We start from the raw sequence: 279,975 nt of genomic DNA on the forward strand, positions 1-279,975 counted from the left end.
GTACTCAGACACCCAGGGGGGGGGGGGTTACTAAGACCCCCCCGGGGGAGGGAGGGGGGTCTGCGTACCCCCCTCCCCCCCCCAGGGGGTCTGCGTACCCCCTTCCCCCCCCGGGGGGTCTGGGCACCTCCCCCCCCAGGGGGTCTGAGTACCCCCCCCCCTCCTCCGGGGGGTCTAAGTACCCCGGGGGGTGGAGGGGGGTTACTCAGACCCCCCGTGGAAGGAGGGGTACCTATCAACCCATTATCAGTGCCGACCTCATTACAGACCAACTCAGACCTTATTGGTCACCCCGTGCCCCCTTATACATCTCAACGTTCATCCTACAAAGTGCCATCACAAGGCAGAAACACAAACTAATAGACGCAAGTAATATCTTGATATGTTTTGCCCGAATTGAAACGGCTGTACGCCGTAATGACTCGACAGGTATGCATCACCCTACAAAGATACAGATTGTACACACAAAGGCAAAGGTCTCCCAGGTAGCTGCGCAGACTGTTGGGGAAAGTGCTGTCAGCGAGCACCGATGAAGGGCGGCACGAGGAGGTTGATGAGACCAAAACCACTTCCGGCCGCCTTTGTCTTCCCAGTGCCGTTGTTTGCACGCTGCACCAGGGGCTTGTATAAGAGGATTGAAACACATACCTGTCGACCCATACAGTTTACCCGGAATCTTGTACAAGAAAATTGAGTTTTCAGGTCCATACGGCGTACAGCTGTTTCAATACAGGCCACACATGGGTTTTTTTGTCTATTTGTTTGTGTTTCTCCCTTGTGATGGGACTTTGTAGGATGAACGTTGAGATTTATAAGGGCACGGGGTGACCAATAAGGTCCGAATTGGTCTGTAATGAGGTCGGCACTGACAGGTATGGAAACAAAACAAGCTGAATTTGTTTTTTATTTGCTAGTAAAACGTGGGACCTTGCTTCGGGGTTTTTTTTCTGGATCTTTTACATTTTGTTATATCTTTGTGTCTTCGGGCTCACAACATGGACATCACTCCATATCACTCGGTCTACTTTTCGGATTTTCCAGATGAATGCGACCATCGGGGAATATCGGGGAAGAACAAACCCAATGCAGACTTGTACCATACATAATTGGTGATCCGCTGATTATTATTGCCACGCACGTGAGCACCCAAGTACAACGACCATGGCTTTACAGCTCCCACTGCTGTAAAGCCACTGTGCGTCAATAACCCCCACAACCCCTCCATCACAGTCATGTGCGCTCCTCGACCGTGAAGGAATGTTGTGATGTGCAGTCAGTCAGTCGTCTTCCTATTCTTCGAAGCCAACAGTCCCATTTGTTGCATGGGATCGTCCGGATCAGATTGCTTTCTTCCTGGAGAGTCCATGTGCTTTTTGTTCTGTGCCTCTTTTCATAGTGGCAACCACTGTGCTTACATACAGAGCCATATAGACTTACAATGAGATCCCATAGACTTACATCATCTTCTCAGAAGTCCCATTTGTTGCATGGGGTTGCTTGCTCAGATATTCTTAGTCCATGTACTTCTATGCTGCACCTCTTTGCTAGCTGCATCCATTTCACTCCTGTTTCATTCCACCACATCCTTCAATCTCAATGGCGGTAGTGCTCATGAGTTGATTATGATTTTACAGGGAATTTAACTTAAGAGCTCAATTCAGTACTGCTGTACTGGGAGTCCTGCTTCTCTAACGTTTGACTGAAGCGTGTCCTGCCCAGACAAGCAAGATCCGTTGAGCAGCCCCTGAAATTTAGTATCTGTGGAAAATCGACATTCCCAAGATGGAGGCCAGTCTCTCTATAAGACAATCATTGTTGATCTCCCACAAAGTGGTACTCAATTTAACCACTCATGGAAAGGCTGCATTTGCCCCAAATGTGAATTTTACGAGTACACCCGGACTGTAAACTAACCGTCCACGAAAAGTAATTCGTGGCCCGTGACGCCAATAGAAAGTGTGTGATTCAGTGGCACGTAAACCCGCTCGGGGGTTTTACCCTGGTCCGGTGGGTGTCGACATCAGATCTGGCGGGACAAGAGGCATGTGATTCTTGCCACATCACCCACCCCCCTGCGTATGCCGTGCATGCAGGCCATTAAAATAGGTGCTCGCTGACAGTCCTAACCGTCTAAAAAACTGTTTGTAGCAGGATAAAGGCTACAATAAAGGCATTAAACTGCAGTGTGTACTTCCTCTTCAGCAGCGATCCGGTTATTCGTCACTATGATTCAATAAGAAATGTTGTGTCACTTATACAGTGCTGTCTTGTATTCTTAACCCGAGCTTTTAATGGTTTGATATCGCATTGCTTTTTTGCTGTTCGCCTTTTGGCCTTCTCTGGTCTAACACTGATGACACAAGGCCATAAAGGAGGCTGTCTCTGGTGTAGGTCAATAATTTCCAAGGACAATGAATATATTAAAGCATGTATGTTTGCATATTTACCACAAGCACGTGTGGTGAATGCAGACTTCCTGTCTTGCAATGGGTGTCTATTTAGTGGTTGAACATGCGAACACTTCCTGTAATCTTGCACTGTGACATTTGCATTGTCTGTTTTGTCTAGTTTGTACTGTCTTGTATGTTTGTCTCATCTGTTTTGTCGTACATGTTGTTGTATGTGGAGGGTCTTATAATATTTATTATTTCATGTAATTAATTCTCGCAAGCTCGTTTTATGGGTTTTCTTACATCAATTATAAGAACTTTCACACAATGGTTACCAGGTTCATATATCCGTCCAGTAGTACAGGCTTTTTCAAGAAAGACTCATGAAACAGAAATAAATCACTCGGACATTCAGTACACTACAAATATGAGTATTTAATAGATCAAAGCATCAACTCGTGTCATAACGATATAATCGCCTGCAGGTGCGCGCGCGGTCGCGCCGCCGCGTTGGCATTAGTGGTGGTGTACGCGGGCGTGTGTGGAATAACCCCATGCGGCGGTGAGCCAGCAGTTTTGCCATGTCCCTCAGAGAGGGCGCTAGCCAGAGGTCGCAATCGGGTACCCGATACCCGTACTCTACCCGATACCCGGGTACGGGTACCCGTTTGCGACCCTGGTGCGGCCGGGTACGGGTACGGGTAGGCCGTGAGTCACTGGTGAGTCACCGTTTGTCACTCATTTCCCAATGTCTTGTCTCTTCTCACAATTCAAGTTCCTAGAATCAACCCATCCGCGCCTGCAACATGGCTTCATCCCAGAGGTCGCAATCGGGTACCTGTACCCTTCCCGATACCCGGCCGGGTACGGGTAGCCGGGTATCGGGTAGGGTACGGGTTCCCGATTGCGACCCTGGTGCGGCCGGGTATGGGTAAGGAATCAAAACCCGTTTGCGACCTCTGGCGCTAGCGCGGGGGGGGGGGGGGGGGGGCGATCACCCGGTCGGGGGGGGGGCCCGGTGATCGACGCCTGTAGATGCGGGGGTGGACTTCGCGCCCCACCTGCCCGGCGAGGGTGGTGGGGTGGACGCCGGGCCACACAGCCTCCCTTCCTAGACAATAACTCTGCTGATAGGAATGAAGACCCCGTTTTAATGAACTCAACGTATATGTAGTGTAAAAGAGAGTGATTTATAGACATAAATATTGACTTAAAGCTTTTGTGACTGCAGGAATTCATATTCTTGGGTCTTTCGGTAAAAAGACACTTGTGATGAACATTTATAAATCTAATATTAATTACGTATTAATTATCAAAAAGGGGTACACATCCAACAATGTACTGTGTTGCTTTTATGTTTGCACTCTCTCGTTTGTCCTGCGTCGTTTATGCTCTCGTTTGTGCTGTGTTTTGTATCGTTTGTATGGTCTGCCGTTTTATTTTTTGTCTCCTTTGTATGTTCTCTCGTTTGTATCGTTTGCCACTTTGTAGTCTATCTCGTTTGTATTTTGCTTCGTGTGTATTGTGTCTCATTGTCTCGTTTGTGTTGTTTGTCTCATTTGTATCGTCTCCTTTCTGAGAATTTGTCTGAAATAAAACAAATTTGTTACCATAAATTGTATAGAGAAAAAAAAATACATTCTCGCATAATTCCCATGCGTGTATGGTAAACGTGAGAATAAAACATGATAACAATCGATTCATTGAACAAAAGCCAGTAATTGTAGTGTGTGCAAACGTGCGTGAAATCACGACGCAAACACCTGCCTCCACTCGATCATTTGTTATCGATTGTGTAAAACATTCCCACGCTTGCCAATGACGGCGGCATGAGACCGAGAGACACGTCCCAGATAAGGGCCGTCCATCAATGACGTCACGCGATTTTAGACGATTTTTGACCCCCCCCCCCCCATCGTCACACGGCGTCACAAAAAGTCAGACCCCCCCCCCTCAAATATGACGTCACAAAGCTCTGCCCCCCCCCAAATAAAACACGCTTCAAATTGCTTTAAACTATTGTCCTTGTAGTGCGTATTTAATGTCCCGCTGCACTCTGTTGTAGGAGAAAGCATTGATTAAAAAGTCTATTTAATTAAGTAGAACGTGTTGTCTATATTGATTTAAAGTTGCGCATTTTGATGTGACGTCACATTTCTCAAACCCCCCCTCCCCTTCGTCACACATCATCACAAATATCTGACCCCCCCCCCTAGGTGCGTGACGTCATTTATGGACGCATATAACCGTGCACGATAGTGAGCGTGTAACTTTTACTGTCCGTACGAACATTTAATAAGTTACGAAGACCTCCGTTTGAGAGTTTGCTATGCTCCTCTCCTTGGTTCTTTAGGTAAAGTCACGTAGAAGGGAAGTAATAAAATAATAAAAATAAAACATAATAAAACAATTCTCACGACGTTTCGGCCACAACGCAAGTAACCAAAAGAACCAAGAAGATGAATCCCTGCAGTCACGAAAGCTTTAAATCGAAGTTTGCCATGTGTCAAGTCGATGGGGTGGGGAGAGGAGGAAACGCGTGGCAGCCGCTGTGACGTCACAATGGTTCTCTTCCCACGCGCGGTCGCCGCGTGGACGGCCCCGACGAGCGCGTCGCGTTACTCCTGTGGGTGGGTGGGAGGGGGCCCAGGGCCCAACTCGACAAACGCATCATTAATTATTCACTCGGCGACACACGAGAGCTCTGCTAGGGTTACTCCCGTCGCGATTAAAGGTCGCCAGAGAAGCGAAGTGAGCCGGGTGAGTTGTTCGACTGCCGAGTCCGTCGTCTATCGTGTGTCGCAATCGCGAGCGTGCGTTCTTTCGTTCGTGTGTTAAGGGGGAGCGGTGGTGTCGTGGTTAGCGCAGAGCGAACGAACCTGGCGAACATCGGTGACGATTCTCTGAACCGGTCTGGTGCCTCCCCTAGGTCGACTCAACCTCAAATGAGTCCCTGGTATGGTGAGTAGAAAAAACATCGCCACTGGTGCTGGGTGGCAACTACAACCTTAGTGTGCCGTGCCGGCCTTCATGGGTGCTATTCGCTAACAGCACTTGCCCCAACAGCCTGTTACAGGCTATACGGGGGATCTTTGTCTTTGTTTTGTCTCGTCCACTTCTCTCCGTAATCCGTGGTTTGGATTCCAAGCTAAAGTCTTTAGCGGTTTACAGAATTTGTTTTATGGTGGAACTTTTTGAGACGAGGAGTGTGCAATGCGCCCATCCATTAACCCATTTACCCACCCCGTGGTTGCGATTTAGAGTAAACGTGTGGCAGGTTGCGGAGCGTTTGATCATGCATATTGTGAGACTAAAGTTTACAAAGTAACGCTACAAGCCAGTGCATGTTATACTTAGTTCCAACTCTCCAAAACCGAAATACTTGAATTTTTGGCATGGAATAGTTGTGATGATTCCAAACGTGCGACTAGGAGACATCAAGGCATCTCAACCAACTAAGTAGCATTATGATATTTTGTTATGCTATTGAGTAGTAACATTTGTCGTGAACTTTCTTGAGCTATTGTTGCTCTTCGATTAAGTTCATTGTTATACTAAATGAGCGCCCCACGGTTTTATGTTTTTGTTATAAATGTCCAAAAATATTCTGATCAGCTGGTGACGGCTGAAAAAATATTATTTTGCACTTTTGAGTGCACTTTAAAATAAAACCGTTGTTGATTTTTTTAAGGCGTTTATTGGCATAGACAACCAACGCCACGATTCGTTACACAATGTGTGTGTGTGTGCTGTGTGTGTGGCTGCTGCTCCTTCATCGCTCTCGCTAGCAGCACTTGTCCCAGCCAGTCTTGTCCAAGGCATCTTTAACGACGCACGTGCCAAGGGAGGAGGATCTATTCTATTGCTTGCACGCACAAAGTACAATCATGATAGTGCTGTCTGTCATCATCATCTGCATTGTATGAGTTTTGCAATTAATGAACCGTTGAAATGGCTATTCGGCACTAATGTTGATAAAATTGCCAATTTTGACAGATTTTATATTTTCGAATGTGGGTTTTATGCAGCGTGGTAAATACCGTAGAATGTATGTATCTTAAGACGTCCAGTATATTCGGCTCGTATGTTGTGTGCAGTACGTACTGCAGGATTGTGACTGGTTACGATTGCTTACGTGAATGGTTAAAGATAAGCACGTCCTCTCGAATGAAGCTTGACTAGGAATGCAGTTGTAAAACGAGGAAGGCCCTTCCAACCTTTGTTTCACTATACATCTCATGTAAAGGTATGTGCCCGTATGTATTTTACGTCTTCACAAATTGTGAACACGTTTTCCTGGCTTGTCATTGACCCCTGGGCAGTATTGTTCATCTGTCCGACTCTCCTCGTGGATTTGTTAAGTTCGAACGAAGTCGTCTACCCGAAGAAAGCAGTAAAATCCTTGTTTATGGAGGACACAAACTAAATTACTATTCGGTACAGTGTATTTTTAATTTGCACGGACTACTGTACAGTATTTACCTTTATAAATGTTTGAAGCCCGTTGCCCCACTCTTGCTAAACCGTCATGCCCCCTTTGCTCGGTGTGCCCGACCAACCATAACGTTTGCAAAAGGCTTAGAGTGTTTTAAATGAACACTGCTTGAGTGTTTTTGAGTCAACTTATTAAAAAAAAGGTCTCATGTTGACCTTGCCCGCTGTAACAAGTTAACGTACAACGTTTTTTTCTTCCTAGTAGTTGGCACAGCATATCCTGTTTTGGACAGTGGCTGCCCCCGCATAAGCCATACATTTATATAACAAGGCTGTAATAATTTATTAAGCGTCTATTTTATCATTGAAAATGTGCGTGATTTAATTGTGGTTGTGGCGTCGACTCCGTCTATCATCCTCCTTGAGGTTGTATAAAAGAAGTACCGTACCATTTTGAGTAAAGTCAGCAGTAGTCTCTGGATCGCTATGCAATGCCCTTGCCAAAGAAATGTGGAAATTCCACTAGTTTAAGGCATTCACTGGTGACGAGTACGATGGCTCGGCGTTCATTTTGAAGAAAGAGATATTCTGACTTTGAACATGGACTGTGATAACGACTGAGACACCGCTGTAACGTGAGGTTATGTCCAAGAGGAATGTGGGTGAAGTTAATCTCTAAAATGAAAACTGCTGGCTTCAAGGAAGGTGAGAGCATGGAAAAGGGAGCCACACTACAGTCAAATACAAAAATATGTCTAGTCCATCAACTGCATTTAGTATTATTGCAAACTGTTCGTCTACTATTTTATGTTTGTTCAACGACGTTAAGAGAAGAAGGGTGCTGGTCTAATTTGTCCCAAGAGGCTGCCATCGCATTATTAGTGGCCATGACCGTGCAATCTTATCAGACCGGATTAGGGTCACGACATTGGGAAAAGGGGCAAGTTTCAGTGCACGTTGTCGTTTATCATTGTCCTCATTTGAACCATCGGGTGGTTGTGTAGTGTCCATAAATCGCATGCATGACTCCATGTGGCGTGGTCACGTGAGGGTTGATACAATTATAAACAATATACTTAGGTAAAGTTGGCTTCAGCAAGGCAATCCTTAAAAAACTATTTTCATTTAAATGTGTATCGTGTGTATATTGTATTTACATTTGTTAATATTTTTTTCTTTTGCCATATGGGAAGGTGAAATTAGCTAGGTTATTTGTGGATATTGAGGTTTTTAAGCTATTCAATCGCCTTTACAAGTTTTTATATACAGTACAGTGAACCTCCTGAGTAAATATGTGCACTAATTGTTATTTCCAACAACCGGTCCTACTTTAATAATGTCCACACTAATAGCTTCCCGTCGAAATATTTTCTAACTTTTTATACTGTGAAGAGCTGGAATTATTTTTCAAGTGCAAAGTCTATAAATTCCTCTTCATCTGAAACAAATGTTTGATTATTAGGAAATGTGATTTTTGTTTCTGTAGACATTTACATAGGCCTCCAATAATTATGTGTTATGATTCCATTATTTGTGAACTGCCAATCGTCAATCCCCATTTTGCTGCTTTTATGCCCCCATTGCTTGTGTTGACATCTTCAGCCATATTTATGTTGTGTTCTACGAATGATTTGATCATTATTTTGCTAATCCTGTGTATATTCAGTATTTAGCTTCTTAGTATCTATTTTGCACCTCTTCCTCGCCGTGTTTTGGGTTTTTAGATATGTTTTTCTCTTTGCTTTTTATCCTTTCCCCCCCCAGTTATTGTATTATTTAAAGTGGTTATATGAATGTAATGATTCTGCACCTCAAGGAATTGTAATATGTTGCTTACTAAATGATTATGAAGGGTTAACTGCGATTTAATACCTCAATCATGGAATGATGCCCATTCTTTCCATTTCATAAGGGTGATACAATTGACGTGAAGAATTCGAGACCCATTAGCCTTTTATAACACGTAGAGTGTATACATTGTTAACAATAATATTTGGGAATGGAACAATTTAAAGTTTAAAGGCCAGCCAATCAATAATAAACGATTATATGCCATTGGCCACATGTATTCTGCCAAATTTTTAAAAAAGGCATTTAATTTAGTGGGATTTATGAAGTAATCCAAGCTCTTGAGTCCAATAATAAAACGCCCTTACAAGCATGGAACAGCAACATATGCAATTTCTTGAAAAAATACAAGGTAAGTCAAGACAAGAACTCGCACCATCACAAAAGTTATTCACTGCGAGATTATGATAGATGTTTCGCAAAAATTGTCTTCGAGAAACGAAAGGGGTAACTATAAATATCACATTTTCTGGTTATATAGCCATAATAACGACCAGTGGAAAAAAAAAACTACAACAAACAATGGATTAATGAAGGTTTCAGAATGAGGCTGAAGGTAAATATGATACAAACCAAAATAATCTGCCTCAACTTCTTGTTTCTTTCGGTAAAGTCACGTAGAAGGGAAGTAATAAAATAATAAAAATAAAACATAATAAAACAATTCTCACGACGTTTCGGCTACAACGCAAGCAGCCGTCTTCAGGTGAAGAATGAGACACTACCAAACTAGGAGCTTATATATAAGCTGCATTGGGGGTTGAAGAGCGCCTTAACAAAAAGAATGTGCATGTGAAGAGGAATTTAGCATATTCATGGAAAATGCGTAGGCGTTGGGCGGGGGGGTGTCAAAGTCATATTATGCCCATGCATTATGCAGGATCAGCAGCAACCAAGGGGGGTGTAGGGATTAGCAGTAACAAAGGAAAGGAATGTTAATGATATGTAGCTGCAGTTACTCAACAACCACGTAGAAAACTAAAGTATAAACTACATAAAAAACTAAAGTATAAACTGCATCGCACCATCAGTATACTTACTATACTCTATAATAAGCTGAGTTACTAACAGCAAGTAATACATTACAATTCTACCTCGTAAAAATTCTATAATATGCTTCCATCTAAACCTTATTCTCTTACATCACACGAGCATATACCGTACTATATACTGCCATAGATAAACCCAACATTAAATTATATACTGTATTGCTGTAAACCAACCTATATCTTATACATTTAATATAACCCTATGTATTATTCTACACACCCTAATGTGTATCGAAATGGTTTATTACGTCCTTCCAATGATTGCTGAGCCAGAATCCATCTTCTCGGTTAAAATTGTCTCTGTGTTTGTATATGTGGATCGCCTCATGAACGAATCTCTCATGATAGCCATGAGGCGATCCACATATACAAACACAGAGACAATTTTAACCGAGAAGATGGATTCTGGCTCAGCAATCATTGGAAGGACGTAATAAACCATTTCGATACACATTAGGGTGTGTAGAATAATACATAGGGTTATATTAAATGTATAAGATATAGGTTGGTTTACAGCAATACAGTATATAATTTAATGTTGGGTTTATCTATGGCAGTATATAGTACGGTATATGCTCGTGTGATGTAAGAGAATAAGGTTTAGATGGAAGCATATTATAGAATTTTTACGAGGTAGAATTGTAATGTATTACTTGCTGTTAGTAACTCAGCTTATTATAGAGTATAGTAAGTATACTGATGGTGCGATGCAGTTTATACTTTAGTTTTTTATGTAGTTTATACTTTAGTTTTCTACGTGGTTGTTGAGTAACTGCAGCTACATATCATTAACATTCCTTTCCTTTGTTACTGCTAATCCCTACACCCCCCTTGGTTGCTGCTGATCCTGCATAATGCATGGGCATAATATGACTTTGACACCCCCCCGCCCAACGCCTACGCATTTTCCATGAATATGCTAAATTCCTCTTCACATGCACATTCTTTTTGTTAAGGCGCTCTTCAACCCCCAATGCAGCTTATATATAAGCTCCTAGTTTGGTAGTGTCTCATTCTTCACCTGAAGACGGCTGCTTGCGTTGTAGCCGAAACGTCGTGAGAATTGTTTTATTATGTTTTATTTTTATTATTTTATTACTTCCCTTCTACGTGACTTTACCGAAAGAAACAAGAAGATGAATCCCTGCAGTCACGAAAGCTTTAAATCGAAATCTGCCTCAAGTTCCCAAAACAATAGAAAATATCTGATGGGGGGATACAACTGGAAGGCACTTCAGAGTATGTGTACTCAGGGCAGTGTTATTGAGAGTTGACCGTGATCACAATTATTTAGTAAAATAGGTGGATGAGAACAGATTGGGGTGCATTTGGAAAGCTTAACAATCAAAATCAACAGTACAATTTGCCTCAAGAATAACGTATTTTAATCCGCACATATTACCTGCTGTGATATTGATCAGAAACGTTCATGGTTGACTAAGAAAATGGAACAAAAGCTGAAATGTGCAAAGAAAAGCATTGAGGGACGCATGTTAGGAATTGCACTCACAGGCATAAATACAAATACATGGGTTGATAACATAATGGACTTGGGTAGGACGGTTTGCTGGAAGATATGATGGCTAGTGGTCAAGATTAATAATGGAGTGGCAGCCAAAGGTGAAAAACACACCGAGAGAACATCCACCACACAGATTGAGCGACAAAATCAACCTCTGCCAGTGGTAGATGGATTGTTACACCATAAGACCGTGGTGATGCCTTGGCTAAGCTTTTTTCCAGTAATGCAGAGATTATGGCTAATGTTGATGAAACTCATTTTAACCCATTCTATATGGGGCACTGGGAGCGGATCATATTATCTCTGGTTAGTTGTGCAAATTACTCTTATCCTCAGGGTAAGCACAAATAAACATCGATAATAGGATAAATTTGCTGCTGCTGAATGGATCACTTCTAAACTTTGCAAAGACTTAAATAATCAGGTGAATTTTGAACTTTCAGGAGACTGATTAAATACATAACTGGTGTTCGCTCAGATGGAATTGTGATTATAATGCATTACGAATGGGGCACGTGTATATGACCCCAGGTCTGCTCCCAGGTGTCTCTTTATCAGTGCAAAGGCTCTGTCTGGCAGTAGCATTAATTGTCCGTCACTTCCAAGTCACTTCTCTCATCTGTAGTAAAGCTGTGGAAAATCAGATGCATTAGCTTCCATTTCAAGGTCATTACTCTTATTTGCATAAAATAATTTGGATGAGAGGAAGACTCATTGTGGATTATGGTATTTTGTGAAGATTGATTTGGGTAGATGGATAATAATGAGCATGGGCTAATAAGTCTACATATAGGAACAGTTGCAGTATCCCACTATTCACATACATAAATGTGAACTAAAAAAATCAAAGTTAAAATAAATTCAGAACTCTGATAGAAAGCAGCGATTCACCCCATGATAGAGGATTTCCTAGACAAAGTACAAGTATTATGGGACTTCTGAGATGCCTTTCATTACCTTATGTCAAAACTAGATACACTTCCCTCAGCTTGCATACCTGGCTAGATAGGAGTTGGACACATTGCAGTCAAATATAGTCGTAAAAAATATTAATCATTGTGTGTGTGCAGTTATCAGTGACTTATGGCTGCTGAACTTAATAAAATGCATTGTACTCATGGGTGTTCGCTCAGATGGAATCCAACATGTCAGTGTTGCCGGTTCATTGCCATGGCACAATATTAACCCTCTCAGCCACCCATCCATCTTCACTCTTGGTATTCTGATTCCATATTCTCACAATCCTGAACCACATTTATCATTGCTGTCACCTGAAGCACTGATGATATATGTGGGTATAGAGAAGACACCATGCCTGATGGTCCCGTGTGGTGCAGCCATGTTCTGCCGATTCAACAAATTGATTTTGTGAATTGTATTTGTTCCTTTTTTATTTTAAAATATTTTTTTATTCATTGTTCTTTATTCAACGATATGAAATCTCATTGAAATCCAATGACTTATCAAATAGCAGTATTTTAGCAAAAGTTGGAAATTCCAAAAGCAGATGGCACATTTTAAAAAATATCTTAGCTCATGATTGCTGAAAAAATGCAAATGTAATAGGTAATGTCATTTTGAAATAATTTGAATCATGACCCATTCGTGTGGCGCAGGTTAAAACTTGTGGTCACTCGTGAATAGGGCATGTGCGTATTGTTGTAGTAAACATTGTTGAAATTGGATATCAACTATTTTAATACAATTTAAAACTGTTCTGGTTCACAAAAAACTCCCATCCTGAGACGTGTCATTGCAAACAAATATCTGCAGAGACATGCAAACTGCAAAGAAGTTGGCACGTTCTTTTACTAACGACAACCTACCCATAAAACAAGACATCAATAATGTACCTCCTTACTGACGCAAGTCCTGATCCCTCATCTGGATTCAAGCTGTCACTATCCTGGAATGTCACCCAGATTCAGAAGAACGCTGGCGAACAGTCGAACAACACAGATCCAAACATCGCACCTCCTGACTTTACATTTTTTTAAAGACACTTTGTAATCATTATCAACCGCATCTTAACATCAACAGGTCAGTGCGCACATCTCCTTTATAAATGGAACATTAAAGAAAAGTTACTGTGGCCTTGCAACCAAAACTATGGGTCATAAAGTAAAACACGGTAGTCTGCACTCATTCAATGGAATTTGAATAGCAAATCTACAGGAACAACCCTGAAGCCCCCTCGACGTGGCTAGCGACTTGACACGTGGCATTTAGCTCTTGAAACGAATTCTCAGCATACGCAAGAATTGAATAGAATTGCTAACGATGAAATCCTGAGCCCTGTATGGAACAACACTTCGCGGAGGAGATTAGAAACACAATATCCAGCTGTTGTGGTGATGGCTTCGGTTCTCAACAAATTTAAAAATAAACCCCCAACCAATGTGTGGTCCTTCCCGATGGCTTTCGAGAACGAACTCGCGATGCTGCTGGAGGCAGCGTGCGCGCTGCATGGTCACCATAGAAACGCCTTCACGTGAATCACTGCACGCTGCTATTTATAAACGCGATTCACGTAACGCTGATATTTTTTTGGTGGTGATGGTGGATATATTGAATATACAGGGGGCGGCAATTTGCCTTGTTCTTTCGGCGCGGCGGTGGAAATTGCGTGTGCCGTCGGAGGGTGTAGCCGCGGCACGTGGCTTCTCGTGGTGATTTAATTGAAGGTGGTGGTGGTGGAGGAAGAAGGGAGGGAGGGAGGTGGGTGGGTGGGTGGGAGGGAGGGGAGGTGGGTGGGTGGGGAGGGAGGTGGGTGGGTGGGTGGAGGGAGGGAGGGAGGTGGGGGTGGGTGGGAGGTAGGTGAGGGTGGGTGGGTGGGAGGGAGAGGATGGGTGGGGTGGGAGGGAGGTGGGAGGAGGTGAGGTGGGTGGGAGGGAGGTGAGGGGTGGGAGGGAGGTGAGGGGTGGGTGGGTGGGTGGGAGGGAGGTGAGGGGTGGGGGGAGGGGGGAGGGGTGGGGGGAGGGAGGGAGGGTGGGGGGGAGGGAGGTGAGGGAGGGGTGGGAGGGAGGTGAGGGGTGAGGGGAGGGAGGAGGGAGGGTGAGGGGGGGAGGTGAGGGGGGGGGAGGGAGGGAGGGAGGGGTGGGAGGGGGGTGAGGGGGTGGGTGGGAGGGAGGGGGGTGGGTGGAGGGGGGAGGGGTGGTGGGAGGGGGGGGTGGGTGGGAGGGAGGGAGGGTGGGTGGGAGGGTGGGAGGGGTGGGTGGGGGGGTGAGGGGTGGGGGGGGGAGGGAGGGAGGGGGGGAGGAGGGAGGGGGGGAGGGGGGAGGGAGGGAGGTGAGGGGGAGTGGGAGGGAGGGAGGGGGGTGGGAGGGGGGAGGGAGGGTGGGAGGGAGGTGAGGGGGGGGAGGGAGGGAGGGAGGGGGGGGGGGAGGGAGGTGAGGGGTGGGTGGGAGGGAGGGTGGGGGGGTGGGAGGGGATGAGGGAGGGGGGGAGGGAGGTGAGGGGGGTGGGTGGGAGGGAGGTGAGGGAGGGGAGGAGGGAGGGAAGGGTGGGGAGTGGGAGGGAGGGGGGGGGGTGGGTGGGAGGGAGGTGAGGGGGTGGGGGGAGGGAGGTGGGGTGGGTGGGTGGGAGGGAGGGGAGGGAGGGGGGGAGGGAGGTGAGGGGTGGGAGGGTGGGAGGGGGTGAGGGGGGGGTGGGAGGGAGGTGAGGGGTGGGGGGGAGGTGAGGGGTGGTGGGAGGGAGGTGAGGGGTGGGGGGAGGGAGGGGTGGGGGGGGTGGGAGGGAGGGAGGGAGGGGTGGGAGGGGGGGGGGGTGGGAGGGTGGGAGGGAGGGGGGGGGAGGGAGGGAGGGGGGGTGGGAGGGAGGTGAGGGGGGGTGGGAGGGAGGGAGGGAGGGGGGAGGGAGGGGGGGAGGGAGGGTGGGAGGGGGGAGGGAGGGGGGGGGGAGGGAGGGGAGGGGTGGGGGGAGGGAGGTGAGGTGGGGGGGGGGGGGGAGGAGGGGGGGTGGGAGGGGGGAGGGGGGGGTGGGAGGGTGGGAGGGAGGGTGGGTGGGAGGGAGGGGAGGGGTGGGTGGGAGGGAGGGAGGGGGGGGGTGGGAGGGAGGGAGGGGGGGTGGGTGGGAGGGAGGTGAGGTGGGGTGGGTGGGAGGGAGGGAGGGGGGGTGAGAGGGAGGGAGGGGTGGGAGGGAGGGAGGGAGGGGGGGGGTGGGAGGGAGGGAGGGTGGGGGGGGGAGGGAGGTGAGGGTGGGTGGGGGGAGGGAGGTGAGGGGTGGGGGGAGGGAGGTGAGGGGTGGGTGGGAGGGAGGTGAGGGGGGGTGGGAGGGAGGGAGGGAGGTGTGGGGGAGGGAGGTGAGGGGGGGAGGGAGGTGAGGGGTGGGTGGGAGGGAGGGGGGGGAGGGGGAGGGAGGTGAGGGGTGGGTGGGAGGGAGGTGAGGGGTGGGTGGGAGGGAGGGGTGGGTGGGAGGGAGGGTGGGGTGGGTGGGAGGGAGGTGAGGGAGGGGGGGGAGAGGGTGGAGGGTGGGACCCACACGGGAGTGGGTGGGGGGGGGAGGTGAGGGTGGAGGTGAGGGGTGGGTAGGTGAGGGAGGTGAGGTGGGTGGGAAGGGAGGTGAAGGGGTGGGTGGGGTAGGGGGGAGGGAGGGGAGGGGTGTTAGGGAGGGAGGGGAGGGGAAGGGGGTTACCGTCCCAACTGCGCGAGGAGTCGCCGCCGCTGATGCGAGAGACGCAGCAGCATCATCATCAGCAGCAGCAGCATCATCATCAGCAGCATCAGCATCAGCAGCAGGCGGCGCGTCACTGCAAGATGGCTGCTGAGGGAAACCGCCGCTAGCCACGCGAAGCTGCAGCGCTCGCGATAAACAAACACATCGTGTACATTAAAAACAACAAGGGGTGGAAGCTTCTGCGGCGTCGTCTTTCGTTCATTCGTCGTGGTTTTACTGCTAATTTGTGTGGGTTTTTTTTGGCCACTCGAGCGGTCCGTTTTCTTGCGGTGGAAACGTGAATCAGAATGACTAAGGGAGTGGTAAGTTGTGATTTTTAAATCGGTCTTCTTACCTCGGGGATTTTTTCACCTCGTCGCGTTATTGAGCTGATTGTATGCAGCTATTACATTGTTTAATGACGTCTGTTACGTTGACAAAACGACTCTTGCGTCGTTTTTAATTGTGAAATATGTATTTAATACAGCCTACAAACCAACAAAAACGATTTGTAATTTGAGGAGGCTCATGACACCATCCATATCTCTCTCTATTCACGAAATGTCATCGCGTTTGTCGTACCTTATCCCAAATGTAAAATCAAATAAACACACGGTGATATTGCATGCATGCTTAAAAAATACATAAAATCATCTTCCTTACATTTGTAAGACAATCTAACAAAATGGTATCTATCATATGCACCGTTATCTTATTATAATGCAACAATTGCCCACGCGGGCTTTGGGTCGTGGTCGGTAAAAATCGAAAAAAATCGCGCGCCACGTTCACATTTTCATCTTTTTTATTCCATTTGTCAGCTGGCTCAGAACAACAAAGTCCAGGACGTCTTCCTACAGCCACAACAACAGCAGCAGGAGGTTGTTGCAATGGCAATGCCCTCGGCACCACCCAGCTACGCCGAGGCCACGTCTGGCAAGGAAGGTGGCGCGTATCCACCGGCCGTGATGCCTCCTCCTCCACCCCAGCTCGGTTGGGCCTACACCACCAACAACACCACCACCAACACCACCACCAACACCACCACCAACAACACCACCACCAACAACACCGCCGGCCCCGGTGAGTTGGGGTTGGTGTGTTTAGTCGAACCGCTTCTACCCCTCCCCCAATCATCCCACCCCTCCCTTCTTCATTTGTTCATCTTTTAGAATCTCGACCCGTAACATTTTGGGTCGCTTTGGACGAAACATTTGTTTTTTTATGGCACGAATATCTCCGTGCTAATAATGTGGCGTTTCCACTTCTCTGGTGTTTCCACTTTCTCTTTTTCCATCGCTGCGTCTTTCAGCTGAGACCGCTTGCATCCTGCCCAACGTTTAATATTCGACATGCATATTCTTGGTTCTTTCGGTAAAGTCACGTTTTCCTTCTAGAAGGGAAACAATATTGTTTCCCTTCTACGTGACTTCTACGTGACTTTACCGAAAGAACCAAGAATATGAATCCCTGCAGTCACGAAAGCTTTAAATAAAAATTCGACATGCAGTTAGGATTATGGGTTTCCTACTCTTCCCCAAGCACATTCAAGTATTCCCTCCATCACATTCCTTTGCAACCGGTCATCATTCTTCTTTGTCACGTGTTTAAACGTTTCTTCATTTGCCCACCGTAAGAATTGCAGTGATTGCAGTGAACGTCACCTGGTGGGGAGCGTTCAGTTAATGGTCATGAACAACAGCGGCAAGAGTGGTATATGAGCATGTCTTGGGGTCTTTGTCGGATCAGCCATAAATGAGTTTCGTTGGGCACAGTGTGTAAATGACAGCACCTGTCAGATGTGGATATGGCAGCGTTGTCAGGAACACCAGCTTCTGTGATTTGCCGGTCTTAATTGGTACTTGTCCTACAGTCTATAATGTCAAACGGGTGACGTCTTTTTTTAACGTTTTTTGTGCGGGATTGAGATTGTGTATTCATTGTTTATATTGGTACACAGAGGTGTAATCGTCAGATTTTAAATAGCGTTTTCTATTTCAACCCAAATTGTTTAAAACATGAGCGTCATAAACCTGATCCTTGGCACATTGTAATGCTTAACCTTAACGTACGATAAACACCGTGTAAATTAAAGTATATTGATCTAAACTCTTACAGGCTAACTGCTTTGTTTGAAAATGAAAAAATTATAGGTAATGCCTTGCTGGAAATCCCATTTGAGCTTTGTAATGCAGTTGTGATTCAATGGGAATAGACTGACTGATGAATAGAGTGCATACAAGATTTAATCTTTATTGTCATAAGTTAATTTTGAGCCATTTTGCAATGTTGATCAATGTGAAAAACATTCTAGAATAATATTTGTCTGTACAGTCCCTTGTATTACAAAACCACAGCAGTTGTCATTTGGCTTCCTAATTGAGTAATTTGTGAATCTGATTAACAATTTTATTCTTGGTTAATGTGTTGCTATTCCTATGTATCCAGCCTTGGGAGAGGAATTTGGGCCGCAGCTCATTAGTGCACCCACCCCATGTGGGGCAAGTTGCCTTGGAGATATTTTTATACGCTTCAGCCATTTGTTGACTGCAGCATAAGATATACATTTGATTTTGTATGCTGTCTGCATGCCTCACTGACATGTCACACCAATATTGTATTATGTCAACTACATTTGTCAATTAAATTCACTTTGAATACTGATATTCAAACAGTTAATTTGCTTTAAAATTACTGTACGCTATATTTCAGTTGTATAGAGATCAAAACGAGGTCATGAGTCTTTTTTTAAACGTCATCATTTTACACGTAGGCTTTTGCGATCAGTATTATGATTAATAGTTGATATTTGGGTAAAATCTTATAAGTTAAACGTCTATTGTACACACTGGTGGAGCCAGTGGGGGGGGTGGGGTGGCACGTGCCCCCTCAATGATCCTTGGGGTTTATTAGTAATAAATCGGCATTTTGTGACCCCCACTGCCACTGTGTAGCATATTATTAAGTGCCAGGGACTCTATGCGATGATAGGACAATAGTCAGAGTCCATAATTGGCAATAAGTAACGACAAAGCAGTTATAAGTGACTCAGAATTGTGCGCAGTTGCGTATACAGTCCATGACTTCCCTGATGCCGATCACATACGGTTCGAATTCGACCCTCGATCGATGGCTGCGCCATCGCCACGCACGCGTCGAATAAAAAGCAAGGGACAAGTCCTTACTTACTAACAACTCCTCTATCATGTTTCATTGCTGGAGGGGTCCCCCCCCCTACCTGAAAATCCTGGCTCCGCCATTGATTGTACACCCTCCTCCACCCGACACTGATATTTTGGAGACCAATCCACAACATTGGTAAATGTTGTGGATTGCTCTCCAATGTTCTGTATTGCCGAAGCAGCAATAAATTGGTACCCTAGTTCACGTGACAAGTTTATTAATATTTTACTTAAGTGATATGGCCTAAAAATCAATTATGAATGCATCACCATGTTGTAGCCAGTATGGTGTAATGTTAGCACACAGTATATCTTGAATAATGATCTGTTAGTGTTATATCTATATGAAATGCAACTCTTCTTTGTTGTGATGGAGAGTAGCTCCAAGCTATGGACAGGCCTACACAAGCCCCTCGTACACCCCGTACACGGACACGAGCAGCAACATCGGTGACAGCTTTTCCTCTAACACATGGGAGGACAAAAACCTGCGACGGGTCTTCATTAGAAAGGTGCGTGAAGCAGCGAGGGAGGCTGCCTATTTGATTGTCTGTATTTAAAATAACACGTCAGGGATAACCAGAATTATCTAAATTTGTCTGGAAATTGAGCAATTGCAACAATAATTTTAGTGGCACAGAAAGTTTATTCATAATAATATGGATTTAAATTCTATATTATACAATGCAATGTTTTAAGCAAATAGAGAATGTTTTCTCGGGATGCTTCATTAAATAGCTAATCTGCTAAGAACCACTTCATTTTCATTAATGATCATAATTTCATTTTTGCCCATGGTGGCCATGGCCTTCGAGCAGATTATTGTTGATACGGAGTTCTCGTGAGGTCTCTGAAGGTAAGCAGGGCAGACCCTGGATAGTGCTTGGATGAGAAACCACCAGTGCATAAACCAGATATAATGGGTTATTGTGGGGTTACATTGTCAGCAGAGGATAGTGTATCTAAAATCAGCATAGTATAGTATGCTAAAATAATCCCCCTGTACAGCATAGGGATTGACAAAAGGGTTGTAGATGTACATTGAGTCCAACTTTACAGCCGTTTATAAATGTGTTCCCTCATGAAGACTACACACATTTGAGCGTGGACTGAAATTGTCGTGCATACACATTGCTTGCTTTCTCTCTCTTGCCAGGTGTATGCAATCCTCATGCTGCAGCTGCTGGTGACGTTTGGGATTGTAGCCATTTTCACGCTTTGGTAAGAATTTATCTTAGAAAGGACATGTGCCTTAGTGCTACACACATAATGCATTATACGTGTAGTGTTTGGTAATGGAATTTTTTTGCCAAGATTACAGTTGAATAATTAATAAGATTTTAACTGAATGCATTCACAGTGAACCAGTGGGCTATTACGTGAAGAGGAATCCTATTTTGTACTGGTCGTCATAGTGAGTATATATTGCCCCTGCACTGACTCAAGCCGCAACATTTGCATTGTGGTATTTCCCCATCTGTTATTCATCATCAACAATCGTCAACCATTGTCAATTCACTGCTGGATGAAGGCCTCTGCAATTCTCAATTATCTCCCATCATCCAGTGATGTAACACTCCACCCAGCACCTGTATCCGAGTTCATTGCATCGTTCCATCTCCTCAGTGACGTGCTCTCGAACTCGTTACATTTCTTGGCTGCCACAGCTTCACTATTCTTGACCATTGGCCATCGTCCCTTCTAGTGGCACATCCTGCCAAAACCGACTCCCTTAACTGTTTGAATTATGTCTTTAATCTGTGCATGTTCTCCAATGCATATGTACCACTTCATGTCTCTTAAAGTACTGTAATTCAAAGCGTGCGTTTCCCCGTGCATCATTGCGCATTTGCTTCCACTGTATTGAAGCTAATCGTACAGCAATTTCAGCACCGTTTTAATTGAATTTTTTTACCAAGCTTAAAGAAACTCGTGGTTATAATTCTGCAGATTCAACATTACGTGCACATTGTGTGTTGTGTTTTGTGCAGTGCGGTGTTCCTGGTTACCTACTTGGTGTTGGCATGCTGCAAGGAGCCTCGGTAAGTGCCATGCTGCCACAATTAAGCATTCGCTTTTTTGTTGAGAGTGGATTTGTATTACTATAATCTCCGGATTATAAGATGCACTTTTTCTCCTGTATTTTATAGCAAAAGTTGGGGGTTACATCTTATAATCCAGTATGTGGTCTTTATTGCCACTGCGGCTGCCTTGACATGTGTGACAATATTGAAATCACTTTACTGGCACTGGTGGGCACAGTCAACAACTTGATTTTCACCACATAGCCACTTCTACTTTTACCGGATTCTCGGCATTAGTTAAGTGGAGTTGAATGGAATTTATTTTTACAGCACTTAATTTATATTTTCAGTGACAGCACATACACGTGAACAATGTAATGTAAGATAATTTTACCACAAGGTGCACTTTTGCACAAATGTCTACAGATGAAATGTGTTTTCTTTTTCAGTCGCCGTTTCCCATTGAACATCATTCTCCTGTCTATCTTTGTAAGTACTTGTTTGTAAAACGATTTAATAGTGTAGATGTCCTGTCTTTCAGTAATTTTTGCATTTCATGTGCCTCACAACTGCATGTTAGAATTCTTCACGTAAGTTTAGTAATAACTTAACCTGATGCAATTTAAACTTTCATCCTTATTTGTTTACAGACATTGGCTATGTCATATATGACAGGAACGCTAGCAAGGTAAGTTTTTAAGTTATCCACCTGCATTTAACAATAATTCAGAGTACAGTTACTTTACTGATGAACTTTTCCTTTTCATATTTCTGTGATGCTTGTCAGAGATGGTGTGACAGAAATTATCAGCAATATCTCAAACGTAATTACCATTATTTGTTTATTTGACTGAGTCGGGATAACCTAGTTAAAATAATGTATAGATGGTGTGTTATTACTGAAGGAACCAAGAATAAGTCTACATTATAGACTGCCAGTACGCTCATTCAGGTTAAGAACCAGGCTACAGTCTACATTATAGACTACCAGTACGCTCACCAAGGTTAAGAACCAGGCTACAGCCGACATTATAGACTGCCAGTACACTCATCCAGCTTAATAACCATTGCTACAGTCTACCTTAGTGCTTATTATTATTATTTTATTATTATTTTTCTTCTATCTAATTAAAAGAACCAAAGAATATGTAAACAACTCTTCCAAATATATTCAGTATCTAGATATCCACAAGCTGTGTGACCATGTTTGACTTGCAACCACAAACATTGTATTGCCGAGTTAAACGAGCATCAATTTGTCAGTGTTTTTAGTATTTTCAGTAATTTACCATTTTGATTACGCATTATTATTCTGTGATTTTTTTTTTTACAGTGTGGAAATTTTTGAATTACTTTATCTGATGCTACTACCTCTGCCGATGTCTCTCGGATGCCTGTGAAAACGAGGTGTTTCATTTGAAAATACTTTTCCTGGTTCAATATTTTCAACTAGCCTTTTGCCCGTCCAAGGACGGGGGTGTAAATCTGAAACTTGCAAGCGAAAAGCAGGCCGCAACGTGATGTTCATTGCATCAATGCGTGTGCCATTTGTAAGTGCGCGGTGACACGGACCTATTTCATTTTAAGGTTATAATCCCTTGTTCATCATGACGTCCTTTTTACTTTGATGTCTCAACAGCGTTACGGAGATCGCGTGACGTGAGGGTTCTGCCTTTGTAGTGAGGGTTGTAAGTTGACGCCGAGGAGGGGGGAGGAGGCGCCTCGGCCCCCCATGTGGAGTGACGTCACCCGCTAATTATTATCAATGGGGGGGTGTCCATTTGGAGGACGTCACCTTATAATGATTATTAATGAGGGGGGCTGTTCGATGTGGAGTGACGTCACCTGCTCATGATTATTAATGAGGGGGGGTGCTTCACGTGGAGTGATGTCACCCGCTCATGATTATTAATGAGGAGGGGTGGGGGGGGGTGTCCATTTGGAGGATGTCACCTGCTCATGAATATTAATGAGGGGGGCTGGTCGATGTGGAGTGACGTCACGAGCGTTAAGGACAGACATTCCTGGGTGATTATAGTAGGTATAATGAAATGCATTTTTTTCTTTTCTTCTGACAGCTTCTATAGCACACGGTCGGTGATGCTGTGCTTTGGAATTACTGCCCTCGTCTGCTTCTCAGTGACTATCTTTTGCTTCCAAACAAAGGTAACAGAAATTTAGTTTTTCATCTTTGGAGTTCTAGTCACTTGTAATAACAAAAATGTAAGAAATGGAAATTTAGAAATTCCAGTGTGTAACCTATTGGTCCTGCAAGCCCATGTTAACTCCTGTTTCCCCTCTGCAGAAATATCGTAGTACTGTGTCGGTATATGAAACATTATGAAAAGTGTCACTATACATATTTGGTTTTGAAGTGCCCTTATGGCACATCGTTGTACATTGGCCCATTTTTAGACCACTGGTATTGTGTATAAATAGAGTATGTTATTAAGATCGAAAAAAAGAAAATGTTTAATGTAAAAAACGTGTTTCAAGTCCATATGGAATTATTGCAACACCCTGTATTTGTCACTTTTATGTATTTTAAGTACAAATTAACCAAGCACCATACTGTACTTCATAGAAATCCACACCTGTAAAGCGAGACTGTATAAGGCACACATTATAATACAGCAACTCCATTCATTGGGACTACCGCCGCTCAATACGGACTGTATGTATATTTGATTTCATTATTAAACGGCTGTTTAAATCTGTGTTGCAGTTTGACTTCACAACCTGCCATGGGCTGTTGTTTGTGCTGCTGATGGCACTTGTTCTCACTGGACTGGTGGCTGCGATTGCTGTGCCTTTTGGATATGTGAGTCTTTACATGTTCATTACTCTCACATCTGGGTTCACACAATCTCTCTCGAAGTGTCGATCGAACCACCTTCCCCATGTGTCACCTTGTAACATTATCAGGTCTAATGCCGTGTGTTTATCTGTTGATAGATGCCTTGGCTGCATGTGCTTTATGGAGGCCTCGGAGCGGTTGTCTTCACACTGGTATGTTAAGGCAGCCCCATTCATCACCATGGGGTGTTCAAATATATATTTATGCTTATTTTGCACTGGCATTTGACAAAAAATAGGTGAAGGATTTGTGTTAGTTTTGTCTTGTACTTGTTAATATTGAGTTCATTACTGTGCGAGCATGTATGGCTCGTGGTGCGTGAGGCCAGCAGCAACAAAAACAAAAAACAAAACGTCAATGTTGCACAAAAAACTAGGCATTTAAATGGTTGTAAATGAAACACAGGAGAATCAAAAAACAGTGGAAATATAACATGAGACAAGAGGTGGTATGAAGAAGGACCATTGCCAAAATAGTCACCTTATATATTGTTCCTGTTAAGGCAGTGTGATTGACAAATGTGAGTTTTGTTGTTGTTTATGCTTGTGCACCACTGTTAATGCAGTATCGCTTTAATAATTTGTTTCATGCTTGTGTGAAGCTGTTTGCTATCATGGAATCTGCGTCTGCTTCGTTTGTGCCGCTGCGTTGCAGTTCTTGGCGTATGATACGCAGCTGCTGATTGGAAACCGCCGTTACGCCATCAGCCCGGAGGAGCACATCTTTGCCTCCCTTAACCTCTACATGGACCTTGTCTACATATTCATGTTCCTCCTGCAGATCTTTGGCAGTCGCGAGTAGGGATGATTGTGTGCCAGCCTGCTCAGAGAGCCATCCCACATGCTCTTCAATGATTGGTCAGGACCTAGGTACACTCCGTAGTAAACGACCTCTAATTGTCAAATTTCTTCGTGTAGAATACTTTACGTTAGGTTACTCCTCCGGTGGAGTTCTGTGACATTTGTTTTGCAGATGGATAATTTACGTAATTTTTGCGCAGTGCCTGAGCATTGAAAACACCTACATGCCCTTGATATTGTTCAGGATTATAAATTTTAAACGTGCAGTAATAATACGAATCAACATCTGTCAGAAATGTATGCTTAAGAATCGTGCGTTCCTTGACTAAGACAAGAGAAAAGATTTTGAGTTGAAAGTATTCGTTAATAAATAATGATTCCTATAAATATAAAAAATAACTAAAATATTAGGCCTACAGAATGTTTTAAATGTATTCTATTTAGTATAGGTTGTGAAAAGTGTTTCAGATGAGCTTCATAATAGTATTTCACTCAATAGTCATTGCTCATTCAGTGGTTCCCTTCGGTGTTAAACTATGTTTCTGCTCTGCTTTTTAAATGATGTTAATGACATGATGCTTAAAGCATAATTTCCCACTTAAGTTATTTTTATTTTTGTGCATATATATTTCACTCCTTTAAATAAATGTTGCATGGGGGTGTAAGTCCTGTAGTGTATATTGTACATTGTGGGTGGTGGTCATTTATATTTAAACGGTCCTATAAGTGATACCAACGTATGCCAAACTCAATGAAATAATTAAACTTCCATGCAAAATTAACTACTAATGTATTGTCTAATGGTTAGCACCAAAAATATGAAGTATTGTACGTGCAAAAACGATAACGTTTCTCGATATTCACAGTGATGAGAGCTTTTGGCTTCAGCCGATAAATATTTTTGAACATTAATGTTAAAGGCTTTGTATACCACTTGGACATTGGTTGCTTCCAATTGTCAACTATCGTGATAAACCATTCGGTGAAGTAGCAAAATTTCTTAAAATGCGTTTTTTTCAAGGATACAACACCGTGTTCTCTGAATTATAAGACGCACTTTTGTTGTATTTTAAAGCAAAATGTAGGTGTGCGTCTTAATAATCTGGGAGGTGTGTGTGACCATCTTTGTATTTATTAATATCAGGCACATGTTTGCGGTGTCTTAACTTACCAGAGCGTCTTATAATCCAGAAAAAACATTGTGATTCTTTAAAGCCATTGTTAAAAGTATCACTTATTGTATCTATCTTAGAACTGTAATTATACCGTTGTATAAGTAACAAGTGTGTAGTGTAGATATGTAAAGGAGATGGGAGGGAACCATAAAACGTCACATTTTTATCGAATATTTCTTTTAATTTGGAGTAAAGTTTGTAGATTGTGGAGATATTTTAAAACCTAAAGAAATTAAATAGGCTATCTTTATTTAACCATCACTTTTATAATCGACAGTTGAGTTTGATTCCTGGCCATGGCTAAAATCGGTGGGAATTGATATCTGAAACAGTCTTCGGCTCGTTTAACCAAACCACAATGACTAGCGTGGTTAATTATGGTCAAACCCCAATAGTTGATATGGTGTCGGGAGGCCTTCATTCGGAAATGGAATGATAAAGGGCTGAAATGTATTATTTGTCAATTTAGACTAATTTGTAAATGTTACTGCAGTTTAAACATTGCACAATTTTGCAATGAGAAAGTCATTTTTAAAAGTTTCTTTAGAGTTGCTGTCGCGGTGTGTTTTTATTGAAGCCTCGGGGATTTCTAGCTTCCGTCATTTAACTTTTTTCATTCTGGTTGTTGTAACTTAGAAACAGAATCCCTGTGTTTACTGCTCGTGTAAAGTACTTTCAGATTTTGTTGGCAATACTCATTTTGCTTTATTGAGGCCAGCAGTTTGCATTTCTGTAACTTGCTTCTGAGCATCTTCAATGTAGAATGTTTTAATGATTAAAACAAATCAACGGCATTGAGTTATATTACTTGCCTACACTGTATTTAGTTTTAGGCCTATCGAAGCTATTCAGGATGCTGTCTTGTCACGAGTAGGCAAGAGACGAATGTTAAATTGCACCGTTATTTTGCATAATTGCAGCGTATAATCAAGAGTCCTGATTTATAGTAGTAGGTTTTACCCTTTTAAACTGGTACAAAACTGACACCTTTATTCAAGGCATCATGTTTGCAATAACCACAACACAAGTAGTCAAAAAAGCAAACAAAAAGAAGCAACTCTGATAATGATAATAATATGCACTGTTATCAGAGTTGCTTCTTTTGTTTGCTTTTTTGACTACTTGTGTTGTGGTTATTGCAAACATGATGCCTTGAATAAAGGTGTCAGTTTTGTACCAGTTTAAAAGGGTTAAAAACTACTACTATATTTTGCCACTGGTAAAAGAGATCTCAAAGAGTACTGATTGTTGAGGTTTTCACATGTGAGTGGCCTCAGTCATCAGCTACTGGACGTGTGGTTTTACATAATAGCCTGAATACTTCAGTACTATGCCTGAGGTGATATTATCAAAATTGTATGTCATCTTTTCAACTGATGCGATTCTGTTCATACTAAACATATGACGGGGTCAGTGTCCCGACATTTGTGTTGCCCGACTGCATTGCTCAGATCGCGAGACCACTTAACAGGGGCAACCCCGTGAAGGGTGTCGTCTTGCCCCCGCATAGAGTATACTGCTGCAAATTGCACCTTTCCATACGAAAGAAGAAGACCTGATGCTGCTTGTGTTGCCAATGTTGATGGATTGCGCACTCACCCGTAGCAGCAACAAGTAATCAATTCATTTCTCGAAACTGATTCTCCATACCATTCGTGCAGCAAAATAATTTAAGGGTCATTGGCCATGTCCTCAGAACCCTCATGAAAAATGGTCTTGAGACTGTGTTTGTTTCTGGGATAAACAATTATTAGTCCTCATGAGAGCGGTGGTTCATGATTGCCTGCTGGTCAGTTTTCTCCTTGTATGTGTGCAGAGTGCTTTGATGCAAATAATTGCTGCTGAAGTCGCACAGTTCATTGCGTATATTACTGTCCACGTGGGGATGCTGGGTCGCTAGGTGAGCAGAAAGGACTGGGCTTGTTGAGGCAGACACACAGCCCCCAACAAGAGGCATGGGAGAATGAACATTTGGGTTACAGGGTTTCAGTTTGAACACTTGAAGCTGAGACCCGAAGAGATTTTTGGTGGTTATGTTAAAGTTAGACGGACCACTCACTTCTGACCAGCGATGGGTGCATTGTGATTCATCTGCTCATTGAAATTCAGCCGGCTTAGAACTGGGTTGAGTGACCAAAATGCAGACTTTAGCTATGAAAAGCAAATGATGCAGAGTCAATGTGAAAATAATTCTGTATCCCTGTACTTTGTAAAGTGGTGTGATTGTGGAATATTTCTCCTTGATAAGCCTTGAGTATGCACCAATAAAGTGTATCAACAATGAGTGATATCTTTTTGTACTTAATCACCTTTATTTAACAACAAAATATGATTCTAGATTTGAAGCTTTCGTGACTGCAATGATTCATATTCTTAGGTTTTTTCGGTAAAGTCACGTAGGTAAAACATCAAAATTAATAAAAAATAAAATAAAGATCACGACGTTTCGGAGGCAACACAAGTCTCCGTCATCAGGTGGGACCGTCACAGCCAGATTAGCTGCATCAAGTGAGGCAATGATTCAAGATGTAATCCCTTAAAATCGAGTTGAGGGGGGAGGAGAGGGGGGGGGAGCTCATCAGAATGTGGTAGCCAATGAATGGAACGTATCGGGAGGGAGGGGGGGGCTACCACATTCTGATGAGCTCCCCCCCCTCTCCTCCCCCCTCAACTCGCTTTTAAGGGATTACATCTTGAATCATTGCCTCACTTGATGCAGCTAATCTGGCTGTGACGGTCCCACCTGATGACGGAGACTTGTGTTGCCTCCGAAACGTCGTGATCTTTATTTTATTTTATTTTTATTAATTTTGATGTTTTACCTACGTGGCTTTACCGAAAAAACGTAAGACTATAATCAAAATATGAAACTGACATTACAGTGTTTTTTTATTGTAAGGTATACATTATTTTGGAATGGGCTTACATTAATGAATGCAGCATGATTCAAATACTGTATTATACTATTGTTGCTTCCGAAACGTCGTGACTTAATTTAGTTCTATTTTTTTATTTTCACCTACGTGACTGTACCGAAAGAACCAAAGAGTATGGATCCTTGCAGTCACGAAAACTTCAAATCTAGAATGAAATACTCTTACTTTTGGTCCTTTATACAAAACTAGTTTTATTGAGATCTACATTGTATGCCATTAATGTGGTCTGGTTTTTCGTTGAAGATGTATTGCATATATAAATGCAGTTTTGCATTTCATAATTACGACACTAATAAAGATCCACTTATGTAAAAATCCAATCCTTAAAACACTTCACATGTAACACAACAATGATATTTGCCTACTCAATCCGGGCAGGCAGCGATGAAATCGGATCACGTAGGCGCTGGATGAATTGTCACATGGCGAGACCGAGAGGGGTGACGACCGAGTGTGTGATGGCCTTCATCCAGCAATGGTTAGATCATGGCTAATGAGTTAAAACGTTTATTTTTTGTATTTCCCAAACATTTCGTAGATGTAAGCTTTTTCGAGATTAACGAATGAACACATGGCAGCCAATGAATTAGAATGTCCACGAGGGCGCCCACCTTGGAGATGGAGCGATGAAATCCGTTTATGTGCAGATCCGAGGTGGATTATAACAGCGGCGTGTGCGCAAAGTGCCCACCTGCAGTTGCTGCTGTTGTCCAGCAGTCGGCGCTATGTCACTACACATGCACGGCCGAGAGAATTGAGAGGGACGGGGGTGGAGGGCTGACGGCTGTCTGCTGCCGCAACCAATGGAGAGGGGAGGGCGGGAGGTGGGGGATGGATCGGCCACTGAACGGCACGGAGAGTTCGTCTGTCCTAGCTTGCGAACAGTGAAGTTGTTTTCTTTTACTCCCAAAATACTGCGGCACACCTGATGCTTTACCACGTGAGAGCGGTGGTTCTCAACCGGTGCTACGCGTACCCCTGGGGGTACGTGAGGTGCTTTATAAATCTGTGAAATTGTAATTATACTTGAGCCATTGGCGAATAATCACGTATGAATCTGCCAATATAAAATAACCACGATCGAATTTAAATCCACTTGATAACCTGGAACGAAATAAAATACCTTCCTAAACGAATTTATCTTACACAATGTGGTTTCCAAGAGTAACGAGCTAGCGTGAACAAATTACGTCTTGCATGCTGGAGCGTGGGTTGATTAATTTTTATTCGCTCGCAGTTATGCCCTGTGCTAAGCTCGTTAGGATACCTCACTAAAATGGACAATAGGTGAAAATAATGATGCTCATTCACAGCATTCACGCATTTATTTCTCAGAGCTATATTGGGTCAGGCAAGGGTGTTCTCGGTTGAAACAAAAATTCTATAATGTGGGGGGGGGGGGGGTGAGTTTACAGGTCGCCAAAAAAAAATCGATCCACTGCTGGATGAGAATTAACGTGGCACTGGTTAGACAAGGCATGGGGCAGCAGCAGGCAGCACGCACATGGCATGGGCTCCACCGCACGCTGAGGTCGTCGCAGTCTCTGTGGCGCAATCGGTTAGCGCGTTCGGCTGTTAACCGAAAGGTTGGTGGTTCAAGCCCACCCAGGGACGGGGATGTTATTTTTTTTGTAAACTTTTTTTTTGTCACGGCATTTTACGAACTAGTGGTGAGACAAGCGTTATCGGTTCACTCGTTTAAAATGTAGTTTTTTTTTAAAAACGTATTCTGCGGATTATAAGACGCTTCGGAAAGTAAGGGGCCGTCCATAAATGACGTCACGGATCTGGGGGGGTCAGACATTTGTGACGATGTGTGACGAGGGGGGGGGGGGGTGAGAAATGTGACGTCACATCAAAATGCGCAACTTTAAATAAACATAGACAACGCGTTCTACTTAATTAAATATACTTTTATTAATTTTTTTCTCCTACAACATCAGAGTGCAGCGCCACATTAAATACGCACTACAATGACAATAGTTTAAAGCGATTTGAAGCATGTTTTATTTTGGGGGGGGGGGCAGAGCTTTGTGACGTCATATTTGAGGGGGGGGGGGTCTGACTTTTTGTGACGCCGCGTGACGAGGGAGGGGGGGTCAAAAATCGTTCAAAATCGCGTGACGTCATTTATGGACGACCCCTAAGACGTCCCCCTCCCGACTTGTGCTGGGGGGGGGTCTTATAATTATCGACTGCTCGATCAAGGCCGGGGTTGTCTGACCATAACTTCACCACGCTGGTACATTGGGGGTGGGGGGGGGGGGTCAGTGAACCTCGGTGGCACAACATGATTTGTCTCAAGATCTGGTACCTAGGGCATTGTGTTGTAACTTCATTAGGGGTTCAGCAAAGGTCAACCCACTGCTGCCGGACGAATTCCTCCGCCTCCCCAAGGTGCGCCCATCTGTCGCGATCGTGCGATGGGATGACCTGCCCAAGAGCCACCTTGCACGCGAGACGTTCATGTTTCATCGCTCCATCTTCATTCCCTCCTCTCTCGGACCACGTTGCCACTCCCTGGGGCTCTTCCACTCCATCGCGAGGCGTTTCAAACCATCGGGGCCCCTTCGAGCGACGAGTTCTGTCCACGCCAGCTAATATTTCACTTGCGCCGTATGTCCTGCCCGAGTTCTCTTTAAGCCACGATGCGCACGTGTGTGTGTGCGCCTGTCTCCCGGTGGTATTTGGTGCAAGCGTAACAACCTCGAATTAATTCTATATTTGAAGCTTACGTGACTGCAAGGATTCATACTCTTAGGTTTTTTCGGTAAAGTCACGTAGGTAAAAAAAATTAAAAATAATAGAAATAATAATAGAAATAAAATTATAATTCACGACGTTTCGGAGACAACACAAGTCTCCGTCATCAGGGTGGGACCGTCACAGCTAATTTACCTGTCTCAAGTGAGGCAAAATTCCAAGAGTCAAGCTCTTAAATACAAGTTTAAGGGGGGAGGGAAGGGGTTATCTGAATGTGGAAGCCAATGAGTGGAACGTGTTGGTTATTTTATTTCTATAATTTTTTTTATTTTTTACCTACGTGACTTTACCGAAAAAACCTAAGAGTATGAACCTCGAATTAATGTTCACTCCACGTGTCTTTGAGCACCAAGGCCAAGCTTACAAGGCAGCTTGAACGGCATGGATGAGCACAGCCGAAATAGCTCAGTTGGGAGAGCGTTAGACTGAAGATCTAAAGGTCCCTGGTTCAATCCCGGGTTTCGGCAAAGGTGTTATTTTTTTAATTGCTCTATACGGATTTGCTCAGAATACAAACAAACACCGTCGAGTTTCGACAGTTAACGCCGCTTAAACGAAGCGTGTGTCTCACAGTGATGCTTGGTTCACTTAATTGGGCACCTTTTCGCGTACCATTGTCACCAACAACAATTCGACAATGTCGACGTGAAACCAGGTCCACGGTGCTGCGTGCGGGGAGCCCAGTAGGAGGCGATCTGGAGCAGCTTGAATCATGGGAGCTGATGATGAGACGTGCTTTGGCATTTGTGTCTACGCCAGTAGTACAAATTGCACGTCTGGGATTAACTTCGTCGAATCTTTATGGATGGGTGGCCGACTCGGTCCACTACATAAAGTATAACTCTCACAATGGGCTGTGACTACGAGTCATATGCCTACAGCGACCGTGAGCATTCTTTAGTGAGATAATTAAAGCCCCTTCTTCATATCGTTGATAGATGAGCGACCACCAATGCATTAAACCGTTGCTACGGGACTATGTTGTTAGCAGAGAAGCAGTGCAGAAACATTATTTTATTATGTTTTATTTTTATTATTTTATTACTTCCCCTTCTACGTGACTTTACCGAAAGAACCAAGAAGATGAATCCCTGCAGTCACGAAAGCTTTAAATCGAAATTCACTGCTCTGTCGCCTATGTTCTGTTCCTCGCTTTCACCAACCATTGCTCACCTGCAGCGTGATGAGGTATGGATAAATAACCACATTGGCCGGCACAGAGTAGGATGCCTTTATCCCGTAGTGGATTTACAAACAGAATGTCTGCCAATGTACGGTTACATATTGTGAAAAAGCATGTGTTGTAACTCAGAACTGGGTGGATTGCTTCATCACGATTTCCTGAGATATGGCGATGCCTTGGGAAGGCTGTGGATAAATCATAGCAAACCATTAGGATAAGAATATAAAAATTAAACAACTAAATTTTATAAAATAATTTATTTTATTTTGTTTTCACCTACGTGACTTTACTGAAAAACCCAAAGAGTATGGATCCTTGCGGTCACGAAAACTTAAAATCTAGAATATATATGAGATACACTTGTGAAATGTATTGCAGTAGTTGGATTATTGTACAGCTCCTAATGGCGTATGTGATCTGGGTTCTCTCCCGAACACCTGAGTTGCTCAGAACCAATCGAGCATGTTTTTCCCCCAGTTTTGCAACAGAGAAGTTGTTCAATGAAGTATTACGGAGGACTGGGTGTTTGACATAGATGTGTAATAATTCGTGATACGAAACGATAACAAATACAAGTCGCAAAATGTGCTGCAGTGCTCAGAAAGTCTTTACTCAAGCGTGACAACAAAGAAAGGAGAACGCGATGCACATTTTTATAAAGTTTTGGATATTCGTTGCGTTAATACAGCTGTGAAATGTTTTTACAATTTCAGAGAAAACTGTTGCACCGTTTGAAAGTGTGTTGCTTTTTTTGAACTGTCTGAAAATGACATTGGCAGATCTGGTTGAAAAGATTTCAAACCCTCTCAAAATGAAACCATTACTCATAGCACATGGGCGAAGTCTGCTGTTACAACGTAACCACGGATTGTATAATTTTTTGCAATTAAGCCCGTATGCCATGTGTTGTCACTGCTGGAAAAAAATGCTGTGGTTCTTGATTATCTATGGTGCTTAACACATGCCACTGCAATTTCCAGGATAGCTTGAAAGAAAGCATAACATCTGGACGCCGAGACGAATTGTGCAGACGAGACCACGAGTCTTGTGGAAGCTCCCCAGCAGATGATGTACTCGTGGCTCCAGGAAGGCTGCACTACGTGCAGCTTGCAAGCCGGCTACTAGCGTTGATACTTTATATCACCAGGTCTTCTTGAAACCGTTCTATGTGCTGTCACACACATACACGTCTTGCGGAAATTGCCTTGGTTTTGACCGTAGCACCTGAGACTTTGAGCGGTGTGACATGATGCGAGCCTGTGAACAAATAATCTAAGTAGAGTATTGTGTGCAGGATTCATTGCTTATGACGGCAAACCATCTCTACACTGTAATTATGGAAATTTCTTTTTATAAACTGCTTCTGTCGTGTCACTTATTTCAGCTGTGTAGGAGATTGTAATGTACGCAACATCATGTAACGTTACACCGTACAACTTTCGCTCAGTATGCAGCAGTGGGAGGTCTCTTATTTTCATTTGATGCCTCTAAAGTCTGGAACTCTTTTTGCCCAGTCATCCCTGTGCAAGTACAGGTGCCCAGGGCCAGTTCAGATATCATTCGCCACTCACCCGTGCCCCACGTATAAAACTCAAGTATGTGGGTTCAGATCGCAGGGTGACTAACCACTGCACCCGGATACATTTCTCGGAGAACAAAAAAAAACAATTGAGCTGGAAAGGAAACAAAGCAATGGTGGTACCGCCGCATGTACCTCGTCCTTCTTCACCTGACCTCCTCGCCCTCCAGCAGCTTGTGGTAGGTGGCGATCTCCACGTCCAGAGCCAGCTTGATGTTCATGAGCTCTCGGTACTCGTGCACATGCTGTGTCATCTCCTGCTTGGCTTTCAGTAGCTCGGCCTCCAGGCTGGCCATGGTCTCCTTCAGGGACAGCTCCCCACGCTCCTCCACATCACGCACCTCCGTCTCCAGCTGTGGCTCGCTGCACCAACGCAGAGGGCTTTTTAAAATCCTTTATATTAAGTTCACTTGCTTGCTTGCTTGCGCGCTTACGACCGTGCAAATCTTTCGGTCGTTTTTTAACCCACTTCCCGTGATCTAATCGAGCTGACATTTTGCACACAGACTCGTTGTGCGTGACAATTAATTTTCGTGAAAATTTTTTTCCATAACTTTACACTTTTTAGGAAAAAAAATTAGATTTAATTACCAATTGCTTAATGGTGGCAGGCAATCATCTGACCCATAGGTGGCAGCCATCTCAAGCCAGAGGACGAGAGGACTCTAGCCGCCACGCATATAAAGGATTTATAGTGAAAAACTGTGTTTATACGGGTTAATTTTTTTTCATTTACATGCACTTTGTTGTTTTATACTCCCTCACCTTCAACATGTAGTCACCGTCGTAGTGAACTATGGTCAAGTAACCCTCACTGCCTACACAAATTTAAAAATAAATACTTTAGCAGGTAAAGCCCAATAAGCTTTATAGCTCTTTTTCAGAAGCGACCTGGTGATCAATGATAGCCCAGCGAAGTGGCTTATCACGTGGACATTTATAGCAGCCAAATACTCTAAACGCTTGTTTCTAAATGTGAAGGGAAAACCCGGAGGACCCGGAGAAAAATCCACGCGACCAAGGGAAGAGAAAGAGAACATGCAAACTCCAAATATACAGCAGGCGTCAGGGTCCGGATCGAACCCACGACGTCCTGCATACCAGGCGAGCGAGTCAACATCTCACCACTGCAATTGTGCGGAGGCCCTCACTCAGCAATGGATTGACAAACAGGCTGTACATGTACATTCGAGGTGATTGGTGAGGGTAGAAAGGTCAAACTTAAGGGCGCTAGCAGAGATTTAAAAACAAACCTTGGGAAATTAACATTGAAGACACATTTACATGTCATAGATATCAACTGCTGAAACGTTTCCAATAGCTACACTGGCCACCAGTAACTACATATATACCATGGTAAATTATATAAAGTATTGACATCATTATTTTTAACTTGACAGCCAAGTACAACAAAGGAGACAGGTCTACTGAAAATCAATTGTCTAATCTGAGAGAGAGAGACAGCACCTGTTTCTTAAAAGCTTCAATCTCAGCTCTGATGCAGTGGATGAGTCGTTTATACTCAGTGATTTCATTATTGATGTTTTGCAACTCCGTCCCCCTTCTCTTGGAAGCCTCGTTCGCATCTTACAACTGCACGCGGCAGATCAGAGTAATCGCTTGGAACTTTGACATGTGCTCATTATAGTTGAGTAGAGCCATAGGATGAATCGTACATGCATTTCTGGTCGTGTGGGTGTGTGTGTGTGTGCTTTTCACTTGTTTGAACAATGCACTAAGCCTAAATACAGTGTTAAATAATCGACTTTAGAAACACAACATTTTGTACAGGCTATGTATATCATCAAGGCTTAATTTTACATGAAATATTTTCCACTGCCCTCACCCCTGAGACGGTAGGGCGGGGCAGGAATATCTTCTGGAGCTCAGCCCTCGACAGCTCTGGCTAGATTTGAGCCCATAACTGTATGTCATCATCATCATCACAGTAGAAGCAGTGAAACGAGTACACACCTGGCGAATACAATTGTGAACGATCAATAGACTGTCTGCAGTGGGAGCATGGGATGTCCACGTTTTTACGCGACTTGGAATGGTTGCACTAAAAATGATCGCCGCACATGGACGTTTCATCTTTATGGGGTGTGTTGTCACAGTGGACATTCTGTGGGATATCCCTTCTACATACTTGCCAATCCTATCGATTTAAGCTGTCTGTTTATAAAACCTTTTTACCCGTACCAACTATTACATTTAATCATACCGCTTCGTAAAATAAAAAAGCAACCAAACATTGATGCATTTTTGGCTATTAAAATCGGTATGCTTCTATTATCCGTCACCCGCTTATGATTATTAACGAGGGGGGAGGGGTGCTCCATGTGGAGTGACGTCACCCAGTCATGATTATTAACGAGGGGGGTGTGCACCATGTGGAGTGACGTCACCAATTCATGATTATTAATGAGGGGGGAGGGGTGCTCCATGTGGAGTGACGTCACCCAGTCATGATTATTAACGAGGGGGGTGTGCTCCATGTGGAGTGACGTCACCCTCTCATGGTTATTAATGAGGGGGGAGGGGTGTGCTCCATAGGGAGTGACGTCACCAAGTCATGATTATTAATGAGGGGGGGTGTGCTCCATGTGGAGTGACGTTACCTGCTCATGATTATTAATGAGGGGGGAGGGGTGCCCCATGTGGAGTGACGTCACCCTCTCATGGTTAATAATGAGGGGGGAGGGGTGCTCCATGTGGAGTGACGTCACCTCTCATGATTATTAATGAGGGGGGAGGGGTGCTCCATGTGGAGTGACGTCACCCTCTCATGATTATTAACGAGGGGGGAGGGGTGCTCCATGTGGAGTGACGTCACCTCTCATGATTATTAATGAGGGGGGAGGGGTGTGCTCCATGTGGAGTGACGTCACCCCTCATGATTATTAACGAGGGGGGAGGGGTGCTCCATGTGGAGTGACGTCACCCGCTCATGATTATTAACGAGGGGGGAGGGGTGTGCTCCATGTGGAGTGACGTCACCCCTCATGATTATTAACGAGGGGGGAGGGGTGCTCCATGTGGAGTGACGTCACCCCTCATGATTATTAATAAGGGGGGAGGGGTGTGCTCCATGTGGAGTGACGTCACCCCTCATGATTATTAACGAGGGGAGAGGGGTGTGCTCCATATGGAGTGACGTCACCCCTCATGATTATTAACGAGGGGGGAGGGGTGCTCCATGTGGAGTGACGTCACCCCTCATGATTATTAATGAGGGGGGAGGGGTGCTCCATGTGGAGTGACGTCACCCCTCATGATTATTAACGAGGGGGGAGGGGTGTGCTCCATGTGGAGTGACGTCACCCCTCATGATTATTAACGAGGGGGGAGGGGTGCTCCATGTGGAGTGACGTCACCCCTCATGATTATTAACGAGGGGGGAGGGGTGCTCCATATAGAGTGACGTCACCCGCTCATGATTATTAACGAGGGGGGAGGGGTGTGCTCCATGTGGAGTGACGTCACCAAGTCATGATTATTAATGAGGGGTGTGTGCTCCATGTGGAATGACGTCACCCCTCATGATTATTAACGAGGGGGGAGGGGTGTGCTCCATGTGGAGTGACGTCCCCGCTCATGATTATTAACGAGGGGGGAGGGGTGCTCCATGTGGAGTGACGTCACCTGCTCATGATTATTAATGAGGGGGGAGGGGTGTGCTCCATGTGGAGTGACGTCACCCCTCATGATTATTAATGAGGGGGAGGGGTGCTCCGTGTGGAGTGACGTCACCCGCTCATGATTATTAACGAGGGGGGAGGGGTTCGCTCCATGTGGAGTGACGTCACCCCTCATGGTTATTAACGAGGGGGGAGGGGTGCTCCATGTGGAGTGACGTCACCTCTCATGATTATTAACGAGGGGGGAGGGGTGTGCTCCATGTGGAGTGACGTCACCCCTCATGGTTATTAACGAGGGGGGAGGGGTGTGCTCCATGTGGAGTGACGTCACCCAGTCATGATTATTAACGAGGGGGGAGGGGTTTGCTCCATGTGGAGTGACGTCACCCCTCATGGTTATTAACGAGGGGGGAGGGGTGTGCTCCATGTGGAGTGACGTCACCCCTCATGGTTATTAACGAGGGGGTAGGGGTGTGCTCCATATGGAGTGACGTCACCCCTCATGGTTATTAACGAGGGGGGAGGGGTGTGCTCCATGTGGAGTGACGTCACCCAGTCATGATTATTAACGAGGGGGGAGGGGTGCTCCATGTGGAGTGACGTCACCGCTCATGATTATTAACGAGGGGGGAGGGGCGTGCTCCATGTGGAGTGACGTCACCCCTCATGATTATTAATGAGGGCGTGACGATTGTGCGACGTCACGTAGGGGGGAGGCGCCCTTCTCGTGACGTCATCCCGGCGCGACGGCCGCGCTGGGACTCCGCCCCCACGTGGTGACGTCATCGTCGCCAGCCCGCCACGTGCTTACGCACAGTGCCGGGAGCCACGTGCGCGCCCGCGTGTTGGACGTCTTCGCCGCGGGATCTTCGTCATTTTCTCACCGCCAGCAGCAGCAGCAGAATCACACATCGTTATCAGCAACGGCAGGATTGGATATCGCCGCCGCGCTGAGTATGACAACGTCACGATCTTGTTGAGGCCCAGGAGGGATATTTTTTTTTGGAGCGCGGACGCGGGGTGAGTGTGGCAACTCAATATTTATGTACACCCCACTCCTCCCCCCCCGTTTGTCTTTCCCATTGTGGATGCGTTTTGAGTTTGTTTGATTTGTTTGATTTGTTACACCAGGTGTTGGCAACGTGCGGCTCCGGAGCCGCATGCGGCTCTTTAAGGACTATAGTGTGGCTCTTTAAATAAATAAAGAAATGTCGTCATCTTGTTGTTTTGGTTGCCGACCCCTGACCGTGGAAGTCCAGTTTACCATGGGAGTCCAGTCCAGTTTACCATGGAGGTCCAGTTTACCGTGTACAGGGTTCGGCAACCTGCGGCTCATTACGGACTGTATCGTGACGTTATTAATTACCACAGTCTCGCATTCACAACATGCATTGCGGCTCTTGAAATATTGTGAATCGGATGATCCAGATTAGCCAGTTGCCCGACTGTTTTGCAAGACAGGTCCGTGGTGCGTGAACGCAGCAGCAACACCACAAAGGACAAACAAACATTGCCGAGAACCGAGTACATGGGCCGAAGGAATATTATCGGCGATCATGAGGATCTATCCACCACGCTGCGCTGGCGAGATGTTGACTACCTCGCCCGGTGTGCAGGAGGTTGTGGGTTCGATCCCGACCCTGACGCATCTATATACATATGTCCTGTATTTGGAGTTGGCATGTTCTCCCGGAGGTCGCGTGGATTTTTCTCTGGGGCTTCCGCTTTTTTCCCCTCCGCATTTATAAACACGCGTTTAGAGTATTTGGTCGATATAAGTGTCCACGTGATAAGCCGCCACTAAGTTGAGCTTATCATTTGTAGCCAGGTCGCTTCTGAAAAAGAGCAATATAGTTCAGTGCGCCTTACCTGGTAAAATAAAATAGTTTATAGTTTTTTGAGAAAGTACAGAACTGAATTTTGCTGCACCACGCTCTGTTGCCCATAACGCGTATACCGACTATAATCACCCAGGAATGTCCTGCTGATCTCCATTGGCAGCCCTGAGCCAGTGAAATGTCACGTGCTTAGAAGGGCTGAATGTAGCTAGGCACAACCACTACTCACTCGTGGCGTGTACTACCTTATAGTATTATACATTACTCGGTGATGTAATGAAACATACCGTTGTATACTATATACAGATACAAATGTGCATGTATACAAGTATCACTTGATTCACAATTTTAAACAACATACACTACCATAATATACCTGCACAGTGAACTCTACCAATAACGATATTGTGCTTTGCAAAACTGCATTGTAAAATTGCTTTGTGCGGACTGAAAGTGATAGGGGTGCATGTTGCTTCAATATCCAGACAAATACAAGTGTGAATTTATATTGTTAACACCATATAGTGTTTGTTTCTATGCCATAGAGAGCATGGCGTGTACTACTGTGCTTCATGGACTTGATGACCAGTTCCTGTAACTGCAATGTAAGAAAGTTGAGACCTAACATTTGCGATGTTCCAATGTGCTTGATGACTGCCGTCTTAAGGCATTGAGAAATCTACAGAAAATGACGAAGAAACGTCAGCGGGATACCGACTTCCAGAAAGTGAAGCTCAAGGTTGGGAAGAAGAAGCCCAGGGCTGACAATGAGACCAACACGAACTTTAAGACGCGCGCCATTACCGTCCCAGAACAGCTCAAGGCCACCGGCTCACAGCCCACCACCAAGCGCAAGCTTAGCATTGATGTAAGTGTTAACATTTATTTGTTTTTCTAGATGTATAAAACGTATTCTAAACGACTAATGCACCTCTGATTAGCACTGTCGGCTACGTACGGTGCGAAATAAGTTCAACGTACATACATACAAAGTGGAGCGTACGCTGTTAAATTTGCTCTTGACTTTTGTGCGCAATAAGTTGTCAATAATTATGAAGCCGCTTTGGTGGGTGTGAATGAATGTTTCGTGATATTGCAACTAAACCGCAATAAACAAGTCACAGTGTATTGAAAAATACTCAAACGAGCACCACACTGTACTCGTCTCCATTGAAGGTTCTAAGCTAGAGATGCAAATACATTCGCATTAATCTGATGGGGACCAGATAGTGTCTTCAGTCTTATGAAAATAACTCTGCACATGCTTGACATTCAAAGCTGATTCTGCAAGGGAAAATGGAAGAGGAAGGAAACAGAGCAGTGGTACAAAATGAGCGTCTGGATGGGACTACATGAGATGATGAATATTACAAAAGATTGAATGCATCTTTCAAGGGCAGCTATGAGGATTATACTAACTAGACAGTGGACAGCCATTGCTGATTTCCCAAAAAGTACTTATTTTGTGAACTCCGGTGTCAGCGTGCGTCGGAAGTAGCAACACGTGACATGTGTCATCGGCTGTTGTCGCACACAGGCTCTTTTGACGCAGCTGCGCCACTACGGCACGACCGTGCGGCAAGGTGCCCTGGGGGGACTCAAGGAGCTGCTGGAGGCTCATCCCGAGCTGGTCCCCCAGCATCTTTCGTCCTTGGTGGATCAGGTGACGCCGCTGCTCACTGACCGCGAGGCCTTGGTGCGGCAGGGTGTGGTGGCCGTGCTGCGCTCGCTCTACCCCCGCGTGGATGCCGCCCGACTCTCGCCGTTCGTGCCAACGCTGAGCGCTCACCTGGCGTCCGCCATGACGCACCTGAGCGAGGGTGTGCAGCTCGACGCGCTGCAGGCACTCGACGCGATTCTCGAGACTTTCCCCCAGCTGCTCGTGCGCACCGCCAGTGGCCTGCGACTGCTGGGCCTGTTCGTCCAGCTCATCTCACGGGGAGGCTCGCAGGTGGGTGCGGGCCAGTTTTTGTTACCCTTGATAACAAAGTTGTGGACCAACTTGCACTCTACATTTTCAATTTAAGTGCTGAGTTAAAGACTTCTCATTTAAAATTGTGTATGAATATATACAGGAGTCTCAAGCACAGTCCAGCTGTTCAACATTTTTTTTGGATATTGTGTACTGTATATTGTCTATATTGTATTATTTTTGGGCGTCAATATTGATTTGCAACGATTTCCTTAAACCGAGTATTTATCTGACATTTCCCTTTGTTCTGGCACCTCGAGAATTACTGCCTTGGAAGTGCGGTATAAATAATAAATGATAATGATGATATAGCTTATTGTGCCCTGGGGTGTTTTCTAGTGGAAGTGAGAAATGTGTTTCTAACAAACGGTGCCTTGTTGGTACCATTTAACCTCTACTTTTATATTGTTATTGCAAAATCGGCATTATAACGGCAGCAGTCTTACCGATAATAAATAATGTCCTCTACCCAGGAAAGCCTTACTGATTCTGTTGGGATATTTGGCCAATTAATTTAATCAATGTTTAAATCGATACTTGTTTATTACAGCAGTAACAGTCTTTATTTAACAAATGAAACCCCTCGCGTGAGTCTCAAGTTGTTATAAATAAGGTTCTGGTCGTTGAGTATTTTTGCACATAGTGAGATGGTATTCAAAATGCACAGTCCAGAAACCTGTACTGCTGTTGTGCTTTATAGAATTCACTGGAGGCATGCGAATGGTTGCCTCGTGTCATAATCGTTGCTCGATGTAGCAACTCGTCTCTAAAACACACTATTGCATCGTGTGCGTCTTCACCCACGCGGTGCTTTTGCCTGTTTTGTTGGCTGTGGTCAGGTTAAGGGAGATAAAGCGCCTCGGCGCCTCCTCGTGAACCCCAGTGGGCAGCTCACGTCCCAGCAATGGCGGCTGCGCGTGCTGGCGCGCCTCGCCCGCTTCCTGGGCGCTGTGCTTCGAGAGACGGATGTGGACGGGGAGGGAGAGGTGCGCCCTGCGGAGGCATTGCACGTGGACTGGCCGAGCTGTCAGAGGGGCGTTGAGGTGTTTGAACACTCGGGACTACGGCCCATGCTGGCCACGACGTTTCGCCTATGGTGAGCATTTAACTAGAGCTGGTACGATTAGACATTTGACTTAAATATTTTAATTAACTACTTTTTACGTGATCGAATACTCGGGCCGCTTTATAATTGGTGGCTGCGCCGACATTTTAGAATGTCACAAAACCTCATCCATAACCTTCCATCCAGCCGCACATGGTGGAATAGAAGGGAGACTTTTCTGTTCCAACTGGCTTAGCCCGGCTATAATTTTAACGCTTCTCCCCGCTCAAATGAGCATAGAACAGTGATGAGTTTTGTTGATGGCCCTCATCCAGTGGTGTAAATTCCACAATCCTTTAGAGGGGGCCAGACTTTTTATAGGACAATTGTTGACGTCCCACAAAATTATATTTGATTTATATATCACTGGGAGATTATTAGCCGGGCAAAGCTCATTTGAGCAGGACATTACTTTGACCTGACTTACTCCCAACTGATTTTTAAACTCGTGGCTTTTTGAACAGCGGACAAGTAAATTGTGTTTGGTGACAGTTTTTTTTTACGTAAAACGAATTCTATACTTCTATTTAACACTTAACCAAAGAGGCACTCCGTAAAATGCATGATTTTTTTTCTCAGTCCAGTCAGCATGGCAAACTCGAGCGAAATGGTGGTTGGCAACGACCTGTCCCATCCGGAGGGCGTCCGCACGTTCGTGCACACCCTAGTGCCACTTCTACTGGAGTGCTGGGTGGAGGCGGCTCTGGCCACACAGGAGGGAGACGTGCCCATCCCAGGAAGTGAGGGTCTGGCCGTCATGGTGCAGGTAGCCAACACGATGCTCCTGCTGTGGAGGCTGGTGATCCGGCACGGTCGCACCCTGGTGAGGCCCACGCTCATGTCGGTTTTCAAGAATGTTATTTTTTCTGAGCACGTTGTTAACATTTGTGGCATCGATCCAAGAAATGTATTGTTTTTTTATTCTTGGTTTTTGGTTGGTACTGCAGGTGTTGTGTGCGAGTCTTATATTTAATTGGTTGACATTTTTGACATTTTTCGTTTCCAGGGAACATTTTTCCGGGACACATATTTCACCGATTTCAAATCGCACTTTTTGAAGAATTTTCCGTACTCTATGTGTGAGAATGGGACAAGAAAATCCAAGCAAAAAGGAGCGAAAAAAGGGTATGTTTTAAATTATGTTAAGTCCGGCCAGCACGGTCTGACTTCCGTAATTTCCATTTTGCAGTGAACACGGCAATAGACACTTGGGTGCACGATACTCTTAGGTGTAGGTTACCCTTGGCATTATCCAGTAAAACATGTTGAAGGGTTGACATGTGGACAGGCTGGGATTGACTTTATTTTAAGTGTGGATGGCAAGGCATTGACCAGTGGGGCATGCTTTAAGGCGTATTGGCCACCAGGGGGCAAATGTGAGCTGTTAAAACAAAATGCATCTCAATGCAAAACTGCTGTGAGGCAAAACTGCGCTACATGTTATTGCAGGTTTGTGGATATTTTAACGCTAGTGTTTTTTAAAAATTTTCACCCGTATTCTATCACATGTTTAAACCAAATATTATAACAATATTAAAGACGGTTGCAAGAGGAAAAAAAAATCGCAAACATTTCCATAGCTTAGCAATGTGTTTTCGGGACGTACCCCATGCGTAGTTGAGCTGAATGTGCCACTTTTTGCTCCATGTACTGGGAACTTCAATCACTTTATCTAAATGCATTGGAGAGCTATACAGCACAACCCAGAAAACCCTTGCAGTAACCCCTTCCATTTCCAGATCTACATTAAACTTTTTTGTAAGTATCCCATCAAACGCTTAAACCGTTGTGTGTGTTTCTGCCACGTGTCACACATTGGCTGTGCGCGGCCACCCTGCGATGTGAATGTCAGAACCGACGTAACGCAAGACACTGTCCTGGGTCTGAACCTCAACCTGGCCGAGCTGCTGGCCTCCGTGGCAGAGCACGGCTGCGGGCCCGGGGGGTGGGGGGCTCCGGCGACAGTACCGGCGGGGCGTCGTGCCGCCCAGCCGGATGCCCTGGAGCCCGTGGAGCACTACGTGGCAGGGCTGCTCTCCGGGGGCAGCCGCCTGCCCACCACTCGCCTCGGCACGGTGCTGGCTGTGGTCCGAACGCTCCTGGCCACTCTGCACACTCAAGGTACGGGTTAGCTGTGTGCATTCTACCAGGGCTGGCGAGAGCGGATGGGAGACTGTGCGGGGTGCGTGTACAGTGGGTGACTGTAAAGCTTGTGCGCGCGCATGCACATTGGATCGTAGTGGTTTATCACACTGCACTACGAGCCTGGCAGACAGAGTGATTTTCGTCCACTGCTAAAATTAGTGGCGAATGTATGAGCTAGTCCTGGGCCTCACCTAGGTTGACTCGGCCTTAAATGAGGACCTGTTGTGGTGTGTATTGGTCAGCAATGAGGAGAAAAATATGGCCACCAGGTGCGGTGCTGGCTACACCAGTTCCCCGAGCACCATGTTGCCTTTAAGTGGTGCCAACCAGCACTTACCCCAACAGTCAGTTGAAGGCTACATGGGGATATTTGAGTATTGCCGTTGCAATTCTGCTCCGGTTTAAGGTGCATTGGACCATTGGTTTTGCATTTGTGCCGCATGTCTGACTGCTCGTGGCTTACTTGAAATCCAGAGGTGTGTATTATTGCACAATAGTTTGTGTTTTTGCCTCCTACACCTTAAATTCTAAGAATTGTGTTATCAATGAAGATTTATGCTCAGCTTTCATTATCTTTGTCTGCATTTTTGTTCATTTGCATTCATTTCACATGGATTGTTTATAATGACACAAAGTACTTTTTTTTATTATTATTTCGCGACACACAAAGCTGCTTTAATTGTTGCCCATGTAGCTTTGGAGTGTGGGATAAAAATATCGAGACATAATTGACGGGCAGTAATCAGCACTTAATCGCAAGTTAAAAAATGCATTTCCTTGCCTTTATAACTCACTTGCCAGATGGAGAAAACAATGGTTCCATAGTACTGCTGCTGCCACCAACACAAAGGCTCCCAAGACTGGTGGTCATATTTTATTAACGCGCAAAGCAAGTTTAACTCTTGTTATGCAAATGCAAGTTAAAGGATGATAATCTGTGGCGCAGGTGATGTGTCTGTGTGAGGTGCCTAAGTTTGCCGTTCTTCGTTGTGCCTTTTGTGCCTCTAGGGATGGAATTTTCCAGTCCTAATCTGTGATTCTGTCATAATGACATAGAATGGGGGGTTCACCATATTAGTGGGTTTTTTTCATACATTTTTGCATAATAGAGATGGCTCTACACAAAAAAAGTCTAATGCAGTCCTGCATACAGTTATTGTGCCTGGTAACTTTTGTTCATGGCACTTAGTAATGCAATGGAATATTTTACGTATGCATTGCGACCCATTGGCGCAAATAACGTGATGAACAGCTCCGTAAAATCCGGTGTTTGTTTATGTCTCTCGGTATTTTGGAAGGAATACTGTTATTATTGTGTAGTGTGAATATATATGATCCTAAATAACAACTGTGAATTTATATGGCATCTAAATTCCGGACGTTTGTTGGAGCAAATCATGATAGGGACAGAGAGAGAGAGAGGGAGGAACAATGCAGCACAGCCTGTGAAGGAGAATCCGGGGCCCAACACCAACAATAAAAGCCCCAGGAGCAGTTGGGGCAGGTAGGGAGCACCAACAACTCCATTAATAATAATTAGCGGGTGACGTCACTCCACAGGGGGGGGGAGTGAGGCGCCTCCTTCCCCCTCCTCATCGTCAACTCACAGCCCTCACTACAAAGGCAGAACCCTCACGTCACGCGATCTCCGCTATTGAGACATAGAAGTAAAAAGGACGTCATGATGAACAAGGGATTATAACATTTAAATGAAATAGGTCTGTGTCACCGCGGCCTTACAAACTGCACACGAATGGATGCAATGAATATCACGTCGCGGTCTGGTTTTCGCTTGCAAGTTTCAGATTTACTGCAATACACCCGTCCTTGGACGGGCAAAAGGCGAGTTACTTACATGTGGAGCTACAGAAAGAAGTTCTACTTATATTTATGCTTTTAATATTGGAAATTTGTTTTACCATTTAGCACTGTCAATACCGTAGGGTGTTCTTGTGCTGCCCCCACCACCACTATCATGAATATCCACTCTAACACTTTTAACATTGGCTAAATATTCTTCATGTTGCTGCACCGTTCTACTGGAAGCCATTGTGCGTGTCGAGTTGCTGTCTCCAGTAATTCAGCCGTCTTTTAACACACAACACCTTGAGACAAAAACACCTTGTGGAATGTAATGTCCGGGAGAGCAGAGTTTTTATTGTCTTGTGCAAAGGTGAATTAGTGAGTGTGGATATTCTTTGATGGGCATCGCTTGAACTCCGAGGCAATTTTGAGCATTTTATAACAGGAAGTTCGCAGCACAGGTCACACGCTTTAACGTAACAATATATTACAGAATGACTGTAAAGTCGACAAGACCCGTGGCTGGTTAAATAGGCTTTCGCTGGAGAGATGGCATTTTCACTGGGGTCAGAATTTAAATTTGAACCGAAGAGAAACTGGTTTTCTTGGTTGCATGCAGGAATAACTGTTAAAATTTACAGCTTCAAAGGGTAAACTTATACAACTTTACGGACTCTTTTAGAATGATGGCTGTGCAGGTTGTTGAACTTGTAAATATTATTTAAGTTTTTTACTAATTGCCTAAAATGCAATTAACATTATTAGAAAGCGCAGCAGCACCCACAAAATGTTTAATACTCGAGCACATAAACCTGACTGATAGTGGAGGCATTCTGTTTGAAGAGCGGAGCTAAAACCGATCATCAGCTTTGCACAACATTTTTCGACCTGAGTACTTTGCGACCCTATGAAAATGTAAAGTTTCCTTGCTACTGATAATGCCATGGCAATTTAGCGGTTGTTACTTGGAAAAATAAGACTGTTTTCAGAAAATATTTGGAGGAATTCACCAGCGTAAGCAGTCACTTTCAATCAACGTAAACAATTGGGGTTGTGCTTTCTCTAATACGAGCGAGAGTCGGTGCTCGTTAGGTCAAAAAAGCATGTAAATTATTGCTTGTGGTTCTTGACATTATCTTAAATTAATACGTGTCCCTGGGCTGGAGGAAGCAGAGGCGTTTCCGGGGCATTTGGCGATCGGTTCTAAATGCAGACAGTGATTCTGCACGCCCTACCGGCCGCCGTGTGTACCCCCGCAGCCCGTGTGGAGGGATTGCTGCGCGCCGTGTTTGCCGAGTACCAGCAGCGCAGCGTCACCGTGGCCAACCGCCTGCGCCTGCTGCGCTTCTTCCGCAGCCTCTACGTGGACGAGGGAGAAACCTCGGTCCACGTGCGCAGGTATTTTGTGAAGGACGGCGAGGGTCTCCCATAGAGGGGGAGAGAGTTCGGTGTTAAATGCATCTCGTGGCTGCGAGGGGGTCACAACAAAAACAGCTGCTGCGGTCCTGCGTTTATGTGTGCGCGCGCGTGTGTGCGCGCGAGCAGAAACTGACTATAAATGAGACAATTTCTTCAGAAAAGTCTCTTAAGGTGTCCTATGTTTGTCAGTACTTATGTTGCTGTATTGTTACTGTAGTTTCCTATGCCCTCGTCAAGCTGGGGTTGCCGTATTTGGTGAGAATGAGAACTGTAGAGATGGCAAGCGAGAAGACACTGTTGTACCAGTGTTCCTTTTTATTTAAAAGCATTTGTGCATGGTATATGTTTATACATCTCAGCGGATGTAAACACGTGTGCCAATTGTTGGATTTTTCCACTCTTAAGATAGAGAATGCATCACTTTGAATTTGCGGCCCTGCCACCGGCGGTTAATTTCAGGAGCAAGGTGCTCTCCCGCTGGCTCATGACGCTGCCGCCGCAGCTTATTCAGTTGGGTGCTCGCTGCCCCGCGTTCTCGGCTGAGCTCGTGGAGGTCATCCGCTCAGCTGCTGCACACGCCAACCCCAACCTCCTGGCCAGCCTGTCCACCCACGCGTGCCACATCTACGGTACGTTCACCCGAGTTCGAGAGGGCCATGGAGCAGCAGCAGCAGCATCGTTGCGGATTGTGCGAATCCTAATCTGCAACCCCCTCCCCACCCCCGAGTTGGGTCGTGCTGTTGATTGTTTTGTGTTTATTCTCGGTGGAAATGCCTGTCGCATACTGCATCAGCGTGCATGGCAAATCGATAGTTTTAATTCATGTTTGCATTCGTTTCTTCAGGAATGTTTTCTTCGGTCACTATTATTCAGGGGACAGAATTATGGGAGATTAGTACAATTACACGATGCTGCTTTGCATAATGTTACACTTTTGTTAAATTTTCTTTGTCAATGTGCGTGTTTCCGATCCATATGTCATGGGAGGTTAATATCCACTGATTGGAACTGCACTGAGAGACAGAAAGAGGTCAAATGCAAATGAGACATTCCATTGACTTTTGAGAAAATTAAGTGGATTTGGGCAGAGACACATTACTCAAAGGGATGATCGGCTATGGATGAGACCGGTGACTGAATTGCGACCAAAGGAGGTTGCTTGCCTCGGAGGACGCTAACCACGGAGATGGAGTAATGAGATCAGCTGAAATGCAGAAGCATCGCAGGACCATGAGGAATGGGAACCCTGTGGGGAGCCCTACATCCAGCAGTGGATAGATCATGGCTGATGATAAAAATAGTGCAATACAGTGTTTCAAATATAGTTACAAATGAACAGGGCATATCTCTTCATCTCATAAATGATCATATGATATTATGCTTGTGCCTTAATGCGCGTGGTTGATTTGTATTTTTGGAGAGAAATCTGCTCGGTCTATTGTTGAAGCATGATTAATAAATACTTATAATAACACTATTTAAAAAAAACAATGGAATACATGAGTTGTGTTGCACATTTATTACAACACTGTAAAGTTAACTATTTCAAAAATGTAAACCATCATAAACAGCCTTAATTTAAGTCTTACTAAGTCTTACGCTGTTGCAGGTGATTGGGGCAACGGCTTTGGGATAACTGCAAAGTATTCTTTAGACAGGAGTTGCAAAAGTTCACAAAGGTGTGAGATCCGTTCATTAACTTCTTCAAATAGAGAAGGGTGAACTGGGTGAAGAGGGTTGGCAATGATAGTTGATTAGTTGCAGGTTCTGGTTCATCAGACAATTGACGGGATTTTTGTGATTGCGACTTTGTTATTCGAGTGCCCGCTTGGTTTTCCCTTTTCCCTTCATTTCATCATCATCCATCAATCAACCATCATTAATTAGCCATCATCCATCGTCGTCCATCAATTATCAATCATCTTTTTTCCCATCTTTCTCCCGTGTAGACTGTTATCGTATAGTGCAGTCAGAATGGCACGGAAACTTCGCTTCGAATTTATTTTTAATTTAAATTACACTTTAATAAAAGGGTGGAAAAACACAGGGACAATCCTGAGAGCGCTGCAACAGAACAGTGGGCCACCCAGCCGCTGCCGTGGTATAGTAACAGTGCCGGATTGGTTACGCTGCCCTCCTGTAGACCCGACAGATGGGGTATTGGGCAGCCTGGTGGCAGACACCGCCACGCAGAGGCACCTCCTGCAGCTGCTCTACCACCTGCCGGTCTTCCCCGAGGGCCTGCCACCCCACCTGGCCCACTTCTGCCTTGACGCGCGCTTCCCTGCGGAAATGGCCAAGACCGTCATCAGGATGATGCATCACAGGTGGGGGTGGGCGAAGGGTGGGCGAAGCGCGAGCGCCGTAGCTGCTGAGCTAGTTTGTGTTGTCACCTGCGATTGTCATCGTAGTCGGGAGTGGGGGCGGATGTCATGGCCCCCTTGTCCGTGTCTTTATTCTGGGCCGTTCGTTTTAACCCTTTCCTGTTCTGATGACGTATGTATGTGTGCGTCATCAATTATTCTTCCGATTCTGTCATCGGAACGGAATCGGAAGAAAAACTGAAATAAAATAACTTTATTGGTACGTCTTCAGGTCGGAAGACGTACCAAGGCTCCCACAAGGCCATGCGGGGGAGGATGTGGCACATTTTGGCACCAGCGATTAAAGAGTTGCGGTCATGTCGCTACAGTTTTCTGCGGTGAGTACAATGTCTTTAAAAACAACAGCACTATGCCTAACCGCTTGTGCATTCCGAGATTTAGCGGGGACCGGAACCCACCCTGCAACTTGCAGACGTCTCGGTATGGGGAAAGGGTTAACACAAGGCCTTGTGGTGGATCCTGAATAAATGGCATTTCATCTTGAACGTTGGTCAATACAGAGTGCGGTGGCATTGGCCACAGTGCGCAGTGAGAGAAGGTTAAATAGAATTTGCAGTCCACGTCCTTGGCCTCTTGATTGCCATTGGTCGTGTGTGTTCCCAAAAGGAGACAGAAGAGGGTGTTGTTGCATCAATAAACCACACGACTGCTCGGTGAGGTTGTGTGGGGTGTGCTTTTGGCAGTGTCTGTTTGCAGGGTATGTTTTCTTATGTTGGGTTTGTGTTTGCTGACCTGTGTGCATGGATGTGTGCTTAAACACATTGCTATATATTTACCTGTGTGTATTTTAACAAAGTGGAAAGATTCATTTTTACAGCACTCCCTTATTGCTGTTGCATCTCAGTGTGCCAGCACACGGAGGAATTTTACTTTTGAGTCGTGTGTTACCAGTTGTACAAATTTACAACACATGTTGTGTGTTTTCCAAGAGAGCCTTTTCCGGTGCTTGCATGCGATGTGGCAAGGTGAATAGGATCATTTAGATTATTTGTGCTGCAGTTCAAGACAAATTTTATTTTTGTTAGGGTGAGGAAGTCACAAGGCTTTGAGCCGGCAATGATGGGAAGCCATCGGAGCTTGGAAAAGCTCTGGGTTCAGGACTGTGCAGAACATTATATATATTTAAAGGCATTTCATTAATAACGCCCCTCTCAGTGATCCGATAAAATTTCGCTTTTCGAGGTCATGATTTGATTCCAGAATGGATTTTTTCGTCCTGTTTTTAACATCTTAGTGATATTGTTTCTCCTTTATTCCATCTTATTTGTAGTTTAGTTTTTTTTCTATTCGAATACATTAGATATTTCCATCATATAATATTTGTACAAGCTACAATAAATTTTGACTTGAAACTTTTGTGACTGCAGGAATTCATATGCTTTGGGTCTTTCGGTAAAGTCACGTAGATAGAAAAATAAAGGGAATAAAAATAATGAAAATGAAAATAATTAAGAACAAAAAAAACCACGAATGTAGACTGTAGCCTGGTTCTTAATCAGAGTGAGTGTACTTGGCAGTCTATAATGTAGACTGTAGCCTGGTTATTAAGTTTGAGTACTGGCAGTCTATAATGTAGGCTGTAGCCTGGTTCTTAACCTTGGTGAGTGTACTGTCAGTCTATAATGTAGACTGTAGCCTGGTTATTAACCTGAGTGAGCGTACTGGCAGTCTATAATGTAGACTTATTCTTGGTTCTTTTTGTAAAAAAAAACCCACGACGTTTCGATCACAACACAATCAGGTCGTCAGATCGCTTCTGACGATCGCTTGTGTTGTGATCGAAACCTCGTGGTTTTATTTTTCTTTTATTTTTATTACTCGTACCGGTACGGTGTTTGCCGTTATGACTAAATATATGTAATCTTCACTTTTTTTTTGTCAATTGGATGAAGACCTTCCCCGAGGCATGTTTGTTGTCATCGATGCAAATGTTGAATGAGAGGGAAATTTTGCCTCGTACCGTCTGATTGGGAAGCACGCGAGTGGTCGGCTTGTTGACGAGCCTGATCTGCAGAGGACTGTGAAGAACACAACCATGTTCACCACTCCATGTGTATTCAATAGCAGATACTATTTGAGTACCAGCTACAAAACAGAGATTATTAAATGAATCTCAGGTTACGGTGACATTTTATCCACACACACATGTTGTGGTAAGCACTGAGCTTGTAAGAGTTTGCGTTCCCCCTTTATTTTGTATCATGGTGAACGTAGCAGCCTCTAGTGCCAGCAGAGATCATGTGACCCATAATATACAAGGTACATGAATTTAAAAACATAGATTATGAAAAATGCAATTGGATGTGTGTATTGGATGCGAGCAAAATAATATACGATTGAATTTAACCACCCCTCTAGGTTTTGCACACAATGGTCATTATTCTAATAGTTTACAGGCTTTTGTCAATCCAGTGGAAGGTGAAGCACCTCTCCCTATGTCGTGTTGGTTTATGGTTGTTTGATCATACTTCACCGGACTGGTCCTGAGTGATTTAAAAAAAAATAAACTGCGGTCGCCAGGCAGCTACATTGCCGTCGCCGGGGCTTGATGACGACGGGTTCCTCCTCGGCGGCTTGAGCCTGTAGCCCGTGTACCTGTCCTCACCGCGGGGCACCAAAATAAATGCATTTAAAATAAGAGGGCATTAATAGGCATCGATTCGTCAGAAATAAATGAATACGCAAATAAACGCATGAATAAGTTAGGCGCGTTAATAAGTGATGTGGCCCTCGCGAGTGAGGTGGTGGCCAAGGCTGGTGGCGGGGTGCTACACGGGGCCCGTTGTGCCCCCCCCGCGACTCTGCCTGGGACCTGTGGCCTCCCAGACACGCTCATGGGAGCCCTCGCTCACTGCCAGGGGAGTAATTATTCATCCCCCCCCCCCCCCCCCCGCTGCAGTGACCACTCCCCTCCTGACATCCCACCATCCCGTGGTGACTCAATACATTTTTGTGATGGTAGGCCGCGATGCGATTCCAGAACGGATTTTCGCGTCTCTTTTTTTTTTTGCCCCATTTCGCTTTTTTTGCTTCTCGTTTTTGCCCATCTCGTTTGGTACAGCTTCAGTCGCTCATTGATCCTGAATGTAATGTTTGCGTATTATTTTGAATTAATTGACATGCATCGAAAATCACCAGATCCTTACGCACGCAATCCGCGAGTCTTAAGAATCAATATAATAACACTCGTTTAATGAATACATCACGACATGCTTTACTCGCTGTGTTTCGAAAAAACAGATGCTTGTGTATTAGAGGACGTGCTTTTATTGAGGTTGTGCTGTTAATTTTGAGAATGTAAATTACGGTCAACATCTTGTACTTATGTTACCATGGCTTCTTGCTTTGAAAGTCGCTTGTGAAAAGCATTTTGCAGATGCCCTTTGGCTGGATGGAATGCACTGATTTAGATTTAATGTAACCCTAAATGTGGCCAGTGCACAGACTGGATTGCATGCAGGTTGAATGGATTAAATGTATGATGATGGAAAGATGTTAGAATGCAGTAGTCACAGCTGCCTCTTTAAAAGTTTATCTACGAAGATATGTTCTATATGTATATCTTCATAGATACAATATACAACAATACGCTATCGAGTGTGCAATGAAACACAGCAACCCGAGTTGGGTTCCTGAGCACACCTAGAAATTAGTAGCGAGTGATTTCTGACCGGGTCCTGGGCCACCAGCTGGCATTGGTCAGTGTGGTGAAGTATGGCCATCCAATTCTCACGACCGACATGGCAAGGGGGGGGGGGGGGGGAGGTGTTCATTCAGCAGTGGATTTGCAGAGAACTGTAAAATATTAATTGTATTAATACACACATTATGGTATAGTGCGGATATGCAATGCAACTTTTTGCTCTTGTAAGAAAAATAACATTTTCCCATTTTTAATATATTTAAGCAACGTGTATTTTGTTTCCTCATTCGATTTTGTTACTTATATTTAAACAAATCTACGCACTTACTAAAATTATGTCAGCATGGCTTTCAAAGGAAAGGAGTAATGTATTTGCATGTAATTAAATATAAAAAGTTATTTTGTTTAAAAAAAAAGTTGTTCTTTTCACAATATTCTTGTTTTTCAATTTAACTAAGAGTAACGAAGTTGTGAATGTTACATTTTTAAGATTTACAAATACCATGTCTGGAATGAAAATTCAAGTAGCTTCACGTTTCCTCTTCTAAAAAGGCCAAACGAGCTGACGTTTCATGTTCGCCATTATTTCTGGAATAGACTTTGCATGTTTTGCATGCTTTTGTTGCCTGCCTGGTTTTTATGAAAATTCAAACAAGTTACTGGCACCTCTTAACCTTGACTTGTGTTTATTAAACTCCACAAAACAGCTTTCCGCACCGGACGCACTGCACATTTTCCTTGTAATGGGGAAAAAAAATAACTTGTTGAAAAAATTCAGTCATATTATTATCAACAGAAGCATGGCGGCGAGCCTTCTATTTGTTCTGAAGCTGTGTTCAACTTCAGACTTGGGGAGGAGAGTTCATGCACACGAAAATATTGGTTTGAGTTGGGTGTCGTGCAGATGCGTGAGATTGATGTAGCGGATAGCAGTGGTGAGGGGGGGGGGCGGAACCGGTGGTCCGAACGCAATGGGGCCGGGACTCGATGCGATCATCCCAGGCCAGCCATAATCCCGGACGACGTGCCATTTTTCCTGGGCCTGACTTGGGGCCACGATTTCCGTTAGCCGAGCGACGTGTGACACCAGGCCCCCCGCAGGCCTGGAGATGGGAATCCGTGGTGGGGCGGGCATTGGTGTGACGGTGGGGGCGACGCGATCGGGGTGGCTGGACGGTGGTTGGGTGGACAAACAGTGCAAGGGCGACGTGGACGTGACATGACAAGTCGCGCCCGGGGCCGTGCGAGTCTTCGGCCGTGATGGAAGGACGCAAGGGATGTCAATCCTGACGGAAAGCTGTTTCCCATCACATGGCTTTAACTGTTTCCCCGTTGCGAGCTTCTCGTTCTCTGTCACGAACGTCTGCGTTGGACGTGGTGACATCTCAGGACACCTGTTACTAAGCCAAGCAGGCCGTCGCATTTCGCCATTGAAACAGATACTGACGACTGTCGCCTACGTGTTTTCAGCACATCTGCGTACCCAAACGCATGTTGTTTAGTTTAATCATTGCCACAAGCATCAATATGTAGGCACTGCTGGCTGCCTGGCGGGGTACAGTTGTATGAGATATCCCAACTGGAAAAGTGTTAAGCCTGACACGTGTGCCTTGGCCCTGCAATAGCAGAGACCAGACAGATTCTACTGCAGCCTTGCTGCATGACTGCCTCCGAAATGAACACATCCTGTAGTTGTCGCGTTTGTGCAGCTGCGGGGTAGGCCAGTTGTTCATAGTTCATGTAAAAGTTACTTCTCTGTGGAACATAATTTGCTGTACGTGTGTAGCTAATACAAGGTTTGTCCAGAATGAGCAGTTTGGTCACAAAGTATTGATTTTTAATTCTCTATATCTGTCAGTTTTGTATTCCCACATTTATACTATCACATTAGATTGGGCCTGTTTTCTTCTTCCCGGAATTGTGAACACTTGATAACAACTCTTGTGCACTTAAAATATTAAGGTGATTTTTTTGCATGAAATATTCTGAAAATCCATCGGTAGGATGATGCTTTGAACACAACCTGGATTTCCAAACAAACCTAAAATAATGAAATGAATCCTGTTCCTAGCATGTAGTTGTCATTCAAGGTGAAATATTTTACCCAGGTGCTGGAGTGTGGGCATCAGAGTCAACATCTTAAAATTATATGTTAGTTCAAGCAGAGAAACTTAACATGTGCACTCAAATTAAATAAAGACTGCGCCTGTGATACACAAGACAATACACTGCACCATGTGCCCGGTCGCAAATTATTTGTTTTAACGTAATTTCTGCCATGGTGATTAACACGGCATGTTTTTATTTAGGAATTAACAAATGTCCGTTAAATGTTATCGGCCTTTCAAAGCGAAGCGCATCGATAATTTGTAACGGGCGACAGAAAAGGGGTGTGGACCTTGAAACGTAACGAGGCCGTAAACGCCGGTTTAGCCCGCAGATAAAGGGACTGCTCTGATTGTGGATGGGCCAGAGGTCGCAAACAGGTTTTGATTCCTTACCCGTACCCGTACCCGGCCGCACCAGGGTCGCAAACGGGTACCCGTACCCATACCCGTCCGGGTACGGGTAGGGTACGGGTATCGGGTACCTGATTGCGACCTCTGGGATGAAGCCATGTTGCAGGCGTGGGTAGGTTGATTCTAGGAACTTGAATTGTGAGAAGAGAACAAGACGTTGGGAAATGAGTGACAAACAGTGACTCACCAGTGACTCACGGTCTACCCGTACCCGGCCGCACCAGGGTCGCAAACGGGTACCCGTACTCGGCTGGGTACGGGTAGCCGGGTATCGGGTAGGGTACGGCTATCGGGTACCCGGTTGCGACCTCTGGGATGGGCACTGGTGCCGGGTGTGGAATCCTGCGGGACACTAGGCCGTTGAATTCCTTCTCGTCACTGTTAACAAGTGTAGCTTGCCGCATCTGAGCCACTTCCAAGCTCTCGCTTAATGTGCTGCAGGTTTTTCAAGCTCACCGCTGCTAATTTTAGCAATTTTTCCCCCTTGTAGTTGAACATGTGTAGTGGTGTGGAAAGTGATGCCATGGGTGTGGGGGAGTAAAGGTTGCGGAGAATCGGTGCCGAGTTTACCGAGATAGAGCTGCTTTAAACGACTTAAAAAAATGCAATTTGTACTCTTTTACCATTTTTTACATTGCAAAACCAGGTGTGAGAAGATAAAATTGTGCAATAATTCTTAAATTGTTTGCATTGGCACAGTTTCCAAGCCTTTTATCTGTCCCGGTTAGTACCCCCCCCCCCCCCCCCCCGACTGTTAAAATAATATGGGGAGAAATGATTTTTTTTGTGTCCATTAAATGTTGATCGTAAAACATTCATTGAACTTTGATGGACTGCTTAATATTACTACTGACTTTGAAGTTTTCATTCATACTCAAAGAGTGACTGGAGAAGGGAAGCTGAACATAGCAACACGTGCTATCTGAAAATGCACCTTTTTAAGGTACTGTAATCGTCGAAGAAATAATAATGGCGATGATTTGTTTCTGATGGAGTGCCCTTTATGGCGAGGCATCTCTGAGCGCTTTACAAGCGATAAGCGACTTCTATCTCATCTCAAACAACAATAATTTACAATGATCGTTTATCAAATCCACCGCTGGATGACATCCCCGTCAACCTAAGTCTGTCGTGGGGGTTTTTTGGCGAGTTACCTCGCCGGTCTGGATTTGGATGATTTCCCTTTTAAAGATTCTGGAAAGTCATTGTTTTATTGTGCAAAGATCGATACATCTGTTAGGAATTTGTGGGCTGTATACAGTAATTGAGATTTTACATTTTCTGTTATTTGCCACACGTTTGCACATTTTGACTTGGTAGGGGGGGGGGAATGTGACGATTAAAACTGAAAAAAAATAGACGAATGATTAGCCACTTCGTGCGAGATCGGTGGGCCATTTAAGGGATGCATCACAACTGGCCAATTCCCTTTGAAGCACTACCTGCTGTGAGCTGTTTGCCGCTTGCGTGTTGTGCGTGCGTGTGGCCTTGTGGTGTTTAGCGCCCATGAGATGCGGCTGCGGTTTGGTTCATAAGCTCCAAGAGGACTCCCTCCCACCTCCCCCAAATAAACCCAAGCCAAGCCTCGCTCGGCACAGATCGAGTTTTTCAGGCGCTTCAAAGTCGTATCAAACGCTGTTTGTTCCTGCCTTTGATATGTACCCCCCCTCGTGTTTTCAAACTGCAGGGGAAGTGTGAGGTGCTCTATTTTTCAGTGCGTTAATTGCTAAGTTTCACACGTGTGCAGTACAATTTTAGTTTTTTTCTTGCGTAGACAATTAAATGTGGTTATAAAGGTGAGCCTTCGTGGGGCCGCGTGTGAGCACCTGCGTTTTTTTCCGGCACATGTTTCTGCACGGAAAACATGAAAGGAAAAAAAAATGTTAAAAATAATTGTCGTAAACCTTTTAATGATTGTATTTAGGCAGTGGCATAAACAATGTTGATATTGTGTCTGACCATCGGCCTTAACTTGCAGGGCTTGTCTAGGAACAAGGGAAGACTCCGAAGAGGCCCCATTTCCCGACACGGCCTATCTTGGCTTCATGTTCTCGGTGCTCATAGGTAATTGCAACATCATTATCAATACACGCCACACTAATTAACGCCTTAGAACTTTTAATTGGGCCGTTCCCCAAGCTGCTTGATGAAGTCTTTTTATCATGTGGCTGGCTGGTAAATAAAGTTGAGTGTATGTTGATGAAGGGCTGTCAAATGCAGTGTGTTACAGGTACAATACATTTTATGCAGTGTCGGAATCCAAAATCACCTCTGTTTTGAGATGTATTTTTTACTGCACCGTCCCCTTTGTTAACGGTCGTGTTTATCTGCTGTCAAATGTTAGGTGTCACTGCGCAGGAGCGGTCTGCCCTCAAACCGATGGATTCGTCACACGTGACCAAGAGCCGCTGCACCAAGGTGGACCTCTTGGAGACGAGCTGCGATAGATTTCTTCGCCATGCAGCCATTAATGAGGTAAAAAAAATGGCTTGGATGTTTGAACTTTTAGGGACTATATCCCTCTTTGGATGAATGGTTGTTTTCATGATTGTAGCTCGTCGCTAGTTGTAAAAAGGAAGAAGCAGGTTTATGCAATTGGAGTGTTTGACATTTCATTGTTCATTTGCTGGAAGGACAATATACAATTTCCAACACGGGCTAACGAAAAAAAAAACATTTTTGGCACTTGATTATAACTCGCGGGTAGCGGCACGCTTCAAAAACCTGTGCGCTTCTCGCCCAGATGAAGTGACAAACCGGAGGTGACAGGGAACATCTTTTTTTGTCGGTCCATATCTCGCCCTCGGTCCGGGCATGGAGAGCGCACGCCTCTTTACAGCCGCGCTGCCTTGGAGCGTGCTCATGCCGTCCCGCATTAGGAATTCCCAGCACCGTGCGCTCGCGTTATTAAGCCGCAGAAAGGGCTTCCGCTGACCTTCCGGGTCTCTGATTAGGCTTAATATCTCCGATATGGGTGTTTCTCAATATTGGGTAACTCAACAGTATATTTTGTTGTTACATTTGTTGCATCTCACTCCTCACAAAAAAAACAAAGCACTGCTTTCTTCTCATCACCATTGGTGGTCCTGAGCTAACGGTATTAATTCCACATTCCTATTGTTTGGGGCCAGTATCTTTATAAGTGAACCAGTGTTGACTTCCTGCAAAGTAGTAATCATTGTATTGATTCCTGGAGGGATGATGGATTAGATCTATGCCTGATTGCTATTTGACCTGACAACCTTCTAATTGTAAGTCAAGTGCTCTGCTACAGAACCACCTGGGTGGATGCCCTGGTTTTTACGTTGCAAGACCACAGAAGCCATCTGGGGGTGGGTTATAAAAGGCAAATAAGCTGGAGAACTAATTGAGGGTGCTGCAGGATTTATTCATGCCGGGTATGAGGCAAATTTGTTCACACGTTTGAAACATTGTCGCATATTTAATGTTAGGGAATAAAAAAAAATTAAGCAATGGAAGTGCAGGCAGCTGTAATCGGTATGCCTGTGAGTTCATGTTGGAGAAGACTGATGCACATGATGAGAGGAGAGGTGCAGCATCCATTTCTATCATCTCCTTTGGCTGCGAACCGTCGTATTGCGTTTTGAGTTTGCTGGGAAGACAAAGACACGTATCAGGAGATGACAGTTTGGATACAGATTTTGTCTTTTAAGTCTGATCCTCAAAAGCCGCGCGAAGCCAGCACATGGCAAAAGTTTATTTTGAGCCTCGTGGTAGAGGTGTGTGTGTGTGTGCGTGGAACACGTCTAAAAGGAGTTGGAGTTGGGGGGGCGGGGGGGGGCACAGATGTGTTTTTTTTGGCGCAGCGCGTCCTTCCCCGCCTCTCATCGGCACTAACGTTGACCTCCAAGGACCCCTCCCCTCCCACTCTTTGTGTGTGTGGGAGTCGGCACCTTGAGCCGCGTCCAAAAATCTGTTTAGGTTCCGACCAAAATATACATTTACACAGGACGACGACGGGGGCACTGTGCCAACCCCAAATGAGGCACCCGCTTAAAAGGGAGTGTAACTGTGCAACAAAAGCACATTAAGACACTGCGGGTCACAGTAACAAAATGCTAGTGCAATCATTCACTATTCTTGTGAATGGACGCCTTTCTCAGTGTTTAATATACATATTTCTGTCGATAGTATTCAATGAAGACTTGCACAAGTAATTATTTCCAGGAACCAACTGACCACAGGGTTGCAAAGGGGGTCACGTGGGGAAAATAAGTACAGACTTGAAGGGCGGCCGTACCTTAGGTGGCTAGCATCCATCCAACAGAGCGGCCAAACAATCTGGGACAAATCACCGGCGCAATTTGGTTATGCAACTGTTACATGAACTAGATTAAATTTTCTTGAGTACATTGTTTCGTACACATTTTATTACCCACGAGTGCAATTACGTGTGCCGTTGGTAGCTTAATGTGCGAGACCTTGCGAGTTAGTTTTTGCATACTCTCAGTGTGTTGGCATATATATGCAGAAGCTGGTTCTGTCTTTATTTAAGCACGCAAGCTCTTGAGCAAGTTTTGACCTTTTGTCTTATCAGCAGAGTCGAGCTTGTTAAATTCTCCTGGGTAGCCAATGGGGGGCCCTGCTCGGCACAACTCCTCTGTATTGTATACAAACTCATTATGCTCTAATGATGAAACCCAGAAGGTCGAAACCGGTTCGGAGTTTTCTTGTAAAAAAATTGTTGTTTGGTAATATTGGTCTGGAAAACCAGTATGCTGATGGCCTTAAAACATTGTTTTACACATAACGCTCTGCAACACCACAAAATGGATGTTTGTAAACGAATTGTAGTCGGAACGTGTAGGACATGCATCAACCAGTGCCTGCCTCACAATTTACCATGAGGGGGTGCACTGCCTTCACGTCCCTCACCTGGTAAGCATTGTTCATTGTAACCCCAAGCCATGGACATCTGTAGAGCTCACACGTGGTAGTTATCACAAAAGTGGAAGTAATTACTGCTTTCCTCGTCCTACGTATTGCAGCTCTAAATTTCCGCAGGAGAAATGGCCAACTTATTTTTTGGCATTGGGGCCTACATGTGAACACATTTTAAAACCTGCGCACGCATGTACGGTACACTGTCACATATCCTATCGTCATATATTGGCCCTGATCAATTAACCGAACGCACCCCATTGTTGTATTCATGCAAGATGTCACTTTCAATCGATATTCACAAAATCCTACCGTTTCATGTACAGCAGCCCAGTGCTTGTCAACCTTTCTGGACTCGTGCACCATTGTCAATCCTCAAAAGAATCTCACAGACCCCACCTCTCTTTCTGTGCCATCTCTTTTCTCAAACACATCGGTGACCACTGCCTTACATTTAGCTCTGTCCATTGATATTGCTCGAGATCCTTGCATTAGATATTCCTATTTGCACCCAGTTGTTCAAATTCCTTGCCTAACTTATTTTGCGGTCTTCCCCAGCTGCTTGTACCTATAATTTTACCCAGTAAAAACATGTTTTAGTCTCTTGTTTTCTCATTCCACGTCTAAGAAATCGAACTTGCCTCATAACTATTTATATTCACTTTCTTTTTGTACTTGCCATCTACAATGCCTGCTATCCGTGGACCACCATGCATCAATAACATTAAAAAATTAAATCTACTCTAAATTATCGTTTCTGCAACATAGGCCAAATAAACTTGTTTCATGCTACAGCTCGGCGGACCAGTTCCCGCGGCCTTGCGGACACCAGCGGTGTCCGCGAGATTACAAAGACATCACTGCAGTGATGTCTTCGTGCACATAGCCTGGCACAAGCGCCGTTGTGACGTCACCGCCACTTAGTGGCGAATGGCGGTTGTTGTTGGTAGCAGCAATGTGAGCAAGCAACTGGAGTGCTGCACCTTCACATTTTCCCAAGCGAAGCGTACGCAAGTGCCCGGGCATGAAACGCGATCGGCTTGGGTGTCGTGGTCGTGGCAGCGGCGGCGGCGTCAACGTGACGAGTGCGGCGAGCGTGGGGGAGCCGTGACGGGCAGCACACGGACGTGCGGCGCGTGCCGGAGTGCGGAGTCGCATGGCAGAGAACGGGCGAGGGAGGGAGGGCCACTGCTCTGCGAGGCAGCGCCACTGCCGTTCCTGCTGCTGCTGCGTCGTCGAGTTGAACTCGAGCTGACAAGTGCAAGCCGTAGAGGAGGAGTGAATGTGCTGAGCAGTTCACTATCTGTCTGACCCAGTCAAATATACAATTTAAATAAAAAGAGTTTATACGTGTGTTTTTTCAGTTGCTTACATTTTCTGCCACGTTAGTCCATTCACGGCTGTTGACGTTTTATTTATCCGATATACGTGGTGCTCTTTTAATTTCAGTGCATTGGAGCTTTGTATCGTGATGTGTTTTATAATTGAAATGTGATTACTGTTCAAAATAATTGCAATCTTTGTTCACCATCACAACACATTATGTTGTAATGGCTTGAACAGCATTGATCTGAAACGGGGTTGAAAAATACTATTACCTATTGCATAAAAATACCATAATGACCATAATGTCATTGTGACTATCTTCTGAAAATGGGTGTCGCGAGAAAGCAATGTGTGGTGGTATTTATGGGCTAAATGCATGGGAAACCCATGACTGCACTTATCATGTGATGGTGAGCAGGGTTGATAGCGGTTCACACACTGCACCACAGGCCAGGCAGTTCAATTCCTTTCCAAGATCATATCTGTTGAATGTTATATTTAAACTTAGCCTGGGCCTCCCTTAGATCAAGTCAACCTAATACCGACATGTGGTATTGTATGTGTGATCAGCCACTGAGGAGAGCCAAGTCGCTCGTTTGCGGTGCTGGTGACGCTATCCACCTATGTTCCATGCTGGCCTTCATAGGTGCTTGTTCACAGCATTTGCCCCCCTAAGGTCTTTTATGCTGTATGGGGGGGATCTTTGTGCGTGTGTGTATGCAATATTTTTATATGTGCATATGGGTACCAGTGGCATATAAAATTGCACACTGCGCTAAGAACCTGGCAGTCTTGTGTTTGCTCGATTCCCGGGCATGGCTAACGTAAGTGGTGAGTGATATCTGAACTGTACCTGGACCCTCCCCTGGGTTGGCGAGTGCCTTGTAGAGAGTGCAAATACACACACTGGGGGAGACAAAGGCAGCCAGGTGTGGTTCGCTCCACTCCACCCCCTCGTGGTGTGCTGTGCCACAACTGTAGTAGGTGCTCGCGTGCTCCCAACATTCTGTCAAAAGCTAGACTGCACATTAACTTCAAATCACCTAATTGGGAAAAACCATGTCGCAACATCACCCCCTACTGGTACACTACCTCTTTGCAGCCCCAGTGCCATGCACACCTCGTGACGCGTATCGGCATTCATCACTGAGGTCCCCTTGGCTGGATTTCCACAGGGCAATGGAATGGTTGAGATGAGATGTAAGGTGCTTAGAGATGTAGAGGCAGTTATTTAAGCTCCCTGTAATTGCATGTGTGTAGTTATGCATGGCATGTTCATCGCTGTGGTCCGGTGGCACAGTCGTTAGCCCACTGGCCTCTGAATGCGGCAACCTAGGTTCAATTCCTGCTCACAGCCATCATCAGTTACGCACGTCTGAACTGGTCCGGGGCCTCCCCTAGGTCGATTTGGCCTGGCCTCAAATGAGTATTTGGTGCATTATGCAAATTTTAAACATCGGCACCGGAGAGACAAAAGTGGCCAAGAGTGGTGCTGGCCACCCACACCCTCGTGTGCCGTGCCAACCTTAATTAGCGCTCGCTAACAGTGTTTGCCCCCAACAGTCTGTTTAAGGCTATCCGGGGATCTTTGTCTTTGTCATCGCTGTCGGGTGCAGGTGGTGTGCTGGTGTTTGGAATCGGTGCCGTCTCGCCCGCAGCTCCTCGAGGTTCTTGGCCACGGCTTTGAGAGCCACTTGGTGAGCAGGTTGACAGGATGTCCGCTCCAGCTGTGTACAGCTCCCGAACTCTAGACCATATTGGCCCTGGTCTCCGTTGCGTCTTTTCCAAAAGAAGCTTCATTCTAACGTTCGAAGGACGATGTTTGGATTCTAGTCAGGATCAATAAAGCACATAAAAGAGGTTGGAGCGGTGGTGTACAGTGGCTAGTATGCTGCGCTATGAGCCCGGTGACCTGACTTCTATTCCCAGTCACGGCGAGCATCAGTGCTAAGTGATATCACACGCAATGCTGCTCCCTTTCACTGACGTGCACTGATCAGTGTGGTGAAGTATTGTAAAAATACTGTATGGCCGGCATAGCATGGTGAGGCCTTTACCCATTGGTGAATTGATAAAGGCTGCACTTTTTAAAAATGTTACATTTCTAACGATTGTACTGATATATAAAAATTTGAGACCTTAAACTGTATACATTGTGCATTGTAAACCATTCGCGTGATTCGATGCGTTAAAAAAAGTAGATTTTTTTTTTTTTACTTTACTGACGAATCAAATGCGTCCGTTACAAAGCCTCGTGCATAATTTCAATTTCCGCGGTGCTGCTTTGTTGCGGGGCGCGGACGCCATGTCAACCTTTCCTTTTTCCCGTCGATCCCAGACCGGCGTGCCCGTGCTGCCGGACACGTGCGCGTTGGGGCTCCTGAGTGGCACGACGCGGCTGTGGGACTCTGCGTGCGACCCCGAGCTGCTGCCGCTCGCGCTCGTCGCAGCGTGCACCCGCGCCCTCCTGCAGCGTGCCCTCGCGAGCCCTTCGTCCGGCACCCTCGCGCAGGGTGAGCAGCGCCGAAGGTGAGATTTCACTCCGTCAGTTGAACTTTGTGGCCCTGCGATGAAACGGGACCGGGAGGGCGGCCATTGAACGGCAGTCGGCAGGCGATGAGTTGGCAGGGTTTTCGGAGGAAGTGGCCACGTCCCTGTTGCTGTACAGTAAATCCTGTGGAGGGGGACTCTGTGCCAACTGCTACATTGGCAATACATATGTATTTCTCAATGGGCTCTTCACCTGATTCTAAATAAGCCATTGATTAATTGGATCTGACTCCATTGTTATATTTTTAACCACTGGCACGTTAACAATATACAGCTTTTGAAGGCAAAAGCATGCAAACATTAAACACATGTACGTAAGGGGCAGTTTGTTAGTAAAGGAAGCAATAATAAAGGTGCAGCCCTGCAACTGCTTGCTCATGCCACTGCTGGTGGATTGGCCTCCCTCAAGCGGGTATATTTGGCCTGCCATTCCACACTGGCCAGACGTCTCGGATGAGATGGGAGCTACCCACACTTTCCCCCACCACGCGCAACCTGCCCATGGACTCGGCGTGGCATGTATGCGTTCATACTGCAAGGTGGCAGGTGAGGGGATGGGGATTTAATGAACGTGTAATTGTACGTTAAACCATGATTAATTGCTTTCAGAGTGGGAACGGGAATCCGTGTTTTAAAGTTTGTTGAGCTCAAGCCAAGGAGCACCTTCACCTGACGGGTCAAGCCCAGTGCACCGTTGAACCTGCCGTGTAATATAAACACAGCCCTGTGTGAGCACTTTGTGCAATTACCATTCCATTTTTATTCCTGTATTAAAAATAATTGGCATTACTATTATTATTTACATTCAAGTAGCATCTCAATGTAGATGCACCTCAAGAGATGAATGCACGCAGACCCCCGTAGTCTGTGTTAAGTATTCAGTTGAGTGCAGAGTATAAAGTGCAGTATAATAACCATGTAATTTGTTGACCGTATTGTGCACTTAAAGTGGGTTGGATTGTGCGAATAGGGCCACTTGCTTATGTAAGCCAATTGGTTCATGATGTTGTTGACGTCCTCCCCCATGTGGGAAATTATTTGCCAGATTCCCCGTAAGAATAATTACATAAGCCCTTGAGGATGCATGCAGGGACAGTGAATCTGTTTTAAGACTTGTTTTTTCATCAATAGCAACGTGATGCACAGAATCAACAAATCAAACGACATTCAACTGTTTTTTTTCCTGGTATAAAATGGTTTTGGAGCGAAAGGTTACAATTTCTATGGAGAATATGTGCCCTGATGATGGCATCAGCTGTGGCCGTAGTATCAGAATAATCGCACAAAGGTAAAATTGTTTCTGAGAGACGTCTTTTACACCATTGTGCGTTTACGCTTTATCATCGTGAAGCGGTGAGAGAGATTGCATTACGCATATCATCCGACTAGCGATGGAAATTCAAAACATGTTATCTGGAATCATTGATCCCAAGGGCTTAGTATCTTTGACATGGCTTTGTATGTATGTCTGTTCAAGTACAATGGGTAGCGGCTTTTTTGAGCAATTTTTTGAAATGTGGCTGCTTGCAGCGAGCTGAGAAGGAATAAAATACAAGGGTTCAGTCAAAAACTTCAAGGAGTGGTGGATAGATGGAGTACGTGTGCAGTAGGGTCAGGTGGATAGGATGTATTGAGGTTGTATATTTTCAATTGTGTGCAGTAGACCATTTTCCAATTTGAAAGTGTGCCACTCAATGGATACTTGTGTGCAGTGATTCAAAGACAACAGTATCCATGATTCATAAACATGGACCCTTTGCACTCTTGATAGTGTTAGCGGATATGGGGAAAGCAATGACAGGTGAAGTACGGTGTAATTGAAGTGTTTACATCGCGGAAGATTATACGGAAATATGCATGCAGCATTTCACATGTTACCATGATGATTACAGCGCTGCATTTTTCCGCAGGTGTAGATTGTCCGGAAGCTTTCCGCAGCCGAATGCAACTTATAGCCGATTTTCAGATGGGGATGCACATTTTTCCTAATGCCGTGTTTCATGCGGGAAATATAAAACTGGGCAGACAAGCACACAAGTGCTGTGTTGTGGCTTTGCCACGGGGCGTCCGGTCATGTTTAGACTACAGATTTGTGTTTTTTCAATAACGCAGGCCCTGTTTCAAGCCTTGTAGCGCTGCGCCTGAGTCGCTGACAGCGTGCCCTCAATAAAGCAAGAGATTGCAAAGGCAGGGGGAGGCAAGATTAGGCTGGGGTGACCTAGCCATGCGGGGCTCTGTGAAGCGCAGCGAATCACATACACTGTGTGTAAATATATATATACAACACACACAGCACAGAGGGAGAAAGGGTATGATGCATGCAAAGGTGGGAAACTTGGTAGGTGACTGCACAAGAATTCCAAAACTACCCCTTTGTTATATACAGTATAGAGCTTTTGTGTATGGAAATCCAGCGGATGGTTCCTGGTTCATCATTGTAATGTGAGGGTCATTTTATAGCTATTAAATATTTCATGATCCACGTGTTTTTCTTCTTCTTATAGAATCGTATAATTCAAGGCATTACGAGAAACCAGCTGACTGCAGCAGTTTTACCTGTTCCATTAAAGCATTGTCGTAAAAGCTACTCTAAAAGAAAAAGCTGTCGTAATTGCAGACCAATCCGTGGATGGAAAAACTTTCTCTCTGTCGCTTTTTTCTAAATATAAATCTCAAGCAAGTTTAGTTGTTGTTTTGTGCAAAGTAACAATTTATCCACCAAGCAATTCGATGAATTGGCAAGATCCCCGGGGGGGGGGGGGGGTCACAGTTATTTTCGGGAATCTATTACTTTTGTCACATTTTTACTGTCTCGTTGGGATTACTTTTAGTTTTTGCGTGCCTTGTTTGCATAATTCAGTTAGCTCGGTTAGCCTAAATGTAACATTAGTGTACACATTTGTATGAATTGTACATAGTGGATATTTAGAGGTACAATTTGATGCACGTGTCGTGTATCGGTATATATTTCAGTTTCAATGAATGTATGCACTGTTACATGCCTAGTGCGGTGGGTACGACCGTATTGGACAAGCAAGTAGACGGAGCGATGAAATCAGATGGTGCGTGGGAGCTAGGGTGGATTATTATGTCGCTGGATCACGAGATACGGTGACAGCTTGGAGAGGCCTTCATCCAGCAGTGGATTGTTCGTGGCTGATGATAAGATGTATAGGTGCAGGGTGGGGGGGGTATCGTCCATGACGGTGGGTAACCCAGTGGTTGGTGAGCTCGTATCCTCAACACAAGGGGACGACCACGATGCCATTTCATTCCTTCCTATCCCTACGCCTCTGTTGTCTGAGGCTCAGATGGGACAGATCCTGGGGAAAGGTGACAAGGCAGGGCCGAGGACAAAAAAAACGCAACACACCCACAGGAAAATAAAGGGACGGTGCAGTCTCAGGGTTTGTCTGGATGGAGGGAGATTGATGCAAGATTGAACGGGAGATGAAGGGCAGAAGGTGGCAGCTAAGGCAAGAGAAGGGGGTTGCAGTCTGGCAGTAAGACAATATTATTCATATTCCTCTCTAAATTCAGATTGTTTCCTGACCTGCAGCTGGCCAGGGCCGTGTAATTATATTTCCCGTAAAGGTGAGATTTTGTTTGGACTGGGTAGTGGTGTTATTGAAAGCGCATTGAAGGGGGACTTTGAGGAACTGGTACCCAAACTTCCGTTCGACTTTGGAAGTTGGAGGTTTGGACAACATTGCGGGTGTTTGCCGTTGCCAAAGCCCGGAATAGATGGATGTCCTTGTTTGGTTTGTGTGTTAAAAAAGCATGATAGTTTGTATAACCGGTTCAGAACTTGAATAATATTGCTTTATCGGCAGTATTAAAAGTAAGTAGGAAAACACACAGGACGGATTATGGAGGTTTGTTTGAAAATAATTCGAATTATATGCCCTAAATTTAGCAGGTGCAATCAGTAAAACTATACACATGTGCTCGGGGTATAACGATGCATTGACGCGTGGATTCAAATCGATAATCGTGCTAACAATCTGAGAATCATGTGTGTCGATTCTTATGGGCTTGAATGTAGTTAGGGTGCCCTTGCAGCCACTATATCGGTGCTAAATTGTACCACAACGTTAGCAAAGAACCAAAATCAACCCTCAGCCCCATAACCTGACTGAGTTGCACGAGTAAGGCCGATTGTTGCAGGCCTGGTATGTACAGTACTATATAATCCCTTGCACTGTACATACATGTGGGCTTTGTTTCTACTCTTTCGGTAAAGAGCATTTGCTCTTGACTTGCATTTGTGACCCAGAGCTGCGCCCCTCTGACCAGGCACAGCCCGAACATTGCCTTTGACCTTGAATCTATCAGCTCATCACTTCACCTGAATATTCAATGAGGAGAAATCACCCTGCTGGAAAGTGAATAAGACCCTGACTCTCAACTCTCACCCATTGTCGTCCATAATCTGCGCTGAGAGAGATGGAATCCTTGCAACCAGCACTTACTGCATGTGACGTGCCTACGTATGCAGATGACACCGCCCTTTTGATTATTTGTCTGCTAAATGAGGGCAGCGCCACGCTGTACCGGTCGTGGGGGTTATTTGATCATGGTTCACCACACTGAGCAGTGTGGGTTGGTGAAGGTGGGGAGCATAGACGTGAGAGCATAGAAGAACAGCAGATGTTGCCTTACTGCCCCTCCGCTGACAATGTGGTCCCGCTGACACATACAACAAATGGAAATAAGTGTATCTTGGTGTTCTTTCCAACGTTTTAGTCATCCGTTAATCCACCTGTGCAATCACATTGTGTGTGTGTGCACATGTGTGTGCAAATGGTGGGGAGCGGTAGTGTAGCGGTTAGCATGCTGCGCTACTCACCCGGCGACCCAAGTTCGATTCCCGCTCATGGCCAACACCAGTAGCGAATATCTAAACCGGGCCTGGGCCTCTCCTATATCACCTCAAATGAGTACCTGGTACAGTGTGTAAACATCACCACTGGGGAGACAAAGGCGGTCAGGCGTGGTGACTGACCCCCTCGTGTGCCGTGCCGGCCTTTATAGGTGTTCGCTAAGAGCACTTGTAGTAACAGTCTGTTAAAGGCTACACGGGGGATCTTTGTGCAAACATTCTGCATATGAATGTGCACTTCAGAATGTACCTGCCCTTCACACCAAGACCGACGCTATATATACACACACATACGCACACAAGGAGTACACAATATATGCCGATCCATACCCCTCCTCACGATGTAACAGACGTGCCGAACGAAGCGTAACTTTATACGTTCACGCTCAACCACGGCTTGGCCACTGGGGTCTGCTTTGCTGGGTGCTTGTAAAGAAATGAAATGGCTTCATTGGAATCGCACAACCGGCGTTCTATTGTGAAATCTGTCCCGATTTGCACGGCGCCAAAGGGCGAGTGTCTTCCGAAGTGCGACGTCGACTTTTGAGAATTTTCATAGGAAAAGTGTGAGGGCCAAGAAATAATCCGCCCCGGGCCATGGTCCAAGCCCCAAGTGCGTGCCAAAATTGGGAGACGCCGTTTGCATCGCGTTCTGTTGTTCTGTCGTGTGCACACGCGCACTCGACGCACTCGGCACCACATCTCTCTCACACCTTCTGCGCAGTTGCGAGATAATTAAAATTTAAAAAGGGCACTCGTGGTATTAGCTCGCGTGGCTAAAGGCAGATGATTTTTGTTGTTTTTTTGAGAGGCAAGCCTCGACAGGCTCTCTTCTTAACCCAAGCAGGGGGCTAAAGCAGACGAGGTGGTCGCACTGCATGGTTAAGTGCGTCCTGAGGTGGCGCAAAACCTCTACGGCATTGCTCGCAGTGTCGTGACAGAAGTTGCTTTTCCCGGGATGTCCTCTCTTTTTTTTTTTAAGGTCGGTCTCCTGGGAAATTTTTAAAGTCTTCTTGGGACATTCAAATTAAAGTTGATTTTGTTTAACCAGGTAGGTAAGAACTCAAGAGATCAGCATAGTCTTATTTTGCGTGAGTGACCTGGGGGGCATTAGTCAGCCAGCAGGGGTGATAATTACTGTGTGTTTGTGTGTATAATTTTCGGGGAATTTTCGAATTTGGAAAAATTTTGACACTGAAAAAACAATGGTCTCCTCTTGCGAATGACATCGGAGGATCTTTTAATATTCACTTTGCAGGAGACGGTGCGTATTATCATAGTGAATTACACCCGCAATAACATTAAAAGTCACGTTTTTTGTCGGTTGCAAAACAATACACCGTTCGACAATGCATTTGTTGGCCGATTGTGCCCTGTTGTTGCCCCCGACGTTGCCCGAGCTTGATGATCCATTTCCCTTCAGCAGCTGTGGTTTGACTCCCTGTTCCTTGCAGGCAGTGTGTGCTCGAGGCTTGCGAGTCCAGCCTGGCCACCCTCCCCGGCGCCTGCTCCGCCGTGCTGAGCTCCCTGCTCGAGGAGCTCAAGGAGCTTGCGTCGGGAGCGCCGAGCGCCGGCGACAGGGTGCCGCCGGCGCCCCAGAGGGAGCACGCGCGGGCGCTCGCGCCGATGCTGCAGTGGCTGATGCAGGAGCAGCACTTGAGGCCTGTGGTGGCGCAGAGTGCACAGCTGCTGGGCCGGCTGGTGCAGACCGTGCTGGTATGTAAACTCCGTTCATTTTTTGTGCCACCTGTCCTGGTTTTCGCAGGATATTCTTTTTGTCGGCGTAGCTGTCATGGGAAAGCTTTAAGTCATCCCGGGGGCATTAAAGTTCCCAGTTTTGTCAGTTGTGTAATAAAACACCATTCCAGTTGACACGTGAACACATACTGTTGTTTTCCAATGGAGGTGGAATCCCAAATCGTGCACGATGTCTTGCCATGGGTGGGTGCAATATCGGTGCACAGGATATACAAAGACAAGGATCTCCTGCATAGCCTACGTAGACTGTTGGAGAAAAATGCTGTTGGCAATCGCGTATTAAAGCTGACATGGCCCAACATACATAGGGTTCTGTGGCCATCATAATGCCCGGGTGCCTGTGTCTCCCCAGTGCTGATACACACCGCAAAAACTCCTGGGCCGACAGGAGGCCCAGGACTGCTTCAGAGTTACATTCAGTATTTATGTTAGCCATGGTCAGGAATTGAGCCACGGCTCCGCTATTTGTCTTGCAGTATGCACACGTCGAGGGAAAACAAGTGTCTGTATAGAACAAGCCATGTGAATGGTGCTCATATCTGTAGGTGGCCCCTGAGCGAGTGGTGGGAATTCCACAATCCCATCATGGATTAATTTCAACAGGATGACCACTACACGCACACACATCAAATTACACAATAATAATTATATATATATGGTTCAGTGGCTAAAAGGAATAATCGTAAAAGAATTGTCAAATTATTTTTTGAATAATGAAATACCTGCTCTACATAGAGCACTGCCGTGAACATGCGTTTCTGTGTCATTGCCACTCGTCATTCCAGATCTCAAAAAATACATCGTGACTAAAACATGTTGTAATTTATACTTTGGGCATGCCACCATTAGCATGTGACACAACCACGCACAGCAGTGTCCGACTTGTAGTGGTACAAACCACCAGCACCTCATCGAGCTCTTCCATCAACGTCTCTGCGTGCGATCTCCAATGAGGTGAGCCGGACTTGCGTCTCTAGAAGAGAAACCGTTGTTCGTTTTCCAGATGAAGAAAGTCGGGAAGATGATTCTATTATATGAGAGGAAAGCCATACATGGTGGTTCACCGTGATATGGTTCCATAGTTTAATTATGTATTCGTCTGGAAAGGTTTCTGCTGAAGGTAGATTCAGCTTTTCATATGGAGCGGGACGTCGTCTTGCCAAACTTCTGTCCTTGTCTGTTTAGAATGGAGCAGGATTTGCGTGAATGTGGGATGTGTATGGCCACCATCTCATCGTTTGGCGAGAGCCGAGTCCTGTCTGGCGGTCTGGGCGATTGTTTTTTTTCTGAAGAGGTTTTTAGGGGCTGCCGCCATCTAAGAAAAGATTGGCTGCCCTGTTGAAGAAGTGTTTTGCCTCGTCATGGTGACGCGGGGGTGGGGATTGGCTGGTGCATGAGACTGGCCGGGCTCACTGGGCGAGAGCGCTGCCAACGTCCTGGGCCTTTTGGGACGGGGGTTCCACTGGCGGCCATTTGTAAAGTAACTCAGTGGTCCACTGTGCGGCACTATAGGCCCGTACACTGTGGCTTCCACAAATGAGGCATTTGGTTAGGGCCGTCCTATATCCACTTGGGTTTCCGCCTCATCGGTTTGAGCTCTGGCACAGGTTCAAAAGATTGGGTGGTGAGAGGTGGCAGTGTCGTGGATGAGGAAGTGGAGTTGTTTCCTGTTCACTGCCGCTCTCTAGTTCCCTTCCACACCGCTGTGGATTTCTGATCATTGGTGTCTTGAGGGCTGGAAGTGGATGTTCGGAGTCAAAAGTGTTGCTGGCTGTCAGGTGTCCTTCACAATTTCTGGACTATGCAAGATTATTGGCAGCCAGCGGTGACGTCACTGCTCGGCATGTGCGGGTGGTGGCACATTTGCCGCTTGTTGCAGAGGTTCAAGGTTTATGGTTCGAGCCCATCGGCTGCCCTGATTAATACGTTGGGTGTTTTAGTAAAAAGTTAAACTGTTGTCTGGCTCACAGTGGCCATTAAACCAGTGACATTTCCCATTCACAGTGGGCCATGTATTCCAGTGACGTGATCAAACATTGCCAAATTTGAAAAAGGTACCACAAATTACTTAATTGGGTAAAAACCACATCAGCATTGTCACCTTTTGGCAAGACTATCCAACTGTGAAACGTAGCACCTTCATGATAGCCTTGGGCTATGAGAATAGCACGAATACCACATGTGCTCAATCATTTTAAGATGGTCTGGATGAGATGAGTCCACCACCCTACGTTGCTGGGAGGGTGAGGGAGCTTGCCTCAAGGAGGTCTCTGCCACTTGCAGTCAGGGTAAGTGGCACACACTTGTTAGCTGAGTCCGATGGTGTTCGGTTGTTGTATCATATTACCTCTGGTGGTTGAATAGGGTGTGCGTTAAACATTTTTAAGAGTGATGAATTGTGAGATCAGGCCATGGTAATGGGTGATAATCTAATGGAATGCCTGCCCAAGGTGTAATGGGTTGGCAAACTGAACTTGAAAACAAAAGGTCACTGGTTATATTTTCCAACGGAGCAGTTGAGACAATGGAGCAGATTTCTGAAATTTTTTCCCCACCTGTCCACCCAACAGTATAAATGGGTACATCTTTAATCAGTTATAATCACATCTGTGGTGTAAAAAAGTGTGGAAGAGTAATCCAAATACAGAATCTTTATTTTTCCTGGAGAAATCTGATGAGCTATGAAGCTGTTTTTCACAGATGGTCCCGTATGGGCGGGCCTTCTAAAGGACTATCTTAGATTTCTCTCGTCGGGTGAGGGCCCTTCGTGAGCAGCAGCTTATACCGGCATGAGAAGGGGGCTATACCTTTACCTTCTGCCGATTGAGTGGTGAGTGGCAGTGCCAAGTATAGGAAACTTTTTTATGCAAATCCTAAAAAAAACTCATTCGATGGGCTTCAACATATAATTTTTTTGGGCATCAGTGTAGGGGCATACTTGCAATCGCTGCATGTTCATAGCGAGCAACCCATTTGTATGTATGCGTGCCAAGCCAACAAGGGCCCTTCAAGTAAGGCCCCCCCCCGTCTTTGTGCTGCTGATCTATGGATAGTACTCGGAATGAAACGCATGTCATTGGCGTCCACATCTCGGATGCATCTCGATAACACTTTATTAAAAGTGAAACGCTTATATTTCCAGCAATATTGCCAGGCCAGAGGCCCCTGACCTTTGGCTGACATCTTCCCAGCCACCAAGTTACTGTATTATCCTCATATATTCCTTTTGTTTTATTAAATCTTGTATATGTAGTTGAAACATGTAGACCTTATTTTGGATTGGCTTTAACCCACACTCTAGTTTTCACGTTCCACATTGCAAGTCTTTATTTTTTGTTGAAATTGCTCTTATTCCCTGTGATGATGTTACAAAATGTTTTCGTGTCAGCAGTTTTTGACTTGTCTTTGTAAAGCGCCGTGCACCTAAAACTGTAATTCAATGATTGGTGTCATCCAGAAATAGGAAACTCAAAATAATTGGATTTAGCAAACTAGTATGACACTTGATTAAATTCTGGTAAGATGCAAGTTTTTGGCTTCTTTCTCAAACAGCCCTAATTGTTTGCATATGATATTAAGAAATATTTTAAAATAAAGAACAGACTTGCTATGTGAAAGCCCAGTAATTAGTAACATACATTGAAAATCTTTACCAGGAAAAATGTCCAAGCATTTACAACAATGAAAATAACACAATAGCGTCGACAGTAGGAAAATAAGCAATGGAGCAAAAACGATTTATATAATAATCATATAACACATTAATATTTACGCATTTCATCTTCACCATAATTGGTAGCAGAGCAGGGAATTGATATTCACTTTTTTTTTCAATAAAAAAATATGTCGAAGCATCATTCTCGGAATGTCCCCCACTTTGGTTTACAAATACGAAGAGCGGATGACATGTGATACAGTTTGTGAAGAGAAAGTGTTGCTGTGACATGCAAGTTGCACTCCGAGGGTGCGTTGCTAAAGCAGCCGCAAAAGATCCGAAACCATCAGATGTATTCTGCACACACAGCACTGCTCATCTTGGCTTCCACGATAGTTGAGCTATCATCTGCGATAGCCAGGCTGCTTGGGAAAAAGAAGCTAATAGCTCAGTGGGCTTTATTTACCTGGGGAATAAAATATGTAGATATTTTGTCATTTGCTTACCTTTGCTATACTTTGCAGTCCTGGCATGTTTTTGTATTGTTGTAACTTTCTGATCCGGCTCTATCGGACATCTATGGAAAAGAGCTTAATAGCTCACCGGATTCCTCCAGCATAAAGATTCAGATTCTGTTTAGGCAGAGATAAGCCAGAGGCCAGTTACACCTCCACTCCTCGCACCGCTTCTCCAGCGCGCAATTCACGTTGCGTGTTTCACCCTCTGCACGTTGGGTGATCTACGCGATGGGGCCTTTGATGTCCGCATGAGTGGCTGCTCTGTAATACCAGTTGGCTGTGCTTTCTCTTGGTGCCAAAAAGGCTGTATGATCTCAATGTTTTTTTTTCTCCCATCCTTTTTAATGCTCTTCCAAATAATTTTATTTATACAAGGAGAAGTTTCCGCTCTAATGGAGGCAATGTGTTTGAGCTCCCCTCAAGAACTTTTTATTATTGTCAGTAATGAAGGAAACCTGAATATTAAGGGTGGAAAATGTTTAACTTGTCCCAGATAGCTTAACAGCACAATTTGTTTTTGTCAAATAAAATGGCAGTTGCTGACAATACTGTATCGAGTTAAATATATTTGTTTTTGAACGTGTGACCACTGCATAAAAAGTGAAAAAGCATACGTCTATAAATTTCAGTGGTTAAGAATACCAAAGAATGGATTATTAATATAAACAGGTTAATTATATGAAATTGTTAAAAGAGAGAGAGGGGGCTTGGGCAGGCCGCGTATTCTAATCATGAAGTGGCAGCCGAGGAGTGCAGCGTGTCCTACGGGATGCCTACCGAAGAGATGGAATGATGAAATCGGCTTGTGTGCAGGTGCTGGACGGATTATTGCATTGCGGGATTTAGAGTTGGTGATGGCTTTGGAGGCCTTCATCTAGTAGTGGACTGATGAAGGTTGATTATATAATTTAGGAACCAAGTAGATGTATAAACGTATTTCAGTAAAGAGCTTAAAAAGTGAACACGTGCATTGTCACATTCAACCAGGTGTAGGGGAATCGTGCCAAATTTCTTTAAATGTACCGTATTCTAATTAACATGTTGCTTTTGGTCTGGGTGCATCTGCTGATCAGAATGGCACAAGATGACCCTGATGACCCTTGAAACACCCACATAGTAAATGAAAGTAATGAGACTGATATTAGAAGAGCCTAATTATAACCAGTTTTCACTGAAGACTATAATTTACGGAGAAATATTTGGCATGTTTGAACATTGAAAAATTTATGTTTTTAATTATAACACTGGGAACACTAGGAACAATTAGGCTAGGAGGCCAAAACATTTGTGACACACATCCCAGCAAGACCACAAAGAAGAAATTTATGCGGAGCATGGTATTTCATGGGAACCTCTAAATTTCCGCTAATAAATTCCACTGGTCTTGCGTGACGAACAGCCATTTTCAGCTCGCTGTGCCCTGGCATAAACCTGGTCCCAGGTCCTTTAATTTAGCGAAAAGGAAAAACTCCCACTTTGCATAAAGAATAAAGCTTTTTTCAGGCCAACTTGCTAGCACCTTAATAAGCAATCTTCCATGACTAAAGTGAGGCCATAGAAAGAGAACCTGGCTTCACCTAATGGCTCATAATCTTCCTCCTGTAATTAATGGTAATCTGTTAGCGGCTATCTGAAATTCCAGTTCAAAGATCTGTTTAATTAGGCCGGGTAATAAACGCCCCAGACAGTAGCAGAATAAGGCCGTGGTTTTGATTAATGATGCATGGTGTATGCTTCTTTTTGCAGCAAATCGCTGCACGTGCGAAATAAAGTGGGATCCAAATGCGTTTTAATGAGCGATTAATAAAATTTTATTTCCGGCCTGTGTTTAAAAGCCAGCGCGAAAAAAAATTCTTATTGTGGGATGCTTGTAATCTTTAACGCTGCAATGTGGAACTTCCTTCTGCTTCGATGTGTGCTTATATTGTGTATACGCACTTTCCTTTGTTTCAGTGTGTAAAGTCCATTGCTCACATCCTTATACAGCTAAAACAGTGGTGGCTGCACTTGTGTTTTCCACGCTTTCAAATTATTTTGCAATACTATGTAAATTTGTCTGCATAGGCAATTATAAAACTGTTCGTTAATGTGTCATGCATATAAATGCGCCCGTTCTTAATTCAAGATAAATGAATTGCAATTCCTTGAATGGATCTTGCATTTTCTGTAGTGAGATAGTAGTAGTCTGTTCATCGTTTATTCTTTTCTGCACTGAAATGTTTGTAATTCATATTCATCTATACAGGGCAACTAGACTAATGTGTTTTGCTACGTATTGTGGCTATATTGAAATTAAGTTATGATTAAATAGCATCACCACACATTCAATCGCAAAATGAGAGTATTTCCGAAAAAACTTCATGAAGTTAGTCGTTATGTTCATATTGTTTCTCAAGTGTTCATATGATTGTGTAAATATCGAATATTAAAGGTGAACTTACGTCCACCACTCCATTAATTGCCAAGTAACCTGTTCACCGTTATGAAAGTAAAAATGTGTGCATGCACTAATACGTTTATGAAAAGAAGAGACAAAGAAAACCTAAATTATTTGCAAATGGGAAATTTAAACTTGGTTATTATCAGTAGCATGTTATTTTTGACTGGATGAGAGCTAATTGAGCTCAACAGTCTATTTATCAAGGGGCTTGGGTAAAAAAATACAGTACAGCAAATGTACAATCTTTGCTGCCCCATAATATAGTCTTGTGTATATACACAGTACCTATGACCAAATCACTGAGAATGCACCTGACCTCATCAGATCTCGGACGCTAAACAGGGTTGAGTCTGGATAGTGCTTGGATCGGTTGACCACCATGCATGCCAGGTTGACATAGGCCACCGTGTGGGAGTTTGCTTCGTAATGGGCAGTAGAGGGCAGTGCAGCTGTATTGTATGTGCATGCTCTCTTCATGTCTAAGCTTTCCTGCCTTAATCCTCACTGACCAGCGTGGCGAAGTATGGTTACATAATCCTCGTGTCCCTTGCATCACGGCGAGGCCCTCATCCAGCAGTGATTGACTCTCGATGTACACGGCGTTGCTTTATGTTTGGCAACCTTGGTTCGTATTTACATTTCAACAAAGCTGATGGCAGCAACGTGATGAAAGGTCCCCAGTCACAGGACTCAACAGTAAACCCTCTCGAAGCCGGGCTGATTTGGTGAGGTAGCCTTTTTGACGATAGGGGAAGGTGAATCTACAGAAATTGTGCTGGTTACAAATTTGTAGCTTTACATTTTTCTTATCCGCCTTTAGCTGCAAGTAATAATTACGAAGTGTTAATAAATGTACATGTAATTAACACAAAATTACGTATTTTCCAGATTATAACACGCATTTTCCAACCCCCCCCCCCCTCCACCCCCCGTATTGTGAAGCAACATTTGGGGGTGCGTCTTTCAATCCTCTAGATGTGTGTGAGAACAGATTTGTATAACTCTATTGATACCGGGCACAAGTTTGGGGTGCATCTTTAACCCTTTCCGATTCCGAGACGTCTGCAAGTTGCAGGGGGGGTCCTGTTCGCCTCTGAATCTCGGAATGCACAAGCGGTTAGCGTACATTTTATCTAGAGAGGCTGTTATTAAACACATGGTACTCACCGCAGAGAACTGTCGCGACACGACCGCGCTCTATGAAAGCTGGGGCCAAACTGCATGGCCTTGTGGGAGCCTTGGTACCGGTAAAGTTATTTGGTTTTTTCTTCCCCTTTCGTTTTGACGATGTATGCGTACGTCATCGGTACTGAATCGAAATTAGAATGTTGGAGTAAACGTACCTCATCGAAACGGGAAAGGGTTAATTATCCTTCACATCTTGAAATAACATTGAATGCCATACATTTAATTTAGACTAAGTAACTTATCTTGGATGTTTTGTAATTAAAACAAGACTTAAAACAATACTTGACTTGAATCAGGGTCATGTACACATCACCACGAAGCTGAGAGGTGGCCAGCACAGGGGAGGGGTTTTGTGGCTGGCTTGAAAACGTCAAGTCCTGATACAGGCCGTTAATGTACGGTATTTATAACATTCCAAAAAGTACATTTATTTATTTTCAATATAAAAAAAGTAGTAAATTAACTTCACAAAGTAATCGGTTAAACATACTGCCATGAAACATTGTTTTGTAGTAATTGACTTACAAAACAAATGTACAGCACAACATTTAATCAAAACCATTTTAACAGTATTTTATAAATTAGAGTACAAGCTAAATAGAGAGATTAAGATGGGTTGCCACCAGCAGAGTTCCCATTAGTCTACCACGTGGTCTGCTGGTGGGTGACCTTACACTCTCTCATTTTGACATAAATGTTATAAATTATACACGTTTAAAATTAATTAAACTTTTTCAAACACAACATCCTTCAGCACACTGCTTAATTGGTGCATGAGCAGTGCTCCAGAAAAACTTCTCGTTGAGACTAGTTTTGCTTTAAAAAAAATCCAGGGAGCTTTTTCTGGCATGACCCTAAATCTCGGCCTTACTGTGGTCTGGCTTCGAGGGGTTTCACCGGAATGTAAAAGCAAGTCTTGCGTAGAAAACATTTGTATTGTGGGAATAAACGTTTGGCTACATGTGTGTGCGCATTAATGCAGTGGGGGATGCTTGCATAGTCATGGGACTGGCAACGGAAAAGCACTCTCGCAGTACGTAGTGAGCACTCGCATTTAAGGTGACAGAATTTGCGTGTACAGTATTTATAAACGCAACAGGCACCCCCATAGCGAACATGATCCATGCAATAGGGATGCGTTTATTGTAATTTGTGATTTGGATATCGAGATAAAGGAATTATTTGCATTCGTAAGAAAAAAAACTCATTCATCAATAACCATGTCGTGAAGTGGGAAAATTTCTATGGTTGTTTTTTCATTCAGTAGCCTGCCACATTTTAGGCCATAGTCTTCATAGCTACGAAGAAGGGCTATGAAAAAGGGTCCATTGCCTGAAACGTCATGAGTTATGTATTCTTGTCCATGGCAGTTATTTATGAATGCGAGTTTTTTTTGTTTAATTGTGCTTGTGCAGTAATGCCCATGCAGTATCAAATTTGTAGTTTTTTTGCATTAACTTTGCAGAATTTTTGTTCTGTACTGAAACAAATAATATCGTTTGCCTTGCATATTCTATCTTCAGTTATATGCATGAAGTTGCATTATAAATCCAAATTGTTTCGTTGCTGTATTAGCAAAAAGCGCCCTGTGTCAGTTGAGCAATACTGCTGCTGAATGGAGCCAGAAGGTGGCACAAATCTGCTGGATGATTTTTTTTTTACCCAGCCAAGAAGTCCATCAAATCACACCTCCTTGTCTGGCGAGACAATGCCTGTGGCCATGCATATCTGCTTCCAGTGGTAATGCAGCCAAATGGGGTGCCACGGTGGCGAGATGTTAACGATCTCGCCTGGTTTTGCAGGCGGTCGTGGGTTCGATCCTGACGCCTGTATATTTGTATAGTTTGCAAGTGCTGCTCGTGGCCGTGTGGATTTTTCTCTAGGGTCCTCCGGTTTTCCCCTCCACATTTAGAAACATGCGTTTAGATTATTTGGCTGCAATACATTTCCACATGATAAGCCCCTTTGAGCTATCATTTGTGGCCAGGTCGCTTCTGAAAAAGAGCTATATAACTCAGTGATAAAATTTTAATGCAGACAATTTGGCTTTTCTCAATTACTGAAATGCCTATGAGCATTTGCAAAAGAAACCTATATGTTTTGTAGAAGTGTTTGAACTTAAAAAAATACCTCTGTACCTTGAAAAGCATATATCGAATACCAGTGTGACACCTTTCATTTGGAGCTAAACCAGGTAGTGCCACTTTTAGAAAGAAAAAAAAGTGCTATTACTGGAAAGTGCAAGGCCAAATTAAGTACAGTGGTCGATTTATGTCGCTTTAAAAAACCCCGACATGCAAGCACATGACAAAGACCCTTTAAACGCTGCGACAGAAAGCAGTTGGTGCTCTTTGTTTCTGGGACTCCCCTCTGAAACGCCATATTTGCTGGATCAAGGGGCAACGCTAAACGGCCCACGTTTAAAGGTTTTCGGTCTCTCTGATGTCTGTGCGTACTTTGTAATGCCAAATGAAAAAAAGAAAAGGGGAGGGCAGAGGAGGAGACATTTATAGTCTTGTCTGTAAAGGTCTCTTCGACTCTCCCAGGCAGCTTAACTGTGAGTGACAGATTTTTTGTACCTGCACATCACTGCAGCCGAGCGTTTGATATGCTTATGACATTGATGTTTCTGACCTACAAAGCACGCCAGCGAAAATCAATGTCCAGATGAAGAATTGTGTGTTCTCTGCCATGCTAACGCACTGCAAACTTTCCTCCTTAAACTTCGGGGCTTGCCCAGTGTTAAGTGCTCTTACCGGATTCATACAGCAAATTGGTGGCCTCCTTGGCTGACGGCAAAAACAGTGTTTAAACATTATTTAAGAGAATGCGTTTTTGCAGCCTATTATAAAAAGGGCAAAGCGGCTACCTGGCCCTATTATTAACTCCTTTATCCACTGAACTTGGCTGCTAAATTATTTAGCGGCACCGAAGCAACCACTACCTGCTGGGAGGCTTTCCTGAGCCAAACGGGATTTTGTTACTTGAACCATTCCTCCTTTCTTCCATCGCATTTTCTCCGAGGATCTTTGCAAGGACACCAATTTGCTTTTTTTTCCTTTCTAAATTGTTCAGTTTTCTGTGTCGGTCCTCAACAGGATGCAGGAGGTGCAGATTGCTGGGAGCAGTGGAAGACCGACTTGAAGTGCAACTTCACCGTGTTTATGTCTCAAAGCCAGGTTTGACATGAGCTCAGCGACATGCAGGAAAAAAGGTTGCGCATGATACGATTACGAAACATTCAGGATTTATTTTTACTCAAATGTGACCTTGCTGAGTCCTGGGACCTGGGACCTGCTAATCACCAGTGAAGTATAGTTCAACCTAAAACTGTAATTTTGCAATATCATTATACGCTGCAACAACAGGAACACTTGGCGAATAAACTTTGGTGTTGAAAAATATGCCTCCAGCTTGATTTGTGGTCGCTCTGAAGTTTTGAAAACACTGTAAATGTTTGTTTAAATATTAAAATAATTGAGACGAATTAGGACTTGTACGCAGACTTGCTTGGAAGGACTGTGTAGTAGCTGCTGTGAATCTGATATTAAATACCATCCCAAACCCCACTGCTTTGTCATTGAGAGTAGTGGACGTGTGGTGGAACATTCATTATTGTGTCGAGCATTATCTCAAACAAATAGCATTGGGTGATCCAGTCGTGTTCAGAAGTACGGTACAAAAAAAAACGAATTAGAATAACCAGCATCATCGGGCAATTCGCCATTCTGCATCATTCTGGCGAATTGCCCGATGCTGGATGCAATTACCAGCGAAACGTCGTACTCAAATTGTAAATGTTGTGGTTTCACGCTTCAACACACCGGTGGGCTAAAGCAGTGAACTATTTGTCTTTTGTCAACGTGACACTTTTTTACTGATTGGCCGTGTCGGGTGGTGGTGGGTTACGACACATTTATAAATAATGCGATCTAAACCCAAAAACGTTGATTATGAATAATATTGGTCGCGAAAGCCTACGTGTTAAACAGATTAAGAACAAATAAATAAGAAATATGAATTCATTGTAGATCCACCGGGCAGCAGTGTCTTCTCCATCTATGTTAAGCCCACTCTTGAAGCCAAGTGAAAAAAAGACAAATTTAATTTCTAAAAAGGTCAAAACAAGCAGTGTTATGGTTTCCATAGATGTATGAAGTCCAAAAAAATAAAAGAGCTATTTTTTTAAAAGGAACATTTATGAAAAGTTTCACATACAAATCATTACAGTGTGGGTATGAAGCATGTTACAAAGTTAATAAAAATTTAAAAATTGATAACGTATAAAAATGAAGCAAAAAAATAGGCTTTTTAAAGGGACACATTAAAAATTGCCAAGGACTTGTGATTTACAACCTTCAAAAGTATTCTCAATCAATCACACTACAAAAAGGCAGATATATGTATTACGTACATGCAGAAAATGAACCTCATTTCATCATGCATAAATAATATATGCTAAGACTTTTTCTCCCCCCATGGGCGGAATTGCTCCATCAATCCTGGGCTCCCTGATTAAGGCAGACTTTACTACTAACTCTGTTAAAACCTGATTTAGCGTTTGTGTGCACCACTCCTTCATTTAGCGGCCCCCGCTGGCCGGCACAAGTTGCAGCCATGTTTCATATGTAACGGAGCGTGCAGTGTCCCTTATTGCACAGTTTAGGCTGCACAAAATGGGAAGCAATTTGTATGATTGGCCACCGGAAGCTGTGCTCTACCTAAACAGGATTTTCATTGTATGTAACCAGTGAAAGGCGCACCGTGATCGTTCCGGATATATTTCACAGCGTCTTGACGCGAAAGGAGACTGCTTACAACGAGTGCACACCGGCCATGGGCAACAACCTGCCCCCGGACCTAATTTAACAATCAATTGCGAGAATAGGTAAGTAAGGCATGCATTCTGTGCATTGCAATTGATCCAAACTCAATCTGGTCCTGTCCCCAGAGCGCAATTGGACCATTCACAATGCCTGAAATGTGCTGTTCACCTGCCCGGTTTTAACAATTCAACATTAATTAGGGAACCTGCCTATTACCCGTGTACAGCATTCTTCCGAGGCGCTCCTTTGGGAAAGCACTGGTGGCGTTTTCCACCTTTTAACAGTTTGTATTGAAAAAAAAAATGATAGCGCGAAATATTTTTGGCAATAAAACAGTTTATTTCAAAAGTTTCTGCGGCCAGTAAAAACGTTTGTCCTCAAAGAATGTAGTGCTTTGCAAGAAAGTATGTATAAAAGAGATAAATTGCATAGAATTGTTTGTCGTACCTGTGTTTTGTAACAATTACACGAGGTCTACATTACAAAAGTCATCGTTTACAAAAGGTACTTTGATATATTTGCAGTTTGTCATCAAGAAGTAAAAAAAAATCAAGCCTCGGACACCACAAGCAACTCGTCTCCTAGAATCGCACAGACTGCAGTCGTCGCTACGCAGGATGCGCTGGCCTCCGCAGCCGGCCCCCCCTCTTTACGCGCCACGCCGACTGTCCCCCCTGCTGTCCGCCGCCTTCACCACCTTTCCCCTCTTCACCCCCCCGTCACGAAGGCGGCTACGATGAGGGCAGCTTGGCACGCGTCGAGAGGACCTCGGATCGCGCTGACGACATGTTGTAGGAGAACTGGCGTGGGTTGTTGACAGCCTCCAGCAAGTCGCCATCTGAGAAAACGCATAGGAGGAGAGGAGAGGGGTGGGGGGCACGCACAGATTAAACGATAATCAAATCAAGGCACGGCATACGTAGAAATACTACTCTGACTTGTGATGCGTGCTGTTAGCATTTTGTAGATGGCCTATACAGAAGATATTTTTCAGATATGCAGGTGATCACTTGGTGCTTGTTTTTTGCCACACTGCAGACGAGTTCCCAGTGGTGACGTTCGCCGCAGTGAATCACAGTCCGCTTGCATCCATTGTTCACATCGAGCTTTGTTCTCAATTGGATCCAGCGATGGGAGGGGAGGGGGTCGTGCTGGCGGCATGCATATGCAGCGTCACAAATGTCTGTGTTAAGTGGCAAGGCTGGTGCTGTGTAAACTAGTTAATGAGAGTTGCCTGCAGCTCTATCGTGGCAAGGTGGTGAACAAATGTTTGCCCCAAACCATCAACTATGGGAGTTGCCATTGCCCAACAGGACATATGATCTGACACTCATGGAAGCATTTAGTGGCTTCCAGCTGTACGTGCAGTGAATTGTCTGCACTTGCACACAACGGCGCTACAGGGACACGTGTGTGCACTGTATCAAAACGGCCAATCACATTAAGGTTTCTGACAATGCTACTGAATTTTTAAAGCATTGAAAAGTGTTTCGCAAAGAATGGCTGAGCTTATTTTGCTCCTGTGTGGTTAATAAGGACAAAAAAAAACGAGACGAAATGTTTATATATTCATCTGGAAAATGTTTGGAGATTTTCAAAAATGTTACATGATGTAAGCAGCATCATATAACATAGCAAAAATATCACGTGAACTCGGCAAGCAGCAGTGGGAAAAAGTGCTGAAATGTGTGGCAACAATTTAGTGTTTGCTTCATTTATATTCCCTCCCTGAAGTTTTAAAATTGTTATTTGAAAAAAAACACAAATCTAGCAGCTTAAAGTATAATTATGACAATTCCATTTGAAACCTGGTCTTCCAAGTTATACCATTTCTTTGGACATTTAAATAAGAAAACAATATCCCTTTTGATCATGCAAAGTATCCAGATTAACCTTACCCCCTTCTTGTGAAATTAATCATTCCTGTGAATTAGTACATAAGAATGATACACGGATTCAAATCCTCAAATAAATTACATAATAGAAAGATCAATGGGAAATATGTTTTTGTAAATCAAAAGAACATTAAATGAAAATACTGCAAAGGGAATTGTGTGAATGCAATGGGGTGGTGTTGAGTGACAGCGAGTAAGCGTCTTAATCGTGGGTATGCTGTGTGATGTGCAGTTACGAGGTAGACACATCGCAATGTGTGTGTGGAGCCACGACTGTTGCCTGATTAAGCAGTGGGCCACATACACGCGGAACAGAAGAAAAAAACACCCTCCCCCTGCATATTCAGAGTTCGTTGCTGGCCTGCTTAATTTGAATGGGCCGACATTTAGATGACAGTCTGGTACGGATAAAATATGTTCTGTGTGGGGCCCGTGGTGCTGCAGTGCACAAACCTGACACAGCCTCGCTGGCAGTTTCCTCCCGAGGTGAAAATCATTCAGGCTATTAAGCATGGGCCCCCTAACTGCCTGACAGTTCCTGAGTAATTAGCCAATTAACGATCAGATGTTGCCATCTGCAAATGACAGTAAGGCCCTGCAACTGTTGGGGAGGGTGTGAGTGGGGGGAGGGTGTGAGTGGGGGGTGGGAGGAGGGCGAGTGGGGTCTGGGAAGGTGGGGGCAATCCATGCTGGAATGCAGGCCACAATACGCTTGGCTGGACATGTGGGGCTTCTGGCTCTCATTTTATGATTCATTCAAAGCTGCTCCTCCTCCGCTACATACATTACATCCTTCCCTTCGAGCTCTGGAAGTGCTGCTTGTTCAGCAGTGAACACTAGTTTTTGGGGGGAGCTACGGGGTTCTGGGTTTATCAGTTCTGTCACCGAGGGGGCTGACAGTAGCTTAGCTGGTGGCAGAGATGTACTGTTGTAAATGCCATCTGCCCAGTACCATTAAGTTAATATATACATTTACAGATGCGACTTGGCATTTTGACCTGGCAGATGATTTGACAGGCCTGCAATTGTAGCCCTTGTAAAATTGCATTTGCTACTTAACTATTTTGGTAACCCCCACATTAATTCATGAACCAGCATTATTACCCATATCTGTCACATGAAAACAAAACATGAAGTGTTGAGTTTAACTAAGAATACGGATTAATTACCCAGGGAACCAATTTTTTTCCCAATGAAAACAAAATCCTGTGAATATTTAATCTCAACCAATTAATTACTCATTAGCAAAGAGCTCCAGTTTAACCAGTTCTCGTTTCGTTGCCACTTTGGTTATGGCTGCGTCAAAGGTGCCCGCCTCCTAATTATATCACCACCGCTCCCCCACGATGCGTCTACCAATGTTTCACATTTTCACGGAGAAAAGCCATCGCGTCGTTCCTGGGCTGCATCGCCGCTGTGCGAGCGCGCAGCGGCCGCACGGTGGCGTGAGCTCAGATGAGTGCCACTATGATGGAGTGTTAGCACTCTGCCCTTGGCTACAACCTCCCCTGACATGTAATAGAGCCCGGGTGAAATAAGCAGCTTCCTCCCACCCAACGCTGCGCCCATAAAAACCTATACAGAAACAAACTGTTTACAAGCGTGCTTAGCGTGGACCCGCGAGGCCTGGCTGCCTGGGCATTCATCATAGTCAGCCATCCGCCTTCTTGCCCTCATTCTGTGCGAGCGCAAGTGCCTTGTAAAAATGCTTTATGTGTTTCCGTTTTAAAGACAAGACATGCATGTTCATGGACTATGACTGCAGCAAAGCACTTGACAGCACTGTTATGGACTTAGTACTCATGCTGAAATACACTCGGCAGCGTGGCTAGACACACACATATTAAATAGCCATGTACGTCTCCATAAAAAGGTATTCCGGCCTGACGGGAGGGCATTTATTGCTGTACATAATGTCAAGACAGTGCCTGGGAAGGATGCAAATTATCTTTCCAACTGTTTACGTAGGCAGTTTTTATTCGGCGAGGAACAAGTTTGGGCATTCGGAAAGTTGCTGTTTTTGTCTACGTGCATTGGGGAAGCCAAAATGAACAGCTGTTTCCAAATAAACCCTTAAGAATTTAAAGTGAGGCCTGGCCCCACTCGTTTGACGCAAAGAGTTTTACATTTTTCTTATAAAAGGAGAAAACCCGCAGCACGAGTAGTCCAAGTCCACAGAGTGTGACTCCCAGTGACATTCCGTTCACCTTGTACACGCACACGCAGCATGCAAGAGTCTGACGAAGGCAGAAACCACATTGCGGCCCATAAAACAAACGCCGCAGCTTCATATAATGCCCGGTGCAGTGTCATGTATTGGAAGGTCACAGTCACGTCATGTATTCTGGATTAGGTCATTGGACAAAAGACAATTCCTAAACAAGATGACCATGTACATTCATTCACAAAAAAAATACCTAAAATACCAACAACACTGGTTCACTGTATGGGAATTTTCTACAAACCGTATTTCCTTGCAGAGCCAATGCTGACGTGGTCATGTGCAAGACTTACAGGAATCTGGAGACGTACATCATGTTAAAGCCTATTTGTTCATTGGAGAATAAATCTGTTGTAGAAAAGTAAAACATAATTTTCTAAACGTTTCGAATGCTCAATGCTCTACTTACGATTGTTGAATTGCCCAAAACACCTCTTTTTCACACGCCTCGTTGATAGACAAATGACAAAGTGGTTATAATAATTGTAAAAAAAAAACCCAGTCTGCATTCATTATAAATTGGGTCTCTAGGGGACATGGACAAAATTTGCTGGGGGGTGCTGCTGCTGCTCCAGGCAAGAGCAGAGGGGTGTGCGCGTGTTTGTATGTATGTGTGCACGTGCTTGTGTGTGTGCGCGTGCTGTATGTGTGCGCGTGCTTGTATGTGTGCGCGTCTGCTGTGTGTGTCTGCTTGGGGGAGCAGTAGTGTAGCAGGTAGCACACGCTGCACTACGAACCCGGCAACCCGAGTTCAATTCCCGCTCACGGCCAACACCAGTTACGATTATTTGAACCGGTCCTGGGCCTCCCCAAGGTCGACTCGGCCTCAAATGAGTACCTGGTGCGGTGTGTAAACATCGCCACTTGGGAGACAAAGGCGACCGGGAGTGGTGCTGGCACCCATCCCCTCGTGTGCCTTGCCGGCCTTCATAGGTGCTTGCTAAGAGCGCTTGCCCCAACAGCCTGTGCAAGGCTATACAGGGGACCTTTGTCTTTGTGTGTGCTGGTGCCTTGTGTGTGCAGTGCGCTATTCGCTTCCACAGCTGTGGCCAGGGAGACTCACGCCGGAGCCTGACTGAAGGAGAAAGGTGCAGCGCAGGGGGCAGCAAATTCTATTTCGCAGCGATGACATCGTGAATAATTTAGAACGCCACACTCCAGCGAAGATATAGACAAATATAAATTCACACCTGCTGCGACACCCTTCAAGCTACGGGAACCTCTCAATTTTAATACCCAGCAAACTCCATCAATGACCCACCGTCACCTGTAATCTGAAGGACTTCCACTTCATTCGCAGCAAGTTTGTCTTTACGCCGAGCGAAGCCTATCCAGCCTGCGTGCCGCTGTGCCTCCCTCGCACACCGAGTAATATCACATTGTTTTTGCAGCATAACAAAGCCTAATATTTGGGGGATTGGGAATACAGTGAAGCGAGAGCACAATCAATAAAACATAGCCTCTAATCCGCATTCAGTATCCAAATCCTCCCCGCTCCGTCTGGAGAGAGCAGTATTCCCTTGAATATGCATCGCCCTGCCAATACGCATTTGTGCCACAATGTGTTTTTGTGCTCTTGCGAGTGTGCTGCCAGAGCAATAGGCATGAATGCATATTTGTGCAGCGCCGTAAGATTTCACAAGCACGGTGTCTCTCTAAAGGCTGCTTGCTCAAAAAAAACCTGGCGCATGACAGTTTTTATTTTCTTCTGTAAATATTTTTTGATTTTGCAGGACTCCTTAATTACTCAATGGATGTTATTTAATAAGGAGCGTTAAATGGCTGAAGGCTTAAACAGTCATCGCTAATTATATAATTACCAAACTATTGTGTTTGCATTAACGTGCTCATTTCTCAACTGCACGATTACAGGCAGAACTATCAAAGATGATTCATTGGGGAAAAGAACCCGTTTTAAAGCATTGATCGTCGGTCTGTGGTGGAAATTGCCTTCCTGATAGTTTCGTTTGGTGCTTTGTATGGGAGCTCCTCGGAGGAAAATATTGGTCTGCCTCTCATATGATGCATTCTATGAACATTGTGGTGCGTGCTTGTCAAATACGAACAAAAAATATAACCCCGACAGAAAAATATACACGTTTAGTGACGAGTGCACGGCATGTAACGTAAGGCTATACATTTGATATGAAGAAAATGGTAGTTTGCATTAAACCCGTCCTGTGTGCTTCCTTCCTGTGTCCTTCAAACTTTGAAATTCAACGCACCAAACTTCATCACAGCCCTGAAAACAAAGTTGGCCTCTCTTCTGTGTTCTGTAGCCACTCGCAGCAAGCCTCTGGCACGAGTGGTCAATGTAGAAATGTGGTGCGCCCGGTGCACCATCTCGAGGGAATGTGGCGCATCCATCCCCTTACCCACGGCACGCAGGGAAGAGTGGCTGGCGAGGCTCGCCTTGGGGGAGACCCTGGGCACACGCTGTCCACATGGCCCCTGAGGCTCGCCTGCGAGGAACAGCCATCACGTGTCATGTCGTGCTCTCAGCCAGGAGGAAGGGATACGCGGGGGCACGGAGGGCACGAGCAAAGGAAAAGCAAAGCAAAGATTGGAAAGCATCTGCTGAGGGATAACATCTCAGAAATGCAGCGACATGGTTCTGAAGGCTTTCCTTAATAACTTCTGGAATCAAGGGGTCAGAATGGCAGATACAACACGACCATCACCGAATACCATTTTTTAAGTAAATGTAATTTTGTTGCGTATTTTTTGTGAACAAAATAAGTCGCTCCTTATGGTTATGCGTGTGACGTGTATATATTTAAAGTCTATCTTCCTTGTATTAATACAGATCACTCGGAAGAGAGCCATTGGTTTTCAGTTTTAAAATGTTGTGCTTGGGGTGATTTTAAATGTTTTCGTGTCAATAATCCAGCATGTGGACATTGTATATCAACATTTTACTCGGTGGACCAACCCCTCTAAAGGCTTCAATGCTCGTCGATATAATTTTCAAAGCAAATAGAGGGTCTGACATGAACACTCGAACCAATTAAATTGTGACTGTGAATGCAGACATGCTACATCTGTGGACCATCCGTGTATCAAGACAAAAATGCAGTTTTATATACGACCACATTGAATATTAACATTACCGTTGGTATGAGTTTGACATCAACACTTTATACAAATCCCCAAAATTATTTTTCTTTTGTCTCTACCCATGTGTCCATAAGAGGTCCTGAGCCAGTGACAGGAAATTTCATATTCCTGTGGTCACAGTCCCCTCACAAGAACACGAGTAAAAATATATATATATACATATATACAAACAAAACTAAGATGTGGTGGGAAGCAATGGCAGTGGGGTCCAAGGGTAAGAAAACAGTAAAAGAGGGCGCATAAAGATGAGACGCTAATAAAGTAAACAGAAAAAAAGCCCCAGTCACGAGCCAGTAGCAGGTGATAGACCCAGCTGATGGGCTTCTTGACAATCTGAACAAGGATGTGACAAGGCATCAAGTGGCACTTGGAAGGCCGCCAAGCTTATGGGAGAGTCGAGCGGTGGATTTTTCACGCAGGCCGCTAATCTATGTGTCCACAGCCTTCAACGAAAGTGACAGGAGGAAACGCACCCATGACCCCTCTGCTACCCTGTCTCGGACGGCTGCCTCTCTGCTCACTTTGCGGCCCAGTGGCTGCAAACTTCCGAGCAAAGCAGCGATGCTCTGGAGCATGGAAGTTACGTATTTTTTTGAGGGAATGTGGTTTTGACATTCTCCCGATTCTCTACTAAATGAGTTATTAAATTTCTATGAGGGCAAAATGTTTAAGCCTTAACGTGTCAGCTGTTCTGAGGGCATAATGACTCCCTTTTCAATTTGAATCAACGAAATGATATTTAACAAATGTTTTACAAGTTACACGTGTGGTCACTGATGTCAAAAATGTGCTACACAGTACAGAGTCGCAATGAGATTGCTGCATTAGGCATGCACGCTAACTATGTTATACCTCGTATTTAGCAGATGCTCATCTGTAGTCCTATTGCCTTATTTATTAGCACTATTCTTTCAATACTAATGCTTACCTCACTACTGTGCACCCTCCACACTAGCTGGGGCTGCGCTGCGCTACATCGGTTGCCTGTGGCTTGCCTCTTACCGTAGACGCGCCGTATCAGGGCTAGCTGTGCTGCTGCCCTCGCCCGTGCATCCCACCGAGGGGCCACTTTGCTGCAGCGTCCTCTGGCCGACCGGTGCGGCCTGTGCTCCCTGATTGCATGGAATCTTTTCCAGGCGAGCTGGATGGTGAGAGCGGCCATCTCTCTTCTCCAGCGCTCATCAGGATCAGAGCAAAGCGGTGCATGGGGAGCCATCTCGGAGCCGTCCGATTGAGCACCTTCGGGAATCCCTGAGTGACTGTTGCCCACTGCTGATGGCCCGTCTGCTATCCTGCTGCCGCCAAGCTTCATCTTTTCCTCATTGATCTTTGATGCGCGTTTTACAGGAGATCTGCTTGCCAGTGCTCTCTGTTGGGCATTGCTCAGCTGCTCGGAAGATTTGTCCTTTATCGTCTTGGCTTTGTTGACTCTGGACAGTGTTGTGTTTGTCGCTTGTTTAGACACGCACAGTTGACGTGCTTTGTACCTGAGGGTAATGAAAGGAAACTGACATGAGTGGCATATGAAATACACAGGCAGTCCTTTGTAATATAGAATGTAATTACATACCTACATTTCTCGATGGGTATGTGCGTATTGAATTGAAAAAAAACACGTTAGGATAACATTGTAGAACGAAAAGATAATAGGAATTACTTCAAAACTGAGAGTGGTCGTTGTTTTATTTTATCTTAATAATCCAAAAACTACCAAGTTTCAGTGAAATTATTTCTGGGGTATTTGCCATAAGAGCTGTAATGAGTAACTATGCAGTAAAAAGAGCACGCTATTTAAGAGATTATTTCCACTTAACTGACAACTGCCTTTTGCTGCTCGCTAATAAACAAGAGCCCCGCAACTTCACATAGAGCTAAAAAAAATACAAAGAATCAATAATGCAAAAAACAAGAGACACGCTGTAGCCACCATGGGACAAAGGAACGCCTGAGTGAGCGCTGGTGCCACAGCAGCGTCTTGGTACATGGGGACACGGGTAGTGCAAGCCATGGTGCAAAGGAACTTGGCACGCATGATACAGCTGCTGTGCTACGCAATGGTGGGCGTGGGGGGGCTGGGAGTGTTTGGAGTGGTAGAAGAGGGGATCGTCGGAAGGGGAGGGGGGCGGCAAGGAGACACGACGCATCCATCGTGTGATCAAGACAAATGCAGCGTGACGTGTTCAGTTCCGGGACACTTCCCTTGTTTGGCTTTTACCATCTCCCAAGGCGTACCGATTTGGAATGGTGTAGTGCTCACGTGCCAAGCTGGCGAGTGCTCTGCGGCTATGAGGGGCTCCGAAATAACGACATTTAAGCAGTTACATATATGTGAGCAAAAATGCCTCGGTGCCAAATATATTAGAAAACTATGGTAATGTTGCAAACACTGATCAAAATTCATGGGGAGTGGTCACTACAACAGGTGAGAGAATGCACAAAAGCACAAGATTGCAAAGTAGCCGAATGCCATTATTTGCATAGAGATTATGCAACATTGTGGAATCTTGTCAATGATATGCAGTTGAACATTGTTAAAATTCCATGAAGACTTGAGCCAGAACACCCATCTGCCAAACTGTCATTATTGCTTGAAACCAATGACAAGATGGCACAATCTGGATTGCTATCCAAGTAATTTCTACTCTTTTATTTTATTTGACCAGGTAAGGCCCACTGAGCTATATAGCTCTTTTTCAGAAGCGATCTGGCCAAAAATGATAGCTCAACGAAGTGGCTTATCATGTGGAAATTTATAGCAGCCAAATAATTTAAATGCATGGTTCTAAATGTGGAGGGAAAAACAGAACGACCCGGATAAAAATCCACACGACCACAGGGAGAACATGCAAACTCCAAATACACAGGTGACGGGGTCAGGATTGAACCCACGACCTCCTGTATACCAGGCGAGGTAGTTAATATCTCGCCACTGTGGCACCCCATTCAAGGAGGCACCCACCACAGAACCCTATGCAGGCACAGGAGGCGTTTATTTTCACCTGTGCCACGTCCTCTGGATGAGGATGGCCGCCTGCTGCTTCCTCCGGAAGAGATCCTTGCGCCTCCTCTCCCGTTGTACGATCTGCAGTCGCACCTCAAGTGCCAGCTCCATAATGTTCGAGCCGTGTGGAATGGGCAGCGCGTGACCTTTGCCTCCAGCCTCCCACCTGCCGCCACCCCCTCCTCTTGGATACTCTCTTTCACTTCTCTTGCAAATTTGTGGCGAGGATTTTGCTGATTCTGAAAGTGTAATGGACACAAATGAAACCGGGAGTTTTAAAATGATTTTACATGCTATAGATATCAAAGCAGAGCATCTATTAAATAATTTGGACAAATGAAAATACTAAAATGTGGTTAGTAATGTAAACTAGTCAGATTATACGATGTTCTTACCTGTTTTTGTGACGTGAGGTATTTCTTCGTCGTTCTCTGGCCTAATTTGCATACCATGTGCCGAACATGTTCGATTCTGCGCCGAAGCTCCGAGTACAGCATCTTCGTTTATTCTTGACAAGTTGTTATGTGTGCTTTTTGATTTCCCCGACTTCTCTGGATGCCGATACTTACATTCACTGCATGTGCCTCTGTGTGAATGCTTGGCATCCCTTCTGTCACTGCTCAAAACCGGTGAGGTCCGTCCACACAAACCCGGCGAGTGCTTGTGGCAGCAGTACCCACTGCCATCTGCACACATTTTGCCCTCCTTTCTAGACTTTGAATGGTGCTTTTTCTCTTTCTTTGCGTCCTCGCTGCTGTTTTGCTGCTGTGATCCACCCGACTGTTTCTCTGGTCTAACCTGGTTACCAATTGCAACGTCGCCAGCTTTGATTTTTCTCCCAGCCGAGCTGCGTTTCTCAATGCTACTACCATTGCTGTTGCCGCCGCCACCGCCCCCGCTCCCGCTTCCAGGCGGCGGCGGTTCTTTGCTGCCGCTCCTGGGACTCGGACTGGTGGTGTCGGGCTGAGGCAGCTGCTGGATGCTTTTTGCTTTGGTGGTCGCTCCGCGGCCCGCGATAGATGCCCGCAGTTCACCCTCAGAGGCTGAATGATGCAGAGTGGCAGCATCAGCTCTCTCTGGTGCCTCACCACCAGCGCTATTGGATGGGGCCTTCTCTGGAGCACCAGACCTGGTGGGACCACGGGTGCCCGTGGCAGACAGTGCTTGCTTCGCTCTCTCCTGCTCACGAGCGTGTCGTCCTTTGAGAGAAAACGACAACAGCACTCGTGTAGGCTGCTTGAATAGTTTGGCCAATTAAACAGTGCCACCATTTCCAGTTTGCCAAAAATACTTTTTAGATCATAAGCCAAAATACACATTTTATGTTATTAAGCTTCGGAAAATGTTTCCTTCCCAATGACATGTTCAAGCACGAGCAAATGCACAATTTACAGCGACATAACAGAGCCCGCCTCGCAAGAAGGAATGCTCATCTCTTTCAAAGCTTCCTTTTAAAACCCCAAATTGTACAAATAATAATAAAACCGCGGTCGATCGGTCATCAAACGAACGCATTTTGTGCTTCCACTGCTGACCCAATTATTTGACAACACAGAGGCGCTTCAGCTTATCGTACCACATTCTCCTCCTTCAAGCGTGGTCTCTGCACAAGGCTCCTTCCTGTGGACCCCCTGCTGCACGAGCCTCTCTTGATTTTGGGCCTCGGCACCACTTTCTCCAATCTTCAATAGCTGCTGCGCTGCCTCTTTTCTCCTGTTCACCTCCTCTCTCTTCCTGCTAGGGTTAGAAAGGACGCTTTCTGTTATTTAAAAAAGAGGTGGGACCACGATGAACAAAGGATACCCAATAATCGTCCCAGAATTCTCAAGATAGCTTGTAAAGGCAAACCTCGTCTATTCTCACATCAAATATTCAGAAATTTAACTTTTCACATTTTTTTTTACTGTACAGCAATATGTTTTATATGTATTTAAAAAGCATGGTGTTACATGTCACCTTTTATATGTCAAAAAAGTTTGGTAATAAAACCCCACCACACATTGTACGTTTCACATCGTGTCCTTTGCTAAACTTTTGTCAGTTACAGCTCACACGTGTCCATGTGAAAGCCTTCACATATTCACAAAAAGGTTAATCTTCCTACTATCAAGCCCCTCCCTGCTCCCGGTATTACTGCGAATAGGTGAGGCTTGCATATATTTTTTTTCGAATAAATCCCCACTGACCTTTAGCTCTGGTATATATTTAATGGTATCTTTGAAAACTTTAATAATTAATTTTGGTAAAACTCGGTAGCACAGTATAGCTATTGTGTAAATAACAACAGAAGTTTTCTTATTTGCACAGTGAATCCATTCAGCTAATGAGCTGTGTATCCACGCCAACGTCTGGAATATTACATTTTTAAAACATATGCCACGGCAGACAAGACATGGGAAAATTTAATTGACGGCTATCATATAAATATAAGAGAGAGCCAGGGGAGTTGCAAATGAAGTGTCACATTTTCTAGAAAATCTAAAAGCCCGCTACCGAACAGTAAAGACACCAGGTGTGGCTTTTATATCTGTGTAGAATTCAACACAAAAACAAAGATGTGGTATTTTTCATCCGATGCCTCTGTGCGCTCGTCACATTCAATCTGTATGCCGTAGTCAGAAAAGCACAAGCCTTTGGAGACTTTTTAAGCTGATTAATATTGCTTTGTTTCTGTGGGGCCTCTCTTAAGCATGTGTGCAGTAATTTACCAAACTGCAAACACATATTAGGCTTTATTATAGAGATTAAACAAGCTAATTAAAAGCTATTTCTGCAGCTGTTACATATATTCAAATTGAAGCCTTGGCAGCTTAGAGGGGTTTTGCGTGTTTTCATTAATTAAAAAGCAACACCTGACACAGATCTGTGTAACCCCAGTGGTTTGTAAATTCAGCTGCAGCATCGCTTCTCCGCCCCTGAGTCTTAGCAAAAGTTTGAAATCACTGGATATGTGGAAAACTATATTTATAATTGAACTTTCAAAACTCTCTTTAAATGCATCATGATCAAACATATGCAATATTGATGAAGAACAGGATGTATTTAAACTGGGTGTAGGTTGATGCTGAGTGCAATATCGTCTCGCAAGCTTAGTGGTGTTCATTCAGACGCTGTCTTTCCGACAGACCTGTTCTTCACCTGAGGACGGCTGCTTGCGTTGTGGCCGAAACGTCGTGAGAATTGTATTTTATTATGTTGAATTTTTATTATTTTATTATTTCTCTTCTACGTGACTTTGCCGAAAGAACCATGAAGAAGCTTAGTGACCTCAAGATTTTAACTGTTATCGATCTCCCAAATAACAATGGACAAATGTACGCTTCATATATATGTATATATGAAATAACAATACGAGCATGAGTACTATTTCGGCATCATTTAATATTTTTAGGACCTGGTAAAAAAAAACTGTCTCTATAATTTTCCCTGTGATGGCAATGGGAGACTTGGGGCTGTTTTGGTAAAATAAATATAACTACCGTGCACGTTTACCAACAATGCGAATCTGCCTCTGTGATTGTACGCGGTAATCGCGAAAACAAAAAATACACAGGTAATGCAAAACAGTTATTTCACGCTAACACAAACTATACGACGTAACTTCCAATTTTAAGGATAACTACTGGTTCAGATGAGGATAATTTAGCAGCCCTTTATGTAAACACACTACGAAATCATATCTTGACAGTATTATCCACTCTGCCATAATGGATTTAATGTGCTTAAACAACATGCACACAGAGCACAATTCAGCCACAAACTGACATGCCCCACGGAACATTAGACAGCCTCACCGTTATCGAAGAGGGCATCTGTCCTGTCCTATTACTACTCAGTGGCTGAAGAATGAACAGAGGTGTGGACGTGTCATTACTCTCAATTGTTTTGTCAAGATAACACAAGGGAAGCGCAGCTGCCACCGCTTACTCAGTCGCTGATAAACATTCCCACTCCATGACTTGCATTAGAGCTCAGCCTGCGAGTACAGCAACGTGTACAGCGCTCCGATGCGATAACTCAAGACACCATCTGTAATTTACGTCAGATGCCGTCATTGCCTGCTAGGATTTACATTGCATCATTGTCATATGATGCATCAAGGGCGCTGATAATTATCGAGCCGCTTTTTCAGCCTCCACTTGCTGCCTTTCACCTGCTCTCTGTTGTGGATCGGCAGTATGAGGCAATGTGCTGTCCGATGCTGTACCAAGTCGCGTGAAGAGACATTTATAAAAATGTCTAAGACATACAAGAGTTGTCTTTTTTGATTGTCATAATACTGTGCGCAGCATTGCAAATGTACTCTTTGTATACTTGAACCTCATGGCGAGACCCAGGAGTCCCGAATAAACGGAAGTCAACATCGTAATTAATTTATTTTTGGCGACTCCGTCCCACCGCGCACATAAACGCCGCGACCCACCAGAAATCAATCCTCTCGTTCTTCACCAAGCACCCGTCGTTGCCAAAATTGCCGTAGTCATAAACACAGCTTTTAAACTTTGATTAGCGCATCGTGTAGAGCCCGTCGAGAGGAAGTGATCGCCGTGTTGTTCGCCTTCAACAGACATAAAATGACGTCGCAACGCAGTTTATGCGAGAGCCGGGGGCCTATGGGACCCCGGGGTCCCGCCATAAGGTTCGCATGTCAATGCAAACACAAAATCAATCAGGCTGTGACCCACGTCAAACCTTGTGATTCTAATATTATTCTAATATATTATTTTGACCAGTTATACTATGTTGTGTTCTGAAAGACTGTATCCTGAAAGATATAATTAAGGCATCATAACTTATAATTTATCAACCCAGAATTTACAAACCCACACTGACCAGCGTGGTGAAGTGTGTTCAAACAATCCCATGACAGATATTGCATGAGGAGGTCTTCACCAAGCAGGGAATTGACAAAGGGCTGTACATTATTGTTATCACGAAATCTCAATACAATGCCATATGTTGACATCACCTATTCCTGTGTAGTAGCAGTTAATCTTATGCCTACACTGACCCACACAAACTGTTTCATACACAGGTATCGGACATTAAGAGGACAGTAAATATATGCACTGTGCAGTCACGACCCGAGCTTTATGCATTGCTGGGCATCATCCTATCTTTTTTGTGTCAATAGTTTACGTGATGTATAAAGGTACACGTGTAAATTATATGATATTATAGTTTGTATATACAACAAAAAAAGAGTATTGGGCTGTTTTTAGCAAGAGCTTTGACTTTAAATGTCTGACCTACACAAATCTCCTGGAGTGCATTCGTTTGACGTACACGGCTACACGCACATTGGACCCACCTTGGATTTCTTAAGTCACCTATTGTGACCGCGCCAACTCTCACTGGGGTGGAGCATGTCACTGTTCCCAGCTACACATGCTACTGGATGTATATCCATCAGCATGGCGTAACAACCAGACACTGGTATTAGGTAAAGGCTATGGGTGTGAACAAATAATGGCTTGCATTAACAGGATGCATGTTGCATTAAATCATGCATGTGTGCTATGTGCCTGTTTTGGGCTTGGGTCATTACCTATTTAAGTCAAACCTTCACCCTTTTCCCTATTCCCACACCCCACATTTACCCTCTAAGCTTAAAAGACTCATTTCTGGCCACGATGGATCGTGAAGATTTCAGCATGTACTGATGGCAGTACAGCAAATGTGGTCTTGAATTGTAGATGTGGATTTTGAATGTCACCCCCAATCATAGGTGGGATTTCTTTAGGGCCCACCATTTCCTCCCTAAGGCAAACACTCTAAGAAATATATATTTAGACACAGAGAGGCTATCCTGGATAAATACAAGACTATTACTATACCTTGACTGAGTGGTGCTATGGAAGAGCATTTGGTTTACAATTGGAGTCAATAAACGAGTAACACTTTGAGTAACGTCAACAGCGGCTGTCATATGTAGAGACTGGGCCCCCCATAGGATTTCAGAACTTCTACCACTGTCTTAGAAGTGCCAAAAGAGAAGCACACCACCTCACACGCGTTTCAGCAAGGCGATTATTTGACCGACTGTTATTATCGGACTGCAGTCTTTGCGTTCTCTTTGGTTGACGCACCCCACCCCTGGGCAGTACCTGGCTGCATGCTTGCGCAGCTGCTCGTGTTTCATGAGCAACTTTTTCCGGTCCAAATAGGAGCGGCGCACACGGTGCCCGCGGTACACGGCCTGGATCTTGGTCGCAGCAATGTCCTGGATAGCGGCGATGGAGAGGGCCCCATGCTCAAGCATGTATTGGATCACCTCCTGGTGCCCTCCGAGCAGGGCGTAGTCGAGGGGGGTGTACCTGGGGTCAATGTGAATGGGGAGAAGGTGGTGGGATCAAGCTCTGACACTGTTGCTAAACAGCTAGAACGATATGATGAGCATACACAACAAGATGGACCGTGGGATAAAATAACATTGCAAATGCCTCTCTGATGTGTTTCCAGGCTTCTTTAGGAACTGAACTAAAGCTCCTTGCACGTAACGCGAATTGTCAGACTTCATGCTGAACAACGTGTGGTACAACCCGACAACACTTTGGAGAGCTGTTCAGGACAATCGTAAGAGTACAACATTTAAATGACTGGATTTAAAATGCACAAAACAGTATCTAGAAACAAAAATCTAGTTTTTATGTCATATTTTGTTTATTTTCTAAATACAGCAGAAAGTTTCTCCAGGCAATATTATAGGCCCTTGGAAAATAATGTGGAATCAATGATCTGGTTATTTAGTCATTTAGCTGTGTCCGAGATTGTGACCAAATGACAGAACACGTGGTGAAAACCAGAGGCTGTTGTTCAATGTCAGACAATCAATCAATCTCCCTCGGTGATTAATCTCTGTGCCGCTTATGAAATGGTTCTCGGACACAAATCCGTGCACACATTGTAACCACTCACATTACATGCATGCCTCGGCAAACACATCCAAATAAGTGCTCTACAAATGTACCACTTTCACTGTGCAGAAAAACAAGTCTAAATGTTTTTTACAGCCTCATCTAATCTAGGAGGACATTCAAAATTACACTGATTAGTGCACTGCATTACAGGTTATTAACATATCCATGCAAATACTGTATACAAACAAGAACCTGCACATTATTGTTACCACAACACTACAAGATTAATATTTTCAGCACTAGTACGTGTGCGCAGAGATGCAGGACAGCACAGAGGAACTTGATGTATTGCATAAACATACTGTTAAGTAACACACATTTTTGGAACATTGCATAAGCACGGCAGTTCCATTATTTTACGAGTATCTACAAATTAAAGTTTTCAAGCATATTTGTCACGCACATTAATTTTAGATGGAAGCCATATAATAGTCTTCTATGTATAAATCGGCGAGCCGTATTTTTGGTACTTTTAGCCTTTCTGTCTTGTCATTCACTTAAATTATACATCAAGGTACACGGTAGGATTTAAGTCTGGCGTCAAACTAGCCCAGGCAGTAAGTCGTTCATCGCGCTGCGCAATTAAACCGCAATCCCTTTCCCATCAAGAGTTTTACATCACTATCGATACTTGTTTTTTTCTCCTTCGAAACAAACTCCCCACTCATTATTTCTCGGGGATACAAATGGATTACAGACCAAAACAGCTCGGCAAGATTAATTACTCATCCCCGAGCGCTCAGATTGGGGCTGTGCACAAGACATACGACCCTGGCAGGGACCAGCGCTTAATCTCCGAGACAAATATTTCAGGGAGGAAATTAATGTGCTGACAACAAACACTCTGCAGTTGCAAAAGGAAAAAATGGAAGCTCTAATCATTTGCCTCTTTGCCTTTTCTTCTCAGGCCCTATTAGTCAACCTCAAAGCCTGCAGGATGCGAGAGTGATGCTTAACCTTGTTACAATGACCCAACAGATCGTGGAGCTTTCTGAGGGCACAGATCATCGCTGTGGTCGTACTCAACAATGGGAATTATACAATTAGCAGCGTTCTTATTAAAGGATACTGCATTTGAACAGGTAAGCCACTATTTAAAATATTCACGTAACTGAGTGTATAATGGGCGAGTTTCATTCTCTGCCACATGCAGATGTAATTTCCTATGACGTGTGCTCAAGTATATAGATATATGGCAATCTTTCTTTCTTGATTTAAAAACTATTCTGGAATATGCACGCTGTTGGACATTTATAAGTATTCAATTATTTCCATGAAATAATGGAGAAAACAATGATTAATAAAAACGAAGCTTCAGACAAATGATTTGACTCATGTTCATGTTGATACTCTGTGTGCGATTCATGATGATGCACATTACAGCTTAAGCTGGTGCTTATAAGCAGGCTTATTTGTAACTCTCACACCCATGGAAGCAGTTCACTGGTTCTGAAATACTACGGCAAAGTAATTTTAAACGGATAATACAGACGGCAAAAAGAATACATACACTGTACTGTAATCTGTATTGCAATAATGTAAAAATATATTTTTTTGACAGTATACATATATATTACTCATAAGCACCTGCATTCTTTGGCAGTCTTTTTTCCCCAGTTCAGAAGTTTGACCGGACTGTCACATTCAATCAGAAATGACGAATAACGCTCATCGCCATTTGCACCCTCTTTATATACACTAACAGCTCATTTCAGCGGCCCTTCAGCCACAGTAAACACAACAAAGTAAAGAAGAAAGAGCATGATTTATTCGTCATTCATTATTTATCCAGCAGTCTCTTTCTCTCTCGCTCCAATCTCGTGGCCCTTTGTGAGCTTCAGCTCGAGTAAAGCCGGGGTGCAAAAGCCTCTGTGAATAAGCAATGACAGTGAGTGCGAGCAGCATAGGATGTGAGAATCCTGGGCACTTGCCTTCTACCCCTCCAAAATGTCTAATTAGCATTTGTTTAAAATGAAAACGTCTGCTGCCCTGATCAAAGTTCCAGTAGGTTACCACTGCGCATCCGCATTTGTCTAGGCGTTAAAACTTTTAGTCCATATGGCATTCTGAAGCCACGTTCAAATACAGTGGTTAAGCGTCCCACTGCATTTTGTAATTTTAAACTACATTCGTAAAATTAATGAATGAACCAATTCACTAATGCACACTGCGGCAATTGCCATGAAATAAACTCTAATTGCTTCGTTATAAACCACTATTACCAACATGAACAGAAATCAATGGATACACGGTCTTCGCTCGACGGAATATCACGCGCATAAATGTCGTAAAAAAAAATAATCCACACAGAAATAGACGTATTTGTCTGACTAAAGGAGAGCCAAGTCACTTATGAGCACATCACATGTTGAACAACGTTGTTAAGGGAAGCGGGTGATTCCGCAGATTTTTGCTGGCCCTACTTATGTTGGCAATGGATGGCTTTCGCTGTCGTGGATGGGTGCAAGGGGCGGGTACCTCTCCTCGTTGGTCTCCATGTGGTTAGAGAAGGCTCCGTACTCTAACAGGAGCTTGACTGCGTTCAGGTAACCATTGTTGCAGCACCAGTGCAGCGCTGTCATGCCCTGGAGATACACGAGTTCAAGAGTTACACGTGGCTGCATGATGCACGTTAATGACTGTCGATTACTGCACATGCACGCATCAACACAAGTAGTGTATACCTGTAATAATACACAGAAAGTCGAATGCATGTCATATTCATGGTATTTGAATGAAAACACTACTGAATTGTTCTATAAGGTCTGAATTGCAGTGGTATTTTATTAAAAGACCAATTTTATAATATATTATATGCATTTTATAACAATACAAATATGATCACGAGCAACCTACAATGTGTCTTTCACTTTGCAGCGTGAGCCTGGATTGTGCTCAATCAATGGAAAACGGGAAATTTAAGTTGACCAATAATCAATAGCGCCGCTTAATTAGACCAAGTACAATTAATTAAATTAATCGTGTCTTAAATTGTATACAAGTACAATTGTCAAGCACCCGATGGAATGATCTCTTTGTCATGCTAACCTATCTGCTGATGGGAGCAGTCGGAATTTCAACGCAACATTTTCACTCGCCTGGAGGAAAATTAGTTCTGTGTATTTTTTAAACAGTGGATGCCACCTTTTATAGTATTAATATATCATTATGAGCAAACATCTATCGGCTATATATTTTTATGGTTTATAATATTTTGATGAAAATAAACATTGTTTAATCCCTGATGCAGTTTTGTTGCTTGTTGATAACGATATCCAATGGAAGATTAATCAAAATCCCACAGCACTTGAACTCTTGCAACAGCTCACATATAACATTCAACTGTTTTAATTATATTCCATGACAATTACTGGGATGTCACATAAACGACAGTGATTGTTAATATGCAAGATGACCACTGAAACCCTATTTATGATTCTGTAACCCGGTCAAGAGCACAACGTTTTTCTGCTGCGTGATAAGTCCCAGAGTCCTGGCATCTCACACAAGTGGCATCGTCTGGATAATTTGGACAACCTGTGAAATAGAATGTTCAGTGCGTGTGAGGCAGTGTTGTTGAAGCAGCGGCGTTTGCCTGCACTGTTAACACCTCACAGCTGTGGTGCTGATGTCGCTCGCACTCAGAAGCACCACGCTCACACACACACCTCTTTGTCCTGTATGTTAGGGTCAGCCTGGCTGTCCATCAGAACAACCATGCAGTTGATATAGCCTCCGTATGCCGCACACTGGAGCGGGGTGCGGCGCACATGGTCCCGCACGTCTGGGTGGATACCATTCCGAATTAGGATAAGGCAGATGTCTGCGTTTCCACCCAGAGCTGCCCAGTGCAGAGGGGAGTGTCCATCCTGGTCCACCAAGTCCACCCGCGCACCGCCTTGCATTTCACATACATGCGCGAGCATAAACACAGACACATGAGCACGCAAACAAATGCACGTGGCCATAACAGCAGACGCACATGCAGAGATATAAGAACAAAGCATAGTCGCATACATGCAAACGCGCAGTATACACATATATACAAATTCATAGATATATGCGCACATATGCCCGAAAATGCACCCCTTTGTGGAAAAGCACATGGCGCACCATGCATTGTGTGAAAGAGATCATCTTCCCGTCTGCACTATAAGGAGGATGTGACAGAATTTTTAATCTTGCTACGCAGCACCTTAATACGCATAAATATTGATAATTATATCATGAAGAATTACGTACAGATCTGTTTACATTTCAATACTGCGTATCTTAATGGAAAAACATTTGTAAGGTGGTTTTCTCAAGGCAATGTAAATTTGCTTAAAAAATGGATATAATTTTATGAATGAACTTGACAGGCAATACAATCCAAACACAGCACATTAATCATTTAACTTATAAATATTCTATGCCCTGAGAGGGTAAATTAACTTGGGGCGGGAGGGGGGTGGATGGTTGGGGTGGGGAGCAGTGTGGAGCAGACACGTACGGGCGCGCGTGCGTGCGTACGCGCACACGCACCTTCAATCAGGGTCTCGATAACCTCCTTGTGGCCCATCTCGCAGGCGCGGAAAAGCGGCGTGTGCTTCATGACATTGGCTGCATCCACCTGCGCCCCGTGGGCCAGCAGCAGACGCACCGTGCTCACATGACCGGAAAGCGCGGCCGCGTGCAACGCTGCAGAAACGGGGAGGGGAGGAAGGGTAGCACCTTGCAAACATGCCGGGGCGGTTTACCCTCGTCGCGACTCGCAAACAGTAAACAAAACGATGCCTCCCTGTGATTCAACGCGCAGACGGGATGGACGCGCCGCAGGCAGATGCACCACCTGAGTCGCTCGGCAGATCAAATAGCGCTGTTTGGATAAGCAAACGGGCTTGAGGACCCGGTTAAAAATGCAACAGTATGGCCGAACGACCGATCGCCCACATGATCGCCCATGTGTAAAGTAACCGAGTATACAAAGACGGGCATGTTTTTTAGTCAGGTCTTTTAAATAATGCTTAACAAAGGGGGATGTTTCTTCCCACCTCAACATTTTTATTTTCTGTTAAGTAATTTTTCAACGATTTTCTCATGGTCTAATACCGAGTATCCGGCCAGGTGGCTCAGCGGTAGAATGAGCAGCTCACAATTGTGAGGTTGCGAGTTAAATTCGTGGTTGGGGGTTGATTCTTATGGAGTCGATAAAATGAGTAGCACTTCGTGGAGAAGTGAACGGCGGCTGCCCTATGAATACTATCCCCTGCGATAAAGAATGTGGCTCAGGACTGTAAATGGGCAACCACCTCAAAGTGCTCGTTTGAGCAGGAATCACTTCAACTTTTTAATACTGAGTGGCACGTGGTATCAACAAAAACTTGATATTACGTTTTAAGAAATGGGGTGACCCTCCATTGCTTCCAGGTTTAAAAAAAAAAACTTTATTAATCAGCGCCTTTGACATAAATATAATAATTGAATCCACCAGTTTTACACCGCATTAAAAATCAGGTTTGGCACTTGTGTTGTTGCTCTGGCGACCAGGAGATCGATGATCGATGTTCGTTGATAGCGTTCGTCGTGATTTTTCACGTAACAGAGTGGGCTGCGTGAAGGCTTGCCATCTTCCACTGACCATGACTAACATAAAAACACGCAGTTTTGTTGTTACACGGCTGTACACGAGTAGCGACAACTAAGTGGAAGATGACGCCCTAAGTAATGGTACTCGACACTACAGGTCAAATCATCTCCGGCTAACCGCTTTTAGATTACCTAATGCGTTCTGCTGCTGCAGGTTTTCCGTAACTTGGTGTGAGGTGGCTAATCCGCTTACGGTGTTAAGTTATCCCGGGGGTGTACAGTGAGGGAATCAATCTGCAGGCCTCCCCCTTCCACGGCAGGGATTTGCCACAGTCGCTATAAACATCATAATCAGGACATTTCAAGCCTCCTAACGATGCAGCTAAGGCTCATGTGGAGCATTGTTTGGTGATGAATAAGTGCACCTCATGATTTCAAAATAATTACACAAATGATCTTGCTATTTTAAACCAATGGATTCAAATGGGAGAGAAAAAATATATATATATGTAAGCTTGACCGTTAAAGTCATTCTATTTATTGTTTATGCATGTGCGACTGATATACAATGCTAATAGAATATCAGGGATTCTTTTCCAGCACTGGGGGCTGTACACATGCCCACGGGTGTGATGGCTATTTCTCTATCCAAATGGCTGCACGCAAGCCTCATGGCCCAGAGTGATGCTCGACATGCGTGATGATGCTGTTATGACAGCTGACACACACGATGAGAAAGTCACGACGGCAAAAACACGAAGAAGACACAGTGCAAAATTGTAACAGTAATTTGACTGAATTATGTCTAGAAATATCCTTGTAGCTAACAGGCAAACCAGTGTAATCGTACAACCACGATACAATTACGAATGCAATTTTGATATTGAATTTATGTTTCCAGGTGTTTGTATGATCATGACCACTGGGTATATGTAAAGCACTTAACCCAATCCTTAAAAGTGAATTTGCAATTTAGGTAAAACGTATGAAACATAGCACATGATGTTGTAATTGCGTTGCAACTACTTAATTAAGTATATATTAGTAGCAGTCTTTATATTGTGTATTTTTAGAGAGTTCTTTATGTTCAACAATCGAGTTTATTCCCCAGGTATTAGTGTTGTACAATCACATCACTTTTAAACCTGAGTGATATAGCATTCAATTATTGAATAAGAATACAATAAACTTTTGCTAAAAAAACCTTAATTTTTGGAATTACAATTTTATTTTTCTGTGCTTTTCAAACAGTATTTTTTTTTACAATACAAACAATGTCTTATTTTTATCTATAACAAAAACATCCAATGTACACTATACTGGATACTATATTGGATTTCAAAATAAGGTTTTTATAGACAAAGTGGAAATGGTTACTGGGAAAGGTTAAGAAAGTGTGAGATGCCAGCAGACAGTGCAGGTTTAATAAAGCCAGTGGAATCGCTCACTGGGAGAGTTTAATCAAACATCTAAAACTTCTCAAAGACTGGTTTGTAAGCTAATCTGCCTGTGTGCTCGGCACTATGAGATATAAGGCCATCGCACAGTCCTGTTAATGCAAATTTCACAAGTGTTAATACACATTCATATAAAAAGTGAACTCATCTTTAAACTTTTCCACCTTCTTTTAAATATCCTAAAAAAGCACTTGCCTCTTGTGTGGATAGCAGATGTGTGCGAGACAAGTTTTGACACGTGTAAAGGTTAAAGCTATCCGTGTAACATGTCTTGTGGTCAGTGTGATCCAGGTTTACACACACACACACACATGCGTATATAACCTTTATGGATTGTGATGGAAAACGATGTCTTAATGCATGTCATGTCTGGTGCCACATGTCAAGACACAGGGCATTTCAGTGGATGGTCAGATTCAATTTGTCTGTCACGGTGGCTTTTCTTTATGGAATTATTCCAAGACTGTGAGTCATGAGCACAGTGACATCGGGCACAAAGTTGTCATGCCGTATGGCTGACATTACAAGATTATTTCACATTTTCTGTAAGCAACATAACAGTATGGCAGCTCACGATATGACAAACCTATAGTCATATTAAGATGACAGGGTATTACTTTCCGACTGGAAGAACCAAAACTATTAAGAGATAAGGCAGCATCAAATCTGTAACACATTGATCTGCATTTTTGGAATGAAAATGCATTTCATATAATTCCAAAATATTCCAAGTTAACTTTTAAATGCTGCCGATGTACCCACTGAAGTGCTTGCAAAATACTTTCTCTGTAGAATGCAAATCCTATGACAATCAAACAGCAGGAAATCGAGGTGCACCTCCTATGAAAGCACCTAGACGGCCACCTGTCACGGGTGCCGCAGTGGGCACGTGGCCACTCACGTGCGGGCAGGAGGGCCCTACCAGTGCCGCCGTACTTGTCGGCGAGGTTGACGTCGAGGTTGGAAATGAGGCGCAGCATGGTGCTCACGACGGCATCGCTGCCTTTGCCAGCCGCCCACATGAACGCCGTGCGGCGCTCCAGGTCAGGTTCGTCGTGCACCGATGGGTGCGAAAGGAACACTTCCACCGTTTCCTGCCGGATTAACGAAAATGTACTTTTTTCCGCCCTCCTTCAGCATCACTATGAACATCGTGTGTCAATGCTACCTTATTCAACAAACTTAATGAGCTGACCGTGACAGCTGTAAAAAAAAAAATCCCGAGCGCATAATACGCTTGCCTGTCCAATAAAATCATGCCAAGAAATGTTTGGAAAGGAAAAAAAAGAACAACAACACAACCTTTACGTAAGCATGTCTATGCATGCTAAATGTTACCGTGCTTATGAGAAGATTACGGTTTGTTAAAATGAAAGGATTGAAAAAGAACATTACGTGACAAAACTTTCAATAGCTGAGAAACAAAAAGCACGGGTGAGTTAGAAAGGAGACATGCAAGCCTTGGAACAGGTGCGCTCACCGCATGGTTGCTCTGAGCAGCGTAGTGCAGGGGCGTGGCTCCCTGGCTGTCTGAGGGAATGGTGCCAGAGGAGTTCCTCTCCAGCAGTAGGTGAACTATTTTAGCGTGACCTGAAAAGCAGCATGTCGGTGACACTCCGTTCATACACACAGTGTCTGTTTTTGCTTTTGTTCTGTCCGTTAGCTTTGCAGGCTGATAAATGTGCAAACTGCACCTACATGCGTGGCTACGTAATCAGTATTCATAACTATAGCAGGACGTGATAGAAAGTCTTGTCTTTAAACAACTAGATTGTTGGTGGTCATTCCAAGTATTAGGATTATGGGTGGAATTACAAATAAGAATATGAAATTGCAGGATTCGATCTGCCTTCTAGTGATCGTCATTGTTGTACTTACATATACTTGCATACACTATAGTAGATTTTTAAGCATATTATAAAAAGGTAACCATTAAAATAAACTACAGTATATGTACAAAGCATATGCAACAAAGGCACCCTCACAGTGGAAATGTGCAAACCCACATACATCATGTTGTACGGAAATAACAAAAACAATCAATAATCACAATTTTCCTCTCCGAAAACCATTTGTAAGAAAATGACTCGGTAGCGTTCATCAGCACAATTGACCGAGGCAGCTGGACATTGTCACCGCTGAAGGCAGAGCAGCCCACAAGCACGTGAAGCAGATTTCAACTCTCTTAAAAAAAACCCTTCACAGCACTTCCCCCCCCCCCCACTTGACTGGCCACCCACCCTCCCTCGTTAACCGATATTGACCCAGGGTAGCACAGGATCGGCTTGGTATTTACAGCCCCGTTCAGCTCCAGCCATTAACCTCCCAACCGGGGGCCACGCAGGTTTTATACCCTTCGATTAATGCCGCTGAGAAGGAGGGCTCTCCCACAGCTTAGAGAGTGGCATTAAGAGCTTTCTTACCAAATGTGACTTGTTTATTTATTTATTTGTTACCTTGCGGCTCTTGTTTAGCAATTTCACCGACGAATTCTCATTCTCTTCGTTTAAAAAAACACAATCATGTACACAGCATGGTTTGTCAGAAACTACCTGTGTACTTATATTTGTCTTGAAATTTGAAGGAACTGAAACAGATTTTAAATGACCGCATTGGTGAAATGTATTCCAACAAATGGTCAAACATAACTCTCCAGAAAAATACGCTGGGAAAAAATTCCCAACTGTTTTAAATCCCACTATTTTCAAGTAAGTTTTCAGATGTGTGTATGCTTGCCATGTTGTGTTTTTTTGCGGATGTGATTTACACTTCAGCAAAAAACCTTCAATGTTTGCAAAACACGTTCAGTTAACATCCATCATATGATAGGCAACAACTAGCGTGCAAACGCTTCCATGTTTAAGTTAAATTATATTAAGTACGAATACACGTACACAGCAGCATATCGACACACCCATGTATAGAATACTATTGCGTAGGTGTATGTGCTTGTGCTGTATAGCTCTCGGATGCGTTTTTGGGCTGTTCCACGTGTTGTTCGTATGGCGTCGGACGCTTTGCTCCACGTGTTGGAAGCTTCTTCAGGAACTGAATTCTGAACTGAATTCTGAAGAAAACACATCGGTACAGCCTAAAAACACATCACAGAGCTACACATACAGCAAACATAAACTAATCACATGCACATACAAAAAATACACACATATAAACACAGTGATAATCTAGAATAGTCATAACAATAAGCATAAACCACTTTATGTGTGACGTAACTGAGACACACAAACCAACTACATTACTGTACTCTATTCGGCCAGTCTTCAGATCCACACATCCACCTAGAGATAATGACAGTCTTGGCTGCAAAGCCATGGGGAATTGCCTGGGGAACACATGGGGAGGCTTGGTGTGTGTGGGGTGTGTGGGGAGAGGGATGCCCGAGTGAGCTGAACTACCGAGCAGCGCGGCCCAGTGCAGCGAGGTGCGGAAGAGGTTGTCAGTAGGCCATGACGTTGCAGACTTGCGGCGATGTCAGGATGTCCACCACTGCCTCGTTGCCATCAGCCACGGCGAAGTGGAGGGGCGTGCGTCCCTCGTAGTCCTGCCAGTTGAGGATGGAATCGGTCGGCGTGGCTTCCTGGGAAATATTACAGAACTAAACAAAACAACTTTTGCGGAGACACGCACAAAACAATGCTTTGAATAGTGGTTTGTTTTAGATATCACCGCACAAAGGTAAAGGTGCAGCCTTCACTAGAAGGAGTTCTAGTGAGCCCCAATATAGTGATTATTTTGGCCGACTGTTCTACACTGGCCAGATATCTTGGAAAAGGTGGGAGTACCCACACTTTACCACACCAGACACGATCTGCTGATCCACTGTGGTGGACCTATTTATCCTGCTATGTGGACAGAGGGGCGGGGGGGGGGCAGGAGTTTTAAGAAACTTTCCCATTGTGTCAAATGTCATACTGAGAGTTTGAACCAGTGACCTCTATATTGCAAGTCCTGTGTGTAGTGACATTGAATGAGTCACTGTAAAGCGTGGCGCTGGGAGATTGGTAAACAATGGAATTAGGGGTAGCAGCCCGTTCTACCAGTTGAACCCGTAGGCCAAGCCCGGAGCCATCTGGGGGATTCAGAAGGATGCGTGGCCGAGGGCGGAGCCTGGACACGCTGGGGAGAATAAAAGGCGAGCTCCGACTCACAGTCGGGGCGGCTGCCTTCGGGAATGGAACTCGTCATGCTGCTGTTGTCGTGGTCTTCGCCTCTTCAAGCTGTGGGTCTGGAAGCATGTTGGCTGTCCCAACCCAGTATGGGGTTATCCCCTATGGCTGTGAGAGCTTGAATAAACAAGAGGGATAATGCCTCCTACTTGTGTCTCTGAATTAGTACACTACATTTGGTGTCAGAAGTATTAACGAATTTTTTTGTAGGGTTGTTAGGAATTTTTTTTTTTCCCTTTCCCTTCGAATCCCAGTGGGGGGAGATAGGCTATGTCAACAGCCACGAAGAGGATTGCTTTCATCAGCACATCCTCGAGCAATGAGGGCGACGGCGAGGAGGGATTCCCAGGCAGCCGGGACCCCAGTGGGGGGTCCCGGAGAGGTGGTCCCGGCGGGGCAGTGGGTGAAGGGCGACGAGTGCTGCAGGCACTCAGCGCGCGCATCATGGAGCTGCTGATGGGAGTTTGCGGTTTTGTGTGGATTTTCGGAAATTAAATAAAGTCGGACTCGTATCCGCTCCCATGGATGGACGATTCGTTGGATGCCCTGTCGGGGGGCGCGGTTTTTCTCCTACCCTGGATCTATTGTCGGGGTTTTAACAGTTGCCCCTGGGTGAAAGTTCAAAACCTAAAACCGCATTCCGGACACCGCAAGGGATGTTTCAATTTGACGTGCTTCCGATGGGGCTTCACTCAGCTCCGACCACGTTCCAGCGACTTATGGAGTTGGTACTGTCCAGGCCAGTGGCGGCTCCTGCAAAATCTTTCAGGGGGGGACAAATGTCTGGATGATTGATAAGGATAGGGTCCACCCATGCAATGGATAAATTAACAGCTTAAGCATGTAAAGGCAACTTCACTTCTTTAATATTAATGAAAAATAAAGTGACTCTTACAATACATCTTGTTTGTTTCTATACTCACTATTAAAACAAACCACTCAAGTTTATTTTATTAAAGATTCCACTAGGTGGCAACAAATTATATTGTTGGATGAAACGTGCTTACGTATGATGACGTAAGCACGTATGATGACGTAAGCACGTTAGGGCGAGCCCTCCCGGAAGCCATAGAGAATGCATTGCAGCGCCCCCGTTCAAAAATAAACATCTTTGAATGTAAGTCTATGGGGCCACTCGGGGCGATTCTCAGCTGGAGGGAAATCGCCCAAAAAGAGGCGGTACTCCACAGAACGTGACATGACGCTGATTGGACTATATCCAGAGGCACAGTGACGGCTAGCGTGACTCTGTGGTTGAATGACATTGGTGGTGTGTCGCCCAATCGCCCTAATGAAGAAACCGCCCCTGGTTCAGGCTCCAATGGAAGTCATGTCTGATCTATTTGGATGACTGATTGTCTTTGGTCACACGTTCCAGCAACATCTGCAGCGGTTGCATGTGGTATTTGTTAAAATACGGGCGGCTAATTTGTTACTTCTTGTAAAAGTCGGTTCGCTACCTGGGTCACGTTGTTAGCGAGTCTGGGATCGCCACGGACCCTGTAAAGACTGCGTGCATGCATGAGTGGCCGACCCCCACGTCGGTGGGCGAGGTCCGCAGTTTTGTGGGGTTGGTGTCTTATTACCGCCGCTTCGTGCCCGGGTTTGCAACGACCGCAAGGCTGCTCCACGCTCTCACGGCAAAGGGCCAGAGGTTTCAGTGGGGGAAGGAGGAGGCTGCATTTGTTATGCTGCACGATGGCCTCGTGAACGCACCCCCCCCCCCTCCGGTACCCCGATTTCACCTTGCCATTTGTGTTGGATACAGATGCAAGCGATACCGGGATCGGCGCCGTCTTGTCGCAGGTGGAGAGCGTGGTCGCTTACGGTAGCCAAGTGCTGTCCCCCGCAGAGCAGCGCTATTGAGTCACGCGCCGCGAGTTGGTGGCTATCGTACACTTTGTACAGCAGTAACCGCCCGAACCTCTACGGCAGGCAGTTCGTGGTACGCATGGACCACGTGGCTTTGTAATACCCGCTGTGTTGACCAGCTGTCTGCGCAACTCTCGCGACGGTTGGAAATTTTGCAAGATTATCCATTCGAAGTCACCTATAGGAAAGGGTGGCACACTGCAATGCGGACGCTTTGTCGCCGAAGAGCCAGTGCGCGTGTTTTATGGGCGCCGGCCGTTGTAAGCAGGTAGATGCGGGGGAGCCGGGCGTCATTGTAGCGTCGGTGGATGTTTCGCCGCCCGTAGCGAAGGTGGCACACGATAACACCATTGGTCTTGCGCACGAGGAATGGGGGCGCCCCGCGGAAGACGCCTCCTTACTGAAAATACGGTGCCACGTTGGTGCGCCAGGCGATAGGAATGGTCCAGGGAGTATATCCCCCATGGTCCTCCGAGATGGGCTACTAATGCGCTGGGATACGGAGGTACAGCGGTACTGTATCGTTGTGCCAACTGCTTGTGGGGTAGGGTACCGAGAGATGCCCATGTGCGGCTGATGCACCTAGGGGTGCAGAAAACATTATCGACGTTGAAGCGTGACTTCTTTTGGCCTGGGATGTCGGAAGACGTCCACAACGTGCTTAAAGGTTTTGTGGAATGTGCTCGCCGGAAGCCCCCGCCAAGGCTGGCCCGACCACCATTGCAATCTATCGGGGTGTCCCGTGTCAATGAACTCGTTGCCCTCGACATCCTCGGGCCATTTCCCACCACTCCGAGGGGAAACACATTTTTGCTGGTAGGGGTCGAGAACCTGTCGCGGTGGCCGGTGGCATAGACCCTGCCGGATCAGTCGGCGGCGTCCTTTATGGACGCGTTCCTGTATGGTTTCGTGTTGAATAAAAGGGCTCCAGAACATCTCCTTATGGACCAAGGTCGAAATTTTTCTTCAAAATTGTTGCAAGAGGTATGTGACTTGTTGGGTATAAAGAAAATTCGAACTTCGCCCTACCATCCCCAGACTGACGGAATGGTAGAGCATTTACTGAGGAGTCTTACGTCCATGTTGTGCCAACAAGTCAATGAGGTCCGATTGGGACCTACACTTTCCGGGGGTTCCTGTGGCCTATAGGATCGCCCCTCATGCCTCTACCGGGTTCTCCCTGTTTTTTTAATGTACGGGAGAGAATGTGACCGTCCCATGGAAGCCCAGTTAAATATTGAGCCGAGCAAGAAGAGAGCCACTGTGCCGGGACTTATGAGCCTCACCCTTAAGCGGTTGATGGAAGCACGGGAGGCGTCCTAATTCGGCCAAGCGGCAGGGCTGCGAATGAAAAACTGGCTGGGCTTAAGGAGTCTGGAAACCTGTGGAAGCCTGGGGAGAGCGCATGGCTGCATTGCCCCCAGGTGCCTCTAGGCACGTTTCCTATATTACATAGGCCATGGCAAGGCCCGGTGGAGGTAAATTAGGTGAGAAAGTCGCAGTGTGTGCGGATCCAGGTTTGTCGCAGGCTTTGGTATGTGCACCCGCCCCAACTGAAGCCCTATTTTACACCTTATGAGGGCATTTCATCTCCACCATCTGATGGCCGGGTGATTGATGTGCCCGACGGAGCCGGACATACGGTTACGGATGATACGCCTCAGCGAGGCTCTGTTCCTCCATCTGCAGGATCCCAGGGTCTGACGCCCGTGGAACCAACAGCGGCGCCGCCCACAGGCGGATCGGGGTGGACGGGATGACCGCCACCCGCATCTTCTTTTCCTCCATCTTCATCCCGGGAGGGACCGTGCCCATTGAGCCATCCTTGGGTTACCCCCGGGGTCCCCGGAGGACCCGTGCCGGGCCCATATGAGGGGCCGGCAACGGTTCGGTTCAGATGACCGCCCCTACCCGTCGTTCGGTTGCTGTTATTTTGGGGGCTGGATTGTTGCCATGCATTGCGAATATTGCGTGGATATTGTTGCGTTCGTCATCCCGCTATGTGACGTATAAAGGTCAGCCAGGACGGCTGTTTTTCTTCACGTGGCAATGGGAGATTGGTAGACAATGGAATTAGAGGTAGCAGCCCGTTCTACCAGTTGGACCCGTGGGCCAAGCCCGGAGCCATCTGGGGGATCCAGAAGGGTGCGTGGCCGAGGGCGGAGCCTGGTCACGCTGGGGAAAATAAAAGACGAGCTCCGACTCACAGTCGGGGCTGTCATCGGGAATGGAACTCGTCATGCTGCTGTCGTGGTGGTCTTCGCCTCTTCAAGCTGTGGGTCTGGAACCATGTTGGCTGTCCTGACCCAGTATGGAGTTATCCCCTATCGCTGTGAGAGCCAGAATAAACAAGAGGGATAACGCCTCCTACTAGTGTCTTTGAATTAGTACACTGCATGTGTATGAATCATCGCACTATGGCAGCGCTCATTGTAATATAGCAATAATAAAACTGAAATTTGTTGAACATTTTGTTGTGAACAAGGAAACATTATAATTGTCACATTATCACACCAGATGTATTAATTCTATGCTACTTTTTCCAAGCTTTTATATGATAAAGATAAAGAACACTGCCTGAAAGGCAGGTGTCATTTCCTTCTAATGAGAAATATTGAAATGGCAACACAAACATAACCAAATTTATGCTATATTATATTTGATACAATTTTCACAATGAATATTTCACATCAATAACTGATCAACATTCCAAGCTGTGCTTGCTTCCAATGATCTCCACCTCCGTGCCACCCACCAGCAGGCAACGAACAGTGTGGACGGCCGAGGGATCCTTGTTGTTGGCTGCCCAGTGCAGCGGTATCTTGCCCTCACTGTCCGGTACGCCAATATTGGAGTCGTGCTTGATGAGCATCCGCACATGCTCCGGGTGATTGTAGTAGGCACTCCAGTGCAGTGCTGTCCTCTGTGGGCACACATTGGTTGGCACACCAATACAAACTGGCACCAATCCAGCATCGAAAGGTCAAGTCAAGTCTGTGTACCGCCTGCTCAAATAAGAAAATGAGGGCAGGGCTCATCCCGGTTAGTGTCGCTGAGCCAGTGGTGGAAATTCCATGACCAGATGCTTGGGTGCCAGTGTCTTTATTTGCATAGGACGTCCACGCAAAGGAGGGGAATTGCTTGTCAGAGGGGATTCAAGGAAGAGAGGTTTTCTGGGGAATGACGGTGCACCAGGTGAAACATCAAATATGACCCGGAAACACAAACATTTCATAATTGGGGTATCATGACAAGTATCTGTTGTTAAGAAAACATAAAGCAAATGGAATGACCCTTAATGATCAGATTTCAGAGACATAATTCTCATGGGAAGAATGATTTTTGCAAGTAGCAGTTTGTGAGTTAATTGTGAGCTACAATGTAATTTTCAAAGTAAAATGATTCTGTGTTGTATGAAATCCAAATTCAATAAGAGGTGATAACAGCTTTTTTTATTGTTACTACAATATTCACGGCATATCTCAAGCCAAACTATTTATCCGCACCAATACAGGTATGCATTCCAGGAGTACTGTATGGTCAAATAATTCCCAACGACATGCAGCATGGCATTGAGAATGCCCTCACCCAGCAGTGGATTGAGTTGTAAATGTCAATTTGAGATAGCTCATAAGCATAAAATTCATGCTCATAATTTAGTCAGGAAGATATCAATTCAGTTGAGGTTAAGTTGAGGTCGTTGTCAACATAAATGAAGCCTTTTGGAGAATACAAATTATACTTGATAACTAATTTGGCTCACATGTTGGCCTAACACACGTAAATTACCCCTTTGTAAAGAAATTTGACCGTTGTTTTTGTAATAACGCTAATGCTATTTGCGGATTAACTGGCACGTATTCCACATCTAGAATTAAGTAAATAAATAACCATTATGACATTTTGGCAAGCAATTTTTTTTCTTAATTCTGCCAGATACAGCTCCATGAAAATTACTTTTAAATCTTCCCGTGGCAAAAAAAAAAATGTAATTGCATATTAATACGTTGAAACAACTATCTACAAGAGTGGTATGTTTAAAATGGTTACATTTAGTTCATTTTAAGAATGAAAAGAATTCCTCTTTTAGTATTGTTAATAGTTAGCTTCATTGAATACAAATAATAATCACAATTTCTAGCAGTTATGGCACTGGGCAAAAAAAAAAATCCCTTGTTTATTGAGGATCTTTCTGGTCACAGCCAGTGTTATAATGCCCCTATACCAGAGGCGTTTTAGAGCATAGATTACCATCGAGAATCAGCTCCCAACAACACCCAGGGGTGGCCGTCAACAGGGAGCCTGGCGAGGGCAGGGGTTGATGTGGTTGGACTACAGGATTACAGCTGCCTCTGCTATTAGGAGGAGGTCAAGGTTCCTAATCTGCCCTCTGTGGGTACTAGGGGTAAAATGTTTGACTTAGTATTGCTCTTGTCACACCTTTGTGGAGCCCAGACCTGTAATTTACTGCCTGATAATGAATGCTGATGCCTTTTAGACAAGGGGCTTGTTCAAAATCTGCCAACAGGCCCCGCTTTATCACTGCTGTAACCAATATCTCAATTATTTTTCTTCGGTCTAAATAGACCTTGGTCTGCAAATTGTGGACACCCCAAGTAGGGTCATCGTTCCTGAATGTGTCCCGTGGGTCTCGCACAAAGGATATTTAGAGTTCAACCCTAATAAAATGGGGGAGGGCAAGGGCAGCGAGTGGGAGGACAATCCCATGGGCATGTCAACATACCCATAACATGACCTTGGGGTGCAGACTGGAGGTTTATGGAAACCGCTGTGCTTAACATGCTCACCTCCTTAGTTAAGAAAGAACGAGGGCACAAATTAGGTCCGTTGTCACAAGTCATATTTGAAATAAAACCACTAGAATTGAAATATCTGCCCTGAAGTTAACCAGTCTTGCAAAAAAAAACTACACTAATATAGATGAAGTATGTTATAAATAAGAGAGTTGGTAAGTTCAATACTAGTGGATGTAATATAGATTATTTACGTATGTGTATAAACATATATTCAAGAAGATCTGGTTCTGAAAAAAATGGACTGTTTCTTTTTTTGGAAAGCATAGTTTCTTTCCACTTATTTAACACATGTTATATGTGCGGAAGGTACAAGAAATTTTACAAACGTACAATGAAATACAGTTTCAAAGAAAATATTTTGGAAAAAAAAATGTGATGCAAACCCCACAAATACAGCATTTAATACATATCAGACATCATTTGAAAGGAGCTGCATATTTAAAAATCATCCACTGAAAACTAAAAGAACAACGCAAATCACGCTAAGCAATTCAGCAGCTGCAACTCTGCTCCAGATGATTGCTATTCCTTTCAGTGGGAAAGTAAATATTGAAAAGCTCATTATATGTCGGCGGTAATTACACGTTTGTATCTACGGACATTTCACCGCGTTCGGCCCATTATCTGCTTAACTCGGAATAGGTTTGCCGCAGCACGCAACAGAAGCAGTTATTAATTACACGTTGTGCAGTCGCGGCGCGCTGCCCGAGACGTCCCTGCGGCCGTATCTGTGAAATTAGAGGCGCGTTACAGCGCTGGCAATTATTCACTCGGATGGCTCGCCAGGGCCCGCCGACCGCGCCGAGGCGCGCCCGGCCGTGCCCAGCCACGCGGTCCGAGGGAGGCGGAGGCGCTCTGCGCTCCACACCTGCGCGCAGGGCCAAAATCGAGCCCCCTCCCCACCGCACCGTGCGCGCACAAGCACGCGTGTGCACGCGTGCACGCGCAACCATTGCCTGTGCGCGACGTGTCCGTAATTATGCCCGTGAATCTTGAAAACAATAAAAACTTGTTTTTTTATCCCGCTGACAAATTAAAAACGCCTTAATGGCTAAAGGAATGGCGTAAACCTGCGTGAAATAAAATAGTGGCACATTTAAATATACCTTTGCGTAAAGAAAATAATCACCATTAAATATATGGAGGATGCTGTTATACAATTTACTTTTAGGGAAAGGCTGTGTGACTAAATCAAAACATAGAAAGCGCTGACCGTAAACAAATAATTTTCTACAATTCTACTTAGCTCTAAGACAAATAGTCTCTGTATTAAAAATGAGCATTGCTTCTAAATACTCGTTATTCCAATGATGTATGGCTACCATTTGCAGCGATTTTATTTCTGTTACACGAAGTCATTTGTGCTCGGCAGACAACTCAGGCCAACAACCCTTCAGGGTCAATAAAGTGAGCGCCCCTTTGCGTGACATTGAGCGGCGGCTCTTCAGTCGAGACACTAGCCACCGCCATATGAAGGTGGAATGTGCATAACTGGTTCAGGGCCACCAATAGTCATTTTTGGAATGGAAGTGCTCTGAATTCGACTTGACCTAGACATTCTTGATTTGAATCTTGATTTGTTTGACCTAGACATGCCTGTGGAAGATCAGGTGTGGCTACATATGTTACCAAATAGGGGAAGCATCACGGGTGAAGGGCTGACATGAGTCCATGGAAGCCGTTACCTTCTGGTTGTCCTGCACATCCACCTCACCAGGCTCTGTGTGCTTGAGGAGGAGAGCAAGGCATCTGGGGGTCTCGTGCCGTGTTGCCAGGTGGAGGCCGGTCATGCCCTCCAGGTCCTTTTGTAGCAGACTAGCTCGGCGGCTTAGTAGCAGCTTCAGGATCCGGTAGTTCCCCTGAGTGAGTCAAGGCGCAGGCAAACAGGGACAGAAAAACGCTTGCGGTGTTCACGAAAGCATGAATAAAGATACTTCAAGTGGCAACTAAATGCATTACCAATCTCCATGTTTTCTTTGGCTGAATTTTTTCAGATCAATAAAAACACTAAGTCATAGGTAATTTTTTTAATTTAAGAATTTCAATCAAAGTAATGTAAAGAAAAGTTAAGTCAAAGGAAGGTTTCAGTAAGCAACAAAAATGGTTGGTTTTAGTTTCATATAAATAGAAAGCAAAAGGCTTAGTAGTGTGCCCTTTTCAGCCAGCCCCCTGCCTTTTTTTAGCTGACAGACTGCCGTTCACCATCAACGTCCAAATCAAACCAGCAGGAGCCTGGATCCCAGCTCCCCCGTTGCAGTAAATCTGTGCCCCCCAGTTGCTAGGTCCCACTACAATTCCCTTCACCACCAGAGCTGGGCAAAGATGAAACGTGGCTGTGATGTGCTTCTTAACCACTGTCAAGACCTTGCAGCAGCAGCAGTAGAAATCAAATCAGCAGAAACTGGACATGTCAACAGACTTGCTTTTGGAGCTTTTGCCTCTTGAAAAATAAATGCTAAAATAGATATAAACTCGAGTTTCATGACACTTTTATGGATATGGCTGCATGTGTGTGTTGTAGTTTGTATATAATGTATGTATGCTTACAGTGGGGCATTCAGCACAATATTTCTTCTGACTGTCGATAAAACACTGAAGCGGAAAAGTCATAAAGAGCAATATTTGCTAACAGCTATTAGAAAATATTGTAGAACCGAATCATCCCTATGTTAGTTCCATCGTATCCATTGCCATGCACAAGTAATATATCATTCTACTAGGACTCCTCACACAAGAACCATCGAAGAAAACTTATGGCAGAAGGGCAGTTATAAGAGGGACGTTACGCAACAACCAAAACGGAGACATCGTGATGGTACATATATAGTATAATCGGGCTAAACATTTTACCCCATAGACGCTGTTACGATGAAGCATTGCATCTAAAAATGTGAAGCGCTTTGTTTTTTCTTCTCCCCCTTATTTAGAGCATTAAGACTATTTTTAACTCTTAATAAAAGCCATATGCAGTATTTGTTGGTTTATATATAGCTACCCGATGCACAATGCTAAACTAAGAAGCAGCTGCTCTTTCCTTAAAGGCCCACAGGCTGCATAATTTGCATGCAGCGGTTTTTGTCTGACACGGATGGACCGCTGCCAACTCTGCACCCCATGCAGCAACCGCCACAGGTCAGCACCATCTGCCAGCATGTGCACATCTTGCTAGACAGCCAGACAGGAGGGCGTCGCGAAACGTACGCATGTGTACGCGCGTGTGCCTCGCTCGACCGTCTGAGGTTTCGCGTGGGTGTCCATGCACTGAGAGTGCGCGTGCACTTGCGCGCACGTTAGCTCTCCCACGTGTACGTGGAGTGATGGTTTAAGGTTGGCGCAGGGAGAAATGAGGGCTCCCAACTCAGCAAGCGCGAGCTCAGTGAAGCCAGAGACACACGTCCCAACGCGGATTGTCTTATTTCATGGTAACTCGCCCTGGCAAGCAGGCATATGTATTACGCATCGCAGACTAAAACATATTACTGGTACAATGATCAGCTTATTCTGAAAAAAAGAAAACCTGTAACAGTGAATGTTTTTTCCATTGAATACTTTTGATGTATTCCTAAAATATTTATTTTAAAATGTCTGTGTAATTTGGAAAGTAATTATCTTTTACATTACAGCAAACCATTTACAGCGTAAAAAAGGTATTTCTAATTTAAATTAAGAATACTGTTATCTTGCCTGCAGCTTAACTAATTTATGTGCCTTGTGTAAAAAAAATATTAGCAATAAAAATATCATCAAAAAGCTGTCATTACAAATTACAATCCTCAACCGACTTACAATGGCCATAAAATGATAAATATTTAGTTCTGCTTAAACGCAAAAGGATAACATTCACATTTTGCAAACATGAATGAGAGATTGTCTGAACATAAGCAATGGCTTATCCATGAAATTGTTTTTTATTAACTACGGGTTTGCTTGCAATTTTACAAGGTGTAATTATACATTTTTACAAGGCTCAAAATAACCAAAACATGATTGTGTAGCGACAATGTGGCTGCTTTCCTGCAACACACACGCTCCAGCTCCGCCAGCCATGCCTCTGTGTGCAAGCGCCTGGAAATTTCCCTCTCTCATCTGGGCGGGAGGGGGGGGCGAAGGTCAAAAGCCTGAAGTGCTGTTAATTTCACGCCGCTCTAGTAAAGTAAATTCAGCCCAGCCGCACTTCATTTGGCATAACGGCCAAACCATTCGAGTGTGTCTTAAATAACTTTATTAACAATATCTCCACCGGTGCTGCGCTTAATGGAGAGCGGCGCTACGGCTGCTATCAATCTAGACAACGGAGGCTGGGATGTGACGGGGGTTATTGCTCAACACTGCTTTCCTCCACCACGAAGTGCCACGGATCTGGCCATGGTGCTGAACCAAATGGTTAAAGTCTCAGTTTAATTCCTCAGAACAGCTTGGCTAATGAATGTTGCATTACAGTAATTAGAAACTAAAAAGACACCATTACATCTCCATATGCTTTGAGACGCATTGGGAGAATTATTATATACGCTATTAGGTTTAAGCTTCCAACAGTATGTTGCAGTACAATGTATTTCACATAAATGCTGTACATGGCATTCCACGGCCTTTACCCAGTGGATTACCATAGGACTGTAAATTGTAAATACGATATGGGCACTAGTGAAATAATCAGAAAATTCACATTAAAACCACCTTTAATGCCACAACAAAGAGTAATAATTGAAAAGATTGCAACATTGATTTAAATGTCTACTAAACACAATCTAATTGTGTGTGTGTGTGTGTGAGGAGGCAAAAAGCACTGCAAGGTGGATATGGGTGAAGGGCAAACAGATGTGCATCTTAGTTATCGGGACAACTATTAAGCGTCCTCCGGTATAGTGTGGCATGCTATTGTTCACCAAGTTTAACGTCAGTGTCAGCATTGTAACATTGCAATTTATTTCAGTGTGCACAGTTATAATTCCGAAGTGGAATAGTGCACGCATCAGTAAAGGACAAGGGTTCGGTTGCATTGGTCTTGTGTTGGGAAGGCTGATCTTTCTGACAACATGGGGTAAAATCCACTGAATCCTGAGAATCCCAAGCTGTTATGCTGGTGGAACAAGTTGAAATGGATTTAATTGACACAAAGGTGGGTTGTGGGTAGTGATATTGTGTGGGGGATGGAAAAGGCCTCGAGTTGGAATACAATAAAGCACCAGCACAGGCTGGAAACAGCTTCATCTGGCTTCATGGGAGGACAGCAACGGTAGAGGGTGTGTGGTCGGTCAGTGCGTGAAATTAGCTTGTATTGTGCATGACCATTATTTTAAGTTTGTTACAGTTGGGATGTCACCAATGTGGAAGATCTGTAAGGCAGAGTTTATGTGAGAGAGAGCTTGTACGTGGGTAACGGCGGTGCTTAGATATGATAGAAGGCGCGTGGAGAGAAAGATTGAGGGAGAGATCTCGGCAGATCAGGGTGCAAAGCGAGATAAGTTCTGATCAAAGGCCTAAAATATCGGTGAAAACTGATTATAGGCCCATCAGTTTTTCTGCTGAGCGAATGTAAACTGTAAAATGAAACACAAACATAAGTACAAAGCAAGAAATAAACACATGATTAAGCTCTAGAATATATCCCTTTTACAAGCACATTTTAATGGTATACAAATATTAAATTCTCACATTTTCTCAAGTAGGGTTTTTCATTTTTTATTTAATGAAAGTATAAAGCGAGACTAAATTCAACATATCATTAACAATTTTTAAAAAAACTAATGACGATGTCATTTAACATTATTAGAGGATTTAATCTTGTGATATACAGTACGGTATGTCTAAGTACCTGTATTAACACTGTCAGAACATTTTTTTAAAATGTCTTCTTGAGAAACCTAACTTTGTATATTCAGTAAAAAATATTTTATTGCACTTACTCGACTGTATTCACATTGAACCCGCATTACTAACATACAACCCGGAGTCTACGCCATTCTGTTTACATCAATGCACTAATTCTCATGACCTACATCAGGCTTCAAGTCAATACAGCAGCAATGTGTTCTATTCAGAATTACCTTTTCTTTGTTGCCGTACAAGTTACGTAAATAAACAATTATCACAAATCCTAGGTTGTTTAACACAAATTATAATTGTGAGGCGCAAATAATGTATTCAAACAAAAACATTATGGCTAAGGTTCACAGCAAATGTAAAATGTACAAATGATTCCTTAATTGCCACAGCACTTCCAGTGCAATGCAATTATTGGCAGTGTAAGTACTATGGAAGTAATACTATTTGTGTGTAAAGGAGACAATTCAGGCAAAGGGGCTTTTTTTTGTTCCGTGCTGAACATGAAAGATCATTCTCACACAAGTGTATGGAAGTAGTTTCGTGGCAGGGGTCAGAGACTCGTCGCATGAGGGACAGGGGGGAGAGGGGGGGGGGAAACACTTAACTGTGGTCTGAAAAAGTACAGAGGAAACATTTTTGTACTCTCTACTCTGCACTTTATCAGCATATGTAAAATTAAACAAGCATGAAATTTCTGAGCGCGATTGGTATTTATATTCCTTGTGTCGCCGTCTCCCGCTTCTACAGCCAGGCCTTTTTACGGCAGGGAGATCAATGGAACGGCATTCATCTCCGCCTTCCGTGCGGCGCGAGTCATCCTAACTCGATTACCGCGCCGCGCAAGACAGATGTAATAAATCTGTTTCATGGATGATATCACGGGAACACAGTTTCTAATTACCGCAGTAAATTTACATATTCCTCCTGTTTTGATGTGTGGTCAAGCGCGAAAAACCCTTTTCGTCCCGCTGCTTCCCCAGTCAGCTGTTTGTAATTGCCCGCCAGCCACGTGACTTTAATGGATTGTGCTCTCCGCGTGCTGAAGCAGCCTCAAGACCGGGTCTGGCTTGGCCCACACTTTGCCATTAACCATTTCAGTCACTCCGGGGCCCCCAGAGCTTGCGCCACTGGCACGGTCTGTAACAACTCCACTTGCAACGAGGGACGCGGGCACGACCACCCCACCACCCCACCACAAACAACGCTCATGCGTAACCCAAACGATAGAAAGATATCTGACAAAAAATGCCCTGAGTGGTCTCCACATTACACAATCGTGGCTAAGTAAACTGGCGAAAATGTAAAACCATTTATTGAAAAAGATCTATTGAAATCGGCCGAAAAAAGTTTGAATGACGTCTACAGCATACCTCGTATAGCATGCAAGGGCTTAAATAAGTTTGCCCCTTTGAGAGTGGCTTAGTGGTTGTGTTTAGTTGAATGTGTTAGATAATGGTACAGGATGTGTGTTTTATTATAAGTACACGTGTAGGCTTGTTTGGCTTCCCATCTAACTTTGGCCTAATGGTTTTTATTTGTAGTCATCTGCCAGGTGTCATTCTGTTGAGGTTACTAATTAGCTGTAATTAATCTTTATGCGCTTAGCGTGTAATTGCATTTAATTAGACACACAGCCCCTCAGGCTTTTTAGCAGGGGATGCCATTCACACAGATTTTCACGCACAGACAGATAGATGGATAGGTAAACAGCATGAAAATTATACACAGTATATGTAAAACTAACAATGCATACATTGAAGGTAAATTGGGTAGTGTTTTTAGCAGCATGACTTTGAATATATTACAAATGTGTGTTTCAAGTGCCGCAATTACCGAGAAACATTACAAGTTAGATATTGAGGTTAAACGCACCCATTGACGACATTAACGTTGAACTGTTTTTTTTTTAAAGAAAGTTACGAGCATAATGCTCAAAATACTGGGCTAAATTAGGGGTGAGGTGCCCCAATATAGCTTGCTTTTTAAAAAACAAACTCCCTTTATTTCCATGTAGACACCATTTAGCGCATTTACAGCTTTCAATGTTATTTCTGCAGACTCAACAGTTCGTAATACTGTACATTAAAACACAAATATGATATGAAATGAATGTGTACAGTAACTTAAAAATATATTTTTGAAACTTACTTGGTCTGGAGGGGTGCGGTGTACTGTACAGTACCTGGTTCTCCTTGATACGTGACGTTTGTACACAGCATTGAAACATAACTAATAATTCAGAATTGCTCTGCCCACCATTCAAGTTTCATCTTTGGGAGTAAGATTGTCCTTCTGTGTATATCTGTACTAATTACAGGAATTCTCCCAACAAGAAAAAAATTATATGCAGGGCACGGTCGGTCTACGCAATTCTGAGGAGACTGCAACACATTGCCAATGTCTAGTGTTTAAATGGTGTCTTGTTGACGACAATCCCTTAAAAATCTATTTGCTCGAAGATGCAACGTAAAAAAAATTGGGTTTCCCATTTCAAAAGTTAATGTACAATATTTTATTTGTTCTAGTCACACGAAAATAACTGAACCATCAGTTCAGAGTGAAGCCATTCAAGTGGGCACAACAATCAAAACAAAATTAACAGAGCCCGTCAGCCTAGAACTAATAACCGTTATATTATTAATGACTAAATAGGCACGCACACAACATTCAAAGCGCTGTACTCGAAGAAACAGAAAATGTGCGAAACACTACCTTGCCTGGAGTTCAAACAAACAGTTCTCCGCTTTAGTAGGAGTCACGGCGCGTGCAGCAATTCAATATTTCCAATAAAGAAAAGCCTCTGTTGCTCAGCCTACCCCAAATCCCAAGTTTATCCAATCAGCAGGAGCTGAGTCTAACGGCCATGGTGAAGAAACTCCTTCCTCTCCCCCAGGCGTCGGGCTCGCGTGCAGGCCGGGGTTCAAACAAACCAAAAGACAAGTGCAATATCAATTGCGGGCTGTGATAGTACTCATGTGCACTCTCTCGTTCCCCCTTGCGCTCGCTGACAAGCCACTCGAGGGCTGCCAAAGGAAGCGGCTCCAGCAGCTCGCACCCCGGCCCCCAATTACAGCACGAGGGCCTCTGACAAGGACTTGAGTGCTTGACATATAGAAATGAGCTTGTTTATTGATTCCACGTCTGGGCAGTCACCCCACTATCTTGTAAACGCTGGAGCGCCGCCTCAGAAACCCTCAAATTAGACGGTGTTTTGGGAAGCCCAAGAGGGCGGGCAGTTTGATAAGGAGCAGCTACTAAACGCTCGACGGAAGAACAAATCATAGCATTATGACAGATTGATGATTCCCAGCGGCTCGCCTGCCACGAGTGTCGCACTGCCTTGCAGCGGCGAGCCAAGGTGCCGCGGCGGAGGCAGCGCCAGAGCCAGGGAGAGCGTGTGCTCTCGTGCTCCTCCTTGTTCCCCTGCGAGGCCGTGTGATGAAGAGGTCTGAAAATGCCAGGCCGATTGATCGCCCGGGTCGGCTGGAGAGACCATGGGCGGGCTAACGAGGCAAGAAGAGAGGCACAAACTGCCAAGAGCGGGATGCCTTTGCCAGCCGCGTGGGGTGAGGTGGGGGGGGGGGGGAATGAGAGGGGTGGTGGAAAGCAATTTACTGCAACAACAAGTAATAGCGATATAAACAACGTGCGCTCCTGGGTATAATAATGGGTTTTTTTCCTTCTTTTTCACACCTAAGGGGGTAACACGTATTATCATTAACGGCATCAAAGTGCCAATTATTACACCCTTGACCAGCTTAAAACTGCCCTTTTTTTCTTAACGTTATTTATACAGTTTCCATTTAAATTGGAGAAAAATCAAAGGCAGCAGTATATTGCAGTCATTTTATACAAATAGATTTTGTACAAATATTTTTTTTAAGTATAGATGTTTTTTTTTTTAAACCATGTTATTTTAGGATTCGGATGTATTTATAGCTGTGTAACCCTGGCCGCAAGGTGTAAAAGCCATCAGCGAGCGGGGGTTTAACCAGAGTTCAGCATATCCAGTCCTGCCGAGGCAAGAAGGGAGCACTGGATGTACCATGGGAAGCCCAGTTCTGCCGCCGATCGGCCGACACGCGATTCGTCTTGTGAACCCAGGAGGGACTGAGGATCCACGAGCAGATAACTCACGTCGCTTCAGACCACAAGCTGCCTCCTCCTCCACTCCTGAGCTTCCTTGCTCACCTGACAGCCTCCGTGCAAGTGAAAGGTGACGGTGATCCTTTATGAAAGCCTGACTTAGGGTCACGCGGAGGGGAGCGCGACGTAGCAATGTCAAGACGACGTCCCACTTACTGAAACGTGAGAAATGTCAACGCCTTGCGCCTTTCAGTGCAGGATCGCACTGGCAAGTGCCCCTCATTCACGTTTTACATCTTTGCAGCGGTTTTTCAACAGTTCCTCAGGGTCGCATGCCAGGTCAGACACTAGCCAATTTCAACACACTGTCTCCAAACATAAACACGGCCAGTGCACTCAAGAACTGCGCGGCTTTTTAACTTTCTAAGTCAGCAGGTCGCGGTACCTTTTGTGCAGCGAGGTGCAGAGCGGTGCGCTTGCTCTTGTCCGTTTTGTTGACGTTGGCCCCAGCCTTGAGAAGGGCCTCGGCACACTCTGGCCGGTCGGCCAGCACGCAATACATGAGCGGCGTGCGCCCAAACTGATCCGGAGCATCCCTAAACTCTGGGTTTGCTGGCAAAGAGCAATGCAGCAGCAGCAGCAGCACAAGTTGTACTCATGTTAGGGTGATAAATTAAATGTTTTTGCGAATTCATCCATCAGTGGCCGCGAATTAATATTTAACGCAATAAATTGCATCTGACTTATTATATCTACACTCTGGTCACTGCTGCAATATCAATGTTTATTGCTTTCAAAGGATGAATCTGCAACGGATAAACTCCATCTACAAGATTCCCACTATGTGGCGCCACTAGCTTAAATGCTCAATGGCAATAAACTTCGAAATGTTGAAGAGTTACAGTTTACATTTCGGTTGACACCACAACTTACATAGCAAATAAAATCCAAGCGTGGTAATGAAAATGAGCGAGGTTATATACTTAACATGTTCAAATGTACTGAACTTTTTTTTTGTTCACAACAAGACATGTGCTACTTGCACGGCAAGCATTTTACCTTCGTATACAATGAAGGAGAACATATACAAATGTCACATGTTTTACAGCCCCAAAGTGGCTTAAGGCGTTTTACTTGGCCACAGCTACACCGGGAATGCAAAGCGAAAACTGCTAACAGATTCCACGACGCAGCCACTACATTAAGGCCCACAAACATACATCTTGTTCTTGAGAATGTATTGTAAAGCGAGGACTTGGTGGCAGGATGCAATAACCAACACATTTCTCTGTTGCGCCTGTCTGACACGTTCAGCCCAGGAACCCAACAGTAAACAGCGCACTCAGCTGTGAGATAGCATTATTGTTTTCCCCTGTGGCTCAAGAGCATTAAAAATAAACTGTCCCATAGCAACTTATGTTCCCACTCGCACACGATTGCTGTCCCAAATTTATGACCGCCCCTTGGAGGGGAATAATAAAATCGCATTTTATTTCTGCACCGTGATCGCTGAAAAAATATATATATACGGGTAATGTACTCGATCAAAAAAAGTGTTTTTTTTTCTCCCTCCCAATATGACACCATATCACTCAAATATTGTATAGAGAATGCCAAGTAAGATAGTGGACTTCCTGCAGTGGCTCCTCTTATGTTTAGAGAGCTCATAGGATCACTGTCGGGTGAGCTTTTGGCCTTATGGTATTTACAGTTCTGTAACGCCTGTAATGGCACTACCATTTTTTGAATCACAAAAAAGCTTCGGTTGAAAATAAGTGGACATAATTCCCCACTACCCTGTGATTATGTATGCGTCTATGTATATCAGTGCTTAAATTCTATATTATTATTACGAATGTCGAATTTGGCCTATAAAAGTTCGATGATGGAAAACAAACTACATTCTTTCTGTGAACAGTTTAGACGGTTACATTGGAAATATAATAGCATTATGTGGTAATAGAATTGATAAACAGAGGGGGGAAATCGCTAAAAGGATATGAAAGAGTTAATTTCAGCAGGAATGCCTTCACACGTACATGACTAGGCACCCCCTGTGTGCTAAGGAAAGCAGGCTGAAGGAAAACTGAAGACCGTCTTTCTGATGAAAATCATATTTTCTAATCAATGAACCTCCACAATCATCAACAACGAAATATACCATAACATTAACAAATATTTAAAAATTTTAAGTTTCAAACAAGCTTACAGAATAATCAAGAAAGGCATCGACATTGTCTCATACGAAATACACTTTCCTCAACCAAACCTGCTCCTCCATGACCATACTTACTGTTCCGTAGGACTATTAAAGCAGGGAGCAACAACGCCTCATAAAACGTCCCACCAAGATGCAGCCAGAGACAGAAACACATACCTTATACAATTTGCCTGCCACATTGAAAGCCAGAAAGCACAGAAAAGCACAGCACCACCACACCTGCAGAAAGTCATCTTATCTACCACAGCACAGCTTCGCCATGCCTGTCTGTATCCGATTAAAAAGTAACACCCACACTCATACGCAAGGCAGTGTGAACATCAGCTAGCATCACGGGCAGATCTGAAACGTCGCGTACAGGCAAGGCTGACTTTAGCTAAAATCCACATCTCGCTCTGACTGAGGTGCCTGTTGATTCGATGGCAATTATATTCAAATCAGTAAACTAAAATGTCATGGCTAAGAGCATTTACTTTAGTGCCTAGGTGTGATAAGACTTAAGCATCTCATAATAAATGTTACTCTGATAATCCCTCTGCCTTGAAAACGGACTAGGAATGGCCCAGTTTTTCTTTTATGATAACCGTAATGGTGTCAACTGGAATCCCTTAAAAGTGGCTAATCGCAGTGCTTGCAATAAGTGCAGCAGATATCGCAGCCAATACTTTTTTTTTTTATAAACCACATTTTTGTTACACACTGTGATGCACCGATAGACGACCATTGCTACATGGAAGAGGAAGTCCCTGCCAGAGAGGAAGCATTTTCATTTTTATCACATCTGATTCCTAATTAATGTCAAATTAACCTTAAAAATTTCAGATTAGGGATCTGATTAGCAAATTAGCAAAACCATCATTAATTTTTTCATCAGTTCCCCAGACTACAAGCGGCAGCAGTAAAAGCATAATTAACCTCTCTGGTAACATTAGGTCAATCCTTTCCCAGCTGTAATATGAAAAGAGAAGGAAGCTGCTGTACGCTTAAACGCTTCTGTGAGAAACTCACATTTACCCGCAAGTTCATTGCAGTTATTGCTGGGTTTATGGAGCCCTTATTACATCTCCATTATAGACAAAAATGCACACATTACTGTGTGAATACAAGCCACCATTTATGATGGAAAAAGACCATACAATGAAAGACATTTGGATGCCATAATGCTATGAAAAAGCAGGCTTTGCTTTATGCATAAATATAACCTGATACCGTAACACATCACTCCCAAGAGGCAAACTCAAACACGCATGTTTTATTGGCTGTGGTTTTTAACGTAAGCAATGTTTCATATAATGTGTCCCATACAATAGCTTTTACTGAAGCTGGGTTATAGGGCATGCCCATGTTTGCCAATCGCTTCTTTGTACGATTCATCATCATGATGTACGATTCACCTCGCAGAATTAAAAAGTGTATTCAGCGATACTCTTAATTTGCATTCTTTGAAATAACATTTGTAAAAGAAAAGACTATGTAATCAAGGGATTGAAACTAATAAAGCAAAAATTAATGCTGCCAAAAAAATAAGCACACATCTGAATATAATAATTTTTTTCACATCTCTAATGTAGATTGTTAATTAATTTCAGTTCAAAATTGAAATGGATATCTTGTTAACTGCCGTGCTTAACAAAGATGATGGATCTTGGCTTTGTATGAACATGTTATTCCAATTGGAAGAATCTGCAAATGTACATACCGACCAATTACAAGACGGACATGGGGTATTCCTCAATGAAGATAATCTAGTCCATAAACCTCAAATGAGTTCATAATCATCAGCCGTGATCAATCCACTGCTAGATGAAGGCCACCCTAAGCCATTGCCATCTCATGGTCCTGCTATGTAATAATCCACCTAGCGCCTGCACACGAGCTCTGTCTCTGGCGTGGACGTACGCTGAAATGAATTGGGCACCTACTATATACCATATTTTCACAGAATTGCTAGTAATCGTTCTTTGTTCACCCATTAAATCTGCCACCGATTCTCAGGATGGGCTTTCTTGCAATGTATTGTCAATTCCTTATTGCGCCTTTTTATGTGACTATTTATTTATTTGCACAGAGCCTATTCAGGTGATCTACATGTAATTTGGAGGGAGTGGTGGCGCAGTGGTTCGTGCACTGCACTTTAACCCCAGTGACCTGAGTTCAATTCCCAGAAAAAGCTGACGTCAGTAGTAGTGAGTGATATCGGAACCGGTCCACCAGGGTGTGCCCCCTTACAAAACCTGCCTGACCAGCATAGTGAAACAAGGTCAAACAACCCCCATGACTGATATGGCATGGGGAGGCCCTCGTCTAGCTGTGGATTTACAAAGGGCTGAATAAGAGCGTTACTTTTGTAGTATTCTTGAATGAGACCGACACTTTGTAGAGGCCACACGCTTTTATTCCGATAACACTAGTCCTCAGGACTCACTGGGGAAACAGTCCCACACACACAACCTAGGGAGGTACAGCCTCCGGCTCTATTCTCATTTCTCTCCTTCCCTAGCCTACAGCTACTCAGCTACTCTCTTCCCTAGCCTACAGCTACTCAGCTACTCTCTTCCCTAGCCTACAGCTACTCAGCCCACTCAGTTCCAGCGGGGCGGCATCCTTGAGGCTTGGGGGTCCAGGATCTCCGGCTCTCCTCCTTCAGCTTCTCCTCCGATCGACCCCTCCGCTCTCCGGGAGCCGTCTTATATATCCCCTCTCTCTGAGGGGCGGGGGTGTCTCGGGCCCTGGCTCTCGCCAGCCCCCTCCCCTCAGAGCCGTTCCAACCACCTCTCGTCCCTGTCAATCCGGGCCGGTCCAGACCGGTACGTACCTCTCCCCTAGCTTGTGTGACCTGTGTGACCTGTGTCAACCTTGGTGTCAACCTTGACCACCACACTTTTATAGGGCTTTTGTGTCATAAGGCGCACAAGGGGAAGATTTGAGGCGGTGACATGGCTGAGTGGTAGCATGTTTGCTGTTTGTTGCAGAGGTTAATGGTACAAGCACAGTGGCTGTCCTGGTTAATACTGTGGGTGTATTAACGATTCAAATATGCGGCGTCTGCTTCACGGTGGACGTTAAAGATACCGTGACAAAATTTGAAAAAGAGTAGGCCATGCGTGGCAGGTGTCATAGTCCATGTTTGATCAATTACTCGCATATTATCTTAATTGGGAAAAAAACACCGTGACATCACCCCCCACTTGGAAGACTAATGCCCATTTACTGTAGACAGTTGGTAATGTCAAGACATTGTCACGCAGGGACAGCTCCCACTGGATGTCCCCTTGACTAGACTGCAGCAGGGCAATGAAATGGTTAAGATGAGATTTAATATCAGGAACATGCTTGGAGTTGCCGGAGTATTTAAGCACTCTATAAATGCAAATCCTTATCCTTACCTGCAACAATCTTTTGCAGTGCGGAGCGATCCCCATTGATGGCGGCAGCGTGGACCTGGCTGGTCAGAGAAGGGCTCTTAGAGAGGGACAACTCTGAGGCAGAGGCCATCAGCCTTGGCTGTGGCAGATGCAGCTGGCTCGTCATCCCATTCTGCAGCACACACAAAAGGCAAATTTAAATGCATGTGCTACTACTAAAATATCACACCTCACTTTGCTGTTCTGTAATGCTTGTAAGGTGAATGCAAAGTGCTGTAATGTGAAATGACAATGCTATGAGAGTGGAAATCCAGAGCATTTGAATTCAAATGTTTTGTTAATTAAAAGTCACACGAGTACAATTTCATTGGTTTACACCACAATCATACCTCACTTTTCCAGGTATTCCGAGGAATAGAACAAGATTGTTAATACATTTTAAGTGAAAACAAGGCAGTATTAACTATCAATGTGTGATGTGTTCATAAAGCTACACCTGTTAAAATCACTGCAAGTCAAATAGATAAATTTGTATTGCACTTAGACAATTATTTACTCTTGGATTGCTCTCCTGAGGCCTATACAATTAACTTTTGTCATTATTCTTTTAAGATTACATAACTTGGTTCTTTGAATGTTGAGCACATCCAGGGAAACAAACTAAGGTCAAGAAACTAAGCTATACCAATCATGCCAACGTATTGGTTCAGCACATTGTCATGATTACATCTTGGTGGAAACTCAACAATGACTTGCATATGGAAAGAATGGCCCTCTGTTATAGGAATGTGGAATTATCACAAGTGGTCCTGGTCCACCAATGGAGATGAACACCGTTTGAACGGGGAGATACTTTGACTTTGAATATTAATGGCACTTTCTTATTTTCATCTAAATTCCAACTCAAATCTCTCATAGCCAGTGAGAAACAAATAACTGCAGAGGGTACAGTAAAGTCATGCAGGTAACAAGAACAACACAAGGCATTCCAGCAGTTCTCGTGCCCTTGACACGTCTGATAAATGTGCATATACACTATCTCCAAAATGTTATAATTTTACATCAAATGGAAAGAATTCTGACAGGGCAGTATTGATGATGTTCAATTAGTTACAATACTAAGCTTATAAATATAAAATGCATTCTTATTTCCCCACAGTAATTGAAACACAGGAATTCAATTTTATATCCAATGTCTAATATTTTGTACTATTTCTTTTTGACCTTAGCATTTCTTGGTATTTATTTGTTCAAAAAAGCACAACCTTCAGAATCGATTAAGAGTTACTTTCAAAATAAAATATTAGTGACTTTTGCAGAAATGCCACATTTGACTTCAAGAACTTTAAACATGTATAGTGTATAACCACAATACACCATTTAATATATTTACATATCATTTAGGAGTAAATGATAACTTGTTTTAAAAATATTTAACTGCAAAGGTTGGTATATGCATGATTTAAATATCGAAAACAGAAGGCACTACATTTGTTTGATCAAATTGGAAAAGCACAATGGCACAATCTTTGAATACAATCAGAAAAGTTCCAAATTCAAAAAAACTACCTTAGGAAATACTATTACACGTAAAATTGAGTGAGGCTATATCTAGACCCCCCCCCCCCCTGAATTATGGCAAATTATAATATTTTAGCCACTTTATAGCATTCGTAGGTTGAACGTGCTTCGATCCATATCAATCAATGCCTAACATGCCCTGAAATTCCTGACATTCTATCGTTTTCATCCTGAAGACACCACGTTTATATTTTGCCTCCGTCGATACGAAATACGTTCGGCATTTCCAAAGACCCTCGGTTTTTTTCATACACGCAGTTCAGCTAGTTTGTTACTGTAAAAATGTGTAATGCATATTTAATTAAATTAATCATCTGCAATGATCTGAAAATAACTCATCTATTAGCAAAACCCACAGCTGGCCTAAAAGGCGACGTGAGCTGCCTTCCAGAACCATCTATCATCGGGCGCACACGGCACCCACTTCTGCCTCCTGCTCGCACGTAATAGTCGGCCTTGTTTCATTACTGACGTAGATACATGGGATGCATTAATTTGCCTGATGAATCATGGATCAATGTCCTGTAAATTAAAAAAGGAAAAATTCCCATGCACTGTAATTAGGCATGCGATGGTGCGGGCCAGCTAGCTCTTCTCGAGGTCCGACACGCGATCCTTTATCGAGGGATTCTCCTCCACCACCATCACCGTTTCTGATCTGCACACCTCCGCTACAAATGGAGGCTTGCTTCAAGAACATTGCAAAGCAACCAGCGGTGATATTTGTGTGTTGTATTGTTTATTGTATGCATGGAGAATGGCACATTTCATGCCTACTCTGTTTTGGAGTCCTTTAATACACTACTGTTTTGTGCATAATGATGGGATGGAAGAAAATGTGGAAAATTACGTTGATGCGGACTGCTTTCTGTATCTGAATTAGATTTTTTTTACCATGCCATGCAGCTCCTGAAAAAAAACGTGTCATATTTTTTAAATACTGTCGTTGTACAGTATTTGTGGTCCTACATCGAGTTTTAGATATCATTTATATGCAAAATTAATGTAAATGTTAATTTCACTTAGCTATTATGCATGTAAAAGAAACTAGGAAGGTATAATTAAAGTCAAGTTCATATAGGTTAACATTACCATCATCTTAATAATAGTTCTGTAAATATTATGTAAATGGCACAATCATTGTATTTCTGCAATGTCAAAATGAGAATAATCATTTTATATGCTTGACATTTCATTGCTTTGTGGAAAATGCATTTTAATACTTGGACTTATCAGGTACTGTATAATGTATCACAGTGCCAGGATAAATGATAAAAAATAGTTTTTTAAGGAACACTTTTATTGCTTAAACCTAAATGTGATTTTCATTCAGCGTCTCATAAATACAAATGAGGAATTATTTGTATTCGTAAAGTTAAATTATACTCTAAAAGGCTTGTTATTAAATGAGTTGACAATTTACATAATCCATAGAGACTGGTAGCAAAGCAAAAAAAAGAGCCAAATAGATAAAAAAAAATTAAGCACAGTGCTTTTAAACACAGCCTTTTCCCAAATGTACAAAAACTATCTTTACAGCTTCTGAAATTCAGTGTGCAGCATTGTTGAAACCTGTATCTTGTTTTGTTCTTTTTCCATTTCACACTAACGAGATAAATGTAGTGGAATTTAAGTAAATTAGGTATCTTTGTGCCACCTGAGCTTTTTTGTTTGGAAGACTGTGTAATTTACTGTGACACGTCTATGAAGTCTCGCTGCGTACACCAAATCAATCGAGCACACGAGCAAGACGGTCTTTGTGCTCCGCTTGTTAGATGAAGGTTTTCTTTAAATGAGGAAATGTCAAGCAATTAACGAACAGACAGCTGACTGAGGTCAGAATCTACTTGCAGAATCTCTGACAGTTGGATCGTCAAGAGGCTTAGCCATGGCTGACCTTTTTTAAAATAAAATAACTGCCGAGTAATGTTTTTTTATTCCCCATTAATTGCGCACAAAGCCATACTTAACATTTTATTTGAAATTTACGTGTTTGATTATTAAGAAGCTATCGTTTCTCTTTCAAACGCTTTCATGTGGAAAACAAAGTTCCTCATTCTCTTTGAAATAACTGTAGGCATTTCGCCGATTGCCCGATTTTCAACAGCTCCGGGCATGTCATATTTCAGTCAATTGCTTTGGAGAAAAATACACCATAATTGATCAACAACTAAGTGATCCTTTCTCCAGATGTTAAATCATTTCCTAGTTTATAATTACTACTATAATGAGCCAAGAATGTCTGTTTGTGTGTAACGCGCGTGACGTCACTCCACATGCCGCACCCCCCGTCATTAATATTCATGAGCGGGTGGATTTTAACACTCACGCAGAAGGTCGAGCGGAAACATTTTTTTTTGCAAATTCGCTTTAAGTTTGACGTTTCTTTATTGAAAGTTAATCTAATAAATAATTCAGCACTTGCGACAAAAGGTAATTCTAATTTATGCTTCGACATTATGGTAAAATAGACATTTCTCGGTGATTTTCCAGATATTGTATCGAATTCCAATTTATTTCAACCCAGCGACCGAAAGCAAAAGAGAATAAAGTATCAGAGCAGTGAATTTGAACAAATTGAAGGTCAGTTATATACAGTGCTACATGTAACATGAAGTGAGGTGTTTTATGACTTTGTTTTGTGCCAGATTCACTGCCATTAATACAGTGCTACAGTGAAATGCAGTGAAGTGTTTGATGACATACTTTCGTGCAAGATTCACTGCCATTAATTTTACACAAGATACAATTATACTCTGCTCAATTTTTTCGTAAATATTACAGCTTCCGTCCTAGTTAGTAGCTTAATAAAGTATCACCACGGGTATCAAAAGAAATGAAATGGCCTTTAACACAATTTAAAAAATGCTTTCAGGGCTGTCATCTTTCTTTAAAAAAAACTCGATACAATTAAAATGTTAAAGTCTAGCACTCTTGAGAGGCATGATAGGAAAGTTACTACTCCGTACCGACACACAGATTTAGTCGAGCTGCAAGACACACCGATGTACATCAATCAATCATAAATTAATTAAGAATGCAAAACTCATCAACTGGAAATACCATCTGTGTTCAAATGACCATGTGAACAGTTTACAGATGAAAATGCATTTACTCAGGAAATTTCAACTACTACGATTTTTGTTTACTAATCTTTTCATAAAACGTAACACATCGTGAGCTGTTAATTTCCACACATTCTATATGTACATCGCCAAAGCTATGTGGGACACATACATGCTTTTAAATGCTTCTCTCAGCATGTGGACGAGGATTTTAATATGGTCTTATCACAAGATGAGCAGATATTATCTTGGCCAGATTGAATGTTCAACCTAACAGCAATTGGTAAGCATGTCAATACACTATATCGTGTGGATTGAGACAGAAATTAGAAAATGACCATGACTTTAGAATGCTTCTCCAGCATTTAAAATTCTACAATACAAACCATCATAGTGTATTGCCGTCGCCGCTCAATGTCGTACTGAGTGAGCATCAGTAATTTGCGACGCTTGTAAAACCCGTGAAACTTGAACTTGGAAGTGCAAGTCACTCGTGTTTGCATGCATAGTCGCGGGTACTTTATCTAGCAAGCGCATTCCCTGCGTGACAGCAGGAGGGTGTGTTTAAAGCATAAATGTCACAGTTACGCAAGCGCTGGATCTAAGGAACCCAATTCCAGAGTGCATAATGCGTTTAAGAATTATAGTCATTTGCGGAGAACATACCTTATGTTTCGTATGAGAACATACCTTGTATGCCTTGTATGTTCTCATACAAAAAATACATTTGCAAATGTATGTTTGAACTTTTATGGTCATAACAAAATCTAAATTGTTACAACAAGGTTACTATGTATAGCAGATAATCTGTGACTTAGGTGGAAACATCAATTTATTTAAAATCATTAATTTTTATACTCCATTGCTCATCAATAACATAACGTATGTAGTATATCATTGCCCCAAACGTGACAGATTTCTTCCAATAGGGTCTGCTATCTGCCCTGGGCATTATTGCATGCTTACTCTTGGGATGATTTATGCCAGCAGCACTACAATTTTTTTAGTTTTCTAAAGCTCAATGAGCAGTAAATGTAAATTAAATGACTAAGAATATATACCAAGTTTGTGTCTTCATTAGAAAATAAAACCTCTATTTTAATACACTACAAGCCCGAGAAGATGTTGCTTGCTCTGTAAACATAAATGACTTAATCCTATAATGTTGTGCTCTGAGAACTCAGAACTCTAATGATAAGTATGATACAAAACACCAGGGCCTCAACTCCAAGAGCAATAACAAAGTTGTCCGACAGGCACCAAAGGAGATGTAATGTATTGGCGTTGACCCCAGGACCCTAATTTTCTCCGCCAGTCCGCCTCATTTACATCAGTCTGAGTGCGGGCCAAAATGGAGGGCTAACCCTCTTTCATCAATAAATCAATTACCACTTCTCTCTGCTAATATCTAATTAATAATTCATTGCAATGTGGGGATAAAAAGATCTATACGTACACCGTGCAGCTGGCCCTGGGAAAAAAAGGGGGAAAATGTGCCGCAGAGGTTTTTAACAGTGAATTTTAAAAAAGGACTTAAAGCTGTTAATTTGTCAATTTGTTGAATTCCCATAAACGCACATCTTTGTTCTTTTTGCCACTGCGCATAATACAGCATGCTAACTCATATGAGCTTGCGAGCTATTTAATTTTTCATTCGGCGCTCAAAATCAGACAATGCAATTTTAGCCACAGTATTTGTTTATTTACATTATTTTATTTTGTTGTTAAATTAATGGGGCGTGTTTTTCTAGTCTTTCAGCCATGATTTGTTCCTCAAAACACACGTGAACTAACGCGAGTGTTTACAAAGGAGAGTCACGCAAATGGTTTGTATTCTACAAAAAAAAGACTTGTTTTGTGATTCTCTTGGAGGTGTGGCTCTCTAGTATTTCGAGCACACTGCACCCTACATCCCATCACTGCGAGCCTGGCTGTCCATCATCTCAGTCGGTCCATTCTGCACAGCTGCGGCTTGCGGACAGTTTGTAATAACAGGCAAAAAAAACACACCGAGAACATAAAAAATTGCCACCTTCACCACAGTTATTAAGGTGTTCATCAATTTATTTGGATCACGGTAAACGGTGGTTTTTTTTGTTATTGTCCCACTGCTGGTGTTATTAAAGGTGGATCGATGGTAACAAAATAGGCTGAGTAGCAGAAGTAAAACGCTCCACGGATTGCTATTGGCAGCTTTGCGTGTCCTGAACAGAGATGCTCTCACAGTGCTGTGTGATGAATTCGGCCACCGCAGAAAAATGACAATAAAATAATCAGCAGGCAATACTCCATGGATGATTACATTCAGCATTGTGCAACCCCAAGTGGACACTGGCTTAAGGTTTACTAACTTGCCGATTTGTTTTGTGTAGAGCATCTGTAAGGGTCCGATCGATACTTATTCAATAAACTCGTCGTAGGCACTTTCCGTCTTATGAAAAGAAATTACATTGCCTCTCGGATGGCACAATCTAATATGGGATACTGTATTATTATTTTTTGCGTATAATGTCCCCACTTAAACCCTGCTGTCTTCTCTGTCAATATATGTATTTAAAATAACTGGGTGCATTCCATGAATTTTCTAGTTTATATTTCCACTGAATAGGAAAACAAAAAATCTCCTTTTGAAAGTGACATTGTGTTCTATGCAGCAGTTGTTGGGAAACGAAAGCTATCTCCATGCGAACAATAAAATAAATAATATTGTCAGCTGTAATTACACGAGTAAATGAATGAATCCCAAAGAGCTGAGGTATGGAGTTTGGGGTAACCAAGGTTGAGTACAATGCCCTAATCTGTAGTAATTCGTTGCACAATGTCAGGACTACACACGCCTTGCTACAAATGAGTGTTCATTTGTTTTTTTTGCCTATATAGAAGGGCTCCCATTGAGATTTTGTAATAAAAAAATTACATTGAGAGCTCGTGGATATATAATCCCAGCCCCCCCACCCCCTCAAGCTCCCCCCATACCGATGCCTACCAAATTGCACATGCTTATCCACTATATGATTTCAAATTCAGTTTTCATCACACACAGCACTATTGTGGAGAGGATAATCAGTACCTGGACTGATAATCTGAATTATTTGGTCATGTGAAGAAACATTCAACATTTCGACCTCATTCTCATTAACTACATATCAGCTTTCAAATGACACACCATTTGTTGCAACAGGTGGAGCTGTGAAGGAGGCAATCTCTGGACATACATACATATTAGCCACCTATATATCCAACATGCACCCGATGTTGATCAATCCCAAAGGCTAAGCAGTCTTGAACCTGGAGAGTGCTTAAATTGGCAACCACTGCATGAACCAGGTTGTCGTAGAGCTGTCGGACTACATGGTGAGCAGCAGAAAACAATTCAGAAAATCCCATTGTTGGACTCTATTTTTATGCTCCCACACAACTAGTGTCTTATGGTCAAATAACCCAACGATTGGTACGGCATGGGCAATGCCTTATCCAGCAGTGTTTCGATAAAGTGCCGTATATATGTATGATAAGCTAAACAAGGGGATACAAGTTAAGTGCTTTTAAGTTTTAAAACCCCCACCATAAATCTGATGTTAGTACAATTAAATCAGAACGTGCTGAACTCGTAATAAACAGACAACTCCTTTTTGCTAAGCCATCTCATTGTCTTAACTAATCTATTTGGTTACAACTACATTCAACTACATTTGTATGTGAAGATAAAGAGACGAGTGTTTGGATTTGTATGTTTGGTAAAAGCATCGGTGCTTAACAGCATAGCCATGGTCACTTAACATTGACAACGCAGTCAAACTTCCAGTCTCCATTCACAATTGACGTGGCTCATCCATTAAAACTCCTAGAGCTCGGACTAAAATAAGTGTTTTATAAAAAAAACACAAATGCAATTTAACATTAAAAAGAGCTCGACCAATGTTGCACAATTATATCATGAGGTAACATTTTGATATCACCACACCCTTTCAACAATTTCTAGCCTCTGCCAGATCCTGGAGATGAAGCACAGTTGACACGCGACCTCAAAGATCTGCTCGAGCAGGATCCCCCACATCTGATCTGCTACCTTTGGCCACTGGCCCGGTGGAGACACTCCAAATACCTGTCTCTGTAACATGTCTTACTTCCCTGCCATGCTCTCTTCCAAACTTCCATGTGGCTTATCCTAGCTTGCCATGATATCCCTAGCATTTGTCTCAAGACACCTGTGCTCAAATGCCTACAATTTATTTTCAAATTGCTTAGTTAGAAACCAGCTCTCGAACGCATAAGGTGCTGTATATTTAATCAGGGTGGCTGGATTGTCTTGATGTGGGTAGCTAGTTTTACCAAGTTGACAATATCACAATTTCCACTTGTGCTTTTAGAGTACCTTTAAACACAAACATATGGTGTTTAAAAGTTACCGTATACACACGAGGGCTCTAACAATTCACCCCTGCCTCCCCACAACCTTCTCTTCGGAAATTCTATGAATTGTCACAATTCAGCGTTACGATTCAACTCAAGAAAATATTTTTTAACATTGCAGTGAAGGGTTGCACCTATCATGAATTGCTTGCAAGGGGTGATTTAAATACTTTACATACTATATAGGGTGTTTCAAAAAGATGGACCCGATTTAAATCGCTATATCTCTACAACCACGAACCGCCCATGAATGAAACTCTTACCACTTGAAAGGGCGGGGCATAGAGAGAGGGCGGGGCATAGAGAGTGCGGGGCATAGAGAGGGCGGGGCATAGAGTTTCACAATGATTACCGTGAGATGCCTCTCCCAGCGCACAAACAGCCCCAAGCCTCAGTCATTCGCAAGACACACTGCCTCAACGTTGGATAGGTCGCACAGGACCCCAAGACTTGGTGCTACACTCTTGGCCCCCAAGATCCCCAGACATCACACCCTGCGACTTTTTTTTTGTGGGGATACGTCAAAGACTGTGTTTTTGTGCCACCATTAGCGACTAATCTGGATGACCTCAAAAACAGAATCACGGCAGCGGTGACGTCAGTGGAAGAAGACACTTTGAGAGGCGTTTGGGACGAATTCAACTATCGTCTCGATGTTGACCGTACAGCAGGTGGAGGGCACATAAAGCATTTATAAAATGGTTAGTAAAACTTGATAACTCATTAAACCGTTTGACTTTTTGTGTAATTGTAACATGTTGCCATCGTGAAATATACTGCTTTGAAATTGGGTCAGTCTCTTTGAAACACCCTGTATATACGAATAGGAAGACACCGATTTGACACACGCGATTCCATTAATTAATAGTCAACATTAATATGGATCCAATGCATCATAACCTTGATACTGCACGATATAAAGAACACTGCATAGTGCTGGGTACGTTGCACTATAGATATATTCTATTATCCTCCATGTGCTAACCTCCTAAAAGGCCTTCTGAAATTGCAAAAAAACCGACCTATATATTACAAAACTATTTTACACAGCCAATGGAATTTACATGCTGGCAAGGATGACAATTATAAATTGTGCACCTGCAAGCTCTGTTCTAATTTCTTGTTTTTTTAAAAACCCTATACTTGCGACGATAGTTTTAGCATCTGATGCTTATGGCATGCAATGTTAACTGCAAATATGCAGTGCATTAACTTGCGATTAGTCAACTGCTGCATGTTTATCGAGTTCAAGCACGGGCAATTTATTCTTAATTAGTTTAATAGGAGCTGATCATTAATCATGATGATACATGCTTAGGAGATGCTCCCGATATCAACGTTAGCATCCACATGTTACACGGTAAAAAAAGAAAATGACCGTGGAGACCAATGGTACGCTGGATTAAGACAATAGGGATTTTACTTTTAAAAGATGACGGTATCTGTTATACAACATGGGTTTACTGACATTAAATTAACACTGGTAACTGACAAAATATCACATTATGCAAACGAGCACAATAACAAACAAAAATATAGAATTAGAGGGCAGAAATGCATTACAATTATTCATTCATCTTGCCCGCTCTCATTTATGCCACGTAAACTTAGCCTTCAAAATTAAAATATACGTACTGAATAGTAAAATAAAATTAAGGTACTAATGTTGGAAGTTGTACGCAAACAATAACCCCACAGCCCTTGAAGTACTACATGGCTGCAAATATTTTAGCTCCCGTTCTCACTATAAAACCCCTACCCACGGTATCTATCGTGACGTGCGATATTGTCGCACAATAACATTGTCAGCGTTAATTCACGACTGATGTAAAAAAGTTAGAATAAAAAAAATGGGAAAACACACGAACATGCCACTGTCATTTGAGCTCTGAGTGCAAATTTAGCAATGGAGTAAATTTTGACGTAATCCCAATTACATGTGGCAGTGCAGGGACGTGCTTGCTGGTACCTTGTTCCACATTGTGCTTTTACCCTCTCAAGGGACACTGATGAAACTTCAATGATGTTAATTTCTCATATCAACACAGCTATGAGAGTTCAAGATGCGTGTGGGGTGGGGGGGGCAACGAGCGGCATTTGTACGGCCGTGTATTTATACCAAAGAATTGTCAGTGATTCTGAACCAGGAACCCTTTAATGTGAAAATAATTGAACACTACATTTCATACACGGTAGCAGGGACAGGTTACTTCCAATACTAAGTACTATGCGATTGAGATATATATAGAACTGTAACTATATAACATTTGCAACACCGTATATGTGATTGTCCCTCGTCTGTAAATGAGCATTGGGCAATGTTTTTGTTTAAATCTTATGACAGTGAGTGCTTAGCCAGTGGAGAAAATTCCGTGTTTATATGGCAGGACTTCGTCTATCCACAGCACAACTATTGTTGGTTTTCCACAAAGTAGCGGTCCAAATTGTATCATCAATCCACCGGTGAATGAAAGCCTCTCTAAGCTGCGGTCTCCCAATCCTGTGATGTAATAACATTACTGTTGGCTTATTTTGCTGACTAAAACTAAGTGGTGAGATCAGAATTGGGGCTCGGAGACAAAGATTTAGTCACACTTATCCAAAATGTGTTTATTTTACTGCCTTAATAGGTGCTAGTAAGTCGTAAAATCACCTGCATAACTGAACAATTTAGTCTAAACAGGGGATGATTGGTTGTGGATGTGTATGAAAAGGTCGCAATGCCAATTATTGACACGACGGACACCATCGCTTCCTTCTCTCCATGAGAACCTGCAACCAATGCTGCACATCCGACCTCCCAAGATCCGCTGTTACTCCCATCAACAGCCGCCGTCTGGCTTGAGGTCTTCTCATTAAGGCACCGTCTCCCCATCCTTCAAAGACTACTTTTGTAGAGTCCATCATAGTGGCTTTAGGGCTTTCCTTCGCACAGACCCTCCTCTTGCCTCCTCCTTCCGATGGCTGTCTCAGAATCTGCCCTGTCCACAATTCTGCACGCGTGCCCTATTCAGCACAGCACAAGCACCTCACAATAACATCTGCAAAACCTTCATGCCACATCCTATTACAAACTTACAAGCTGCTTAGTCTGCGGTCACTTCTACAGCACAGTGATGAGAGGGGTGGAGAGATGCATCGATTGATATCAATTAATCTAACGACACGTGCAAACGCATCGGGTGTGCAAAAATCAATGTTTTTCAATTCACGCGTTACGCTTAATGGAAGCCACTAAAGGTGCTATCATTCAATGCGATATTTATTCTTTTTTTAAATCGCCGAATTAAGGGGCCGTCTATAAATGACGTCACACGATTTTGGACGATTTTTGACCCCCCCCCCTCGTCACACGGCGTCACAAAAAGTCAGACCCCCCCCCCTCAAATATGACGTCACAAAGCTCTGCCCCCCCCCACCAAAATAAACATGCTTCAAATTGCTTTCAACTATTGTCATTGTAGTGCACATTTAATGTGGCGCTGCACTCTGATGTTGTAGGAGAAAACATTTATGAAGTCTATTTAATTAAGTAGAACACGTGTTGCCTATATTTATTTAAAGTTGCGCATCTTGATGTGACGTCACATTTCTCAACCCCCCTCCCTCGTCACACATCGTCACAATTGTCTGACCCCCCCCCCCCAGGTGCGTGACGTCATTTATGGACGACCCAAAACTACATTTGTCAAACTTTCAAACCTTCTCTGGGGGGTTTGGGGGTTGCAAGGTGGCCATATAGCACGACAGGGCAATGAGGGCTTAGGAAACCCGTCTCCAACGAAGGACCCATCTCGAGAAACTCCGTGAGGTTTCCCCAAGATAAATATCCCAAAACCTCATGGTATTACCCTATTACTCCCATTCGCAGGACCCTTCTTAATACCAAAAAAAAGTGCCTTGTGACTTTATCAGATATATCAGGGAATTGTCATTCGATCTGGGCTCAAACACAGCTCCTTTTTTTCGTGACTGCATGGATTCATATTATTGGTTCTTTCGGTAAAGTCACGTAGAAGGGAAATAATGAAATTAAAATAAATGAACACTGCAGTGTTCATTCGGACGCTGCCTTTCCGACAGCCCTGTTCTTCACATGAGGACGGCTGCTTGCGTTGTGGCCGAAACGTCGTGAGAATTTTATCTTATTCCGTTTTATTTTTATTATTTTACTATTTCCCTTCTACGTGACTTTACCGAAAGAACCAAGAATATGAAACAACAATTTTTTTAATGTTGGCAAAAGCGCGTCACCTCGTTCCACCACGCAATCTGTACCGTGGTACAGCTATATTCTTGGTACAGTAGTCAATGTTATTATGTAACCAGTCGTGGACAAGACCACCACGGCCTGGAGAAAGGCCTTCATCCAGCAGCAAATGCCCATGGCTAATTGTGACAATTATGATGAATGACAGACACATTTGCCACCGCGGTATATGCCACGTGGGTGACGACCACAAAGACAAAGATGCCCCTCCCCCCGTGTAGCCTGCAACAGACTGTTGGGGCAAGTGCTGTCAGCGAGTAGCACCTCTGAAGGCTCCCCGGCCACTGTGGCACACGAAGGGGTGGGTGGCCACCACCACCACCATCACCACCACCATCACCACCACCATCACCATCACCACCACCATCACCATCACCACCACCACCATCACCACCACCACCATCACCACCACCACCATCACCACCACCATCACACCACCACCACCATCACCACCACCACGACCTCCACCATCACCACCACCACCATCACCACCGCCACCATCACCACCGCCACCATCACCACCACCACCATCACCACCACCATCACCACCATCACCACCACCATCACCACCATCACCACCACCACCACCATCACCACCATCACCACCATCACCACCATCACCACCACCACCACCTCCACCATCACCACCACCACCATCACCACCACCACCATCACCACCACCACCATCACCACCACCACCATCACCACCACCACCATCACCACCATCACCACCACCATCACCACCATCACCACCACCATCACCATCACCACCATCACCACCACCATCACCACCACCACCACCACCACGCCCGACCGCCTTTGTCTCCCCAAGTGGCGATGTTTGAAGACACCGCTGTACCAGCGCGACCTATTTGATGCGGTATCGACTCATGGGGCCCAGGACGGGTTCGGCTAATCCTGCAGGCGGTGTTGGGAGGCCGTGAGCCGGAGTCGAACTCGGCCTGCCGGGTTCGTGGCGCTTCCCCCTAACACCCACCCAGAGCCGCGCACTGTCCGCGTTTCCGGCTCTTCCTACACCACCATCGGCCCCTCTCGCCCAACACAGAAACAACAACAACAACAAACACAACAAGCCGCGTTGACGTGGCCGCGAACACAGGCACCCAACAAAAAGACAAGGGCCGGACGCTTGAAGTCGCTTGCCCAGTGAATGGACAATTTGAAACGCCACACGCCACGTGCACTGTACGTGTGTACACACACACGGCGAGGTGGTGATGCTGTGGTGATGTGTGGTGCTATCGTTACCGCTGCCGCTCTCCTTCTTGTTATTGTCGTTGAACCCACAAGCGCAGAAACCCATCGGCGGTTTATCGGCCACCGCACAGCTTAGCCCGGTAAACAACTTTGCTGGAATAAGTTAAGAGTAACACACACAACACACACAACACGCGCGTACATGCCGTGTCCAGAAGGGGGTACGGTGGGGTGGGGGGTGGAGACCCTCGGGGAGCCGCTCGCAAAACACGGAAGCGGTCCTCGTCCCGGGCGACTGGCGACGGAGCGCGCGAACTTCCGCGTTCTGCGGCGTACGGGGGGGGGGGGAGAAACTCCACGGCGCTCCGGAATCCGTGGTCGAGGTGGACTCCGTCTCGTATCTTGCGTTCGCACAGAGTTAAAAGGACAGGTTGTGGACGGGGGTGGGAGGTCGAATGGGTTTACCAAACTGGTCGTGTTGACAATGATAGGATTTTTTTATTTTTTTTTGCCAATGTAGAAGCAATTGCAGATTGTAATGAATGATTTTTTGTTGTATGATACAGCTGCTGTAATGTTAAATGTCCCCGGGTCTGAGCAGCGTAATATGAACACAACTTTGACGTTATGACAGCCTTGCAGAGAAACACGTAGGCTTTCGCGACCAATATATAGGGTTTTGTTTGGGGGGGGGGTTAGATCGCGTAAATATAAATGTGTCGTTAAACCCGCCACAACATTTGCTCTCCAACACACCGGTGTGCTGTACTAGTGTGTGAAACAGGTACAGAGGCGAACACCACATGCAGTACCATGCAGTGGGACACTAGGGGCACGGTGCTGGTTGCTAGCAGGAGGACGCCTGACGAGTCCTACCGACAGAGTAGGGGATTGCAGCCTCCACCAGCGCCGTAGGGAATCACCACAGAGTGCGCCACTAGAAGAGTGTGGTGGGGGCTATGTGAGGACATGTAATGTGGGCCAAAGGTGAACGAGGGGGCACGGGGGGGAGTAGCTGAGTACGTTTAGAGAGTTCTTGATAGAGACGTGGTTGAAGGTGGGGCCAGAGAGGGAATAGGTGCTGTGTAGCCTGGAACCGTCGGGAAGATTCTAGACGTAGGGCGCGGCCGAGGGTGGAGCCAGGCCTCGCCGAGAGGGATAAAAGGGAAGCCCCGATCACAGATCCGGGCTGTCTAGTGTGAAGAGGAACCCAAGAGCTACGTCTTCGTCCCCGTCTTCGACATCGTGGGCAGGCAGCATGTGGCTGCGCTGACCCGATTATAGATTGTCCCGTAACAAGAGTGAGAATAGGTGTGTTGTAGTCCTATGCGTAACAAGAGTGAGAATAAGTGTATTTAGACCCGTGTGTAACTGGAGTTACGTAAGTGTGAAATAACTGGTGTTGCCTCCTAAATAGTGTTTCAGAATGACTGACTAAACTAGTAACAAATTCCCATTGTTCGGTATACTTGACAAACCTTACTAATTGGCTGTGTTGGGTGGTGGTGGGTTTAACGACATTTATATTTACGCGATCTAACCCCAAAAAAACCCTATATTATAGAGCCTGTAATATTCTCAAGAACATATATCATTGTGATAGAATAATAATTATGTCACTGACATATTCAGAAGTCTCACTGAGCTATTGAACTCTTTTCCAGGAGGGTCAGTTAATTTTCAGCGAGTGTTTTGAGTTGCACCCTTCGGATGAGACTTAAACAAATCAAAACTAAGCATCCCATATATGCTACGGGAAGAGATTCATAAGGTAACATTGGCCGATGGACAAATATGTTCCTTTATTTTCACAGGGGAAACAGACCACGGTACAGTATTATCCGTCAGCGCGGTTTAAAAGGTCTCCGGTCGGAAGACCTGGGTCGAGTTAATAGCTCGCATTCTGGATCCATCCCTGAGTTCGAGCCAGTTTTGCAAGCCACTTAAAACAGTGTTTCTTTCCAAAGAGCTTACATGTGTGATGTGTGCGCATTGGTGATGGACTGGACTAATCAGAGTGCGCAATAAGAAAATTCTCAGACTTACGTTCTGCGTATAATTGCAGTGGGATGTTTGGTGAATTCCAGTTCAAGTGGTGTTTTTCACGTGGGGAGGAAACCAATGAACTGTTGAGGACACACACTGTGCAAACAAGGTGACACTCCTTAGAGGTATGCGCGCAGGTTCTTGAACTCACTTGCTTTTCGATTTAAAGCTTTCGTGACTACAGGGATTCATCTTCTTGGTTCTTTCGGTAAAGTCACGTAGAAGGGAAATAATAAAATAATAAAAATCAAACATAATAAAATAATTCTCACGACGTTTCAGCCACAACGCAAGCAGCCGTCCTCAGGTGAAGAACAGGTCTGTCCTCAGGTGAAGAACCTTTCAAGGACCAGCGAGTCGACTCCAGCGTGGTCCATCTTTGGGAAAGCAGCTTTTGCCAGCGCCAACAGCGCACTGCGGAAGGCGAGGGGCATCTCGGCCTCCCCCCTCCTCCGCGCAACGAACTTGTGGTGAACATTTGACGGCGGGTCGTAAATTGCCGCCATTTGGGAAAAGGCTTGCGGAAGCGTGGTCCTGTCTGCCGGCGGAATGGCGCAGAACGCCGCTAAGGCATCGTCGTCAAGGGCGGCGAGAAGCACTCTCAGCACCTCCGCCTCCGTTCATCCCGCCAAATCACAGTTCATCTGGAAGCGACGCTTGAAGGCCACCCAGTCGCCTCCCGCAGCCATGAACTCCTTTACAAATGGTAGACAGCGCCCGAGAGATGGGATCTCGACAGGCGAACTTGGCGGGCTTTCAGATTGGGCGGGCTCTCAGTCCCGCTCGACGAACAAGATGGCGGCTGCGTGCGCGGGCTGCGCAACGGCGCTTCTCCACTGGCGAGAATCAGTGACGGAGGACTCGGCTCGTCGCAGCTACGATGCTCTGTCCTCCACCGCCGGCTCCTCACGATCGAGCACGGCGACCATCGCAGCCACGGCCTCCAGAAGATCAGTGAGGCAGGCGCAGAACAATCGGCACTCTCTCCCCGCCGGCAGCTAGCCGTCGCTAAGATGGTCGTCGCGCTGCTCGGCCGGCGGTGCCTCACTCCCTTTATCCAGGGTCACCATCCCCGGTGTTGTCTGGGGAATCATTCCCTCGTCGTCTTCGTCGTCCGACAACATCCTGGTAGATTGTCTGCGTCATGTAAATATCTAACCTTACACGGCCTATCTCACTATAAAAACGTTTAGCCATTTCTGGCACCAGTTATAGTGGGTTCAACTGAGTCGCATTCTTAGACTTGGAGGCAGTGCATTTATTTAGTTCCAACACAACGGGGTGACTTCACCCTTAACAACACAATGACCTTGGGTGGTGACCACCCTGGCTAACTACACTGGTTACTTGAGTAACTATTTACTACGGACCGGGACAACCCCGATCCCTCTCGGGACTCGGCTTATATTCTCTTTGGTGTGGCTGGCTCCGCCCTTGACCACGCCCCTCTTCCAGAACCATCAAGAAGAACCTGGGTTCCAATCACGTGACCCTCCTAGCCCCTTCTTGGGGCACCCCTGTCATTCAAACCAGTCACGTGTCCTCCCAGGTCATCCAGAGTGCCATAGCCTTACCTGACCTCTCTCTTAGGTCGGCACACACACGCCATGCCCTTGAGGGCCGGCACTGCACTTACAGCATGGTGGCATCCAGCGATGTCACTCCATGCACACCGTGCCCCTTCAGTGACGGTACTGCACCCACAGCATGGTGACATCCAGCGATGTCACTACACACTCCGATTAAGAACCAGGCAACAGTCTACATTAGTGTTTTTTAAAAATAAAAACATGTATTTATTTTATTTTCATTATTTTTTTCACTTTATTTTTATTGTTCTTTTTCTATCAACGTGACTTTACTGAAAGAACCAAAGCATATGAATTCCTGCAGTCACGAAAGTTTTAAGTAAAAAAATAACATACATTTTTATTTATCAGAAATGTTTCTAAATTCAAACACCCATCTGAATTAGCACATCTAGATTATTATTTATTATAGATTTCGCTTGTTTACCCAGGATGGCCTCGCTGAGGCTCAAGACACTTTTTTGAGGAGGGTCCTGCAAGGTTTTGCATTGGGATATTTTGACCAATACTAGTAAAACAAAATAAAAATGTATTACGGGAGGAAACGGGAAAACCTGGTGAAACCCCATTCACAACTCGGGGAGAGACAACGTACAAACTCTGCACAGAATGGTGCTTAAGTCAGGAATTGAATCCAGACCGTTCTTGCTGTGAGGCACAAGTGTTACCAACACACCACTCTGCCTCCCAAATATGCAAAAGAAAAAATACCCCACTCTTTGCAGTGACAGAATAATTATCTTTATATACTTTTTTCTATTTCATTCATAATCACAAATTAGTAATTGCAGCCTTTTATTAAAATGTGATGACAGTACCCAAGGCTATGCTCTCGTAATAATCAGGTACTATACATGTATGAAGTGCACGCTGCCCAAGCAACTTAATCGTTTTAACAAACTTCATCACAATAGACTCTGTGCTATATTTACTTCCTAACTTATTGTTACCGATGTTGTTCTCCACAGTGATTATATTTAATGTGGCGTTATTTGTATATTCCACAAGAATGGATGTTGAAATAAATCCAATTAAACCAATTACAAACACTGCAAAGACAAGCCAGGACAAACGCAACACAGCACAACGATTGTGAAAGGCAGCCCCCACATTATTCTAAGAAGCAAAGACGGCGAATGCTTGTCACGCACACACCATAGAATTATACATGTTCGTACTGTACTGCTCGTTTTTCAATCCACTGCTGGATGAGTGCTTCCCCCATGTAGTGCAGGGGGCTGTTTGACCATATCGGTCATTGTAGGTTGGTGAAGGTGGTGGACAGAACAACAATGGATTTTTTGCACTGTCCACAACACCTGTTTTTTATGCATGGTGGTCCCCCATCAAAGAAATATCCAGGCTCCTGGACATCTGTGAAAAAGAGCTTAATAGCTCATCCAATTCCTTCAGTATATATACATATTCTGATACTGCTTTCAAGGTCTGATTGGAACTAGCAAAGGCAAAGAAAATACACGGGTGTAAATATATACGTGTGTTCATATACATGCAATGCAGTGGTAAGAAGCTAACTTGCCACATACACAGTTATAATTGAAATACAGTATTATGGGAATCTTAAGGATGAATGTACGCCAGCGATTGGATTACTTTTGTTGATTTGGAGTGCCGATTTATTTAATTAATATTTGTTGTATTTACGTCTCACTTTTACCGTGTCCTTTATATTGTTTCTTTCTCACTTGTACATTTGTATTTGCTCTGTTTGCCTAAGTACAATAACATACAGGGTGGCCCAAATGTCAGGGCACATGGTTATTTAATGTATTTTAACATTGGCATTAAAACATTTTAATTGTTTATTCTTTCAGTTATTATTTTATCTATTTTAATTATTAATGTTTATTTTTCTTCTTCCTGTGGGGCCACCTCAAATCAGTAATTTACAAAACTCGACCGAGAGCCCTGAATGACTTGAAACAAAACAATTGCTGAATGTTCAAAGGTTATACCAGTAATCTTAGAAAAGTCCTTAATTCATTTCCAAAGATAATTGATCTGCACATTAATGTAATGGAAGACAGTTTGAACCTTTGTTAAAATAAATGGAATGACCACATGTGATTTGTTAAAATCAATAAAATAACAGCGTGTCCTGACTTTTGGGCCACCCAGTTGGATACGGGCCACGCCAAGTCGTTGCCGTTCCTTTGTGGTCTCATAATGTAACAATGCAAAGAGTTCCCACACATTTCTTGATCTCATTGCTCCGTCTCTGTGATGGGCATCCTCTCAGGAGTATTCTCTCCTTTGGGCTGCCATTCCATTGTCGGCATCGACCATCAGCCATCTTTTACTAGTGATGTGTATTGCCCAAACACCCTTACTTCCTTAACAGTCAATATGATCTCTATCATATGTTTTTGTTCTCCGATCCAAAGCTTTAAATTGTGGTCAGGGCTCAATTGTTACGTGCCTATTTCATGCCTGGAGATGTGGAAATGTCTATATAGGCAATTTACTCAGGACCGATCATGTGAAGTGCTTTAGATTTGCCACTGCTGCCAAGAAAGCTAAAAACACGCTAAATACGCAAGTCTGGCGCCGAAAGCTTGAGGCTTGAGGGCTCTGATTTGTTGACCCTGCCTGCTTTGTTTTTAGGACCAACGTGTGCCGTTAGTGGAACAATTCAATTTTTTTTTGTCTGTGCTATTGCTCCACACGAAAAAACAATCTACGAAATCTCCAGTCTATCATTTTTGTGCAGTGAATGTATTCACTTAGGACGGGCACCCTCGCAAGTATACAAGGTTGTTAAACTTCTGAAGGTCCCTCTCAACAAAAAAAGGACAGACGAAATTTTTTTTTGTCTGTGCTATTGCTCCAAACGAAAAAACAATCTACGAAATCTCCAGTCTATCATTTTTGTGCAGTGAATGTATTCACTTAGGACGGGCACCCTCGCAAGTATACAAGGTTGTTAAACTTCTGAAGGTCCCCCTCAACAAAAAAAGGACAGACGAAAAAAAACACCCCTGCATCTTCCTGCTTATTTGCAATCCACTTGCAATGACCTGGAATGCCCCAGCCCAGTGAGTTTTGTGGCGCAATTCGTTTTTGACGCATCGCGTATCCAGATGTTTCACACTGAAGAGACCATTACAGTCTTCTCCCGAGGCAAGCAAGGCCCTTCCTGAAATGCCCCCTTTAGAGATGGGTGGAAATAAATACTCTCAGCATCAAAATGGATCTCAAAACAGAGAACTTTAATTCGAGTTCCTGTAAATTTACACCAACGACGAGCAGTGGAGATGGTCTCCTCGTATTTCTTTTTAGTACTATAAAGGATTTAAAGCACTGCAGAATTAAACATCCCTTGACCTGATTTATTCCACAAACGACAGGGTGCAGCTGATTTATTGGCCGTAATAAAATAAAAAGGAAAAAGTGAGTGATGGACAGTGAAATGTGACATGCAACATTAGCCGTTTTCAATATGTTATTCCATCCAAAATGATATGGGGGCTTTATGGGCATGCCATGCATCTGATTTAAACACAGATTGTGGAGAGAGCAGTGGGAATGGATAAAGACGATCATCAAAAGGACAGAACAAAAAAGCATCCTCGAACACAGATGAGTATCAACAAACGCACTGGCCCATTTGGTAATTGTCGACTGCCTTATAATGGTTCTGGTAACTTTCCATTATTTAAGGGATAATGACGTAGCTATGCTGTGCATTCATAGCTGATCATTTTCAATATAACCTACATGAACTATTTGTCACTTTACATATTTAATTGGTTTTTTTGTATGACCAGTTCTCTAATCCCTCTCTCTTGTTTGGATGTGTTACAGCTGTCACGCAGCTCCGTTGTGTCTCAGGTGGGTGAGCAGCACGGATCGGTCTGCAGTCACACAGCCGTCGTGTGCTGTGCTGCTATGTTGGTCACTGAAGACGGGTTAAATACTATTTTACCATGTTTTCCCTGGGTAGTATGTTCATATATATATGATTTAACTAAGTTTTAGATGCACTCAAGTGATTCCTTTATTTCAGGGTGTATCACAATAAATCTACTCGCTGCCTTATTTCAAAACTGCTAATTAAAAAAACTACTACCACTTCTCTTTGCTGCTAAATGCTTCACTTTAACAAAAACACGCAACTGACAACAGTTTTCTTGTGAACATACCAGCTGGACCCAACACCAGAGAGTGCATCTCTTGCCTATGCACCATTCACTTGACGCCAGACCAAACCGTCCCTAGTATATTTCCATATTTTCAAATGCAGCACATGCCATACCTCCATTTCAAGACAGTTATACCTTAATTTATGTAAAATATCAATAAAGTATAAAGTGCTATATCGGCAAAATCATGGATGTCCGATTAACACTCTCAAATCTGCACAACATCACTACGCTCCATTCTCTTCACTAATTATCCTGGTAATCGCCAGATTATTTTTTACTTGTTTATGCCACATTTAGTCTTAGGGACTCTTTTGCAGGAGGATCCTGCATTGGATTTTTATTTTAAAATGTGTTCAGACAATTATACAAGTGGGAGGAAACCCAAGCTACCTGGAGAAAATCCTCGCACACGAGGGGGAAACACACTATCCCCATACAGATGGAGTTATTAGCCCACTTGCTGTCCTGCCTTCTCTGGGGGAGTCAGGGTAAGGCACCTCGATGGCCACGGAAAGAGAGTTTCCCAACGTTTGCGTGATTTACCAATCCTCACCTCCATAGTTCTGTATTACAGGCGTGCCAACCAACATGACGCGGTACAACCCGAAAATACATCGGAGATTCATACAATAAAGCCACGAAAACCTACGCAGTTCTTATTTCATTCCCCAAATTGCATTACAGCCGCCCGGCTGCTTGAAACACGAAATAGGGCCATGACTCCCTTCTCCGCTTGATTGTATGTGCTCTTATCTTCTGTGGGTACATTCCTTGCTGGGTTCTGTAGGCATCCAGGTCACTCCACCAACCATGATTCCATACGAAGCCTTCCCTGACGAGTCGCCTCTTCATAGCAACTGATGAATTCCTCCCATCTCATCTTCAGCAGATGGAACCGTCAGAGATGGAATTTGCAGTTTAATTGTCTCGCTCGCAGGAACAACTCATTGACTCGCCACTTCAGAATTCTCCTTAAAGTGGTGTCTCTGACCACTATTCAAAGACTCCCTCCTCCAATGCTCTCTCCCGAGTTTTGTTTATGACCTGAGAGACAACCATTTTAGTTCTAATTTCCCATGCTTCTGTCCCATTTCATCCACCTTGGAGACAAATCCAGTCGTCCATGTTGGGATATGCTTGGTGATTTTGGGACTTTTTCATTTTTCACAAAAGCTTTCCCGACGTTATTGTTGGCAGTGACTTCACTGTTTGGGCACTTGGTATTTCTCCCAGGTGTGGTTCTCTGCCATGGTTTTCTGCCTTCCATTCTTCTTGTTTTTAAATTCACGACAGCTATATTCACTATGGTATTTTGTCCTGGGTCTGTATGTCAATTTATGTAAATAATATTGAAAACACTTTTTATGTTCTTGGGAGTCTTTTATTTCAGTGTTTCACAGCATATCCATTCACTCAGCCACAGCGGCCAAAACACTCCCACTGTTTATGTTGTTAATGTTTCTAATAAAAAAAATAAGCAAGTGTTCTCTCGTAAACACAATACGTAGTTAAACTCGACACCAAGCCCTGCATAAATTGCTCGTAGACGAGCACAAGCCGCAAGCCAGACAAGGTGGTATCTACATGCATCATGCCAGAATGCCCATTTACACCGTGCTCACATTTAAATGCAGTTTCTCCCCTTTATTTTACGTAAAATATTCGCAAATCACATTTCATTGCAACCCTTATCAGAAAACTGTGATGTCGACAAAATCACGGACGTCCGAAAAACACTCTAAAAAAATCACACACGAATCATCGCCGCACTCCATCGCTTTCACCGCCAAATCTCCCCGATAATCACCAGATTATCTTGAGAACGCGACCGCTATCTATTCCAGTGAGCCACGAGGGTCGGGGCTTTTCACCATGACCAGTTTAAGCCAGGAAATCAAATCTGAGCCCTGGATCGACACCGCCCCTCCTCACCCCCCTTGTACACGCTGCCCCAGGCAAAGGTTGTGCGTGTACTGGTTGCCCTGAGGCTACAATCCAGACTCCCTCACTGCCCCTTTCGCTCTCGCGCAAATCGCTTAATTGTTCAGCGGAGACCGCTTCTGGAGCCCGCACGGGAGCTCAGGAAAAGCAGCTACGCCGCAGCCACATTTTCTGGAGCTGTTTAACGATGTTTATTTTCTTAATGAGCCGCTACATTTGCATGTCTGCCATGTGGCTGGATTGCTGGCGGCATGGCTGTCTGGACCCCGGCACGGTCGCAAGGCGCAAGCTTCGCTGCCTGATCAAGTCTCTAGTGACTAAACAGAGGCTGGCAAATACGCAGCGCGGCGGCAAAGCTAACACAAACAAACGAGCAAATTAAATGGGCTACTTAGATACAACAAGCGTAATGAAGCCACACTGTAAATAATTATGTTTTATGATATTCACTTTGTAAGCTTAGTCATTATCACATTATCTAATTATTTTAAGCCACTTTGTGTGTCAAAATGAAGTAGGCATTGGCGGATTAAGAAACAAATGTGCAAATTAATTTTGAACAAAAGTGATTGGCAGGATGTCTTTATAAACGTTACTGCGCCTGTATTTTTGTTATTTCTAGTTTAATTTTACTGCAATTTTAACATTTAGAAGAAGTTTTTTAACGAAACATTTGCTTGCAGTGTACACACTTAAAGTGTAGGTCACATTGTATCGCTTTCCATGCAACAATTAATATATGAAAATATTTGTAAAAAAAAATAACAACCTTTTTTACATATAAACTTATATTGACTGCTTTACATTTTGCCCATTTCAATGTATAGTTTTGCTATAATTATCGCTACATTTTACTGATTAAAATAAATTGTAGATTGTACAAAACAGGTCTCGTTTAGTGATTGAGCATGGTCAGAAGTGCCAGGTCAATTATGTTGTGAGCATTCGCATTCATATTTGCTGGGGCTGCAATTGGCTATTGGTAAAGGCTAAACTCTCCTGTAGGCATGATTGAACTGGTGAAGTAAATCTCATTCTTAATGATTTCATTATAATAATCATTTCAACAAGCCGCTGCAGGGCCTGTAGCCAGCGTTTCATTTACTTATTATAATTTCTATAATTAACACGTACTCACGAACGGCACCAAGGGCACGGGGCAGCTTTCAAAACCGCAAATGAGGAGGTAAGTATGAGGTGGAAATGCAGCAAAACCAGTGCAAATGCAAACGAACAACGCAGGCATGCAATTCTCCAACAAGACATCACGTTCAGCAAGTTTTACTTTGAAGAATCCTTTCCATTACCTTTGGCGGAGTAAACAACGACTCACAATGCCATGTCGATCCTGCGAGTTTGTTTGACCGTACTTCTCCACACGCTGGGCGGTGAAGCTTGTGGCAGCTGTTTAATTTTGTTCGTACACTTTCACAGCGCAGCATTTGATTTGGCCGTTGTGAAATTTATGCAAAAATTCATCGCAGAGAAATGAAATCGCAAAAAAAAGGAAAATGTGTGAGGGCCAACCTGCATTTATTTCCGTGGTCCTAAATAAATAACACCAATTTACATCTCTTTTATAATCATGCACTGCTGGATGTGTTGATCATGGGAGTCGCTTGACCATACATTACCACGCTGGTGAGTGCGGGTTGATGGATTGGGTGGGGGGCGGCGATGGGTTGGGAGGCTGGACTGGTTCGGTTCTGATATCACTGCCATTCACTGTTTAAATCATTAGATTGAATTGCGTCTTACACCATATATATACATAATAGTTCCAAATTCAGTAACAGCAGAGTGGAACCTCGATATAACATCTATCAGGGGACCATCCAAATTAAATTTTAGATGCAATGCCAGCTCAGAGAGCTGAGTTGGTCTGCCCAGGCCTTGAGATTGAACACTGTGATTAAACGGGGTCCTCAAGTGTAGTAAGTTGATGGTCATAGCCCGGTCACCAGTGATCACACAAAAAAACCCTGCACATTAAATTCAGTTCTGGACTTAATGTGGCGTTAATTTCAGCTCTGAGAATTAAAATCCCACTCTCGCATGCAAAACGAGCGAGGAGTTCTGCCCTCTGCTGTGCGTGGACCAGAGGTCACGAGAAGGGGTTGCAGAGGGAGCTCTGCGATATCCACTTCTGTGGGCAATTTTCGAACACGAAGGTTTGAACCGCTCGGCGAGAGAGATCCAAAAGAGGACCCTTTGTCTCGTGCCGTGATGCCGATAGCGCAATCGGCATAACATTTGGGGAAAATTACAACGCAAGTAAAACGAGATGCGGGCAATCGTTAAATCCAGGAACCTTGACTGGTTGTGTCAAAGGGGCTCTTTCAGGCGACCTCAAAAATTGAATGTCAGATACAGAAAAAATACGCAACGCAGGAACATTATAATGTAACGAGATTGTATTGTCTTGCATTTTTATGAGAGCAATTATATATATATAAGAAATCGTTTTCCATATTCACCTTCATGCATTCTGTTGAAAACCATTACTAAAGTTGCTTTATTCGTATATCCCTCAGCTTGCTGCCGAGATGCTACAGTAGGTATTGATGCCCCTGACACTGAACAAGCATGTATGCATGTATATATGTTGAACTTATTTCGCACCCTACATTATAATCGGAGGTGCTAATGCGGCCAAACCACGGGGCCATATTCTCGGTGGTTATCGTGGTTGTGGTGCACGTTGTATAGGAGTGTCCTCTACGGTAGCATCGTGGTTAGCGCACCGCTCTGTGAACCCGGTGAGAGGGGTTCGATTTCCACTCACGGCCAAGATTAGTTGTGAATATTTTAGTTGGTCAAGGGCCTCCCCTAGATTGACTCAGCATTTACATGTACCTTGTGCAGTATGTAAACATCAGCATTAGGGATACAAATGCGGCTGGCCGTAATGCTGGCCACACCATCCTCTCGTGTGCTGGCCAGCCTTCATAGGTGCTCACTAACAACACTTTCCCCAACAGTTTGTGTCGGCTATATTGGGGCATTTCTTTCTTTCTTTCTTTGTTGTCAGGGCCCTGATGAGTGCCTGCAGATATCATAATGTGAGGAGTTTCCACTTTCACTCAACATTGGCTTGAGAAATTATAATGCAAGTTGTGTTTTGTGATTTGGGAGGATTTTATGGAACCATAAACTAATGCGCTTTGAACGTAATTATGATTTTGTGCAAATTAGTAAGCCCGAGGGAGCCAAATGAGGCAATATTAGCAGCTAAACAAACATGACCAATGTAACGTACAAAGTAGAATGTTGGTTTTGACCAAAAATCACAAATATATTTCCATTTTTGTAAAGTATGTTAAACTGAAATCAAATCTTGCTTCAGGCTTGCTTAATGCACTGCAACATTTTAACCAAATGTCAACCAAGGTTTGATGTTTTTTTACTTCTTGACTTAAAAATAATCCTCAAAACCACATCGGAGATGCCAAAAGGAGATGATGTTGCTGTGTCGTTGCTGACAAGCACGTGTGAGTCGTTTAAAAACAACATTTTGTTAAAAACAATAACTCACACCAACCCATCGTACATTGAATCAGGAGAATTGTTTTTTTTATTTTAAGTTTATTCCATGCATCATCATCACTCATGATCAATAATGTCGACATCCAGAAAAACACCTCATTTGAGACTCAAACATCTCATCTCCTGGCTTCGACATTCCTCCTAGAAAAACCTGGCGTAACCAATCAACCATATTAACACATCAACGGGCCGATGCGCAACCCAAACGATGGACCATATAGTGAAGCGCTATTGCCCGTACTTCCTCAACGGAGGAGAGGAATAGCAAAATGACACGAACTAATTCCTGAAGCCCTCTCATGGCCAGTCGACCTCGACATTGGCTTTTACCTCCTGAATATATCGCCACACGCAAGAATAGAATAGCCATGTATCTATGTATGCTGAACTTCTTACCCTGCGTACGTAGCCAATTGTGCGAATCGGAGATGCGGAAAAATGATCAATCCGCTGCTGGATGAAGACCTTCCCCACCCATCAGCTCCTTGCACAATTCCTGCAATGCACGTAGCACCTGCACACGAACTGATTTTATTGCTCAATCTCATCAGAGGGCGTACTCTTGGGTGCGTTCCCTCCCTTGGCTGCCACTGCATCCACTACTCTAGACCACCGGACATCATCCCTTTGGGTGACGTGTCCTGACCAAGCCCACATACTTTTCTTAACAGAAGTATCGTTTCCTTAACAAATGTATGTTTTCTAAACCAGCGGTCCCCAACCTTTTTGACACCAGGGACCGGTTTCGAAAGAAGACAATTTTTTTACGGACCGGGGGGGGGGGGGTCATCATTGGGTCTTTCCCCCTTTTCAAAGAGGCTCTCCAGCAACGTTTGTTGTTTTACTCATTTTGGCTACTAGGGGTTAGCAGCTTGTGGGCTTACCACAACTGTGACTGTGACAAGTGTGCAGTGCGGGAAAGAGGCGCGGACGGAAGTGGTAAATAATAAAACAATGGGGGCGGGGGGCCACGCGCGGACTCACCGCTCTCACCTCCTGCTGCTGCTGTGCGGACCGGGAGGACCCCACGGCTCTAAACCATTCGGTGATCTGTTTCAAGGTAAAACCAAGTGTCTGATTGCATATATCGTGCGAGATTGTGGAACTACCTTCCAGCCCAAATAAACCATCCTCACACCAATCTTACAGCGCTTTACTTTAACTCAGGACATTAAATAATATCGATCATATAATAATACACACATCTCAAGCACATTACCTGTAATGCTAGATGTAAAGATATAACATGAAACAATAACAATGCAAAAAATACAGAGGAGTCAATGTGGTTGTAGTGCAGCCACATCGACTGCAATGCAACTTGCCTCGCTCAGCAATGAAGTGACTCGAAATCACCCATAAAATTAGGACATGGAAGCTCAAAACCCATTAAGACTGCTGCCTGAACAGCTAGCTGACAACTTGGTATCTTAAAGAAGGAGATGAAGATGATGGCACCATTGCCAGAAATATGCAGGAGTATCATGCCTTAAAATACATCTTGAGCAAAACGGCCGTTACTTAATTCAATTTGAAATCTATTATTCATTAGAACCGCTGTTGAAGTGTTATACTGTCGCATTGAAAGAGACGTTACTGAATTATTAAACTTTGCCTCGAGCCTAATTATTGTGCTTTGCATAATGGAGGATGGCGGATCGGATTCTGACCAGCGGTCGGCATTAATTGGCAGACTAGGTGGTGGAGGAGAGTGATTGACGGGATGGATGAAGAATAGTGGGCAATTGGGTAAAAAAAAAAAAACCTCACAAAATCCTTGACAAGTTGGGAATGATCCAGCGAGGATGTAACCGGTGAGAGAGAACTACCCCTGAGCACCTGGCGCGCAAAGTGGTCGTGTGGTCTGGCCTCCAAGTGGTGGGGGGGGGGGGGGTGCTCTTGAAACGCAGCGCAATTGTGACACGTAGCGCACTCCGCGCTGCGTGTCTGCCGCGATCAATAGGCAACAGCACCCAATAAATATATCGTCAATAAATATCTACACAATGCAATTTTCCTTTAAAAATGTAATTAATCGTGACGTTAAATATATACTGATATGACAACACGAGCGTGCAGTGGTAGCACAGTGCTTAGCGCGCTGCTCTATGAACGTGGTGACCCGAGTTCAATTCCCGGCCACGGCTAATGTTGGTGCCGACTTGATATCTGAATTGGTCCTGGGCCCCCCCCTCACCAACCGACACTAACCAGCGTGGTGAAGTATGGTCAAACAACCACTATGGTCGACGTGAAGTGGGGTCGGGAGCAAACAAAATGAAATAGCTGTTTTTCAGACGCAACTAAAGAATAAAAGTGGAAGTGTAATGACATTTTAAACGAGTGAAACATTTAATTGCTGTCGGGTTTTCAAAACTACATTTGGCATTTCATCAAATAAGACGATGTTGGTGAAGCAGATCTTCTTATGTCCTTCAGCCGAATGCCACAATTGCACCCCGTGCTCGGCAATGTGACGTGGAGCCTCACCGGTTACAAACACTAATGCAGAATGTGGAAGGCATAACATACCTAGGCTCCGTGACTCTACAAGGGCAAATCGAAACAACTGCTGTGAGGAAAAGATGATTGAACAGATGAGTGATTTTACAGGCAGGAGGTCCTGAGTTTGAATCACGTCCCAGGCGAGCCATCTCCGAATGGTTTTGTGTTTCAATAACAATTCACCTTGACCACTGTGCCCATTTATTTATAAATATAAACATGATTTGCTTTTTTATTTTTATACATAGTTTATTTACTCACGTTTCTTCACGTACAATAACTTCACACATTGACTGCTTAAACACGCTCAAGACGTTTAAGATATGTATTGTAGAAATATATAGTTGCAATAATACTTTCTGTAATTGGCTCTTACAAATAGCATAAGGGGGACGTAACTGTGAGATGATCTTCCAAATGACAGAATTGCCGAAGCAGCGCTGGCAGTCCAGCACAAGACGATGTGCGGATTTGCATGTTTGGGGACCGCACATCCGTACATGCTACTGTGTGAATTTTACTTTTCAAATATCATTTTAAATTCACAATTAAGTAGATATTTTTTCAAGTAGTCTGTATATCGGCATGTTGCTTTGTCATGTTTAGCGTGCAGTATTTGCATTCGCCGAGAGAACACAATAGTGACTTAAAGCTGCAGGAATTCATATTCTTTGGGTCTTTCGGTAAAGTCACGTAGATAGGTTCAAAGACAATAACAAAAAACTGCGACGTTTCGATCTCAACACAAGTGGTCATCATCAGGAAAAGGGGGTTAGCCTCTAAAGGCAAACTGTTTATAAAGGTTTGAAATGGGCGTAGCCCAAATGTCAGCAGCATGGGCGGGGCAGCTGATGTTAATGTAAGTGATGGTACTCGTAGAGGGCATCCACGGCGCTGGTGGTGGGTTTCCACCAATTAAAGGGCTACCAAGTAATCACTGCACCTCGCTTTACACACTCGCACTGTTGACGGTGGAGGTTGCTGCTAGAGGTGATGGTACTCGTAGAGGGCCACAACGGTACTGGTGGTGGGCTTCCACCAATAAAGGGCTCTGCTAGCAGTGATGGTAGTAGTGGGCAGTGATGGTCCCGGTGGTGGGCTTCCACCAATTAAAAGGCTGCCAGGTCTAAAATGGAAAGATTACAGCCCTTTATGACTTAAACTGGTTGATAACGTCCTTCCAGTGATTGCTGAGTTTGTAGCCATATTCTCGGTTGAAACTGTGTATATGTCTGTATATATGGATGGCTTGATGAACGAATCTTTGTTGATAGCCAGTGGGTTTGCAAAGTACCTTCGTCTTAGAGAAATAAATTTCGTGTGAGCCCACCGCATTAAAACAATGATCAGCCACAGCCAAGGTATTGGTCCTACCGCGTTTCAGAGCTGCCTTATGTTCACGAACACAGTCTGAGACATGTATCTTAGTTTCTCCAATGTAACTACTGCCACAGATACAGCTTGGTTTGTAGACACCGAGGTATTGCATGTCAGGGATCACATCCTTCACAGATGGGATCAGACCACGAATGTTATGTACTGTGTTACATCGAACCCGGATCTTGTGTTTGCTCATGATTTTGGAAATATTTTTGGTGACCCCTGCTATGTATGGCAAGGTGATGGTTTTGATTGGGTCCTCAGATGGTTCTTTCCCAACGGTTGGGGTGATAGCTTTACGGATTGTGTAGTCTGAATATCCATTCGTCTTGAGAGCTTGGTGTACGTACTCCAGTTCACTGGCTAGGTGATGATGGTCGGAAATACATCGAGCTCGATGGTGTAGAGTTTTGATGAGGGAATTATTATGGGATGGATGGTGGTGGGAGTCAGGTTTTAGGTAGATATCCGTATGGGTTGCTTTCATGTAGACAGAGTGGCCCATTGAGCCAATTGGTCTCTTTTCAATTAAAACATCCAAGAATGGTATAGCTTGCCATCCTTTTCCACATCCATGGTGAATTTGATGGCTGGGTGTATGGAATTAATGTGGTTGAGGAATTGGTTCAGAGCTGGTCGGTCATGTGGCCAGATAACGAATGTGTCATCTACGTACCTCTTCAACACGGACGGACGTAGAGTGGATGCCTGAATGGCGTCTGTCTCAAAATTTTCCATAAAAAACATTGTCTACAACCGGAGATACGGGAGAACCCATTGGGGTACCTTCAACTTGTTTGTAAAATGTTCCATTCCAAGTGAAGTAAGTGTTGGTGAGGCAGTGTCTCACCAGGGCCGGTACATCAGCATTCAGTCCTTGTTGGACCAAATCTTCAATGATTGCAATGGTGTCAGGCACAGTAACTTTGGTAAACAAAGAGACTACATCGAAACTAACGAGCAAATCACCTGGAGATAGTGAGATGTCCTTAATGAACGATACCGAGTGAGCTGAGTTAAGTACAGCTGAGGCGGCCTTACCAGTGAATGGTTGTAAGGTCTCAGACAGACATCGGGCCAGTTTGTAGGTGGGTGAGTCAATGGTGGAGACGATAGGACGAAGGGGTGTACCTTCTTTATGGATTTTTGGTAGGCCATACAATCTGGTGGTCTAGCAGCAGAGGGTTTTAAGGAAAACCGCTTGGTTGGTTCGATTAAAGATGTAGAATCAGTGATGATATTGTTGGTTTTCATAACGAGGCTGTTGGTGAGATCTCTTTTAATTTTTGTATAGCTACCATCATTAAGTAGGTCCTGAATTTTGTTATTGTATGTGGTTTTGTCCATGATGACTGTGGCATTGCCCTTGTCGGCTGAGAGGATGACCTATCTAAACAACACAATAGTGATTAAATGTTACAGTATCACTGTGCTATTAGTAACATAAAAAAAAACTCTGAAATATACTACTTACTTTTGCCATTTATTTTAAGTGACATAAATGACCAGGAGCCCAATTTTATGCTGACCATTCCCAGAGAAAAGTGCTGACCCTTCCACGGAAGACTTAATTTAAAAACTAATGATGCAAAACGTGTTGTACATTATGGCCATTAAAGAAATAGCCTATTACTCCGAAAAGGATTTTTTGTTGGAAATAAATTACGAAACCTAAACACTTATTGTTACTAAAGAGGCTTTAAAGTAAATTGTTGGCGGTGTAGGAAAACCATTGGCCCATCCATTAAAGTATTTGCAAACAATTGTTTGTGTTGTAATTGTGCAAGTGTCCAACTTTAATAAACAAGTATGCTGCTAATATAGCGGAGTTTTCATAAATATATTTCACAACAATTAAAACATTTCTACGATAACAAAAAAATGTTCCTACAAAAAAAAACCCCGCTGTATTCTGAGAGGCCGGTTCCATTTGTTCAACGATGTTGCAGTCGATGCTATTACAACCCCGCAAACTGTTGAATGAATAATTTCTCCTCAGTTGAGGAATGGCCTCTTGGAGTACTTTATACTCTGCCACACCATTAATGAGAGGTTGCTGGTGTGGAATGCATGAAATTGGTGCCATAAGTAACACAGTGTGATCTAGTTTGACTCACATCTCGTTCATTCAAAAACTAATTTACGCTTCAACTTTGCAGTCATCCACATGGTTTGCGCTGTGGTGGGAAGGGGTGGGGTATATTGAGACCACGGCAATGGGAACGATGCAATACGTCTCAGATGTTGCAAAGATGTGTGCTTACAACATATCTTACCCCCTTGATGTTGGATCGTATTTCTGTACCTAAGTTTTCTTGTTTTGTTTCAGTTCGTTCCAACCAAATGGAAATAACATGCGCGATCCGACTGCCCTCCCTCCCGTTGCATCGGTGTAGAATTCACGGCAGTGAAGGATTAATGATAATTACTCGCAATAGTTGATTGCTCCAGCCCATTTTTCCTCCAGATAATGCATGGATTTCAATTTGCCAGCCTTGTCGGAGAATGCAAAACGGCCAGGCATTCCCTGGCCGTCATTTGATAAGTAAATTTAATTAACAGTCTCATTTGTTTAACTTGTTTCGGGCGTGCTGTGTAACGCGGTGACTTTCCGTACACCCCGGTTCGTGGTTTTAAACGGGACACAGACGAAGGATTTACTCGGGGGCAGTGCGGTTTTTACTTGAAACGCAAAGTGTTTGATATCTGTGAGACGAGTCCGGCATGATTACGAAGAGCCTTTCAGAAATCACGCCATTTCCCCCCCCCCCCTCAAAATTAATTTACCCGGAGTAGATTAATATTTAATGAAAGCAAAATGAACGAAATAGGACGTAAGTGTAATAAAAGACATCAATAATAAATGGCTGTAGTAAACGCACAAATAGGTGACCATAGAAATTAATGTGGGGGAGAAAAAAAAAAGTTGCTCCGTCCAATCTAGCCTCCGCATTCGCCCTATTAACATATGATTCATTACGGCAACTGCGGAAGTGTAGCAATTACGTGAAATATTGATTAAAGGGAGGGTAACATCGCTCACCTCAGCGCGCAAAGCCTCCCAGCGGCCGGTGCGAGACAGGGACCAGAGCATGTCACCGCCACACCGCTGGGATGCTGCACATGAGTAATGGGATGCTGCTAATTAGACGGGAAGAGCTTGGGAGGGCTAGGATGCTGCATTTCTGGATTGTGAAAGGGAAAATATTCAGCAGATTTCTTTCTCATTTTAAGAAAAAATATATATACGAGTCTAAAACATTCAAAATTTGATTATTCTTTCCCACTACGGAGAAAATAACGTCTAGAATTTGCCCGTGAATTTTTACGAGAATTTCTGTGCTTGTGTTGATCACAGGCAGTGCACACGTATAACAAAAAAAGACTATTTAATAACCAATCGGCTCCTTTGGGTTGTTTTATGTAAAACATAAGAGCATGGTGTAGAGTGTGAGAATGATGACTGATACGAGGACGAGAGAGAGAGTAGGAATATGAACAATTAAGATGATATCCGCGTGCTTCTAGACTGGAATATGTTTTGTTATGAACACGAACACTTTACTCGCGCATTCAGACATGAATCATCAGAGAAGGGATGCAAAATAATATGCGCTTAGCTGACTGCGTGTTTCGCTCACGTGCGTTTACAGCCACGAGTGCATTACTCTGCACCGTGCCCCGAGCGGACGTCCGTGCATAATGGACCCAGGGGGGGTTTGGCTAAAAAACGGAAACGCGAGGATCTTCGCTCCTGTCGCCCATTTGTTCAGTGAGTCTTGTGCCACGGGAATTATTCCGGCATCTCGCGATGAGCGAGGGTTGTCCTCGCCGGTGTCCACGCGTGCCGTCAGCTGCCGTTGTGCGCGCGGCTTGCAAGCTGCCCCGTTTGCTCAAGTACGCCAGCGAGAAACGACTTTTGCCTCGCATTGTGGTGAAACGTGCAATGTAAACACGCGCTGCTCAAACGCCATGCATTGCGAATAAATAAGCGGTCACGCGGTTATGCGATGCCGTCAAGATTTTTTTTATTATACGAAAAGCATCCATTATGTTGTTTATGGATGAGAAAAGCACCGTAGTAATTATTTCAGAAAGATGACATTTTACTGTACAATGCACGCATAATGCGAACAATAATGATTGATGCTCTCGTAGAATGGGTGCAACAAATCATCGGTCAGTTGGACTCCTGCTGTGATGAACTGCAGGGAGTTCCCTAAAACATGCAGTGAATACACGTGTGTACTAGTTATCTCTATATCATGAATAAATTCAGCTGATAAAAAAAAGACAGACGTGAGCAGCAAATGTGCCCCTAAAATGTAAGGGCAATTATAACACAGATGTTCTCGTGTCTGCATTAGGGCGGTGGAGAGCGTTAAACACAGCAGTCACTCGGCTAGTAGGAGCGATGGTGGTGAATTTCCAACTCCCAAGCCATTGACCTATGCTTAATAAAGTGCACTTGAAGATGCCAGCATTAGTGCAGTTTGTGGCATCGGGGGTCAGTGCGCGGAAAGAGCGAGTGCGGAGCAAATGGGTGTCAACGCTTCGCTCGGTCGCAATCGCCCGTCGCCACCAAGGGACTGTTGTTAAAACCTTTTACTGCACTTGTGCAAACCGCTTTGCCAAATGTGCTTGCAATCTATGATCCTGCATTGTCCCTATTGTGGTTGCCTTTAGTGTACGTTTTAAAATGTATGTTGAACTTCTTTAGCACCGTACGTAGCCAACCGTGATAATGTAACTGTGTAACAAAAAAAGATGTTTTTCTTGTACCTGGCTAGTAAGCGTTATTTTCTAATTGCGTATGCCTCAAAAGTACAGAAAATGTCTATTATTCCCCCACAAACTTTGATTTTGTGACCAGGACACAAAAGCAAAGTTAATAATCCACTCCATTGATAACACTGTGTAACAAATTATGTTTTTGTTCCTGGGTAGTAAGTGTTATTTCCTAATTGCTTATGCTTCAAAAGTACAGAAAATTTATATTATTCCCCAACAAACTTTGATTTTGTGACCAGGACAGTGATATTTAGAAATTTACCTATTTTCAATGCATTTGTGTCATTCCTTCACATAAAGTCCTGGTCACAAAAGCAAAGTGTGTGGGGAATAGTAGCCATTTTCTATACTTTTGAGGCATAAGCAATTAGACAATAACTATTAGCACCCAGGAACAAAAATCGTGTTATATCGTACAATCGGAGGTGTGGCAAACGTGTTATCTATCAGTGGATAAACCACAAATCCTCGCCTGGAAGACAACTGCAACAAAAATAAATCATTAGTGAAACGTAATATCGAAATCGTTTCAAATCACATAGAAATTTATAAAACAGATGTAGAGATAAAAGCCACATTTTTGTCCGTACGTTTATTTATGTTGCTTGCACGGACGTATACAGTATTTTATACAATACTGGACATGTTCACGCGATAGTATAATTTGCTGATGGCACATAAGTTTGTATTTTAAAACAAATTGCATTTTTCCCCGACACTGCTGTCGGGGGGATATTTTGACAAGTGAACCTGCTACCCCTGCGAGCGTCCGAGCATCATGGAAATTTGACGGTGACACAAAGATGCTCAGAGGCTCCAGTTAGGCAGTGGCGCACAGAGGGAGCAGGGGATCGTTACTGCACCTGGGGGGGGGAGGAGGGAGCGAGGCGCCCACAGGGGAAGGTTTCCGTGCGCACGGAGAGAGAGAGGATTTGGGGTAGGAGCGGTGTGGCGGGAGAGAGCGAGAAGCGTTTGGGGCTAAAGTTTCCCCAGAGGCTGCCAATCATTGTGCTTTACCAGCCCCTCCCACCGCTGACTCTTTCCTGGGCTTGCTGCTGTCTGAAGTCGGTACAAAAACAGAATTATTTATGGCTCGCGTGAAAATGTGTTTTGTTGTCATTTAATTGCAAGATTGACTTCTTCCTTTGCTGCCTGTTAGAAGCGCGTGCACCCCCCGCTGGTTGGCGTTTACGCGGGGCCTGCCCGGTATCCGAGCACCTTCCGTCTGCCGGGTTTGAAGTTAAAAACGGTCTTCAAAGCGGGATAAAGATAAGGATTGCTTTGCTGCAAAAGTAGCCAGATGAAAAGTACGAGTAATGGCCCAGGCAACACCATTTTTCTGTAAGACCTCACTTATGGTACAATTTCATGTATTTTATGATCATATTACACTACATTGTGTTGCGGCACTATAAAAAAAACCCAGCAACACGGATCGGGGGGAAAAAAAATGACGTGTGGACATTACACATGGATAGAAACACAGGAGCTGAACATGTCCGGAAGCAGACCTGGTTTGTGATGTTTGCGTCGCAAATCGTCCATCCTCCTTTCCAGAGGTGTAATGGTGGTTATTACCATCGGCAAAGATTCAGACATTTGAATGTTCCAGCCGTCTGTTTTCCGTAAGAGCCTGGGTCAAGAGTCAATGGGGTTGTAAAAGACCAATCGTATGAGAAAAAGATCTTGTTTGGGTTGATTAAAATTGTATCGTTAGATAGGTACGTATACGGTCCTATTGAACCTTTGCACTCGCATTGGGAGCAATCTCATAAATGTACTGCTCACCAACCAACCTTTTCTAAAAGAAAGTCTTAATTCGGCATGCAAACATGTATATCAAGTTATACGTTCTCTATGTTACGTAAACAACCAAAGTGCAAGCCAATATGAAATATGTATTGCTTGCAATAACAAAAATAAATAATGGCAAGTGGCCACGAAGCAGTGCGTCGCAGAATGAATGGTTTCGAGTTGACCCATGCTGTTTGCGAGGCGTGCGCGTTGAGTGAATGGCAGCACGGAGGCACTGCATCTCTCCAGGTGACATCATAACCACATTTCACTTTACCCTACAGCCAATTTCTCCATTCCTCGCAGCGAGGAGAGAGAGAGAACACATTTGATTCACTTTCTTTCTACATGCCTCTCCCCCCCCCCCCCCCCACCTTTCTCTCCCCCAACCTTTCCCCCAACGAGAACCCCTCGAGAGAACCTGGCAATTAATACTCGTACCTGGGCAGAGAAATTGGATTTCAAATACCATTCATTTGATGATATGAGGCTATTAGGGGCAGAATACATATGCACCGGCGTATTTAATAGTGCCGCTGATGCCTGTGGCAAGATTGGGACTCTGCCCAGATTCCGGGGCATGCATGCTTAAAGGGGGCCGCCGCGGCTCACGGAGAACATGGTGGAGGGAGGGATTTGGGGGGGGGGGGCGTTGGGGGGGGGGGGGGGCTGAGAGGGCTGGGATAGCGAGACCGCTTTTTAAATTATGCCTGAAAAAGCACTCATGCATTTTAACCAAATTGCACATATTTTATCACTTTTTTTTAGTTCATTTTAAAAATGTGTTTTGCTTTTAAATTTCGCCTTCAGTTGCCTGTAGGGAAAGAAAACACTTTGTAATAGCTTGCTGTGTGAGTTTCTTAAGCAAATAACAACAGCGGATGTAATGTTTAAAATCAAATAAATGGTCTAGTTAAAGAATATGTGCTAAAAGCAAGCATACTTAATATCAAAAGTTTAAAGAAATATTCAGAATCCAGTTTGTTATTCCCGTTGTTGGGCTGTAGGATATACGCACACTATTGTAGAGCAGTGCAATGGTTATGCTTGAGATAATTATAAAAAACTATTATTTTTCACTTCGTATGTGCCTATATCATCTTTTGAATGGAGCTCATCAGAGAGCCATCCTCACCCTGGGTACTAACATTAACCACAAATCCACCCACAACCCCAACCTTTGCTCCTACTTATTGAAACTCATTATGAGACGAAAGATTCTCATTACGAAATTACTTTACATTAAAATATCATATAAAATGCCTCTTCCTCATTAAGAGGTCTCATATCTGTTATTGTTCCATTTTGCATTTTAATAAATGTGTATTTGCAGATGTGCACCCCCACTGTACTTTTTCGGTGTGTGCCCTCACACGGGGGGGGGGGAGGGGGTGGCAAACATATTTATTACTAAATTCTGGAGTTGCAGCAATGTAGGTTTGGGAATCTTTTACTTTCTTAATCTTATCAGAGTGCAACTGAAAGGTCAACACTTAAATCAATAATAAAATAATAATTTGGAGTCTGCATACGTTGGGTATAGTATTCTAACAAAAATAAAACGGGGAGGAATTCCACCTATCTGTTAGAGTTTTTAACAGACAACGAGACAAGAAGTCACAGCTTCTCGAGACGCTGGCCTTCCTAAAGAGATGCCGAGATAACAAGGCAATGCCCATCGCTTTCACACTCACATCTGCTGCTGTGTCGTCACCGAACTCTAAACAGATTTTATTTAAAGCTAGCTTATCACTAATCTCGGAGAGAATAAGGTTACTCGTGATTTTTATTTTATTTTTAATTTTATTTTTTATTTTACTTTTATTAATTTAATTTTTTACCTACGTGACTTTACCGAAAAAACCTAATAATAAAAATAAAACGATTTGCTGAAAACTCTAGTTCGATTCCCACTCATGGCCAACACCAATGATGATGATCTAATCAGGTTTCCTGGGGTCTCTCCTCGTTCGACTTGCCACTGCGCAGACAAAGGCAGTCGGGCCGTGATCCTGGCCACCGACACCCCCTCATGTAACGTGCCGCTCCCTTCACAGTTCCATTTCAGAACAAACATGGCTGGCATTGTTGAAAGAATTACCGATATTGGCATAATTAGCAAACTGGTGCATAGATGTTAAAACAATTCAGCAAATAAAAAGTTGACGTTGCAGGTAAGAGCGCATGTTCAGAAAATTAAAGAAGCTTTTTGTAATAATGATGTGAATGTCTCCATATATAATGTATTTGTGTGAAGAATTTCCCATGGTTAAATTATTGAAATCATTTGAATTTTATAGTATATGAATCCCTTTTATATTTATATACCTTAAATTAAACCACTGAGAAGCAAAATTTTAATGCACATTAAAAGGTCAGAAATGTATAAAAGTCAAAAGCAAATAATTTAAACTGGGGTTCATACAAAAATGAACCAATCCAATCTTCTCTATGCAGATCTGTTTCCAAATATAATGTATTAAAAAAATACGACAAAAGGAGAGAATATTTTAAATGCTTTAGAACAAGGCAAAGTGTTTTCCTAAATAAGGGATGTAAGATAAATACATCATCTTGATTCTAATTCGTATTGTTCCATATATATACACAATATATTAGCAATTGCGCTCTTTGGCAATTGCAGTTCTCCAAGGTCCAGACCAACAAAGAGACTGAAGCTACAAATACTTAATCCTATTCAACACCAGTAAATGCACGCTGCATCGTGCTTGTTTGTGTATATGTACATGTATGTGTGTGTGTGGTGTGTGATTTACAATTCTGTGTAAATGATAATGCATGAATGAATATACATTTCTCTGAATTCCTAAAACCCTCCCTTGGATCATGTGGCTCACAGGCTCACGCAGGCTCACCGCCTCTGCTCTACACCCCCCCCACCCCGATCCGTCTCCTCTCATTATTCCAAGTCTGCAAGTCCTGGTGCTCGCTAATTGCGTTATCAGATTTCTGCATGTGCTACCCGTAACAGGAGAAAATCTGCATTTGAATTTGTAGCCTTAATTACTTTCTCTAGCTCCCTTTTTGTCCCCGCCAATTTGCCTCGATAGATCATTATTTTCCCAGCAATTTGTTCGCATTTATCTGCCGCATAATTGGACCTAATTAATTATTATGATTAATGACTGCACCGCGTTACCTTGATGCACTATTAATAGTATCCCTGCGTTGGAATGAAGCTAAAGAAAGTAAGGACGTATATTTTATTTTACACTTATTTGTGCATGAACCTCACACCCTGAGGGTCTGGTTGTTCTGGGGTTTAAATCCCCATGACCCAGACTCACACACTCAATTAAAATATGTTGATGCCTGTTGTCCCTCTGTTTGGCTTTTGACACCATCAAAATGAGGGGCTGGCTGGATCGTCCCACAGTGCTTAATAGACACCTTTAAGAAATTTGGAAAAAACAATATATAAATACAGTGTGCTGTGTTATTTGCACAATGTAGCTTAATTTTTTTTTTATGTTTACCTCGCAGTTACATCAGTAGTTTATAATTAATGTGAATAGATGATTTAAGCGTCATAATAAACATATCAAAAATTGACACGACATGTATGCTCTTATCACAGACCCTAACGTACACATGTACAAAAACGGTGCAACGTGCACGGCCAAATTTTGTTTAAAATAATTAAGAATTGCAAAAAAATGACAACTTAAAGGGAAAGACCTCCCCAGGCCTCGAGGCCTCACCCTCTCCTCGGTGATATGAATGTAATGAAGCCAGGGATGTGAGAGTGCTCGGTGACAGCCGAGTCTGCCCACTTCATTAACACTGTCCGTGCGGCGCCCCCCCTCTCTCCTACAGCACACATCTCCCACTCGCCCCCCAGCACACATGTCCCACTCGCCAGGCTTGCAGCCAGGCAGGGAGCCGCGCCACTCACCACGCCACTCGCCACGCCACCTTACACCGCGTAGAAAGTGCAGCGTAGCCTGTCCGATATTACTGAAAAGGCTCCTGGAGCGAAACGTCAGACACCATGATGAACAACACGTGCTGTGACCCGAATATACATCCGTGGGTGCTTATTACCCTTAAACCCCTGAACATATCTGGATCTCTGTTATCAGCTGTTAATCAGCTGATTCGTCAAATTAAAGCAAACAATACGTAGGGTGATCGTAATTTGTTTTGCTGTTAAAGGGATAATCTGTGGACTGTTAATAAAGAATGGATAATATACAGGGGTCAATAATTCAAGCAATCTGAATGATGTACCGTGCTTTTACTGCATTGAGTTCTTTTTGGCAAAATTTGTACGGATACAGAGTGTGGGCTTCCACACGTTGCGCAGATTTTAATGATGGGGGGGGGGGGGGGAGTAAATCTGAAATATGATTTGCAAAGTAATTGAGTGAGCTGATGCTACACGAGCAGTGCCATCTCGAGGTGTTTAGACGGCTAAAAAGAAAAAAAGAGATTGCAATGTAAAAAATTGCAATGTAAACTCTCGTGTCACACACCACACACACACACGCACGTGCCATCACAATGAACGCGGTGCGCGCGGATGGACGCACGCCCGAGGAGGCATCGGCCACGGAAAAGGTATCGTTGCATTGAAACGACGACGAGAGGTGGACAACGAGGGTGGCGACAGCTTTGGGGGGGGGGGGGGGGCGGCCTTCATAGATCATGGCTGCCGGTCACACCTTTGGCATTTCTTGCTAATTGCCCCCCGACGCCACCGCGGAAGAGACGCCGTTGCTTGCGACGTATTTGTGCCGCCGCACTAGTGCAATGTTTTCTGCAAGCGTGGAAAACTGCGCGATGAACCGTTCGGAGAGGTTTGCGTCGACCATCAGAAAGGAGATTTTGTGTTTCTTACTCCGTTCCTCAATTCCCGTGCAGCTGGCAGAGGGGCAGGTGCACAGCAGTGAAAATTAATATCAGAACAGCAGCTGTTGTTTGTTTGTGGTAATTCCATAACCTTTATCACCACCATGGGTTCTGCCTGGGCCCAGCCACTAAATATATTGGAAGTTTTTAGATGCTATGCAAGCAGCAATGCTGCTCAGCATGCCACTTACCTTAAATTACGTCTGAGCACCCCGCAAATTGCCTGCAGATTTCGATAATTCTCAAACCTGATGAATTTTGAAGAAATAAAATGTCACCATAGAATGTTGCGATATCGTCAGTGTGTTTTAACGATGAGTGAAGCGAGGGGGCTCAGCATGTCGGCTGTGCGGCCAATCACACCCGAGCGTGTGCCACGTGCGTGCCACGTGCGTGCCACCGTGAACGACCAGTCGCAGTTTTGCTCTGATGGCATACACAGAGCAGCATCAGCAGCATTTAATCTGTTCGTAAGCGTCACGTGATCATTAATACTTGCGTGCAAAATGACTCGTTCGCCCTTCTCCCTCGAGTCCCTGGGCTTCCTGTAAAGCAAAACAACACCGCACACGGGGGGGGGGGGCAGGAGCACAACAGCTACTGCCTCTGCCTGGTTCATATCTAACCCTAAACGCAATCAATGGCAGCTATCGGCGACACGTGAATATTGGCTACGATGGCATACCACGGCGCATCGAGGCAAGAGTTGAGGATAAACACCGTGGCATAAGGGGAGGGGGAGGGGGGAAGGGGAAGTGGACAGCAGCGCAGCGCGTGAGATATGAGGCTGCCGCAAACAGGCGACGGTGCAGCAGCACTTCTGGTGGAACACGGCACGCCGGGGCGCCTTAATCGCCGCACTTCATTAAGCAGGCATCTCCCGAGTGTTTTCCTCGCCGTAGTTTAATAAATAACAGGGGCTGGCCCAACAAGAAATTAATGAATAGTATCTTTAATAATGAGGTGCGACCCTGGACAGATGGGGCCGGGAGGAATGGAGGGGCGAGCGGGATATTTTGGAGCTGAGAGACAAGAGGTTGGGATGATGATGTCCATGTGGTGGCGATGGTGGTGGCTGGAGTCGGTACGACAGTTCTGCAATCACGCGGACTGGCAGTGCATTTATTGCAGGAACAGGGCAGGGTGAAATGAATTGAAGATTGCAGTCGTGTTCGAGTTAAATGAAGGAAACTTGTAACCGGTGTTATTATTGGGGCTATTTAAAGCAATTAGGTTGGTGAAAAAAAAGAGGTTGTGCCTTTGAGACAATTAAAAAAAATGCGTCAAAAGGGAGTTGAAGCGTAGAGCCGAGGAAACAAACTGTAAGAAGAAAAGGAATACAACGTTAAACACCAGCCGCGTTAATGGGGAGGGGGAAACTAAAAGAATGAGATGCATGTCTTACAGCATGGTTCAATATCATGGCCTGGTATCAATTCCAGTTGAAAGAGAACGGATGTGTATGCCTTCATAGGCGAATGAAGAATCAACCAGATATTCTTAAGAAATATTTGTCACAAAGAGAGAGAGAGAGAGAGAGAAAAAGGATTTGGCAAATCTCATTTTTTTTTTTTACTAGGAGATACAGACGGAGAGAATGCAAATTAGAACCACAATGCATAAAGCATGATTATATTTTTTAAACCTAGGAGGCAGACACGATGATGTGGAGAATACGCACTGGGTATGTGTCTCATTGTTCTGCGGGCTGCGCCTGCCCTTGCACCAAGCAGGTAGGGTGTAATAAAAGGCGGATTTGCTGGGCGATGTAATTAAGCTGGGCATAATCTCTAGGGGACCACGGCGGGGGGGGGGGGGGTGCATTGGGGAGTGGGGGGGGCAGGTGGTGGAAACTGGGGGTGGGGGCGGTGGGAGCTGATGGGAGGGAGACCTGGCACCCGGTATAAACAACCTGTCTGATTAGTTCTTTAATTAAAGCGCCAATGCGGCAAAGAGAAAAGCTCGCCCTTGCTGCCGCTTGTGTTCTCATGAAGCAGGAACTAATTCGCAAAAACTGCTGTTGTGATTTGGGCAGGCTTCCACGCATGTTTGGGCATAATTGGCTAATATTGAGATGTAGTAGCAGCCACCGGCTTCTTGGGGCGAACTAAGAAAGAATAGTGCAGGGTACAGCACTGATTTGTCTGATGGTCGTATAAAACGGACTTCATTTAAGAAGGTGGAAGGATTTAATGCTACAAAATGTTCTCATGTTGACAGCACTTTCAAATATTGGAGAACTTACCCATTAAAAAAAGCCTACTCTCAGTCGCGTCACCTGGTTGGAATTTGCTCTATCCATTTCCCCCTTTTCCGTAGCTCAACTCCTGGGACCCTCCGGCCTGTGGACCCCGGTGCAGTTTAACTGCCTGCACACCCATTAGCGAGACCACTGACTTACGCATATAAATAAGTAGAGCTTCATATGCTCCGGCAAACGCTCTGCCTGTTGGAAATGAAAAGGCATCAAATATAATCATGCTTTATACATGCAGCAAAATATACGTTTCAATGGATAAGCTACATTTCTAATGGAAATGCGTGCACTGCTGGTTATGTTTTGAACGCATTTAGGAATAAAGCTGAGCCATGGTTGTGGAAACGTCTTCATACAGAACAAAACTGAGTGAACAATGAGCAGAAAGGAAAAAAATCATGCACGTGCGTGGATTTTGTAAGGCTTTAATATATGCGTTTGTCCTTGGAATTATATATTTTTTACTTAATTAATATTGTCGAGTGTTAGGCAAAACGATGATACATTTAGCCGGTTTTCAATTGCGTAGGTCCCGAATAGCAACTCAACTTTATTCTATATTTCATTCATATTTGTTCATCTGCACGAGCGTTATTGTGACCACTCCCACTACAGACGGATGGACAGAGACAGAGACAGACGGACAGAGCTGATGCATTAACGCTTTAAACCTTAGTTGGAAAGCATTAAAAAAGACGTGTTCTGCATGGACTCCTAATGGTTACAACACTGGTGGGCGGGTGTGCTTTGACACATGTGAACACACTCGCGCGGGCAATGTGCAGAAACATCATTTAGTCTAATCAATATTCAACAAAATAAAATGCAGAAAATGTACAAATGTGCATGCTTCAACAATTTATTACATATATCAGTGATTACAGGCAATGGGGGCTATTCGACAGGGTCAGGGAAATGTAAAAATAAATCGTATAAATAATGCCAAAAATTACACGACTTTATAGAAATACGCTAATACTGCTGTACCATCAGCATTCATTTATACAACCATATGAAAACAAAACAACAACTATTTTTTTACCCTACTGATAACTAAATTGGTAGACATTCACTTACATATATAATAAGAAAATATGTTCATGCAATTGTTTAATGTTTATCTTGTCTCCAAATTTTATCCCAATTGTGCGAACGGTGTCGCGCCACGAGACCGCCGCTCCATGTTTGAGAATGGCCCACGGAAGTGCAATATCAGAGACCTGCCACTGGGTTCCCTTCAACGTGGCTTCTGTTCCGCACAGTACAATGCATGATAGTCAAATCAATATTAGTAATGATTTCCCGTACCTTTGATTATCACGGTTGGCTACGTATGGCGCGAAAAAAGTTCGACATACAATGATCGGAGGTGGAATTTAGCCAGGACTAAATTTGATGCGATTGGGATTTTCTTTTGGCCCAGTTATTAACGACCATCAACTCAATAGACTAGAGAGCCCAGTTTAATGACAGGTAGCTGCCAGGATTGGAGACCAGGAACCCAGTAGTGCTGCCTCAACACTCTGACCTCCGAGTGCCCTCTCAGCCACCGCTGCTTATGCAACTGTTAGTGTCGTACGATTTATTTTCCATGTAGCGCGTACAAATTATGTTTAAATATGTTGCAGTGATTTGAGTACGTATGTATGTATGTACGTGTGCCAACAGACACTCAATAAACAGGTTAAGTATAAATACAAAAATAATTGTTTTCCGCAGAGAGGTAGCTTGTGTTTATGTTACTGAAGGAAAGCAAAAACCGACTTAAATGCCCAGTTCTTATTTTACTTCCAGTAAGAGCCAATCAAAATTCTGTATCATTTGTACCAAACTCGCTTATTATTGTGTAGACTAAGGGGCGCGTGAACGGTTTGAATGCGATGTGAAGTCAAAGTCGAAAGTCAACGTGTTCAGTGCTCCTCTCCATTCGTGATCTCGAGGCAGTGGTGAGTGCCAAGACTCAAAGCAGACGCAAACTCACGTCGCTCCAGTGACATCTCACAGCTAATTGTTAGGTGAAGGTTAAAGTTGCAGGCTTGCAATCGCTTGCTCATGGCACTGCAGGCAGAAGGGGTCTGCACCAGACGGGGCTCCAGACAGCCCCTCTCGTGGGAATTTCGGCCTATTCCACACCGGCCACATACCTGAGAAGAAAGTGGGAGTACCCACATTTTACCCCACCACGCACGACTTGCCTGAAAATCGGTTGTTAGTGGTACTGTAGCGAGAAAGAGAGAGAGAGAGAAAAACATGCAGTTGTGTAGAAATAAAATAGTACTAGGTCTTTTTGTATCTATCACCCAGATGATCCTGTTCCCAGCACAATTGTTTTTGGCAAGGTGTAAAATGCAAATAAAGTAAGTTACGATTAGTACTTGCACACACGTGGGGGGGGGGGGGGGGGGTGGCTCACTGGCACACACGTGGGTGGATGGCCCGCATGCAGGAAGCTCTTGAGGGCTTCAGAAGGACACAGCAGCAGTAGCAACAGTAGCAGCAGCAGCTCAGACAGCATGACTGCAGATCGTATCTTTAGGTGGTTCTGAAACCCAGGCCACTAATAACATGCAAACAATTCCGCATCGCGAACGCACATAGAATTTGCCGCAGCTGTCTCCAGCGAATCTATAACTAAAGCTGTGTGGAGCTCTCCAGCAATGTTCCTTAGCCTAAGGGTTGAAATACAGCCCATGCCTTGCCATGCAATCCCATTAGTGTTCATTACAATCCATTTAGACATAATCTAAATGACTTCTAATTACGAAAATTAGGAATTCGATTTCTTTAGGCTTAATGAATTTTACACTTGTGTAAACAGCAATTAGGGTTAAATTTGCACTGCAGTTTTTTTTACATCACAAGATATAGCCATACTATACATTACTAATACTACAAAAAAAACCAAAGCACAATACAAGCTAGCCAGCAAAGTCACTGAAATGTAAAAAAAAAATACGTTGTTGTAAACACAACAGCCTGGAAACACCACAGAACAACCCAACCCTAGATCCCGCAGTGGATAATATGTAATATATCGTGGCTTCAGCAGCAGAAAATGTGAGAATGATGGGAAGATTTGGGGAAAAAAAGATGTCCAAATTAATTTGCAATAACAAGGTCTAATATAAACTAAGGCCACGAGCCGAGCGATGGCAGAGATTCCCCTTAATTCACGGAATTGTACCGAATAATTTTTTCCCCCTTGCTAAATTGATCCCGAGTCATTTTACTCAAGTGGTGCATTGGCTGCAGTGATGACACGGGATTGTGAGATGACTGACAATTTTATTAAGGCTGAGCGTTTACATGATCCCACGCTTTATATTTGATTAAGGATGTGATATTATGGCAGTAAATTTGTTGGACACATTGAGCGATATGTACACCGCTTTGAAGTATACACCGCTTGGTAATGTCGCCTTATTATTCCTGCCATGTTGTTGTGTGCGCGTGCGTTTGTGTTGTTTGTTGTTGGTGCTGTTTTTGCTGCTGCCAGGAAAGCGCGGCAGACATTGCATGTGGGTTTTTTGTTAATACATCCAGCATTCTCTTCGCGGTTTCTTGCTTAATAAGTAACTGGTATAAAAAACCGCAGCTATTATAAATTGGATTTACTTAAGATGTAAAATTAAAAACCGTCAATTTGCTTTGGAAAGGTGGATGTATTTATAGAACCACACTTTTTATTTCGTACTTTTTACTTATAATATTAGAAAGAGGGTGATGCAGTGGTTAGTGCACTGCGCTATGAGCTTGGCGACCCAATTTCATTTCCCAACCACAGCTAACATGAGTGGCGAGTGATATCCATGCCGGTGTGGACTGCTCTTCTTCACCTACCCGCACTGACCAGTGTGATGAAGTATGGTCACATGACCCCCTAAACTAAATCAGCATGGGGATGCCTTCATCCAGCAGTGCATTGACAAAGGACTGTTTCCTGTTACTACTAGTATTCATTTTTAAAAACATGTATTATTTTCAGAGCCATAATCATTATCATTACCCGTGGTATAACTACTGCTGGATGAAGACCAACCCATTCCAACAGCATTTATCATGGTTCTGTCATGGCACGATCCATCCCATTTCAGCACACGAGCTGATCTCATCACTCCATCTCCACGGGAGTCGTTCTCTTGGATACGTGCCCTCCTTTGGCTGCCATTCCATCACCAGTCTCGTCCATCGGCCATCAACCCTTCTAGTTATGTGTCGTGCTCAAGCCCACCAACTTTTCTTCACAGCCAGAACGATGTGCTTCTCCTCCAATACATTTGTTACTATTTCTGCCGTTCAGCGTAATCCGTTTCTCATGTGTACCGTTCAGTATTTACTCTATTTTCTTTTTAACGATCGATCCGTATGTTGTAATAGATAATATGTACTGATTTAAAACTTTCTTCTTTAAGAAAATTGGTATTTTGTTCGTCATTATGAAAGCCCCATTTTCCAAAAAGCACTCCATCCTGCTGTCATTTTCCTTTTTTATATCTTTGGTCCCCATTTTCCAAAACAGTTTCGTTCGGTATTCTTATTATGTTGTATTCCACCAGTATAAACACATATGCATGGGGCTTAGCAATGAGCATTACTATTAGGTTGTTGTGAGGTGGTTTTTGTTGTTGTCACTCTTTATTCTCATATTATATTTATACCTGCAGGTTAGATTTTATCAGATAAAAACAACATGTGTTCCTCTTTTTGACACTCCAAGATAATAATTCTGCTCCACTGGTAACATGCTGTGGAGATGCGGCGGTGAAACTCTTAAAATGTTATTTTAGAATTCCCAACATTCACTTTCTACAACCCCAAAGCACACGATGACGATTACCGAAATCATTAAAAGTAACACCATTCCACGTTGGAAAGGTTATTCCAATGAAAAAAAAAAAACAAAAAGAGGTCAACTCAAGCTTTTTTTTTACGTCAACCTATACTCCTCTCCACAAAGAATATATAAAAAATGATGTTAATGTGTTGAAAAAAAATTAAAAACATAAAATAAATGCCAGTGGCAAGGGGCGTAAATGGAACCTGGCCAAGCGAGACAGAATTTGCTGGCCCATTTCACGTGGAACTGATGAGAGGCACGACAGCACAGCGGGCACAGGCGACGGGGCGAGGGCGCGAGGAGACACGGAGCGCCACGCGAACGGCACCCGAGCGTCTCGTCTGCTCGCCACCCCTCCTGGCACTTCCGCTGTCACTGAACCTCTCCATCTGGGGTGCCGCATCCCGGCACAGCCACCGTCCACTGCGCCTTCCCTTGCGCGCTGTCATCTCGGCTATCATTGTCGTTTTCTTCCTTTCTTTCTTTCTTTTTTCTTTCTTTCTTTCTTTCTTTTTTTCAGGTTGTGATGCAGCGGGGTAGTGAGGCAGTGATTTTTTTTGTCACTGTACTATATATATGGGTAGTGGTGCTAGGTCACAGAAGTAATACTATGTTTAAGAAATGGTGAGGATTGAGCGGTGTGCTTCTCTGCAAGTGCTGTGGGGATAGTGGTTAAAATTCAAAATATACATGGTGAGGAATGATCTATTTTACTGGATGACCAATGCACGAGACCACAACAGTGAAAGTCCTTAGGCTGAACAGGTGTGGAGAGGGTAAATTATATTATAAGGCGTATTATCCAGGAGTGGTAACCCATTGGATTGAGGGATCATGCAATTTACAAGGCTTAAACATGTCAATGAGCACTTTTATTCGAAGTATGGATTTTTCACTATTTGTATTACCTTGCTATGTATTTTATTTTTTAACCTCTGCTTTGTATTACTCAATGTGTTATTAATTTCCATCCCATGACAAAGTTGCTTGTAACGTACCCCATCACTGTCAATCTTAGTATATTATAAGCCTGCAATTTATTATCTCCGTGCTTGCAAATGAACTGCTGCCATAACCTGTACTATGTGCACTACTTGCACTTTGTAAATCCAGATTCATATATCCTGCCTGTCAGATTCATCATCCATTTCTTTGTATATACACGCAGTACTGTTTCAATCACGTTCCTAATAGTCCATCTCTCCAATTTGGCAATCCCTTGCTTCTCCGTTCTTCCTTATCCATATTTTACAAGCTGACGATCCCTCCCCCCCTTCTTCAACAGTCCCGCGCAGTGGAGGCTCCATCCATCTTGCTGGAGAGGCGCGGGACGATAGACCGGCTCCACGCGGCAACCCTCAGCCACGGGTCACAGCTCCGCGGTGCTGCCGTCCGGCGGCTCACGCATCAAGCCCGACGGCACCATCTCCTCCTGATCCCGATACCCGCGACGATGTCATCTGTCTTGTCCGAGTCCCGGCCGCGCTGTCACGTGAAGCGTCGGCACAACGAGCCGCGACACGCGGAGCAGTCTCATCACTTATCTTCCAACAGGGTGGCAATCTGCTCAGACAGGACGTTCGCTCAGCCATGCCAGCGTTGTGCTGTGTGTGTTTATGTAGTGTTATTAGAAAACAGGACAAGTTGGGGTCGCCGGGTGGCTCAGAGGTCACAGCACTGAGCTGGCACTGCTGGGATCCGAGGGTTCAGCCTCCAATGATTAAACCGGGTTTTCAAGTGTCGTGTGTCGATGGGATCAGACCAGTCACCAACGAATACAAAAACAACCAAATATATTACATTCAATTTGGATTTGCACTTCATTTGGCTAAATTCCATTTCTGATATAATTAATATAATCATAGTGGCTTGACTGCCGTGTGATAATCTCATAGCAGAGCTTGTGGGAATGTGCCATCCATATTGCATTATCATTGAGAATGCCACTTGAAGGTTTTCCCTCAAGTTCTGTGAAAAATATTTTCCACAGGTAATTCTCTGACATACGGAGTGCACTGCTCTGAGTAAAAAAAAACAGATTTTACGTCATGATACAATGCTGATAGAACTATCCGAATAAATTGAATGAAAGAGACAAAAAAAAGTAAATAAATCAGTTTGAGTATAAAATCATCAGGATACATTTATTTTATGAATATAAAATTTGTAAACTGAATGGAAAAGGAAAAGATAAATTATTTCTTAACCAAACAGTAGCAATAACACAGAGGTTGGTTGGGGTGTGTGTATATATATATCATTTGCAAGAATGCAAAAATTGCAACCTCCCTTATACACATGTACGATACAATTTCAATATGTTGGGGTGTAAAGGTTGGGCAATAACGCCTTTGGAAAAAAAAATCTGAAATGCATTTGGCACAATTTTTGTTATATATATGTACGGGGGCATTAACTGTCCCATTGGGAGTGTCCTGCAGAGTGGGTGGAGGCCGCTCTAACTAATGCATGCTGGTGCCAGAAAGCCACTCTCCAAAAGCGATGCCAGATGGACAGACGGCCTCACTTGTGTGAAGGGAGTATTTAATTAATGGTAATGCATCGTCATAGCTGAGACATTTGTGCAAAAATAAAAAAACCCAGGCACTGTCTATAAACCCATTCACTGATGTAAACACAGTGCATCCAGTTTAACACACGACCGCGTTTTTAATCATTTTAAAACGTACGAAAAGACCACTCGCAGATTTTTTTTCACGTGACATTCGTAGAGGGTGGAGAATTTTTTCACGGAAAAATCCGTGAACGTTGTCTACGAGAGAGAGAGACGCGCCATTGCAAGTTACACTGTTGCATGCACTTTCCTCGGCGCATTGACATTTATTTTCGAGGCATGTAGGAAATGTGTCAAAATTGGGGCACCTCTGGGAAAGATGGACCTCCCGGCCACATTGCATTCGTCTAACATGACCACAACAATACGAAGCAGCTCTGAAGGCGCCCTTGGCGATTACACACCCACACCTATCAGCATACCATGCCCACAGCTACGCAACAACAAGGACTTAAAAAAGCCACATGGGAATGACCATAACTGCAGCAAACCACCCGTCCCCTCCCTAACCGCTCATATGAAAATGTGAAGGAAGGAACGAGGGAGAGCAGAGGAGGGGTGGGATTTTAATACCTCCAACGAGTTAATTTCTCGCGAAATGGATATTATGGCAATTACTCTGCTATAAAAACTCAATCACAGAGGGGGGATTTCTTTTCCGCACCAGTTGGCATGAATGCTGGCCAGCGACCTCGCGCACCACCGCACCGCAGCACATACGGCTGCTTGGCGATGAGGCACCGTCCTAACTTTAATTTCCAGTAATGAAGACAGACCCAGGTCCCGCCAACTCAGCCTGCGCAGCCCCTGGCCTCGAGCTATTCTGCAGATGTCCTTTTCCAAATTTTTTTTTTAGTTGCCTGACCTTTGTGACAGACGCCTCGATACCTCTTTATTACATGTGCAATTATATGATTTCTCACTCTTACTCCCTGCTTTTTTTTTCTTCTTGTGGCATAGATGCATTTAAGCTGAATTTTTTTGCATAATTCTCCTGAGGTCATACCCTTGGGATTGAATTTGTTCATAAACTTCCCTCGTTGACTTGAAAGAGATGAACTACTAACCATTACTGGAAATAAACTATGCTTATTTTGGATACATAGTACGAGCACGAGTTATGGTTTTCATCACGATGTACTTTTGTAAATATTAGCAAACATGTACATCAAAATAACAATTATGGCACACTATTTCAAGTCCTAAACTAATTTGTAAAATTCTATGATAAAGTATTTCTGCACGATACATGGTGACCTGCTGGGCTTTATTGGTGCTTATTAATTCCAATAGTGACACTTGTTTAGAAACATTAGCCTTCCCCCTTGTCTGGGTGAAGGATGTACAATGTTCTGACCATTGCCTCCAGTCTCGTTTAGCTGTAATCCATCTTGCTCCTAGATATGTCCTCATGCACACGTATAATACAGCAATTGTTAATACATTTAATTAAATATTGCATCAGTTGTTATATTTGCCCCATTTAGTCTCAAGCTTGACAGTTTGAGTGTGATGCTTGTTTCGTAATAAGGTTATTACTTTAACGACACGACTCAATCGAAATATTATACGTACGTATTGGTCCTGCTGATATCATATTTTTGGCAACAAAGTTCACAGTACGATGACAAAAATAGGCTCGCGTTTGACATATGCAATTGAAATCGAAATATTTCGACAAACAAATCAAATGACGACGAAACAAACCGACCACTCCTACTCCGCCGCCCAAGGAAATCTCGTAATAATAGTGCGGAACAGAGCTATTGAGACAGCTTTTATCCTCTGTGATTTGAAGAGGAGGGAGGCGGAGGGGGTTGGAAGCCAGGGCAGTGGGATAGAGGGGCCCCCGCTGGGCCTGGTAAATGCCGCGCTCCCCGGCTCCGAGCAGTGCCGCGGCCCCGCCATCGATCCCCGATAGCGCCCAATCAATGGCAGCAAACAGCTGGTGCCTAATTGTGCCTCCCGTCGGCAGCGAGCGCGGAGGCCTCGCTCCTCCACACCCGCCCTGCGCGCCGCCGATCGGCGCTGCCAGCGACTCGCGCCGCCGTCGCCTCTGAGCGGATGAACGCGGTCGAGGGTTTTTTTGTTGTTGTAAAGTACAGACGGGATTAACCGTGATCGTAATAATGTTTGGGAATACCGCTCTCGCGTGTGCCTGGATTGAAAGTAGCGGAGCACCGGCATGCACGGGGATATGTGCAAACGCGTAAAACGAGGCAAAACAAATGAAATAGAAACCGCCCGTAAAAAAACAAGGCCATTGCTCCTGCGAAAGAAAGCCACGTGCCATGAAGATAGCTATTTTAAAGGAAATGTGGAAAATAAGGGTGCCATCGGCACTTTCACGGCAAGCGATGATATGCTGCTTTCAGTTTTGAACCTTGCAATTATCCATTACAGAAGACGAGCCCTTTGACCTGCCTAACTATTTTTTTGAACCGATTGATACTTTTGAACCCTTTTTTGTTGTTGAGAGAGGCACATTTTCTCTGGATTCAGAGAAAAGCGTCAGCGGCTGTGCCACCAATCGCAACTTCAAAGCCACTTCCAAAAGCCTGCCATTGATTTTTTAAGCTTTTGCTTTTAAGTTTATCTCTCCATTTAACTTCCCGGTATGAAATTGGTGCTTGATTCTGCCACATTTTCTCCTTTTGAACTTAAAGAGGCCACACAATTCTTGAAGGTACATTCTACTGACTTGTGTCCAGGCCTTGGCTGAAGTCTTGGGTTTCCCTTAGGTGTGTCAAATTGCAAGTACCGTGGTTGACATATATTTTAATTTCATTTTTTGTTTATCTTTCTCTACTTTATCATGTAAACCTCACTCAATGCCAGCGTGCTCATCACCAGTTCCACTGAGGAATAAGAAAAAAGAATGCTAAATGGGCAGCGCGCTGTGTTTTCAGTGAATACTCGTAAAAAAGTTCATCCTTCTAAGTTGTGGAGTCTCGTGTAGTCTTCTGGGCTATCCCCCATATGTTGATGGCAATCGTACTCCTTGGCTGCTAATGTCCAGGTTCTGTCATGTAAATGCAAGTAGGCCCTAGAGTGTGACCTAGTTTAAATGGAGGGAGCATACACAAACTCAGAGGGGGCACAATACAGACGATGTTAAAAAAGAAAACTTTAAACAAATGCTAAACATGATAATTGGTTTTTTACCCTTCTATCTGGCAACAAAACTGACACCTTTTTTTACAAAGAGTCATGTTTGCATAGACCACAATACCTGCAGTCATAATGCAAACAAAAAACATAACTCTGATAATGTATGCACTGTCCTTGAAGTTGATTGGTCCACACCCGAGACAGCTTTCCTTAGAGCCTAGTCTCACATGGGTTGGACCAGATGACGCCAAAAGGCGCACGTTTGTTTGCGTTACGACTGCAGGTATTGTGGTCTAAGCAAACATGACTCCTTGTAAAAAAGGTGTCAGTTTTGTTGCCAGATAGAAGGGTAAAAGAAACAATTATCATATTTTGTACTGGCAAATGAGGTTCCAATGGTGTACATGCTAAACACTTCACAGAACGGACAATGGTGCGATCCGCTTTTGCCTATCGTGTATTCTGCTCTCGCTCTCGCCCTCTCTCGATGTGACGAGAGGCTGTATGTGGTTATGGGTATTTGCTAAATTGGCGAACATTCAAGATCAAACCGCCACTGGTGTTCAATATCGTACCAACATTTGTTGAATTGACTATACGCATTTTTTTACCCGACAGACCTGGTCTTCACCTGAGGACGGCTGCTTGTGTTGTGGCCGAAACGTCGTGAGAATTATTTTATTATGTTTTATTTGTATTATTTTATTATTTCCCTTCTACGTGATTTTACCGAAAGAACCAAGAAGCTGATGACTATAAGCATTAAGAGGGGGGGCTGAGACTTCAGTGATGTGGGGCTTCGGGGGGCTTACCCCTCTCCACACCCCCCCCCCCCCAAATACGGGGCTGAATGCAAGGAACATGCTAATAAGCTTCGCCTGTGGCCTATTTAGGATACACATAAAAACCAACACGTTGAATGCAACGTTATGGGTGGTATTAATTTATCACAGACTACATGTAATATTGAAATAAAATAATGTTCTAATACCAAAACAATAAAATGTGGCGATGATTTAAAATTCATTCCCATGTATATAAAACTGTATGGGGGTCTGGAAATGTTATCAATTGGCTGTAAATATTGTTAACTGGTGTGAAAGTTAAACCCTACTTTACGTTTACAAGAGTGGGTCTCTGTATGTCATTGTTATGATCAAATGCAAGGAATACCTACAATTGCTTAATTTTCATATTTTCTTTCTGAGAAAGTATACATTTTTCCCTTTCTGAGAAAATTATCACCAATAGAGCCACAGGGCGATGTTTGACAGAGAGACGATGATGTGTAATGTTTTCGGGTGTGTGTGTGTATACATGCTGACAATAATACAAAGATCCCCTATGTAGCCATGAAACGTTCTTGGGCAAGTGCTGTAAGCAAGCACCTATGAAGGCCACCATAGCGTATTGAGGGGTTGGCCTGAGTAACACCACACTCGATTCGGGTTGTTCCCGAGTGCTGATGTTTGCACACTACACCGAGTGCTAATTTTCTTCCGAGTTAACAGATGGGAGGTTCAGGACAGGTTAAGATATGATTTGCCAATAATGTCATCCATGGCTAGGAATTTAATTCCAATCGTGAGAGCCCATAGCGCTACGTGCTAACCACTACACTGAATACAAAACCCCCCGTGTAACTCTAGATTTGAAGCTTTCGTGACTGCAAGGATTCATATTCTTAGGTTTTTTCGGTAAAGTCACGTAGGTAAAAACATTAAAATTAATAAAAGTAAAATAAAATAAAAATCACGACGTTTCTTGTGTTGCCTCCGAAACGTCGTGATTTTTATTTTATTTTACTTTTATTAATTTTAATGTTTTTACCTACGTGACTTTACCGAAAAAACCCTAAGAATATGAACCCCCGTGTAGCCTTTAACAGAATTTCGGGGCAAGGGCTGTTAACAAGCGCCTCTGAAGGCTGGCTTGGCACACACGCGTGTGTGGGTGGTCAGCGTCGCGCCCGACCGCCTTTGTTTCCCCAATGTTGACGTAAGGGTGGCCCAAGAGCAGTTGAAATATTCGCCACTGTTATTGCTCGAGAGAGAGAATCGAACTTCGGTCACCGCTATCCCAAACGTAGACGTTGGTGCACTACTGAACAGATATAAACAAAGCGTTACCTATTCTGACAGAGCAATGGTAAATTAACACCCATCGGGTTACACAACTCACTGATACTGCGAGGTAAAGCCCGACGCTAAAGGCCGAGGTCAATATTGTGCAATTGATGCGTCCTGTACAAACCAAATTCGGTCATTTACTTTTATTTGCAAAGAAAGGGAAAATCACTGGATGTTTCGTGACACGATTGTGAAAACAGGTGCAGTTTGCAACCTACTGCGAATCTCATTGCAGTTGGTTAACATGGCTGTCACCATGTCTCTCTTTGCATTGGAGTGACTGCTCAAATGCAGAGACTGGTACCTTGCCAAGTAAGGCATTTACGTCGTTTTGACAGGAAGAGGCCAAATGCAATCACGTGACTTTTAAACCAATACACCTCGTGAGACAAACACGTACGAGTCTTAGAAACATTGAACCATACAAAAGGACCTTGGAAGAAGTGGTTGCACGGTGTTGAGCACATTGTGCTATGAAACTGAAGACCTGAGTTTTATTCCTGTCCATAGGCATCATCATTAGCAAAGTGATAAATGAATGTATTCCTGGGAAGCGCCCCCTTCAACAACCGGCAAAGGATCAGCATGTATATGTATGTTGAACTTCTGTCGCACTCTACGTAGCCAACCGTGCTAACTGGAGGTGCGGGCACATGGGGACACGTATGCTCGTGTGATTGACACTGGATGGGGAAGCTTTCATGCAGCAGTGGATTGACGATGAACTGAAGATTATTTCATAACTCTTCTTCTTGGTTCTTTCGGTAAAGTCACGTAGAAGGGAAATAAAAAAAAAATAGAAATAAAAATAATAAAATAATTCTCACGACGTTTCGGCCACAACGCAAGCAGCCGTCCTGCGTTGTGGCCGAAACGTCGTGAAAATTATTTTATTATTTAAATTATTATTATTTTATTATTTCCCTTCTACGTGACTTTATTGAAAGAACCAAGACGATGAATCCCTGCAGTCACGAAAGCTTTAAATCGAAATTCATAACTCTTCTCAATCTAACTAAAATAGACTAGGTGTGACGCTGGTCTATTAAATTGGTAATATTCAACAGTGTGATACGGTGCAGAGATTCAAAATGTATGTTTTGCACTTTTACGTTTTTTATGAAACATATAGCTTGACATACATGTAATGTCGTGTTTGCAATGACGCAGTAAGAATAAGACTTATTTTACATGACTCCGAGTGAAGACTCTAAGATTTGCCCTCTTAAACCAAAATGGGAGCATTCATTCGGACATTTTTAACATAAAAAAAATATATATTTTACGACAATGCACTTCTTTGATCTAGTCACTGTATTGAGGCCAATTATTAAGACATCTCTCTTAAATATTTGATTATGACATTTAAAACTAAATTTTGTCCTGACAATCAAAATATGGGAGTCAGGTGTCATTGCAAGGAGAGAGAACGTCCCTCATTAGGAGAAAGCCTCACACATCAGAGTGTGCTGCTCTAATCACATCACCGCACACGTGGCTTTGCCTTCCAAACAAAAATAATTATGCCTCCACTGGCCCTCCTCCGGACAGCGATAGTCAAATAGATTGCACCGTTCAGCCGGTAGCCGTGTGCCTTCCGCCGATATTTGTTGATGCTCATAAGCGGCCCTGTGTGGACAGGCTTGTGCGAGTGTGTGCAATAGACTTAAGCTCCACATATCAGTGCGCAATTACGGCTCTTTCCACCGAGTGGGCTTTAAGCGGAGCTGTGCTTTAGGTCCCCCTAGCACGGCCAAATTCCACCTGCCTTCTTATTTTTGGGGGAGAAATAAGAAAAAGACAAAAGAGAGAGAGAGCACACTAAGATGAATTTCTGTTTGGGGAGCCATTGACCCCACAATAGGCAGCTGGTTTCCCAGCTAGAGTCACTTGACATTTCTCGGAATGAAATATTGATAAGTAGTTGGAAGTATAGCATGTATGCTTTTCCGAAAGTGGTCTTTACTGCTTTTTTTAAATTAAAGGTATTCTTTGGGCACATCTATAGAATTATCACTTCTAAACACCACCACCACAAGAGTAATAAACAATTCACGAACAAAATTAACGCTTCATTTCCAGTTTGCTTCTGAAATGGCCACACGATGGACATGTTCGGTGAAGTCAACTCACGCGCTGCATAAGCCTCCCTTGTCAAAGAAGTTCTTCTCCATTCATATTTCCTCCTTACGCTCATAAATGGACATCTTTCCAAAAAAACCCTGGACTTTTATGACTTAAAACACCAAGCTTTTGTCTCTTTCAACATAAACCCTTGCCTTTCATAAAAACAAGGTGATAATCCCTCCCGGAATTATTATGTACACACTATTGATGTCTAAATCTAATTCAAGTTAATGAATCTGCTAAAATAATTACTCCATGTACGCAGAAGGGAAAAAAGAAAAATAGATAACGTGGAAACGATGGTAATGCAATATAAATGTCGTGCTTCTTGGCTGAAACATTAAAGCCTTTAAAGTCAACTAGGGTGGGCGGGGGGGGGCAATAGCTGGCGTCAGAGAGCAGGTGGCAGAAGCATTCTCAGTAAGCAATCTCAGGTAGACTGCCTCACCTCGCAGCCATAACACCACCCTCCACACATGCCGCATACAAGCACTCTCCTTGAAGCTTCATCTATTTAATTATAATAAATTTGACATTTCATAGATATTATCGATCGGCAGCTTTTGGTGCTGTGCGCCGCAGGCGACAGCAAATCATCCGGAATGAAATTTTTATAGATCTCTTTTGCATTAGCCTCCCGCCCGTGCCGACGCGGTCCATCATTTATACGAAGCGAGGACCTTTTCCGAAGCCCGCACAATCAATACGTCATATTTCGCTGTTCTTCGTGTATGGAGGGGGTGGTGGTGGGGGGGGAGAGACAGAGGGAGGGAGGTGAGAGACTTGGCGGGTGTTGAGTTGTGTTGAGAGGGGGAGTGGGGGGGGGTGCCGCTGGAGGTGGTTGGTTGGTAGGGGAGGGGGGAATGGCTGGAGGAAGGTGGTGGAGCAGGCTGGTGGGGGTGGGGAGGGTGTGGAGATGGGGCTGGGGTATTTTGTAAACTTATATTTGACACCTGCTGTCCTCACGGCGTAAGGAGCGGGGCGGGGTGGGGACTCTGGGGCTATCCGTGCAGTAAATGAAGTCGGAGCGGGTGCTGGCGTGACCCGACGGGGAGGGGAGGGTACCGTGTGGCCGTGCGCGTGCCGAGCTTCAGGTTATAAATGCACTGGGGGGATGTGACTGCGCTGGATGGATGGAGAACAAATGCACGCGACTGGGACGAGTTGCATTTTGATCAAGAGACTCGCGCCATTAGCCTCCGCGAGGTTGTGCCATTTGCTCCGGCTCGTCAAGAAGGAGAGACGTGATAACGAAATGGCCTTCATTTAGAAAATACCGTGTTCAAACACGTGATTTGTTTTTGTTTTTTACACTTTATCGCTTTTTTTAATTGAAACATCAAAAAAAAGTAACGAGATGCTGGTAAATGCGTAAAGCTTTTGAAAGACTTCAAAATCAGAAAAGGTAATTCAATTTGATTAAGTGATTGCTGGCGAACACTCGCCTGTGCATGTTTCCAATTTTTTCCTCCCACTATAGCACTTATAATTAACGAGCTGCAAATTAGCCGCAAAATTAAACCAATCAATGGTGCTGACCATTGATCAGCGTTGGTCAATGGGCGTGAAGTATTTTGTTTCAGTCGGTCAATGCCAAGCAAACTCAGTTTCAAAAACGCACGATGGAAGAAGTAAACAGAAAGAGAGAGAGAGAGAAAAAGCAGAAGGTAAAGATTTTTTAGGTCTGCTGTGTTAACCTTTCTGCACCGGGCCTCCTATGTCGATTATATTGCAGCCTGCCGAGATTCTTTTCAATACAAACCATGGCACTTTTATAGCGTGCGTGCAATTTCAAAATAAAAGCCAACAAAGGTCACTTGGTCATTTTTGTGGCTTTAAGGTGATGATTCCTTTTGGAGGCATGAAATAAAACACTATTCCATCAGTCAAACCCTTTCATTAAAAAAAGTGTGTAAATGGTTATTGACAGATCTGAAAATAATATATATTACCATGATATTCTGAAAAGCAAACAAAAAACATCTTGCCCGAATATCGGACGTTCCTTTAAGTGTGTGTTGTCTCCTGACATCAACAACGATGATTTTATATAAGGCAAAAAAACCCTCATACAGCATAGACAAGCAAATGCCACGTGAGCCTTGCCAAAAAAAAATTTAACAATATAAAGTACTGCTGAATGGCACTTGCGATTTAGAAAGCATGCACTTCCCTATATTAAATGAGGCTATGCAGTGTCAGGTACAAATATTGATGTGGATCACATTCATATCGGCTCCGATAACCCATTCACTGCGAAACAAAATAAAAAAAGAATTGATGCCTTAGTTACTCTAATTGCCACCCACATCACGAGTCACTTGGCTAATGAAGAAGGACTGCCTTTTTGTAAAATAATGGGTCACAGGGCAGTTAGCAGTCAAACCCTGACAGCTTGAAAATTACGAGCAAAAGATCCTCCGCAGCCGCTGACGTCGTTTGGTCTCCATTCCACTGCTTGACAAATACGGTTCTCTGCCGCATCACCCGCATAGCCAGCTACACAATTTCAACGAGAGACAACCTGCACCTTATTATAGGCGTGTTACATTATCATAAAAACTCATTCTTGTCAATGTGATCGAGGTGGTGTGATTATTAAAATACCGTGTTTTTTTATCCATCAAATATTAGTCGTTTTGTAAAAAGTTGAAGGTCAAAGTGACCAGCTTCTTGTGAGTGCGGTTCACCTGATACTTTGGCTCTGGCCGTCTGGACTGAAGCAATGGTGGATGGAGCGAATTGCAAAAGCTTTCTAAAAAAATAGAGAGGACATCGCCTTCAAAAGCTCTCGTGCGGCCGCGTTGCAAGTGGCCAAATACCGCCGTGCGCAGAACATCAACACCGCGTTGTGCACAGCGTAGCACGTCAGTGATCATGCCTCTTTCTGTAGTAGCTTTGGCCCAAATCGATATTTTCCCCAACCAAGCTCTAGCACACCAGTGTCTGGCCCTGCCAAGTGATCAAAATGATCCAATTTGATAATCTAGCAATTGTGGGTAATTTTCTGAGTTTTACTGGCAAACCGTGGCCTTCTTTAGTGAGAGATATAAAAAGGTATGTTTTTTGCATGTTCCCAAGGATATACGAGTGCACTTGCTCACTAATGGATTTTAATGTGCACAGCGTTGGCTTAGAGGAAAGTGCTCAATTTCGGGTCCGCTTAATGCCTATCACTCTCTCAATGCTGCAGCTATACAGGGTGTCCGCAAAGGTATCATCCATTATTATGAAAACACACGATGAGGCGGCAGTTTGAGCTCGCTCAATACAATGACACACTCGCACACGGTGTAGAATGAAGATTTGATCGTATGCGCTTCACCTCCTCTAAACCTCTACGTGTCCGCCACCGCATTCGCGACATGCATCGCATCGAGATTTGATAGGGTCCCAGGTGCTCGCTAGTATCATCTCGGCTGTGAATGTTTCAAACGCTGCTTGCTGTCACGTACGGCTGGAGATCACTCAACCTTCCCGGTGGCTTTTTTTGTTGACAAAACACTTTATCGTTCTCATAACACCAACAGTCACCCAACACGGTTCACACCGCCGTCTAATTACAATTCTTTAATCATCGATGACACCTTCACAGACACCCTGCACGTACACCCAATATGGCACGCCGCCACTTTATCCACAATCCCACACATGATGGTGTACAGCAACCTCTGACAGTATCCAGGACACGGGTTCACGGGCGTGTGTCGGCCTCCTTTCCGTGACCACAAACACCCTGTCAGCAGGTCCTGTGTATCAGGTCGAAGGTGGCATTGCCGTGACAAGCTGCACACGGCCGCAGAACAACAATAAAAAACTGCCCTTCCATCTCTCGCGCGTATCAGGGCTGACAGCCTGACGAGAGGTATTGACCCTGCGGGCGACGCAGAGGACCTGGAGCGAGCGGCTGGGGCGGTGGGCGGGAGAACGAAGTGGGGGGTGGGGATGGGGATGGGTTGAGGTTGCAGCCCCAACACCACCACCATCACCAGCAGCAGCAGTAGCAGCAGCAGCAGCTGTTAACGACCTCACACTTTTCTACCTTCTCGGGAGACGCCCGGGGAAGTGCCACGCACTGATCGGCAAAGCCTCACACGGTCACCCTCCCCCAGCTCCCCAGAGTTTAGAGTTGGGGAAACAGCGCCCGCGTTTGTTTGCGTGTTTGTTGTTTGGGGAGGGTTGTTTGCGTGCGTGTGGTGTGTAACACGGCCGTGTGCCCGCATGCATGCACGTGTGGTTGTTTAAGCAGATATCATTCGCGGGATTTAAATGTTGACGCTGGCCAAAGTGAACGACTGCTGTGCTCCGTGTGCGAGCCACTCTGCTACAAATGTCGTGTTAAAGCAGACCCTGACAAGTCTGCAATAAACAATAATTGCTTTAAGTGTGACACACTTGCACACACGGTATCTAACGTATATTTCACGGTGAAAGGTAATGTGATAGCTCACGCGTATCGGCGAGATGGATGGTAGCAGCGCTGGGCCGCGAGGGATGCTGACTGAGTGGGGAGGCCGTCATCCAGCAGGGGATAGACACTGGCTGATGAAGTAAGAAATTAGAGTCAGCACACAGACGAATCCAGTCACACGGGCCCGCTCGATAAGGCGGGCAAACACAAGTTCGAGCGATGAAGGTGACATTACGGCACGCGTCGAGCTCGAACCAAAAACGACGCAACAGCGGATCATATTGCTGCCGGCGTCGCAACGATGATGCCACCGGTTCTAGTTTTGCACATTCTTGAAGAAAAGTTCTTACCGGAAAACAAAACAAAAAAACTGCCAATGTTCGCGACGCACGCGCACAAAGAAAAAGTAGAAATACAAAAGGTTTAAGAAAAAAAAACTGATTCCAATAAAAACGCAGCGAGCGGTATAGACAATCGTGAAGATGGGAAGGGAGAGTTGGAGTAGCCCCCCAAGTCCCAGGACTTTGACACGGCTCAAACAGGGGAACCGGTAATTGGCGGCGGTCGATCCCTGCTGGCGCTTCCCGGGGACCCTGTCAATTCACGGCGAGAGTCTGCGGCGGGGGCAGCTGGTGGGACCGGAGGGGGAGGAGGAAGAGGATGGGAATGATGGGGATTGGTGGTGGGGATTGGTGGTGGGGATTGGTGGTGGGGATTGGTGGTGGACGCTTTGTTGCATGTCGAGGTGCCGGGTGAAGAGAGTCGGGGAGGAGGGCGATTTTGGGGAGAGCGTCGTGGTCAGCGCGCTGCGCTACGAAACCTGGCTGAAGGCCAACACCAGTGACGATGATCTGAACCGGTCCTGGGATTCATCTAAGTCGACTCAGCCTCAAATGAGTACCTGGTGCGGTATGTAAAAACATTGCTACTGGTGAGAGAAAGGCGGTCGGGCGTGGTGTTGGCCACCCAGCCCCTTGTGCATTGTTTCCTGCCTTAATAGGCGCTCGCTAACAGCGCTTGTCCCAAACAGTGTGTTCAGGCTAAACGGATGATCTTTCTCTTTTGTTTTGAGGATTGTTTGGGAGAGCGAGGCCATTGGGTGAGATGCAGTAAAGACTGATGGGAACTCTAGATTTGAAGTTTTAGTGACTGCAAGGGTCCATACTCTTTGGTTTTTTCGGTAAAGTCACGTAGGTAAAATTTATTTTCTCTTTTTTACCTACGTGACTTTACCGATAAAACCAAAGAGTATTGATGTGAACCTCGATGCGATGCGTGGGGAAAGGACTCGTGGACTGATTCCAAAGAACACAGGATGAGATGTTACTATCCTTTGTGCAAGCACTTCCAAGAGTTCATGAACAGTGAGCCTGGTGAAATTTGGGGAGCGCATCGTCAGTAGTGACCCTTTGGTTCCTAGGGTGTTTCGGCCTTTCATACTATACACCCTCCCCAAAGGCGGCCAGCGCCGCGAAGCATTTATTCCCTCTTCATGGCCTCAAGTGTTCGCTATCCTCAGCTTAGTATTTATTCCACGTGCTGAGTGTTATGTCGTCATCATCATCATCGTCGTATCTGTGAACGACAACAAATGCGTCCAAATATATATGCATTGGGGTTTTCTATGGCTTCAGATTTTCCAACTTTAACATGGGATTCATTCTCTCGTGGAATCAACCAACATCAGCTAAAATTATGAAGCTGCCCATAACCCCCACCCCGCCCCCTCAACAACTTTTATATGAAAAGTTCCACACTGTTCTTTAGCCGAATGACAAAACGTCGTGGCTGTGCTTTGCACTAAAGTGTGCCTCTAAGTGACAACGTTGATCTATCGCTCAGTCCTGGACCTACACGGACCCTGGGCAGCTCACCTACATAGCCCAACAACACCCACAGCAGCATCACTTCCAGTGTAACAGCCGTGATCACTTGGCCTGCCTTACATCTATTTCTTGCCGCCTCCATTACATTCTCATTTTATTGTAATCGCCTCTTCCGTCTACCGTTTCAACTTCATTCTTGAAGCGCTCGTGTATTTCACACATCTTGTTTGGGGAAACGTCTCACACCTCCGATTAGCACGGTTGGCTACGTACGGTGCGAAAGAAGTTCAGCATACAGGCATACACGTTGGAGTACATTCATGCATGTTACGTACGTGCACAACGAACGTGCATATATTTGCGCACACACGTGTACACGTGCACGCGCAGACACACGCACACGTATATTCAGAAGTGTTCGTGGCTGGCCGAGGCAGCCTATTAGAATGCCTCCCATCGATCTCTCACGCAAATGTGTCAAAACTCCACCCCCCCACCCCCAACTCCTTAATTACCAGTTCCCTAAACATCGCAGGAGCAGGCACCATCGATTCCGCTCAAATCGCAATCTAAGTGTCGAGCAGAATCAGATCGATGTGTGCCTGCGCGCGTTAGGCCTGCGTGTGGTTTACCACCACCCACGGCATGGTGATGTATACCCGAGCGCCGTTAGCTACTGGTCTACTGGAAGGCTTCCCTCTGGAATTCTCTGCTGTTTGGTGCATCACTCTCTGTCTCACCCTGTCTTTAAGGTCCTTCTGTTGGGTGGTTTTCCTTGTGCTTTGTATCATCTCTTTGGAATCACTTTCTTCTCATTGCGGTCATTCGCACGTTTGTTTTTGGCAGTTTAGAAGCATGACTAATTGTTGTCGCGTACGACGATAAAACATTTTTGGACACGCGCATATTGATTATCACCTTTTCCTACACTAACGTCTGAACACCAGATATTGCCTTTTGGCAGTTTGTCCCTAAAGAAATTCCCCTAGAGAACAGCGCAGAGCATTTAGTCCCGGAAATCACTACCTGAAGAAATAATCTACTGAGCCAAATAATTGCAGAGGTAATTTTCCATATGTGGCCACAATCCCAGTACACAAATGGGGATCCATTACATAAACACAAATTGGCAGTTTACGTTTATTAGATAACGTTCCTGTAACACACAAAGACAGTTTTTTATTGACCAATGCCTAGGGAAAATAAAAGCCTGTCATAAAAGCAATGCCGTGAAACCCTATTGAATCTCTTCAAAGAAACACAGTGCCTCTTCATGCAAACACTCTTGCTTTTATTTTCCTATTGAATAGCTCTCACTCCACTCAGAGTCTTCATTGCAATTGTGAATTCTGTTTGTCGCTTAAAATATCAATTAAGCATTTCATGTTTTTGTATGAAATTCGTATTTTGAAAATAATTTTTGCATCTTTCACGGTTTATTTCGAGCTAGCAAAAATAAATGAAACTGTTGTTGTAAAAAAAAAAATTCCTTTCACTTAAGAAAAATAAAATATTTTATGAGAGCCAAACTTAAAGTAAAATAGCACTACCTTGCAATCCATATCTTATTAAATTTGTTTCCAAAGCAGGTGGGCTCCACCTATTCATTTTGTATTTCTTTCAAAGATACTTAATCATGCACGACAGGGTTCCAAGGCATTTTATCTCTGCATTTGTGGAAATTGATGTTGTAGCGGTTAGTAGATTGAGGAGGGCCAGCCTTCTGCCGGCGTTTCAGATTGACTTGGCCGAGGCCGTGATATTTCACAATTTTCCGCCACGGCTGTCCCTGGCTCTCCAGTCCGCCCCTCAATTTCTCACATTCCGCAGCACCGGAGCAGTCCTGGTGAGCGGAGAGGGCGGCACGTGGCGGTGCAAGCGAGCGGGCCTGCTGGAAGCCGCCTCGTTCCATTTGCCATCTCCGCGCCATGCCTTGCCGGGGGTAATGACCTGCGACCCCTATAGTATCGCGCCCTCCCCCCCAACGCCCCTCCCTGCCGAAAACAAACGCTGTGACTATTGGGACATAAATCATTGAGGGCTGCCAAGGGTGGTGTGTGGTGTGGGGGGTGTTGGTTTACTGAAGTTAACTGCTTCAATATAGAAAAAAAATGCACGGACCTGTTTTCATGTATTACAGTGTTTGAGGTATTCAAGTGAATAGCGAGTGTATTATAATGTAATAATGTATAGTTGTATAGATCACAAAAACTTACACAAGTACACGGGTTAAAAGCTACAGTGAAACAAACAATATTCTGGCAGGATCATAGTACAGACTTTTAAATAATGTTAAATGTAAGCTAAAATAATCATTGTTATTATTATACATGTTATGATCATCATCAGCTATGATCAATCCCTCACTGAATGAAGGCTGTCGCCGTCTGGCACAATCCTGCAATGCGACAATGAAACGAGCAACCTCAGTTGACGTTCTCTTGGATGCGTTCCGTTCCCTGGCTGCCTCTCCACTGCATGAAACGTGTCTGATAGGACATTCACCGGGGAGATGGAGCGATGAATTTATTGCTGTATATATGTTGCGTACAACTAGGAACAAAACAGTCCTTGATCACCCATTCTTTCAAAGAGTGCTCATAAATGAGCAATCATCAATGTATCTGCCCAGACCCCAAAATAAATAATAATTGTTCTAACTATCATGTCATATCTAAAGCTATTTTCTCATACACATTGGTGGTATATACAGGCAATGAAGATCATCGTTGGCTATTTGTATACAACATGACTCCAGCATTGGCATGATGAAGTGCATTTATAGTGACCAGATAACCATCACACAAGAGTAAAACGAATACTTGATGAATCATAATTTCACTCATATGCATTAAAACGTGATTTTCTTTTTGCATTAAACTAAGCTTTTCATATATTTATACCGTACGCACAAGTTTTATTGTGCACATATTTTAGATGCATGTTTACTGCCGCGTGTGTCCCTCGGTGTGCGGTGGGAGGCGCTGGCTTGATGTGCGATGTATCTCCGGGCTTGTCCCAGAGCTCTGTTAATTAGCCAGCAGGCTGCTAATCAGCCCAGGAGCTGTCAGTCAAGCCGCGCCTCTGGCTGTCCTGTGGAGCGCTCTCCGTGGTGCTGATCCAGCCGGCCAACCCAGAGGAAGGCGCCTAATTTATTTGTTCGTTTGGAATTGGCTTCTTAATGAAAACATTCTCACGGTGAACACATGCCCTCCTGCCTACGATCCCACCCTGTGTCGATTATGTGAAGATGACTTTGTACAATGAACGGTTTATATATATAAATATATGAAACACCCTAAATTGAGACTAATATAGTTGTAAGTGAAATGTTGAACGTGATTTTTAAAATGTCTAAATATAATAACATGTTGTTGTAAAAAAAATCTCGAATGTACAACAAATTATATCTAGTTAATTATTTAAACATATTTCAACAGTTTTTCTTAGATAATAGTAGTTATCATATATTTTCAGATCTTTACTACTTATTGAAGACTACTGGACATACAAGCATACAAATATGTATACTCAGAGTTATGGCATTCAAACAATCTCGACCCCAAATGTTACTTCCTGAGAAATAGTTAACAATGCAGTATGTGGATGCTGTAAACAAGCACCTGGAAAAATAAGTTTTCAATAAATATTTTTCGTTGTCCTCGAGTCGTGGCATAAGCAAATAACAAAAAATAAAACTTTTGAATAAAAGGCAACATTTACCGTAAAGAAGGGGGTATCAGTGAATTCGGTGGGGCTGACTTCTCGAGCTCGACGGAGAGGCGAGCGAGAGAGGGCCAGGGGATGTGTTTAAATGTGATGGAATGAGCACAGCAGTGCTTTTGTAGTTAAGTGGTGCCTCTGCTCAGCAGGAGCTGAATTGGCAACGTTGGAACGGCTCAGCGGGATCCAACCGGTTTCGCATGGCGCTATCGCTGCCTAACAAATCTGAGGGCCCGCTCCCTTTCCCTGGGGACAGATTACTTCCAAGCGCAGAGGCCTTAATTGCTAATCTGCCGTTCCTTGTACCTCGTATTTTATTCACCTGTTTTTCACCCCCGCTATCTTAAGCCAGCATTATGGTGCCACGGTTGGCAGACGCAAAACAGATTTCATGCTCGAGCATGTCACTTCATTTACTGCCCCCCCCCTCTTTCTGAATCATCGTTGGATAATTTAACGGCACATAAACGCGGGGCGGTTTGTCAAGTAAATTGGCACTCGGCGTGGCGTAAAGAGTGACATCCACTCGCTCAAAAGCACTGCCATATTCGTAGGACTGAGAGAGAAAAAGATCCCCAAAAGCATCAATTGATTATGTATGAAATGTAATCTACAAACAGTATAAGTCGGTGAATTATCAGCGAATTATGTTTCATCGAATTGATTTAATATCTATGTATATACAGATTAAGATATACTCTTTTTAATTAGTTTTAAATCTAGTTGCATCATGACGAGCATTGGACACTGGAGATCAATATATCGGTCAAAAAAGTACTTGATCAACAGCTGCCTTTGAGCACCCACATTGCAAAGTGAGTGCCAGCTCACGCATTTTTTTGCAGGATAGGCAGAAATAGCCGTGCTTTTTCATCAAATACAATTCAATACAATTTCCTCTTGAAAGAAGACCGCCCTCCCCGTATCTGCCAGTTACAATATATAAGTGAAACACACCAAAATGCATGATCAATACAGCTTATAATTCTGAGGCAGAGAGGGTTCATCAAAGGTTATGGCCTATTTGTGAATATGACAGAGGGGATTGCACTCTGGGTACAATTTAAAACGCCACACCATTCGCCACACGAGAGCGAGCAGGGGGGGGGGAAGGTGGAGTGAAAATTAAGGTGTATCAGGTTGAGCAATTACACTCGAGATAAGTGTCTGGCAGTAGCCCCTGAGTGATAACTTGCTAAGCCTATCCAGATGTGGTCAGTGAGATTATAGCAGAAAACCTCTTGGATGCCAGCACTTTGACCACCACAATTCCTGCTGTTAGAGAAAGTTTATCAGTGCAGGACAGGACCAAGGGAAGCAGCAGCAGTCTTGCCGATTCAGAGGAGCAAGCAATTAGCAGCAAAGGCCAGCCGGAGAATTTGCCATTTACGCTGCTCTTTGTGCATTTTTTAAGTTGTGCTGAATAATTTTACTGCATAATGGGATGTGTGTGTGCGCGTAACTGCATATATAACTGCACTGTTGTAACATACATTTGGCAGATGTAAATATTCTGCAGTATTTAGAACTTTCGTGCATTCAATAAGAACATTTGAAGTGATGCACATTTTAAAAACAGTTATGAAATTCAATGGTAAACTATAAAACAAATGGTATGCGGTAGAAACATTACTGCACAATTCCACATGCATATACTTGTACGGAATGTATCAGTAAGTGCATGCAAATACCATGCAAGGATGTTTTTCCCCGACTGCACTGACAGAAGGAGGGTTTTTGTTTTTAAATAACCATTTCCATTGCCTTGGGTTCAAGAGCCTTTTCATGTGGCTTTGAAGCATCTAAACGTGCATCCCATATCCTAGTAATTTCCCCGATACAGTATACCCTAATTTGGATATAAAGTTAGGAAATCTTTCACAGCATTTTCCTACAGCATTCAACAGATCTATTTGCCATGCTCTCTTTGGCCATCGTTTCCAGAGATCCCTGGCAGAGTTTACAGCACCGCAGCAGGCATGCGCAAGACTTTCTGAAGAGCGCCTCCGGCCAAAAGAAGGTTTCTTATTGACACCTCCCCAAGCCAATGTCTTGATAATGATGCCTCTCGATCCGTTCAAAAAGCTCACAGACGATAGCGCTGGGGCTGACCCATCACGTGCCGCAATAATATCCGGCTGAAAGCACTCCGTTCCCTTCACCTGTGGCCTTTGTCGCGATGCTTGTTATCCATAAAATTTGCAACATGTAGTCAATGTGTTTTAAAACAGCAGGTGAATATGTACGTAGGCATGTATTATCTTTCTTCAAAACACAAGATGTGTGTGTGTGTATTTTAAAGGAATGTGCCTATTAGGAATATCTGATACTATCACCTTCAATCTGCACGCTAACTTTGTAAGGCTTCCATCAAGGACCATGATTACACATTTTAAAGCAAAGAACTTAGCCATTTTCGTCCAAGGAATAAAACACTGTCAGATAATGCATACTGTAAGTGTAGAGGGAGGGGATTTTTTTCCTGCAATGGAAATACCTGCGAATGCCCTCTGTCTTTTGTGCATAAACACTGGCCAGACTCAAAGGCTCCCAAAGCAAAGCAATTCCAGATAAGAAAGCCCCCCACGTGGAAAGCTAATAGGCATTAGACCCACAATATAATCCCATTTCCAGTTAAACCACAGTGTGTTCCGCACCCAAGTTGTAAATCATCAGGGTAGGTCATGGGGAAAAATTTGACGAGCGGTGAGGACCGGTTGTTATGAGGCTCCACGCGGTGTGCCTAGCGAGAGCTATCTTATTCCTCGTGAGTAATTGCGTGATCCGTGCGAGTTGTCGGAGTGCGTGGTTTTTCACGGCGTGGCAGCTCCACCAGGCACGCATCCAGGAGAAGGGATTTGTACAAAAACAAGCCGAGATGTAAATGGCGAGTTGACACGAAGTGTAAAAGTTGAGAGCTTTGTTGCTGCCAGATTTTTACGGAATCATGTCTTTGGATTCTGTGGTCGTAACGCTGCAGACCTGTCCGGCACTTCCTGATTGAACCACTGGACCTCGTGCACTGCATTATGATGACGGGACAGGCTGGGTGGAATTCATCTAAATGGGTTACATTTTAAAGAACTCCCGAATCTGATGGCAGTGTTCTGACTTCACATTTGCCGATGAGTATAAGGTAATTTATTGATATTAATAACCCAGTTATGATATGCATTCACAAGTTCAGAATATCAAAAAGTTACCCCAGAGTGTGCATAGATGATTCTTATCACCTACAATGCAAAGCAGAAATTAAGAACAAGTGACTGAGTGGATCCTCCAAGTAGTTTAACATCAAGAATCGTGACAAAAAAAAGAACAAAACAGCTCAAAGAAATAAAAGTCACAAGCACAGGTATCCTGCTTAAATGCAAAATTTCCACCTTTGAGCCCAGAGGTGGAAACCCCACATTCATGTAGCCAGAGCCAGTCTCTCCACTGAGATGGTCACTGCCGATATCCCTCTTGGGTTCTTTCGGTAAAGTCACGTAGAAATAAATAAAATAATAATAGAATACGACGTTTCGATTGCAACACAAGCAACCATCATCCGGTACGAATGAATGAGAAAACAAACATAGTAAACTTGGAACTATAATGCAATACAACACAGAGAGTCGGCCAACACAACAGTCAACACGCCACATGGTTGATTACGTTCTTCCAAAGATTGCTAAATTTGAGAGAGAGACAAAACATAGACAAGGAGACACACAGACAGACACACAAGTAGAGAGAGACTCACACAGAGACAAACAGAGAGAGACACACACATAGGCACACAGAAAGACAACGTCTCTGTGTCGAGGCCTTAAATAGAGAGAGGGAGGGGGGCAGAGGGGGAGTTGTGTGGAATTCCTGCCCATAGCGGCCGGAGGAGAGGATGGACTTATAAACAAGCACGGTAGAAAGCTAATTTAGTAAAATTAGGAAGTGTAATGCCATGCAACACAGAGAGTCGGTGAGCACACAGTTAACGCATAGCCTGGTTGATTACGTTCTTCCAAAGATTGCTAAATTAGAAGTTAAGTGTGAAATAAACAAGCACGGCAAACCCTCCCCGTAGAGGTGGTTCAAACTAGATTCGAAGCTTTCGTGACTGCAGGAATTACTCTTTGGTTCTTTCTTTCTACGTGACTTTACCGAAAGAACCAAAGAGTAATTCCCGCAGTCACGAAAGCTTAGAATCTAGTTTGCTTATATCCCATTAGGGTAGTACTTATTTTATCAATCCTGGAGGAATGGTGGGCTAAATTGACGCTCCCCTCCCCCGCAAAACCGGAATTTGAACTCATGACCTTCCAAGCAAAAGATGAGCATCTTGCCACAGCACTGCCCGGCTGGGATTTAAACTATACGAGATAACCAATAGCGACAACGAAAAAAACAAATTTGCCACGAACAAGCTACGATATAATAACGTGTAAAAACAAAAATTGCACAAATGAGAACGAGATAATAAACAAAAAAGCTAATTAATAAATGTACGACTGAAAATAGCGAGTTGTAATCGCGTTGGGGCAAAGGAAAACCTAAATCCCATATCCACGTGTGGGAGTGTGCTCGTAATCGGATTGGACGAGGTCTTCGTCCTGAAGTGGCGGAGTGCAAACGAATGAAAGGCACACAGTGGTAAATGTCACGATAACGGCACTTGAGTTTATCTCACGCCTGCTGCATGCTCACGCCGCGCCGATATTAAGCTGTTAGAACCTGGATCGCCAGCAATAAATAATGCATTTGTCATGCCTCACTGCACGGTGATAGAAATCCTATGACTCCTCTCCCTCCCTCCAGTCTATTTTTTTCTATCTCTTTCCCTTTTCACTCGCCTCTGGTCATTTTTATTCATCATTATGTTTTCCTCATTTTGGATTCCCATCTTGTTTTTTTTATATTTTCTGGTTACCCGGAAACTTATTCTTTTTCCACGGGAGGTTTACGTCGGCGTTGTCTTGTTTCCACTTTGTATTTCACTACCTCCTCTATGTATCACGGCTTCATATACTGTGCGAATGTACGGAAACATGCCGCTCGCCTTATTTCCAATTTTTTCCCCCACATCCCTTCCCTTTTTTCCACGCTTGCTCCCTGTAAGTCAACATGTGTCTGCCAGCCTATATTCCTGCACAAACATGTGAACATGACCAACGCGGGCTTGCTTTAATAAACCATGGGTTTGGTTTGCAGATGTTCAGAGGGACATGTTTATTCAAGCAATTGAAATGACCTTACAAAAAAGCGTCACGACACCATCGGCCCTGGCTGCCGACAAGTCTCTGATTGCAAGGGCCTTACACACCCACGGTTCACTCCACCACCACCACCACCACGCTCAAGCAATTGCATTTCAAATACTGAAGAACACCTCGTGACAACCTCTACAAACACAGTATTAAAACAAGTATCCGCTCGAGTCTGCTGCCGCCGCCGCTACGCTGGCTCCAGGGTAATCGAAACGCGGTGGCTGTCTGCGCTCCGAGCCGCGGCTTCGACTTTCGCCTTCGTGCGGGGTGTGTTCAGGACGGCGACGGATGGGGACGGCGTCGAAAAAGGCCTTCGTTGCAGTCGAAAGAGGCCTTCGTTGCAACAGCGGATAGACAATGATGATGCGGATGTCAATGGCGACAAGTGGCGTCGATTAGGACGTCTCGGGCGGTTTGAATAACACGTACGGTTGATGTGTTCTCATGCCGTACACATGAAGATACACCAATGCCGTGTAAAAGTGTTGGTTCCTACTGCTCCTGACCCTGGCAACATTAACACAGCCCTGGCACGATACCACTCCACTCATTAAACGTTTATGCTGATACTTGCATTTGTATCGATAGCGCGAGAGACTCATTCTAACAATCACAGCCTTAATTAACAATCACTATGAACCCATCACCAACTGTCGGAATAAAAGTACGTTTAGAACTCTTTACACGTTATGGCCTCGATGTACTCTGGATAGATGGATGTCTTCACCCAAATTCATCACCCCCCACCATCACCTCTCACCCACAAAGTTATTATTGGAGCTGCATCTATCATATTAACACAACCCCAACAATGATTGTCAGTACAATTCCGTCACTCTTAGGTGGTTAACAATTCTGTGTGTCAGAGGGCAGAGCACTGAGCCAGGCACTGCTGAGAACATTGTGTTCTCCGATACCAAGGTACTCTGCAAGCACCCTGGATACTACCAAAGATTTGTCCATGAAGCCATCCAGATATACAAACATAGACATAACTTCAACCGAGAGGATGGATTCAAATTGAGCAATCATTGGAAGGATGTAATTAACCAAGTTAAACTTTAGCTGCCGTGCAGTTTACTGCTAGACAGCCAGTTTAGATTTATTTTCATAATCATATCCATATTCCCAGTTTGTTACCCCCAGCTTCACACACTACCATCACCATTGCCACACATTGTTTTTCATCTTGCGCATTTCTAATTTATCCCCTCGGCAGCATAACAAAAGGCTGCTTAATCTTAGCTTTCTTATCTACTTCCGCCCCCTGCATCACAAAGCTTCAGTTTGAACTCCATGCGTTACCTCCCAGCGCGCCCCCCCCCCCCTTGCCTCACAACGTTACCTCCCAGTCCACAGCCCGCTCACACACTCACCATGCCCCCCCTCCCTCCATCCCCCGCGACTATATAATTCCTCGTCACAGCCATCTCTTAGACACACTCAAGCGGTTGTGCTTTCGCTACGTTGTCCCCACCTGAAGAAGGATGCTTGCGTTGCGCCTGAAACGTCGTGATTTAAGTTAGTTGTTTTCATTTTTTTTTTACCTACGTGACTTTGCCGAAAAAAGACAAAGGGTACTGCTGAGAGCCTATGTTCGAATCCAGGTTTCAGCCGCCCATGATTAAGTGGAGTTGGTAAGTGAGTTGATGGCCTCAGCCTGGTCACCAATCGTTGCACGAATGATATTAAATGTAATTTCGGATTTTAATTGGCTTAATCCTCGCTCTGAGAATATAAACGATCGGTTTGGCCGTCGTACAACAAACGATTGCATAGGAGAGTGTGTGGGCTCTTGTGTAAAAAAGAAAAATGTAAGGGCTAGTTGAAGCATGTTTTGGGAGAGGTCCTAGGAAAGATCTCTCATGTAGCTGTTCCCTGACACATGAGGTGCAGTATTCTGAGATATTACATCATGTCATGGATTCATCATCATCTGACATGATGTCAATAGTATAGCCGAAATAAAATTGAGGAAAATATACCCTCAATTTTATTTCAATCCATCACTCTAAACCCAACATTTTCTAAATAGCGCTCGTCCTTTCCTCCGAGTTACAACAACATGTAGATGTATTTAAAATTACTCGTATTTATTTAGCACTCGTGCTGCTCATCACTTCAGCTTGCATCACATGAATTCCACCTCATCGAATTAAAGAACGGTGGACATCCATAAAGAATCGGGATCAGCTGTTGAAACAAAACTATCGGACCTATTTACCAAATGTTTGCATAGAAATTAAGTACCTCAATTGTAGAATGATGACTCAATCATTCGTCTATTCATATAGAGAAATAAAGATGATTTTAAAGAATGACAAACCCATTATTCTGCTATTGCACATACATGTTGTTCACAATGATCGTAGCAAACTGAAGAATGGACAATGTCTAGGCCAAAAAAACATACGAGCCGGCTGGATTTATAAAAAGTGTTTCGACCACTGACCATATGAATATTATATTCTACTGTTAAGTGGATTCACACAGAGAAGGAATTTGATTCAATGGAGATGGGGTATCCGAGCTCTCACAAACTAAGACCTCAATAAAGAGTATATAGCGATTGTCAACATCGGAGATGAAACAGCCTCACTCAGATATCAATGAGGAAAGTAACAACATGAAAATCAAAAGAGGCGTCATCAAGGAGATACTTTCCTTAAAACATGAAAAGGTGTCTTCAGAAGAAAGGATTGGTGAAATAAAGGCATAAACATAAACGTAGAAAATATGAACCGTCGACCATCTGATGATAACACGGTCATTATAACAATTGATGAAAACTACAGGAAATTATTTAATAACTTATTAGAAGTAGTCGCAAAGCTATTTTCGTATGGCTGATGTAAATGCAGAGCAACAACTACAATTTCACATTTAGGTAGTCAAGCCAGACAACCGTGTCAGGAGCAGTGTCATGTATTATTGTAATGTCTCCATTGTATTTGTTGATCGGCCATTGCATTGCTATTTGCTGTACGGTCTGACCACAGCCGCTCAATGGACCGTTCCCAACACTCCTCCAGGTGTCGTGGCCCATCTCCCCGAGCCGGGCCTACTAGGTAGGCGTCGAGCGCGATGATCCGCGATCACCAGGCTGATCGTGGGTGTCTCCACCCCCGGAGCGAGCCCATGCACGGTCGGGGGCCTTGCTATTTGAGACGGAATGTCTGATGGACGAACAAGCCCCAGACAGTTTAACACGTAGGCTTTCGCGACCAATATTATTCATAATCAACGTTTTTGGGTTTAGATCGCGTTATTTATAAATGTGTCGTAACCCTCCACCACCCGACACGGCCAATCAGTAAAAAAGTGTCACGTTGACAAAAGACAAATAGTTCACTGCTTTAGCCCACCGGTGTGTTGAAGCATGAAACCACAACATTTACAATTTGAGTACGACGTTTCGCTGGTAATTGCATCCAGCATCATCGGGCAATTCGCCAGAATGGTGAGGCTCTGCTGTGTCTCCCGTTCTTATATAGAAGCCCCAGACAGCTGTGTGGGACGAGGCCCTCCGCGATGGGGAGACCAGTGGCCAGACGTCAGGTGGCGTAGCTAGGATATGTTGCGCCCGGGGACGAACTATATAATTGCCCCCCCCGCCCCCCCGTTTAATCACATACCAAAATGTAATTACATGACATGTAGGCTGTGTGTGGCGGGATATATAAACTTTTAGGTTGAGGTGTAGATGTGTGCAGTAGTTTCAGGCTGCCGCGCCCGCCGCAATAAGTAATAATGTAACGCTGTAAGCCTCATTTTGGCGCCCCTTTACCTTGGCGCCCGGGGACATATGTAACCCCCTGCCCCCCCATAGCTACGCCTCTGCCGGACGTCGCTGTGGGAAAGAAAGGGGGCTGAAAAGTTGGACTCGACAAAAAATATTGTCAAACCAGAATTCTCATGAAACGAGTTTTCGAAACTTAAGAAAATATGTTTTGCAGGACCACAATGGGAAAACCAAGCAGAATATACGTACGTGTGTATAAAGATATACACCTCTGGCAATTTTTGAAGGTGAATGAAGATAAAATACAAGTGAAATTTAAAGGAAAACAATATCAGGATGGAGTGCTTTTCAGAAATTAATAAAAAAAATAACAAACTGTTGTACCTAAACAATAACGTTTTCAGCCGGTCTATATCGCCTGCTATGATATTATACGACTCTGAAACATAGACACTAACAAATAAAATCGAACAAAAGTTAAAAAGTACGAAAACGCTACTGAGAGATGCATGCTTGGAATTGCACTGAGTGGTAGAAAGAGGAACGCGTGTATCAGAGAACACTTACAAATTAGACGCCTCATTTGACGTTGAAGGAAAGTTATGTAAGCTTGGGCAATACACACTGCTGGAATGGGTGATGGTCAATGGGCAAGACTGGGGATGGGAAGGAAGGAACACTCCTTAAAGAACAATCACTCTGGAGACGGAGCAATGAGACCAGCATATGTGCAGGAGCGAGATGGGTTGTGGCGTTGCAGGACCGTTGGTCATGGTGACAGTGCGAGGCGGCCTTCATCCAGCAGTGGACAGAACATGGTTGATGGTGAAGTATTAGTCTGTATTCTGGACGAAAAGTACAGGTTAGTATGGCGTTGAACACAGACTTTCATATTAAAAAAAATATCCATTGTAATGAAAAGGACATTTTGGTGGGCCATAGATCACTGCATAAGATTAAACGTGTTACCACCAATTAAAATCAACAATTATCCATCACTATTAAAACACTAGCCACTGACATCAGAGCGTAGAAAAGCAAATTGCAGGAAAATGAGATAAAACTGTCAATCTGATTAATTTGCCAAAATGCAGGGCAAGCAAGATCATCTCTGCCTTTTGTAAAACAATTAAAGTGATTATCTTTTTCTAATTACATCTTTACAATGTCCAATAATGCAGAGTCAATCAGATTTTTTTCACATTATGCTACAAATGTTAATGTACTAGAATTAAGTACTTTATTATTTATATAATTTAATAATAAATATCGTTTTTGTACTTTGATATCGTCTGCAATTATGCCTTATTTTTGGGTTGCATATTGGCTGAGAAGCATGTCCATTATGAGTGCATTGGCTGGAAGTAAAAATGACCAAACACGTTTGTTTGGGATGTATATAATAAACAAATGGGCATGTAGTGATAGGGTAGTCGTTCACCTACTATGCTATGGAATCTGGCGACCTAAGTTTGATTCCTGGCAACGACTTACATTCGTAGCGAGTGATATATGAACAAATCCTGGGTTTTCCCCTATTCTAGACAAACCCACACTGACCAGTCGTGGTGAAGTATGGTCAAACAAACCACCATGATTACCACAGCATGGGGTGGCCTTCATCCAGCATCGGTTTGACTAAGGGCTGTAAAAAAGATATATCCACGAATAAAAGTATTTATACTTTGATGTTTTTTTATGTTTTCGCATGTAAAAAAAAACAATTTTGGGGAGGATTTTTGCAATAAAACATTTTTTATATAAAAAGTAGGATAAAAAAATCACACGGAAAACTTCACGGCTGTAACAAAAATACTTGGGGGGGGGAAGGGGATTGGGGGGGGGACAAAAACAACAGAGCATCGTGTGAACACGCAACCATTTGTCTTCAAGAGATACAACAGCAAAAGGGTCAGCTTATATCATCAGGAGTGACCTTCCGCAATCAATTCGCCACCGCTGTCATATAATTGTGAAATCTGTTGTCGCTGTCAACCAAATACGGGGGGGGGGGGGGGGGGGCCGTGTCACGGCGGCGCGTGCAAAGCGATCGCTCCGTGTCGCAGCGCCTGGCAGTGACTTGTGGTGTCCGTGGCGCGAGATGCTCGCCCGGGCACACCACACACCTGTCCTGTTCTCCCACATCCGCCTGCCCCAGCCAGCGAGAGAGGCCAAGTGTCTCGCCAGCTCAATAGCAGTCAATCATACCTGTGACCCTCCCGCCCCCGTCGCTCTGCCTCCTTCCGCCCAGCACTATCCTTTTGGCCATCGAAATATTTTGCAAGCGATTAACCTTTGTTGGCATCGTTCATCTCAATGTGACGACGGGTAATAATGGCTGGGGCTGAGGGCTCGGCGAGGTGGGGGGGTTAAGTTGGCCGGTGTCATCACTCACAGTCCTTGCCCCCTCACTCGTAGCCCACCCTCCCCTACAACTTCTTCATTTCTGCGCACTGTCCTACTTCTGTTTCCACGGAGACCCGATTGATTGCCTGTTTGTCCCTATAAGTGATAAAGTGTGGCTGCCATGCAGACAGAGATTCATCATTAATTTCGACGAGGGAAGAATTCCAGCTTTGTGGAAAAATTTCACATCCACCTCTACTCCCCCCCCCCGAACCAGATATATTTTCTGTGTACAATGGATCACATACTTTCTGAGGCCTTAACATTTGGTCATCTTCCTGCCAAGCTCTTGCGATGTTCACTTTTTTTCCTTCATTTTTGCAGGCGAAAAAAAAAACCTTTGCTATGTAATTGAATTGTGTATTCTTTGTATTGGTTGGTAAAAAAAACCCCCATCGAAACTACGTTTGATGCTTGACAGTGACATGTGTTTTACCCTACACGGTTTATCATGGGGAGAAACACGAGTATTAATACATTATTATGAATGAACACCTTTGGAGAATAAACCCTCTGCTTTAAAGAACCATGAATTTCAATAATTTCATATTTTACTGCATAAAATGCGCGCACTTGTCAACATATTACGGTAATAATGATGGTTTCCTTCTGGGATTGGTCTAGGTCAGTACAGATCATCAACTTCCAAATGGACTCCAATTTTTTATTCTAATGATGAATATAATCAAGAGAACAGAGTAAGGATACTGTAGGGGCAACAATCAGGATGGGAAAAATGAGAACGTATGCAAGTTCTGCTATGACAATCATGCCTTTAATTAAAACTAATTCCGCGTGGAAAAAAACAATCCTTTATAAAAGTTCCAATAGAAAGACAAAACCAATTGATTCTTGTTGCCTTTCAGAGAGAGGGGAAAAAATATCCTACTCCAGACTTACAGTATCAGCTGCCTTAATCATATTTCCTTTTTTAAGGTTTCTCTTAATATTTTTCTGCCCTGTCCAATTATCAGAAGAAACGGGCCACCTGCTTTAGATTGCTTGCAAATGCCAAAGCTGTCCGCGCAGGACCAGCGCTCGCTTACCATGGGCTGCAGGAAAGCATGACAGATATTGCGGGCCCTGCTTACTGTGTTTGTAATATCTTGGGTTGCACGTCCGTTCGATAAGCCAGCGCCATTCGGCACAATAAGAGGTGCCGCTTAAAGGTCACTGGAAGCAAACAGTTTGTTAGCGCCAGCGGTGTTAAGGCTGCAGGTGTAACTTCACTCGCACGGTGCAATTTACATTGTTTTGAGACTTTTGCTATTTTTAAGTATGTTCTGAAATTTTCACCGTAAGGTTATATTTACTACTTAGTCATCTTTTATTTTTTTATTTTATCCCCCCCCCTTACCCCCGCCTTGCTTTTTAATTGCACTGTAGTGGAATGTGATGGTGGTTGTGGGTTATTGAAATATTGCGTAGGGATGGCTATCAAATTATTTATATTATATCGAGTGGGAAAGTAATGTTGGATTTATTTAGGCATTTATTTGTAATGTCAGTATCGCAAATAAAAGTATATTACAATGACTAAATAAGAACATTTGAGATTTTTGTTTAATCATTGTACGATGTGCAGAGTAAAGTGTTTAGACCGTCTTACAAGCTGATACACAATGGATGTATGATTGTGAAATCTTTGTTGGGTATTTTTTTTTTTTGCCAACGGGCATGCGATGCACTTAACGGGTGCTTGAGAAATCTAAAATCTGCCGGTGTTTAGTCTCACAAATAAATTAAGCAAGAGCAACAGCATGATCAATGCTACAGCATCGCCCCTAAGAATTCAATTATCAAAGTGAACCCACTTAAAGGTCAATGTTTTGTTCTCTGCTTGCATGTGCTGTTTGCAGAAAAGCAATACGTTAGAACACAGCTAAGTTAAATAAATGTTAGACTTTTTATGACTTTGTACTTGAACACGTATTGGCAATCGATGTTAGGGGAAAAAAAAAAAAACAGGAACTTGCTGATGCTGATTTGTATCCTTTCTACTACGCAAGCCACATCGAAGGTTGTCGGGAGTTGTTTTATTTACCACAAACCACGGCGACGACTGGCACCGAGCCACGCGGGTGTGCGCCCGAACCCGGGCTTCGTCCCGGCGGTTTGCCGACTCCTGATAGGACGAGCTCGAGTAGTGGGCCCTGCAGCTCGAGCGGTGCCCTCCCACACGATCAAGTGCGATTGTTCAGCTCTTTTAATTGCCACGAGTGGCAGCCGCATGCACGCGCCCGCGCGCGCGCCGGGGGCCTTGATTGTCGTATTCTCCAGAGTTGGACGCCGATTGGCTGCCCCTCTCTCCCAGACCGACTGATTGGTAGGGGGTTTTAATGGGCGAACGCTTTCCGTGCCTCTGCTCAGCGTGAAGCAAAGATAAGCAAATATGGAAAGGCGAGTGTGTTGGAAGCACACACCGGTGCAGACCGATATTAAATCATTTGCAAGGAAGCAAACAAACAGATGCGCGCCGTCTTGTCGTGGTCATATTTACATGCCTCTCTCCCCGAGGTCACGTGGATTTTTTTTCTCCGACATCCTCCTGGTTTTTCCCTCCACATTTAGAAACATGCGCGTTTAGATGATGTGGCTGCTACTATAAAATCCCAGACGTGATAAGCCAGTTCGAGGAGCTGTCATTTGTGGGCAGGTCATCTCTGAAAAAGAGATGTGGAGCTCAGTGGGCTACGGACAGGTGATAACTCATCTGTCGAGGCTGACCACAAAGTGGAGAGCGCCTGCGTACGACGTGTAATTGTGGAAATTCTAAAGACTTGCAGAGCAGCAGAACTTTCAGATGTGTGAGAACTTGGTGTCTAATTGGAGTCAAACAATCATATTTGGAATACAGACTGAGCCGGGCATTTGTACACTCTGTACAAGGTTGTCCATAGCACTTGTTATTTAAGTTTCGAAATGTTAAGTAAAATAAAAGGGTAAGGAAATGAGAGAAAGAAAATGGATCAAGTGTTGAGAATTAAAGTAGAGTCACGAACGCCCGACGACAACGCAAGCCTCGTCACACATTTTGAATTTCGTGTCGTCGTCATTCAGGGGGGAATACATTGCAGACGCAAACCGGTCTGATCCCATTCACAGCCAGCGGCTTGCTGCTCAGGATGACATCACCGTGCCACCGGCTCCAGCCAGGATCGCGTGGTCATCACGCCTTGCGAGAAACCCGTCTGTTACGTCACACATCAACAACAACAAAACACACAAAAAAACGCGAATTAGTTTCCCGGAAAATCAGCCAGGGGCAAGCAACCGGTGGTCACTGACAGACGCCAGGAGACCAACACAGCTCTCAACACATGCCCGCTCTACCCGGCAGACTACTGCGCGAAGTTTCCACGGAGGCCGGGTCGCACATGCACTGACATCACCGTGGCGTGCATACCCCTGAGATCACCCCCATGTTTATTTATGGAGTTTCCCAACATTATTTTTGGAGTCCTAAATTGGATAGATGAGGGGGGTAGGGAAAAAGTGGGTGGTGGGGGTTGGGGTGGAAGGGGGGAGGGAGGGGGGTATTGGATGAGTCTTTTGATTTGAGCCAGCTGCTGCCAGCTCTGGAGTCTTTCAATAGCGTGCCTGGCACCTTGCCGAGTGCAGGCTTAATCACCCCCCCAGCCCACCCCCCTCGTAAACACCACATGCAGCCTTGGCTGGGCTCTTTTCCACAGCGGTGGCGCAGCGGATCCCAATTTAGAAGCTTCTGGAGGGGAAGGTCCTGTCGTCAGCGAAGCCCATAGTTTACAAATGCAACGCGGCTCAAAATCAGAGAGGTAGAAATATGTTTTTTTAATTAACAAAACTGATCAAGGCTTTTAGATGTATATGAGGCAGTGTGTTCAAATGCATTTTTTTGTACAATCCATATCTTCTACAAATCAGTCTTAGAATTGTTTCTGAAGTCTTGTGGGAAAATGTAAAAGTTTTTTTTTTGTTCACCGACAATGGCCTGCGGACTCAAGCTCGCTGCTTGAAAATCCGGTGAAATGACCTCGATGAGCCACGGGGTCAAATGGGGTGACCTGGGACCCCGAGCTCAGCTCCACATCCCCGTACCATGGGAACGCCTTCTCCATTCAGATAAGGGCGACCGGCGTGCGTCGGCACGGACTCTACTGGCATCGCTTTCAGCATTCTTAACATCGCCGTGATGCACCTGCTTGACACGTGATGCTGTTGTGGTTGCTAATTAAGCATTATCATCGTTACCGTCAGCAGTGATCGATCCACTGTTAGATGAAGGACACCCCATACGCCGTCTTCATCCCTGCTGATTCTGCGCTGGGATGATCCAACTAGCACCCGATTGAAGCTTCACGTATTAATTATTGTACATTGTTTGGTAAGACCATTACTTAATTTCCACGTTTAATATAAGCTAAAACGTAAAAAATGATTTTCACTTGACCAAGTCCAGTTGATTTTAAGCCCATTGCGGAGTGGAACCGGTGAAATTGTGCCAGACTTCCGTGAATTTTCAAATCCAAGTTTGCATAACTGCCTTTGCTAATTAATGCTCTAATCCTAATGCCACAACCATCTAATCGCAACACCGATATCAATAATTTGAGTTCAACAAAGAATAATAGTTCAATAATTCGCACATTGACTTAATCAAGCCTGATTTGTTTGTGGATTTCAAGGGCAGAAATAAATGTTGCAAATCATGCGCAATGGCTTTCGCCGAAACAACGTTGCACATCCTGACGCTGTGGCATTGACATGCTTAGAATTCACATGAACACCTTCACAGCTTCCTTATTGGTTGAGGGCCAGGCGGGGCACGATCATGATTTGAATGCGGCTGGCTCACACGAAATTGATTTCTCTAAGACGAAGGTACTTTGCAAACCCTCTGGCCATCAACAAAGATTCGTTAATGAAGCCATCCATATATACAGACATAGACACAATTTCAACCGAGAATATGGGTACAAACTCAGCAATCACTGGAAGGACGTTATCAACCAGTGAAAGTCATAACTGGCTGTAATATTTCCATTTTAGACCTGGCAGCCCGTTAATTGGTGGAAGCCCACCACCAGGACCATCGCTGCCCACTACTACCATCCTCTCTAGCAGCAACCTCCACCGTCAATAGTGTGAGTGTGTAAAGCGAGGTGCAATGATTACTTGGCAGCCCTTTAATTGGTGGAAACCCACCACCAGCGCCGTCGTTGCCCACTACTACCATCACCCACAATAACTACCCCACCCATGCTGCTGACTCTTGAGCTACGCTCAATTTAAACCTTTATAAACAGTTTGCCTCTAGAGGCTAACCCCCTTTTCCTGATGACGACCGCTTGTGTTGCGATTGAAACGTCGTGGTTTTTGTTTACGTTTTTTTTTATCTACGTGACATTACCGAAAGAACCAAGGAATACGATACAAATACTTTCCTCCCCGGAGGGCAATCGGGCTCTGCCCAAGTGCAGTCGAGTGACGTCAAACGCATTGTGCATCAGTTTGCAGGCACGGGCTGCCCTGTATGTACGTTGAACTTCTTTCGCACGGTACGTAGCCAATCGGAGGTGCCCTCTCTGACAGCTACAGCCACACCGGGGCTGATGTTTCCCGAGTCGACCATCAGTACAATGGATTGGATGAGATAGTTTTTACGGCAACATGCCGAAAACAACAACAACAACTATGAAGCAAATTATCTCGATAAAAGCTCATTAATCAACTGATTTGGTTTACGAAATTAAAATGAAGGAACATATAACAACGCTGGTGATTTGCTATATTGCTTATATACCCCGTGGATGTGCAGAAACATCAGCATTCGGAAGATGAAGACAAAGGCGGCCGGGGGTGGTGCTGGCCAAACCATCGCCTCGTGCGCCATGGCGGCCTTCATAGGTGCTCGCTAACAGCACGTCAGCCTCCAGTCTGTGTAGGCTACGTGGCGCATATTCGTCTTTGTTTTGTCCATGTTTTTCCACAAGTGGGAGTTAAAATGTTTAGAAAATGGATTATAAATGAGACCCGGACACACCAGATATGGTAAATAGCTTATTTTTTTACAAAGAGTAAGTGGATGCATGTTAACGCGTGATTAGTGCATACAAATGGAACTTGGAACTTCAAAATAAGCTCTCATATAAGGTTGTGGTTTAATTGTTTTAGAATCTAAATCTCAAAATATTCAACTGCATCTTCTATTCATCACATCGTGCATGCTTATTAAATTGTGTATATAAACAGACCCACAACAACACACACACATGCGCGCGCGCGCGCACACACACACAAGCACGCAAGCCCTGCACATTTCCAACGGTACACACATTAATAGGCTATTAAATCTGCTCACACATCACGCCGAGCCCTGTCGCTTTCCCTGATGGTTTTACATGATGGTGATCCACCTGCCGGCTAAGTGAATTAGTACCCGGCCCAATTCTGCAGCTCCGCGAGAATATGTGCAGCATGATTATATGGCGGGTTTTAAACGGTTCCATTAATTATACATTAAATACTATTACAATACTATTACATCCATCGGAAAGGTTAGAAACTGTACGGCTCTCTTGCAATTTGTGCCCGTGCCAATTAGCCTGTCCGCACCCTTGTGTCCGTGTGTGGTAAGCGTACACTCTCAGAAGCAGAACACATACCCCACAGCAAAAAAATAAACTAAACTTAGATTTAATTTTACCGGGTAAGGCCCACTAGGCTAAAAAGCTCTTTGTCAGAAGCGACCTGGCCACATACTCCAAACGCGTGTTTCTAAATGTAGATGGAAAAACTGGAGGACCCGGAGAAAAATCCACACGACCACAGGGAGAACATGCAAACTCCAAATATACAACAGCAGGCGTCAGGGTCGGGATCGAACCCACGACCTCCTGCATACCAGGCGAGGCAGATAACATCTCGCCACCAAACACTGAGTGGCCAAATACATGGTAACTGAAATTACCATGTCCACGTGAGAAATGTATCTCCAAAGGGGCTCTTCAAAAGCGTGGTAAACCAGAGATTTCCACACACGCTCGACTGCGAGTGGGTGGTACATTTTGAACACAATATTCAAATTAAACTCCGGATTTACAGGTGCATGGGCCATACACGAAAGCCATCCAGGCATGCAACAACAGAGTACGCACAAGCAAAGTATGCTAATTAGCAACCTGATAAATGCTGTACCATTATAATTTCAGGGATTATTTATTTATTACTTGTTTATGTTTGTGCTTCACGTGTCATCTGAAAAAAAATGACAATTTTCACGACAATTTTGCAACCTAAATGTAATGTGATGAACGGCCCTTGAACAATCCACTGCTGGATGAAGGCGACTGCCTTTCGGTTTTGGGAGTTGTTTGGCCATACTTCACAACGCTGGTCAGTGTGAGCTGCTAAAGGGCAACTTAATTATTCAACCACAAATGTATTCCCTTCAATTGAGCAATTAAAGTAGCGTATCATTTGAATAATAGGCATTTGCAAAAAAAATGCCTTTAGTAACCAGTTATTCACAAGCGGGGTTTCCCAGAACTGAATTTAAAACATGTTTTTTTTTTATAAATCGTTGCTTTGTGTGTTCTCCTTCCATACATGGAACCTGGATGCCCCGGGTCAATTTAATTACATAAAACACCACATGTTCATTCCTGTGAATATTAACACGTAAACGTAAACAACTATATTAGCCAAATTTTAACACAGACTTGAATGGATGTGTGCAAAGACAGCGCACCATGTCATAACGCACCAAAATACCAGAAAGCAATGATTTACAAAGATATTTAAAATTGGCAATTAAGTGTCACCTCCTTAATGCGTCTTCCAAAAATCCTTACCAATGATGCCTCCTAATTTCGCCATCAAATAAGCAAGCGTGGCTTCTCAAATCTGGCACACGTGAGAGCATTTGCAATGCGCTAAGAAGGAAGTACGTGATTTATTTTTCACTTTTATCGTTTTAGATGTAATCTTCAAATGTTCGCGACGAGCACACATTGTTGCGTGCATTGCTCTGGCCCTCGTTGTGCAGAAGGAAGGTGTTGGAGGATCTTGCTGCTCCTGAGGGGGTAGCGTTGTCAGCAGTCCAGCAGAAAACCATCGTTGTTGTTCTGTGCTTGTGATCCAATGTCTATATGCTCCTCGCTCACACCGTACGTCACCAGCGTGATGAAGCACGGTCAAACACGCCCCTCAACACCGTGCGCACGACAAGGGGAGGCCCTCACCTCGCAGTGGATTGTCACCAGGGCCGTAAAATGTCCATCGTCCTGTACCCTGCGCGTGGCCGCTGGAAATATCCACAGGAGAGATCGCCTGAGGATGGGAATAGAAGATGGCAAGTTACATAAACCACCCCATCCCCAAACCCTCCCAATCCTTACCTCTGTCCACTCAACAGAATAAATGGGTACAGCACAGTTAGTCTCACCATATTCTTAGGTTTTTTCGGTAAAGTCACGTAGGTAAAACATTAAAATTAATAAAAGTAAAATAAAATAAAAATCACGACGTTTCGGAGGCAACACAAGCTTCCGTCTTCAGGATGGAACCGTCACAGCCACGACAGCTGTATCAAGTAAATGAGAGATTGCAGGAGCTACCACTCCGTTTATACTATATAATGGTTGGAGTGGTAGCTCCTGCAATCTCTCATTTACTTGATACAGCTGTCGTGGCTGTGACGGTTCCACCTGAAGACGGAAGCTTGTGTTGCCTCCGAAACGTCGTGATTTTTATATTATTTTATTTAACTTTTATTAATTTTAATGTTTTACCTACGTGACTTTACCAGAAAAACCTAAGAATATAAATCCTTGCAGTCACGAAAGCTTCAAATCTAGTCTCACCACCTCTTCCAAGACGTCCTGTCCCGCCGTGGAAGGGCATGCCAGCCCTTCGCACGGCAGCAGCGATCACCTTTTGGACGAGAAAGCAGGACGGACGGTGCCGTTCGTTCCACGGTGTCTGATGGGGCGATTGCGCCTGCTAATAACGAAACGTCACTCGTGTGTAAACGCGTGTGTGGGGGTGGCCTTGTTTTAACACAACCAGGCAACACCTCCGAGATCAGCTAAAGTGTGGCAATTCACTCATTTAAATTCGACTGAATACATGGTATTCCCCAAAGGGCATGCCCCCATAAAGCCAGCTGTTGTAATGTGTTTGAAGCGTTTTTGGGTGGGGTCGTAGCTACCTACGAGAAGATTTAATATGAGCAATCTGGAACATAAACGCTGCTTTTGCTGCTGCTACTGCCGCCGCCGCCGCTATTGGCGGCGTAAACACATCAATTCCATAATTTACACTTAGCCCTGTTCAATGACATGCCAAGTGACCAGTGCCATTTCACTCTGCGACGAATGGCATAAACGATACGCGAGGAAAATGACACGAGTCGTTTGACCTTGCACTTTGCAGCGCAGTTCAGTACACATGGGAACGACATTAATTGCGAAGTTTTGCTGTTTTTTTATTATTAGTGTTATTTTTTATTGTGATTAAATCTAGGGAATGTGCATTGCATCATTCCAGAAGGCGCCACCCAGTGTTATCTGCGCCGGGTCCCCTCTGCGATCGTGCGGCGGTCCCCTATATGAGCGATGGGCTGACAGCGCGGTCAATCAAAAATGCATTGAAACTTTATGAATAAGCCCACTGGAGGTTAATTATTCATGGAGTCGAACGATCTCGGAGCGGACCATTCGTTTCAATTTCATCAATGCTCAGGGGGGGCTACACCTTTGTTGAAGGAATAATTCCGAAAAGCGCCTGCTCTGGGTATGGAGTGGAGGGCAGATTTGACAGGAGTTAGTCACCCGGACCCATTGGGTTACCGCTCTGCAAATGCTAAAAAGAGATATCTTACTTACGCTTTAATGGTTATTTAAATGAAATGGACCGTCTTTGAAAAGAACCCTCATCACATTTCACCGCCGTGTGCTTTTTCTGGGACGTAGATGAGCTCGTACGTTCGTATGTTGGACTTCTTTCGCGCCGTACGTAGCCAACCGCGCTAATCGGAGGAGGAGGATGCTGCCGTGGTGTGACGGTGAGCGCACAGCGGGCCACAGCGATCCACGAGGTCATCGGTGACATCTCCCGGCGTGTCACTTAAAGCCCCATGCTCTATCCACCCATCAGTAGAATAGTGACACCACAGTCAGCAGCCGATTGGCACATCACGTGCGGTCAAGCGTGGGGTACTTTCCACCTTTTCCAAGACGTCTGGCCAGCGTGGAAGAGTAGGCCAAGATACATTCCATCGGGGCTCTCTAGAACTCCCGTACGCCATTAGTGGCGTGGTCATCAAATCATAGGGCTGCATCTATGGCCTTTTACTGTACGTGAAATATTTTCAGAACGCGTGTGCCTTGTGGATATGCCTGGTAAATCAAGTGTTGAGTAAATGTGTTTTTTTTAACGCATGTTGCTTGAATTGCCTATTAATATGCACAAGTGCGGGTCGATATGTCCTCGTGGGTTTTTATCAAAATAATCGCACCTTGTAGTAGTTATTAGGCAAGCACAACCCCTGCGTGTCACTGATACAGCACCATGTTGCCGGCTGTAGGGAAAGTAAGCAGATGCATTTTTATAGCAATATCGCCATCACAATCTGGCATAATCGACCGACGCTGCATGTTAACTTGGACCCTACTCAGCGGCCGATACAGGAGGCGCTGTCCTTTAACTTGGAGGGAGTGTTCATGTTACCAGCATGCATAACGGGTGCTATAGGCTGCCACGGGGGAGCGCTACTGCGCGCAGCGGCAGTGTGCAATGCAGTCAAATCTGTGTTTGTACTGTTTTGGTTAACCGGGTTAACCAAACCAAAACTCGGAGCCGCACACTCACCGACGTGCTGACGTTCGGTCAAACAACACCACCACCCCTTCCTCCCCCACTCACGCGCGGCGTGGGGAAGCCCTCATCCAGCAGTGGAGCGACACACGCCAGTTCGCGTGACAAATGTGTCAACGTTCAGGACGACCCCCCCCCACCCCCCTTTTCGTCGCTTTGACGCACAGCGCTGGGGAAACGGGTGATGGATGGCACGGGCGATATGGAACTGCTCAGCTTTAAAAAAAGAGAGAGACACGCGCGCGCTGTTTATTCAATCGCAGAGAAGTTCAACATTCACGCAAATACAATCGCATTGTTGTTGCCCAACTGCATCGCACTCGAGGGGGGGGGGGGGCGCTTTACAAACTGGGAAATCGCGCACGCACGCGCTTGTCGAGCTGATTCCCAGTATCTCCACGACCCCTTGTGGAGTCGGCTTCGAGAGTCGGCTTGGATACAACAAAGGGCGGCCGCTGCTTCGCTATTACACACGCGGAGGGGTTCCGTCGGGTTCGATCCCCAGACGCGGCAGCGTGAACAAAGAGCGAGCCTTTGTGTTGTTGTTGTTGCTGTTAAACCACCCCCTCTCTGCACCCAGTAGTACACGTGGGTACAGTACAGCGCAGTTTAGTCGACCGGCAGCTCGCACGTGGGGGTAAAGGTGTAGGCAATCCCACCTCGTCTTAGGTGTCAGCGTGGAAGAGTAGGCCAAACACCACCCTTCTGCAGAGCTCTCTGGAGCTACCTCCAGTTGGCCAGGAGGTTCCTTCCGCCGGCAGCGCGCCCTTCGTCGCAGAGATTCGCGGTTCGACTCCAGGCGAGGGGGCCGCCGCGCTGGTTATTACTGCGGGGGTGCATTCACGGTGGAAGAGCAAAGCAAACTAAATAAAGAACAGCGCACAAGTCGTCTGCTCTCACAGCGGACGTTAAAGATCCTGTGACGTTGTCGCCCAAGGGCTGTTTCGCGGCGTCATCGTTGAAATTGGAAAACAAAAATTACTACATTTGGGATCTGTCGAGCAATCATCGAAACCCCCCCCGACTGCTGGCAGCACCGTCCTGAAAATATGGTGACGAGACGGAGTGAGTCTTTCCGAGATAAACAAGCGAAATAATAATAAAAAAAAACCGGTGTTTGCTAATCGGGTATCGCTTGGGGGGTAGAAGCTGCGGGTTGTTGCCGCCACCGCCGCCTGTGGCCACGCTGTGCGCGCGTGAAGAGGTCGAGGTGGAAGGACGTCACGGCGCCGTCCTGCAATGCCTTGCCCCACGTCACTGCTGGTGGCAGAACCCCTACCTGGAGGGTACGTTTGGCCTACTCTTCCACCCTAATTCTAGATTTGAAGCTTTCGTGACCGCAAGGATTCATATTCTTAGGTTTTTTCGGTAAAGTCACGTAGGAAGCTTGTGTTTGCCTCCGAAACGTCGTGATTTTTTTATTTTACTTTTATTAATTTTAATTTTAATTTTTTACCTACGTGACTTTACCGAAAAAAACCTAAGAATATCTTCCACCCTAGCCAGGCGTCTTGAGCGGCGAGAGCACTCACTCCCACTTTACCCACCACACCACGCGCCACCTGCGTCTCTGATCGACCAACTACAGTGGTGTTACCCACGGGTGCACTCCTGCGATCCGATAGCGCTTTAGAGGCAAGGTTGGTGGATCACGCAGATTTGTGCAACTCCAAAACCCGCTTGGCTGTGAGATGGCAGTACAGAAAGTGGGTTCGTGGAGCCGGTCAGTGCCGACTTAATGTGCCATGCGTGGTTGGGTTGATTTTCTCCGGGGACTCCGCTGTCCTCCCACGTGATGCTAAACACTGCTTGAAATGGAATTAGCCACGCAATCCTAATAATGAAGGACTCTCCTGCCAAATACACACACGCTACTGTTGAGACCCGGTGAGGATGTCTTGTAGACAATGAAGGCGTGCGTCAATTTCGGGTGGACGCATGTCTCTTTGCAAAACGATCATCGGCTTCTCTCTGCTGTGAAGAAAGAAAGGGTCATTGCTCGTAACGTCGCCACCTTACTACGTATGTTATCTTCGGGCAGTGTTATTGTATTATTGGGTCTTTCGGTAAAGTCACGTAGATAGGTTCAAAGAAAATAACAAAATAACAAAACACGACGACGTTTCGATCGCAACGCTAGCAATCGTCATCAGGAAAAAAAAGAGCAGGAAAGCTGCTGAGGCAGGATGTTTTAAAGGTTTCAAATGGATGTAGCCCAAGGCTCATAAACGAAGTGGGCGGGGCTAGAGATGTTAAAGTGAGAAATTTGAATGTCAATGTAAGATCGTGGTTTTTTGTTATTTTGTCATTTTCTTTGAACCTATCTAAGTGACTTTACCGAAAGACCCAAGAATATGAATTCCTGCAGTCACGAAAGCTTTAAGTCAAGATTCAGTGTTATTGTGTTGCGTATTTTTTTGTTTTTGTGGTTGCTGCAAATTGTGCGTCTGCACCCACTGCCGAACGCAAGCATCACAAAGGGAGAAAACACACACACACCTACATATAACATGACGTGGACACAAAATTTTCCATCCTTTTTTTTGCGAGTCACATTTGGACGGTTAGGGCCTCACGAACTTTCCCCAAGCAAGGCTGCTGCTGCTGCTGGTGGTGGAGTGGCGGGGTAGGAGGTTCGTCTCAGCCGGGCGCCACGTGTTGAGCGGTTTGGACACGAACGCGGCTTAGCGAGCGCGCGCGCGTCCAGCGCAGCTCGGCACGCGCAAAGCCACCGCGCGTTTATCTCCCAAAGCATCGGCGAGCTAATGGGGCGAGAATTGCACCGTCTTTAAATAATACCCAACCTTTACGACCGTGAGCGGACGGGAGGGGTGGGTGATGGGGTGGGTGGGTGGGTGGGGGGGTGGAGGAAGTCGGTTGAAAGGGGGCATCCCATTTGGCACACGGAGAATTCAATCGAGTACGGAAAATAAACCGCGCCAATTACGCGCTGACGCGGCCGAGGTCTCGGGTTGGAGTTTGCTTCTGCGGGGAGCGCGCCCCGCACTCCAGCGAAGCGCGTCCGTGGCTCACGAGCACGGATCGGCGGCGCTGGGTGGGTGGCGTTCGGACAGCGTGCGCGCTGCTCGCAGCCCGGTGCCAAAAGACGCGACGCGTCCCGAGCGTTGTAACGTCCGCACGCCGTTATCGATGGCAATTAGAGAATGTTGCTCATTTTGGTGTTTGATTGCGTTTACAGTAACATCCCGATTCACGTTCTCCCCCCCCCCCCCCAAGTTTACGTGTTTTCGCAAATACGTCGTCACTTTATTAACACCGCCACGTGATTTGCGTCGCCTCGAGCCGCGCTGACGTCGCTGACATCATTCGTCCTTTCTCCTGTCCGCCGTCGCATCCTCCGCTTAGCCTGTAAATGACTTTGAGTCACGTCGTTTCGATATTCGTCGCTCCTCTCAAGAACGCATCCCCGACGTCAACCGGGATTTTACTGAATTTCGGTTGGATGGTGTTTACGTTTTTTTACTATAATTGAATGATTACTGAACTATATACGTTATGTTACAAGATGACGTGTCCATTGGGAATTCGCGGCCTGTGGAAGCAGGTATAACAGAGCTACTCTGATGGTATTCCTTCAAGTGATTTTTTTTTAATCCACACGCGATAGCGAGCGACGCACTTTCCCACACGTCCAGGTTCAATTATATTTTCGCGGCATGGCAGTCATTTCTTTTTTAAATTCTCAGACCTACAAGTTTTGCCGAATTAGGTTGAAACCTCAATTTAATACACGTCTGTGTGCAGCCATTGGCGAGACTTGCCGAGAACCATCAACTTAACCACACTTTGAAACTCCGTCTAATCACCAGCGGCTGAAAGCGGGAATCGAACCCAGGTGCCCTGACCACTGAGTCGTGCGGCCACCTCACCAAAAGCACCAGAGATGTGTCGAGCAGACACTTGTTTTTAAATCTCGAGTCCCTTTAAAGATCGGGCTTGAGTAGTTCAACGCGTCTCTAACTCGCCGCGCCACTGCTGGCTTAGAGGGTGTAGCAATCTGGTCGGTATCCACCCGCCTGGCAGTGTTGTCGGCCACGCGATGAGCAACCTCCCTTGCCGTCAGTCTTGCAAACGCGCTCTTCCAAAATGGTCCACGCTCGTTTAACGTTCCCGCTGCCGTTATCAGTCACGTTACGAACAAAAAGAATGGCCGCTAATTTGCCGCTTTATTGTATCTTAACGCGAGCGTTTGAGGTTGTCTCTGAATGTTAATAACGCACCCCCGACAGAGTGTCAGCATTAAAGCCACCTTTGGAGTCCAATACCCACACGCGCCCGCGTCGAGACACCCCGTGAAATGCAAATGACCGCGCGCGCGCCCTCACAGACGCGGGCACGAACGGGCGCGCAGGAGACAATTAGAACGGATTCCGAGCCGGAGTTTGCGGTTTTTCGCCCGTGGCGCCCAGTTTTGCCGAGTATGTGTTGCTGCTGCTGTTGTTGTTGTGGGTGCCGTGTAGCCTTGAATCGTGTATAGGTCATCCATCCATTGTTGCAAACAGGTGCGCGGAATGAGCGCAGGGAGCGAAAACGGCTGCAATTACGGGACACGCGCCGCGCAAACCGATGCCAAAGTTGCGCTCCGGCACCTCCCTTTCATGCATTCATTGATTGTTGTAGCTACACACAGGCAAGGCGTCCAGGGTAGATCTCGTCTATAGAGATAAGCTGCCTTGTCGTTGTCGAACTCAGCTTGAATGGTGGACCACCGGAGGCATAAAGTTCACTCTGGCTTCATCGTGAGACGGTGCCGGCTTCAAGTGACGACTGGTGCTCATGGCGCTGCGCTACGAACCCCGGCGACCCGAGTTCAGTGGCCGCTCACGACCAATGACAGTGGCGAATATTTGAACCGGTCCTGGACCTCCCCTATTATGTCGACTCAGCCTTGAATGAGTACTTACCTGGTGCTGTGTGTAAAACATGAGCAGCGGGGAGACCAAGACGACCGGGCGTGGTGTTGCTGCCCCCCCCCCCTCCACGTCACCCCGCCCAGCCACCCCCGCCGCTCGCAGACGTGTTAACGCCATACAGGGATATCTTAATAACAACTGCACACACGTATATATATTTAAACCTGTCTCTCTTATGAATGACGTGTAATTAACTCGTAATTGCAGCAGCCGCTCAACGCGACAAGCAAAACAACGTCGCGTTGTGAGCGCGCGACTCGTTGCTGATGCGTTTCCCTCTGTGATTTACACAAAAAATTAAAATAAAGAGCGCAAGACAAGGAACTGGTCTCTGTCTCTCTCTCTCTCTGTTGCGCGTCGAAAACTTACTCGGCCGCGTCGACGAAGGACGCGAAGCAATTCCGCTGTGCGCTCGCTCGCCTTGTGTTCGTGCGCGCTCATTCAGACGCACAGAGAAGATGCAAATGTGGTCACTCACTCACTCACTCACGCGCGTGAGCGTTAGTGGCGTGGCGTGGCACGCGTGGCTCGTGCCGCGTGGAGGTGTAAGTGCACACAGGTGCACTCGGGGAAAAAAAATGGTCATGCTGACATCTATAGGGCATCCAGCGGCGCCTTCAATAATGGGCGTGCATGAAGCGCCTTCAACAAAACCAGAAAAGAAAAATCAATCCCCCCTTGGTGCCCCCGCAATTGCTTTGACTAGCGGAGCCCCCTCCCCCACTCGCCCCCCCCCCCCACACACGCAATAGTTCGTCCATCTCGCCCAACCTCGACATCGCAGCTCCATAACAAAGATAAAGACCCCCCCCCCATCCCGTATAGCCTTATCAGACTATTGGGGCAAGTGTTGTTAGCGAGCACCCATGGAGGTCGGCACGAAACAGCGAGGGGCCTGGTGGCCAAAACCACCTCCGGCCGCCTTTGTCTCCCTAGTTGCGATGTTTACACACCGCACTAGGTACTCATTTGATGCTGAGTCGACCTAGGGGAGGCCCAGGACCGGTTTAGCTAATGTTCACTGGTGTTGGCCACGAGCGGGAATCAATCTCGGGTCGCCAGGTTTGTAGCGCAGCGCGCTAACCACTGCACTACCGCTCCATAACAGCACCCACCCCCACCCCACAACTTTTCCCATCCCCCAGTAAACCTCACCCTGCTACTAGCAGCATCCTTCCCCCTCCACCCTCACCTCCTCCGCTACCCCGTGCACCTCTGCACCCCCCCCACTCCCATCGACATTACCGCCCCCTTCGACCGCCGTACCCTGTACAGCACCTCCCCTTGTGTCGAGCGAGGCGGGCGGTGCGCAATGTGGATGAACGATGGAGGTGGTGGGTTGCTCTGGGGGTACCGGGAAGGGGGGGGTGGTGGTGGGAGAGGGGAGGAAGGTGTCTGCGAGTTAATAACCGGAGGGCAGAGGGGCCCGTGCAGATCGGTGGCCCCTACCGGCGACGCATCGCACGGGAGAGGCCGCAGAGAGGGGGGTCACCTGCACCGCGCCGCGCGCACAGCTGCCCGAGCGGGACGGGGGCTTCTCCCTCCCGAGGAAGGCCGGCGGCCGCAATCCCCGTTGCCGCGCCTCCTCCACGCAGACAGAGAACGAATGCTCCTCGTCTCGTTCAACCGCCCTCTCTCATAACCCAGTCGCCGGGCGTTGCGTTTCACGTGTCCCTTGATAAACACACATCGGGTGGAGCAAGCAGACAGCGCGTCGACTGTTGCTGCATGTTTGTATATATATAGACGTACATTATATACACGCTTGGGGAAAGACAGCGGCGGATCGGAGATGCCTTCATCCAGCAGTGGTTTCACCATGGCACATGCTGACGAGAGACACGCACGCACGCACACACGCACGCACGCAAATACGCACAAACACGCGTCGTGGCGTGCTCGTGTGCAGGAAGCGTTTGGACGGAGCGGATGAGCTCGCGGAAACTGCACGGCGGAGACCGCCGTTCGTGAAGCAATGAATCGACACCCGGTGAATCTGGGACAGAAAAAAAGAACCCCCCCCCACCCCCCACTGCGTAGCATCTGTCATCTGTCTATGCCTCCATTCGTCCGCTCCTGCTCGCTCGCTCGCTCGCGCGCGCTACTGGCACCGAGCGAGGTCCGTTCGAGGGGCCGGTGCGCTCCGTGTCGCCACTCATCAGCGGCGCTGAGTGTGGGCCGCTACCTGTTGGAGCCATCGCACCTGGCGCCTCGTGCGCGATGTTCCACGCGGGTTGAGCGGACCCTGCGCGCGAGTTGTGTGTCCGTCCGTGTCCTTCACAACAAAAAAGGGGCGCAAATTCGTGCCGAGATCCCGGCACGGCACGAGTCCATTCGCACCCTCCGCGCAGTGCCACACGCCGCGCTACCACACCACAGTGGTCTACTACAATGACACATTGCCCTTGAGCAATCCACTGCTGGATGAGGGCTTCACCACGCTGTGGCAGTCGGGATTGTTGAGGATACCTCGCCACGCTGGTCAGTGTGGCCTGGCAAAGGGGCTGTTGATGAGGCGGAGGGGTGGGTGGGGGTGGGTGGGGGAGGCGGAGGAGGTGGAGGGGCTTTGACCGGTTCAGATATCAATCGCCGCCACTGACGTGAGCCGTTGTCGGGAATCGCACTCGCAGCGGCGCGATGACCATCGCGCCGCTGCGAGTAGCTGACTGAAGGCGCGCGCGTGTGTATATTTGATGAGAACCGCAGCGTAAACGGGAACTCATCTAGTCCCGTCGCTGCTAAGTTATCCGTAGTCCGTAGTACACGCGAGCCTGACACGCGCGCACTATATATATGTTTGTGTGTATAGTACATGCTGTTTATACGCATGATCACATTTTAAACGAACGCTGCTGTAGCTAGAGGCCCGTGCGCGTTGATAACTGCGGGTAGTAGTATTTCTGTTGATGATGTCCGCAGCGGGATTCTTTCTTGTCCGTCCGTGCTGGAACGCGCGGTTAATGAATCGACAGATGACCGTCGTTTGTATCTCCTAGAACTCCCGTACACGTGTGCGTGCGTGCGTGTGTAGACAACTTCCTTTTTCAAATGTAAAGCGCCGGTGTTTCAGCACGTTTGGGCGGCTCGATTCATTGTAATTGCCTTCCATATCCACCCCGTTCTGCTCGAGGTTCGTTGACGTAGCCCTGGCTCAAACGATCCAAAACGCGCACAAGCGAGATGGACATACCAGCCCTTAACATGTCTAAATAACATGTCACAAGTCGTGGTGTAACACACGCGTTAGTATTTAGGTGACGGGCGCAGAATATTCGGAATTTACTTCACGTCTCATTTGATTTATAATCGGAAAATGTGCAGCTTCATAAATAGCGATATATCAACGTTACGAACTACTGTCTTAGGTCGCAAAGTATTGGCGTTTCTTATACCCTTAACGTATGTATGTACCTATTCAATTTAATTTTCAAATGCGAAGTTTGTAATAAGTTCCGAATTGCAAACGAAAAACGGATTTGTATATAGAAGTGTGTGGCGCATTCAAGGTAACGTGTCCGTAACGTATCAGAGTTAAAGTCGGACTAAACGTCAACGCGTGGGAATCGTCATACGTGTATGATGTGTGTACGCATTACGCACTTACCTGCACAAGATGTACTCAATGTAGCTTGCCAGCTGCCTTAGATGTACTGTTTATCATGCCGAATTAGGGATATGCAACATTAACTTTATCTAAATGCATGACGTAACCGTAAAAATGTTTTATGTAATGGTCGGGTATGATTTATCTCAACTATTAGTATTTAACAAACCTAAAATCCTGTAATATTGCGTTGGCAGTGATGCACGAGCATAAATAACAAAATCCCAACATATGCGGCAATTATCATACTGCCGTAAAATGGGTGTAGGGGACCTATGATAAAATACAACAGCTGACGTTTCGGGCAGTAGTCCTTCTCCCGTGTTCATGGCAGTGTTCGTGACGGATGTGTTAACATTTACAAACTATTTTTCTGACATGGACAAGCCAATTCGCAGACGGTAGAGTTCACGTGTACGAAAATGAGTGAATTAGATTTATCCGCATACTTGACAGTGTTTGGTTGCTTCGTTATTTGAACGAAATTCCCTTGCCCGTACCATAGGTATATATATATAAAACGTATAGGGCGTGCGCGTGTGTATATGTGTATGTGGATTATTGTGATTTTTTTAAGGAAAAGATACGTGCGTGTTTTGTTGACGACTTGACAATTGCCAACTTCGCAGTACAGTCTATACGCGTCCTCCCGTGACAGTACTCATATCGGGACCTCTCTGCTGGCATCCGTCCTTGGGAAGCGAGAACACAACCCACACACCGGCTTGAGGACGACTCGCTGTGCAAGGAGGAGCTCGTATAAAATAAGACAAACGAATGCAACGTTGATTGAATTGTTTTTTTTTATATATTTATGCGGTTATGTACATTTTTGCCTGAAATTTATGTTGCAATGTATATATAAAAAAAACGAACGTCGGGTGATTCCACATTTGTCCTTTTTGTAACGAGTCGAGGAATAAAACAACTCCCCGCTCTTAACACTTGTCTGTTGTTGTTTAAGAGTGTCGCGTTTCGCAAGTGACTGCGTGTGTGCGTGTGAGCCCAGCAATCATCGCGTGGCGGCGAACTTAGAACCGTGGCCACACCGCGCACGTGCCCTGCCCCACGTGGCGTCACCCCCACACACTCCCCACCCCCCAGACACGCGGACAGAACGGGACCATTGCCCTACTCACTTCTCGTGCTACTCCGTCTCCCCTCTCTCTCTCTCACGAGTTCACATCATCGTCACTGTGGAATATCACGGGGCTTAGGTGGTTGGTGGTCGATTGGAGAGACGAAATGTGCTATGAGCTCGCGTTCTCGATGGACTTGACCCTTGCATGAGTGCGCGACAACAAATGTTCAGACTTACTGCTGAAATGGGAGAGATGAAACTTATTGACGGAACGATGGATGGGGGGGGGGGGGGGTAGAGGAGGAGGAGGAAGAGGTGATGGGTTGAGTGGTAGACGATGGGTGTGGGAGTTCGGTGACAATGTACGTATCACCTCGCATATGTACAACACTGTGGGTTATTTTTGTTATATGCACTGTTCACGCGGGGGTGGGGAAGGGGGGAGGGGGGAGTTGAAAATAAAAACGAGTGAACACGAGAAGGAAGGAACAACACTGTATCCCTACGTACAGCTTCCATATATTTGACACAAACTGTTTGGACACGCACCGGAGACTGGGCCACGAACCGTCGAATGGGTGAAACCTCTCACCACGTGCACGTAGCGTCAGCATCGTCATCATCATCATGTCAAGTCGCCCCATAGCCAAAAAGCTGGCGTGTTATTGTACGGTCTGTTCAAATACGTGTGTGTATATATATAGAACGCCGATTCCTCGCGAAAGTTACACTTTCTCGGTAAAAGTTCATTGTACACTGATTGTAATCCTGTGTGTATATATACTGCGCTTTTACAAGTGCTGGGGTGTTAGTATGTACAGCGAAGAACAGCAACAAGCATCGCGCGCGCCGTTAACCGGGGTGGCCGATTGATTTGCGGGTTTTTTCCCCCTTTCTCATTAAAACTCTTTGTCAGCGTAAAGGGTGGCTCGTCATTTTTTTCTTTATTTAGTTTTTTTTTTAAACCATTCGGAAACAAAGCAGCGACTTAAAATTGCACTTCGCCAAAGTCATTCATCATAATAATAATACAGAGCACTGGTAAGGTTGGATTGCGTTGGCCATGACGCTCCCCGTACCTCTTTTAATTTTCCCTTCCAACGAAACTCGCCACCTCGTTTAGCACTCACCCTATACAGTATACACAGTCCGTCGAAGGGCAGTTTGGGGTCAGAGCAACGTTGTATCTCAATATAAATATACGCATATACTGTATATATACACGTGTTTTGGCGCATGTATATATGCACTATATATATAAAATAACTATGAATTCGTAAATGAGTTAAGAGCTAATTATAAGTTAAGCGGTGCGTTGGTTTAATTCATTGATTAGCCCCCGGTCAGATATTTCAGCAAACTCTCTGTGCGTTGAAATTAAATACAGTACAGCGGGTTTAATTCATGTGCAGTTGTCACTGAAGCATGGACACGCGTGTGAGCGTGGCCTGTCCCAACCCCGCGTGTGTCCGCGCGTTTGTGTTCAAAGCGAATTGAAGCGACACTGGGTCCCGTTGTTTTCAGGGCTTAATTTCAACCGGAGTTCTACGGGGCTGAGCTCCGGAAAATAGTATTTCCCATAGCAGAGGATGGGGGGGGGGGGGCAAGAGGTGGTGGGGGGGGGGGGGGTCCGGGGTTGAGGGCTCCCTGGAAAATATTCCTTGAGAAATTAAGCCCTGCACGTTTGTGGACAATGTCGCCTGTAATACAGTATACTGCATTTGCGTGCACCTCCAACAGCCGGGGTCATATGCACCATGGCCAGTGGAACGAAGCCGATGTGATGTGTAAATGCGACTGCCCTGGCCGTAAATATGAACTGCAACGCATAATTAAAGGAGGGGGGGTGTCGGCCGAGACGACACGGCGAGACGAAAACAGATTCCTCTTGAGTTGATTTTAAATGTCCGGGGTTAAGTGTTTTGACTAAAACGTTGTTGAGTCTTGAGACCATCAAACACGGGCGCGCGCAGAGATCCACCAGGACGACGACGACAAGGACGACGCCGCGGTCTCAGAAGGGAAGCGTATCCAGAAAGAGCTTGTCCAGAATCGGGGGCGGAGGGACCAGGTCTTCGAGCTTGAGGTAAAAGATGCGCTGCAGGCCCTGTGTGCACAAAGTGCGCAGCTCGGGCAGCTTGCCCAGCAGGCGAGACAGGTAGGCGGGCCGTCCGGCCGCCGGGGTGCTGAACGCCACGTGGTCCTTGAGGCAATTTACGAGTCTCGTCTGTAGCTCCTCCACCCGCTTGGGCTCCTTGAGGCCGTGGCGCTCTGCACAGGGGGAGAAGGGACGGGGTTGGGGTTAAGGTTGGGCACCACGTGGACTGCGGAGAGAGAGGACGGAGGGAGAAGCACACCCCCCCCCCCAGTCCACGAGACCTCCATCGCCACCACCACGCAAGGCTCGTGATGGAATTGAGAAAGAGCGGGGACTTTTGGCTTCGAAGATGACTCATAAGAGATCAAGAAGCTATGTTGGCGGTGGTGCAACATCACACGTAAATCGAGATTTTCACGACAATTAATATCGCGAAAACGAATTTCAGCATGTTTTGCATGTCAAGATGTCATCACCATCCTTGCAAATACAAACACGGAGTTGTGATTGCATTGCAAAAACAAGTAAGCTGCAGAAGAACGGCGGGGTTTCACGATAATGAGGACCCATCAGTACAGAATATGCACCAATGGCTAATGCTTCTATTTTGTTGTGTTGGTAGGTTCTGATGTTGAGGACGCCTATTTGCGTAGCTTACCACTTGTTTCTGGACTGCAAGCATTTCTACGACTGCTGAATTGCACCTTAGAAAGTGCTTGAATTGCAATAATTAACAAACTCAAAACGATGGTAATTAACTGCTGGAAAAGTGTTCGGTCAATTGGCCTTTTATTTTCGTGTAGAGACGGGAGCGGCCAGTTAGGACTACTTGTGTTGCATACAAAAAAAAGCTATCACGTTAACACGTGCACTGCATTGAAGCAACCACCGGGTGTGCACGTGGTCCAGGAGGATGAATTTGCATTCGATTGGAGAAGATCGGCAAACGCGACGAAGGCTGCACCGCGCGAGAAGGAAGAGCGCTGGCCATGATTGGAGCCGAGAGGCGGTGCAGAGTGGGTGGGCAATGAAGGGAGATGATTAATTGAGCTGTGGAAATCTCTGGGCTCCGTGTGAACCGTGACGTGTGAGCCCTGCATGCGCTCACCGTCGCATAAACAATAGCTCATACAATCTGCGAGGTCCACTGTGAGTGTTACGTTTGGCTAGACGTCTCCATTGTTCTATGTTCTCGATACCATCCGCGTCAAGGGTGGATAACCATTGCACAGGACAAGAGGAACGATGTGGGGTGTTTTGTTGATTTACCTTTACAACTGGATGAAGTTAGACACACCTGGCGTGCATTATGACTATAACACACACACGTTGTTTAGGTGCTCTGTCTCACAAACGAGACCCGCGATTTGCCATTGAGAATCAACGACAAAACCCACACACCCCTCCCCCACCTACCCACTCACCCCCCCCCCCCATGTCATTACACCTCGGCGTGTGTTATTTGCCGAACAACAGCTGTGCGCGACGTGAAAATCATGCACAACTGGTTTTGCATATTTAATGTCGAGGCTACTATACTGGCCAATTTATGATAAGCCTAATCACCATCATCGTCATCCTCATGGTCATCAGCAAGACGAGCAGCAGTTATCCATTGTTTTACCCATTGCTCCGTGAAGGCCTAACCATCCACACGCAAGCCACGAGCTCTCTCACCGGAGACAAGTTTCTCACGATAACTTCATTGTGGGTGCTTACGTGTTGGTCTCGCGATAGTGTAGCGGTTAGCGCAATGCGCTACGAACCCGGCGACACGAGTTTGATTCCCGCTCACGGCCAACACCGGTGACGATTATCTGAACCGGTCCCAGGCCTCTCCTAGGTCGACTCAGCCTCAAATGAGTACCTGGTGCGGTGTGTAAACACATTGCCACTAGGGAGACAAAGGCGGTCGGGCGTGGTGCTGGCCACCCACCCCCTCGTGTACCGTTCCGGCCTTCATAGGTGCTCGCTAACAGCACTTGCCCCTACAGTCTGTTAAGGCTATTTGGGGGATCTTTGTTGATCTTTGTTGTCTCGCGATTAGACCGTGCGCCTACTACACGAAGCATGTGCGGTGCTGTACGTCGATGGTGCAGGAGCCACGTTATCGATGCATTGCTGCATGAGCGGCTCTCCACGCCGTTGCTGACCGTCTGGGGTCAAATTTCGATGTAAAGCTTCTTTCGTGACTGCAGGGATTCATCTTCTTGGTTCTTTCGGTAAAGTTACGTAGAATGGAAATAATAAAAGAATAATAAAACATAATAAAATAATGTCGAGAAGCGAAGACAGACCTGTTCTCCACCTGAGGACGGCTGCTTGCGTTGTGGCCGAAACGTCGTGAGAATAATTTAATTATGTTTTCTTTTTATTATTTTATTATTTCCATTTACCGAAAGAACCAAGAATACGTCTGGGGTTAATTGACCGTAAATTCACCCCGCTTTGTCAATGCGGGTTGGTGAGGAAGGTGAATGATGCCTGTTGTTGCACTGCCCCCATGCATCCCACCACGTCGCCCCATATAACGACAACCTCCTGTGTCGAGGTGCTCACCCATCCAAGCACTCGCCTAAGATGAGCGCGTTTGCCTACGTTACGGTGCGAAAGAAATTTAACATACGTACATACATAGCCCAGTGTCCCTATCTTGCTTAGCTTCCGAGCTCTTACGAGATCATGGCCCATGGGACATGTGTTGTAGGGACATACCATGAATTGAAAGTCCTCTGATGTCAGTCATAGCGAATGAGTAGTGACCACAAACAAACACGTGACCACCGACAAAAAGGCTTGTGACGTCACGTGTGTACGCGCACTCTATTGGTGTGACGCCGTGTTGCGCTGGGCGTGGCCTCATTGGTCATCGGCCGTCCAATCTGAATAATTTGAGCACGTGGAATGTATTGCCCGGTATAATTGTAAGCATGTTGTGAAATAATTGCACGTTGGTTCGTCGTCCATTTGCACACGAAAGCGACGAGCCAAGTTCGATTTTCGGCCTCGGCTGACATCAGTTGGCTTCGCGTCCCATCGCCGCCCCCGACCAACTAAAACCACCCACTCGCCCGTCCACCAACTCACAGTGAACAGTGCAGTGAAACTTGCTCAAACAATACCCCCCCTGACCGGCACGGTGTGGGGGGAGGCCATCATCTAGCAGTGGATTGAGATAGAGAGAGAGAGGCTGAACATATCGCGCAATGAGCGGGAGCCCCAACGTATTTAGACTCCTCCGCTAACAACTTGAACGATCACTTAACACACAAGGCCAATGCCACTACAGCTTCATTGGTGGCCGGCTGCAGCGTTGCTCAGTAACTATCAAAAGATGGGCACATTTTAATCGGAGGGTCACAGCCCGCGAAGACCAGCGATTTATTTAGTAAGCATTTAATATTGCTTAGCTTGCGTATCTATCTAATGACGAAACAGTAGAAAAGACAATACAGAGTGGTGTCACGTTGCTTAGAATTCCAACGCGCGCATTTATTTATTTATTTACACGGGCGACGATTTGGCTGGAATGCAGTTTTCACACCTAAGGCTCTTGACCGCGTAGATTAATTGGCATTGCGAGTATCACCTGGGCATGTGTTAACCCAGGTGACAACATGGCGAGGGATCAATTAGAACGATTCAATTGCACAAAATACCGCGGCGAGCCGAACTCGCGGCCGCTTATTTAATTCGCACAGTAACGCAACCGATGACGCCCTCGTCAACATTCTTCTGTTCGTGGATCTCCAGAGAGGGGAAGGAACGCTCTTGAGGAAGGGGGGAGGGACCACCTATGTAGAGATGGAGCGGTGACGTCAACGTATGTACGGTTGTGACGTGAAATGACCGGCACCGGCACACGACTGTGGACAGTGGCGTCGGCACGGATATATATATATATAATTTATAAAGGGCAGCATGGGATTTGAGGTTGGATCGTGTGGATGATCAAGCCCTGATTTTGTGTGGAGCCTAAACGGTACCCTAATATTCGCTTACTGCTTAATACCGAATTGCAAAGGATAGAATTAAGATGCAATTCCTTGCATGGCTACTTTATCTATTAGGCAACAGTAATAACGACAACAAAACATCTCCCAGACAAGCCGATCTAAAATAGATGCGTCCGCAATAAATGCTCCGTGCACAACAACGTACGCTTACGTTTTACGCGCTTATTAAATAAAACGCGACTGCGAGCCGGCGACAAGGCTAAATCAAAATCGGTATGCGGAATGATATCCGAATTTGTTTCATGTTGGTGCTGTTTTTTTTCTACTCACGCCCAGCACACTAAGTCATTTGACCAAACGCTACGAGACGGTAAACACGCAGCGGCATCAGCAACAGTATATAGATATCAACTGAATGATAATACAATGGTGCAGCACAGGAACAAATTGGTAGTAATTATGTTTTGTAACAAATTTGAGCGCTTCATAAATATTCATGGCGAGCCGGGGTCCCGGCAGGATAGTGAAAAGCACAAACAAAAGTCGCGAATGAGCGGCGGCTCGCCTCGCCTGGGGACTGCGCGACCCACATTACCGCAATTCGTACATTAGCATGCCATTAATTTACAATTACATCGCACGGCGACTGTTGAGATATTTGCCGAGTGTGTTTAACTCGGTCTTCAATTACGAACGATGCAAGGTCGCCCACAAAATTTCGGAAATGCCACAATATGAGACTTGCCGGGATCATTAGGCATGGTGCAGTGGATATTGGAGAAGAAGGCGAGGGAGATGGTTTTTAAACCCACACCCCCCCCGCCTCGCCTGCTCGCATCCGCTGTGCGATGCACCCACCACCCCCCTAATTAGCGCGCCGCCAATGCGCTCCGAGTTCAGGCCACCGCGGCCGTGCGGATTGAGTCATTAGTTGCGAATTGTTTTAAATACTTAAAGATTGTTTAATGACACTTTTCCGAATGATTGCTTGCTGCCAGTACCCTAGGCTACCGATAACCTATAGTTGCATCCGCCCCCCCTCCCCCCGGGCCCATCATCCCCCTCGCCGCCCCCCCCCCCCCCCGCTATTTAACGCGTATCGAATGTAAATGATCCTGCCTCGCTCGCAAGGATGATGGAAATCGGCTCGGCTCTTTTCGCCCTTAGGCTCGCCGTCCATCGTTCCCGAACGTATTTGGGAGTCAATATCACCGTGGCCATGAAAAAAATACAAATACAAGGTAGAAAAGAGGCGACGTGTCGGGTAATGACCCTTTCTCAAAGAGACGTAGAGTGATCTTGACTTAAAGCTTTCCTAACTGCAGGAATTCATATTCTTTGGGCCTTTCGGTAAAGTCACGTAGATAGGTTCAAAGAAAATAACAAAAATAACAACAAAATACGACGTTTCGATTTCTTGCGTTACGATCGAAACGTCGTAGTTTTTGTTATTTTTGTTATTTTCTTTGAACCTATCTACGTGACTTACCGAAAGACCCAAAGAAGAGGTCGAGTCATTATATTAACTATATTTTCATTTTTAAAGCAGCGTTGATTTTGTTATTCGTGCTCGTGCACCACCGCCACCTCAGGCAGCAGCAGCATCACCGGCAAATAATTCGATGTAGGATCGACGCGTTTGATTGGCTTCGTTTGCGGTTCTCGTACTGGGCCGTGCCAACGCCCAGCACGACGACAGTGCCTCGTGGGCTTGTCTGAGAGACGTCACCCACGCTGGCGGGGAGAAACGCGGCTTGCTACCCACACGGCAAATATACACCACGCTGGTACGGCTATGCTGTCCATCTACTCGACAATACAATGCCACCGTTACTCTATCCGCAGTTAGCTAGAGGTGCACGTGGGCTATACCAATGCAGCATTTCCATCACGTGACAATAGTGTGTGTGTGTGTGCAGGACCATACACACGACACGCATTTGCGTTATTTAGACAGTGTAGTGTGCAGCGGTGTACGTAGAGTACAGCACGCCCAGGATATCTCCCGTGTGTTTATACTTATCATTGGTTAGGGTCATCGTTAAGATCTATGAATGCGCCACGTGCCATTCACTCCCTATTGTGTGTTGATTGCTATTCCATCGTAGGATGGTAAGGGATGACGGCTACTTTGAAGGTCTTCATCCAAGACGGTATTGACCATAGCTGATGACGACGGTGATGATGACGACGTGTGTAGATGTGTACATTCGCCCATGTCGATCTTCAATTAACGCCGCACATCTGCGCGGTGTCGTGACGCACACCCACCTGTGACCATGACGAGAGACGTCAAGCAAGAGAAGGCTGAAATATCCACGTTCAACTCCTGCAGGCTGGCAGAGAACTCCAGGATTGCGTCCAACCAGTCCCCGAATCCTCGTAAGCATTGCAGTCGGTGCATCACCACGCCGTTGCAAAAGATCAGCTTTCCCTCGGCAGGGTTCGATCTGTACGGCACATGACGGCACAGGAGGCATTGGTCACACTGATAGCAATGCTTATTGTATGTGCTATTCGATGATAGGGCAGGAAAGTCTCACCGAGTTTTGAAATTATTTCAGTAAGATCTTGCATTGGGGTGCTTAGCCAATTGAACTAATGAATGATTTGATACGTGGGAGGAAACTGGAGTACCCACAACGCACGGGAGGGGATAACACCTATCGTTACATTCAATCAACTTGCTGCACTACCATTTATTTGATCACATTGCCGCCTAGCTGCCTTTGGAGATCGATCTGAAGGCGCGTGGTCCATCAACGTAGTCGCCAGTGCACGCATCGCGTGCACGCGCCATCGCACCAGGGACATTTGCACTTCTAATAACACACCTGTACGCAAAAACTACGCTGCCAGGTGTCCTTGAAGCTGGCATTAAAGACTCTGTGATATAATTCGCGAGTGTGAGCCGTTGTTTTATTCAGAAGCCATCGCACCAACTCAAGACTGTGCTTGCAACTTGGCACAACTACACGGCGAGAGCGTCCCTCGAGTAACGACGATGTTGTAGACGGTTCACAGCGTTTTTTTTTTTTACGCAAATCTCCCTATAACAAGAGGAAGGTTGGTTCAAAGGTATGCCATCTACTTGCAAGAAATACCTATCTGATAGTCAAGAGTAACGACAGAGTGGCAGCCAAATCCCTTTCTGACGCGTCTCTGCTGGGCATCTGTGGAGAAGAGAGTAACAGCTCACCGGATTTATCCAGGATAAAGATTCTAATTAACCAAAAATGATTCTGAGAGAATACACCCAAGAAGACTCTCACGGCGGAGATGGAGCGATGCTGAGTGGATTGTCTTTTACATCTCCGTGAGAGATTCCACGGCTTGGGGGAGGCCTTCATCCAGCAGTGGATTGCTCATGGATAATTATGATGCTATAGCAGCCTACATATCCACCTACCTGCACAGACCTCACTCGCAATGGAGACAGAAAAATCTATGGAACTCTCCACTTGCTAAAGGCAGGTCATCTGTAATCTGGAACCTAATGACGTTTACGAGGGTCCGCGCAAAGTTGTAAGTATGAGTTGATGCAACTCTCTCTCGGCTTTTGCATTTACATTTGGCAGGAGTGTGGGAGGGGGGGAGAGTCGACAGAGGGGGGGGGGGGGAGATGGAGAGGGGGGTACACAGTAAATGATAACAAAAAACCCATGAACACGTCTACCGAGGAAAAGGAGTGATGAAATCAGTCCATATGCATGCAGGTGGGTGCGAGATGAAATTTTTATTTGCATCGCAGGATCGTGAGAGGTGGCGACGACTTGGTAAGGAAGAGGGGATGTGTGTAGGCTTCATCCAGCAGTGTATTGAGCATAGTTGCTGCTGCTGCTAATGATGACGATGGTGATGGAGGTGGTGCCACCATACCTGTAGGCGAGTCTGAGCACGAAGAGCTCTAGGAAGGCGGCCTCGAAGAGCAATTCGCGGTCATCGCGGAGCAGCTCGGCCACGCCCGGGAGCTTGTCGACCCAGCTGCGGATCACGTCCATGCAGCCCGTGAGTAGCTCGTAGAACTGCTGCACGCTCTCCGCGTCCGTGCCTCCCGTCTGGAACTCGCCTGCCGACTGGAACTGCGTCGGGTTTCGAACGGATCGAGAGAGCGAGAGAGGAGAGGGAGGGAAGAAGGGATAAACACGTTGTGTTTTAATGGACATCTGTGAAACCGCTGGACATCTGTGAAAAAAGAGGTGAACAGCTCATCGGATTCCTCCAGTATAAATACAGATTCTGATTCTGTTAACGTCGTCTTGTTGAGATATTGGGTTTGGAGAGAGAGAATGAGGACAGGTGATGAAAATAGAGTAGTCCCCCATGCAAACCATTAGCTCTTATCTTGTAGCTACACACACATATCTGCGTGTCACTGGTTGTCCGACACGAGTTGGAAGTTTTGGAAATAAACTTTGTAGGTGCGTTGTAGTGACGCTATTGGAGGGACGTGTAAATAATAATAATAAAACATTCGCGCCGGTCATACCGAAATGTCTTCACTATGGCGCACCTACAAGTCACTTTCAAGTTAGTTTTTGGAGAAAAAAAACCCCATAGGTTTGCAGCTGCGATAGAATGGCATATTTTAACATGCGTTACGTGTTCCGTTAATTCGGATGTACTGTATCGACTCGACGCAGTGTAGACTGACGGAGCGGTGGCGCAGTGGCAGAACACATTGGCCGTGTGGAGCTGGATAGAATGTTAAACCTGACTTCCATTCTCGTTCGCTGTTAACATCAGTGGTCGGAATATATGAATCACTAATGCCCCTCCCCCATCGTCGTCAACACCCCTCTCCCCTCCCCTCCGACCTCACAACCCGCATTGACGACATGGTGAAGTATGATCACACAATTCACGTCATGACCCACTCGGCATGGGCAGTCTTTTGTCCAGCAGTGGATTGGTAAAGCGCCCGTGTGTTCGTGTGGTTCAAAGCGATTGTGGCCTACGTGGCGGCACGCATTCATTTCAAGTGACGGGAACTGCCATGAACAGCACCGTCTGCACGTGCTTCGTAATCTTTGCGCATTTCGTAAAATTTGACCGATTGGAGGCGCGCCGAACTCCGCACGTGGAACCTCGCACGTGGAACTCCCCACGTGGAAATTCGCACGTGGAACTTCGCACGTGGAACTCCCCACGTGGAAATTCGCACGTGAAACTCCCCACGTGGAACTCCCCATGTGGAACTTCGCACGTGGAACTTCGCACGTGGAAATGCGCACGTGGAACTCCCCATGTGGAACTCCGCACGTGGAACTCCGCACGTGGAACTTCGCACGTGGAACCTCGCATGTGGAACTCCGCACGTGGAACTCCCCATGTGGAACTTCGCACGTGGAACTTCTCACGTGGAACTTCTCATGTAGAACTCCGCACGTGGAACTTCGCACGTGGAACTCCACACGTGGAACTCCCCACGTGGAACTTCGCATGTGGAACTGCGCACGTGGAACCTCGCACGTGGCGGAGCAATGCGAGGCGCGCACGCCGGTGCTGTCACGCACAGGCCGCGCGAATAAGCCGCGCCGCGCGAGTGATGTGCAGTATTGATTTGCAGGGGTTAAAGAGCGAGCGAAACTGTGACCAAGTTATAATTAAAGCCCACTCCGTAAAAACAAAAATATCTACTCGCAGCTCGCAAGTTCTTTGGACGTTACCGTCCGTCTGTTCCTCCAGCAAGCCAGCAATACTTTGTTTTAATTATAATATCGTAAAAATCACCTTGCTCAGCACAGGCTCAAAATGAGTACAATACGCCAAGCGGATATCCGCAAACAAGCAGCGAATATTAAAGTTGTAGTTGATGGGAGGGGATTCCAGGAGGAGGAATGTCGCGTGAGTGAGCTGCATGTGTGCGGAGGCGCTGAGTTGACGCCAGTCGACAACGCGAATTGTAATAGAGCGCGTTGGGATATTGGACACGCGATTAAAAAGATTGAAGGTCCCCGCGTCGGCTACTGCGTGCCCGGGGGGGGGGGGGCTGGGGTGTTTGTGGTTGGGGGGGGGCAAACACACACACACACAGCTTCACCGAGAGCGTTCATGCATCAAGTTCAATTGTGCGATCGAAGACATCCGCTGGCCATCAAGCCTATTAGCGAGCTCACCATGAACCGCAAAAGGACTTGGCGACGGGGTGGGAGCAGGGGGTGCAGGGGAGGGCTGGGTGGGTGGGTGGAGGTGGGCGGAAGGGTAAAGTGGGGGGGTGGACACGGGGGGGGGGGGGTGGTGGATGAGAGGCGATTGGGTGGGTGGCAGGTGGGTGGGCGGGCGGACGGACGGACGGGCGGTGTCGGGGCCGGGGGACAGCAGGAGAGGAGAGCTGCGGCAGAAGGGTGCAGCGGTGGGGGATGGGAAGGGTGGGGGGTATATGAGGGTAGCACTGGGCCTGCCGGCTCACCCTGGAGTAATCCAGGCTGGTCACGTCAGGGTTGGAGTCGACATGCGCCCTGACAAGTGCGCTGATGAGGCTGACAGGCGGCGAGGGAGGTGAGCTCTCGTGGGAGTTCTTGGGCTTGGAGGGCAGGCGTCCACGCCGCCCCTTCAGGTTGTCCGTGCGCACCACTAGAGAGCGAAGGGAACGCGCCAGTGAGACGGGACATTGCGTTGTTGTTGTTGTTGTTGTTTTTGTGCACAAAGACAATTTACACGGGAGAGAAGAGCAACGTGGAAGGGATACGTTGGGTGGAGGCCGATGCCGAGACACGCGCTAGGTGTGTTGTTCCCCTGCGCAGGTGATCGCGTCGTGTGCGCGTGTGCGCGTGTGAGCGCGCGTCCGTGTGTTTATTCACGGTCTGCTCTGCACGGGTCGATGCTTTTCCCCGCGGCAGTTTGGCCAGCCACTATCCTACCTCGGCACATCTATTGCAGTGTTTACCCTGGCGAACATACAACCGATTATTATTATTGATATAATTTATATAAGCTACAAAATGATGGCCACGACACCGTAGGTTTGTAATTTTTACACGATACGCGGTCTTTGTTATCGCTGCGTCACAACAAATGGGGGTGCTTTAGCCACGGCACATTCTACAGCTTGCCATAGCAGGCAGTCCATATTTAGTACCGTTACACACTGCAGATTTTTGTGTGTGAAACCACAACGCCGACAGGCGCTCTAGTCACGCACGCATACAGATACAAGGAAAACGAGCTCATGTATAACCTTGACATACTTTTGGAAAAGTGCTGTTAGCGAGCACCTATTAAGGCCGGCACGGCACACGAGGGGGTGGGTGGCCAGCACCACGCCTGGCTGCCCTTCTCTACCAAGTGGCGATGTTTTTTACACATCGCACTCGGTAGTAATTTGAGGCCGAGTCGACCTAGGAGAGGCCCAGAACCGGTTCAGATAATCTGCACTGGTTTTGGCCATGGCCGGGTTAGTAACACAGTGCTCTAACTGCCGTGCCACCGCTCCCCACACACGTACACGCAACGTGCATTATACAACTCTGTGCGCCTTTTGGCAATAGAGTACGACAATGCACACATTATGGATACATTGTAATTTCAATCAACTGCAAAACGGCATGTAATCTAGATTGCATCATGTATTAAAACAAACCCACGTCGGCCAACTGACCACCCACCAATAGCACATGCGCATTAATCAATTGAAATCATAATGCATTAGGCCGAGCATATTTACACGTAGCAGCGGGCTAATTGGAATACGCGTCCTCGTGCCTCGTCAGAACAGCGACATCAAGCGATTGCTCGAATTAAAAATGCGCGCAGCAGCCACGAGGAGGAGGAGGCCGCGTCCGTGCCGCCCCCCCCCCCAACAACCCCTCCATCACCCCTCCATCACCCCTCCCCCTCCCCGATAAACTGCGAGGCCCCACGCGGTCGGTGCCGACTGCCACCGTTCCGCGTGGCCCACGCATCTCTCCCGCTGCTGCATGAACAAGATTATTCACCAAAATACTTAATTTGGAGCTTTCGTGACTGCAGGAATTACTCTTTGGTTCTTTCGGTAAAGTCACGTAGAAAGAGAAAATAATAAAATATTTCACCAAAATACTTAATTTGGAGCTTTCGTGACTGCAGGAATTACTCTTTGGTTCTTTCGGTAAAGTCACGTAGAAAGAGAAAATAATAAATTATTCACCAAAATACTTAATTTGGAGCTTTCGTGACTGCAGGAATTACTCTTTGGTTCTTTCGGTAAAGTCACGTAGAAAGGGAAAATAATAAATTATTCACCAAAATACTTAATTTGGAGCTTTCGTGACTGCAGGAATTACTCTTTGGTTCTTTCGGTAAAGTCACGTAGAAAGGGAAAATAATAAAATTATTCACCAACACTGGCTTCTAGATCGCCCACGCGGCGCTCTCCGATTATTGTCCCTCCCCGTTTGCTGCGTGCAATTGGTTCTGGATTTTAAAAAAAGCATCGTTCCCCAAACTAAAGGGGATGTTCCGCTGGGTAAAAGTATCCTATTTACGCAGTTGAAACATTAATGCAAACGTCACGCACGCGCGCGCACACGATAGGTTTGTTTAGATTTTGCATGGCCCACAGCGTAAAGGTTGAGTTGTAAACCGTGATCTTAAGTCCTGACCAGGGGTTTTTGTCCAGGTCGGCGATCAGGAAAATATGCCCGTACCCGGCATACCACATCAAGTATGGATGTCTGTCGCTACGGCTGCGGCGACTACTCACGTGATACCTACTCCAGCAAACCATTGACCAGGAAAAACAAATATTCGGTGAGAAATGAATCCATAGTTCTGACCCTTAACAAATAGAACCTAATGGCGAACTTCCCTTTCGCGTGATTATTATCAAGTGCGCTCTGGTTGATACACCGCAAAGACGTGTGATTGACGCTACTCAGACTCAGCACAGCGGAGTACAATGTGGACGACACACACCATGGACAAATAGTAGCCTCATGCCATGGGACCACCCATTGAGCCATCTTGACAAGACCTCTCTTTTAAGAGATGATGGCTGTCCTCAAGCAGGCCCGCGAGATAAGACGTCAAATCAGATTAGTAGGCACATTCGATATTCATAAACAAGCGAATGTATCTCATGCGGGATGCTTCAATGCACTGTGCAGAGGTTGTGAATACGAAAACAGGAGAGTGATGATGATATGGCGAGTTCCGTGTCGTACACATGATGACGATGATGATGTTGAAGCAAGGTGTCTGGTATCCTGCAGATGATCATCACGTTAAAGCATGACGTCCGATACCCTAAATATCACGATGACGAAGAAAGTAGAAGATCTTATTGAAGCATTACATCCCGTGCTGTGCAAATGATGATGACGCCCATGACAATGACGACTACGATGATATAATCAGGCGTTGTGAGCGTCCAGCCCGCACTCCTCACCTTCCTTGACCATGCCGACCACGAGACACTTCTGAAAGCGACAGTACTGGCAGCGGTTCCGGCGGCGCTTGTCGATGGGACAGTTCTTGTTGGCGAGACACACGTACTTGGCGTTCTTCTGCACGGTCCTCTGCGGAACGAGACGGGGCCGTGGCAGTGAGCGGAGCGCCCTGGGGGCGTGCGTGGGTTTAACACGCGAACTGTTTTGCGACGCGAAACAACGAAACGCGAGGCGTGGATCCATGGATCCGTGTCGATTTATCGGCCCTGTGAATGATTGTATTGTGATGATGTGGGCGACAAGACAGGGCTGATAAGTCTGTTTGGATTATCTGCGTACACTGCGCACTGCTTATTCGTAAGTATGGTCGGATAGTAAAGCACGACGACCTGCACGGCGTTGGGAGGCCCTCATCCAGCAGTGGATTGATAATGTGTTGATCCAAACATAACTTTCCGAGTAGCAGTGAAGCTGCATTGATATACATAACGTCACCACTAGCATCAACACATGCGATGCAGTATTATGTAATGTTTCATTGAAAGACGAGACTTGAACGTAAAACAGATGTTTGGGTCAGTATACTTTTCTCAAATTGACTTTGGTTGTTCTCAAAACGTCTTCTCCTTGTGCATGTAGGAAATGCGCAGGCCTTTATAAGCTAGTTTAACACGTTTTCACGACTAATATCATCTATAAGAGTTGTTTTGTTAGATCGCGTAAATAAATGTGTCGTTAAAACCCGCCGCCACCCGCCACAGCCAACGAGTAAGGGTTGTCACGTAAGCAGAACATGCCAATTCGTCATTAGTACAGCACACCAGTTGTGTGTTGGAGAGCCAAGTCACAACATTACAATCTGAGTACGACGTTTCGCCACAGCCAGGCAAATCTGACTGTCGCCTGGTGAAGCTAGTTGTAATTACTGGCTGTGGTGCACAAGCACACAACAACAAAAACTGTCCATTTGTATCGCCGACGATGATGATGATGACGACTTTTTGGACGGTGCTCATCCCGTGAATATTGTTCATCTGAGAATAATGCCAGCCTCCTACTGTTGCACTAATCTCCCCGTCGCTCTGGGTGTGATAACTGCGTTGTGGTTGTGGTTGTTGCCGCTACTGCTGCTGTTGTTGTAGTTGCTGCTTTACGGGGTCTGCACCTCTCTCGGCACCTTAACTCAACAGCGCGATCGCTCCGCTGAGCTTCGAGCAGAACATTAAGTAAAACAAACCGGACCATTTAAATTTACCGCTGGGAACAGTGTTCCACACGGTTACCCTGACCATTGGCCACTGTCGTTTCTGATTTGAGTTCAACAGGACTCGAGCGCCTTCCGACAGCCTAGTGCACGGCACCGTGTCCTGCGGTGGCGAGTTGGCACCGCAGGACACAGCGGATAATGAAGAAGACGAAGAAAAAAACACCGTTATATATTTATATTACCGAGAATAAATCATTTTGTCTGTGTTATCTCGGCAAACAAATTTCTGTATCTGGCGTCGGGGGCGTGTTTCGTTCCATCCTTGTCTCACACTCCCTTCTATCGGTCGCTGACAGCTGAATGACAGATCAATGGGTGGGGGTGACGTGCGGGGCGACAGAGCGGACAGCGATGCACGGGGACATGAGAACGCACGGGTCCCTGGACCGCGAGACGACACGCCGCTGATGTGCATATCACCGGCCGGCCGACCGGCGGGTGGGAGCAACACCAAAGCGCACAACCAAAACCAACAAAATGCGACACTTAGGGAGTCGGTGGCGCCGTCGGCGCGAGGCGGTTATTTAAGTGAACACGCCGCGGCTGATTGTAATTGCAACCCCCGCTGTAAACTACGCGTGCACGCGTGCCGCGAAATAACTCGCGCGCCGCACGCCATGCGGTCGGTCGGCAAGCTCTCGAGGCAATTCACGCAGCGACGCGGGTTTATTATTTGGGTAACGACAACGGCAGAGTGCACGAGTAACGTGGAGCGCTAACGTAAATAATATTAGGGTACTTGCGGTGGCATAAGCATGCCGGGCAAGCAATAACGAGCGCGCGTCTGTAAATGTAAATCCGACGTGGGCATTAACTAGATCCTCGCAAAATAAACACGCATTTTCAAACTGTATGGCATTTCAACTGTATCGTTTTCGTTGCCCTTTCCCCGCACCGTCCGATCAGCACGGTTGGCTACGTGCGGTGCGAAAGAAGTTCAACATAGACGCATGCATACACACACATGCGCACGGTCCTTTGCAAGTGAGATGAGCGGGGGAGGCCGCTTTGGTAGCGAATTCTCGCGGACAAGCAGCAAGCGGTGAAACGTAAAAGGAGAAAAAAAACACCCCACCATTAAACCACGAGATATGAATGCTCATTAGAGCGCGCAATTATGTATTAACTCCAATTAGGTCGGAGCAAGAAATGTGCTGAGTAATTAAAGCGCTGGGAGACAACTTGGTCGCGTTGCACGCCGAAAGGTGGTGGCGAGGGGGGTGGGAGGCATGCGGAGTGCGGGGCAGAGAGAAGCTTGCGCGGCGCACTCACCGCGCTCGGAGAACGCGCGCGTCTTCAAGTTGTGGAATGTCTCTCTCTCTCTCTCTATCGCTATGCACGACATGAGTGCACGCGGAGAGACGCGCGCCACCGAATGATCGATGACGATGCTGCTGCTGCTGATGATACTGTCGGTGGTGACGATGACGAGCAAAGTGTTGTGCCGTGCCAGCCGACCTCAAGTTGGTCACTGCACACCGCCGTGACACGGGGCCGTCGCTTGCGCCGCGGTGGTGGCTGCGCCGAGTCTACAGGTTAGAGGAGGGTGGCGAGCTCGCGGGCGGAGAAGTTGGCGTACCTTGAAAAAGCCCTTGCAGCCCTCGCACGTGCGCACGCCGTAGTGCTGGCAAGCGGCGTTGTCGCCGCACACGGCGCACAGCCCCTCCCCGGACGGCGAGCCGCGGGTCTGCTGCACCGAGGCGGACATGGGCCCCTCCATCATTTGCTGCCCGGGGCCCATGGGCAGCAGAGGGAAACTCACGGGCGGCCGCTTGCGCATGGGGCCCGGCAGCGCGAACGGGTGAGGTGGCTCCATCACGTGAGGGTGGTGCGGGTGGTGGTGGTGATGGTGGTGGTGCGGGTGGTGGTGCGGGTGGTGGTGCGGGTGGTGGTGATGCGGGTGAGGGAAGCCGCTCTCGGTGGGCATGGGCAGAGGCCTCGGAGGGCCGTCGAAGGCCATCTGGCAGCTGGACGTGGTCGGGGTGTTGGGCGGTGATTGCTTGAAGGCGAAGACGGAGAAGCAGGGTGGAACGTCCTTCCTCTGGGGCGCGTCCATGATGTGGCCCGTGCCCATGTAGCTCGGCGGCATCGAGGGCAGCCTTGGCGGCGGCTCGTCCCACAGAGGGGGCTGCTGGCAGCGGTAGCCCGACGTGGTGGGGGTGGAGGGCGGCGAGCTCTTGAAGTACATGGAGCTGGAGGAGGGCAGCATCTCCTCGGACTGCGGGTGCAGCGAGCCGGGGTGGTGGTGGTGATGGTGGTGGTGGTGATGGTAGCCGTGCATCGTCGGTATGTCTTCCATCTTGACGGATATCTGCGGGTTTGGCACCTCCATCTGGTAGAGGCAGGGCGGCTTGATGTCGTAGCCGGGAGCGCCGCCGCCGCCGCTGTTGTAGCTGTCCATGAAAGTGCTGAAGCTGGGCAGAGACGTGGTAGCGGTTATTTCAGTTGTGTTGCTGAGGTCCATGCCGAACTTGGCAAACTCGGGTCCGCCGTAGCCGCTGCCAGACGGCCCGTTGTAATCGGCGCTCGAGTATGAATAACTTTGGCCGGCCGGGCTTGCACCTTGAGGCGACGATCCGTACTGAGCCTGAACGCAGGGCATCGCTGTGGGGTGGGAACAAAAAAAAATACGTGAAGTAGGGGAGGAAGCCGTCGTTGTCGCCGCGGATCCCATTACACCGTGCGAATTCAACTCCTTAATTGTGATGAGCGCTGCGTTAATTAATTAGGTCTCGATAATTAGGTCTTCGAACTGTGGTGTCGGAGGCGCCGTTCATATTTTCCTCCCCGCGAGGCGAATGCGTTTGAGTATTCAATGACGCTCATACACAGCACCGCAATTAATCAACGCTTCGTATTCGCGCGACGTATTCGTGTGTAAGTTTATTTGACAATAAGTTGTAACAGTTAACAACAACAACAAAACTACTATGGTGTCTGATTGGACGAAAAATCAAACACCTTTCGTAGAGTTGATACTACTTTAAATTATTTGCTACGTATGCGCGTGTGAGGCTTATTATTTGAGCTGAATGTAAGAATACTGCATGACATAACAGTCTACACGTGATATATGAACACGGAATTGATCGCGTATTCGCGTCGTTAAAACATGTTAAAACATCGCATGCAAAATATTTTTTGAGCGATAAATAAATTGTAATTTTTAAAACAAGTTAATTAATATAGCTCTGAATGTAAAAGGTGAGTTTTAATGGCAAATTTGTGTTCTAATAATTTTAAAAGTGAGTCAACTTTGTATCTTTTTTTTTACCGTCAAATTTAGTTAATTCAAATCGCTGGGAGTGTTAATACATAGAGCAACACCAGCGGCAACTGTTCGCCATTCGTCTATCTGAATCCACCACGATCACACAGATATATAAAAACGAATACATCACAATTATACGTTTGCATGAACTGGATCACCAACATAAAAGTACTGTAATACATAACAATTGTTTATCTTTGTCTACTTCTACAAACAAGCAACGAGCGCTTCGCGATTGTTCACCTGTAAAGAACTGGTACAAACAAAACACGTCAACACCACCGTTACCTATTTGTGTAATAGTAGTGAAAACTAAATAACTAATTACAAACGTGCAATGGAAGATCACCGTTCAACCGGTAGCATATATACACAACTTTACACCTTTGTAATTAAACGCGCTCGATCAAGAATAACGTCAAATAATCTCACGCAGCAAACAGTCATCACACAACTTCACTCGAACTTCGCAATTTTTTTACTAAAACTGCATCGCGACTTCAAGACGGAACTCGTTAAAGACGCTGGGCAATTGTCCATTCGCTACAGAAAATAAAAAAATAAAAAAAACTCGACGCATTCTTCAATAGAGAGAGAGGAAAGCGTATGTCATAGGCAACGTTTGGGTCAATGGCCATAATTCACAGCGGAAAGATCTCAACAGATTCGTTCATAACGCTGCCCTAAAAAAAAAATGAAAGTACGGTATATATATAATATGCGAAGTGTCGGTAAATTGTGCTTTTTTACAGCTGCCGGTGTGTGCAGACTGCGTGTACCAGACGTACCCGTAGCAATGCGGGTATACATTGACTACCCTCCCAACTCCCTCGCAAACCCGTCTTCCCTACACACATAGCGCAAAGACAACGATGCACGCGTAGTCTACACAGACTGTTGGGGCAAGTGCCGTCAGCGAGCACCTATTAAAGGCCGGCACGGTACACGAGCGAGTCGTGTGGACAGCACTACGCCCGGTTGCCTTCGTCTCCCCGGTATTGAATATAAACACGCGGCACCAGGTACGCATTCAAGTGTGGCCCACTACCTGTCCAGATATCACTCGCCACTGATGTTAACCGTGACCTGTGATCGAAATCCAGGTTACACACCAAACCGGGGCTTCATTTCTCACGCGATTTTTTCCGGAACGCCGCTAAGCTGCCTTGGGGTAGTAGGAGATTATCGACGTAAGGCACTACCACTAGAGTACCGACATTGTTTGTTCTTTCGCAGAACACAATTCCGGACTGGTTCGGCTGCTACGAATCTCTCTCTCTCTGTGTGTTCGCAAAACGTGGAGCCGCGTGCCTCACCTGGGCTGGGATGCGCGTCAGTGATCTCCACACGCGAAGCGGAAGGGCGAGAGGGCGCGGATGGGACGCCGGGCAGGCAGGGGCGAGGGTGCGGCAAGCCTCGGGGCTCAGCCCACAGCCGGGAGGCCGGTTCGCTCCTCGTGCTGCCGGCTTCTCTGTTGCTAAGCGACACGGGCAAAGTGGAGAGCTGCTCCTGCTGCTGCTGCTGCTGCCTTTGCAGGGGGATGACACCTGGGTGGAGTTGTAATTTTTTTTAAAGGGGGGAGGAGGGAGTAGACGGAGGAGGAGAGGGAGGGGGGTGCACACGCGAGCGTCATGAATCCGTACAGAAGCGGTCACTTTGGCCGTAGCAAGTAGCGCATTCTTCAGTGAGAGACGCGCGTTGGCTTGACCAGCTGTTGTTAGGAATCTGATGGGAGAGCGCGCAGTCTGGGGCGTCGCAGAGTGCGCAGTTGGCGCACTTGGTGCACGCTGCTGCGTGCTTGCTGAACAGCGCGTGCGCTTGCCAGCGATGATCACCCGCGTCTCTGCCGAGTCGCCTCGCTATGCATTGCGTTTTGCGGATAAAGCAACCTCGAGTAATTCGACGTCGTTTCTCTTCCCTTTACCCGGTCCATCAACAGCACGCCCCACACAAAAACCATCACCCGACAAACTTTCAACGTAACCGAGAGCGTATGAACGAGCGACATGTGCGCAGGTAAAACACAACGCGCACGGTTTCAGCGGACGAGGAGTGTCGTTGTGTTACGAGTACACGTGACACACGCGAAGGGTAATTTCCACACAGCATCGGTACGTACCTTCGTAAGGGTGAGAAAAAGAGAGAGAGAGAGAGAGACAGACAACGCCACAAGCAGGGCCTGCGCGGCACGACCACGAGACGAAACTAATCTAAAGTGAAACAACTCGTGGGCACTTCATTCTCCGAGCTGGAGCGTCGCGGCAAAGAGGCGACAGAGACAACCGGGCAGCCCATCCTCTGTGGCTGTGCACCTCCACTTCCCCCGTCGCCTGCCTTTAAATCTCACCGGCCACGGTGACGTCACGTGACGGGGGGTAACGCTTTTTGATTCCCAGCGACTGCCGTGGCGTCAGCGCCCTCGGTTCCCCAGCGCTGGCAGGAAGAACGCGCGCGTGCAGAAGAAGCTCGCACGAAGGTGGAACAATAACAAATTATACATTTCATGAACTACCCCCCCCCCACCCTCCAAAACGTTGTTTTGCTGCTTTTTCACCAATTCTCATCGTACACCCCCCTCCCCATCCTCTCTCTCTCTCTCTCACCCCCACGCACTGTCGCCTACACGCGCCTAATTCAAGTAGTTGCACTTGGGTGTCGGCAATTTATGATTTCTTCCGCAAATTGTTCAGCGGTCAGTGTAGTTCCACCGCCGAGGCTGTGCTGCGTAATAAGGTGCTTTAACACCCGCGGAAGCGAGCAAATCGACGCAGTGACATTTTTCTCATCGATAGCAATCTAGGTGTTTGGTCTCGTAGCCTAATGCGCGGTGTACGGACTTTCGGTCACAAAATGAATGGGTGAATTTAGCATTGGCAATGGGACCAGTACCACGTGTCTGCTGTGTTCGTGCGAATATGCGACTGATTAACACGTTCCCGACAAGAGCGATCTCTGTTAAAACGTGCATGCCTAAACGTGTACGTGCATAGGCTATGCTGTGTGTCTGTCTCGGGGCGTGTGCGCCCGTGCGCGGGCACGGCAATCGTTCTCGCTAACAACACAGCGGGGCTTGTTGGGCAGGACACGCCGCTCTCGAATGGATGATGATGATGATGACCCATGGTCAAACATCGTTGCAGAGTTGTAACCTAGCGTCCGAGGGGATGTTCGCCGAGGAGATAGATTATTGTTGGAGCGTGAGAGATGTCGACGGGCCTTTATCCAGCAGGGGATAAGATCACAGGGGACAATGATGGCGATGATGAATTTTGCCTCAACGTAATCAGCTTTTGGTAACTTCTTCAGACGTGCAACGCTGAGAAACACGGGCTCCGTGGCCTCTGCACCGTGCCCCCACAAGCGGCTCACACAGCGTTCCCAACGTTCTCCTCTCGCACCCGCCACTCCTCGACTTTGCCGTGCGCGGGCTTAGCAGCTGAGTGCGCGCGCGCGCGTCTGCGTCTGCTCTGTATCGCACACACATCGCACACCGATGCAGCGGCCTCGGGTGGGAGAGCGAACATCACAGGGGGGGCGACCCTCATCCAGCGACACCCGAGCGCCCCCCAACCACCGATGGGACACATCGGACAGGTTACACCCCCCCCCCCACACACCGCAACAGCTTTTCGCGAGCATGACCACGCGCACAGACTCCGCGATGTATTTGTTGTTACACGGAACGTGCAGGCGGTGCCCACTACGGCGAAATGTAACTCCACAGTCGTTTGAACGATGGAAAGAGCAACCCCCGTGTGTTAGACACGAGTGCGCAACAGCCGCGAAGAAGGGTGGATGAACGCCGTTGTAGGAAGCCATATATTATATATGAGAAAACGGTGTACAAACGAGAGGCGTGTGTTGGCACTGTAGTACGAGCTGGCGAGCGTGTACCTCTTGTGACAGAGATAGATAGTGTGGCATGAGGTGAACAGCGAAGGTGGTGGAGATGCGTGCAGATAAACCAGTCACTACTTCACCCCTACCACTGCAAGAAGCAGCGAAGGTACGCTTGCAAGTTGAAATGCGCGGTCTCAAGGAAATCGTGTCGGCTGTACAGAGGAGCCCAGTCATATGTGTGCGCGTGTGTGTGTGTGTACAGGCCGTGCACGAGGCCGGGAGGAGGCGGCGTGACACCTGCTCACCAAGTGAGATGCAGAAGAGGCAATTAGAAACTCTCCCACCCGTCATCATAATCAACATCAACCATCACTTTGCAAGCGAGCCAGGTTCCATACGTCACCGAGAAGTAATCTATATATAGCCCTACATACACGAGTAGGGAGTAACTGGATCGGTTTACTGTCGTGGCGTTTCAACGTGGCCTACATCGCCGCACACTGTGGCCTAAATCAGAATATATATTTTGACTGGGAGGAATCCGATGAGCTATGAAGCTTTTTTTCACCGATGTCCAATTGGGCCGGATAAGAACGTTGCAACAACAAGCAATACAAAAACTTGATAGCAGTGCAAAGTACAAGAAAGGTAAACAAATCACCCAAACACGTACAAATACAACTAAAACATCCCCATCCTATCACACAAAGCCCACTGAGGTATTGACTTATTTTTAAAAAGCGACCTGGCCACAAATGATAGCTCAACAAAGTGGCCCATCATTGGGACATTTATAGCAGCAAAATAATCTAGTGGCGTGTTGCTGCTAACTATTTCGCAAACTGAAGAACCGAGACGTGCCATCTTTCATCAAGAGATACACAGGCCCTGTATTTTTTGTATCAGTTGATGTAGACCTGTATTTATTGTATAGTCTAATTAGGCCATATATCCCACTAACGGGATAATTGCCGATATGTGAGCCTTTATGTGTTACGAAGAAGGGTAATTGCCCGAAACGTCGCCTATTACATACTTTACTTCAAGGGCAGTGCTGTTGACAAATGTGTCGAGTCTTTTTGATACATGAGCCGCTATCCGTTATGCTGCAATGCTATTCAATTGAAACGCACGCATAATATCACACGCAAGCACGTGCTTTGCTTTCCTATGTTGTGACAATGGAATGACACGCGAGAAGGAATTTGAGGAACGCATGCAAATGAAAGGACATTTTCACTCACACCGAATGTTCCTATACCGAACACCGCTAACGCGTAACACTCACTTCTGTGTTTGTGCAGCAAGTCCATATAAGGCACTCGTGATGTCAAATAGCCCATGCGTTTATGGTGTGCAATCACCCATCAGAAAATCCCAATTCATCTCCCCGTATGCCTGAGCGCTTCCTCATTAATAAATCAGCTGATTTGTCTGTAACTCTAAAGACAAAGATCCCTCGTATAGCCTAAACAGACTGTTTGGCCAGGTGTAGTTAGCGAGCACCTATGAAGGCCGGCCCGACACACGAGGGGGTTGGTGGCACAGGACTGGATCAGAAAATCGTCACCGTTGTTGGCTGTGAACTCGAGTTCGTAGCACTTGGCGATGACCGCTACACTACCCCCCCCCCCCCATACACACACGCACACCTGTGTAACTCTACACACATGCACACCTGTGTGACTCCACACCTGTGTAACTTCACACACACACACACACCTGTGTAACTCCATACACACTTTTATAACCACACACGCATCTGTGTAACTCCGAACACCCCTAACTCCACACACACACACCTGTGTAACTCCACACACACATGTCTAACTCCACACACACACCTGTCTAACTCCGCACACACACACACCTGTGTAACTCCACACACACACCTACACATGTAACTCCACACACACACCTGTGTAACTCCACACACACACACCTGTCTAACTCCGCACACACACCTGTGTAACTATACACATACACACACACCTACACGTGTAACTCCGCACACACACACGTGTAACTCCACACACACACACCTGTGTAACTCCACACACACACACACCTGTCTAACTCCGCACACACACCTGTATAACTCCACACACACACCTGTCTAACTCCACACACACACCTGTGTAACTCCACACACACACACCTGTGTAACTCCACACACACACCTACACGTGTCACTCCGCACACACACCTACACGTGTAACTCCACACACACACACCTGTGTAATTTCGCACACACACACCTGTGTAACTCCACACACACACACCTGTATAACTCCACACACACACACACACACCTGTGTAATTTCGCACACACACACACCTGTGTAACTCCGCACACACAGACACGCACGTCTCAGCTATCACCCGCGTGTTTTAACGGGCACGACCAACTGTCGTGCTAGTGCAAGAAACCCAGTCACATTGTTTGTACACTTTTTATTTTATTTAGCAACGTGTTCCGTCCGAGGGTGCAAGCGTGTCGGTCTCCCTTACCGTTTTAAAAATCGAGGACGTAACAGAAGATGTAAATGCAACTTTTATCACACTTCTCAAGTAGCGGTAACTCATGCTCCACTGCATGTGCTGCTTGCTACTGCTGTTGTGGGACACCGTGATAGAGCAGCAGCAGAGCGATGTGTTGGCATCGTGCTTTGTACCACGGCTTAATTACAGCCCCGCGTTGCCCACTCTTTCGTACGATCGATTAATTTAACCCCAATTTGTGTAAGGGCTACTCCCCCCCCCACCCCCCAGATAGAGCGGTCTGCGCATCTTGATCACTTTGCCAAAGACTCGGTCGTTACGCGTTTCATCTAAGCATACGACACGGATATCGTGGGGAGCGTCTGATCCAGCAGTGGATTGACAAGTGAAGTATGGGGGGGGAGGGGAGGGGGGGGGGAGTAGTTCATCTACATGTCTTGAGCACGAGGCGTCGAGACAATGCCAAGTTTACAATGCACTCTGCTTCAGTTTATGTTCTTCTGCTGTTTGCATAAACAATGCCATTTCCCTACGCCGCGTGTAGCCGGCAGGCAGGTGGCTGGATTCGTGTCGGTGTGCCGGTGAGGTGCCGTGTGCGGTTGAGAGAGAGAGAGAGGAAGAGAGATGAAGAGAAGCTCGTGCGGGAAAACAATTAGACGAGAGTGAGAAATCAGCCGAGCAAGCGTTGAACGCATCCTTCGCCATACGATGTTAAGCGCGGACCCAGCGGCGACGCGCTTTAACCAGAACATTGCTAAACTCCGCAGCGGACTACGACACTTTATTTAAAAGTACTGCCTACACGCACACGTGTGCGATCTGTGAACGCGCGGATCAGCGTCATCTCTCCGACGTGCACGCTTGCCTCCGCGCGCGAGCGTCACACGCGTGGTCATCAATAAACGTGCTCATTTTGAATGACACAAAAAACTAACTCACGTTGTATTTTACCCCGTAAACATCATCGTCGTCGTCGTCGTGCCCATTGAGAGCGAGAATCGCTCGAGTGATGCGCTCGCACACCACCACGGGAGGGGGGTCTTCTTCCGGGCAGTGCGGCACCGTTACTTTAACTTCGCACGCAATCGGGGCGTCAAATTAAGGTGCAGGAGACGACACGCGCGTCTCTGACTCGCCGTGTCCGTAAGAGACTCGCTGAGGATGATGTTTTGCACTTGTGAAATTAATTGCCACGATGTGCAACTGCAATAAACAAAAAAAAGTCTTGCACTTAAGACAACGCGAGTTTAATTTTTTTTGTTAAAGAAAGGCGGCACCCGTTATCTTCCGTGACAGCAGCGGCAGTAGCAGCATCAGCAGACGAAGTCAGCTGTTGGCCGGCAGGTGTTGGAGCGTCTACTGCACCGCGCAGCAGTACAGCCGGCAAAACGCTTTAAAGGGCGAACAACACGTGCGGGACGCGTAACACCACTTACTTGTGATAGTAGTCGGTTCCGTGTTGAATGAACATAAAGTGTAGGTGGATGGATAAATCCGTGAAGTGATGTCCGGTCTTTGCAACGCTGTCGGGGCTCGCCGCGGCTTCGCTTGGGGCTCGTGCGGTGCGGAGCAGAACCTGCGCTCTCTGTCCGCGGTCTCACCGAGTCTCCAAACTCCGTGTCTCTCTCTCTCTCGCTGCGGCAGCGGCGTGCCTTTGTTTATGTGGCCGAAGCGCCGAGCCGGAGCACCCCAAACCCTCCCCACTCCTCCTCCTCCTCCATCATCCAACACCACCCACCCCCACTCCTCTCCACAACCCCCACCCTGGCCTCAGCATCGTCACCCCCCCATCCCTCCCTCTCCCTACCCCCCTCCCTCCCTCCCTCCCCCACCTCCCTACCCCCCCCTCTCTTCTTCCACCACGCGCTCTTCTCGCGCTCTCTGGAGCGCGCGCGTCACTCCCTGCCGGGACCAATGGAGCTGCACGGGGAAGCCGGCGACTGCGGTGTGGGTGTGCGCCCGGGTTCGGTGATGGGGGGGGGACAGGGGGGGGGTACAGAGGGGTGGGTGGGTGGGGGGGTTAGGGGGGGGGTGAAAGGGGCGGGGCTTGCTATCGACTCCCATAGTGGTGGTGGGGGGGGGCTGGGGAGATAGGGAGGGAGGGGGGTGTGTGCCCGGTCGTGTGACGCACGCCGTGACGATCGGTGTGACGCACGCGCGCGCGCGACCCAAAATAGCGGAGGCGGCACGCGAGCGCGAGCACGCGCGTGGCCCCCTCCCCACCCGACCCCTCAACTCCTCCCACCCCCGGCGCGCGCGTGGCCCCCCACCCCACCCCTTCCGTGATCTCCATCCTCTTCCCCCTAACCCCCCACCCCCCCTGCACGCTCCCTCTTGCATAATCGAGACCGCGCGCGCATTGATCCTGCTCCGAGTGGGACACGTGCGCGCGCGTGCGTGCGCGCGAGAGGGCTATTTATGAGTACGGGAGACGCACGCTCCGTTACTAAATACAACATGATCTACATATATATATCCCACAGGCGGACAAATATAGTTGGTGGCGAGGGTATTTTTAGGGGTTCTTTTAACCCCGTGCCACCTGCCCGGCCCGGCGACGGCGGCGTGTGATTTCTGCACGATCCCCTCCCCTCGTGATGTCTCGCGTGAGCGACGCGCTCACTCGACGACGATGACGATGATGATGCTAACGGCCGTGATACCGAGCTTTTTTTGTGCTGTTGTACCCGATCGGGTCACACACACCCCCCCCCTCCTCTCTCTCTCCCACCCCAAGGATCTTTGTAGCACCCCTAGAAGGGGGATGGGGGAGGGGGGGTGGAGCGAGGCAAAGGAAGGGATTCCCCAAATGCGAGCGCGGGTGTAGTAGGGCACGCACGGAAGCCGGTGGGTTTTAGTAGGTGGTCAAGGGCGCGTTGGAGTGTGAGGAGTGAGTGAGCGAGTGAGCGTTGTGTGCGCGTGTGCTCATTTGTCTGCTTCCTCCGACTCTTTACTTCTCTGATAAAGCCTCGCGCTGACTGCAGCTCTTTGTGAATGGGATTACCATGAACATTAACGTGTTTCAGGTATTTATTTATTTTGTGTACCCATTCACAAAACGTCGCAAACGCACGTGTGTATATTTGGTAAAGTAAAAATAAAACTGCACTATTGTCCTGGTTTTAAGTCGTTTTTTTCTCTCTGTAAAATCTCTTTTCACACACATCTTAAACGCGATTATACAGGACTTATTCGTGTGCTCGTATGCTGAACTTCTTTCGCACCGTGTGCAGCCCACCACGCTCATCGCAGGTGCGCTAATCAAGGAGGAGTTGCAATACCCAAAACATTTTGACTTGCCTACAAACATTTAGAATGTACAAAGTCCACCTCCCCCTGATGCTAACGAGTTGAGAAGACGAGAGTGTATGTCTCTACTCTTTGCTGCGCGCTCATGAATACGTTTTTTTGCTTACAAAGTTGTTATCTGATGTATTTGAACCTATATGTAAGGGTCATCTATACATCCACTGCTGAATGAAGGCCTCCCCACGCCGTATCGGCCATGGGGGTTGTTTGACCATACTTCACCGCGCTGGTCCGTGCGGGTTTGTGAAGTGGTAGACCAACCACCGGTTCAAACATCACTCCCCACTGGGGATAGCAGTGACCGGGAATTGGACTCAGGTCGCCAGATTCATAGCGCGGTGTGTCACCATTGTATCTATATAACAAGTCTTCTTGCATCGTATACAATTTCAATGGAATTACAACGTGATTGTGTACGCTAAAATCATTCAAACTATCCAGGACACGTCGCTAAAAGTGTGTCAGCTAAGACATGGAACGGGTCCAAGAGGATATATCTCCCGGGGAGATGGAGCGATGAAGTCGGCTGGTCCGCAGGTGCTGAGACGGATTTTTATATCGCAAGGATCGTGAGAAATACTGAGCGCTTGGGGGATTCTTTCATCCAGCAGTAGATCGATCATAGCTAATGATCATTACGAGGAATGCACGCGCGTGTCTGTGCATTCAATTGGAACGCTGCAGGTTATGCGTCGCACCGAGATGGAGAGGACTTCGTAGTGCTGCGCCAACGTGAAAGCATGCACGGGTTTGATCCGCTCTGCACGACTTTTTGCATAAACATCGCTTTGCTTGAATCCTACTTCTGCTCCGCGTCGTTGTTGTTGTGAACCGCAGTCCTCTTTACGGTGTGCATGTTAATGTTGTCATTGCGCTTCGCTTAATATTCACGAGTTTAAGCGGCACAATTAATTATAAGCGTGCTTGCAACACTAATTACCAATGGAATAAGCGCGTGTATGCAATGTATTGTGCAGCTAATGAGTGCTAATTGATATGTAGATGTGGTGCGGAACAGGCACGTGCGTGTGTGTCATGTAAAAAGGAGGCGCATATTGCATTTGTTTTGCGACCATGACTAAAGGCGTTTTGAGTGCGAATTCAGTGACTTAGAAAGTGCAACCAGGGCTATCCGTAATTTGTTAAAACTATTTTGGATCAAGATTCCAATTCATTCAATTGATGTAGCGCACGTCATTGCAAAGACCACTGTTCTCGTATGAATACTCCGTATTTTATTGGGCTCTGTGTCCACGTAGTCTGGGTTTAAAATCATATTTATGTTTTACATAGATCAGTACTTTTATAAGCTACATTGTTTTGCACGTGTAGCGCAACCTACATGCATTTATTTTCACATTAAAGGTCCGAACGTGATGAATTATATTATACCGTTACCACTAGGGGCGCTGTTTAAGAGCCCCCAACACCAGCACAGGGACTCGCTTCATACCTGTCAACCCGTTATCAGTGCCTACCTTGTTACAGACCAATTTAAACCTTATTGGTCACCCCGTGCTCTTATAAATCTCAACGTTCATCCTACAAAGTTCCATCACAAGGGAGAAATACAAACAAATAGACAAAAATGGCCGTGGTGAAATGGCTACACGTCGTATGGACCTTAAAACTCTATTTCCCTCTACAAGAATACAGGTTCCCTGTATGGGTTGACAGGTATGTCACTAAACCAGCCAGCAACATCGTCTTCTGACAAACTGATATACAATACAACGAGGCTGACAATTCGGAAGACCCGTCTCTGAATAACTTTCCTTTTAAACGTGTAGTTGTGGATTAGTGCCAATGGTTCATCAAATTTCGTGACAGTTTTGCGTGGCTTATTTACTAACTTCGTCTGCATTTTCGTTAACGTTGCAAATTATAATCAGTGCAATACGTAGCAGTGGTATTATTATTATTAATTAGAGGTCTCTACAACTAGTCAAGAGCCCATTGAGATAAAATAGCTTCTTTCAAGGGGGAACCAGGGAGTAGGACTATTAATTGTGTTCACGAGTTATGCAATTCCAATCTGTTATTCCGTTTGTCAATATGTTCAGAAGATAAATGCCAATATCGAGTTCTGCTGGCCACGGGATGGCTTCAGGAGAGAGTTCGCGTTGTTTTGCTATTCGCCGACTTCAATTGTTTAGTTTAACACGTAGACTTTCGCGACCAATATTATTCATCATAAAGGTTTCTGGGTTAGATTGCGTCAGTATAAATGTGCCGTAACCCTCCACCACCCGACACAGCCAGTAAGGTTTGTCACGTAAACAACGCGCCAATTGGTCAGCGTTCTTCTTGGCTCTGGGTGAGGTTGTTGGATGGTGACAGAAGGGGGATCGGGACTTGAGCAGGCAGTGAGGAACATTGTTGAGGCCTGCATTGATGGGTAGGTGGTTGTCGTTCGCAAACTTCTGTGCAGTTTGCAAGTCTCTGCGGATATGTGCTGGCAGAATGTTCACCAAATCTGGGAGCCGAGGGATTGGTGTCGGTAGCTTTCTCGTGCCCCCCACTTGTTACGTGTCACCTTAACACAACTAATACCGTCATCTGGGCGAAATGGACGTCGTTAATGGTTTGAATCCAGTTATGCAGCTAAACACTGTGCCATCATCAGCAGCAGCAGCTTAATTAATCCACTGCGAGATAGAAGCCTCCAGAAGCCGTTACCATATTTTGTGAAGCTGCGATGTAACAATCCACCTATCAACTGCACGTATACGAGATGATTGCATCGCTCCGTCTCCTCGGGATGAGTACTCTCTCTCCCTCTCTCTTTTAAAGCGTTCCATTCCTTATCTAACACTTCGTCATTATTCCTTACCATTTGGACATATCAATCAATTCCTTCGAGTAACCCGTCCTGCCCAAGGCCACTGTCATTAGCACGCACTTTGTTTAGCCTTCGGCATTCAAACCCTAACTGTGATGATGGTGGACCGTCCATCAGCCTCTTACTCGGGTCGAGATACGCCTCCTCGTGAATTTAAACAAAAACAACCCACAATGCAAATGACTATACGATGGCAGAGGTTTGCCATAGCCGCAAATACAAAAAATAAACTCGCAAAATGCACCATTAACAACAAAAAGCGTGCAATATCATTTGAAATTGTAGAGCGTCCAAGTGCATATAAAGACGTTGTCTTATAGCGAGTAGACTTCACAGTACATGTAGCGGTACACGGAATTGGGCAGAACACATCGCGAGACGGGAATGGAGGCACCATGAGAGATCGGCGCTGTCGGAGGGGCAGAGGACTTCATCCAGCGGCGGAATGACAAAGGGCACGAGGCGACTCCGTCACTCTCATCTGACATGCGTTTCTAACTTTTACACAGTTAGTTATAACGGGAAAACCAAAACAAATGTACGCATGTGTGTACAACGGACTGGCGTTTCAACCAGTGTGTTTTTTTTCGAGAGCAATGGAAGAAGGGTTAATGCCTGAAACGTCAGCCTATTGTGTATGTTTATTACAATGCAGTATTCAAGACGGATGTTGGTGGTGGTGGTGGCGGTGGTGTAGCGGGTAGCGCTACGAAACCAGCGACCCGAGTTCGAATCCCGCTCACGGACAACGCCAGTGACGATTCTCTGCACCGGTTGTGAGCCTCCGCTAGGTCGACTCAGCCTCAAACATCGCATATGGGGAGACAAAGGCGGTCGGGCGTGGTGCTGGCCCACGCACCCCCTCGTGTACCGTGCCGACCTTCGTAGGTGCTACTCGTAACAGGACTTGGCCCAACAGTCTGTAAAGGCTACACGGGGGAACTTTGTCTTTGTGTGTGTGGTGGTTGACGGTTGTTTTTTTTAAATAAAATAGTTGCATGTTCAGTATTCGTGAAGACAACAGGGACGGAGGTTCGCGGTGTCCGTTCTTCTGCCGCGCTCCTTACAATGTGCAAAGCAGAAGCCGGCTCCGGGTTCCTTGGGAGGACGGGTGCAAGAGTCACGCATTCCTCCTCGCGCACTGGACAATCTCTGGGAAAGTCCGCATGTGCGTGTCCAACAGAGTCAGCGGTCGCCACGATGACGCGGCGCGCTGGCCACGTTCCCGGACTCGTCAAGGCCCCCCGAGGTGGCCATGCCCGAGAGGCTGTTGCACCGTTCGCGTAGTCTTGTTTTTGTTACTCCTAGGCTTTTTAGGTAAAGTCACGTAGGGGAAAACAATTAATTAATTAATAAAATAATTGCTAAAAAATGAAATAATAAATCACGACGTTTTGGAGGCAACACAAGTCTCCGTCATCAGGTGGGACCGTCACAGCTAGATTTACTGTATCACTTGATATCACTTGAGACAGTAAATCTAGCTGTGACGGTCCCACCTGATGACGGAGACTTGTGTTGCCTCCGAAACGTCGTGCTTTATTATTTTATTTCTATTATTATTTCTATTATTCTTATTTTTATAATTTATTTAATTTTGCCTCCGTGACTTTACCGAAACAACCCTAGGAGTATGAATCCTTGCAGTCACGAAAGCTTCAAATCTTATTATTGTTGTTGTGCCATCGCAAGGGCCGTGCGTCCAGACGGAGGCGGCGTGGGGGAGGTCTTCATCCGGCAGAGACGGCGACTGTTGGTGGCGAGAAGTGACTGCGCGTGTGAAACATTAAATGCATCCGTGAACGATACTCACTTGCTCGTTAGAAAATTGCGTGAACCGCCTCCGTCTTATTCTCATCAACCCCCCCCCCCCCGTCGAACTTCAGTGCCCCACCAATATTATGAATGAACAAAAATCTCCAACACATTAGTTTTCTTTAATTTGCACGTGTGCATCACTGCCATCGCAGTATCATCCAATATCAATCGCTCACGTAAGGTCTTATGGTTGATAGAAAGTGTAATAAAATACTTTTTTCGTACGTGGAGGGACAGGTATGCATTGGACTTATATTCTGAAAAACATTCTTCACAACTACGCGAACAATTATTCCGTGCAATATATGTCTCGACCGGTGGCCATTGGCGACGATCATAACGGCCGCGATCATAAATTAGATGAAGAAAATCTGAAAATTGATAAAGGAGAGGTTTTCATTTTAATATATTAAGAGTTCGACGTGCCCGAAGCCTCTCCAGAATCACGTTGAGAAGGGAGGGAGCGCCGTGCAGAGACGATGTTGGCGATGCCACCACGTACACACAACTCCAACGAATGTCTTACATCGGAGTGGACACGCCTGAGCACTGCGGGAACTTGGAAGCCCGACGAACGGCGAATGTACGTGGCGAGTGATACCTGGATCGGCCCCCCCACGCACCATCAGCCCCCGCTCAAGCCATTCCAGAACCTCGCGCCTACGGACGCGGGGAAGTATGGTCAAAGCCAACACGGCCGAAGCGTGCTAGGTGGATTATCATGTCGTTAGCACAGTGGGAGATCAAGTTCGAGTTCATTTATTAGGTATAGAGCCCTGTGAGCCATTCGGCTCTTGAATCGGGTGCAACCGCAACAAACAAAAAACAAAAACATGAACAAGAAAACATCTTAAAGTGACTATGTGCAAACAGAAATTCCAAGAAAAGACAGCAACATATTGTAGAAATATTGCAGAAAAGAGATGGTGACAGCTTTTAAAGGGGGGCTTTATCTCGGAGTGGATCGATCGCGGCTGATGACGACGATTCGAGTTTATTGTCCGTGCGTTTCCCAGTCTCGTATTTCGGGATGGGGGGGGGATCAGGTGTGGAAGCCGTTGTGTTGGGATTTATGAATGAATGTTGAACTTCTTTCGCACCGTACGTGGCGAACCGTGCGAAAACGAAGTTTGTTTAGCGATGGGGGATGAGCGAATGTAAGGGTCACCAGGGGGGTGCAGCAGGTGTCTATGGGAGTGTGTCGATGGGGGGACCGTCGACCGCGAGAGTTCGTGGATGGTTTCTAGTCGTACTATACAGCGTGAGTACATATGCTAGACAAGCTGGTAGACTATTTTTGGGAGTCTGTTGTAAGGCACTTAACATAGTACAATCGGAAGCAGCCGTGTGGTCAATGAAGGCCTGCTTCCCAAGCCACCGTAAATTCCCGTGATGCAACAATACATCCGGAATCTACATACGAGCTGATTCCATCGCTCCATCTCCATGGTGGAAACGTCCTCTTTACGCGTTCCATTTCTTGGCTGCCACTCCGTCATTAGCGTCTTGCACGAGGCCACTTAATTTTCTTGACAGGTTTGAATTGTGTTTAACCTTCGCATGTTCTCGACTCAGTCGCAGCATATATTATACACTCACACACATGTCATCGAATATACTATTCGCCAGCATGATCTGTTTCTTGATATAATTCGCTCATAGCGGATGACGCGCTCACTTAGAAAATTAAAATCTGGTTATACCCAGAACCGGGCTTGGATTTAACCCAGCCTGGCTGCATGATCTGTAAAGGTCTCGTTACGCCACGGCTCGCCTCTACACAGTGTATGCTTTTACTGTGCACTCTGTAATCATCCCTAAACCACCGTGCTTGCAGATCATGTTACCAGTCTCGTTGCACATCAGCACGCTCCCGACAATATATTATTTATATTATATTCACACACTTTGTAAATTGTTCCAGCTGTTGATGATGAGCTGTGATTCATGCAAAGTATACACTGTTGTAGATATGTTCACTTACTTAAATGAGTACATAATCATGGGATAACGTGCAGCTTACTACATTAAATATGTCTGTTTCAATTTAGTAAGAAGGGTGCATTGGAGAACTAGTGATGGAAAGTTGATTTGTGGTTAATTCTAATGTCGATGGCCAAAACACAAAGCGTCGAAGATCACATTCAGAATTGATTGATAGCCTTCATAACCAGGCAAGAAGAGCCCATTGAGGTGAGAACTCTCCTTATAAAAAGGAGACCTCGGTAGACATAACATTGCATCGAACATAGGGGACAAATCAACTCCAGTGTGGAACAAAATACAACGTGGACAAAACATTCCCATCATTAATATTAAACATAGAAAAAAAAACGTGGTTGAATATGTTAGCAAAAGCAGTATAAAGTAAGTGGAACGTATCGAAGAGTACATTTCTCGAGAAGATGGAGCAATGAAATCATTTCACGTGAAGGCACTGGGTGTATTGTTTGTCCCCATCGCAAACACCGCGATACCACGGGCAGGCAATCATCCACCAGTACATTGGACACGGCCGATAATGACCTTTCTCAGCTGCAGGTTGACACCTACGAGTCGTATGGCAGGACTAATATTATATATTACGCGGGCATCGGCCATGTTCGTATTCTGGACCTCAGTGTAAACATTGTACTCGTTGTCTAAGATGCATGCCCCTTTCGCTTACGATAAAAAAAGAAACATCATTCACGTAAGTTGACGCAAAGATACGTTGCGATGAAGAAGCGCCTTTGTCGCAAAATAAGCGCCCGTACAAATGACCGAAGCAGGGTTAGAGACGGATCGGGATTATCCCACGAGAATGAGGTTTGCATTCAATCACCCGCAGTGACACGGGCTATTTCGACGCACGCGCGGCACGTGAAAAGCCCTGCGTAAATCTTGCCTCTGAAATGTTTTTTTTTAAGCCGACGGTCCGGTGTTGACTCAGAAACTGTCGGGTGACGAAAGTTGATCGTGAACGCACATCACCGTCCATCGAAATGATGACGCCGGCCATACGTGATGTCACACGTGCGGTGATGGGGAAGCAGTAGGCTTGCCGGTTAAGGTGAGCACCTCAATAACGATGCTAACTGGAGCATGACAGAGGTTCAATATTTGAAGCACATGAAATGCACCGTGATACACTAAGCAATCACTGGGGATTATCTTTCTACGTACAAACTAGGTCATGACTGCGCTTGCAGTACAATACATATTCAACAAATACTGTCCATGTTAAGTGAGTTGGCAACAGGGAAATTTTGACTTCAAACTTTCTTGACTGCAGGAATTCATATTCTATGATTCTTTCCGTAATGTCACGTAGATAGATAAAATAAAAAAATAAAAAATAAAGTGATTAAAAACATCAAGACGTTTCGATCTCGCAACACAAGCGGTGGTGTTATTGATATTATTAATCACTTTATTTTTATTTTTTTATTTTTTCTATCTACGTGACTTTACCGAAAGAACCATAGAATTTGGCAACGGGGAGTCTGGGATGAAGGCCTCCCCACGTGGTGCCGGGCCATGGGGGTTCTCTGACCGTACTCTCACGACGGTGCTCAGTGTGGATTGATGAAGCAGTGGTTCTTCGACGACTTATTTCGGAAACTGAGGAGCAGTGACGTTAACTGTGAAAAATGATAATGCAAGTATGTATTTTAACGTCTTTCGCACCGTACGTAGCCAACTGCGCTCATCAGAAAAAACTCGGGTTGCCGGGTCCTGATTTCAGTGCACGAACTAACCACCGCTCCCCCCACCACCACATACCAGTGTTTTATATCCGATGCCATCAAACGTTATTGGTCCGCAGGTCATGGATAGAATAACACACATTGTTATGATAACATAAGTGCCGTCTCCAATCGTATTATCCACTCTATATCTCGAGCCTCTCTATTTATGAGCTATGAAGAAGGGCCATTTCCCAAAACGTCACCTTTAATATCTGTTTCTTTTAAGGTGGTGTTATTGATGAATGCCTTGAGTTTTATGTAATGCTAACATGTTACCATACCTTACATATTTTGAGTACATCCAATCCTTTGCAAAATAAAATTGACATTTGGCACTCTCTACGTGTGCTGTGCTCAAAGTTATTATTGCTGTAACAATGGCAAAGGCTTTGTCACCTATTCCAATTCTTGTTCTCGGGATAGCTAAAAGGCAATCAGATGGACATCTTAGGTTTCTCGAGTTTGAGGATGTGGTGAATTAATTAGCTAGGTATGTACATTGCAGATTAGCAATGAGGATTTGATGAATGAACGGGGTCCAATGTAGGTTACTTCTTGCATCACGTGATGTTAGATTGTATTTTAAGTAGAGGTCACAAAGGCAGGTCCTGTATAGTACATCTAGTGCAACTCTACGAGCAGAATTATGAAGCGGATTTAGTCTGTTTAGTGTTTCATTCGTAACTGATCTGCAAGCAGCGTCAGTGGTACAATAATAGCTTCAACAATTTGCAGGCACAACCGAATGCGAAAACAATGTTTCTTTCTGTATAAAACCCCTATTTTTGATTTGATATTCTTTGAGATGTGATGAATATGGGTTTGAAATGTAAATGTTTAAACAATCAGTTAACCGAAGTACTTGAAGCACTCAGTTTATTCAATGATATTGCTTCTGATATCCGTAATAGGTGAAGGGAATGAAACTGTTTTTTGTTTGAAGGAAAGAGCATGATCTTCGCTTTTGGGGGAGTTAGGAGCAATTTTATTGATGACAATGGACGTTGAATTAAGTCGAAATTATGTTGCAGATTCTGTTTGACTTCATTTGGATATATGCCAGATACTAGCACAACAGTATCATCAGCAAAGAGATTTAATTCTGAGTGATTTAAATTTAGTCCATTTCCACCCCAAAATGTCCTGTAACTGCCACCACTGCAGAAGGTCTTGATCTGCTCGTCCGTGTAAAATAACTGCTTAACTCAATGCTATTGGGCCTTACCAGCTGAAATAAAGTCTCAACCATACGTACACATTCAAAAGCAACCTGCAGAAACATCATAATCTCAAAACGTCCTGAAAGAAGAGACATTTCATCTCACAGTGCTCTCACTTCGGTTAAAGGCATTAGTGAGGCATGTAGTTGGGTTACATATTAAGAAAACATGTGCAGGACATGTCACTTACAGACATATTGTGTTGCTAAAATGTCTATCTTTTAGGAGTGTTTTTGCAAACATCATGCTTTGAACTTGACTCCCTTGTAGAATCACCCAGAGCGCTATTAATAACGCAATGGGTTTATATTTACACTTGCTTGTGTGGCAGTACAGTGGGTACAGATTATTCCTGACTGCACAAGTTGTTGAGCATGCCACGTGCCTCTGCTGGCCATGCTGAGCCAGGGTTAGCAGCGTCTGGTGACGGCTATTTTTGTGCTCTGATCACAGTCCTTGTCTCCTGCTCCCACGTTGCACGTGCATAGTCACGCACGTTACGTGATCTCCCTGAGGCTTTCATATTTCGCCCCCTCCACCAACTACCACCCCCCCCCCATCCTCATTGTGACAAAAAAAAAACACTCGTCAGTTCACCTCCCAACGCCCTCCCTCCCTTCCCTTTCCAATCTTCCAAAGCATCCCGTGCAACATCAGATGACATCGGGGAATGATAGGACAGCGGTAGGAGTGCGGGAGAGAGCGAGGTTAGGGGACGAAGTGCTTGTTCTTGGTGCTCACGGATCCACGTCCAGTCAATGGACACCCGGCACTGTCGATGGACACCCGGCACCGACAATGAACACCTGGCACCATCAGCTTTCAAAGCAAGCTCGAGCACATCAGCAACCGCCAATGCCCACGACCATGGATACACTCTAGGCGTTGAGATATATTGTAAACACACTGCTGGGTTAGGACATGTCCACACTTGTACGGATCATGGGGATTATTTGCAGATACTCTACGCCTGTCAGTGTGGATTCATGAAAGTTGGGATCTTTGATGTAGGAGCATAAGAGTATTACCCACAACGTAGCACCACAACCTCATGAAAACCTGTTTTGTGTGGTGGTATCCTCACAGCACTAATCCCTAAAGAGGACAGACGCATTTTGGGTGAATTTGTTATTTAGTCATCGATACAGAATACCAACACCAAGCACCACCCAGCCCCAATCTACACCCAGCACCACCCAGCCCCAATCTACACCCAGCACCACCCAGCCCCAATCTACACCCAGCACCACCCAGCCCCAACCTACACCCAGCACCACCCAGCCCCAATCTACACCCAGCACCACCCAGCCCCAACCTACACCCAGCACCACCCAGCCCCAATCTACACCCAGCACCACCCAGCCCCAACCTACACCCAGCCCAGCACCACCCAGCCCTGAATCTACACCCAGCACCACCCAGCCCCAATCTACACCCAGCACCACCCAGCCCCAATCTACACCCAGCACCTCCCAGCCCCAATCTACACCCAGCACCACCCAGCCCCAATCTACACCCAGCACCACCCAGCCTCAACCTACACCCAGCACCACCCAGCCCCAATCTACACCCAGCACCACCCAGCCTCAATCTACACCCAGCACCACCCAGCCCCAATCTACACCCAGCACCACCCAGCCCCAATCTACACCCAGCACCACCCAGCCTCAACCTACACCCAGCACCATCCAGCCCCAATCTACACCCAGCACCACCCAGCCTCAATCTACACCCAGCCCCAACCTCCACCCAGGCCCAACCTACACCCAGCACCACCCAGCCCCAATCTACACCCAGCCCCAACCTACACCCAGCCCCAATCTCCACCCAGTACCACCCAGCCCCAATCTACACCCAGCACCACCCAGCCCCAATCTACACCCAGCACCACCCAGCCTCAACCTACACCCAGCACCACCCAGCCCCAACCTACACCCAGCCCAGCACCACCCAGCCCGAATCTACACCCAGCACCACCCAGCCCCAATCTACACCCAGCACCACCCAACCCCAACCTACACCCAGCACCACCCAGCCCCAACCTACACCCAGCACCACCCAGCCCCAACCTTACACCCAGCACCACCCAGCCCCAACCTACACCCAGTACCACCCAGCCCCAATCTATACCCAGCCCCAACCTACACCCAGCACCACCCAGCCCCAATATACACCCAGCACCACCCAGCCCCAATCTCCACCCAGCACCACCCAGCCCCAACCTACACCCAGCACCACCCAGCCCCAACCTACACCCAGCACCACCCAGCCCCAATCTACATCCAGTACCACCCAGCCCCAACCTACACCCAGCACCACCCAGCCCCAACCTACACCCAGCACCGCCCAGCCCCAACCTACACCCAGTACCACCCAGCCCCAACCTACACCCAGCACCACCCAGCCACAACCTACACCCAGCACCACCCAGCCCCAACCTACACCCAGCACCACCCAGCCCCAACCTACACCCAGCACCCCCCAGTGTCCCCACCCTCCAGTGCCCCCCCTCACCTCCAGTGCCCCCACCCCCCAGTGCCCCCACCCCTCAATGCCCCGACCCCCCAGTGCCCCCCCTCACCTCCAGTGCCCCCACCCCCCAGTGCCCCCACCCCTCAATGCCCCCACCCCCCAGTGCCCCCCCTCACCTCCAGTGCCCCCACCCCCCAGTGCCCCCACCCCTCAATGCCCCCACCCCCCCAGTGCCCCCCCTCACCTCCAGTGCCCCCACCCCCCAGTGCCCCCACCCCTCAATGCCCCCACCCCCCAATGCCCCCCCTCACCTCCAGTGCCCCCACCCCCCAGTGCCCCCACCCCTCAATGCCCCCACCCCCCCAGTGCCCCCCCTCACCCCCAGTGCCCCCCCACCCCCCAGTGCCCCCCCCACCCCCCAGTGCCCCCCCACCCCCCAGTGCCCCCACCCCCCAGTGCCCCCCCTCACCTCCAGTGCCCCCACCCCCCAGTGCCCCCACCCCTCAATGCCCCCACCCCCCCAGTGCCCCCCCTCACCTCCATGCCCCCACCCCCCAGTGCCCCCACCCCTCAATTCCCCCACCCCCCCCAGTGCCCACCCTCACCTCCAGTGCCCCCACCCCCCAGTGCCCCCACCCCTCAATGCCCCCACCCCCCCAGTGCCCCCCTCACCCCCAGTGCCCCCCCACCCCCCAGTGCCCCCCCCACCCCCCAGTGCCCCCCCACCCCCCAGTGCCCTCAGCCTCCAGTGCCCCCACCCCCCAGTGCCCCCACCCCTC

The 279,975-nt window shown here is 45.4% G+C and overlaps 4 protein-coding genes and 2 non-coding genes across 9 annotated transcripts; 4 read left to right on the forward strand and 2 right to left on the reverse strand.

Moving 5' to 3' along the window:
* The first annotated feature begins 5,078 nt into the window (after positions 1-5,078).
* Positions 5,079-28,218, forward strand: LOC133345989 (protein lifeguard 2-like). 4 transcript variants are annotated; one of them, XM_061557208.1, is made up of 12 exons: positions 5,079-5,150; positions 16,718-16,979; positions 19,460-19,590; positions 20,235-20,299; positions 20,439-20,492; positions 21,070-21,120; positions 21,552-21,591; positions 21,753-21,790; positions 23,181-23,268; positions 23,828-23,923; positions 24,058-24,111; positions 24,614-28,218. In XM_061557208.1, exons 2-12 carry the CDS (start codon positions 16,787-16,789, stop codon positions 24,758-24,760), a joined length of 957 nt encoding a protein of 318 aa, XP_061413192.1. In that variant the 5' UTR covers positions 5,079-5,150; positions 16,718-16,786; the 3' UTR covers positions 24,761-28,218. The 4 variants fall into 4 exon arrangements, with proteins under 4 accessions (XP_061413192.1, XP_061413191.1, XP_061413193.1 ...); XM_061557207.1 differs by lacking the exon at positions 5,079-5,150 and adding an exon at positions 5,198-5,351; XM_061557209.1 differs by lacking the exon at positions 5,079-5,150 and adding an exon at positions 15,904-16,219 and having other exon boundaries at positions 16,718-16,889.
* A 2,192-nt stretch (positions 28,219-30,410) lies between these two features.
* TRNAN-GUU (transfer RNA asparagine (anticodon GUU)) lies at positions 30,411-30,484 on the forward strand. The gene has a single exon. It is a non-coding gene; the product is annotated as a tRNA-Asn (tRNA).
* Positions 30,485-32,027: 1,543 nt separating this feature from the next.
* Positions 32,028-32,100, forward strand: TRNAF-GAA (transfer RNA phenylalanine (anticodon GAA)). The gene has a single exon. It is a non-coding gene; the product is annotated as a tRNA-Phe (tRNA).
* A 6,690-nt stretch (positions 32,101-38,790) lies between these two features.
* Positions 38,791-84,332, forward strand: TEX10 (testis expressed 10). Its single transcript, XM_061557211.1, has 16 exons — positions 38,791-39,056; positions 40,542-40,742; positions 41,412-41,825; positions 42,686-42,942; positions 43,531-43,774; positions 43,958-44,076; positions 44,804-45,072; positions 48,159-48,297; positions 48,778-48,947; positions 50,462-50,645; positions 58,843-58,928; positions 59,209-59,339; positions 64,709-64,789; positions 65,431-65,621; positions 71,979-72,240; positions 83,182-84,332. The coding sequence occupies exons 2-16, from the start codon at positions 40,563-40,565 to the stop codon at positions 83,266-83,268; spliced, it is 2,814 nt and encodes a 937-aa protein (XP_061413195.1). The 5' UTR covers positions 38,791-39,056; positions 40,542-40,562; the 3' UTR covers positions 83,269-84,332.
* Positions 84,333-85,585: 1,253 nt separating this feature from the next.
* INVS (inversin) lies at positions 85,586-150,222 on the reverse strand. The gene is given in 19 exon segments (XM_061557210.1): positions 85,586-85,747; positions 91,401-91,487; positions 93,145-93,629; positions 95,142-95,382; positions 95,539-96,342; positions 96,720-96,877; positions 101,251-101,460; positions 104,542-104,648; positions 105,732-105,961; positions 106,588-106,743; positions 110,011-110,182; positions 110,569-110,678; positions 112,502-112,544; positions 112,546-112,683; positions 117,900-118,067; positions 121,647-121,820; positions 130,319-130,485; positions 135,481-135,631; positions 150,058-150,222. Coding segments are annotated over 18 exon segments (3,702 nt in total). The 5' UTR covers positions 135,626-135,631; positions 150,058-150,222; the 3' UTR covers positions 85,586-85,640.
* An 87,022-nt stretch (positions 150,223-237,244) lies between these two features.
* LOC133345994 (nuclear receptor subfamily 4 group A member 2-like) lies at positions 237,245-265,475 on the reverse strand. The gene is made up of 8 exons (XM_061557217.1): positions 265,241-265,475; positions 258,779-259,009; positions 255,771-256,795; positions 252,924-253,053; positions 249,969-250,132; positions 247,436-247,638; positions 245,828-246,006; positions 237,245-239,773 (listed from the first exon to the last, which is right to left on the reverse strand). Exons 3-8 carry the CDS (start codon positions 256,791-256,793, stop codon positions 239,517-239,519), a joined length of 1,956 nt encoding a protein of 651 aa, XP_061413201.1. The 5' UTR covers positions 256,794-256,795; positions 258,779-259,009; positions 265,241-265,475; the 3' UTR covers positions 237,245-239,516.
* Between the last annotated feature and the right edge of the window lie 14,500 nt (positions 265,476-279,975).

Source organism: Lethenteron reissneri, chromosome 23 (genome assembly GCF_015708825.2).
Source record: "Lethenteron reissneri isolate LAM-NWPU_2019-01 chromosome 23, ASM1570882v1, whole genome shotgun sequence".
NCBI lineage: Eukaryota > Metazoa > Chordata > Hyperoartia > Petromyzontiformes > Petromyzontidae > Lethenteron > Lethenteron reissneri.

Bases quoted from the DNA above. Each gene is read 5' to 3' on its own strand.
- LOC133345989 (XM_061557206.1), top strand. The intron at 20,300-20,438 runs GTAAGAATTTAT...ATGCATTCACAG, and splicing joins GTAGCCATTTTCACGCTTTG to TGAACCAGTGGGCTATTACG. The intron at 21,592-21,752 runs GTAAGTACTTGT...ATTTGTTTACAG, and splicing joins TCATTCTCCTGTCTATCTTT to ACATTGGCTATGTCATATAT.
- TEX10 (XM_061557211.1), top strand. From the start codon at position 40,563: ATGACGAAGAAACGTCAGCGGGATACCGACTTCCAGAAAGTGAAGCTC. The intron at 43,775-43,957 runs GTGAGGCCCACG...TTTCGTTTCCAG, and splicing joins TCCGGCACGGTCGCACCCTG to GGAACATTTTTCCGGGACAC. The intron at 48,298-48,777 runs GTATTTTGTGAA...GGTTAATTTCAG, and splicing joins ACCTCGGTCCACGTGCGCAG to GAGCAAGGTGCTCTCCCGCT.
- LOC133345994 (XM_061557217.1), bottom strand. From the start codon at position 256,793: ATGCCCTGCGTTCAGGCTCAGTACGGATCGTCGCCTCAAGGTGCAAGC. The intron at 247,639-249,968 runs GTGAGCCGGCAG...AACCCGACGCAG, and splicing joins CCAGCCTGGATTACTCCAGG to TTCCAGTCGGCAGGCGAGTT. The intron at 239,774-245,827 runs GTGGGTGTGCGT...CCCCCTGTGCAG, and splicing joins GTCTCTCGTCATGGTCACAG to AGCGCCACGGCCTCAAGGAG.